The sequence below is a fragment of the Ranitomeya imitator genome, chromosome 1 (assembly GCF_032444005.1).
Source record: "Ranitomeya imitator isolate aRanImi1 chromosome 1, aRanImi1.pri, whole genome shotgun sequence".
In the NCBI taxonomy this organism is placed as follows: domain Eukaryota; kingdom Metazoa; phylum Chordata; class Amphibia; order Anura; family Dendrobatidae; genus Ranitomeya; species Ranitomeya imitator.
In genome coordinates, this window is record NC_091282.1 from 15,594,814 (window position 1) to 15,883,171 (window position 288,358).

Here is a 288,358-nt window from a genome sequence, read left to right on the forward strand (position 1 = left end):
GAGCGGAGAGGTGACTGCTGGGACATTATACAGGACTGGAGGATTCTGGGTGATGAGCGGAGAGGTGACTGCTGGGACATTATACAGCACTGGAGGATTCTGGGTGATGAGCGGAGAGGTGACTGCTGGGACATTACACAGGACTGGAGGATTCTGGGTGATGAGCGGAGAGGTGACTGCTGGGACATTATACAGGACTGGAGGATTCTGGGTGATGAGCGGAGAGGTGACTGCTGGGACATTATACAGCACTGGAGGATTCTGGGTGGTGTGCGGAGAGGTGACTGCTGGGACATTATACAGCACTGGAGGATTCTGGGTGATGAGCGGAGAGGTGACTGCTGGGACATTATACAGGACTGGAGGATTCTGGGTAATGAGCGGAAAGGTGACTGCTGGGAGATTATACAGGACTGGAGGATTCTGGGTGATGAGCGGAGAGGTGACTGCTGGGACATTATACAGGACTGGAGGATTCTGGGTGATGAGCGGAGAGGTGACTGCTGGGACATTATACAGCACTGGAGGATTCTGGGTGATGAGCGGAGAGGTGACTGCTGGGAGATTATACAGCACTGGAGGATTCTGGGTGATGAGCGGAGAGGTGACTGCTGGGAGATTATACAGGACTGGAGGATTCTGGGTGATGAGCGGAGAGGTGACTGCTGGGAGATTATACAGGACTGGAGGATTCTGGGTGATGAGCGGAGAGGTGACTGCTGGGAGATTATACAGGACTGGAGGATTCTGGGTGATGAGCGGAGAGGTGACTGCTGGGACATTATACAGGACTGGAGGATTCTGGGTGATGAGCGGAGAGGTGACTGCTGGGAGATTATACAGGACTGGAGGATTCTGGGTGATGAGCGGAGAGGTGACTGCTGGGACATTATACAGGACTGGAGGATTCTGGGTGATGAGCGGAGAGGTGACTGCTGGGAGATTATACAGGACTGGAGGATTCTGGGTGATGAGCGGAGAGGTGACTGGTGGGACATTATACAGGACTGGAGGATTCTGGGTGATGAGCGGAGAGGTGACTGCTGGGACATTATACAGGACTGGAGGATTCTGGGTGATGAGCGGAGAGGTGACTGCTGGGACATTATACAGCACTGGAGGATTCTGGGTGATGAGCGGAGAGGTGACTGCTGGGACATTATACAGCACTGGAGGATTCTGGGTGATGAGCGGAGAGGTGACTGCTGGGACATTATACAGCACTGGAGGATTCTGGGTGATGAGCGGAGAGGTGACTGCTGGGACATTATACAGCGCTGGAGGATTCTGGGTGATGAGCGGAGAGGTGACTGCTGGGACATTATACAGCGCTGGAGGATTCTGGGTGATGAGCGGAGAGGTGACTGCTGGGATATTATACAGGACTGGAGGATTCTGGGTGATGAGCGGAGAGGTGACTGCTGGGAGATTATACAGCGCTGGAGGATTCTGGGTGATGAGCGGAGAGGTGACTGCTGGGACATTATACAGCGCTGGAGGATTCTGGGTGATGAGCGGAGAGGTGACTGCTGGGACATTATACAGCGCTGGAGGATTGTGGGTGATGAGCGGAGAGGTGACTGCTGGGAGATTATACAGGACTGGAGGATTCTGGGTGATGAGCGGAGAGGTGACTGGTGGGACATTATACAGGACTGGAGGATTCTGGGTGATGAGCGGAGAGGTGACTGCTGGGACATTATACAGGACTGGAGGATTCTGGGTGATGAGCGGAGAGGTGACTGCTGGGACATTATACAGCACTGGAGGATTCTGGGTGATGAGCGGAGAGGTGACTGCTGGGACATTATACAGCACTGGAGGATTCTGGGTGATGAGCGGAGAGGTGACTGCTGGGACATTATACAGGACTGGAGGATTCTGGGTGATGAGCGGAGAGGTGACTGCTGGGACATTATACAGCACTGGAGGATTCTGGGTGATGAGCGGAGAGGTGACTGCTGGGACATTATACAGCACTGGAGGATTCTGGGTGATGAGCGGAGAGGTGACTGCTGGGACATTATACAGCACTGGAGGATTCTGGGTGATGAGCGGAGAGGTGACTGCTGGGACATTATACAGCACTGGAGGATTCTGGGTGATGAGCGGAGAGGTGACTGCTGGGACATTATACAGGACGGCACTGGAGGATTCTGGGTGATGAGCGGAGAGGTGACTGCTGGGACATTATACAGCACTGGAGGATTCTGGGTGATGAGCGGAGAGGTGACTGCTGGGACATTATACAGGACGGCACTGGAGGATTCTGGGTGATGAGCGGAGAGGTGACTGCTGGGACATTATACAGCACTGGAGGATTCTGGGTGATGAGCGGAGAGGTGACTGGTGGGACATTATACAGCACTGGAGGATTCTGGGTGATGAGCGGAGAGGTGACTGGTGGGACATTATACAGCACTGGAGGATTCTGGGTGATGAGCGGAGGTGACTGCTGGGACATTATACAGCACTGGAGGATTCTGGGTGATGACGGTGTGGCTGTTGTCAGGTTCCTATAAGGTGTCAGGACGTCGCTGTCTATCTCTCCATGGAGGAGTGGGAGTATCTAGAAGGACACCAGGATCGGTACCAGGATGTGATGATGGAGGAGCTCCGGCCTCTTACACCACGAGGTGAGAGGCTCCTTGTTGGCTCCGGTGGATGTGATGACGTCTCTCCGGCGTCGTCCTATAATAGATGAGTTTTCTCCAGATTTGCTCTGGTTTTCTCTACATTTTCTCCGTCTGACAACAGATTTCATTTCCTGATTATTTCCTTCTGATCTGTGAGTCGCGGTTTCTCCGCTGTTGTTTCGTCTTCATCAGTCTTGAGTCTTCGTCTTTCAGAATCTTTCTCCTTCCTTAGAGCCTCGGTCACATTTTCTCTGTCCCGTCCTTCTGTCCGTTCTCTCCTGTGAGTTCTTTCCCTAAGTCTGTTGTGGATTGTTACTCAGCAGTCGGGGTTAATGTATAGTGATGAGGGAGCATACCCGGTAATGCTCGTTACTCCCCCAAGCATCGCTGTGCTCTTAGTTCTCGGCATGCTGCGAGTACGTCCGGATTATTCGGCGGGAGCTCGGGTCTCTGACCTGCAATTCTGTCACTTTTTAGAGCGCCAATGAACTTGCAGGGATTGTCAGCCACGGACTGTAGGGTATGTGCACACATCAGGATTTCTTGCAGAAATTTTCCTGACCAAAACCAGACCTTTCTGTCAGAAATCCGCTTGCATTTTTTTCGCGGTTTTTCTTCCGTTTTTGGTGCGTTTTTTGTGTTTTTTCCCAAATGCATAGAATAGCATGAAAAACACTGAAAATCCGCAAAATTAATGAACATGCTGATTTTTTTTTTTACCGTGATGCGTTTTTTTTTCGCGGAAAAAAACGCATCATGTGCACAAAACAAGCAGAATGCATTCTAAACGATAGGATGCATAATGTATGCGTTTTTAATGAGTTTTTATAGCATTTTTATCGCGAAAAAAAAGTGAAAAAGCCTGAACGTGTGCACATAGCCTTATGCCGCAGCCATCTTTGTTGTGGCGTTACAGTGATTGGCTGGCCGCACAGCGTCATCGGTTCTATAAGAGACCCGCCGTCCTGCTCATTGCATTCAGTGTAGAGAGAGGTGCTGCCGAGATAGCGTCATATGTGGGGGGTTATCAGTCAGTGAGGGTCTACCATCATATTTTACACAAATCCCGCTGAACCACAGTCCTAAGGACTAATTCCGGAGTATATAGATTGCAGTGCTAGGTAGGCAGGGAGTGTATGTGGCTCTATACATCAGTGCAAGGCCTGCAGGCGCTGTATGGGGGTATATAGATATCATTGCATACGTCTAGAGGGTCCGTTACTGTCTGCTGCTGCCTATTACATATATACATAGCCCAGGTAGCAGTGGCTAGGATGAATTTTTTTTTGTTTTTTTTTTTTTGCATCTTAATCCTGATTATTTTATTCCAAATCAATCCAGAGCCCTTTTTTTTTTCTTCATTTGATTGTTGACACTGCAGACTACAGCCGGATCCTTTTCATAGTACAGCGTGAAAATCCAGCTATTTTACACTGGTTTGCCCGTCCCAGCGATCACATCTGAGTGCGCATAAAATTCTGCCGTTTTTTGTGATACTGTAGAATTTTTTTGGAGTGTCTTAGGCCGGCGTGACACTAGCGAGTTTTACGGACGTATAAGAGGTGCAGAAAATACGGATTGCACACGGTACAATGCTTCTCTATGCCCCTGCTCCTATTATTATTATTATTATTATTTATTTATATAGCACCATTGATTCCATGGTGCTGTACATGAGAAGGTGTTACATACAAGTTACAAATATCACATACAGTAAACAAACTAACAATGACGGACTGATACAGAGGGGCGAGGACCCTGCCCTTGTGGGCTTACATTCTACAGGATTATGGGAAAGGAGACAGTAGGTTGAGGGTTGCAGGAGCTCCGGTGTTGGTGAGGCGGTAGCTCCGGTGTTGGTGAGGCGGTAGCTCCGGTGTTGGTGAGGCGGTGGCTCCGGTGTTGGTGAGGCGGTAGCTCCGGTGTTGGTGAGGCGGCAGCTCCGGTGTTGGTGAGGCGGCAGCTCCGGTGTTGGTGAGGCGGCAGCTCCGGTGTTGGTGAGGCGGTAGCTCCGGTGTTGGTGAGGCGGTAGCTCCGGTGTTGGTGAGGCGGTAGCTTCGATAGTGATGAGGCAGCAGCGGTGTCAGTGCAGGCTGTAGGCTTTCCTGAAGAGATGAGTTTTCAGGTTCCGTCTGAAGGATCCGACTGTGGTTGATAGTCGGACATGTTTGGGCAGAGAGTTCCAGAGGATGGGGGATATTCGGGAGAAGTCTTAGAGGCGGTTGGATGAGGAGCGGATAAGAGTGGAGGAGAGAAGGAGGTCTTGGGAGGACCGGAGGTCACGTGAGGGAAGATATCGAGAGATTAGTTCAGAGATATATGGAGGAGACAGGTTGTGGATGGCTTTGTAGGTCAGTATTAGCAATTTGAACTGGATACGCTGAGGGAATGGGAGCCAGTGAAGAGATTTGCAGAGGGGGGAAGCGGAGGAGTAGCGAGGAGAGAGATGGATTAGTCGGGCAGCAGAGTTAAGGATGGACTGGAGAGGTGCAAGGGTGTTAGCAGGGAGGCCACAGAAAAGGATGTTGCAGTAGTCAAGGCGGGAGATGATGAGGGCGTGCACAAGCATTTTAGTAGATTGAGGGTTGAGGAAAGGACGGATCCTGGAGATATTTTTGAGCTGGAGGCGACAGGAGGTGGAAAGAGCTTGGATGTGCGGTTTGAAGGACAGGGCAGAGTCAAGGGTTACTCGGAGGCAGCGGACTTCGGGTACAGGGGAAAGCGTGATGTCATTGACTGCGATAGATAGGGCAAGTAAGGAAGATTTGTGGGATGGAGGAAAGATGATGAGTTCAGATTTGTCCACATTGAGTTTGAGGAAGCGAGAGGAGAAGAAGGAGGATATGGCTGATAAGCACTCTGGGATTCTGGACAGCAGAGCGGTGACGTCTGGGCCAGAGAGGTAGATCTGAGTGTCGTCAGCATAGAGGTGGTACTGGAAGCCATGGGACTTTGAGTTGTCCCAGGCCAAGTGTATAGATTGAGAAGAGTAGGGGTCCTAGAACAGAGCCTTGGGGGACTCCAACAGAGAGAGGGTGGGATGAGGAGGTAGTATGGGAGTGGGAGACGCTGAATGTGCGGTTGGAAAGGTACGAGGCGATCCAGGATAGGGCGAGGTCTTTGATGCCAAAGGAGGAAAGGGTCTATAGTAGGAGGCAGTGGTCAACTGTGTCGAAAGCAGAGGACAGGTCTAGAAGGAGGAGTACAGAGTATTGTCCAGTAGCTTTGGCGGTAAGTAGGTCGTTAGTGATTTTGGTCAGGGCAGTCTCAGTTGAGTGATGGGGGCGGAAACCAGATTGTAGATTGTCATACAACAAGTTAGATGAGAGGTGGGTATCTGCCGTATTTTACTGATCCGTATTATACGGTCTTCTACGGCCGTAGAAAATCGCAGCATGCTGCGTTTGTCACCGTATTGCGCAAAAAAAAATCGTCAATGGGGGCGAGAAAAATACAGATTACGCACGGACCAGCAGTGTGACTTTCGAGAAATACGCAGCGGTGTTCTGTAGAAAAGCCGGCAATTCAGTGCGGTGTACAGTAAAATCACACTGACAGCTTACAATAGAATAGGTAAAATAAATGTCTACACATAGTATAGGGGTATATATATATATATATATATATATATATACAGTACAGACCAAAAGTTTGGACACACCTTCTCATTTAAATATTTTTCTGTATTTTCAGGGCTATGAAAATTTTACATTCACACTGAAGGCATCAAAACTATGAATTAACACATGTGGAATTATATTCTTAACAAAAAAGTGTGAAACAACTGAATATATGTCTTATATTCTAGGTTCTTCAAAGTAGCCATCTTTTGCTTTGATGACTGCTTTGCACACTCTTGGCATTCTCTTGATGATCTTGATGGTCTGTACTGTATATATGTGTGGTATCTCTGTCAGACACCTCATCGATCTGTGGGCTGCAAATTGTGGCCTTTGAGGGCTCCATTGAACTGTTTTTGCTGTGTGTTACCCTAGTTATTGACACCAGTTTGTTAAAAAAAAAAAAATGTTACCTACAGGGCAGTTATTTTAAACCGTGGTTTTCCCGCACACGGATCACATATAAGTTCGCTCTAAATTCAGAAATTTGTATTGAACGTGGAAAATATTGTAGTCCGTTTAAAATGGGCAAGGGACGGGGAACTGGACGTGATGGTGCATGCAGAGGTCTAGGAGGTGGGCAAGTTGAAAGTGGGCCACAGCAAACACCCACATCAGCTGGCTCGACCTTCCTGTCCCAATTACTAGGGGACCGCAGCAGGACAGCAGTATTGAAGCCAGAGCAGTGTGAAAAGGTTATTGGTTGGATGGCAGCTAATACTTCCAGTCATTTCTCCACCACCGTTTTCCACGTGGTCAAGCCTGAGTAGCCTTGAGTCTGGACCGCATATTCCTCACCCTGATCCTCCTTCCTCCCACCTTGCAAAGTGCCCGGAGACAACTGATCCAACACTTTGACACTCTGAAGAGCTGTTCACTTTTCCATTTATAGATTCATGTGTCTTGCTCGTTACACTTGAAGCAGGGCAAGATGAGATTCCATGTAGTGATGCCCAAATATTTGAGCAGCCACGGTCACACGTAGGCGACGGTGGCAATGTGTCATCAGAGGTGGACGATTATGAGACACAATTGCCAGAAACTCATGAGGAGGATCAAGGTGCAGAAGTGGAAGACGAGGTGGTGAATGATGTAGTAACTGACCCAACCTGGCAGGGGGACATGCAGAGCGAGGACAGCAGCACACAGGGGGGAGAGAGGCGTAGCACCGCAACAGGCAGGAAGAAGCAGTGTGGTGGCTGCAGACAGAAAGCGTGCATCCGTTCCCCATAATACCAACATGACGGAAATTGCCAGTTCAACTGTTAGGTCTTTCCGAGTCTGGTTGTTTTTGAAAGACTCTGCCGATAACCCCAAACAGGCCATTTGCACCACCTGCTATGCCCGCATCAGCAGGGGTAGCAAAACTACCAGCCTGACCACCACCAGCATGATCAGGCACATGGCAGCAAACACCCGACTTTGTGGGCCGAACCACAGGCTCCAGGAACAGTGTCTGCGGGTGACACCACTGCTTCTTCCACTGCTGTGCCTGCAAGCCAATCCCCTGTCCACGGTGCATGTGAAGATGCCTCCTGCCCTGCACTTGTCATTGCCCACACTCGAGTACCACCATCAAGCCCGTCCATGTCCTTGTCCCAGTGCAGCCTTCAGTTGTCTATACCCCAGTCATTGGAACGCTAGCTGAAATACGCAGCCAACGCCCCACAGGCCACATTACTAAATTCACACATTTCTCATCTGCTTGCGCTCGAAATGTTGCCTTTTAGGCTCGTGGAGATGGAGGCTTTCCGCAACCTGATGGCGGCGGCCGTCCTAAAGTACTCGGTCCCCAGCCACGCTATTTCTCCCGGTTTGCCGTCCAAGTATTACACAAGCACGTGTCCCTGAACATTACCCGTTCCCTCAACAATGCTGTTACTGGGAAAGTCCACCTAACTATGGACACTTGGACAAGTGCTTGTGGGCAGGGACAGTACATCTCGCTGACGGCACACTGGGTTAACATAGTGGAAGCCGGGACCCAGTCGGACCTTGGGATGGAACACGTCCTCCCGACGCCGAGGATTTCTGGCCCCACATCAATCAGGGTTGCCCCCACAGTCTACAGCTCCTGCACCACCTCCTCTTCAGCCTCCATCTCTGAAAGCACTGCCTCAGCCAGGCGTCAACAGGCTATGTCGAAGCTAATATGCTTAGGTGACAAACCGCACAATGCTGAAGAGTTGTGGACCGCTTTGAATGAATAGGCAGATCTGTGGCTGACACCGCTGAACCTACAGCCAGGCATGGTCGTGTGTGACAATGGCCGGAACCTGGTGGTGGCTCTCGAGGCGAGCTCACACGCGTACCTTGACTGGCGCATGTGCTTAACCTCATTGTTCAACGGTTTCTCAAAAGCTACCTGGAGCTGCCAGATCTGCTTGTCAAAGTACATCGCCTGTGTGCCCATTTTAGAAAGTCAGCTACAACTTTAGCCACCCTTGCTGTGCTTCAGCAGCGTTTTTCAGCTACCGGCTGTTGTGTCATGTCCCCACGCGTTGGAATTCTAGACTGCAGATGTCGGAAAGGCTTTGTGAGCAGAAGAGGGCAGTTGTTGACTATCAACATCAACATTCGTTGACATTCAGTTCAGACTTCACACATAAGACCTCAGAAATGGACATGGATGTCAGACATATGTACCATCCTGCAAAACTTTGAGGACTGCACCAAGATGGTGAGCGGCGATGACGCCATAATTAGTGTCACCTTCCCACTGCTCTGTGTTCTGAAATGCTCTCTGCTCACAAAGAGGATGCATTGCAGGCGGAGCATGATGAGATGAAGCAAGGAACCATACAGGATGATTACACACAGTCCAGCCTCGTCTCATCCCAACATGGCTTGGGTGAGGAGGAGGAAGAACAGGAGCTACTTTCATGCGCTATTGACAGTACTACAAGCACTACTGTCATACTGTCTGTTCAGCGTGGATGGCCTGAGGACAGGGAGGAGGAGGAGGAGAGTATGGTCAGTAGTCCTCTTAGTGAAGACACGGAAGTCTTGTCTGTTAGCAGTCTGGCACGCATGGTTGTCTTTATGTTGCGCTGCCTTTCCCGTGCCCTTCGTATTCTCAAAGTTTTGGGTGACAGTCATTACTGGTTGGTGACACTTCTAGACCCATGCTACAGGGAGAACTTTAAATTTCTTCTTCCAGAGGCAGACAACTGTACTAAAATGGTGCAGTACCAGAAAGCCCTTTTTGCAGAATTATTTAAAAAATTCCCATCTGAAAACGCTGTTGGCAGAGGTCGTAGTTCGTTGGACAACCAAGGAGTACAGGCAATAGAGACACAACTCCAATCCAGCAGAAACAGGGGAACACTGGCAAAGTTCTGGGATAGTTTTCTCATACCCTCGCATGGCAGTGTCCCTGGGGTGTGGGGTACTGTCACAAGGAGTTCAAAGTTTTGGAAGATGCTGAGGGAGTACCTTGCTGACCGTACCACTGTCCTCTGTGATTCCTCTGTGCCTTATAATTATTGGGTCTCAAAGCTGGATACGTGGCATGAACTGGCTCCATATGCCTTGGAGGTCCTGGCCTGTCCTGCCGCTAGCGTTTTGTCAGAGCGGGTTTTCAGTGCCGCTAGTGGAATTATAACTGATAAGTGCATCCGCCTGTCAAAAGAAAATGCTGATAGGCTGACTGTTATAAAAATGAACAAGGGCTGGATTGGGCCAGACTTTGTACACCACCGCATGATAACAGTGAAAGCTAACCTCAAATCCAGATATTTTTTTGGGGAGGTGTATTCCCATGCACCTCTTCACACCCACACATGGGTATACGCTTCCTGATTTTGGCTATTTGCTTTTATCCTTCTCATCCTCATCATCCACCACCAGTAGATCACCAGGGTGAACGTGTTCCATGATGCAACAGCCACATTACTGTTGGCAAGGGTGTTTATGATGCCCTTAAAATAAATGTTGACACATTAGGTTGATGTGTACCTCCCAGGGTGAAATGTTTGTCAGTCCATACACTTAGTGTATGGGCAATACGAGTAGAGGAGACCCGCTCCTTTAAAGTGGGAAAACATTTTTCAGAGGCTGTCCTCCACGTCTCTCCAAACACCACCACTTGATCACCTGGGTGAACGTGTTCCGTGATGCAACAGCCACGTTACTGTTGGCAAAGATGTTTATGATGCCATTATAAAAAATGTTTACACAGTAGGTTGATGCATACCCCCCAGGGGAAAATGTTTGTCAGCCCATACACTTAGTGTCTGAGCATTACAAGTAGAGGAGACCCGCTCCCTTAAACTGGGAAAACATTTTTCGGAGGCCATCCTCCACATTTCTTTCTTAGGTGATTTGACTGCATGCCAATTTCTGGCAGGCCTTGTCTTCACTTCATGGGCAAACTTTATTTGACTTAAAAAAAAAAAAAAATACTAATGGGAACTTTGGTTTCATCTGGGCGCCCAGGACGTCTGTTCCAAGGGTTATTGGGGTGCGTGTAACTTTGTAGCAGGGCAGGCCTTGCATTGAATGCATAAGCAAACAGTATGTCAGTACCAAATGAATAATGTGAACTTGGTTTTCCTGTGGCCATCCAGCTACCTGCCGCACAAGCCCGACCTCACCATCAGGACACCAAGGAAGCTGCTTAGTTACGCCCCTTCCATGGTAGTCTGGTTTGTGGCACAGTGGGGCCACAACCCCCACGCTCACGCCAACCAGTCAGGGCGCGAGCGTTACAACTTACATTGGGCTCATTGCTCGGGTCGAGTTACCCTAGTATTCCAATTTGCTCGACCCAAGCAATAAGCACCCGAGCATTTTAGTGCTCGCCCATCACTATATTAGTTTACTGATGATTTTCGACCTAATCCACTGTCGCTCGTCCGTCCCTCAGAATCGGTGCAGGCTCTATGTCATCATCAGTTGTGGTCGGTGTCCGGCTCCTCCCTCTTGGATGACACTTGTCTCCTTCCTTGGTCTTCTCCTTCATTCTTTCTCTCTTTGTGACAAATCACTTTTTCCGTTCTGTGCACAAAGTCCTGGATAGATATCGGCACCGGACCGTCCCTCAGACCTGGAAACACGAGTCGCTGTCCTGACATAAAGATGGGACGTGGTGGAGCCGATCACCCGTCAGTCTGACATGGAGGCTTTCCAGCCGTTCTCCGGCCTCCGCGTCTATTCACCACTCGCTCTGCAGGCGTAGAAGCCAGAACTCTCCGTACCGGAGGAGAAGGTCGGATCACCGCACACTCCTCTCTATAGGGGGTAATGTTTCTCATTGAGGAGAGCGGCAGTTCTGGGTACGGAGAGTTATGGGCCATGCAATGCCCCATGGGACATAAGATATGCAAATTTCCTCTTTGCAGATGCAGATGCATGAGATGTAGAAAACAGCAATCCTAGGAGTTAATATCAATGTTTCAACCCTGTCCTGATGGGGCAAGTTTCCATTTTTCCATTATTTCCTCCCCTTTCTCAATAAGTGAGAACATTATTATTTTCCATACACAGATGTTTGAAATCTTTTTTTTGAGACGAAGTGTGCATTTTACGAAAAAAAATGTGCTGATAAGCAGGAAAAAGTTCCACCTAATTTCCACGTTTATTTTTTGGATTTAGTTTTGCGACAATTATTGGGCGGCAAGAACAACTTCGCTCCGATTTTCCAGATCAGTACAGTCACTGCAATTCCAAACTTGTGGAATTTTTTTTAGAATATATTTTATGATTTTAAAAATTCAGCCCTTTCCCTGAGATCGATCATTTTATCTTCTGTTATCAGAGCTGTGTGACGGTTTCTCTTCTTGAATGGCGCACTGGCCTTTTATTGGTATGATTTTGGGGCATCTGTGACCTTTTTGATCGTTGTGTTTTTCATGTTTTGAATTTTCTTTCTTATGGTGTTTACCATGTGGGACAAATCCTTATGTGACAATGTCAAATATATTTGTTGATACTTTTTTTTTTTTTTTGTTCTTATTTTGAGACACAAAGTAAAACTAAGGCTACGTTCACATTTGCGTTGTGCGCCGCTGCGTCGGCGACGCAACGCACAACGCAAATAAAAACGCACCAAAACGCACGTAAAAACGCTGCGTTTTGCGACGCATGCGTCTTTTTTTGCCGAAATTTGGACACAAAAAAAATGCAACTTGTTGCGGTTTCTGCGCCCAACGCTTGCGGCAAAAAAAAGCATGCGTCGCACAACGCAGCACAACGCATGTCCATGCGTCCCCCATGTTAAATATAGGGGCGCATGACGCATGCGTCGCCGCAGCGTTTCCCGACGCTGCGTCGGGAAACGCTAATGTGAACGTTACCTAATGGAGACTTCAACCTGAGATCCTATTCATGCCGGGCTTCATAAGTTGGGACCATGTGGTTTAGTGACTGATTGACAGGAGACTGAGACACCCAACCACATAAAGGGAACCTGTTATGTAAAATAGCACTATTAACCTTCAGTTACAGAGTTAATCTGCAGGTTAATAAGGTTTTGATCTTGCCCGGCGCCTGCGCTGAGAGCCCCGCTGCCAGGAGGAAATTAACTTTATTCCCCTGGTAGCATTCGGCTTCTAGCCATAGAGGTGCAGCCGGCGCAGCATCAGTGATCCATCAGTATACAGTGATCAGCGGCTGAATATGCTCCCTGGCACTGACTGACTAATGCAGAGCCCTAACAATGAGCCGGCTGTCAGTCAGTGCCGGGGGCGCGGTAACAGCCACCTGTTATGTCTGCTAATGAAAGGTGTAATGAAGGCAATCCAGAAACACAGTGTGCCTAGCGATCAGAGCGCACACAGTGATCTGACAAATACCCAAAAACAAAAGAACGAGCTCTGAGACGTGGAAACTCTGTAGACTGCACACCTGATCCTATCCTAAACACAACTAAAAGTGGCTGTGGATTGCGCCTAACCACTACCTATGCAACTCGGCACAGCCTAAGAAACTAGCTAGCCTGAAGATAGAAAAATAGGCCTGACTTGCCCCCAGAGAAATACCCCAAAGGAAAAGGCAGCCCCCCACATATAATGACTGTGAGTAAGATGAAAAGACAAAACGTAGGGATGAAATAGATTCAGCAAAGTGGGGCCCGATATTCTTAGACAGAGCGAGGACAGTAAAGCGAACTTTGCAGTCTACAAAAAACCCTAAAGCAAAACCCACGCAAAGGGGCAAAAAAGACCCACCGTGCCGGACTAACGGCACGGCGGTACACCCTTTGCGTCTCAGAGCTTCCAGCAAAACAAAAGACAAGCTGGACAGAAAAAAGGCAACAAAATAGCAAAAAAGCACTTAGCTATACAGAGCAGCAGGTCACAGGAACAATCAGGAGAAGCTCAGATCCAACACTGGAACATTGACTAGGAGCAAGGATAGCAGCATCAGGTGGAGTTAAGTAACGAAGCAGCTAATGAGCTCACCAGAACACCTGAGGAAGGAAGCTCAGAAGCTGCAGTACCACTTGTGACCACAGGAGTGAATTCAGCCACAGAATTCACAACAGTACCCCCCCCTTGAGGAGGGGTCACCGAACCCTCACCAGAGCCCCCAGGCCTACCAGGATGAGCCGCATGAAAGGCACGAACAAGATCGGGAGCATGAACATCAGAGGCAAAAACCCAGGAATTATCTTCCTGAGCATAACCCTTCCATTTAACCAGATACTGGAGTTTCCGTCTAGAAACACGAGAATCCAAAATCTTCTCCACAATATACTCCAATTCCCCCTCCACCAATACCGGGGCAGGAGGCTCAACAGATGGAACCATAGGTGCCACGTATCTCCGCAACAATGACCTATGGAATACATTATGTATGGAAAAGGAGTCTGGGAGGGTCAGACGAAAAGACACAGGATTGAGAACCTCAGAAATCCTATACGGACCAATAAAACGAGGTTTAAATTTAGGAGAGGAAACCTTCATAGGAATATGACGAGAAGATAACCAAACCAGATCCCCAACACGAAGTCGGGGACCCACACGGCGTCTGCGATTAGCGAAAAGTTGAGCCTTCTCCTGGGACAAGGTCAAATTGTCCACTACCTGAGTCCAGATCTGCTGCAACCTGTCCACCACAGAATCCACACCAGGACAGTCCGAAGACTCAACCTGTCCTGAAGAGAAACGAGGATGGAACCCAGAATTGCAGAAAAATGGAGAAACCAAGGTAGCCGAGCTGGCCCGATTATTAAGGGCGAACTCAGCCAACGGCAAAAAGGACACCCAAACATCCTGGTCTGCAGAAACAAAACATCTCAGATATGTTTCCAAGGTCTGATTGGTTCGTTCGGTCTGGCCATTAGTCTGAGGATGGAAAGCCGAGGAAAAGGATAGGTCAATGCCCATCCTACCACAAAAGGCTCGCCAGAACCTTGAAACAAACTGGGAACCTCTGTCAGAAACAATATTCTCAGGAATGCCATGCAACCGAACCACATGCTGAAAGAACAAAGGTACCAAATCAGAGGAGGAAGGCAATTTAGCCAAGGGCACCAGATGGACCATTTTAGAAAAGCGATCACAGACCACCCAAATGACTGACATCTTTTGAGAAACGGGAAGGTCAGAAATGAAATCCATCGAAATATGTGTCCAAGGCCTCTTTGGGACCGGCAAGGGCAAAAGCAACCCACTGGCACGAGAACAGGAGGGCTTAGCCCCAGCACAAATCCCACAGGACTGCACAAAAGTACGTACATCCCGTGACAGAGATGGCCACCAGAAGGATCTAGCCACTAACTCTCTGGTACCAAAGATTCCAGGATGACCAGCCAACACCGAACAATGAAGTTCAGAGATAAGTTTATTAGTCCACCTATCAGGGACGAACAGTTTCTCCGCTGGACAACGATCAGGTTTATTCGCCTGAAATTTTTGCAGCACCCGCCGCAAATCAGGGGAGATGGCAGACACAATGACTCCTTCCTTGAGGATACCCGCTGGCTCAGATAAACCCGGAGAGTCGGGCACAAAACTCCTAGACAGAGCATCCGCCTTCACATTTTTAGAGCCCGGAAGGTACGAAATCACAAAGTCGAAGCGGGCAAAAAATAACGACCAACGGGCCTGTCTAGGATTCAAGCGCTTGGCAGACTCGAGATAAGTCAAGTTCTTATGATCAGTCAATACCACCACGCGATGCTTAGCTCCTTCAAGCCAATGACGCCACTCCTCGAATGCCCACTTCATGGCCAGCAACTCTCGGTTGCCCACATCATAATTACGCTCAGCCGGCGAAAATTTCCTGGAAAAGAAAGCACATGGTTTCATCACTGAGCAATCAGAACCTCTCTGTGACAAAACCGCCCCTGCTCCAATCTCAGAAGCATCAACCTCGACCTGGAACGGAAGAGAAACATCTGGCTGACACAACACCGGGGCAGAACAAAAACGACGCTTCAACTCCTGAAAAGCTTCCACAGCAGCAGAAGACCAATTGACCAAATCAGCACCCTTCTTGGTCAAATCGGTCAATGGTTTGGCAATGCTAGAAAAATTACAGATGAAGCGACGATAAAAATTAGCAAAGCCCAGGAACTTTTGCAGACTTTTCAGAGATGTCGGCTGAATCCAATCCTGGATGGCTTGGACCTTAACTGGATCCATCTCGATAGTAGAAGGGGAAAAGATGAATCCCAAAAATGAAACTTTCTGCACACCGAAGAGACTTTGATCCCTTCACAAACAAAGAGTTAGCACGCAGGACCTGAAAAACCATTCTGACCTGCTTCACATGAGACTCCCAATCATCTGAGAAGATCAAAATGTCATCCAAGTAAACAATCAGGAATTTATCCAGGTACTCACGGAAGATGTCATGCATAAAGGATTGAAACACTGATGGAGCATTGGCAAGTCCGAACGGCATCACTAGATACTCAAAATGACCCTCGGGCGTATTGAATGCAGTTTTCCATTCATCTCCTTGCCTGATTCTCACCAGATTATACGCACCACGAAGATCTATCTTAGTGAACCAACTAGCCCCCTTAATCCGAGCAAACAAGTCAGATAACAATGGCAAGGGATACTGAAATTTAACAGTGATCTTATTAAGAAGGCGGTAATCAATACACGGTCTCAGCGAACCATCCTTCTTAGCTACAAAGAAGAACCCTGCTCCCAGTGGTGATGACGATGGGCGAATATGTCCCTTCTCTAGGGATTCCTTCACATAACTGCGCATAGCGGCGTGTTCGGGCACGGATAAATTAAATAATCGACCTTTAGGGAATTTACTACCAGGAATCAAATTGATAGCACAATCACAATCCCTATGCGGAGGTAGGGCATCGGACTTGGGCTCTTCAAATACATCCTGATAATCAGACAAGAACTCTGGGACCTCAGAAGGGGTGGATGACGAAATCGACAAAAATGTAACATCACCATGTACCCCCTGACAACCCCAGCTGGATACCGATATGGAATTCCAATCCAATACTGGATTATGGGTTTGTAGCCATGGCAACCCCAACACGACCACATCATGCAGATTATGCAACACCAGAAAGCGAATAACTTCCTGATGTGCAGGAGCCATGCACATGGTCAGCTGGGCCCAGTACTGAGGTTTATTCTTGGCCAAAGGTGTAGCATCAATTCCTCTCAATGGAATAGGACACCGCAAAGGCTCCAAGAAAAACCCACAACGTTTAGCATAATCCAAATCCATCAGATTTAGGGCAGCGCCTGAATCCACAAACGCCATGACAGAAAACGACGACAAAGAGCATATCAAGGTAATGGACAGAAGGAATTTGGACTGTACAGTACCAATGACGGCAGACCTAGCGGACCGCTTAGTGCGCTTAGGACAATCAGAAATAGCATGAGTGGAATCACCACAGTAGAAACATAGCCCATTCAGACGTCTGTATTCCTGCCGTTCCACTCTGGTCATAGTCCTATCGCACTGCATAGGCTCAGGTTTAACCTCAGGCAATACCGCCAAATGGTGCACAGATTTACGCTCGCGCAAGCGTCTACCGATCTGAATGGCTAAAGACAAAGACTCATTCAAACCAGCAGGCATAGGAAATCCCACCATGACATCCTTAAGAGCCTCAGAGAGACCCTTTCTGAACAAAGCTGCCAGCGCAGATTCATTCCACTGAGTGAGTACTGACCATTTCCTAAATTTCTGACAATATACTTCTATATCATCCTGACCCTGGCACAAAGCCAGCAAATTTTTCTCAGCCTGATCCACTGAATTAGGCTCATCGTACAGTAATCCGAGTGCCAGGAAAAACGCATCGACACTACTCAATGCAGGGTCTCCTGGCGCAAGAGAAAATGCCCAGTCGCCGCGCAAAAAAGAAATAATAATCAAAACCTGTTGAATAGGATTACCAGAAGAATGAGGTTTCAAGGCCAGAAATAGCTTACAATTATTTTTGAAACTTGGAAACTTAGTTCTATCTCCAAAAAACAAATCAGGAATAGGAATTCTTGGTTCTAACATAGATTTCTGATCAATAGTATCTTGAATCTTTTGTACATTTATAACGAGATTATCCATTGAAGAGCACAGACCCTGAAAATCCATGTCCACACCTGTGTCCAGAAACACCCAAATGTCTAGGGGAAAAAAAAAAAAAAAAAAAAGTGAACACAGAGCAGAGAAAAAAAAAAAATGATGTCAGAACTTTTTCTTTCCCTCTATTGAGAATCATTAGTTGGCTCCTAGTACTGTTATGTCTGCTAATGAAAGGTGTAATGAAGGCAATCCAGAAACACAGTGTGCCTAGCGATCAGAGCGCACACAGTGATCTGACAAATACCCAAAAACAAAAGAACGAGCTCTGAGACGTGGAAACTCTGTAGACTGCACACCTGATCCTATCCTAAACACAACTAAAAGTGGCTGTGGATTGCGCCTAACCACTACCTATGCAACTCGGCACAGCCTAAGAAACTAGCTAGCCTGAAGATAGAAAAATAGGCCTGACTTGCCCCCAGAGAAATACCCCAAAGGAAAAGGCAGCCCCCCACATATAATGACTGTGAGTAAGATGAAAAGACAAAACGTAGGGATGAAATAGATTCAGCAAAGTGGGGCCCGATATTCTTAGACAGAGCGAGGACAGTAAAGCGAACTTTGCAGTCTACAAAAAACCCTAAAGCAAAACCCACGCAAAGGGGCAAAAAAAGACCCACCGTGCCGGACTAACGGCACGGCGGTACACCCTTTGCGTCTCAGAGCTTCCAGCAAAACAAAAGACAAGCTGGACAGAAAAAAGGCAACAAAATAGCAAAAAAGCACTTAGCTATACAGAGCAGCAGGTCACAGGAACAATCAGGAGAAGCTCAGATCCAACACTGGAACATTGACTAGGAGCAAGGATAGCAGCATCAGGTGGAGTTAAGTAACGAAGCAGCTAATGAGCTCACCAGAACACCTGAGGAAGGAAGCTCAGAAGCTGCAGTACCACTTGTGACCACAGGAGTGAATTCAGCCACAGAATTCACAACAGCCACCACTCTGTATACACTGACCAGTGACTCTTGCTGCAGCGGCCGAAACTCTATTACTGGAAGCTGAACACTGCCAGGTGCAATAAGGTTCCTGGCAGCGGGGCTATCAGTGCTGACACCGGGCAGGTTCAAAATGCTATTAACTTGTAGATTAACCCCATGTCTGCAGGTTAATAACATTGTTTTACTTAACAGGTTCCCTTTACATGGCACTGTCAGCAGCAGTGAAGTGGTTAAATGGCAGCAATCGGAGCTAGTTCCACAGACACGCACCTGGCATCTTCCATGCATGAACATCAAATATCAGGAAGGCGTTAAAAAGTCTTATCACATGACGTCAGAAAGAATGGGACGGGGGTCCTAGGCTCAAGGGCTGAATGACAGCAAAACGTTAGGCAGTCCGCTCTTCCTCTTCATGAGGTCTGATCAGAATGTCTTCTCCAAACTACTTAATTGGAATGATGATGTAGGTGTTGGATTTGCAGGGACATCGGGCTGCCCAAGAGTTGTAATAATCAGTGTAAGTCTCCCGTAAAGGGTTGTTTGTTCAGAAGAATATGTATTATGGGGCTTTTCTGTGGAATCTGACCAGACAATCTCTCCTTGACTCCCCATGTACATCAGTAAGCGCCCATGACCCCGGTGCCTGCTTTCTAGTGTTCTCTTATATTACACATTGATAGGCACTAACTGCTGCGTACCGGGGGCTCCCCACAACACGGTCCTCCCGGGCGCTGTGACTACATCCGTTAGCTGTGTTGAGTGATGATCTGGAGTGACCCTTCACGGTTGATTTTCAAATTGATCCACAGAGCGTTTCTGGCAACTGAAAATGACCAGACGGAGACGTGTGTCTCTGTTTGGGGGGATCGAGCAGATCTCTGACCCCCCGTTTATTGTGTCGCACTTTTCATAATCTTAGCAAGTTATACTTCAACCAATCAACATAAGAACACGCTCACAGTTCTTAACCTATAAGAATGCAGGAACAGCCTGTACATCAAGGTCTCGTAGAACAATACACTCTCAGTGTCATATCTTGTTCAGGCTTAAACAATCAAGGTCTCATAACAACTATGACGTTTTACCTAATAATAGAATTTATCTCAAAACAGCAAGATGGAATCGAAAAACAAAAAATGAAGCCTGCTTTAATTTTTCTTAGCTTAACCCTTCACATTCCCCCCTAGATACATTTTGTTAACTAATATGCAGCATCAGAGGTACTATCCTGTTATGGACCTGGTGGTTACGAGCACCCGGAACGACCTGATGGTTAAACTAACACAGGACAAGCTCTGGGAAGTGGGAGCTCTGCTGACCGCAACCCCTAATCCTATCACACACACTAGAAATAGCCGTGGAGCGTACCTAACTCTGCCTAGACGCCTCTTCACAGCCTAAGAGCTAACTAGCCCTAGAGATAGAAAATAAAGCCTACCTTGCCTCAGAGAAATTCCCCAAAGGAAAAGGCAGCCCCCCACATATATTGACTGTGAGTTAAGATGAAAGTCACAAACACAGAAATGAAACAGGTTTCAGCAAAGGAGGCCAGACTTACTAAACAGACTGAGGATAGGAAAGGTATCTTTGCGGTCAGCACAAAAACTACAAAAAGACCACGCAGAGTGTGCAAAAAGACCCCCGCACCGACTCACGGTGCGGAGGTGCCACTCTGCATCCCAGAGCTTCCAGCTAGCAAGGCAAAATCATGATAGCAAGCTGGACAAGAAAACAAGGAACAACAAATAAACTAGCAGGGACTTAGCTTCTGCTGGAGTAGACAGGTCACCAGAAAGATCCAAGAGCAAACTGAACCAGTACAAGAACATTGACAGCTGGCATGGAGTAACGATCTGAGTGGAGTTAAATAGAGCAGCCAGCCAAAGAATAAACTAAGTCACCTGTGGAAGGAACCTCAGAACCAGCAGCTCCACTCACAGCCACCAGAGGGAGTCCATGGACAGAACTCGCCGAAGTACCATTCATGACCACAGGAGGGAGTTCGATAACAGAATTCACAACACTATCCCGAGCTATAAGCTCGAGGGGTACGGTCTTCACATGACTGGTGCCATGTTACCAGCCATGGCGTTTGCGGCGCACCCGTCCCCCTGTGCTACAATTTACGGATAACAATTCTTGATGACAGTGGTGGGGATCTTTAGAAGATAGCCATGCGCTTGGCTTCAACATCTTTATCAGGTAACTTTGTGAAATCGGTGTAGAGAAGAGCAGGGGTGGCAATGCCTTTGGTATCATCATTAGTTGTCCTAGTGCAGAATTTCCTAATACATACAGAAATACACCAAAGAACAAGTTTTAGTATTACACACATGACAAGGATAAAGGCAGCGATGTGTAACAAACTTTGCGAGATTCCAGCTATCCAGCCCCCAAATCCCTTAAACCAATTGGCTGGATTAAGAAAGGAGAATGTGTCTGCCCACCAACTGTCCTTATTACAGTCATTGTCTTTATCATATTGATCTCTGAGTCTTTGAATGTCATTTAACTTCATAGTGCTATTGGGATCTATATAATGACAGCATGCGGGTCCAATAATCTGACACATACCACCCTGTGCTGCTGTTAAGTAATCCAGTACTACAGTATGTTGATTAGTGACTATGATAAGTTGGTTTTGGACAGCAACAATAGTATTAAGTATAGTATATCCAATATATCCCAAATTTGATCATCTAGATAGTCTGTGGCCATAACCAATTTATCCCACATTTGTGTAATCATAGGGTAAATGAAAATATAACTGACAATTTTGTTGGCTATTCTCATCTGTACTACATGTGGTCTCCCCAAAGAAAAAAAAACAAAACATTATTTCCCCTTATTTGCTACTAGTCTGTTTGACCAGCTTGCAGTGTGATGCGTGGATCCACATCGGCCTTCCTTCCAGCTTTACTGACATAGGAGTAATGAGGAGGACTTGGTAGGGACCGTCATACAAGGGTTCTAGTCCGTGTTTTCTGACATGCCTTTTCACGACCACAAAATCACCAGGCTTCAAGTTGTGACAAGTGTCGGTTTCTGCTAAATCTGGAAGGGAAGAAGAAACTAGAGCATGGGTGTTAGCAAGATTTTTACTTAGCTGAATAACATATTGAACAGCACGGTCAGTTTCCTCTGACAATGGCTGAGGCTGTAAATTTGGTACTGGGGGTCTGGCACCAAACAATATCTCATATGGGGATAGGCCATGTTTCGCAATAGGGGCAGTACGAATGTGGTACAGTACAATGGGTAGGAGCTCTGGCCATGGAGCCGTAGTCTCCTGCATCATTTTGGTCAATTGTCCCTTCAGTGTGCCGTTCAGCCTCTCAACTTTCCCACTGGATTGTGGATGGTACGGAGTATGGAGGGCTACAGTGGATCCAAGCATTGTCAGAACCTCCTGATACACATGAGAAGAAAAGGCCGGGCCTTGGTCACTTTCAACGACTTCTGGAACACCATATCTGCATATAACTTCCATCACCAGTTTCTTTGCTGTGGTTTTTGAAGTTTTAACTTTTTCCAATCCCATCAGGATAGAAATATAGAAGAGATCCTTTGTTAAAAAATTAAATTTTATTTAAACCAATTTTAAAATACAAATAGTGCAGGAGTATGCCACAGTAAGGGACATCACCAGGACCCAAAAATTTAATTTTTTAACAAAGGATCTCTTCTATATTTCTATCCTGACGGGATTGGAAAAAGTTAAAATTGCAATGAATGAAGTGCCTTTAATTGGGATATCAGTTGGACTTTATTGGTTAAACTAATGTAGTTTTTGAAGGCATGTTGGTAACGGGGAATGCTTCCAGCCAACTGGAGAACATGTCGACAACTACCAGACAATATTCATACCTTCCAGACTTAGGCAACGTGATGTGGTCCACCTGGAGCCTTTGGAAAGGTAGTCGGGCTTAGCAAGGTGCTTCGGGGGTACATTTTGAAGTTGATCGGGATTGCAGGTCTGACAGATATTACATGCACGATTGAGTGCTGTCAGGACTGTAGAAACACATGGAGCCCAGTAGAATTTTTGTACCAGGGCTAGGGCCTGTTTTTTTCCCCCCGATGTGGGGGCCCATGTGCCTACGTGGCAATAGCAGGGTACATCCGCTTGGGAAGAAACACAAGTTGGTCCTTTTTCCAGAGACCATTGTCCATACATGCTCCATCAGCTTTCCACTGCTTTACTGCTTCCTTTGGGGACATTCTCTGCATTGTCATTAAGCGGGGACCGACAGAAAACCTCAGTCTGTCGTCGATCAGGTTCCTGTAGAGTCAGTGTTTCTTGTAACTGATTACGCTGAGAGCGTGTGGTCACCATAGTTGGTATGGTCGGTTCAACGGGTAGGAGAGCAGCAGCTTTTGCTTGCATATCCGCAAAGGCGTTACCAACAGTCTGTGGACTGTTCCTAGGACCGTGCGCCTTAACTTTGATAATGGCCCCTGAGTAGGTAATTTGATTGAGTCCATGAGGGTTTGAACAGCTGCAGCATTCTTCACTGGAGTCTCGGCGGTAGTAATAAACCCTCGATTGGCCCATAGGGCTCCGAAATCATGAGCAATACCAAATGCATACTGTGAGTCCGTGTATGTATTAACCCGCCTATCTTTGGCCAAAATACATGCAGTAGACAGAGCCTGAAGTTCTGCTTCTTGTGCTGACTGTGAGGGTGGGAGCGCAGCTGCGTGCACTACAGTGTCTTCCGTAGTAACAGCGTATCCTGTGTAGAATCTGCCAAACTCATCAGCATATCTTGAACCATCCGTGTATAACACCCAGATCAGGATTTGGAAGTGGATTTTCGCTGACATTTGATGGATAAACCTACAGGGGGGGCAATCAAAGTAAATACTCCGCCATAATGTATATATAAGAAAACCCACAAAAGATGGACACATGAGCTAAAATAAACAATTTTATTAAGGAGAAAATTCTAAAAATGTGTATAAATACATAAATACAAGCAACAATAAGAGCGATGCAATGATAAAAGATAGGCAACACTAGTGCCACGCGCAAGCACAATTAACAGGTGGGCCGTACAAAAAATATATGGTAATATATTAATAAGTGCCTATGAAGGATCCAAGTGGGTGAGCAGGTTACTATGCATACAATTAAATCATACTGAATAATGGTGCCAATAAATAACAGGGCATAGAAACAGCCACACCACCAAGGTAAGGCTCCAGGACGTCATATACCTGTAAAAGGGTTCAAAGCCTGCATACATGCACATAAAATACTCCAAAAACCATGGGGGACCCTATGCATCCTATACACAACAGTATATGTACAGACAGATTCCGGGAAGTCCCTTTATAGTGTATAATGGGTAAGGTCAGAATTATTCTACCCTGGTAACAGTGAGTACAGAATGAGAATAAAGCTAACGGCAAATGAACCAACCTTGTGCTTGTGCGTGGAAAAGGAAGGCCCCCAATAGGCTAACAGTGGCAGCAATGGCTTCCTGCTCTGTTCGTGCACACAACAAAAGATCATCCACATACTGAAGCAGCGTGACATAGGGGTGATCTAACTGCCAGGGAAAAGACACTCGCCCATATTTTTTGCAAACTGATTGGGACTGTTTTGGGCCCCTTGTGGCATAACTGTCCACGTCAATTGTCATCCCTGATAAGTGAATGCAAACAGAAACTGGCAATCTGGGTGTAATGGAATGCTGAATAAGGCATTGGCGAGGTCGTTGACTGTGAACCAAGCAGCATCCTGAGGTATCTGGGACAAGAGTATGTGGATTAGGCATCACCGGAGTTTCTAGAACAGTAGCTGCATTAACTGCCTGTAGATCTTGTACCAGCCGGTACACAGGGGGTTGGCCGGGTGGGGTCTTTTTCTTAACGGGAAACAAGGGCATGTAGAATACAGATTTCCTCATTGTATTCATCTGCATAGGAGTTACATAATGTGAGGACCATCTGACCATCATCTTGGAATTGTATTCTGGAGCGGAACACTGATAATATATCTGACTGCCCCCAGTAAATTTACCGACATGTGGGAGAGATTACGAACTGAGCAGCAACCTCAGGGAAATGTCCCACAGGGATGGGTTTTGTAAGAGTATGTTTATTGGGTCTGCCATCTACTCCAATTAAAACAAGCTCTTGGTCTGAGAATTGACATGGCGGGGCCGGGGAGTGAGATTCCCAGACATAGGGTTAAAAGGGCTATTGGACTAGGCAACTGAATTTGTGTATGGTGGGAGGGCAGGAACTGGAGTCTGCTACTGGCAGGCCACTGATAAGGAACCAGCTGTGTGCTTGTAGCTGGGGTGGGGGCTGAGGTTGGAGCAGGAATCGCTGCGGCTACTGGTTTAACCTTTGCCTTTTCTGCTGATGCAGAGCGGGCTAAATTCTTCTGAAAACTTTTTACTATTTTCAATGCATCATCCGGAGTGGTAGTCTCAATGGTCAGGTCTAAATGACGTTATAGCCTCTTTCAATTCAGATTTAAGGCCGGACATTAAAGCTGCCACAAAAAGGTGTGAATGGGCTTTATTATACAGTGAGAACCCCAAATCTTTAAACACTACCATAAGACGCCCATAAAACTTCTCGGCAGTCTCCCCCTTGTCTTTTGTGACATCTTTGAGAGAGGTAGCTTGGTCCGCTAATCTATCTTGTGCCCAAACTTTTAAAGCATTGCAGAAAATCAACACCACTCTCATAGGTTCCCCCCTCCAGGTTCACATTATAGGTTATGCCACCGTCAATAATTGGAAAATACCCCTCCCCAGCCTTCACTTGGAGTAAGCGTAACAGATCTCTCCGGGGAGTGGAGTAAATCTCTCGATTCGCTGCCATTTGTCTAAGAAAGGCCATGGGATTGGGTAACTGCTTGCAAAGGGTGTTTATTTGGGATGGGGAAAAGGGGGTATACTTTGGCCTGTCAGGAGTAGTTTTCACATCATCTTCTTCAAACTCTTATATTACTGGAGGAGGAGCGGGAGGAGGTGGCAGTAGTACGGACACAGAAGGCATCTGCTGCGGAGGCGGGGCAGGAGGCTCTGTTACAGTTAGATTGTATTGCCTGATGGGTTAGGCGGCTATCGAGGATAAATCTGACCTCCAATTTTATGGGGTTTTCCCGTATATACCGCTCTATTGCTGATACTATGACGATGGCGGCATCCTTCCTGGGGATATTAAAAGATACCGGTAGAGATTAATGGTATGGCCATTGTACGTTGAGGCATCGTACCGGGAGGGACATAGGAGGCATACAGGATTGCGTTATGGACAGCCTCAGTAAGTAATTGTTGGGATCTTGGGATATTGGTAGGATCATATCGTGGTCCCACTGCATGTATCACATATTGGCACGGCAGCTGTCCAGCTCTGGTTGCTGCGACCTGGCCTGTTTCTACCTGGCCATAAGTTTGTATATATGAATTAGATTCTTCCTGTATCATGGGTCCGCCTTTCTGTTACGGCCAGTCTTCCAGCATGGTGGAGTTGATTATTTGCGGCATTTACTATGGCCCCAACGTGCTGCTTCGTAAGAATAGGAATAACACTAGTATACATTTCCTGGAAATCTTCTATCTCCTCTGTGTATCCTGTCTCTGACCGGGTAACTAAAGTAGGAAGGGGTGGATATTCGTAACCGCTAGCAATACTAGGCATGACAGGAGCTAGTGCTGGCGGTGGCCGATAATAGGTGCCGTCAGCGTTCAGCAAGGGAAAGGTGAGGGCTACAACACCGGGTCTCCTTACTCCACAATTGTAGCAGACCTCTCTCCACTGAGAATTAGTAACTCTGCATACATCACAAATCCACCCGGCAGGATCATAGGGTGGGGGCGCACTGAGTTTTGGCAACCAAGGATATATTGGTGCTTTGGGATTGATGGGCACGGAGTTTACAGTCGGGAGGAGAGTCTTGATTTCGTGGAGAGGGACCGTATCATCTAACAGGGAGCCCCCCTGTCCCAGATCATTATTTTTAATTATTCGTTTTTCTAGCACATTACCCTCAATCACTTCCTCAATTCCTTCCTGCACCACAAAACATCCAGTCACTTTCTCAGTCTTTGTCATGGTAGTAGACGGCTTTCCTTTTTCAACGTAACAATAACAGAAACAATCAGAATTCACTTCCTATTCAACTTCTACATAATTTTCATCACACAGTTCATGTGCCAGACCTCGGAATTCCTCAGCGTCTTTAAGCAAACCATTACCAGTTAACCTTCCCTTGTTCTTTCTGATACCTTTGTCCCATAACGTAGGCTGTAGCCTCCCGCCCTTAGGAAAACCCATGATTGAGAATATTTTTCCTGCATTCCTGACAGATTTCTTTTCCTGTCTTTCAATCATGAGACTAATAGTATCAGTTCCATCACACAAATTCAAACTGTTCTTTTTCTTCCACGGAAACATGATTCTCCTTTAGAGCCAAATATCCTTACTTTAGTTGTGCACAGTACTGGAGCGGCCGTTCAGTCTGATCCACCGGGTCTATCTGTCCCCCACTGGGACAACCCAAAATTCAACGCGGTACTCAGTGAAAGGAGGAGGGCGTCTCAGACTATCCCTCCGTACACCTCTAGTTATATATATATTCCTGAGTTGCGTATCCTACCCAATCTTCGATCACCTCACCACACCTGATTCTAACAGTGATCAGGATTTCAGGATATTTTGACAAAAAAGAGAATTACAATCACTGGTCAATCCGGGGTGTCCGTCCCTTATGAGGTACGGTTCGAGCACTGAGCCCCCAATGGAACTAAACCTCTATATGATTCCACCCAAAAATCACCCCACCATCGGGGACAACCTCAGATCCTCTTTGCAGCAACAAACACAGGAAAACCACACCACACGGGCAGTCTGAACAGTATAACTGCCAACTTACCGTGGTTGTCGTGGGGATGATCAGTCCCAATTTCCAGTGTCTGAGTCTGGTCCAAGGGTCCTTTGCTTGTTGTTCTCCGGGGGGCAGAGGCGTCCCTGTTTGGGGCCCCACGTTCGGGCGCTAAGCTGATGAGGGAGGATCTGGAGTGACCCTTCATGGTTGACTCAGTGATTTTCAAATTGTTCCACAGAGCGTTGCCGGCAACTGAAAATGACCAGATGGAGACATGTTTCTGTTGGGGGGGGGGGGGGATCGAGCAGATCTCTGACCCCCCGTTTATTGTGTCGCACTTTTCATAATCTTAGCAAGTTATACTTCAACCAATCAACATAAGAACAAGCTCACAGTTCTTAACCTATAAGAATGCAGGAACAGCCTGTACATCAAGGTCTCGTAGAACAATACACCCTCAGTGTCATATCTTGTTCAGGCTGAAACAATCAAGGTTTCATGACAACAATGAAGTTTTACCTAGTAACAGAATTTATCTCAAAACAGCAAGATGGAGTTGAAAAGCACAAAATGAAGCCTGCTTTAATTTTTCTTAGTTTAACCCTTCACAGCCATACATGTGCACTTTCCTCCTTAAGAGTCAAACTCTGAGCTTTCCACTCACTTGCCTATTTTAGTGTTTATATCGAGGTGAACATTGATATTTATCTCTATTTAAAAAATAATAAAAACATAGCAACTCGTGTTTTACAAGGACAGCAGGTTCTCACCTCTTAGTGATCCCAGAGGATCCTGTCCAGGAGGGAGGCCGTGTCCTCATGGTGACCTCATGAGCTCTCAAAAAACAATCACTGGTAAATGGTAACCATCCTTCCCCCAATCTCCATAATGGCGAATTAGGAGAGAAGAAACCGCTGGATAGAAATGTGGAGCTTTCTCCAGCTCCTCTGTGGTTCCATCCCTGGTGCAGGGAAACTTGGAGAAGTTGTGTTTCTTAGTGCGGCTCTTCCATCTGACTGACGAGGGTCTTCTCTGTCCCTCTCCTCAGGGTCCTCATCCTCCGGGTGCAGAGCAGAGAGCATTAGGCTTTGGCCTTGCTGATTATCACTTCACTAGGTGGTGGCCCGATTCTAATGCATCGGGTATTCTAGAATATGCATGTCCACGTAGTATATTGCCCAGCCACGTAGTATATTGCCCAGTGACGTAGTATATTGCCCAGCCACGTAGTATATTGCCCAGCCACGTAGTATATTGTCCAGCCACGTAGTATATTGCCCAGTGACGTAGTATATTGCCCAGCCGCATAGTATATTGCCCAGCCGCGTAGTATATTGCCCAGCCGCGTAGTATATGTAACAGGTTAAAAAAGAAACATATACTCAGCCCTTGTAGTCCTGTCGCCTGTGTGCGGTGCACGCGGCAGCTTCCGGTCCCAGGGTTGGAATGAGCACTGGACCTGTGATGACGTCGCGGTCACATGACCGTGACGTCATGGAAGGTCCTTCTCGCATAGCATCTTTGGAACCGGAACCTGCTGCTTGCACTGCCGAGGACAGCACGACACGTCGGAGGGTGAGAATAACCTTCTTTTTTTTTTCTTTTTCTTTTTTTTTATTATTATTATTTTTAGCATTAGATCATTTTACTATTGATGCTGCATACGCAGCATCAATAGTAAAAAGTTGGTCACACAGGGTTAATAGCTGCGTAACCGGAGTGTTACACCGCGCTCCGGTAACGCTGGCATTAACCCTGTGTGAGCGCTGACTGGAGGGGAGTACGGAGCGGGCACTGACTGCGGGGAGGAAGGAGCCGCCATATTGCCACCGGACTGCGGCCGTTGCTGATTGGTCGTGGCAATAGTCATGGGCGTTTAGCCACGACCAATCAGCGACTTGGATTCCATGACAGACAGAGGCCGCGACCAATGAATATCCGTGACAGAAAGACGGAAGTGACCCTTAGACAATTATATAGTAGATACTTGGGGCCACAATGTGCTGGGACCTCGGTACCGGTGGTGAGGACCACAACAATGTAATTTAGTCACTGATACATAAACAGAGAATTACCGGTTCTGAGAGACGTGTCTCATACAGGTCCTTCTCAAAAAATTAGCATATAGTGTTAAATTTCATTATTTACCATAATGTAATGATTACAATTAAACTTTCATATATTATAGATCCATTATCCACCAACTGAAATTTGTCAGGTCTTTTATTGTTTTAATACTGATGATTTTGGCTTACAACTCCTGATAACCCAAAAAACCTGTCTCAATAAATTAGCATATTTCACCCATCCAATCAAATAAAAGTGTTTTTTAATAACAAACAAAAAAACCATCAAATAATAATGTTCAGTTATGCACTCAATACTTGGTCGGGAATCCTTTGGCAGAAATGACTGCTTCAATGCGGCGTGGCATGGAGGCAATCAGCCTGTGACACTGCTGAGATGTTATGGAGGCCCAGGATGCTTCAATAGCGGCCTTAAGCTCATCCAGAGTGTTGGGTCTTGCGTCTCTCAACTTTCTCTTCACAATATCCCACAGATTCTCTATGGGGTTCAGGTCAGGAGAGTTGGCAGGCCAATTGAGCACAGTAATACCATGGTCAGTAAACCATTTACCAGTGGTTTTGGCACTGTGAGCAGGTGCCAGGTCGTGCTGAAAAATGAAATCTTCATCTCCATAAAGCATTTCAGCCGATGGAAGCATGAAGTGCTCCAAAATCTCCTGATAGCTAGCTGCATTGACCCTGCCCTTGATGAAACACAGTGGACCAACACCAGCAGCTGACATGGCACCCCACACCATCACTGACTGTGGGTACTTGACACTGGACTTCAGGCATTTTGGCATTTCCTTCTCCCCAGTCTTCCTCCAGACTCTGGCACCTTGATTTCCGAATGACATGCAAAATTTGCTTTCATCAGAAAAAAGTACTTGGGACCACTTAGCAACAGTCCAGTGCTGCTTCTCTGTAGCTCAAAAGTGGCTTTACCTGGGGAATGCGGCACCTGTAGCCCATTTCCTGCACACGCCTGTGCACGGTGGCTCTGGATGTTTCCACACCAGACTCAGTCCACTGCTTCCTCAGGTTCCCCAAGGTCTGGAATCGGTCCTTCTCCACAATCTTCCTCAGGGTCCGGTCTCCTCTTCTCGTTGTACAGCGTTTTCTGCCACATTGTTTCCTTCCAACAGACTTACCATTGAGGTGCCTTGATACAGCACTCTGGGAACAGCCTATTTGTTGAGAAATTTCTTTCTGGGTCTTACCCTCTTGCTTGAGGGTGTCAATGATGGCCTTCTTGACATCTGTCAGGTCGCTAGTCTTACCCATGATGGGGGTTTTGAGTAATGAACCAGGCAGGGAGTTTATAAAAGCCTCAGGTATCTTTTGCATGTGTTTAGAGTTAATTAGTTGATTCAGAAGATTAGGGTAATAGGTCGTTTAGAGAACCTTTTCTTGATATGCTAATTTATTGAGACAGGTTTTTTGGGTTATCAGGAGTTGTATGCCAAAATCATCAGTATTAAAACAATAAAAGACCTGACAAATTTCAGTTGGTGGATAATGAATCTATAATATATGAAAGTTTAATTGTAATCATTACATTATGGTAAATAATGAAATTTAACACTATATGCTAATTTTTTGAGAAGGACCTGTATATAGACAGATACATGGCAGGTGATGTATTCAGTCTGTGTCTCCACAGATGGATCCAGGAGGAGGAATCCACCAGAGAGATGTCCCCGTCCTCTGTATCCCCAGGACTGTCCGGAGGAGAATCACAACATCCCGGAGGATCATCAGGTAGATGACACTGAAGCCTCCACAACATCTGACCATGAAGTGATGGAACCTGAGCTCATCTTACATTTTACTTTTTAGGGTGAAGATCTGATTGATATTAAGGTTGAGGTTATACATGGAGCACAAGAGGCGATCGCAATATGGGCCGATCAGGGTGAGGAGGGGAGACGGTCATGTCTGTTCTGTGGTCACCTACTATTACTCCCATCATCTTATTACATGACACAATCTATAGTGTCATGTAAAAGTTTGTGTACCCCTGGTCAAAATTACTCTAAAAGGCCTAAAGTTAAAGATGACACATTTCCTTTGTATTTTAGTTTCAATAAGTTTTTATGTTCAAAAACCAAGAAATTCTCGTAGCAAGATCCCACACAGGGGAAAATGTACAAATGTAACCATATTCCTGAATAACTTTGACAGTTTTATACATTAAAACATTAAAACACATGGACGAAGACAAAAGGATAAGAAAACGAGAGAAGGGGGGGAGATAAGAGATCTTATACTGCATCATAACACTATCAATAGATGGGGGCAAAGGACGAGCCTGAGGAAGTTTATCGAACTTCATATTCACATTGTCCTCAGAGTGATAGCGTTAAGACTTGGTCAAGGTTACTATTGGAGTCCCTTTCGATCCATGGTTTCCAGACTTGATAGAAGGTTTCCCATGAGTCATCTCTTGTAGCTTGTATTCGTTCGTATAGCATGATAGTGTTCATCTTGTCAATTACTATTGAAAGAGAAAGGGTAGTTGTTTTCCATCTCGTTGCGATGTGCAGCTTAGTGGCCAAGAACAGCTGATTGACTAGGTTATGAAGTTTGTTGGAAAAGCCAGGGTACCTGGCTCCTAGAAAGAATACAGTTGGATCTAGTTGGATTACTCTGCCAAACAATCCCTCCACTATAGATTTAATCTTTAGCCATAGAGCAGATAGAATTGGGCAATCCCACCATGTGTACCTCAAGTCACCCAGGGCTCCACACCCCCTGAAACATCGATCCAACAGGTTTGGGTAAATGGCATGTAATTTGCTCGGAACCTGATATGTCCTATGCAGGAGCCTAATGGATGTCTCAACTAAGTAGGTTTGGAGGCTACCCTTGGAAAGAGAGCAGCAACATTTTTGCCAGTCCACCAGGGACATTGTCCTATTGAAATCCCTCTCCCATTGTGTCATATATTTGAGCTTTTCATCCCCTAATACAGCATTTAAGGATGAATATATTATAGAGATAGCTCCCCTACCCAGGGGGTCGTTTAGACATTTTTGCTCATAACCAGTAGGGCAGTGAGAGACTCCATGTCGTAAGATTTGTTCAGCAAAATGGAAGATTTGGTTAATACGCAATATTTCAGAGACTGGTGGGGTAAACTTTTGCATAAAATCTTGTTTAGTGAGAAGAATGTTGAATGGCGTGGTAAGATGTTTGAGAGTGGCTAAACCCCTAGACTCCCACCAATGGAAGAGGCGAGGTTCTAACCCCGGTGGAAAAGCAGGGTTATGGAAGAGGTGAGTCATTAAGGAAGCTTTAGATTGTAGGGAGTGTTTAAATCTTTCCTTCCTCCATAGCATCAGGGAATGAGCTGAAAATGGAGCTGTTGCATGAAGTCCTTTCGGAAGTTTCTGCAATGACCACATGAGACCCGGTGGAGTGAATGGGGTCAGGAAAGAAAATTCGAGTCCCACCCACCTGGGTTCACTATGTTTGTCTGCGCTGGTACTCATTAGCTGGGCCAGTAGAGCCGCCCTATAGTATAAAGTGAAGTTGGGCAGAGACATACCTCCTAGTCTTCTAGTAATAAACATGGTTTTTAGTCGGATCCTGGGTCTTTTCCCCTGCCATATAAACTTAGAGATCATGCTATGGATATCTAATAGCGTTCTGGAAGGTAGGGGAATGGGCAGGGAGCGGAAAATATACAAAAATCGTGGCAGAGAGACCATCTTAATGGCATGTAACCTACCAAGCCAGGATAGGGTCATGGAGGACCACTAGAAAAAGGGGGGGGGGAGGAGAAAAGGGGGGAGGGGGGGAAGGGAAAGGGGGAGAAGTAAGGGTGGGGACAGAAGGGGAGGAAGCGAGAGGCGAAGGGGTAAGGGGGGGATTGGGAAAGTAAAGGGGAGGGGGGAGATGAAGGGGAGGAGGAGGGAGGTTAGGAGAAGAAAGGGGGGGTTAGAGGGGGGAAATGGGAAGGGAGGGGGGGAGTGAGGAGGGGGATAGGGGAAATAGAGGGGTAGGGAAGGGAGTGCTTGATAAGATAGTAACAATTAGATCAACTGTAAATAGACCGAGCATTAACTGTTAAAACACTTAAGGTACCTTCACACATAACGATATTGTTAACGATATCGTTGCTATTTGTGACGTAGCAACGATATCGTTAATGAAATCGTTATGTGTGACAGCGACCAACGATCAGGCCCCTGCTGGGAGATCGTTGGTCGCTGAGGAAAGTCCAGAACTTTATTTCGTCGCTGGACTCCCCGCTGACATCGCTGGATCGGCGTGTGTGACACCGATCCAGCGATGTCTTCACTGGTAACCAGGGTAAACATCGGGTAACTAAGCGCAGGGCCGCGCTTAGTAACCCGATGTTTACCCTGGTTACCATGCTAAAAGTAAAAAAAAACAAACACTACATACTTACCTACCGCTGTCTGTCCTCCAGCGCTGCGCTCTGCACTCCTCCTGTACTGTCTGTGAGCCGGAAAGCAGAGCGGTGACGTCACCGCTCTGCTTTCCGGCTCCCAGACAGTACAAGAGGAGAGCAGAGAAGCAGAGCGCAGCGCTGGAGGACAGACGGCTGTAGGTAAGTATGTAGTGTTTGTTTTTTTTTACTTTTAGCATGGTAACCAGGGTAAACATCGGGTTACTAAGCGCGGCCCTGCGCTTAGTTACCCGATGTTTACCCTGGTTACCGACATCGTTGGTCGCTGGAGAGCGGTCTGTGTGACAGCTCTCCAGCGACCAAACAGCGACGCTGCAGCGATCCGGATCGTTGTCGGTATCGCTGCAGCGTCGCTTAATGTGAAGGGGCCTTTAATTGCATTCGATATTTGGTAGGTAACCTAGTTTCGGAGCAGGGCAAAACAGTTTACTGGCCCCACAACAATGCCTGATACCGCACAGAGCATTCCAAGTAAGCTAAATGCTAGACTATGCAAGTCAGGTGACCCGGGTATTTTGGCTTCTTGTTCTGGGGGAATTCTTCCATTCCCTTGCTGGTCTGGATTTTCTCTGTGGAAGGGAGGAGGTTTCGGCAGAAAGTGGGATCCCGGCTTTATTCAGGGCCTGAGTTCCTTCTTCCAGAGACCGGCAAGTATACATTTGAGATTTAAATGTGAAAATAAGGGCGAACGGGAAGCCCCACCTGTATTTGACTTGGGCCGCCTGCAAAGAGGCCGTGATCGATCTGAGGGCCCTTCTCCTGGCTAATGTGGTGGGCGCGATGTCAGCATAAATGTCTACTGAGTCTGATAGGCCAGGTAAAATAGGGTGATCCCTAGCTGCCAGCAGGATCTGGTCACGAGTCTCTTCATAGTGCATCTTTAGTATTACATCTCTGGGCATATCATTAGATCGTGGCTTACCCAGTGCCCTGTGTATTCTTGTGATATGGAGCAAGTTGGGGTCCAAGTCCGGTAGTAGGGCCACAAAGAGGGCTGTCGCTGTATCTTTAAGGGCAACAACATGTTCAGGAAGCCCTCGTATTCGTATGTTGCTCTTTCGAGATCTATTTCCTTAGTCCTCGCATCTTAGTTCAAGCTCAGCAATGCGGTCTGTGTGAAGCCTGAGGGTCTCCTGGTCCTCCTCCAGTGCATCTGAGACAACGTCCTTTTTCTCCTCTAGGTTGTTAGTGCGCTGCGCAATGTCCTGCAGCTGGGATGGAATGCTCTGCATGGCAGAGGTAAGTTCCTCCCGGAAAGTTTCCTGCAGGGACCTCGTAAGAGCTGCTGTTGAAATCGCCGCTTTAGTGTGCGGGGAAATGTCGTCCCGCTCTGTGTCCCCATCGCTGTGCGCTGCAGAGGCTGATGATGGATTTGCTGCGGCGGCCATTTTGGAAGGAGTGCCGCTCATGAGGAGGTCCGTAATTATTATTGCCCGCCGGCTGCATTGCGCTTCCCTTCTTCGGCATCACGAGTTGCCTCGATCGCTGAGGTATATTGTCCCCGAAGGGGATACTTTTACCGTGCTCTGGTCGCTAAAACGGGTTGAATGGGGTCCGTCGGGCGGCGGAGCTCAGCACAACATGTCCGTCACCGCCAGAGTCCGCGCATGCGCCCCTTTCCTTTTGTATTTTAGGTAAAAAAATATATTTTATCATTTTTTTAAATTTAATAAATTACAGAAAGGCAAGTAAGCCAAATCAAAAGTTTTGTGGAGATTTGTGTGCTCAGATAAGTTTGACCAAGGTTTCGAACCTTAATTATCTTGTTAGCTTTATGGCTTGTTCACTATCCTCGTTAGGAAAGGCCAGGTGATGCAAATTTCCCAGCTTTATAAAAACCCAGCTTCCTCTAACCTTGTGCCAAAAAACAGCAGCCATGGGTTCTTCTAAGCTGTTGCCTAGCATTCTGAAAATGGTAGAGGCCCACAAAGCAGGAGAAAGCTTTAAAAGGAGAGCAAAGCTTTTTCAAGGTACCCTTACCTCTGTTAGAAATATAATTAACAAATGGCAGTTAGCAGGAACAGTCAAGATATGGTCTGGAAAACCAAGCAAAATTTCAGAGAAAGCTGCTCGTAGGATTGCTAGAGAGGCAAATCAGAATGTATGTGAAAATCCACAATAGATTACCTCAAAAGGCGCAAGCTGAAGGTTTTACAATGGCCCTCGCAGTCCGTTGATCTGAACATCATTGAAAATCTGTGGCGAGACCTCAAAATAGCAGAGGAAGCAAGACGACCTAGGAATCTCGCAGAACTGGAAGAATTCTCCAAGGAAGATTGAATGAAAATACCACAAACAAGAATTGCTCTTTTGTCACTACAAAAATAGTTTACAAGCTTTGATGCTTGTAAAAGGAGGTACTACTTGGTACTTACCATACAGAGTGCCCAAACTTTTGCATCGGCCCATTTTCCTTTAAAATGTAAAGATGATAAAATATATATATATAATTTTTTTTTATTTTTATTTTTGCCTAAAATACAAAGGAAATTTGTCATCTTTAACTTTAGCCCTTTTAGAGATAATTTCATCGTCAACTTGCTTAATTGTTCACAGTAACAGTAATTTTGATCAGGGGTGCACAAACTTTAACATGCCGCTGTATTCCATCCTGCAGATGGACTCATGGAAAGAAATCCAACAGAAAATTGTCCCCTTCCTTTGTGTCCCCAGGACTGTCCGGAAGAGAATCACAATGTCCTAGAGGATCATCAGGTAGACTGCAGTGAGCCCTGTACCGGTTCTGTATATGGGGGTCATTTCTGAGCGAGGTCATAGGTGTCACAGATTTTGGTGGTTTCTTGTATTGTGCTGATTGTTACATCTGATATATCAGGAGGAAGATCTCACTAAGAAAAAAGTGAAGGATGAGACAGAAGAAGAAGCGATGTCGAGGGGGAATCAGCCGTGTGTGAGTGACAGGAAGGAGGAGATTCTGGTAGATGTTTCCACAGGTATGTAATAATATCTGGTCTGCAGTAATGACCGGTGTGTGATATCGTGTGAAGTCTCCAGTGCAGTGAAGCTTTATTCACTGTTCACTACAGAAGTGTCCGGTGATGGCGCGGCTGCTCCCGTACAGTGTCCAGCTGTGCACCGATGAATAATGGGGCCGCCTTCACACCTCTTCTTAGTGATTTAGCAAGCACATATTTATGCCAGTCAAACAAGATTCAGAACTGAGCGGCACCAGGTAACTAGTAGTCTTCACAGGCTATAAACATATGGGACCGGCTTTCCATCAGACTTAAAACAACATTTGGTGCATCCATGGGCGGTGCTCTACATATATCAGAACAGTAGAGTTACAAGTTATGCAAACATGAAAGATATGGCACTCACCCCAAGATTGCTGAAAAACAATGTCCTTTAATTCGCTTTATGCGGTATTAGACATCTGTGGAGAGGCGGCAGGTGAAAGTGAGGGGTGCGGGGAGAGGAGAACGGACAACGGCCGTTTCGCACAAATGTGCTTCCACGGGTCCATGTTTGCAAGCACATATTTAATTTTTATAATTGTACATTTTTTAATATTACTTCCATCCTTTACTTTCATACTTTTCTTACACAAGTCCCATGCTGCCATATAAATGACCGAGCTTGTGATTCAGACAGAGAACCTACGGCTTAAGAGTCATTATTTTGAGGCAGATAGAGGCACTGTGGATGCCTTCTGTCCAATGATTTGGCGGTGACCGTCAATTTTAAACGTGCGTAAAAGGGCTGCTGACCACAGTTTTTCGTAGCTTTCAAAAGAAGGACATCTCTAAACAGAGGCCAGACAGAGTCCAGAGTAACTCTGCTTCCTCATTATAGGGAATGGATCCCTCAGCGGTGTCATCTGAATCACATATTTTGTAGATTTTGATGGAAACCCTATTGTAAGTGCTCAACGTAGAGCACAGGATAAATGTGATCTAAAATATTGTGTATCCCCAAATGCCTTGAATAAAATCTTCTTGTCAACCCAGAAAAAAGTCCCCACTTAGGTTCTTCATTTGTTAACAAATATAGGAGGTGTCCACATTACTGGTAGCACAAAGGCTCTGGAAAAGTGACGTAACTAACAACAAAAGAAATCCACCAAAATATGAGCTCCCAAATCCAAATACACCCTTCTCCTGAGCCCCACAGTGTTCCTAAACCTCAATTAGGTTCCAAATGTTTAACATTAATGTACCAAGGAGCCCCAGGTAATTACAGGGTGTGTGTCTCCAGAAGTTTGCGCTGAGCATAATGTACAAGACTCAACAATGTTCGGGACGCTACAGTGTACTGGACTCTACAGTGTACAGGTCACTTCAATGTAAGGGGCACTACAGTGTACTGGATGCTACAATGTACCGGGCACTACAGTGTACTGGCAGTACAACATAACAGGCACTGCAATGTATCCGGGCACTATAATGGCATATTTACATGTTCACTTAGCAACTTCCATTGCTGCTCGTTTCTGGAAAACACACACTGAGTCAAATTCATCACTACACCTGTAGATAAATTCTCACAGTGGTGTAATTTCCAAAATGTGATCACTTGAGGGAGGATTTTGCTCTTTGGGCACTTAGGGGCTCTATATATGGAGTCTGCAAACTATTCTATGAAAATATGTTCTCCAAGAGTCAAATAGCGCTTCTTCCCTCCTGAGTTTCGCTATGTGTCTAAGCAGTACTGTACAGACACATATGGGGTATTGTCACATTCAGCAGAAATTGTGTAATAATTTATGTCGTCATCTTTGCCCGTTTCCTCTTGTGAAAATGTAAAATCTGGGGCTAAAACAACATTATAGTGATAAAAATTTAATTTTTTTCTTCATCATTCATTGGTATAACGTTTTGTGAAAGACATGTGGAGTTATTATGCTTGCAGCACCTCTAGATGATTTATTTGATAAAATTGTAAATTTAGGGCTAAAAACAATTTTGGGGAAAAAACGTAATTTTAAAATTTTACTGTCCAATGTCTTAAAATTTTATGAAGCACTTGTGGCTTCAAAATGCTCACCATACTTTTACATAAATTCCCTGATTGGTGTAGTTTCCAAAATGGGGTCAGTTGTGGGGGTTTCCACTGTTTAGGCACCACAGAGGCTCTGCAAACACGACATGGCGTCCACTATCTATTTTAGCCGATTTTGCACTCCAAAAGTCAAATGGCGCTCCTTCCTTTCTGAGCCTTGCCATGCACCTAAATCGTACTTTTCCACCACTTGTGGGGTATAAGCATACTCAGGAGAAATTATGCAACAAATTGTATGGTCCATTTTCTCCTGTTATCCTTGTAAAAATGCAAACTTTGGGACTAAACATTTTTCTACCAAAAAGTAAAATTTATTTTTTTCATTCCACTTTGTGTTAATTTCTGTGAGGCACCTGAAGGGTTAATAAACTTACTGAATGTGGTTGTGAGCACGTTGAGTGATGCAATTTTTTAAATTGAGTCACTTTTATATATTTTTTGTCACATAGGCCCCTCAGTCACTTCAAATGTGTTGTGGTTCCTAAAAATAATTATGTAAATTTTGTTGTAAAAATGAGAAATTGCTGAAAACATTTTAAGCCTTATAACTTCCTCACAAAGAAATGTTTTAAAAATGATGCTGATGTAAAGTAGATAAGTGGTAAAAGTTATTTATACCAAAAAAATAGTTAATAAATATCTGGTATAAGGACATAGAAATTCAAAGTTTGAAAACTGCGAAATATTCAAAGTTTTGATATTTCCATAAATAAATGCTAATGACCAAAATTTACCACTGACATGAAGTACAATATATCACGAAAAAACAGTCTTAGAATCACTGGGATGTGTGGAAGCTCCAGAGTTATTACCTCTTAAAGTGACGCTGGTCAGAATTCTAAAATGAGGCTTGACGCTTAATGTACAAAGTGGCTTGTTCCTTAATGTGCCTTCAGTGCTGTTGCAGGCTCCTAAGGGTTCCTATCATGCCCTTAGGCCAGTGTTTCTCAACTCCAGTCCTCAAGACCCACCAACAGGTCATGTTTTCAGGATTTCCTTAGTATTGCATAGGTGATGGAATTAATGCTTGAGCAGGTGATGAAATTATGACCTGTGCAATACTAAGGAAGTCCTGAAAACTTACCCTGTTGGTGGGTCTTGAGGACTGGAGTTGAGAAACACTGCCTTAGTCAAGCTGAGGACGTGATTACAGTGGCTGGTGCTGGACTACTCCAGGATGTAGGGTCACTCTTGTGATTAGTCTATATCATTTGCATACAGTGGGCACTTATCTACACTAAGGGCATAATAGGCGTCTTTCTACGAGAGTGAAATGGCACTGGTGGTACATTAGGGGGGTAATTCCTGATGACAGGTTTCCTTTAAGAATTGTCTATTTGCTGTCTAATCTCTGCAACCCCTGACTTGTGCCAATGTCACCAGTTTATAAGTGTTATTTTCAGGGATTTATTTGTCTATCCTACTTCTGACACCGATATGTCAGGAATCTGGTAGAAGTTTTGCCCCCAGTTGTCAAATATCTATATACTAGATTGTGGCCCGATTCTAACGCATCGGGTATTCTAGAATATGCATGTCCCCGTAGTATATGGACAATGATGATTCCAGAATTCGCGGCAGACTGTGCCCGTCGCTGATTGGTCGAGGCAACCTTTATGACATCATCGTCGCCATGGCAACCATTGACATCTACGTCGATACTGTGCCCCTCCCTGAATCAGAAACGTGGGATTTCTACGTCCTTTATGACATCATCGTCGCTGTGCCCGTTGCTGATTGGTCGAGGCCTGGCGGCCTCGACCAATCAGAGATGCGGGATGTCTACGACCTTTATGATATCATCGTCACTGTGCCCGTCGCTGATTGGTCGAGGCCTGGCGGCCTCGACCAATCAGAGACGCAGGATTTCTACGTCGATACTGTGCCCGTCGCTGATTGGTCGAGGCCTGACGGCCTCGACCAATCAGAGACGCGGGATTTCCAGGACAGACAGACAGACGGAAAAACCCTTAGACAATTATATATATAGATTATATGCATGGTAGATGATATATAAATCCCCACAACTTTTGTTTCCACTTTCAGTTTCGGTTTGGAATTTGCAGCTCTCTGGCGCACCCCCCCCCCCCTTACCCTCAGGTCAGTCAGGTAACTGCACTTAGGTTAAGTAGTCACCGGAAAGGCTGCCTGGTTATTGGGCACTCTGCAGTGAGGGCGGTATGTACAGGGTGGGCCATGTATATGGATACACCTAAATAAAACTGGAATGGTTTGTGATATCAACTTCCTGTTTGTGGCACATTAGTATATGGGAGGGGAAAAACTTTTCAAGATGGTTGGTGACCATGATGGCCATTTTGAAGTTGGCCATTTTGGATCCAACTTTATATTTACCAAATGGAAGAGGGTCATGTGAGACATCAAACTTATTGAGAATTTGACAAGACAAACAATGGTGTGCTTGGTTTTAATGTAAGTTTATTCTTTCAAGGGCTATTTACAAGTTTCTCTTTGTTTACAGCCATTGACATGTCGCAGAGGTTAACATGTGAGGAGCGGAAAGAAATTGTGTTGATGTCTGGTGAATGCAGTACCCGGGTCATTGCAGCAGATTTCAATGCAAGACACCCTACGCAAGAAAACTGTCACCATTCCCATATAAATGGCCCACCCAAAAAAGTTTGCCTCATCACTGAACATCATGTTCTTTGTAGACTGAGGGTCCTGTTCCATTTTTTGTTTTGCCCATTCTGCAAATTCAGCGCGCCGATCTGGCATCAGTCTAACATCCCTTCGGCGGATATTAGCTACTCACAAATGGCACCGTTACAAAATCCAGCTGCTGTAGCATCTGAACGAGGATGACCAAGATCGGCGCTCTGAATTTGCAGAATGGGCAAAACAAAAATTGGAACAGGACCCTCAGTTTACACAGAACATTTATCCGCTCCTCACGTGTTAACCTCTGCGACATGTCAATGGCTGTAAACAAAGAGAAACTTGTAAATAACTCGTGAAAGAATAAAGTTATGTTAAAACCGAGCACACCATTGTTTGTCTTGTGAAATTCTTAATAAGTTTGATGTCACATGACCCTCTTCCCATTGGAAAAAATAAAGTTGGATCCAAAATGGCCAACTTCAAAATGACCGCCATGGTCACCACCAATCTTGAAAAACTTTCCCCCTCCCATATACTAATGTGACACAAAGAGGAAGTTGATATCACCAACCATTCACATTTTATTTAGGTGTATCCATATACATGGTCCACCCATCTCAGGCAGTAAATACACACATAAACCTCTGATCCGTCACTGCCAGGGTTTTCCAATACCACCACGGGCGCTTCGCTACCACCAGTTCCTCGTTTGATACTAGCTTATATCGGGTCAGGAGGTAGCGTAATTTAGCGTGAAGGACGTGTTGTTTCGATCGTAGAGCCAAAAGAACAAACTAGTAATTTTATAAGTTTACTCCAAAAAAAGCAACGCAGTGTGTACAGAAAAATACAAAAGATATTACAAAAGGAGGCAAAATACGGTATATACAAACAGTTACAAATAAAAGATGATTAAAGTAAGAACTTGCACATCTCAGTCATTAGTATGACATGTCAATAAGGGGGAAGGAAAACCGTCCCAGAACAAAGAGTACATATGAACAGCTTCATGTAGCTGATTCTCCAGGCAAGTGTCACCCCCCTGATTGAGCATCTGGGCTTTATCCCTTTGTCCAAAGCCAAGGGACTTCGCCTTGCTGACCTCACTAGGTGGGCTGGGTCCGCCCCTTTTTGAAAGTTATTAAAAACTTCTATTTGTCATAACTCTGGGTGGAAACCTCGCCAAGAGATGATAGGGATATAATTTTTCCTATTATGAAATTATCTTTCATTTGAGACCGAACATGACCCCTCTGCGGGTCACAGGGAGGCAGAAACTGTTTGGTGTCTGGGGACTCTGGAAGCCTCAGAACGCATTCGTGCGTAGCTTTCGCTATATGGATTCTGAAAATAGGTTTTTCCCGTCCCTGTGGTTATTGTGCGTTATTAAATTTGAGTTTGAACAGACAAAGGAACTTCTGAATCTTTGGCGGGAAGAACTGGATTTAACTAGTCATGAGTATTGGTCAGCTGCTGTGAGGAAGGGAGGGGGGAAGAGGGGGATAGAATTACACAGTGTAGGGAGAGAGAGGACTGCAGCTACCTGCCTGCACATGAGGCTTTGTGTTTACACTGCATAAACCCAGTGGGTGTGGGGCTGCATGAGCACTGGAGCGGTACGTAGGATTTTAGGAATTATTATTTTCCTGACAGTTATTCATTTTATCTGTCATTGTGTTAATGTTATGGCATGTAGTTGTCTTCCTTGTTACCAGGACTTTCACGGACTATGATCTTCATTGTGAGCTCCATATAATAAATGTAGAAATCCCTTTTGTGTTGTAGATTGGATGTGAATTTTTTCTATCTTTTATCCTCATAGGAAATCCTTGTGAGAACAATGGTTTATCACTTAATTGTAAAAAAGATAACAGGAAGCACTCTAATAGAAAAAAACTCATTCCCCGTCATGAACCTCCTGGACTTCACATTACTTCACTTTCTTATAATCCTACTAGTCATGAGGAACCTTCTCCTGAGCAATCCCGTATAGTTACCACAATTCCAAGTGACAGCGTGGATACAAGATTTCAGTGTCACAAGCAATTCACAAAAAGCTCAGATTTTTTAGCACAAAGAAAGCACAAAGGAGAAAAGAGATACTCCTGTTCAGAATGTGGGAAATGCTTTACAAATAAATCAAGATTTGTTATACATGAGAGAACTCACACAGGAGAAAAGCCATTTTCATGTTCGGAATGTGGAAAGACCTTCACAGATAAAGGGAATCTGGTTACACATGAAAGAATACACACAGGAGAGAAGCCATATTCATGTTCAGAATGTGGGAAATGCTTTACACATAAAGGAAATCTTATTAAACATCAGAAAATTCACACAGGAGAGAAACCATATTCATGTTCGGAATGTGGGAAATTATTTACAGGTAAAGGGAGTCTTATTACACATCAGAGAATTCATACAGGAGAGAAGCCATATTCATGTTCACAATGTGGGAAATTCTTCACAGATAAACGGAATCTTATTGCACATCAGAAAAATCACAGAGGAGAAAAACCATTTTCATGTTCAATATGTGGCAAGTCCTTCACAAAGAAAGGGCATCTTAATAGCCATCAGCGCATTCATACTGGAGAGAAGCCATATCCATGTTCAGTATGTGGGAAGTCCTTCACAGAAAAAAAGAGTCTTATTACACATCAGAGAATTCACACAGGAGAGAAACCATTTTCATGTTCTGCATGTGAGAAATGTTTTTTATATAAATCATGTCTTGCTATACATGAGAGAATTCACACAGGAGAAAAGCCATTTTTATGTTCAGAATGTGGGAAGTTCTTCACACATAAAGGGAGTTTTATTAGACATCAGAGAATTCACACAGGAGAGAAACCATTTTCATGTTCAGAATGTGGGAAATGGTTTTTATATAAATCATGGCTTGCTACACATGAGAGAATTCACACCAGGGCTGTGGAGTCGGTAAGCTAAACCTCCAACTCAGACTCCTCAATTTCCATGATACCAACTCCAAATTCACCAAAATGAGCTCTGATTCTGACTCCGCAGCGCTGATTCACACACGAGAAAAGCCATTTTCATGTTCGGAATGTGGGAAAGCCTTCAAAGAAAAAGGGAGTCTTATTACACATGAAAGAATTCACCCAGGAGAGAAGCCATATTCATGTTCAGGATGTGGGAAATATTTTAGAAATCTAGTCTTGCTACACATGAGAATGTTCACACTGGAGAGAAACCTTATTCATGTTCATGATGTGGGAAATGTTTTTTACAAAAAGCTAATTTTGTTTTACATCAGAGAAATCACACAGGAGTGAAGCCATATTCATGTCCAGAATGTGGATATTCCTTCACAGATAAAGGGAGTCTGGTTACACATGAAAGAATTCACACAGGATAGAAGCCATTTTCATGTTCAGAATGTGGGAAAAGCTTTACACATAAAGGAAACCTTATTAAATAGCAGACAATTCACACACGAGAGAAGCCATATTCATGTGAGAAATGTGTTAAAAATAATTCCGATCTTGATACACATTAAAGAATTCACACAGGGGTAGAAACCATTTTCATGTTCGGAACGTGAGAAATGTTTTGGAAGTAAATCAGAGCTTGTTAAACATCAAAGACTTCACAGCTGAAAAAAACTTTTTCATGTTTGCAATGTGGAAGGTGCTTTACAGAGAAATCACAACTTGTTAAACATCAGAAAATCAACACAGGAGAAAAGCCATATTCATGTTCAATATGTGAGAAGTCTTTCACGGTTAAAGGGAATCTTATTAGACATGAGAGAATTCATACAGGAGAGAAGCCGTATTCATGTTCACCCTGTGAGAAATGCTTCACAAGAAAATCAAGTCTTGTGAGCCACGAGATAAGTCACACACAGAAGCATGTTCAGAATGGTGGAAATCTTTCACACATATATTATATCTTATAACAGGAGAGAAGGCATGCAGGAAAGAAACCGTAATTATGTTCTGTGATTTATACATTTTTAATAAACATTGCTAAGCGTAAATGAGTACACCCTCTTTGGTAAGATTTTTATTAATATCTCACTGAAGACGAGAACAATTTCTAAACTGTTGCAAACAATGAGTTTCATGGAACATTTTTATAATCAAAACAGGTAATATAAGTTTAATTACAAAATCTTTAGGTTTACACAAATTAGTTGATAAAAATGAGTACACCCTACATTAAAAGCTACTACAGCTATCATTTTGTATGTCCTCCATGATTTTTAACGACCACATCAAGTCTTCTAGGCCTAGAATGAACGAGTTGGTTACATAATACATCATCTATCTTTATTTTTCAATAATGAGCTTTCTTGGCGCCTAGATGCTGGATGGAGATTGATGACAACTTGTCTCTTCAGAATTTCCCATAGGTGTTTGGTTGGGTTCAGATCAGAAGACACTTGGCCACTGAATCACTTTTACCATGTTCTTTAAAAATGCAACAGTTGCCATAGATGTGTGTATTGGACCATTGTCCCGATGGAGAAGTGCAGGTTTACCAAGAGCATTGAATGACTGCAGCATCTTCTTTCACTATAGAGCAGAACATCTGTAAATTCATAATACCATCAATGACAGGTAGACCCCGACACCAGCAGAGCTCATGCAGCCCCACATAAGGACACCATGTATCACTGTAGGTACCATGCATTTTACTGTATTCCACACTCACTCCAGAGTCCCAGTAGTCTTCATATTTCTCAGCATGTGTCCTGGCAAATTGTAGGTCGGCTTTTTTTGTACATGGACTTCAGGAGACTTTATATGTAGACATCACCCATACATGCCATTCATCTATAGAAAAAAACTGTCCGCTTTCAGCTACCTCTCAATGCTTGGTGAGATCCCTGGGAAGTGCCCGGATGAAAAATCATGGTTGGGAAGGAATGGATGGGACTTAGAAAGTTAGTGATAATCCAGCACTAGGGTTGATCGAATAGCTTCGCATAACTTCTTATCCGAATAGCTATAGCACTTACTCAACAGCTGACTCAGTAACCTGGATACTTTGAGCTCTTCAGATAGTCAGCTGTTCAGCGCCGCAGCTTCATGTGTCACAACACATGCAGGGAGAGCCCAACACACAGGCAGCTGCGTCGCAGAACATAACATTTATCGTGAGCGATCCAGGTTACCGAGGCAGCTATTCGGTAAGCGCCATAGCTATTCGGATCAGCACTTATCCCAAACCAGTCGATCAACCCTATCCATCACTTGTTTCCAGTGTGAATAAAAAAAAAAACTTATTGGAAAATCCAAATTAAAATTCAAAGAAAGATTAAAAAACAATTCTGGGGATAGCAGCAAAAAATATTTCGACCTGATATTTGTGTTCAGTTCTTATTCATAAGATAATAAATAGCCAGTAACTTGCGTCTTGTATACATCACAGCGTCTAATGCACAGCGGAAACCCTCAGCCGCAAGTGGACATGTGCGATCCTATGGACGATCATACAGGTGCATCTCACAAAATTAGAATATCAAAAAAAAGTTAATTTATTTCAGTTCTTCAATGCAAAAAGTGAAATTCATATATAAAGTCATTACCAAGGCTGTGGAGTCGGAGTTTGAGCACATTTTTGCGGAGTAGGAGTCGGTATAAAATAGACCGACTCTGACTCCTAAAATATATAATAAATTGGGTACAGTAGTTCAATGCAGTTTGTGGGAAATATTTTTATCATAAGAATTTGGGAAAGTTATGAAATGTCCTATAAATGTCTGTCCTATTCCTGATCTAAGGTCTAGACTTTTAGCTGAGATTAATCTGTGCTGCAGCTTATGTTCATGATAACTAGTAAAGCTCCTCCTCTACAGATAAGGGGAAAAATAACAAACACACAGGGAAGGAATGCCTGCTTTTATCTCAGAACTGGAGTGAACAGGAAAGCAGGATTAAGGAAAGTACTTCTTAAATCATAGCTAAACTTTCAATAAACTGCATAAATCAATCGTCCAGTATAAGTTGTCTCCGTATTCTTGATGTTTTAGTTTTCCCTCTTAGCTCATGTTTGGAGAAATTAGCTGCCCTGATGACTTATATACACTATACGTAGAATATATGGTGGAAAACTGTTTTCTAACATCTCAAATTCAGAACTATAGTAACAGGATCAATGAGGACATATATATTTGTGTGTGTGTGTGTTCTGCAGTATGATTCAGCACAAACATGCTCCCTCCCCTCTCCATAGACTGAAGAAATATGATGTGAAGCATTTAGTGAGCTTTTCCCCTTCGACAAGCCTGACATTGAACGTTCAGCATAAAGCCATCTAACATATTTTACAAACTTTATACTTATCATCTGTCCTATTGATTTATGCAAAGATTTTTATTTATATCCTAAATTATACAGTGCATGATTGCCTATTATTGCAAGAATTACAATACCTTATTTCTTTACATGACAATTATTTTGAAAGCGAATTTACATAATTATAAAATGTCCGAGAAGCCTCTTATGACGTCAGTTGTATTTGAGCATTTCACAGTGACTCAAGATAATAAACATTTTGTGTCAGTGTATAAGTGACCCAGATGAAAATAAATGCTGTGATGCCAAAATTAGGCAGTGATAAAATTGCTCCTTCTAGAGTTTCCAATGTAAGTAGACATTTTCAACGTTGCATCCAGAAGTTTACAAAGCTGTGATTGAAAAAGATCACAGCACCACCAAGAAACCAGAGACCAGCACTTTCCGCCAGGCAAAGGAAGAGGAAAGAGCATCTCAAATGTCAGTTACAAGATATTTTGAAAGTGACAGTTGCAGTAACAATAACAGAAGATGTGTTTAAAAGATAGCTCATCGAGCTTGTTGTGAAGAACAGTGTACCATTATCATTATTTGCACGACAAGCTTTTACAGCCTTTAATAGAGAAATGGCCCACAAACTTGGTGTTTCTCTTGAAAGAGAAAGTATTAGAAAATTTGTGATTGAAGAAACCCTTAACCAAAAGGAAGATCTTAAAAAGACTATCAAGAGATGCATTGTTTCTTTAAATTGATGCCTGCACACATCACAGAGTGAACTATTTTGCTATCAACGTTCGATATGTTTGTGACAACAAAAAAATTGTTACTAAGACGCTGTCAGTAAAAGTTACTAACGCTCTTCACAGCAGCCAGTTTCTCCACACCTTAGTGGAAAAAGTTCTGTGAGATAAACTCAAAAAAGAACAGGTTCTTGCTATTGTAACTGATAATGCTGTAATACCCTCTCCTAGTGTATCATCACCCATCCTCTGCAGACTTTGAGCCCTCGCAGGCAGGGTCCTCCTTCCTTATGTACCCGTGTGCCTTGTTTTTTGCTCGTTTAATGTATTTGTCTATATTTGCCCCGTATTCACATATAAAGCTCCATGGAATAAATGGCGCTATAAAAATGTATAATAATAATTATAATAAAATGCTGCAAGCATAAGTACATTTGAACTGATGAATGAGAATAATGAAGGTGAACAAATAGCAGCTAGAAGAACATTTCACATTCAGTATGTTAGAGATGGAAGGCCACAGTCCTGTTCTCACAATGGAGGAACAAACAGATATTACTACAGAAGAACAGCAAAATGATTCTTTACAAGTAGATGATCTTGTTGAAGCTGCTTCACACCTCTTTCCTATTCATCACATGCGCTGTGTTGTGCACACACCAGCTGGCAATAAGAGGGATATGCTAGAATTCTGATTAGCAAAGTGAAGAAATTGGCTATTGCTGTCAGAACCCCTAAAATTGTTTCCATCTTGAAGAGACATGCTGAAAAAGGTGCAATTGTGGATCGAGCCACTTGGTGGGGCAGCACCTATTTAATGATTGAGTGATTGTTTGAGCTGAAACCCTTCCTTGTAGATATGGCCAACCCTCAGGTAACACTACATGAAGGTCAATGGACACAGGTGGCTGAATTGAAGGAATTGCTTCACCCATTTACAGTGACTAAAAAGTTACAAGCTGAGATTTAACTATTGGCATTTTTATAAAGGAGTGGAAGAACTTGTTGTTTTGCCTGTCCTAAAGAGATTTAATAGCAGATGGCATTGCTGCTTCAATGAAACAGACACTGCTATTAAAAAATAAAATTCTACTGGCAGCTGTTTATGTGGACCCGAGTCAACGTATATTGCTGGATGATTAACAGTTTACTAAAGGAAAAGAAGCTTTGATTGAGATAGCAGTTAGGATGAGTGGACTACAGGACGGCCAAAAGCAAGATGACTCGGATCCTGCCAGTGCTGCTGCTGCCGTTCCTTCATCATCAGATGAGGAGTTTGATTTCGACAAGTATTTGGACGACAGGGAGCAGGCAAAGCGTTGCCGCAGGGAAAAAGATTCCACTCCCATAGAAAACAGATTGACCATATTTCAGCAACGTTTTTCACTTGCTCTCAAAGTAGAAGAGTTTAATCGTTCATCAAAACAGACTGCACGAGGCAGTTGTTTTATACCCTGAAATTGTTAGAGGTGTCACCCATGTGGTTACTGCTTTGCCACAAACCCAAGTTAGCTTTAAGAGGTTGTTCTTGTGAAGGATTACCCCTTCCTCCCACGTCACCAATCCGTGACGTCAGTACACAGGCCCAGCTCTCCGGCGCCCCCTTTGTCTCTTAGGTCAGTAAGGGAACTGCACCTAGAGCAAATGGCTGTCGGGGAGACTGCCCTGTTACCCACACTGGGTATTCTAAGATTCGCAATCAGAGTAAAAGGATCAGCCCAAAATTAATTTATGATTTATTTGCCTTAAGGGCGCACTAGGTAATTACAAGAAATATACAATCACAATATATCAAGAGTTACAGTCAGAATACAATATAACAATAATAATACAAGGCTTAAAGGTATAAAGCTGGAGGTCAATTTACCAGGTTGAAGGTCGCTTGTGGAAGCCGGGGGGCGCAGCATTCCACAGGTCCAAAACTTAGTTGCCGGGCAGCCCCAAAGAAAGCGTGTGCTTGCTCCCCTCTGGCTGGCATACCCTGTTCCTTAAGATATCATCATCATCTTCTTCTGTGGAGTGAGGTTGTAGTGGTGGATCAGCGCCCGCTTGATGCTGCTGTAGTCCTGCTCCGCCCCGGCAGGTAAGTCCCCCAAAACTTCCAGGGACTTACCCCTCAAACGGGGGGTCAGGTATCTTGCCCACTGATCCGGGGCCAGATGATGTTGAAGGCACGTCCTTTCAAAGGCCAGCAAGAAGGAATCCAAGTCTCCATCCTTCTCAAGCAGAGGGAAGTCCTCGGCCCGGACTTTGGAAGCCCTGGACTCTGGTGGTGCTGGGGCGTCCAGCGGGAGCCCGTGTTGAGCCATCTCCAGTCGGTGCTGGTGCTCCGCTGCTCTCTCTGCCGCTGCTTACTCCGCTGCCCGCTCTGCAGCTTTCTCTGCCCGCTCTGCTGCCTCACGGCGCTCTGCTGCTCTCTGCTCGCTCCGCCGCCTTACGGCATTCTGCCCGCTCTCGCTCCTCTGCTTTCTCTGCAGCTGCCATGATTCTCCTATAGACGTCTTCATTACCCGCCTCGAGACGTGCCATTGCCGCTGCAACAAGGGCCTCTGATGTGGATAGGCTGGGGCGGGTAGGTGGTGGGTAGTCCCTTGCCGGACAAAGCACGGGTGGCTGGCTCCTTGGGGAGTCTGGGCTGAGCTCCCCCTCACCTTGAACGGTACCGTCCATCACCACCTCATTGACCATAGCACTGGCCTGCACCCTCACTGCACTCCTGGTGCCCTCCGCCATCTTTGGAACCTCTGGTTACTGACACAGCTGTAACCCTGACCTTGCACACAACTTATATCTACACTCTGACCGTCTAGTGCTGGGCTGACCTTAAGACCCCAGCAGTGAAAGTTACCACTGGTAGTCTTTAGTGTCCGGGAGTAGGGGTCCCACGCACACTATTACTCTGATCCCACGTACGCTGCCACCACTGTGAAGGATTACCCTTTCCTCCCACGTCACCAATCCGTGACGTCACTATACAGGCCCAGTTCTCTGGCACCCCCTTTGTCTCTCAGGTCAATAAAGGAACTGCACCTAGAGCAAATGGCCGCCGGGGAGACTGCCCTGTTACCCACGCTGGGTATTCTAAGATTCGCAATCAGTAAAAGGATCAGCCCAAAATTAATTTATGATTTAATTGCCTTAAGGGCACACTAGATAATTACAAGAAATATACAATCACAATATATCAAGAGTTACAGTCAGAGTACAATATAACAATAATAATACAAGGCTTAAAGCTATAAAGCTGGAGGTCAATTTACCAGGTTGAAGGTCGCTTGTGGAAGCCGGGGGGGCGCAGCATTCCGCAGGTCCAAAACTTAGTTGCCGGGCAGCCCCCAGAAAGCGTGTGCTTGCTCCCCTCTGGCTGGCATACCCTGTTCCTTAAGATATCATCATCATCTGTGGAGTGAGAGTCTCCCAGTGACCTCAGCTCTTCTTAAACCTGGCTGAGCCCCCTGCCTGCAGCTGGGTGGGCTTAGCAATCTCCACCCCCTCTGCTTCCCTGCAAGATTTATTCCAATATCTAATAAATGGGATAACTTCTCTCAGGATGATCGGATCAGCACACGGGCAGTACCAGCGCCTGTGGTTTGTTCTGCCGGTGGTACTGGGATCAAACCTGGACCCATTCGGTCCCTGTGGGAGGCTGATCCCTATATCTCGGGTTTCAGACCTCCCACCGCCACGGGAGTCGCACTGTTAGATGCATAATTTCTTTAGGGCGAGGAGAATATTTTTATGAGCCGGTACCTCGAACGATGCGTCCATAATTCACAATTCCATGTTGGAGACGGTTCGACTGGGCTGCCATAATAGATGTGTATCCAGTGGCCACTTGGCATGCGTGTTTTAATTAAGCCTCCAAGCATTTCCAAGCCCCCTGCTGGCGTGGTTTCCTAATTGAGCTTTGAAGTACCTTCTGCATTTTACACTGAGCTCAGCCCGTTAACATACTAATAGGAACTTTATTCATTAGAAAAGGTGGGGGCCAGGAGCACTCCTCTCTGCAGACCTGTGACCAGCAGACAAAATGGAGTCACGCCAATCTCTTAGTATGCCCGTCCAAGATGGCGGCTGTTCCCTCATCACAGTTCTCGCCTTAAAAAAAATTATGTCAGAATTGAGGTCATCTATAAAGGAGGATCTGATGGAGGTGATACTATTTCTCAGAACAAATTCATAGACTGCACAAATGTTACTCTATAAGTTTTTTTTTTACACTTACTGCAGAGTGTATAATAAATTGTAAATGTGAAAAAAGTTGTATTCCAATAAATATATTGTATGTTCTATCTAAATGGCTTATTGTATCATAATAATGATTAAAAGCCTGATGTTACAATTTTACCACAGTAAATTTGTCACTTAAACATGAGCCATGTATGAGGGAGTCGGTGTCATGGAAATTAAGGAGTTGGAATCAGAGATTTAGCCTACCGACTCCACGGCCCTGGTCATTACACAGAGAGTGATCTATTTCACGTGTTTATTTCTGTTAATATTGATGATTATGGCTGACAGCCAATGAAAACCCAAAAGTCATTATCTCAGTAAATTAGAATACTCTATAACACCTACTTGAAAAATTATTTTAAAATCTTAAATGTCCTACTGAAATGTATGTTCAGTAAATGCACACAATGCTTGCTCGGGGCTCCTTTTGCATCAATTACTGCATCAATGCGGCTTGGCATGGAGGCAAGCAGCCTGTGGCACTGCTGAGGGGTTATGGAAGCCCAGCTTGATTTGACATCAGCTTTCAGCTTGTCTGCATTGTTGAGTCTGGTGTTTCTCATCTTCCTCTTGATGATTCTCCATAGCTTCTCTAAGGGGTTAAGGTCAGGCGAGTTTGCTGCCAATCAAGCACCGTGATACTGTTGTTTGTAAACCAGGTATTGGTACTTTGGCCGTGTGTACAGGGGCCAAGTCCTGCTGGAGAATGAGATTTCCATCTCCAAAATGCTTGTCGGCAGAGGGAAGAATGAAGTGCTCTAAAATGTCCTGGTAGACGGCTGCGCTGATTTTGGTCTTGATAAAACACAGTGGACCTACACCAGCAGATGACATGGCTCCCCAAACCATCACTGATTGTGGAGACCTCACACTAGACATCCAGCAGGTTGGATTGTGGCCTCTCCACTCTTCCTCCAGACTCTGGGACCTTGATGTCCAAATGAAATGCAAAATTTACTTTCCTTGTGGAGTGTGTCAATGACTGTCTTCTGTCAAGCCAGCAGTCTTCCCCATAATTGTGGAGCTACTGAAACAGAAGACTCCACAGGTGTTTTTTGTTAATTCTTCTAACTTACTGAGAAAATGACTTCTGGGTTTTCATTGGCTGTAAGCCATAATCATCAACATTAACAGAAATAAACACTTGAAATAGATCACTGTTTGCAATCTATATATATAATTGCCTAAGGGTTTTTCCGTCTGTCTGTCTGTCTTTCCGTCTGTCTGTCTGTCCTGGAAATCCCGCGTCTCTGATTGGTCGAGGCCACCAGGCCTCGACCAATCAGCGACGGGCACAGCGACGATGATGTCATAAAGGACGTAGACATCCCGCGTCTGATTGGTCGAGGCCGCCAGGCCTCGACCAATCAGCAACGGGCACAGTATCGACGTAGATGTCATAATGGTTGCCATGGCGACGATGATGTCATAAAGGTTGCCTCGACCAATCAGCGACGGGCACAGTATCGACGTAGAAATCCCGCGCCTCTGATTGGTTGAGGCCGCCAGGCCTCGACCAATCAGCGACGGGCACAGCGATGATGATGTCATAAAGGATGTAGACATCCCGCGTCTGATTGGTCGAGGCCCCGACCAATCAGCGACGGGCACAGTATCGACGTAGATGTCATAATGGTTGCCATGGCGACGATGATGTCATAAAGGTTGCCTCGACCAATCAGCGACGGGCACAGTCTGCCGCGAATTCTGGAATCATTGTCCATATACTACGGGGACATGCATATCCTAGAATACCCGATGCGTTAGAATCGGGCCACAATCTAGTGACTATATAATATGAGTTTCAATTTTTGTAATTAAGAACTGAAATAAATTAACTTTCTATAATAATAATTTTTGTATAGCGTTAACATATTCCGCAGCACTTTACAGTTTTGCATTGATGATATTCTAATTTTGTGAGATGCACATGTATGCCCACAACAGAAAACATAGGTGCCATACAAGAATGAAGTGTGTGCATCTATAATGTGTATATTATGTAGAATTACTATACAAGAGAAAGGAGAAAAGAAAGAACAATAAATGGATGCAAGGTCTGAACGAAGATTCATACCACTGGGGAACCTGGGGTCCAGTTCCAGAATCCACGAGGCTTCTCTGGGGTGTACTTTTTATACCAATCTCCCCTTTATCTGGTCTGGTAACATTCATTACCCACAACTGTAAAGTGAAGATATTCCTATTGTGTTGTATGAAACCTTGTGATGCTGCAGATGTATTACGTGTTGTGGGGCTGAGAACGTCCCTAATGTGTCCCAAATGCGGTGACTTAAGGTTCTGACCGTGCAACCCACATATTGCAGGGGGCAATCTTCACACTGTATGATGTCAGTGACGTGTGGAGCTACAACTAATGAGACATCCAACATTATATTATTCTGTTTAGTAGAGGAAACATTTTTTCTTAGGTCGACCACATCCAATAAAACCTTTGGTATTTGTCACCCACGTGTCGGTTGACTTTCTTGTAGAGATATAAACTAGGAGAAATGTTACCGATAATAACGTCCCTCTTAGCAATGAAGGAACAACCTGGTTTCAAAATCTCTGCTAGATCCTCGTCAGTGTATAAAATAGGTAAATGTTCTTTATAATAAGTAGCATAGCATCTGGGGGAGCAGAAGGGGCGGTAGCCCAGGGCCCCACGCTCTGAGGGGCCCACCTGGAGCTACGCTACTGTAACTATCGGCGTGCACATTGCGCCGATGCAGTTACATTATCGGCATATAGCCGATACAGCTGAATGCATTAATGAGAGGAGCCTTACGCTACCTCTCCCATCTTCCCCCCTCAGCATTAGACATCACTGACAGTGGGCATGATGATGTCACTACCCAGCGCCTGCGGTCCAGAGATGAGCAGAAGCTTGGAGCAGCGCAGGAACCAGGAGGAAGAGAGGAGTGTTATTTTTTTAATGGGGCTGCATTATAACACAGAGGCTGCCTATAGGGTCCATTATAATACAGAGGCTGCCTATGGGTTGCATTATACTATAGAGGCTGCCTATGGGTTGCATTATACTATATTGAGTATTATCTGGTGTATTATGCTATATGGAGGCTATCGAGGAGCCATCATACAGTGTGTAGATTATATTGACGGGGCCATCATACAGTGTTGGAGCTATTAGTTTGGGGGATATTACGGGGTCAGTATATATACAGTGAGGGGGCATTATACTGTGTATAGGGGAGCTGCACAGGGAGGAGACTTGGGACATTATTAAATGTAAAGTGGGCACTGTCACGAATCCCAGGGAGGATATCTTTATCCCCACCGCTCACACTCATTTGTCATGACCCGGGGTTGTTTGGTTGCCCCTGGTTTCTTTCTGAAGGGGATTTATCTATATCCCACTTCCCAGTTCCGGTTTGGAACTTGCAGCTCTCTGGCACCCCCTTACCCTCAGGTCAGACAGGGTATAGCACCTAGGATAATTAGTCACCAGAAAGGCTGCCTTACTTTGTACTGGCTAATGGGTACACTACAGCGAGGGCGATATAACTACTCCCACTCAGGCGGGAACAATAATTATCAACGCCGTCTATCGCTACAGAGTCTCCCAAACGCATAGGACAAATCTGCTGCCACCAGCTCTGATTTCTTAAATAATAACGGGTCCAGAGCCAACCCAGATTAGTAGCGCAATTCATTTCAGAGGACATGACAGTATGTTATATAGCAAGGAGAAACGAAGCTAGTATGTTTATATATTTTACTCCAACAAGGAAGGCAGTGTTTACAGAAGTATAAAAAGGTATTATAAAAGTAGACAAGTATCGTATGTACAGTACAATTACAAATAAAATGGGATTAAAGTTGAATAACACTTACAGTTTGTTAGGTCATTTCATCTCATGGCTGACCATGTGCTGTGGGGTATGGGCACACTTCCATATGCATTACAGATCTGTCTCGCAGTTAGACCTGGGACAAAAGACTAGTGAAGACTGATGTCTCACTCACTTATCTCTGTGCCCAAAACCAAGGCACTCCCCCTGTGGTGACCTCACTCAGAGGCTGAATACTCCCCTTTCTTAGAGTTATGACAAACCATTTCTATACATATCTCGCTGTATGAACCTTGTAGAAGAACGGCACAAGGATCATGATGCTCACCATGTCAGGGGGGTTCGTTTAAGTATAAACACGGCGTAGATATATGACCTGCTAATGGAGAAATCCATTCCTTGCATTTTATTTTGTTTAGTTCCTAGCGATTTCAGTGAGTTGTAGATCTCTCGGTGGACATCCTGAATATGTAACTTTTATCTCGCTATCCCTGATGGGTGTCAGTATACATAACTTTTCAAGAACAAAAGAGTCCCATGCAGTTTGGAAAGTTGCTGTACTAGTTTTAGCTGGTATCGGGGGGATTTAGGGGTTTAGACAGAGACTGGCTTTCGCTGCGCAAAGCCATAAAAATTTCTCAGTGACACACGACAGCAGTGGCTCAGGATTGAGGTATCAGCAGGCTGAGGAGTTTATGCAGGTTGGGAATAGATGGGGCCAGGGCAGGAAATGTGAAATGTGTCTTTGTTGCTTTCCCTGCAGCCGAGTCCTGGCTGGAAGAAGTTGTGATGTCGGTCTGGGCCAGATGGAAAAGACGGGAAAAGTGAACGATTCCATCAGAAAGAACGTCAGCGGTAAGTCATTATCTATAACTGTGCTGTGATCTCTTATATGTTCTGTAGGACTTGTATCTACCACTGACCATATGGCGATAATGTCAATGTTGGTCTTTATATAGAGAATATTTTCAGTAACAGCGCGGTCACCTGCTGAAGTTCTCCACTATTAGGGTGCGTCACCCAGTTGTAATCAAGGTTACCTGGTTAGGGGCCCACTGAGAAGTTTCGCACCCCCCCTGAAACTAAACCCTAGCTACACCTCTGTTGATAATATTCACTATATTATAGAAATCTTCCCTGTAGCCAGTATTGGATTCATCTCTAGATTGATGTTTCTTTCTTTGTGTTTTCGATAATGCATGAATATCGGACATTGTGGGGGATTTTCCATTAATCACCCTATTTCTTTGCTATTAAATGCACACAATGCCAAACTCTCCTCCAAAAATAGTAAGGGGTACTGAAAGAATTAGTACGATCTCCATCTAGAGTGCGGTATATATTAGTATCATGTGTTCATAACCTCCGGTTCAAATAAAGCCACTATCCAGACATGTAAGTCAGACCGAAAGTGCCCACACCCTTTAGGCCTCCTTCACAGGTACCGGAGACACACACGTACACCCAATATAATCTATAGGGCTGCTCACATGTTTACATGGACCGTGTGACCCACAAGTGGACATGTCAGTTTTTTTCTGGAAGCACAGACGTCTATACATCCTGTAGACTAAGATTCACCGCACACCCTTAGCCTAATATCTTTCAGAAATTAACAATTTATTCAATATGCACAAAATCAATCAGATAGCATATGTACACTGGAAAAATGATATGTGACACAGATTACTGACGTTTCGACCCCTCCCGGGTCTTCATCATAGGTTGCTGTAAACACACAAAAAACAAAGAAAAACATAAAAAATATAGAATGAAATAGGGGTTTATACATTTTAGATAAAGCATAGCATAATTACAGTTGTACGCCCAAATAGCAATAAAATAGAATATCAAAATAAATTAACTTATACAGCATGTGGCCAAACAGGTCAAGTATAGGGACATGGTGTCCAGTGAGATCCCATGGTGTTGTGCATAGTGTGAGTTTTACCTGAAACCAGGTCTAGTGTTGGAGCAGAACTCAAGAAAAGGGAAGGGATGTCCCTGTAGTATCCGGGGGCTGTAAGAGACAATCATGCTATTAAAACTATTTCCGATCCATAGACTAGAATGGTTAAAGAGAGCCTAAATTACCTAATAATCGCATAAAACCAGTTGTGGTGGTATAGGGTGTCTATTGTGGCTGTGGACCTGTAGGATTACAAGTGTGATGTCAAAATATATGTAGGCCAAGGTATGCTGCACCTTCTGAAGCATGGGAAGCCTAATGACCTTGTTTGCAGCGTGAATCAGCGCGCTCCTGCACCTTGCTGTGAGGTGTACCATGTCTGCTATGAGGCAGATAGAAAAAGCTCCACAGCCTCTCAGACAGGAAGTGAGGTCGTGTTACCACACTACTGCTACTGGGCATGCCCGGCCGTCGTTAGGGAAGCTGTTGTGAATTCTGTTGTCGGGCTCCCTCCTGTGGTCATGAATGGTACTTCGGCTGGTTCTGTCCATGGACTTCCTCTGGTGGGTGTTTCTGAGTTTCCTTCCACAGGTGACGAGGTTAATTCGTTAGCTGGCTGCTCTATTTAACTCCACTTAGATGTTTGCTCCATGCCACCTGTCAATGTTCCAGTATTGGTCTAGTTCACTCCTGGATCGTTCTTGTGACCTGTCTTCCCAGCAGAAGCTAAGTTCCAGCTTGTATTTCTTTGGTTTGCTATTTTTCTGTCCAGCTTGCTATTTTTAATGTTGTCTTGCTTGCTGGAAGCTCTGGGACGCAGAGGGAGCGCCTCTGCACCGTGAGTCGGTGCGGAGGGTCTTTTTGCGCCCTCTGCGTGGTCTTTTTGTAGGTTTTTGTGCTGACCGCAAAGTAACCTTTCCTATCCTCGGTCTGTTCAGTAAGTCGGGCCTCACTTTGCTAAATCTATTTCATCTCTGTGTTTGTATTTTCATCTTTACTCACAGTCATTATATGTGGGGGGCTGCCTTTTCCTTTGGGGAATTTCTCTGAGGCAAGGTAGGCTTTATTTTTCTATCTTCAGGGCTAGCTAGTTCCTTAGGCTGTGCCGAGTTGCATAGGGAGCGTTAGGCGCAATCCACGGCTATTTCTAGTGTGCTTGATAGGATTAGAGATTGCGGTCAGCAGAGTTCCCACGTCCCAGAGCTCGTCCTTTATTATCAGTAACTATCAGGTCATTCCGTATGCTCTTAAACACCAGGTCCATTATTGTCCTGACCACCAGGTCATAACAGTACAGGTGGCCCAAAGTACTAATGCATCTCAATAGAGGGATAAGAGAAGTTCTGAGACCATTTTTTTTTTCTTTGCAGTGTGTTTTGTCTCTCTTTTCCCCTTTACCTCTGGGTGGTTCAGGACACTGGTGTAAACATGGACATACAAGGTCTGTCCTCTTGGATGGATAATCTCACTACAAGGGTACAAAACATTCAAAATTTTGTGGTTCAGAATCCGATGTCAGAGCCTAGCATTCCAATTCCTGATTTGTTTTTTGGTGATAGATCTAAGTTCTTGAATTTCAAAAATAATTGTAAATTGTTTCTCGCCTTGAAACCTCGCTCCTCAGGTGACCCTGTTCAACAAGTAAAGATCATTATTTCTTTGTTACGTGGTGACCCTCAAGACTGGGCATTTTCCCTTGCGCCAGGAGATCCGGCATTGCGTGATGTTGATGCGTTTTTCCTGGCGCTTGGATTGCTTTATGATGAACCTAATTCAGTGGATCAGGCAGAGAAAATCTTGCTGGCTCTGTGTCAGGGTCAGGATGAAGCGGAGATATATTGTCAGAAGTTTAGAAAGTGGTCTGTGCTCACTCAGTGGAATGAATGTGCCCTGGCAGCAATCTTCAGAAAGGGTCTCTCTGAAGCCCTTAAGGATGTCATGGTGGGGTTTCCCATGCCTGCTGGTCTGAATGAGTCTATGTCCTTGGCCATTCAGATCGATCGACGCTTGCGTGAGCGTAAAGCTGTGCACCATTTGGCGGTACTATCTGAGCATGGGCCTGAGCCTATGCAATGTGATAAGACTATGACCAGAGCTGAACGGCAAGAACACAGACGTCGGAATGGGCTATGTTTTTACTGTGGTGATTCCACTCATGCTATCTCCGATTGTCCTAAGCGCACTAAGCGGTTCGCTAGGTCTGCCACCATTGGTACGGTACAGTCTAAATTTCTATTGTCTGTTACTCTGATTTGCTCTTTGTCATCCTATTCTGTTATGGCATTTGTGGATTCAGGCGCTGCCCTGAATTTGATGGACTTGGAGTATGCTAGGCGCTGTGGTTTTTTTTTGGAGCCCTTGCAGTATCCTATTCCATTGAGAGGAATTGATGCTACGCCTTTGGCCAAGAATAAGCCTCAGTACTGGACCCAATTGACCATGTGCATGGCTCCTGCACATCAGGAGGATATCCGCTTTCTGGTGTTGCATAATCTGCATGATGTGGTCATTTTGGGGTTGCCATGGCTACAGGTTCATAATCCAGTATTGGACTGCAAATCTATGTTTGTGTCCAGCTGGGGTTGCCAGGGGGTACATGGTGATGTTCCATTTTTGTCTATTTCGTCTTCCACTCCTTCTGAAGTTCCAGAGTTTTTGTCGGATTATCGGGATGTATTTGATGAGCCCAAAGCCAGTGCCCTACCTCCTCATAGGGATTGCGATTGTGCAATTAATTTGATTCCTGGTAGTAAGTTTCCTAAGGGCCGATTGTTCAATTTATCTGTGCCAGAGCATGCCGCTATGCGGAGTTATATAAAGGAGTCCTTGGAGAAAGGCCATATTCGCCCGTCGTCATCACCGTTAGGAGCAGGGTTCTTTTTTGTGGCCAAGAAGGATGGTTCTCTGAGACCTTGTATTGATTACCGCCTTCTTAATAAAATTACAGTCAAATTTGAGTATCCTTTGCCGTTGCTGTCTGATTTGTTTGCTCGTATTAAAGGGGCTAGTTGGTTCACCAAGATAGATCTTCGAGGGGCGTATAATCTTGTGCGTATTAAACAAGGCGATGAATGGAAAACAGCATTTAATATGCCCGAGGGCCATTTTGAGTACCTGGTTATGCCATTCGGGCTTTCCAATGCTCCATCAGTATTTCAGTCCTTTATGCATGACATCTTCCGAGAGTACCTGGATAAATTCCTGATTGTGTATTTGGATGATATTTTGGTCTTTTCGGATGATTGGGAGTCTCATGTGAAGCAGGTCAGAATGGTGTTCCAGGTCCTTCGTGCGAATTCCTTGTTTGTGAAGGGGTCAAAGTGTCTCTTTGGAGTTCAGAAGGTTTCATTTTTGGGGTTCATTTTTTCCCCTTCTACTATCGAGATGGACCCTGTTAAAGTCCAGGCCATTTACGATTGGACTCAGCCGACATCTGTGAAGAGCCTGCAAAAGTTCCTGGGCTTTGCTAATTTTTATCGGCGCTTCATTGCTAATTTTTCTACTGTTGCTAAACAGTTGACTGATTTGACCAAGAAGGGTGCTGATGTGGTCAATTGGTCTTCTGCAGCTGTAGAGGCTTTTCAGGAGTTGAAGCGTCGTTTTTCTTCTGCCCCTGTGTTGTGCCAGCCAGATGTTTCGCTCCCGTTTCAGGTTGAGGTTGATGCTTCTGAGATTGGAGCAGGGGCTGTTTTGTCGCAAAGAAGTTCTGATGGCTCGGTGATGAAGCCATGTCCTTTCTTTTCTAGAAAGTTTTCGCCTGCTGAGCGTAACTATGATGTTGGTAATCGTGAGTTGTTGGCCATGAAGTGGGCATTCGAGGAGTGGCGTCATTGGCTGGAAGGAGCCAAGCATCGCGTGGTGGTCTTGACAGATCACAAGAATTTGACTTACCTTGAGTCTGCCAAACGGTTGAATCCGAGACAGGCTCGATGGTCGTTATTTTTCTCCCGTTTTGATTTTGTGGTTTCGTACCTTCCGGGCTCTAAGAATGTGAAGGCTGATGCCCTGTCAAGGAGTTTTGTACCTGACTCTCCGGGTGTTCCTGAGCCGACGGGTATTCTCAAAGAGGGGGTAATTTTGTCTGCCATCTCCCCTGATTTGCGGCGGGTGCTGCAAAAATTTCAGGCTGATAGGCCTGACCGTTGCCCAGCGGAGAAACTGTTTGTCCCTGATAGATGGACTAGTAGAGTTATCTCTGAGATTCATTGTTCAGTGTTGGCTGGGCATCCTGGAATCTTTGGTACCAGAGATTTGGTGGCTAGATCCTTCTGGTGGCCATCTTTGTCACGGGATGTGCATTCTTTTGTGCAGTCCTGTGGGACTTGTGCTCGGGCTAAGCCCTGCTGTTCTCGTGCCAGTGGGTTGCTTTTGCCCTTGCCGGTCCCGAAGAGGCCCTGGACGCATATTTCTATGGATTTTATTTCGGATCTCCTCGTCTCTCAAAAGATGTCGGTCATTTGGGTGGTTTGTGATCGCTTTTCTAAGATGGTCCATTTGGTACCTTTGTCTAAATTGCCTTCCTCCTCTGATTTGGTGCCATTATTTTTCCACCATGTGGTTCGTTTACATGGTATACCGGAGAACATCGTTTCTGACAGAGGTTCCCAGTTTGTTTTGAGGTTTTGGCGATCCTTTTGTGGTAGGATGGGCATTGACTTGTCTTTTTCCTCGGCTTTCCATCCTCAGACAAATGGCCAAACCGAACGAACTAATCAAACTTTGGAAACATATCTGAGATGCTTTGTTTCTGCTGATCAGGATGATTGGGTGTCCTTTTTGCCGTTGGCTGAGTTCGCCCTTAATAATTGGGCCAGCTCGGCTACTTTGGTTTCGCCGTTTTTCTGCAATTCTGGTTTCCATCCTCGTTTCTCTTCAGGGCAGGTTGAGTCTTCGGACTGTCCTGGTGTAGATACTGTGGTGGATAGGTTGCAGCAGATTTGGACTCATGTGGTGGACAATTTGACATTGTCCCAGGAGAAGGCTCAACGTTTCGCTAACCGCCGGCGCTGTGTGGGTCCCCGACTTCGTGTTGGGGATTTGGTTTGGTTGTCGTCTCGTTATGTTCCTATGAAGGTTTCCTCTCCTAAGTTTAAGCCTCGTTTCATTGGTCCGTATAAGATTTCTGAGGTTATCAATCCTGTGTCATTTCGTTTGGCCCTTCCTGCTTCTTTTGCCATCCATAATGTGTTCCATAGGTCGTTATTGCGGAGATACGTGGCGCCTGTGGTTCCATCCGTTGATCCTCCTGCCCCGGTGTTGGTTGAGGGGGAGTTGGAGTATGTGGTGGAGAAGATTTTGGATTCTCGTGTTTCAAGACGGAAACTCCAGTACCTGGTCAAGTGGAAGGGTTATGGTCAGGAAGATAATTCCTGGGTTTTTGCCTCTGATGTTCATGCTGCCGATCTGGTTCGTGCCTTTCATTTGGCTCATCCTGGTCGGCCTGGGAGCTCTGTTGAGGGTTCGGTGACCCCTCCTCAAGGGGAGGGTACTGTTGTGAATTCTGTTGTCGGGCTCCCTCCTGTGGTCATGAATGGTACTTCGGCTGGTTCTGTCCATGGACTTCCTCTGGTGGGTGTTTCTGAGTTTCACAGGTGACGAGGTTAATTCGTTAGCTGCTGCTCTATTTAACTCCACTTAGATCTTTGCTCCATGCCACCTGTCAATGTTCCAGTATTGGTCTAGTTCACTCCTGGACTGTTCTTGTGACCTGTCTTCCCAGCAGAAGCTAAGTTCCAGCTTGTATTTCTTTGGTTTGCTATTTGCTATTTTTCTGTCCAGCTTGCTATTTTTATTGTTGTCTTGCTTGCTGGAAGCTCTGGGACGCAGAGGGAGCGCCTCCGCACCGTGAGTCGGTGCGGAGGGTCTTTTTTGCACCCTCTGCGTGGTCTTTTTGTAGGTTTTTGTGCTGACCGCAAAGTAACCTTTCCTATCCTCGGTCTGTTCAGTAAGTCGGGCCTCACTTTGCTAAATCTATTTCATCTCTGTGTTTGTATTTTCATCTTTACTCACAGTCATTATATGTGGGGGGCTGCCTTTTCCTTTGGGGAATTTCTCGGAGGCAAGATAGGCTTTATTTTTCTATCTTCAGGGCTAGCTAGTTCTTTAGGCTGTGCCGAGTTGCATAGGGAGCGTTAGGCGCAATCCACGGCTATTTCTAGTGTGTTTGATAGGATTAGGGATTGCGGTCAGCAGAGTTCCCATGTCCCAGAGCTCGTCCTTTATTATCAGTAACTATCAGGTCATTCCGTGTGCTCTTAACCACCAGGTCCATTATTGTCCTGACCACCAGGTCATAACAGGAAGCTGTATGCCTGGCAACAGCTATAGTCTGCACTGCAGTGTGTGTGATAGCAGGGGTGTGCTTGGCAGTAACTACAGCCTGTCTGTCTCACATGCAGTGTGACCAAATAAATAAGAATGATCACCACTATGGTACTAATATATAAAAAACAATTTTATTAAATTCAAGTATAAAATATGTAAAAATACAGTAAACAACATGTAAAGAAAGGTGTAGAATCCACAATAAGGGACTATACTGCCATAGGCTTACTCTAAACCAACGGGATAGGCACTGGCATACAGACATAAAGGTAACCCACTAATGAAAACTGCCTAGGTACATCACAGAATAACTATGTCAGGAGCTGTGAAGGCAATGCTAAAATGGCATCTACCTGTGTGCAAATATCCTAATAGGAGAAGCTAACAGCCATCCAGCTCGCAAGGATGAATAGCCGAAAGCCTAAATGGCATATGACAAGTGGGAGATGTAAGCGGCAAAAAATATATACCTTTGCTGTGTGTCCCATGTGAGAGCCCCGGCGTCCCTCTGCCCCGACGCACGTTTCGCGGTCGCTTCTTCTGCAGTGTGTAATTGCAGGAGGGTGAATGACAGCAGCTAAAGCCTGTGAGTGATAATAGAACATGTGGGCCGTGCTTGGCTACAGCTCAAACTTGTCTGCATTGTAGTGTGCGGATAATAGCAGGACATGTTGAGCAACAATAGGGTCCATAGTAGCCATATAAGAACATGTTGAGGGAGGATCTAAATTGATCCTTCACGGTTAACTCAGTGATTTCCAAATTAATCTACAGGGCGTTTTCGGCAACTGAAAATGACCAGACGGAGACGCGTGCCTCTGTATGGGGGATCGAGCAGATCTCTGGCCCCTGTTTATTGTGTATGACTTTTCATAGTCAGAAATTATACTTCAACCAATCAGCATAAGAACACGCTCACAGTTCTTAACCTATAAGAATGCAGGAAAAACTTAACCCATGAAGATACACGAAAAAAACGGAAACTACATATATGGTCGTGTCTTTTTGGCATAAAAAAGACATACTAACAGATGCCTCTGTCTTGTATAGCGATACACCCCCGAGTCCCCTCTCTGGCTCGAGTTAGAACACTCAAGGTCTTTATACCAAATATGAACCATAGCCTAGTTGAATAACAGGCTTGTGAACAACAAGATAAAGTTACTTCATGGCAGCTATAACCCTTTACCTAATTAAATAACAGAATTTATCTTTAAGCAACAAGAAAATGGAGTCAAAAGCACAAAATGGAGAATCTAGCACAAAATGGAGAATCTTTCATAATTTGTTCCTTCACAAACAGACATATTTATAAATCACCAAACAGATGTCTGATGCCTTTCTGATAATGCTATGAGCCAAAGTCTAAGTAAAGACGGCAGGTCCTATAGTTTGTAACCTATGGTGGCAATTACAGGGTTCCGGGACCAGAACTAATCAAATAAAGGTGAGAATATGGGAAGCCAGGGAGTTGGGAGTCTGTGAAATAAGGGAAAACAAAAAATTGTTAGCGTCATTATAGAAGCCAGTTAATTTCTCTATTGAGACCCTTGGGCTCTAAAGTGTCTAGAGTGTGGATACAATATGATTCTCTCTGTTTCAGAAATTTAGTACAGTCACCTCCTCGTCTCGGATGATCACTGAATGCCTATTTTTAAGAAAATTGTCAGGGAGAGGAAACCAGGTCTTACCACACCTAATAGTCAATTTATGACTGGCTATCCTATCCTTTACATGTTGTGTGGATTCTCCTACAGGAGACCACAGGGACATTTAACCACGTAAATGACAACGTTTGTGTCACAGGTATAATATCCGCGTGTCACCAGGTCCTTCTCCAGTATCACACAATCAACAGAGCTAGAGTATACGCAGTAAACAATTCCAAGACCTTTATTTAGGCAAAAATACGAAAGGTCCATATACGATCCACCACACAAAGGATAAAATAGTCCAGAACACGAATGCAGTTCAGTAACAGGATAAAAGTCCAACAATTCAGCAGACAGAGGATAGCATAGTCTATATACTCTTCTTTCTCTCTGAGATGCTGTGATCACATCATGGTTCCACACAGGACTGATATGTGTCTCACCTCCCTGATATTTTATGTCTCCCTCATCATTCACAGGTCAGGAGGGGGAAGATCTCAGGGGCTCATTGTTTCCACAAGCTAGGTCAACATGTCATTAGCATATTAGCAAACAATACAGTGCTGTGGGAGCTGATATCAGATGGCAGCAACAGCCATTCATCAATTAGCAAATAACTCCTTCTACAAGAGAACACCATGAAAATAAGTAAAATATAAATATACACAAAAATGATACCCACATAGCATATCCCACCATCTTTACCTCTCCCCCTCATAATAAGTGAGCACGCTATGAGGTCTACACAGACCTCTGGCCTGCTCACATTGCTCAATAGTTTATAGTTCCTTGTACAGTGGCAGGGGTTGCAATAATCATGAGCACTTGTCCATAAATTCCCGGGTCCTGGCTTTATGGTCATACCAGGCTTTTTGACTGGACTGGGCTGTTCGCTGATGTTCATTAGCCAAGGTAGCTAGCTGGGCGAGATGGTCTCTGAACTCTAGAACCTAAGGAATGATGTGCATTCCGGCATTTGCAATATCTCCCTCCAATTGTTCTTTCAGAAGAATGAGAAACCTTCTGCTCCCACAAAATTACTTTGTAACTCCCCAATGTCATTTCCAAGGAGGATATCTGCAGGAAGTCCTCCAATAACTCCAATCCAACACAGTTTTTCTCCAAAACCATAATCCAAACGTACCAAAGCTCGCTGTATATTTTGCGGACACCCCCCACCAGGACAATGGGAATTCCCGGGCCCTGGTAAATTGCCTCAGATCGAACCACACGGGGGTCAGCAATAGTCAGGAATGCCCCTGTGTCTCTAAATCCTAACACTTTGTATCCATCAATTAAGACATCTTGCAGGTGGCAATGCCATTGCTCTGTATTTCTGATGGACAAAGGCCGAAGTCCGTACACTCCAGGAGGGGTATCTATGGTGCCGTGGTCAGTGGTTCACTCTGGTGGGGGTGGTGGTAGCTCTTCCTCAGGCAGGATGGAGTGCACAAGATGTACTGGACGAGGTGCGGCTCCCTTTCAATCCTTGAGGGACAGCCAGACTGCAAATGTCCAGGTTGCCCACACCCATAACATCTCTCTGTGATACCCCCAGGTCGTGGTCGGAACTGTTGGGGCCCAGGATTGTGAGGCATGATTGTCATCGGTTTGCGACTAGGTGGAGGGGCAGATATAATCGGAGGGAAACGGGGTGCGGGAGAAGCCTCCTCCATTGCGGTCGGATAGTAAGGGCTTCATCGGCCAGGGTTGCAGCTCTATTCAAGGTGCACGGCGTGCACTCCCGGACCCATTCCCGTACCTCTGCGGGGCACTTGGTAAGAAATTGTTCTATAAGGAACACCTGTTTAACATCTTCCACAGTAAAGGCGTTTTCTGCTTCCAGCCATCTCCGACATGCCAGGGACATCTTATGGGCATACTTCCTAAACGATCCCCCCGTGGTGCATGGGAGGTCTCGGAACTTGGCCCTATATGAGTCTGGGGTGATTGCATGGTAATCCAGGATAGTATGCTTTACAATGTTATAATCCCAATTCCGCTGTGAATCAATGGTTCATTAAGCCTCCGCCAGGCTACCGTTCAGGAGTCCCACTAACAAACGCATCCAGCCAGAGTGGGGCACCTCCATAACAGCACACTGCTGCTCAAAGTCCTTGAAGAACCCCTCCACGTCTCCGGAAGCCTCATCAAATGGCTTAAACTCTGTCCGGGTGATCCGTACAGGCTCCCGGATCGTTGGGTTTACATTCCACATTGCGTTACTCCCTCTTTCAAGCTCCATTGCTTCTTGTCTCCACTGTGCCTGGCGGGCAGCCTCCTCCTTGTACTCCTGGGAGACGCCAGGGCCCAGAACCGCCATCTCTTCTTCATACCACACCACTCACTGGCTTTTTGGGGTGGGGGTCCTCGTCTCCAGGGCTCGTCCTTCAGACATATGGGAAGAGGTGGCTGGGCTGGCACCCACCAGTAGGTCAATTAAGGCCTCTTTAGTCAGTCCCTGGTAGTTCAGGCCCAGGTCTCTGGCTCTCTCCTGTAAACTGGATACAGTCCAATTTCTGTGGGTGGTTCTCCGTTAGGTTACGCTCTGTTGATCCCGCTGCTGCCACCAGTTGTCACGGGGTCCATCTCCGGTACCACACAATCAACAGAGCTAGAGTATAGTAAACAATTCCAAGACCTTTATTTAGGCAAAAATACGAAAGGTCCATATACAATCCACCACACAAAGGATAAAATAGTCCAGAGCACGAATGCAGTTCAGTAACAGGATAAAAGTCCAACAATTCAGCAGACAGAGGATAGCATAGTCTATATACTCTTCTTTCTCTCTGAGATGCTGTGATCACATCATGGTTCCACACAGGACTGATATGTGTCTCACCTCCCTGATATTTTAAGTCTCCCTCCTCATTCACAGGTCAGGAGGGGAAGGTCTCAGGGGCTCATTGTTTCCACAAGCTAGGTCAACATGTCATTAGTATATTAGCAAACAATACAGTGCTTTGGGGGCTGATATCAGATGGCAGCAGCCGCCATTCATCAATTAGCAAATAACTCCTTCTACAAGAGAACACCATGATAATAAGTAAAATAGAAATATACACAAAAATGATACCCACATAGCATATCACACCATCACACCACGTATCAGGTAGGATTTACCAGTTCTTGGGTGAGTAATGGTATCAGATCTAATGACATTGGAACAGGAGGCACAATTAAAGGAATCCTGTCACCCGAAAATTGAAGGTGAGCTAAGCCCACTGGCATCAGGGGCTTATCTACAGCATTCTGTAATGCTGTAGATAAGCCCCCGATGTATCCTGAAAGATGAGAAAAAGGTTAGATTATACTCACCCAGGGGCATCCGCACTGCAGTCTGGTCCGATGGTCATCGCGGTCCAGTCCAGCGCCTCCCATCTTATTATGATAATGTCCTCTTCTTGTCTTCATGCTGCGGCTCCGGCTCAGGCGTACTTTGCCCTGTTGAGGGAAGAGCAAAGTATTGCAGTGTGCAGGCACCGGGCCTCTCTGACCTTTACCTGCGCCGGAGCCTGAAGACAAGAAGAGGACATCATCGTAAGAAGGTAGGAGGCCCCGGACCCGACCGCGACGCCCATCGGGTCAGAACAGAACCGGGGCCGCCCCTGGGTGAGTATAATCTAACCTCTTTTTCTCATCTTTTAGGATACATCGGGGGCTTATCTACAGCAATACAGAATGCATTACAGAATGCTGGAGAGAAGCCCCTGATGTCGGCGGGCTTAGCTCACCTTCGATTTTGGGGGTGACAGGTTCCCTTTAAGGCAGGGGACTGTGCCATGTCGTCTTGTACTCAGTAGCCTCTGTGTAGTGGCGGGGCGTGCACTGCCTATGTCTGAATGTACCAATTTGTCCTTTAGGTTGGTGGCTCTCCTGGTACACATCAAAGTGGGATTATTGAATGATTCAATGTTGCGATAGGCCCTGGCCAAGAGTGGCCAATGTTTTTTTAATGATGGAACGGACTTTTGGCATAAGAGGGTGATGTGTGTGCACAAAAGGTACTCTTTCTTTGGGCTGAACAGGTGGAGAGGGAGATGGTGGGGTAAGAATTTGATAAATTTCCTTATCAAGTAATCTATATGGATAGTGTCTCTCACTGAACTTTTGTGCCATGGTATCCAGCCTAATTGCTAGTGTATCAGGATCAGAGACAATGCGTGAAACCCTATTGAATTGTGAGCATGGTATACTGTCCTTCATGGTCCTCGGGTGACAGCTGGAGTAATGTAATAAACTGTTGCAATCAGTCGATTTATAAAACAAATCAGTCGAGAGATGCCCTTCTGAGTTTTTGAGAACCAAGGTATCCAGAAAGGGTACACATTTATCGCTATAATGTATAGTGAATTGTAATTAGGGGAGAATACAGTTGAGATACAGATGAAAGGTGTCCAGAGAATCAGAAGCCCCTAACCAGATAATAAATATGTAATCAATGAAGCGATGGTAACATATCATGTTGTTGGAACATGGGATTAGAAAAAACATGTTTAATCTCAAAATAATTCATAAAAGCATTGGCATAAGCCGGCGAAACGTTTGATCCCATAGCGGTCCCACACTTCTGGTTGTAGAAGGTATCTTCATAGAGAAAAAAATTCTTCTGGACAACCAATTTAAATAGATCCAGACACAATTGAATAGAATTCACTGGCAGGTCTGATGAATCTAATAAGAATTTTGTGGCTTCAATACCCTTTTAGTGTGAGATAGACATGTATAGACTCACAAATCTTGAGAAGTGGGAAGCGCAGGCACAGCGCGAAACGGCCGTCATCCCCCTCTGCTCACACGAGCTTCGGCTCCTTCTCCCCCGGCCATGAGTTTTATCTGGAGTTGGTATTAATAAAGGAACTATTTGGAAGACTGGTGAGTGCCTTTGTTATTCTTTTCTCAAGATTTGTGTGGACATAAGACTGTTCTTTCTGAGGAGCACCCGAAGTCTCATATCATAGCGGTATGTAAGAGTGACATCAAGCAACATGTTTTAAACACCTGAATATGGTCTAGAAGATACCTTTATATGTGGGGCTGTGCCACTTATTTCTCTCTTTTTTTCTTTTTGGACTGCATTAGCAGGGCCGGTTTTAGGAAAAGTGGGGCCCTAGGCAAATATTTAAAATGGGGCCCCAAATGCTAACATAGTAACATAGTTAGTAAGGCCGAAAAAAGACATTTGTCCATCCAGTTCAGCCTATATTCCATCATAATAAATCCCCAGATCTACGTCCTTCTACAGAACCTAATTGTATGATACAATATTGTTCTGCTCCAGGAAGACATCCAGGCCTCTCTTGAACCCCTCGACTGAGTTCGCCATCACCACCTCCTCAGGCAAGCAATTCCAGATTCTCACTGCCCTAACAGTAAAGAATCCTCTTCTATGTTGGTGGAAAAACCTTCTCTCCTCCAGACGCAAAGAATGCCCCCTTGTGCCCGTCACCTTCCTTGGTATAAACAGATCCTCAGCGAGATATTTGTATTGTCCCCTTATATACTTATACATGGTTATTAGATCGCCCCTCAGTCGTCTTTTTTCTAGACTAAATAATCCTAATTTCGCTAATCTGGGTATTGTAGTTCTCCCATCCCCTTTATTAATTTTGTTGCCCTCCTTTGTACTCTCTCTAGTTCCATTATATCCTTCCTGAGCACCGGTGCCCAAAACTGGACACAGTACTCCATGTGCGGTCTAACTAGGGATTTGTACAGAGGCAGTATAATGCTCTCATCATGTGTATCCAGACCTCTTTTAATGCACCCCATGATCCTGTTTGCCTTGGCAGCTGCTGCCTGGCACTGGCTGCTCCAGGTAAGTTTATCATTAACTAGGATCCCCAAGTCCTTCTCCCTGTCAGATTTACCCAGTGGTTTTCCCATTCAGTGTGTAATGGTGACATTGATTCCTTCTTCCCATGTGTATAACCTTACATTTATCATTGTAAGTGTATCATCAATGTATCATTGATGGTGTAACATATTGCACCATCAAACAGAAACATTTTGGTTGTAGCTACATGCGCTGATTTCAGGCCACTAAACGAGTGTGATTAACAATATTGAAGTCATTCGCCGCTTGTTTCCAGCCTCTTTACACTGGCTGAGGAATAATGATGGGGACAGAATGATCACTAGTAAATCAATCTGTCCCCATACAGTATCATCTTAGCAGCATATCTGCAGTTTTAACTGGGCGATGTGCTGATGAGAACAATGATTTTTGTTCCGGCATATACTGTACATACATACACCGTACATACACACAGATACACATACAGTACATACACTGACATATACCTTACATGCATACACACATACAGTTATATACACATATAGTATACACATACCGTACATACATACACCGTACATACACACAGATACACATACAAATACAGTATATGCAAACACATACATATACCTTACATGCACACAGATAAGTAAACATATACCGTCATACATACACATACCGTACATACACACATGCATATACCGTACATTCACACAAATACCGTACATACATATACCATACATACACACAGATGCACACACACACACATACATACAAGCACATATATACACACATACTAATCGTGTATAGGTGATCAGATGAGCCCTGGATGAGGTCACATAGTTCAGTTGCAGAGGGCTGCAGACCCCACTGTGGGGGATGGGGCACAGAGCAGACTGATATCAGCCCCCTGGTTCTACCTGCTGTCCCGTGCAGTGAGCCTCCTCCCCATCCCTTCACAGTGAGGAGACGCTGCAGCCTGCTGGGGACAGAACAGTGGAGGGAGCAGAAGACCCCCTAAGGCTCTCTTCCTCCACTGCTGTCTCCATGTGCTGTGCGGTGGGGCACCTCACCTGACTGTAGGGGTGAGTACTCACGATTGGGACGCGCCATGCAGGAGGACAGCAACCAGTGAGCGCTCTCCTCAGTCTGGTCATGGTGAGGTAAGGAAAGCGTTCATTGGCCAGCATCTCTCCCTGCATGACACGCCCCCTTTTTGGTCTCCTGCACTTCGCGCCCCGCTCTCTCCCTGGCACTGTGTGTTCCATGTTTATAGGAGGGAGTGAGAGGGGCCCGATCCTGCATAATACCGGGCCTGCCTGCAGGGCCCCCCTCCACCGCTGGGCCCTGGAGCAGTGCCATCAGCAGTGTGTCCGCCCCTGGCTGGGGGCCCCTAGGGCAGCGGGGGCCCTAGGCAGCTGCCTAGTCTGCCTGCCCCTAACGCCGGCCCTGTGCATTAGACATGTATAGACTGTTGACGTCTAATGTACTAATAGGCTGTTGTCAAATACTGACCCCACTTGTTTAATAATTCCAAGGAAATAGCCCCCTTCTGGCCGAGTAGGCCATGGTTTTCATGGTTAAGGATGCTGTCCATCTTAGACCCTTGGGTCCTTACGCATCTTCCTGATCTTCTTTCCCAAGGGCCTGTGATCCATCTGCAAGTAAAAAACTTACAGTTGACAGCATGGAACTTGAAAGGTCACTTTTAAGCAAGAAGGGTTTCTCCACAAATTTAATTGCCACCCTCCAAAAAAGCAGATAACCAGTAACTACCAAAACATATGGTAGAATTTGGAAAAAAATCATCTCAGTGTCAGGTGCTTCCTGGGATGGGAAGGTTCCATTCATGGCCATATTAGAATTTCTACAGAAGGGCCTAGAACGGGGGCTGGCCACAAATACCTTTTCACGTTGCAGCATTAGGAGCCTTGTACAATTATAACTTGCATGGGGATCGCTGGATAGCTAGATTTTTCAATGCTGCAAGTAGATCCAGACCCATCTTATCTCAGGTTGTCCCCCCTTGGGATCTGAATTTGGTCCTCTCAGCTTTTACAAAGGACCCTTTTGAACCTCTATCAGAAGCCCCGCTGAAAGCGTTGTCCCTTAAAACCTCCTTACTAGTTGCCTTAACTTCGGCACGCAGGGTCAGCGACATTCAGGCTCTTTTAACAAATCCACCTTTCACCCAGGTTTTAGAGAATAGAGTGATCCTTAAAACAGACCCAGCTTACCTTCCAAAAGTGGCGTCACGTTTTCACAGGGCTCAGGAGATAACCCTCCCTGCTTTCTGTCCCAACCCCAAAAATACTAGAGAGGAAGCCTTACACACCCTAGATGTGAGGAGATGCATAGTCCAATATCTAGCAGCAACATGGACGTGTAGTAAGGACAGGTCTATTTTTGTCTGCTTTTAGGGACCATGGAACGGGCAGAAAGCATCCAAGAGTACACTCACAAGGTGGATAAGAGATGCTATCACACTATCATACTCCTCTCACGGGGCAGCCATTCCGGTGAAAATAAAGGCTCACTCAACTAGATCAGTGGCAACTTACTGGTCGGAAAAAGCCGGAGTCTCGATAGGACAGATATGTAGAGCCGCTACTTGGTCCTCTCCCTCTACATTCTTCAACCACTATCGGCTGGATCTAGCCTCCTCTTCAGATCTTACTTTTGGCAATAGAGTTCTGATGGTGGTGGTCCCACCCTAGTCTGCATATCTCTGCAATTCTCTCCGTGGTGCCGTCATGGGGAGAGAGAAAAGTATAGTTGCTTACCGATAATGGTATTTCTGACCCCATGACGGCTCCCGTATATACCCTCCCTTCACACGTGGGTGTGCACATTCAGTTATCCAGTTAGTAAATATTGTCGCACCGTGCTTTTGTTCAGTAATAATTAGGCTTGAGCGAAACGGATCGTACAAATTCAAAAGTCGCCGACTTTTGGCAAAGTCGGGTTTCATGAAACCCGACCCGATCCTAGTGTGGGATCGGCCATGCGGTCGGCGATCTTCGTGCCAAAGTCGCGTTTCGGATGACGTGTTTGGCGCCATTTTTTCAGCCAATGAAGGAGCGTGGGCAGAGTGATGACATAGGTCTTAGGGGCGTGGACGCCTATCGCCATCTTGTCGCTTGTGCGCTGTAGCGATTTGCAATGTGTAACACCAGCTTTTCTGTTCAGGGACGGAGGAGAGAGAGAGAGAGAGAGAGAGAGAGAGAGAGAAAAAAATTCCCATTGACTTTGCATTGGGTTTCGTGTTTCGGTCGATCCCCGACTTTTCGCCATAATCGGCCGATTTCACTCGACTCGACTTTTGAGATAGTCAGGTTTCGCGAAACCCGACTCGACCCTAAAAAACTAAAAGTCGCTCAACCCTAGTAATAATAACACAGGTCTGCGACTTAAAAGCTGTTTGATTATTTTCATCTAATTTCCATCTATTTATTAAAATATTGAAAAAATCCTGGACGTCAGGATTTGCAACAAAATGCAAAAATTCTCTTAAATTTAGTATATTTTTCTCAATTTTTGGTATTTTTTTATCTTAGGGTTTTGAAAGTCAAAATTACTATTAATTAATTCACATCAATGCATTGAAGATATACAAGACCCTGGCAAAAAAAAAAATTGTCGGACGAATGCTGGAAGCATTTCAAGCTTTAGGTCGAATGATGAGTTTGAAAGGGCATTTCCTCCATTCCCACCTTGACAACTTTCCTGAAAATTTGGGAGCTGTGAGTGAAGAGCAAGGTGAACGATTCCACCAGGAGATAAAAGAGATGGAAAGAAGATACCAGGGAAGATGGAGCATTACAATGATGGCAGACTACTGTTGGACGCTTCAGAGAGACATTCCAGATGCTACTCGCAAGCGTAAATTTTACCAAGAGAAGCCTCACAGGTAAGAAGAATCGATTTCAGTGTGTTAGTGAGCTCATTGCAGTTAAAAAAATGATTTTCATGAAACATTTGTAATAAAAAATTTATTTTATGAGTCTATTTTCATTTATTTTGAGGTATTGTTTTATTTAACATAGTTACTTAAATTGTCAGAAAACGTGATGTCTCATGACAAAACGGAGGTCATTTTCAGATTCAGCGCACTTAAAAACAAAGATTACGTGGAATAACCAAAACAGCTCTTGAAAAAAAATTTTTTGCAGTCCTGTGTAATAAGTATTTAATGTAATTAGTGATGTCTTTAATCTGAAAGTTCCTTTAGTGCTCTGTAAAACAACTGATGCGGAAGGGGGGTACTGCCTTTTTATCTGTAGGTTTCCTGTCCCAACGGTGTGGATCCCCTCTCTCCGTGGTGCCATCATGGGGGGGGGAGAGAGAAAAAAAGGCTTTTGTTTAAGAAATATATAATGGCAGATAGTCCTAGGAGAAATACGGTATATATAAGCATCCCTAATGCGCGTTTCGCTTATCATAGCTTTCTCAAGGGGAAGTGACTAAAGAAATTGCCTACAGGACCTTATAACCCTGTAATCCTTGATCACATGGCAATTGGCCAACCAATGGGATTGGATTGTCAGCGTATGCGTATATCGCTGTGTGACCCATTTCATGAACGGGGTTTTTTGGTTGGCCCCAATTCTTTTCTGAAAGAGATTTATTTATATCCCACTTTCCAGTTCTGGTTTGGAACTCGCAGCTCTCTGGCACCCCCCCCCCCCCCCCTTACCCTCAGGTCAGTCATGGAACTGCACCTAGGATTAGTCGCCAGAAAGGCTGCCTGCTATGTACTGGCGTTGGGGCACACACTGCAGTGAGGGGTTGCGCTCTGTTATGGTGACTGTTGGATGCGCTCTGTTATGGTGACAGTCAGTTGCGCTTTTATGGTGACTTTTGTTTGCGCTCTTTTATGATGACTGTCGGTTGCGCTCTTTTATAGTGACTGTCGGTTTCGCTCTGTTGTGATGACTGTCGTTTGTGCTCTGTGATGATGACTGTCAGTTTCACTCTGTTATGATTGTCGGTTTTGCTCTGTTATGATGACTGTCACGATAATATAAATATGCCATATTCGGAGTATACATCTAGAAGGTTCCATGACTTTACAGACACACACTGTGGGCTTTCTGACCCCCCCACTCTTCCCCCCAGCTGCTTGTGGGTGAATACACTTCTCTGCCTGCAAGCTCTGTGTAATTATAATCCATTACCCCTCCCTCCTGCCTGCAGCTGTGAATCTGAAAGTAAGAATAGCAACACATAGCAATCCCTTTGTTTAGCTACAGTGGTCCTTTAAGACCAAATATATCAACATAGGATATTCACAGAAATAGGCAGTTCATATTTCTGAAAACCACAGGAACAGGGCTTCTAACTGGTGGGTTTTGGGAGCTCAGCGCTTAGCAGAAATTGATAAACGCATTACTGCTTAACCGAGGCTCATAGCCAAGCCGTGTTTGGATTTAAATAAACGTCCATGTCGTGCTGAGAAAAACGGTAATTGTGTCATCCTTCTATAAGGTTCATACGCTGAGGTATGTTTAATAGATGGTTTTCCATACCTTTCAAAAGGGGGCGTATTCAGGCCACTCAGTCATGTAACAACCAGGGGTATAAGACAGGGAGACCTCATTTTACAATAGTCTTTGTCCAGGGAGCTAGCTTAGAGATGCTCTGTGATGCATTTTGATGTATCGCCCCTCCCCAGCACCGCATGGTCTGCTATGAAATTACTTAAGCAACTGTTTTTCTTCCTTTAATCCCTTTTTATTTTGTAATTGTCTGTATATACAATTGTCTCATTTTATAACATCTTTTATATACTTTTGTAAACACTGCCTAATCTATTTTGGAGTTAAAGTTGTAATATTTTCTAGCATTGTTTTCCTTGCTCTAAAACTTACCCTAAAGCCTCTGACCTAAGCCATTGCTATTACAATATGTTCTAAATTATTATGCAAATTGGATTTAAGTGTCATAATTATTTAATTGTTTTGTTTTTCAAATAAACATGTGGATGGTATTGTGTCTCATGGCTCAATGGATCACTGAAATCAATCTTAAACATGTGATAATTAGTTTTCCAGGTGATTCTAATTAAAGGAAAACTACTTAAAAATGATGTTCCACATTATTAAGCAGGCCACAGGTTACAAGCAATATGGAAAATAAAAAGGATCTCTCTGCTGCTAAAAAGTGTTAAATAATGCAATGCCTAGGACAAGGTATGAAAACATTAGATATTTCACTAAAACTTAAGATTGATCATCATACCGTGAAGAGATTTGTGACTGAAACAGAGCACAGACAGAGTTCATACAGATAAAGGCATAATGAGGAAGGTTTCTGACAGACAAATTCATTGGATTAAGAGAGCAGCTGTCAAAATACCATTACAAAGCAGCAAACAGTTATTTGAAGCTGCTGGTGCCTCAAGGTGTATGATACTTCAAAGGCTTGCTGTGGTGCATAAACCTACTATTCGGCCACCCCTAAACAGTGTTCACAAGCAGAAATGGTTGCAGTGGGCCCAGACATGCATGAACACTAATTTTCAAACAGTCTTGTTTACTGATTAATGTCCAAGCAACCCTGGATGGTCCAGATGGATGGAGTAGTGGATGGTTGGTGGATGGCCACCATGTCCCAACAAGGCTGCGACGTCAAGAAGGAGGTGGAGGAGTCATGTTTTGGGCTGGAATCATCGGGAAACAGCTGGTAGGGCCCTTTAAGGTTCCTGAAGGTGTGAAAATGACCTCTGCAAAGTATATAGAGTTTCTGACTGACAACTTTCTTCCATGGTATAAAAAGCAGAAATGTGCCTTCAGGAGCAAAATTATCTTCATGCTGACAATGCCCCATCTCATGCTGCAAAGAATCCCTCTGAGTCATTGGCTGCTATGGGCATAAAAGGAGATAAATTCATGGTGCGGCCACCATCTTCCCCTGACCTCAACCCTATAGAGAACCTTTGGAGGATCATCAAGCAAAAGATCTATGAGGGTGGGAGGCAGTTCACATCAAAACAGCAGCTCTGGGAGGCTATTCTGACTTCATGGAAAGAAATACAAGCAGAAACTCTCCAAAAACTCACAAGTTCAATGGATGCAAGAATTGTGAAGATGACATCAAAGAAGGGTTCCTATGTTAACATGTAACGTGGCATATTAGGAGGTTTTGGAGTTAACTAGCTTTTTTGTTCAGTGAATGTGACCTCCTAATGCTGCAAATTCCACAAATGAGCATTTTCAGTTCTTTAAAACATATCAAAATGTTTTGAAATTGTACGCTCCCTGACAGAAGTTATGTCGCTTATAACCTGACGTTAAATTCATTCATTGGTTGTATAAATTATTCTTTTGAAAGCTGAAACCTCCAAAATGTGGTTTAGGTTAAGAAAATAAATTGTCATCAATGCAGAAATATTGATCAGTTAATGGACACAGAATGGTCAGATTTTGGCAAGACAAAAGTTTTGTTGCCCACAGAAAGTAATGTGAGATTAAAACAAATAATTAACTTAAAATACAAATATACAGTACAGACGACCAAAAGGTTGGACACACCTTCTCATTTAAAGATTTTTCTGTATTTTCATGACTATGAAAATTGTAAATTCATACTGAAGGCATCAAAACTATGAATTATAAGGCAAGAAATGCCACTTATTAAACCTGACAGGGCACACTTGTGAAGTGAAAACCATTTCCGGTGACTACCTCTTGAAGCTCATCAAGAGAATGCCAAGAGTGTGCAAAGCAGTCATCAAAGCAAAAGGTGGCTACTTTGGAGAACCTAGAATATAAGACATATTTTCAGTTATTTCACACTTTTTTGTTAAGTATATGCAGCGCCCCAGGGTCCTGGTCGTTGCAGTAATGTCATTCTTCCACCAGGGGAAGGGATGTTACGTCTGAAGGCAATAAAGGAGATCACTTTACCAGGTATCACAAACCACACAAGACACTCCACACTCCAGTCCACCAGGGGGAGCTACGCTCCTATTTAGTAGGGCACTCTTCACAATTAGGTAAAACTGGTGGTCTGGATAGGAAGTTAGGCAGAAGCTGGCTGGGCTTCACCCAGTTAGCTGCTATCTGAACTCCGCTCAGGTAGTTGGTCCCTGACAGGGGTGGGATCCTGACAGGCGTTGATAATTATTTATCCCGCCTGAGCGGGGTAGTTATATCGCCCTCGCTGCAGTGTGCCCATTAGCCAGTATACAGCAAGGCAGCCTTTCTGGCGACTATTTATCATAGGTGCAGTTCCCTGTCTGACCTGAGGGTAAGGGGGTTAGCCAGAGAGCTGAGAGTTCCAAACCGGAACTGGGAAGTGGGATATAAATAAATCTCCTTCAGAAAAGAACCGGGGGCAACCAAACAACCCCGGTTCATGACAATGACTGTTGGTTGCGCTCTGTTAAGATGACTGTCGGTTTCACTCTATCATAATGATTGTTGGTTTTGCTCTGTTATGGTGACTGTCAGTTGCGCTCTGTTATGGTGACTGTCGGTTTTGCTCTGTTATGATGATTGTCGGTTTCGCCCTGTTATGATGATTGTCGGTTGCGATCTGTTATGGTGACTGTCGGTGGCGCACTGATTTGATGACTGTGTTGGTTTCGCTCTGTTATGAAGAATGTAAGTTGCGCTCTGTTATGACGACTGTTGATTTCGCTCTGTTATGACTGTTAGTTTCGCTCTGTTGTGATGACTGTCGGTGGCGCTCTGTTATGGTGACTGTCAGTTGCACACTGTTATGATAATTGTTGGTTTCGCTCTGTTATGCAGAATGTCAGTTGCGCTCTGTTATGACGACTGTTGATTTCGCTCTGTTATGACTGTGGGTTTCGCTCTGTTGTGATGACTGTCAGTTGCACTCTGTTATGATGATTGTTGGTTTTGCTCTGTTATGAAGAATGTCGGTTGCGCTCTGTGATGACGGTCAGTGTCGCCCTCTTTCTCCCCTTGAAGATCCACCCAGTCCACACAATGTCACGGCTGCATACAGGACGGTGACAGACGGGAGACATCACATTCTGGTGACACTGAACAATCAGCGTTGAGAGGAATTATTTATATTACAGAAAGTGACACGAGGCTGAAGCTGGTTTCTTATTCGGTAATTTTTATTTTGTTTTTCTCTAGTCACCTTCCACGACAGCATAGGATGTTGCCTCCACACCCTAATGGGGGACAGGAAGCCCAAGAGGTTAAAAGCCCCACCAACCTCCTACTTGCCAATGTCTTTCCTGTCCCCCATGGGGCATGGAGAGGTTATCTGGTATGCTGCGTGTCCGACTGCAGTCTACCTTGTATTTTTAGCTGGGCAGTGGTGGTCGTGGGCTCTGCCTTCCTCCTCCGTACTGCTCCCGTCTCCCCGTTGTGGAATCCGGGACCTTCCTGGCCCACTTGCGCCCCCGCAGGGGATAAAATGGGCCAGTGATCTCCATGCTGGAGACCTCCCTGAGCTCTCCGGTCTCTCCTCGTGCACACGCTGTTTGGTGACCCGGAAGTGACGTTATCAAAGGGGACGTGTCACTTCCGGGTCTTGAGTTCCATGCTGGAACACATGAACTTCTGGGTTCGGCCTTTTGCGGCCTCCGGATGCCCAGGCAGCGTGCAGAGCACGCGGATGATCACAGAAGCCTACTCAGGACCCGGGGAGGAGGAGGAGAACCTTGATTGCGCTGAGAACAGGGTTTATTTTCTATATAAACCTGCTGCAAGACACCTCCAGGTAAGACTGATCCCTCAATATATATGGTGCTTCCTGCCCTGCTCCTGCAGAGCCCAGCGTTGCCCCACCCTCAGTAAGTCTGTGTGTGGGGTGGGTCCTAGCCTAGGGTCCTGGACATTGAGTTTAGTGATCCTTCTGCTTACACTTCTCTCCCTTTCTCTTAGGGAGACAAGTCTGCCCATAAAGCCCTGACTAAAAAGACTCACAAATGTGCCATCTGTAATATGAAGCTTCCCTGACTATGGGAGAAAAAGCTCTGTCGATTGTGCACGGATTAAGTGGTTAGAGCCGAGCATCCATCTCTCCCCAATGAAATCTGTATGCTGGTTAAAACAGGAGGTTCAGTCCTCCCTAGCCCTCTTTACCCCTCCCCCTCCACCACCATCCCCCTCTAAAAATAGGAAGATCCAGATAGAGGACTCAGACTTCGAGTCTGAGCACTCTTATATTGCATCTTCGGGGAAATGGGAAGATTCTACTGCCCCGAAGGTTTCGGAGGCTAGGAAATATCTTTTATCCTCAGAGTATATAGAGGAGTTAGTGAGTGCAATGCGTAGAACTATGGGGTAGTCGGTCCCCGAGTCTATTCAGGATCAAATGTTTGGGAGAGTAAATATAGGTAGACAGATTGGCTTCCCAGTACATAAAAAACATCCTGGATATGATCTCCCAGGAATGGGAGCTTCCAGAAAAACGCCTGAGCACTCCTTCAGAGTTTAAGCATAGATTTCCTTTGAAGGTTGACTCACCTAGGTGGGATGCCCTAATGTGGATGTTCAGGTGGTGAGAGTGGCTAAACAGACAGCACTCCCCTTTGAGGATTCTTCACAGCTTAAGGATCCGATGGATAGGAAGATAGAGCGTCTCCTGAAAAAATCTTGGGAAACCTCCACCTCTGCCCTAAAGTCCAACATAGCTTCTACTTGTTTTACCAGATTCCTCTTCCAATGGCTGGAGGAGTTGGAAAATCTCATCTCTCAGGGTTCCCCGAGGGGGAGTTGTTGGACTCCCTGCCTATTCTCCAACGGGCTACTGCCTCTGCATCTATGGAATCGATTTGTGTCGCTGCCAGGTGCCTGGTTCTAACTCAGCCAGAAGAGCCCTATGGCTAAAAATGTGGAGTGGAGATGTCACCTCTAAAATCAAATTATGCTCCATCCCCTTTAAGGGCGAATACATCTTTGGGCCAGCTCTTGACGAAGTTCTGGAAAAGGGCACAGATAGGAAGAAGGCTCTTCCTGAGCAAAAACCCCCCAGGAAGCGCTTTTTTTGTGCCTCTCAGCCTCAGACCTTCCAGACAAAAGGAAAACTAGGAGATGGAGTTATGCTAAAGGAAAGGGCAAGAACATCCTTGTTCCAACTAACACCAGCAGGATAAGCAATGACTCCGACCCAGTGAGGGGGGTGGCTCTCAAACTTTTTTCATCATTGGCAGGCCATCTCCAGTTGCCTTTTGGTCCTCAATGTCATCAAGGAGAGCCTTCTTATAGGGTTCGAGTCCTCCCCTCCTCGAGGTCTGAGTGTCACCTTCCTACCATCCCAAGAAGCCCAGAAATTGCTGTTATCAGGGCATCAGGATCTACTAAGATCAAAAGCAATTTCCCTGGTACTGGCGGACGAATGGGAAAGAGAACACTATTCCCAGCTCTTCTTGGTAAGAAAGCCTTCAGTGGAGACACGTATCATAAACCTTAAGAATCTCAATCGGCACGTTTCCTATTGCAGATTCAAAGTCATTTGCAGAGCACAGTGGTCAGTTAGGCCGATACACCCCCAGCGAGATGTATGGGGATGCTGTACTGTGGAGAGCTTTGTGGGTGAGAACAAGCACTTTGAATTGTATCCTGTAATGAATGGGCAGCCAGTGTAATGACTGGCGAAGAGCGGACGTGTCCGAGTAACGATTAGCTAGATAGACGACCCTGGCTACTGCATTAAGGATAGACTGGAGAAGGGAAAGTCGAGTGAGGGGGAGGCCAATTAATAGAGCGTTACAGTAGTCCAGGCGGGAGTGGATCAAGGCGACAGTGAGGGTTTTTGTTGTTTCCATGGTGAGAAAAGGGTGGATTCTAGAGATGTTCTTTAGGTGTAAGCGGCACGAGCGGGCAAGAGATTGTATATGGGAGGTGAAGGAGAGACCAGAGTCCAACATACCACCCAGACAGCGCGCCTGCTGCTGGGGTGTTATTATGGTGCCACCCACGGAGAGGAAAATGTCAGATTTAGGGAGGTTAGTAGATGGCGGGAGCAGACGAAATTCAGTTTTGGAGAGGTTGAGTTTCAGATAGAGAGCGGACATGATGTTGGAGACTGCGGACAGTCAGTGGTGTTCTGTAGTACAGCAGGGGTAAGGTCAGGGGATGACGTGTATAGTTGTGTGTCATCAGCATAAAGATGGTACTGAAAGCCAAATCTGCTGATGGTCTGTCCAATTGGGGCCGTGTAGAGCAAGAGGAGAAGGGGGCCAAGGACTGAGCCCTGCTGTACCCCGACAGTGAGAGGAAGAGGAGATGAAGTGGAGCCAGAGAATAGAACACTGAAGGAACGGTCAGAAGGATAGGAGGAGAACCAGGAGAGAGCAGTGTCCATAATGCCCAGTGACTGGAGCCTAGAGAGAAGGAGAGGGTGGTCAACAGTGTCAAAAGCTGCAGAACGTTCGAGAAGAATGAGCAGAGAGTGGTCACCGTTACATTTTGCTGTCAGAAGGTCGTTGGTCACCTTGATGAGTGCAGTTTCTGTTGAATGTAGGGGGCAGAAACCGGACTGTGAAGGGTCTAGGAGGGAATGAGTGGAGAGGTAGCAGGTAAGACAGGAGAAGACCAGGCGCTCCAAGAGTTTAGAGATGAAGGGGAGATTGTACACTGGTCTGTAGTTATTTGTGCAGGATGGGTGGAGGGCGGATTTCTTTAGTAATGGAGTAATGATAGAGTGTTTGAAGGTGGAGGGGAAAATGCCAGAGGAGAGGGAGAGATTAAAGATTGTAGTTAGTGAGTTGTGATGACTGGAGAGAGAGACTGGAGGAGATGTGAGGGAATAGGGTTGGTGGTGCATGTAGTCGGACGAGAAGAAGAGAGGAGCTTGGAGACTTCTTCTTCTGTGATAAGATCGAATGTGGAGAGTGAGCCAGGGGAGATGCAGGGAGGGATGGGAGTCACTGCACTTGGTGTCTGGGAGTGGATTTACTGACGGATATTATCTATTTTCTCTATAAAGTGGGAGGCCAGGTCACCAGCACAAATATCTGTGATAGGGGCTTGTGCTTTTGGCCTGAGGAGGGAGTGAAAGGTGTCAAAAAGTTTCTTGGGGTTGTTGGGTTGTAAGATCAGGATGGTGAAGTAGGTCTGTTTGGCGAGGTGAAGGGCAGAGTTATAGGTCCTTAACATAAATTTGAAGTGTATGATGTCTTCTGGTGTGCGAGTTTTCCTCCATAAGCGTTCAGCACACCTAGAGCATCGCTGGAGAAATCAGGTTTGCGACGTAAGCCAGGGCTGTTTTACTCTGTGTTTTGAGGTTCTGAGGGTAAGGGGAGCTACTTGGTCAAGGGTGCTTCTAAGAGTGTCATTGAAGTGATGTGCAGCCAGATCAGGACAGGAAAAAGAGGAGATTGGCGACAATTATGAGTCTAGGGAGCCTGAAAGTGTGTGAGGGTTAATAGCATATACATTTCTGAATGTGTGGTAGGTAGGAGGGAGCTGGGGTGGGCAAGGAATTGTGAGTGTGAAGGAGAGAATGTTGTGGTCAGAGAGGGGAAGCGGTGAGTTATCTAGGTAGGAGATTGAACAGAGCCGGACAAAGACCAGGTCAAGGGTGTTACCGTCTTTGTATGTTTCAGAGGTTGAGAGCTGTGAAAGGCCTAGAGAATTGGTTAGTGATAGAAGCTGGGATGCAGATGTGGAAGTGAGTTTGTTAAGGGGGATGTTGAAGTCTCCCTGGAGAAGGGTTGGTAGTTCTGAGGACATGAAGTGCGGCAGTCAGGCAGAGAAATGGTCCAGGAAGTGGGTGGGTGGGTGAGCCGGTGGGCCGGTATATGACTGCTACTCTGAGGGAGAGGGGACGAAAGAGCCTGATGGTGTGGACCTCAAAAGAAGGGAATGAGTGATGGAACTGGGGGGATGACCTGGAAAGTGCATTGTGGGGACAGGAGTATGCCGACTCCACCACCATGTCTGTTTGTGGGTCTCGGGGAATGTGAGAATTGTAAGCCACCATGGGAAATGGCAGCAGGAGAGACCGTGTCAGAGTCCTGGATCCAGGGTTCTGTGAGGGCCAACAGATTAAGAGAGTTTTTCAGAAAGTAATTGTGTAGGAAAGAAGCTTGTTATATACAGACCGTGGATTCCAAAGGGCACAATTAAAAGGAGATGAAGGAGTGCAAGTAATAATAGTAAGATTATTAAGGTTTCGATGTGGGGTAAGGTAGAGGTTGAGGTTGGTGGATGGTGGACCAGGGTTGGGGTAGATGTTCCCTGAAATCAGTAGGAGTAGTAAGATAAAGAGCAAGTCGTTTTTGGAATTGTATGAAGTTTTTTTGTGCAGTATGTTTGGGCAAGATGGGCTGAGGTTTTCAGAAAGGTGAGAAGTGCATGGGAGCTGTACATGGGAGAGGGAAGGAGAGAGGAGCTGATGTATATGAGTAGTGATGGAGGGGGGATTGGGCGGTGAAAGTGGATTGCAAGGGAACATAGGAGGATAGGAATAAAGCACATGGATAGAAGGGAGAGCAAAGTGTGGGTTACCTGACTCTTGCCATGGAATAACTGCTGTATCAAGATGCCTAGCTTCGTGATGCTTTGCTTCTGGGATGCTCACGTGCACCCCCACATGCGTGCACCCCTAAGGATGTTTCTAAATTTATAGGCCAGAATGCTGGGTCAGAAGAGATGGATTGTGGGAACTGGTTGGGGATAATTTGGCAGCTGGGGGCAGCACACCAGGGTTTTTTGTTTTTTTAGATGATCAGAGACATTCAGCCTGGCTACATCTGTTTTAACAACTTCCAGAAGGATTTGAGGTTTGCAGTGCAGCAGAGCCAGCAAGTGAGGCACTATCAGTTCAACGTGCTCCCCTTTGGCATCTCCTCAGCGCCAAGGGTCTTTTCCAGGATAATGGCAGAAGCTGTGTCATATATCCGAAGACAGGGCATCTGCATTGTGCCCTACCTGGATGACCTGCTGCTCATAGGCCCTTCCGCTCAGATTCTCAGGGGTCATGTGGCAAAATCTCTGGACATTCCGCAGTCTCTGAGGTGGCTCCCAAACCTAAAGGAATCTCAGCTCCAACCCTCCAAAACGAGATTTCTGGTAGTCCTTCTAGACTCTGGGAAACAGATGCACTTTCTACCAGAGGAACATTGTTTGGCGGTGATGACAAAGGTCTCAGAGTTCAGGAAACAAAAATTCCCTACCCTTCGGGCAGCCATGTCTGTCCTAGGCTCTATGACGGCTTGTATTCAATCCGTGTCCCGGGCTCAGGCCCACTCCAGGATTCTTCAAATCCATATTCTCGAGAACTGGAACGGGAATCACAGCTTATTGAACAAAAGGGTGCAAACTCCAGGGCGTGTAAGGGCCTCCCTGGACTGGTGGTTGAACCCCAAAAACCTTCACAGAGGGGTATGCTTGTCTCAATCTCCTCTGGTTACGATAATATCCGATGCCAGCAAGAGAGGCTGGGGGCCATAGTATCTCATACTCCATTCCAGGGGCGCTGAAGTCAGAAGATAAGTGCCAGGTCCTCCAACTTCAGAGAGCTGAAGGTGGTGGAGAAAGCTCTTCTGACATCAGGCAGTCTGATCTCCAGATGCCACGTCAGAGTAGAATAATAATCTTTATTTTTATATAGCGCTACCATATTCCACAGCGCTTTACAGTTTTCACACATTATCATCACTGTCCCCGATGGGGCTCACAATCTAAATTCCTACATTGGTACCCCGGCACCTGACTGTCTTCCATCATGGGTAAGGAACTTTATCTCTAACACCGTCACTGTATATCTTTTTCCCCTATATGGATTTTTGTCACTGTGACAACCTTTGGGGTGTGTACCACTTTAGGCCTCTTTCAGACGTGCAGGTAATTCCGGTACCGGAGAAATCGGTACCGGAATTATCTGTGTCCGTGTGCTCACGTAGCACATCAGTGTGGCACACGTGCGGCATCCGTGTGCCGCCCGTGTGCTGCCTGAGGACAACACGGACCATGCAGGAGAGACAGCGCTACACTAAGCACTGTCCCCCCTGTGCGGTGCTGAAGCCGCATTCATCTCTTCTCCCCCGCAGGAGAGAAGAGATGAAAGATAATTTTTTCTTTTTGTTAAAAATAAAGTTTGCGTGTGACTCCCCCCTCCCATCCCCCGTGCGCCGCCCGGCCGCTTGCATAGAAATACTCACCTAGCTCCCGCGATGTCTCCTCTCTCCTCTCAGCGCTGGCAGATTCTCCTGTGTGAGCGGTCACGTGGGACCGCTAATTACAGTGAGGAAAATGCGCATATTCCCCACTGTAATGAGCGGGACCACGTGACCGCTCACACAGCACAGGCTGCAGCCGCTGAGAGGAGACATCGCTGGAGCTTGGAGCTGGGTGAGTATTTCCTGGCCAGCCGGGGGGGCGCACAGGGGATGGGAGGCGGGAGGGGCGCATTAACTTTATTTTTAAGGGGAAAGAAAAAGAAAAAGATGATTCATCCCTTCTTTCCAGCAAATGCTGCTAGGAAGAAGGGATGAATTCTGGATTCAGCACCGCACGCAGGGGGGACAGCGCTTAACTGTAGCGCTATCTCTCCTGCGGGCGGTACGTGCACACGGAGGAGAGTGCACACTGTTCTCCGTGTGCACGTGTGCGGCACGTATTGCGGTACGTGCTGCCGGCGAAAAACGGACATGTCTCCGTGTTTTCAACAGGGACACACGGTCTGTGAAAACACGGAGACATGTGCATAGACCCATTCTTTTGAATGGGTCTACGTGTGTCAGTGTCTCCGGTACGTGAGAAAACTGTCACTACACGTACCGGAGACACTGACGTCTGAAAGAGGCCTTACAGGCATTCAATGCTGTCTTACACTGATGTCAGGTAATTGAGTGCCATAGAATTAGCATTATTTATGGTGTGGTGTATTAGTACCATGTTTTGGGCATATCTAAATATACTCATTGTGCCGGGGTTGTAGTGGTTTCTAGACAAGGGTTTTTCGTCTTTTTTGTTAATTTTTTGCTATTCTAATGTAATTATTGGTATTTTCAATAAAAATGTACAAATTTAAAAAAAATTCTATGTATGGAACTCCATTTTTTCTATGTTTAAACGTGTATTGGGAGTATTCATTTACTGTCCAGTTACTCTATGGGTATACATATGAAGCCAATTAGGTATTACCTCTTACTATATGGGTCCCATTTTTTCTTTGTGAGTTTGAGTTCATTACTAAATTCCTTATCAGTATGTCTTTGGGAGTGTGGGAGGAAACCGGAGTACCCAGAGGAAACCCACGCAAACACGGGGAGAACATACAAACTCCTTGCAGATGTTGTCCTTGGTGGTGCTAACCACTGAGCCACCATGCTGCCCCCAGTATATTCGGACTACATGACTACAGTAGCCCACCTCTAGCATCAGGGGAGCATGAGGTTCGACAGTCTAAAGGCCATTTCGAGCTGGATATTTTGTTGGGCTGAAAAACATCTTCTCTACCTAAGAGCCGTCCATTTAAAAGGGTCCCCCAACCTTTCCTGAGCTGCCAGGACATACAGGCGGGGGAGTGGAGCCTGAACAAGGGAATCTTCATGATGCTGGTAGAGAGGTGGGGACTACCAGAAATCGATTTGCTCGCTTCAAACAAACGTTCAGGTCAAAGCCTATTTTTCCCTAAACCCCAGGGACAAGTCCAAGGGGGTGGCTGTCTTTGCTCAGAAGTGGACCTTCCGGTTAGCATACGCATTTCCTCCAATTTCAATGCTAGCAAAAAATCTTCAGAAGATACAGGAGGACCAGGTGTCAACCATCCTGGTAGCTCCGGTGTGGTCAAGAAGGAGCTGGTTCATAGTCATCATCGAGCTCCAGATAGATGGAACAGTTTTTCTACCATTAGACTCCAACCTTCTGTTGCAGGGCCCTCTCTGTCATCCGAATCCTTAAAAGCTGAATCTGGCTGCCTGGCTACTGAAGCCCAGGTGTTGCATGCCAGAGGGCTTTCGGACAGAGAAATTACTAATTTGCAAAAATCCAGGAAACCAGTCAGCAACGCTATTTATAATAAAGTGTGGAAGAAACTCTCATCCTGGTGTCTTCCTAGTCTGCCTGATCCCTTCCACCCAAATATTTCACAAATATTGGACTTTCTACAAAGAGGGCTAGAGTTCGGCCTTAAACCCAGTACTCTGAAGGGTCAGGTCTCTGCTCTGAGCTCTGTATTCAATCAAGACTTAGCCAACCACCGTTGGATTAAGAGATTCATGATATCGGCCCTTAGACTGCATCCCAGGAAACAGTCTATCGTCCCTTCTTGAGATCTAAATTTGGTCCTCAAAGGTCTCACACTTCCACCGTTTGAGCCTCTGTCTTCCTGTACTCCTCAACTCCTCTCATACAAAGCAGCCTTCCTTATTACCATTACCACAGCAAGACGTGTAGGAGAGTTACAAGCTTTATCCATAGAAATTTACTTAATAATTAGAGACAACTCTATAGTTCTCCGTCTTGATCTGTCCTTTCTCCCTAAAGTAGTGTCTGATTTCCACCAGTCACAGGACATTATCTTCCCCTTCTTTTGCCAAAGTCCGGCAAATCCAAAGGAGGAGGAGTTCCATACTCTCAATGTTTGGCATACAATCTTATACTACTTAGAACAAACCAGACCCTGGAGAGTTGGCCAGAATGTATTTATACATCCATCAGGTCGAAATAGAGGGAAGAAAGTGGTGAAAGGTACCATCGTGAACTGGATCAAGAGGGCCATATCTGAATCATATCTGGCCCAGAACATGACTCCCCCGGCTGGAATCAAGGCTCATTCTACAAGGGCTACCTCAGTCTCCTGGGTTTAGAGAGCAGGTGTGCAGCGCCCCAGAGTCCTGGTCGTTGCAATAATGTTGCTCTGCCACTAAGGGGAATGATGTTATGTCTGATTGCACTAAAGGAGTTCACCTGACCAGGTATCACAGTCACACATTACACTTCACACTCCGGCCGCTAGGGGGAGCAAAAGGCTCTATGTATTAGGCCACTCCTCACACTCTGGTAAAACTGGGGGTTGGATAGGAAGTGAGTGGGAAAGCAGCCTGGGAGAGCTCCAGGGAGGACCTGTCAGGGGTGGGTTCCTGGCAGGTACCTAGCAGAAAGGACAGATCATTACGGAGCCTGCACTACCTTGCGGCGGCATCCTAAAGGACACAAAGCGAAGTATATTGTGGAGAAGTGAGAAACGAGATCACAGCACAAAGGAGATAGAACCAGTAGGAGTCGTGCCCCGAGAGCGGCAACATCCTACTGAGGTGCGTAGCCGGTGGCGGGAACGCCGAGGAAGTAACAGACTTCAAGCATTACTTCAAACAGCGGCAGGACAGTTGATTATAGGTTGGCTGTCTACCTTAAATCACCTAAGCAGACATAGGAGGCAATTGTGGGAGAGGGGCGTCTCTAGGGTCCCAGAATAACTCCAGGCCTACCTGTCATACGGGTGCGTCCTAGCCAGATAAACTGGGGGACGGAGAGAGAGAGAGAGAGAGAACGAACGAATACGAAAGTTGTGAGGACTATCCCGTGGTGCTCAGCAGGGAAGGACTACAACACACAGGCGCTAGTTGGTAGGCACTGATTTCCACCTGCAAAGGGAACTCTGGATGTGCCTTCGGACCGGCTGGTCTCAGCCAGCCCTGTTAGCAGTGCTCTGGATTGCGGATCCCGAAGTCTTCAGTAAAAAAGGTAAAGAGACTGCAACCCTGTGTCTTCGTTATTAACCGCGCCTCACATCATCACCACCTACACTACTGGGAAGCCCTGGGGAAGCACTTCACCTGTGGGAAGGTAAACCATCTAGCTGCCATAACACCACCCCAGTGGACCCCAAGCAGCGTCGGTCACCCTGACCGAATACCACAGGTGGCGTCACGAACCCTTGACAAACTTTCATCACCTTCCATTGGACGCCCCTTAGCAGGGTCACGGACAGGGTCTAGCCACCGTGACAACCCCAGGACCGAGACAGAGAGGACCCCGGACCGAATACCCCACGGCCCTGCATCTGGGGGCGCTCCAGGTGCATCCACAGAGCAGATCTGCAAGGCGGCCACATGGTCTTCACTCCACACGTTTACCAGACACTATAGGTTGGACTTATCGTCCAACAGGGATCTAGCCTTTGGCTGGAAAGTACTCTAGGCTGTTGTCCCGCCCTAGTGCAGAATTGGTTGGTATTCCTCATATGCTGTCCTGGAAGGTGACTAGAGAAAATAGAATTAAACCTACTGGTAATTTGGTTTCTAGGAACCTTCCATGACAGCACTAATTCCCTCCGTGTTTCTTGGACAATCTCTAAGAATTTAGAGGTAACTGATGCTATGGTGTTAGTTATAAGTCACTGGCGAGTAGGAGGTGGGTGGGGCTTTTAATCTCTTGTGCTTCCTGTCCCCTATTAGGGCATGGAGACAACCTCCTATGCTATCGTGGAAGGTTCCTAGAAACCGAATTACCGGTGTAATGCAACCTCCACCAAGGGGAGCTGGTGAGGGAAGAGAGGTTTAACATTAAGCAAAGTAACACAGAGCTCAGGCACAGGTGTCACAGGTAATGAGAGATGTCAGACAAGCCAAAGTCATACACAGAGATATCAGTACTGTACACAGGGGCAGTCAGGAGAATAGTCAGGGACATCTACTATATAATTGTCTAAGGGTCACTTCCGCCTGTCCTTTTGTCTGTCTGTCTGTAACGGTTATTCGTTCGCTGATTGGTCTCGGCAGCTGCCTGTCATCGCTGCCGCGACCAATCAGCGACGCGCACAGTCCGGAAGATAATGGCCGCTCCTTACTCCCCGCACTCACTGCCCGGCGCCCGCATACACCCCTCCAGTCTGCCCTCACACAGGGTTAATGGCAGCGGTAACGGACCGCGTTATGCCGCGGTGTAATGCAGTCCGTTACCGCTGCTATTAACCCTGTGTGACCAAGTGTTTTACTATTGACGCAGCCTATGCAGCGCCAATAGTAAAAACATCGAATGTTAAAAATAGTAAAAAAAATTAAAAATGATTATATACTCACCTACGCCGCCTTTCCCGCACCTCGCGATGCAACCAGCACGTTCCGGTCGCATGGATTGTCTGGCAGAAGGACCTGCCATGACGTCACGGTCATGTGACCGCGACGTCATCACAAGTCCTGCGCGGAAAGGACCTGCCGTGACGTCACGGTCATGTGACCGCTACACGGGCATGTGACCGCAACGTCATGACAGGTCCTGCACGACAAGGACCTGCCGTGACGTCACGGTCATGTGACCGCGAAGTCAGCACACCCTGGGACCGGAAGATGCCGCCTGCACCCCACGACAGTGCTACAACGCGCCTGCGGAAGGTGAGTATATGTTTATTTTTTATTTTTTTAACCCGTGTCATACGTGGCTGGGCAATATACTACATAGCTGGGCAATATACTACATGGGCTGTGCAATATGCTACGTGGCTCTGTGCTGTATACTACGTCACTGGGCAATATACTACGTCACTGGGCAATATACTATGTGGCTCTGTGCTGTATACTACGTCACTGGGCAATATACTACGTCACTGGGCAATATACTATGTGGCTCTGATCTATACGATGTAACTGGGCAATATACTACGTCACTGGGCAATATACAATGTAACTGGGCAATCTACTACGTGGCTGGACAATATACTACGTGGCTGGGCAATCTACTACGTGGCTAAGCAATCTACTACGTGGACATACATATTCTAGAATACCCGATGCGTTAGAATCGGGCAACCATCTAGTGCAAGGAATAAGAGCCTACCGTGAACGTGGTAACCAAATCGTGAGACGTAAGACAAAGTCGGGGTACAAGCCAAAGTCAGAACCAGGAGGGTAACGTGATATCAGAGACAGAAAAGAAGAGTCGAAGTCCAGGGAACAGATCGAGTCATACACGGGTTCGGGCAGACAGAGACACAAGGATCACCAAAATCAGGATACAGGTCAGGGGCTCAAGCTGGGAAGCATGAACTATCACCAACAGCAGTAGGCAGGCTGTGAGGGACTGAAATAGCCCAGCTAGCTCAAGAACGAGGCTGAGGAGATTAACCCCCGCATGACCAGTCTCAAAAGAGAAAAGATTAAAATAAACTCCGGACTGGACCATGACAGTACCCCCTTCTCAATGGGGGGCCACCGGACCCCCAGGCTTCCCTGGATGACGAGTGTGAAAGGCCCGGACCAAGCGATCAGCATGGACCAAACATGCTGGCACCCATGACCGATCCTCAGGACTGTAACCTTTCCAATGGACCAAGTACTGAAGTGAACGGCGGAGCATACGAGAATCCACCACCTGTTCCACCTCGTACTCGGTCTGGCCATCTACCACAGCAGGCAACTGGTGCGAGGGAGACTCATCAGAGGAGGGCACAGACGGCTTCAGAAGTGCCTTATGGAATACATTGGGGATCCGCAGAGATGGAGGCAAAAGCAGGCGAAAGGCCACAGGATTAATCACCTCTAAAATTTCATACGGACCAATAAACTTGGGGCCCAACTTAGCAGAGGGAACTCTCAGCTTTATATTTTTAGTGGATAACCATACCTTATCCCCCACCTGATAAGCCGGCCCCACAGAACGTCGTTTATCAGCAAAAAATGTATATTTACCCTGAGCCTCCCCAATGTTTCTCTGGACCTCCCTCCAGATCTCCCCCAAGTGTAAAAAGGCCGAATCAGCCCCTGGACAACCCAAATCCAGCCGGGAAAACTCACTAAAATGAGGGTGAAATCCATAATTACAAAAGAATGGAGAAATACCAGTGGACTGATTGACACGATTATTGTAAGCGAATTCCGCTGTAGGAATTACAGAGAACCAATCATCCTGTCTAGACGTAATAAGACACCATAAAATCTGTTCCAAAGACTGATTGCTCCTTTCAGTCTGACCATTGGTCTCGGGATGGTAGGCCGATGAAAAGGTCAGACTGATGCCCAGCCTCTTACAAATAGCCCTCCAAAATTTTGCCACAAATTGCACCCCTCTATCAGACACCACACTGACAGGCACACCATGCAACCGGATAACATGCTCAATGAATAGTTTAAATAGAGTCTCAGCATTAGGAAGGCCAGTTAATGGTACAAAATGTGCTTGTTTACTGAACCTATCAACCACTACCCAGATCACAGTTTTTCCATTAGAGGGAGGAAGATCAGTGATAAAATCCATGGACAGATGAGTCCATGGTCTAGCTGGAATTGGCAGTGGTACCAATTCCCCAGCCGGCCGGTTGCGGGAGGTTTTCGCACGAGCACAAGCTTCACAGGATGACACAAACCCTATGATGTCAGAAGTCAACGAGGGCCACCAGAACAGCCTAGTGATGGCTTTACGAGTGGCCGAGATCCCAGGATGCCCACTCAAAGCAGAGTCGTGGAACTCCTGAAGCACCCTCAACCGATACTGGACAGGCACAAAGAGCTTATTCTCAGGTATGGATGACGGAGCAAGAGATTGGGCCTCACAAATCTCCTGTTCCAATTTCAGGGACACCACAGCCACCACCACTCCATGCTGAAGAATGGAGGAAGGAGGCTCAGGCGGTGATACTGGATCTAGACTGCGAGACAAGGCATCCGCCTTCACATTCTTGGACCCTGGTCTGGAAGTGATGGAAAACTAAAATTGGGGAAAAAGAAAAGTGACCACCGTGCCTGTCTTGGAGTTAAACGTTTGGCGGACTCTATGTAAGACAGGTTCTTGTGATCAGTAATGACAGTTATACAATGGACAGCCCCCTCCAAAAAAAATGCATCCATTCTTCAAAAGCCAATTTAATGGCCAATAACTCCCGGTTACCCACATCATAATTCCTCTCAGCAGAGGAAAATTTTCTCGAAAAGGCACAGGGTCTTAAGTTACTTAATGTGGGGGTCCCTTGGGACAATAGAGCTCCCACCCCCACCTCAGAGGCGTCCACCTCTATGATAAATGGTTTAGATAAATCAGGTTGAATCAGTACAGGGGCAGTCATGAAACAGGTTTTTAATTAAGAAAATGCTGCCACCACTGGAGCTGACCAGTTTTTTAGATCAGCCCCCTTTTGAGTTAGATCAGTGAGAGGTTTGACCACTTGAGAAAACCCCTTGATGGATTTTCTGTAGTAATTGGCGAAACCCAGAAATTGCTGAAGACCCTTGAGATCTCTGGGTTGCACCCAATCCACAATGACCTGTACCTTCCTAGGGTCCATACGAAACCCCTCAGCGGACAAAATGACCCCTAGAAAGGACAATTCTTGAGTGAAAAATGAACACTTCTTCAGTTTGGCACAGAGTGAGTTCTCCCTGAGTCTCTGGAGAACAGCACGAAGATGACTCATGTGACTTAGTCTATCAGAGGAATATATGAGTATATCATCAAGATAAACTACCACAAAGCACCCAATAAAGTCAGAAAAAACATGGTTAATGAAATTCTGGAATACCGCTGGTGCGTTTGTCAAACTGAACGGCATGACCAAATTTTCAAACAGACCCTTAGAAGTGAGAAATGCAGTTTTCCACTCATCCCCCCCTGTATGCTCCCCTGAGGTCCAACTTAGAAAACCACCTAGCCCCCGACAATTGATTGTACAAATCAGGTATAAGTGGGAGAGGATAAGTGTTTCTCACAGTGATCCTATTCAGTTCTCGAAAATCCCGGCATTGGTTAAAACCACCATCTTTTTTTTTTTTTTACAAAAAAGAACCCCGCCGCCACGGGAGAGACAGATGGCCGAATATGCCCTTTACGGAGGCTTTCAGAGATATACTCCTTCATAGCAGCCCGCTCAGGGCCGGAGAGATTGTACAGATGGGCTTTGGGCAATTTGGCACCGGGAACAAGATCAATGGCACAATCGAATGGGCGGTGTGGTGGTAGAACCTCCGCCTGCTCTTCGGACAACACATCCTCAAAGTCCTTCAGGTACTCCAGAATACCCTCCAGACTGACGGATGACATAGATACAGTAGCAAGACAATTTTCAGAACAACTAGGTCCCCATTTAACAATATCCCGGGACCCCCAATCAATAACTGGGTTATGCCGTTGCAACCAGGGAAACCCCAACACCAGGCCAGCAGGGAGGTTATCCAAAACAAAGCATGTCATACGCTCCTGGTGCAGGGCCCCCACCCTGAAGGTGAATTCTTTAGAAATAAAATGGAGACCATCCTTTGTGAGAGGTGTAGAGTCAATAGCCACAATTTTTAAGGGAGTCTCCAACCTAACTGTCCCTAATCTACAGCGGGCCACCAGCTTTGAGTCAATCAGGTTCAGGGATGACCCACAGTCTACAAAAGCCGAAGTATGAACCAAGCTGTTCTCCACACCAAGTTCCACTTTTAACAGTATCTTTGCAAATGAGGAAAAATGGTACCTGAGAATCTGAGTGACCTCCACGATGATCACCCAGACTCAGACGCTTGTTAAACGAAGGACAGGAGGGGCAGTCCTTTTTCCAGTGTCCGGGATCTCCGCAGAAAAAACACAGCTTTACATCGCGCCGCCGTTTCCTCTCTTTCTCTTTGAGGTTGGTGGCTCCCACCTCCATAGGTTCAGATGGAAGCAAAACATCAGGGTTAACAGGGAACAACGGAATCCTTCGTTGCGTAAGACCTCTTTCCCGTAGCCTCCGATCCATACGGATAGCCTGAGTCATAGCCTCATCCAAAGAGCTGGGAGCTGGATGGAGAGCCAGAGCGTCCTTCAAGCAATCCGATAGTCCCTTTCTGAATAGACATCTCAGTGCGGAGTCATCCCAAGATACCTCAGTGGACCATCGACGGAACTCGGAGCTATACCATTCAGCTGAATGCTTCCCCAAACCAGATCCATAATGGTGTCCTCTGCCATAAATCAGTCCTAGGGCCTCAAAGAACCTATCCACCGACCTCCTTTCAGGGGCAGTAGGGGGCAGAGAGAAAGCCCAGGATTGGGGACCCTTTCTAAGTAGGGAGATAATAATCACTACCCGCTGAGTCTCATCCCCAGATGATCGAGGTCTAAGAGAAAACCATAATTTACAACTCTCCCTAAAAATGTGAAATTTATGTTTTTCACCAGAAAACGTGTCTGGAAGCTTAACCGAGGGTTCTGGAGACTGCAAAACAACATCCACAGAGTCACCAGGTAGACTAACAACATGAGAGGTGTTTTCCTGCACGGTCATAACAGTCTCAGTCAGTTTTTTCTGTAGGTGGGTTTGAGACGTGACAAGGGACTGATGTCTCACAGAAAAATTCCGCACCATCTGTGTCAAACTGGACACTTGGTCCGCCAAGTTATGCAGCGGATCCATGACCAGAGGAAAAAAAATGCAAAATCCCGTTTTAATGTTAGGTTAGTGATAATGTAATGCAACCTCCACCAGGGGGAGCTGGTGAGGGAAGAGAGGTTAAACACTAAGCGTAGTAACACAGAGCTCAGGCACAGGTGTCACAGGTAATGAGAAGTCAGACAAGCCAACAGATACAGATATCAGTACTGTACACAGGGGCAGTCAGGAGAATAGTCAGGGACATGCAAGGAATAAGAGCCTACCGGGAACGTGGTAACCAAAACGTGAGACGTAAGACAAAGTCGGGGTACAAGCCAAAGTCAGAACCAGGAGGGTAACGTGGTATCAGAGACAGAAAACAAGAGTCGAAGCCCAGGGAACAGATCGGGTCATACACGGGTACAGGCAGACAGAGACACAAGGATCACCAAAATCAGGATACAGGTCAGGGGCTCAAGCTGGGAAGCATAAACTATCACTAAGGCCGGGGACACACACAACGTATAAAAAAACGGTCCGTTTTTGACGGAGGAGAATCGCAAAAATTTTTACAAAACAGTGATCCGTGTGCAGTGCGAGGATGCGATTTTCTCGCATCAAATGAGCCGTTTGACATCCGTGTGACATCCGTATGGCATCCGTATGGCGAGAATTTCTCGCAGGCTTGCAAAATGGACATATAATGGTTTTTCCACCTGAAAAAATTTAAATCATCACCAAGAACATTATTTAATGGCCCTAAACACAGGTGCCACCCACCAATCTATGCAGTAGAGTCCCTGCTTGTGTTGATGCACTTCGGATTGATGAGAAACATGTCTGATCGACTGACTTTCAACACCACAGAGCGTGTGCTTTTCAACTGGGTACTTTCCCAACGTTTTGGGCAGCCATACCCAGTTATTGTAGATCCGAGGAGGCGGAGACGGATGTGGGTACATCCACTTATCAAACAACGTATCAATAAAGGCCATTTCAGCCGTCTGTATGCTGCTCTGAGGACTAATCCGGACAAGTTCTTCAACTATTGTCGGATGAGGATTCAAACCTTTGACATTTTGTTGGAGATTTTGCGTCCAGGGATCACGAAGAAGGACACCAGGATGCGCAAATCTATTTCAGCTGAGGAGCGCCTTATCCTTACCTTGCGGTATGCCTTAATACTAATTGACCCAATATGTTACTCATTTTTTTGTCGATACCCCTTATTCAAATTATATACTTAAATGGTTAAGTAACTTCAACATAATTTGTCCTTATTTTCTTTATGTAATTTTTTTTAAAGATCAAAGCCATAGCATCTAATTTTTTTTAAAAGTAAAAAAAAGTGTTTGATTGCCCCATATCACCCTGTATTGTGTTAATTTTATCTTTGATAAAAATATTATTTTGTCTTTTAGCTTCCTTGCCACTGGCCTATCATATGCGGCCCTGCATTTAGAGTTTTTATTGGTCAAATCTACAATTTCTGGGACTGTGCGGGATACATGCACGGAAATCTGGAGAAGACTCCATCAAGAGGTGATGCCTGAACCAAAAATTGCAGACTGGTTACGTATTGCTCAAGGATTTCAGGACACCTGCCAGTTTCCGCACTGTATTGGGGCACTTGATGGAAAGCACATCCGTGTGCGTAAGCCGCCAGGTTCAGGGACACAATTCTATAATTATAAACAGTTTTTCTCTGTAGTGCTGTTGGCCCTAGTCGACAGCAACTACAGGTTTATAATTGTAGATATTGGGGCCTATGGGAGAACTGGAGACTCTAGAGTCTTCAGTTCTTCCATTATGGGTTGGCGGCTGCGCAACAATGAATTGGATCTCCCACCCCCAAGTCACATACCAGGGGCTAATTTGGATGCGGTGCCTTACATGATGGTAGCAGATGAGGCCTTTCAATTATCAAGGACCGTCATGAGACCCTATCCACGGAGAGGCCTGGACTACCGGCGCAGAATCTTTAATTTGCGTCTTTCCCGTGCCCGCCGTCTGGTCGAGTGTTCATTCGGCATTCTCAGTGCAAAATGGCGGGTCCTTCAGTCTGCAATCCAACTGCGTGAAGGCAATGTAAATGGCGTGATTAAAGCATGTGTTGTTCTTCACAACTTTACAAGAGACCATGATTGCCCATCATCTGCTGCAGATGACATTGATTATGCAAATACTGTCTTGACAACTACACGTGTTCGTCCTTCACGTCGTCAGCCCTCTGGCCTAAAAGTTCGTGATGTTTTAACCAATTTTTTTGTGTCACCAGAGGGATCTACGGTTTGGCAAGACAATGCTGTTTTGCCTTAATTTTTTTTTAGATTCTAAGTTAATAATTCACATAATTTCATTCAGAAATTGGTGTAATATGTATCTGATGATAACTAAGGCCAACAAAAGGCCAAAATGACAGGCAAAATCTAACATCCAAAACATTACAGGTTATGGTAGGTTGGGGGTGGTGATGGTGATGGCGGGTGTCCAGCATGTGCGGAACTTGGCCTGGGTGGTTGACCAACCACTCTGTCTACCTGTGTTATTGCAGATAGAAATTGCGGGTGTTGCTGCAAGCTGCGATCATGTGTATGACCTAACACTTGATGTGGAGGGTAGAAGGGCATCAAGTCCTGGCTACTGGCTTGACCCATTTGTTCCGAACCCCCAATATGGCCATGTCGAGCAGACACATGTTGGGACCAGCCTCCAAACATGTGTCTGTTCAAGTGGTCAGATTGGGGATGTGCTGCAAAATCATAAATACCCCTGTTTTGGCCTTGTTGTGTGCTTTGTGCAGGCTGTTGTTGTGGAGCTATAGGTTGCGGGGGTGGTGCTGACACAGTTTGTGATTGGTCCTGTGGAAGGTCTTGCACCGCCAGAAGGTTGGTAGATTGTAAATATATATGTAAGGGGTGCACCCCTGCACAAATCAAAAAATAGGGTGCAAAACCTGGTCTGTAAAGTAATCTAAACAAAGCACAAAGAGAAAAAGACAAGACCAAAAAGATGGTATGCACACCCAAAAGGTACGTAAATCAATATATAAACTTTAATAACACCTCAAAAAACAACAAACACAGGATAAAACCATTTAAAATCGGCCTAAATATAGGACCAATAGGCCCCACCCCTATACAATGGTACAAAATATGGCATAGTAGAACAAAATACCAAAAACAATAGCATAAATGGCTAGATATAGCAACATATATTGTCCCTAATGTATAGTGTATAATATAACACAAAACTGACAGAATATATAGCTCAAGGGTCTAGCTGACCTGATGACACAGCTGAGAAGGGTAATGGTACACAATATACTTCAAATATAGTGAGATCCAGAAGATTACTTGCAAAGATGTGTACATATAAATGATACCATTCCAATATAGGACATGTGCACATATTGTTAATACCATACCAGTATAAATCATGGGGTACCCATGATAATACGCAGCCAGCAAAAAATATACCCCAGTGAAGTCAATCAGGGAGACATCTGATACTACCAAAAAAAATGGAGAGGGTAGCGTCAGTGCAGGCAGCTCAAGTAAGTGACCCATAGTCAGTTGGGCGCAAGACCAAGTAGGGGGTGAGGCGGAAGCCCCACGCGTATCGCTGCGGGACGCAGCTTCGTCAGGGGAAGTGGATTGTCAGCCGTTCTGAGAGGTATATATACAGTTAAATAATTGTGGAGTGAATATGCACCGGTGTGCAGAGCCGGGTAGGGACGCCAGTCACAGCCGCCGCATGGTGGAGAACAGGAAGTGGCTATAGCCGGAAGTGTATATCGTTGTCATGGTGCCACTGCGCATGCGCAACGAATACACAAAGGGGGAGAGCATACCGCGCACGCGTCGCTGCACACACCGTAGTCAGGCGTAGAGACAGGCACAATAGCCGCCGCGCACACGGGAAGAAGCAATGACAGTCAAGTGTGATTTACATAGAGGGAGAACAAAACAGGTAGATAGACAAATACATAGGCTAGATCAAAGGAACAATAATGTATTAAGGCAGGGAACACCAGCAGGAATAATAAAGAACTTTGATACAGGCATAAGGTGTAAAATAGAAGTACCATGTCATTTGCCTCCTGAAAAATAACAGGATATACAGCCACAAAGGGCATGGCAATAGATGGTATAGTATTACAAGTACACCAATAATGGTGCCGATTGAAAAAAGTAAAAATAATCAAAAAAGGATAATAAAAAAGAGAGATCCAAGTACGGGAAAGCTATTGGTATAATTATATTTAGTACATCCACAATATGTGAAAAAGGTGACAGACGTAGCTGCACCAAGGCATAAGGTACCAAGCTATAGCTCAGGACCTGATAGAAAGGGCCCGCTGCAGGTAAATAATAAACCAACCAATAGCCATATCCCAGGGCAAATAGATAATTAGCCACTAGGTCCAGGTACAATAGTTTTTATTGTTAAATAGATAATATGTGTATGGTGACTAAAAAGTCTATAATGTTCACAAAAAAAAAAAAAAAAAAAACCTGTAAAAATGTGGACACAGAAAACCAATGAATTAAAGATATATACAGTACAGCGAAAAATTATTATATATACTGGAAATCTGGAATGGCCCAGAATGCCAGTACAATGAAATGTAAACAATTCATCCTTGTCAAAGTCCATCTTCCACAGAAATCCAGGAAAAGAGTAATTGGATAGTAATGGTCCAGATGTAGACGTCCTGTAAGCCGATGTAGGCACTGAGGAAGTCATAATGTCCATCCGAAGTCAAGAAAGGTACACAAATCAGCCAAAGCTAGGAGTTTCCACTTGAAGGATGGAGGACAGAACTGGGTCTGCCTGCATGTTGATAATCAGTCTTATGCAAGGTCCATGTCCCACCAAGATCCAAAAAAGGGTATAATAGAGCTAGATAGGCTCAAATGTAGATGACGGCCAATGGAAACCTCAAAAAGATGTAGTCCAATAGTCAACTAAATAAATGGCACTAAGGTGCGTAGCATAACAGGAATTGGCCCTATAAGGATAAATAAATAAATGAGTGCCGTGGCATAGATATAGAGTACTCTTATTCGTAAGTATCGGCATAAACTATACAAGTCCAATGAGAACCAAAGAACTGGACCCCCGTCTCAGCCCAAGAACCCTGTAAATAAGAGCTCTTCATTTAGGCCCTGTGGTGCCATAGACCTAAGGTTGAAAATCCACCTGGATTCAATTCGAAGCAGTAGCTTATGTGGATTCCCACCCCTCCCCCCATATAGAACCTTCTGTAGGCCCACAACACTGGTATTAGAAGTAGAACACCCATGGACTGCCAAAAAATGCGCAGCTACCGGGGTGAGGGGCTTACCCTTACGTTGGTCTGCGGCCGCCAAGTGGATGGTAGACATGTGTTTCTGTATCCTTTTTCTCAATTCCTGAGAAGTCTGGCCCACATAAGGTTTACCACATGGGCAAATAATGACATAAACGACATCCTTTGTCTTGCAGTTGATATAGTGCTTAAGGGAGTGGATAGTAGAGTCTACTGGATTAAAGAAGGTATTTTTAGTGGGCGTCATAAAAGCACAAACATTGCACCCACCACAAGGAAAGGACCCCTTCAATACCACTCCCCTATTTAATCTGACTGTGGGCCTAGAAAAGTGGCTGGACGTAAGTAAATCCAGCAAATTTGGGGCCCGTCTAGTCACAAGTAGCGGCCTATCACTAGTGACCTCTGCGGTCTGGGCATCAGTCCTAAGAATAGACCAATGTCGATTAATGATGTTCTTTACCTGATGCCAACTATTATTATAGTCCGTGATGAATCTGGTGGTATGATCAGGGTTTCGCGGTCTGGAGGTCAGTAATGATGTTTGATCCTCCCGTCGTGCTCTCTGGAAGGCCGATGAAATCACTCGCTTTGGATATCCCCTCTGCTTGAAGCGTCTTGTAAGATCATGAGCCTGTGTTATGAAATCGGCATCATGGGTGCAATTACGCCTCACCCGCAAAAATTGACTGATAGGTACACCCACCTTCGTATGGAAAGGGTGAAAGCTATTAAATTCAAGCAGAGAGTTGGTAGCAGTGGTCTTGCGGAAAAGGTCCGTAATCAGCCGATGACCCTCAACAGAGATCTTCAAGTCCAGGTATGTAGCGGACACTGTAGACATAGAATGTGTAAGTAGAATATTATAGATATTAGTATTCAAATCCTGTAAGAACTGTACACACTCGGTCTCAGTGCCCAACCACAGAAAGAACACATCGTCAATGTATCGATGCCAGTGACGCACTTTTTCTTGGAACATCGCAGAAGGGTATACCACCGTCTCCTCCCACCAGCCTAAAAAAATGTTCGCATAAGCTGGCGCACATTTGGCCCCCATGGCAACACCAGATACTTGAAGGTAAAAGGTCCGGTCAAAAAGGAAGAAATTATGGTGTAAAACAAATTTCAAGAGTTCGAGGAGGAACATATGGTGTTGGGTGTCTTCCTGTTCCCTTTTGGTAAGAAAAAAGGAAAGCGCATTAATGCCATCCGTATGCCTGATGTTGGAATATAAGGATTCCACATCACATGTGACCAAATAAAAATCGGTAGGTAGACTGATGTCACGAATCACTTCAATGAAGTGAGCGGAATCCCTAACATATGATGGTAGTGATGTTGCAATGGGCTGTAAAAAGAAGTCTATGTAGTTACAAGCTTTTTCACATAGGTTGCCAATGCTGGAAACGATGGGACGACCGGGGGGCTGTTTGTCGTCCTTGTGGATTTTTGGAAGCATATAGAATGTTGCGATGATAGGGTCCTCCACCCACATGTACCGTTTTTCATTGGGAGTGATAATGTCCAACTGGTTGGCTCTACAAAGTAAGGTTTGATATTTAGACAAAAATACCTGTGTAGGGTCTGATGGTAATCTGTTATAAAATTGTCTATTATTCAATTGCCTACTAGCCTCCTTCAGGTACATATGGGTGGGCCACAGGACGACATTGCCCCCCTTGTCCGCTTCCTTAATAATAAAGGCCCCATTGTTCCTCAAAGCAGAGATGGCACGATTTTCTGCAAATGAAAGATTAGGAGGTGTGCTCACCTGAGGAGACATAGCCACAATGTCACGTTTGACCAACTCATAAAAAATCTTCACAGCAGGAACCAAGGAAAAGGAAGGTGTCCTAGATGATTTATTTCTGTAGGGAAATCTGTTGTTACGGGACGCTGATTGATTTTCCTCCAGTAAATCGACCAAATCCTGAAAGACCTGACGTTCATCCTGGGGGATATTGTGCAGAATATTAGGTCTTTTGTACATCACTTGAAAGGTGATGTTCCTGCAGAAAAGATACAAATCTTTTATCAGGGTGAATTTATCTATCCTATGTGTAGGGACAAACGTCAGGCCCCTACGGAGGACCGACAATTCCATCTGAGACAAGGAATAATCAGATAAATTAATAACCTGCAAAACATTATGTTGTACCTCAGGTTCAGGCATAGGAATGTCCTGGGTCTCCAGATCATCTACTTGCGTCGAGTGGGGTACTTGTGCCGGTATGGTGATGTCCTCCCCCGGTACTGTGTGAACCGTTTTCTTGTGGGAGGTCTTCTTTCTTCTACCCCGTCTGGTCCGCGGTCGAGCTCGCTCCCCGTAGAGGACAAAAAATCACTCGAGCTAGCCCCTCTAAGGGAGGGTTCAGTACTAGTGGGGAGATGGAAGTTCCTATTAGCAGATGGAGGACCAGTTCTGGCATTACCTCTGTGCCTCCATCGATACACCTGCTGGTGTTCATAATCCATCTTGTCTCGTAGAAACTTCTTGCGTTTCCCAGCAATGACCTCAGTCTCATACTTGTCAAGTGTCTCTTTGAGCCTGATTACCTTTTACCTTCAAGTATCTGGTGTTGCCATGGGGGCCAAATGTGCGCCAGCTTATGCGAACATTTTTTTAGGCTGGTGGGAGGAGACGGTGGTATACCCTTCTGCGATGTTCCAAGAAAAAGTGCGTCACTGGCATCGATACATTGACGATGTGTTCTTTCTGTGGTTGGGCACTGAGACCGAGTGTGTACAGTTCTTACAGGATTTGAATACTAATATCTATAATATTCTACTTACACATTCTATGTCTACAGTGTCCGCTACATACCTGGACTTGAAGATCTCTGTTGAGGGTCATCGGCTGATTACGGACCTTTTCCGCAAGACCACTGCTACCAACTCTCTGCTTGAATTTAATAGCTTTCACCCTTTCCATACGAAGGTGGGTGTACCTATCAGTCAATTTTTGCGGGTGAGGCGTAATTGCACCCATGATGCCGATTTCATAACACAGGCTCATGATCTTACAAGACGCTTCAAGCAGAGGGGATATCCAAAGCGAGTGATTTGCAGGTTATTAATTTATCTGATTATTCCTTGTCTCAGGTGGAATTGTCGGTCCTCCGTAGGGGCCTGACGTTTGTCCCTACACATAGGATAGATAAATTCACCCTGATAAAAGATTTGTATCTTTTCTGCAGGAACATCACCTTTCAAGTGATGTACAAAAGACCTAATATTCTGCACAATATCCCCCAGGATGAACGTCAGGTCTTTCAGGATTTGGTCGATTTACTGGAGGAAAATCAATCAGCGTCCCGTAACAACAGATTTCCCTACAGAAATAAATCATCTAGGACACCTTCCTTTTCCTTGGTTCCTGCTGTGAAGATTTTTTATGAGTTGGTCAAACGTGACATTGTGGCTATGTCTCCTCAGGTGAGCACACCTCCTAATCTTTCATTTGCAGAAAATCGTGCCATCTCTGCTTTGAGGAACAATGGGGCCTTTATTATTAAGGAAGCGGACAAGGGGGGCAATGTCATCCTGTGGCCCACCCATATGTACCTGGAGGAGGCTAGTAGGCAATTGAATAATAGACAATTTTATAACAGATTACCATCAGACCCTACACAGGTATTTTTGTCTAAATATCAAACCTTACTTTGTAGAGCCAACCAGTTGGACATTATCACTCCCAATGAAAAACGGTACATGTGGGTGGAGGACCCTATCATCGCAACATTCTATATGCTTCCAAAAATCCACAAGGACGACAAACAGCCCCCCGGTCGTCCCATCGTTTCCAGCATTGGCAGCCTATGTGAAAAAGCTTGTAACTACATAGACTTCTTTTTACAGCCCATTGCAACATCACTACCATCATATGTTAGGGATTCCGCTCACTTCATTGAAGTGATTCGTGACATCAGTCTACCTACCGATTTTTATTTGGTCACATGTGATGTGGAATCCTTATATTCCAACATCAGGCATACGGATGGCATTAATGCGCTTTCCTTTTTTCTTACCAAAAGGGAACAGGAAGACACCCAACACCATATGTTCCTCCTCGAACTCTTGAAATTTGTTTTACACCATAATTTCTTCCTTTTTGACCGGACCTTTTACCTTCAAGTATCTGGTGTTGCCATGGGGGCCAAATGTGCGCCAGCTTATGCGAACATTTTTTTAGGCTGGTGGGAGGAGACGGTGGTATACCCTTCTGCGATGTTCCAAGAAAAAGTGCGTCACTGGCATCGATACATTGACGATGTGTTCTTTCTGTGGTTGGGCACTGAGACCGAGTGTGTACAGTTCTTACAGGATTTGAATACTAATATCTATAATATTCTACTTACACATTCTATGTCTACAGTGTCCGCTACATACCTGGACTTGAAGATCTCTGTTGAGGGTCATCGGCTGATTACGGACCTTTTCCGCAAGACCACTGCTACCAACTCTCTGCTTGAATTTAATAGCTTTCACCCTTTCCATACGAAGGTGGGTGTACCTATCAGTCAATTTTTGCGGGTGAGGCGTAATTGCACCCATGATGCCGATTTCATAACACAGGCTCATGATCTTACAAGACGCTTCAAGCAGAGGGGATATCCAAAGCGAGTGATTTCATCGGCCTTCCAGAGAGCATGACGGGAGGATCAAACATCATTACTGACCTCCAGACCGCGAAACCCTGATCATACCACCAGATTCATCACGGACTATAATAATAGTTGGCATCAGGTAAAGAACATCATTAATCGACATTGGTCTATTCTTAGGACTGATGCCCAGACCGCAGAGGTCACTAGTGATAGGCCGCTACTTGTGACTAGACGGGCCCCAAATTTGCTGGATTTACTTACGTCCAGCCACTTTTCTAGGCCCACAGTCAGATTAAATAGGGGAGTGGTATTGAAGGGGTCCTTTCCTTGTGGTGGGTGCAATGTTTGTGCTTTTATGACGCCCACTAAAAATACCTTCTTTAATCCAGTAGACTCTACTATCCACTCCCTTAAGCACTATATCAACTGCAAGACAAAGGATGTCGTTTATGTCATTATTTGCCCATGTGGTAAACCTTATGTGGGCCAGACTTCTCAGGAATTGAGAAAAAGGATACAGAAACACATGTCTACCATCCACTTGGCGGCCGCAGACCAACGTAAGGGTAAGCCCCTCACCCCGGTAGCTGCGCATTTTTTGGCAGTCCATGGGTGTTCTACTTCTAATACCAGTGTTGTGGGCCTACAGAAGGTTCTATATGGGGGGAGGGGTGGGAATCCACATAAGCTACTGCTTCGAATTGAATCCAGGTGGATTTTCAACCTTAGGTCTATGGCACCACAGGGCCTAAATGAAGAGCTCTTATTTACAGGGTTCTTGGGCTGAGACGGGGGTCCAGTTCTTTGGTTCTCATTGGACTTGTATAGTTTATGCCGATACTTACGAATAAGAGTACTCTATATCTATGCCACGGCACTCATTTATTTATTTATCCTTATAGGGCCAATTCCTGTTATGCTACGCACCTTAGTGCCATTTATTTTGTTGATTATTGGACTACATCTTTTTGAGGTTTCCATTGGCCGTCATCTACATTTGAGCCTATCTAGCTCTATTATACCCTTTTTTGGATCTTGGTGGGACATGGACCTTGCATAAGACTGATTATCAACATGCAGGCAGACCCAGTTCTGTCCTCCATCCTTCAAGTGGAAACTCCTAGCTTTGGCTGATTTGTGTACCTTTCTTGACTTCGGATGGACATTATGACTTCCTCAGTGCCTACATCGGCTTACAGGACGTCTACATCTGGACCATTACTATCCAATTACTCTTTTCCTGGATTTCTGTGGAAGATGGACTTTGACAAGGATGAATTGTTTACATTTCTTTGTACTGGCATTCTGGGCCATTCCAGATTTCCAGTATATATAATAATTTTTCGCTGTACTGTATATATCTTTAATTCATTGGTTTTCTGTGTCCACATTTTTACAGGTTTTTCTTCTTTTTTTTGTGAACATTATAGACTTTTTAGTCACCATACACATATTATCTATTTAACAATAAAAACTATTGTACCTGGACCTAGTGGTTAATTATCTATTTGCCCTGGGATATGGCTATTGGTTGGTTTATTATTTACCTGCAGCGGGCCCTTTCTATCAGGTCCTGAGCTATAGCTTGGTACCTTATGCCTTGGTGCAGCTACGTCTGTCACCTTTTTCACATATTGTGGATGTACTAAATATAATTATACCAATAGCTTTCCCGTACTTGGATCTCTCTTTTTTATTATCCTTTTTTGATTATTTTTACTTTTTTCAATCGGCACCATTATTGGTGTACTTGTAATACTATACCATCTATTGCCATGCCCTTTGTGGCTGTATATCCTGTTATTTTTCAGGAGGCAAATGACATGGTACTTCTATTTTACACCTTATGCCTGTATCAAAGTTCTTTATTATTCCTGCTGGTGTTCCCTGCCTTAATACATTATTGTTCCTTTGATCTAGCCTATGTATTTGTCTATCTACCTGTTTTGTTCTCCCTCTATGTAAATCACACTTGACTGTCATTGCTTCTTCCCGTGTGCGCGGCGGCTATTGTGCCTGTCTCTACGCCTGACTACGGTGTGTGCAGCGACGCGTGCGCGGTATGCTCTCCCCCTTTGTGTATTCGTTGCGCATGCGCAGTGGCACCATGACAACGATATACACTTCCGGCTATAGCCACTTCCTGTTCTCCACCATGCGGCGGCTGTGACTGGCGTCCCTACCCGGCTCTGCACACCGGTGCGTATTCACTCCACAATTATTTAACTGTATATATACCTCTCAGAACGGCTGACAATCCACTTCCCCTGACGAAGCTGCGTCCCGCAGCGATACGCGTGGGGCTTCCGCCTCACCCCCTACTTGGTCTTGCGCCCAACTGACTATGGGTCACTTACTTGAGCTGCCTGCACTGACGCTACCCTCTCCATTTTTTTGGTAGTATCAGATGTCTCCCTGATTGACTTCACTGGGGTATATTTTTTGCTGGCTGCGTATTATCATGGGTACCCCATGATTTATACTGGTATGGTATTAACAATATGTGCACATGTCCTATATTGGAATGGTATCATTTATATGTACACATCTTTGCAAGTAATCTTCTGGATCTCACTATATTTGAAGTATATTGTGTACCATTACCCTTCTCAGCTGTGTCATCAGGTCAGCTAGACCCTTGAGCTATATATTCTGTCAGTTTTGTGTTATATTATACACTATACATTAGGGACATTATATGTTGCTATATCTAGCCATTTATGCTATTGTTTTTGGTATTTTGTTCTACTATGCCATATTTTGTACCATTGTATAGGGGTGGGGCCTATTGGTCCTATATTTAGGCCGATTTTAAATGGTTTTATCCTGTGTTTGTTGTTTTTTGAGGTGTTATTAAAGTTTATATATTGATTTACGTACCTTTTGGGTGTGCATACCATCTTTTTGGTCTTGTCTTTTTCTCTTTGTGCTTTGTTTAGAAGGTTGGTAGATGACATTTGCCACCGTTCAAGATAATTAAAAATATTAGTGGGGTTGTTTGGGGGTGTTGCGGCATCTAGCAAAATTTGGATGCAACCTCTGGTCCGCAGCCTGAGCGAGCGTGGAATGGGACGTAAATAGCGGGCAAGACTGCGGAAGTAAGCTTCCTCCCCATCATCATTGGCAGCTCGGGACAAATAGTCCAACAACCCGTTATAAACTTGCCTCCTGGTGCCAATGTTCAAAGCCACCCTTCTGCGACGACCACGGTTTGGTCTGGTAGTAGGCTGTGGTGATGTATCCAGAGCCAATGTTGGACTGCTGCTCTGGCCTCCTTCATCAACCTCAGGATTTTCCTCCTGTGGAGCGGTAGACGCTGCTGCTGGTTGTGGTGGTGGTGGTGGGTGGTTGCTGCCTGTTGCTTGCCCAGATGGTCCAGCCAATTCTGCATCTTCAGCAACAGGGTCAATCAGCAACTCAGAGTCAGATCCAGTCTCTCTTTCAGTCAGATTTGACTCTGTTCTGTATTTCACAAAACATTATTTATATTAAAAAATACATACATATTCACATAATAAGATGTGTTAAATATTTGTACACATGCATGCACTTACGGTCGTAGCTCCATCACCGGGGCAAGAAAATTTAGACGGTCATAATAAAGGTATTTCCTTTTTTTGGGGGCTGCATCACCACTCCGCCCATGAACTTGACGCTCACGCCGGTATTGGTCCCGGCAACTCCGCCAGCGTCTATTTACATCATTGACTGCAAATATACAAAATATTTGAGATAAATATCACACACAAACAGTTACAGGCTTTGCCAAAACACATGGGCTAGGGGGACATAAAATTCCTTTGGCCCTATATTAACGGACTATAGCTAAATTAATTTAAAGCCATATTTGTGTCTCTTGGGAATGTTTTGGCATCTTGAACCAAGAGCATGGATGATTTACTAACATCATAAGCAAAACACATATGATGCTTTCAGGCTTACATGAAAAAAAAAAAAAAAAAAATTTTGAAGAATGGTACTTACATATTTCTTGCTGAACCTCTTGAGGTCGCTCATCAAAATCGGGGAACATGTGGCGACATATTGACCTCCATGCTGCATCTTTACGTGCACGGTCCGCATAATGTGCGTCGCGTTGGTCCCATAATTCGGGCCTATCATGGACCAGAGCAATGAGCATCTCCACATTAATATGCCTGGCCATGCTGCTACTACAGAACACTCCGTGGAGGCGTGCTTCCTGGTTTACAATCCAGCGTGGGCCAGAAATTAGCATTCCAAAGCTTCATGATAATGGATGATTCAATTTCCTGTCACCTGGAGAAGTCTTCCGTATTTCTCGCAATGCACACGCATGGTCCGTATGTAATCCGATGTTTTCTCGCACCCATAGACTTTCATTGGCGAGTCTCGCCCGAGATACGTTGACAATCGCAGCATGCTGCGATTTCACTCAGATCCTGAATACGGCCGAGAAAATATCGGATGATGGGAGCTGCCCCATAGATTAACATTGGGGCGAGTGCTATGCGATTTTTTATCGCATTGCACTCGTCCGTATTACGGTCTAGTGTGACCCCGGCCTAACAGGCAGGCTGTGAGGGACTGAAATAGCCCAACTAGCTCAAGAACGAGGCTGAGGAGATTAACCCCCGCATGACCAGTCTCAAAAGAGAAAAAATGAAAATAAACTGCGGACTGGACCATGACAACCGGTAGGTCTAATTTTGCGTTTATAGGGTTAACAAAAAATAATAATAATAATAACATACAATGCAGCAAGAGTCCTGATGGATGTGAATACACTTAACAGCTACAAAAATTATAAACCTGGCACATTAATGGGCATCAAAGTCGGCACCGAAGGGCGTTAATGAAAGGGTTAAATGACTTTGGGCCACTGATATCACAGTGCAGACATATAGAACATGTTGCCCCACATCAAACCCAGGTCCCTCCAGCCTGGCCCAAATGCGTTCTGGGCATCAGAATTGGCATGAAAGTGGGCAAACTGATGAATAAGAAACTGACGAATGAGAAACCGACGAATGAGAAACTGAAGAATAAGAAACCGCCGAATAAGAAACCGATGAATGATAAACCGACGAATGAAAAACCGAAGAATAAGAAACCGATGAATAAGAAACTGATGAATAAGAAACCGACGAATGAGAAACTGACGAATGAGAAACCGACAATAAGAAACCGCCGAATAAGAAACCGACGAATGAGAAACCAACGAATAAGAAACCGACGAATAAGAAACTGATGAATAAGAAACTGATGAATAAGAAACTGACGAATAAGAAACTGATGAATAAGAAACTGATGAATGAGAAACCGACGAATGAGAAACCCGACGAATAAGAAACCGACGAATGAGAAACCGACGAATGAGAAACCGACGAATAAGAAACTGATGAATGAGAAACCGACGAATGAAAAACTGATGAATAAGAAACTGACAAATGAGAAACCGACAATAAGAAACCGCCGAATAAGAAACTGATGAATAAGAAACTGATGAATAAGAAACTGACGAATAAGAAACTGATGAATAAGAAACTGATGAATGAGAAACCGACGAATGAGAAACCCGACGAATAAGAAACCGACGAATGAGAAACCGACGAATGAGAAACCGACGAATAAGAAACTGATGAATGAGAAACCGACGAATGAAAAACTGATGAATAAGAAACTGACGAATAAGAAACTGACGAATAAGAAACTGACAAATAAGAAACTGATGAATAAGAAACTGATGAATGAGAAACCGACGAATAAGAAACTGATGAATGAGAAACCGACGAATGGAAAACTGATGAATAAGAAACCGACGAATGAAAAACTGATGAATAAGAAACTGATGAATAAGAAACTGACGAATAAGAAACTGATGAATAAGAAACTGATGAATGAGAAACCGACGAATGAGAAACCCGACGAATAAGAAACCGACGAATGAGAAACCGACGAATGAGAAACCGACGAATAAGAAACTGATGAATGAGAAACCGACGAATGAAAAACTGATGAATAAGAAACTGACAAATGAGAAACCGACAATAAGAAACCGCCGAATAAGAAACTGATGAATAAGAAACTGATGAATAAGAAACTGACGAATAAGAAACTGATGAATAAGAAACTGATGAATGAGAAACCGACGAATGAGAAACCCGACGAATAAGAAACCGACGAATGAGAAACCGACGAATGAGAAACCGACGAATAAGAAACTGATGAATGAGAAACCGACGAATGAAAAACTGATGAATAAGAAACTGACGAATAAGAAACTGACGAATAAGAAACTGACAAATAAGAAACTGATGAATAAGAAACTGATGAATGAGAAACCGACGAATAAGAAACTGATGAATGAGAAACCGACGAATGGAAAACTGATGAATAAGAAACCGACGAATGAAAAACTGATGAATAAGAAACTGATGAATAAGAAACTGACGAATAAGAAACTGATGAATAAGAAACTGATGAATGAGAAACCGACGAATTAGAAACCGACGAATGAGAAACTGACGAATGAGAAACCGACGAATAAGAAACTGATGAATGAGAAACCGATGAATGAAAAACTGATGAATAAGAAACTGATGAATAAGAAACTGACGAATAAGAAACTGATGAATGAGAAACCGACGAATGAGAAACCCGACGAATAAGAAACCGACGAATGAGAAACCGACGAATGAGAAACCGACGAATGAGAAACCGACGAATGAGAAACCGACGAATGAAAAACTGATGAATAAGAAACTGACGAATAAGAAACTGACGAATAAGAAACTGACGAATAAGAAACCGACGAATGAGAAACTGACGAATGAGAAACTGACGAATAAGAAACCGACGAATGAGAAACCGACGAATGAGAAACCGACGAATAAGAAACTGATGAATGAGAAACCGACGAATGAAAAACTGATGAATAAGAAACTGATGAATAAGAAACTGACGAATAAGAAACTGACGAATAAGAAACCGACGAATGAGAAACCGACGAATGAGAAACCGACGAATAAGAAACCGACGAATAAGAAACCGACGAATGAGAAACCGACGAATGAGAAACCGACGAATGAGAAACCGACGAATGAGAAACCGACGAATAAGAAACCGACGAATAAGAAACCGACGAATAAGAAACTGACGAATGAAAAACTGATGAATAAGAAACTGATGAATAAGAAACTGACGAATAAGAAACTGACGAATAAGAAACCGACGAATGAGAAACCGACGAATGAGAAACCGACGAATAAGAAACCGACGAATAAGAAACCGACGAATGAGAAACCGACGAATGAGAAACCGACGAATAAGAAACTGATGAATGAGAAACTGACGAATGAAAAACTGATGAATAAGAAACTGATGAATAAGAAACTGATGAATAAAAAACTGATGAATGAGAAACTGACGAATGAAAAACTGATGAATGAGAAACCGACGAATGAAAAACTGATGAATGAGAAACCGACAAATAAGAAACCGATGAATAAGAAACTGATAAGAAACCGCCGAACGAGAAACCGACTTCAGCCTCGTCCTGGTGACAGCGACGATAAGAACGGGAGATTTATAAATCAGGAAAACAAAGAATTTACCCAAATCCACAAAATACAGAACAGAGTAAAGAACCTTTCTGATCGGTGACATCTGCGCCATTAACACCTTGAGAAATTCCATAAAGAGCATTAAAAATCCAGAAGAGCGGACTGGAATGGAGTCTGTATGAGGAGAGCAGACGTCCCCTGATGAAGCCGTCCGTGCAACGGCGACACGCGTTGGGCTCCTCCCCCCCCCCCCCCCGCGCTTTGTCCTGGTCCCCTTTCTTTCCGGTTTTCTATTTTTGGACCTGGAGGCCTTGCTCTGCCTTGGATATGTGAGCCGCTATTTATTTGGTCTATCTCTAGTGTGCAGCTTCTTGTGCATTCACACTTGATATTGCACAGATGACAAATTCTGCATTTTCGGTGGCTGCTAGTTCTTATGGCCATCACAGCTCCTGACACAGGAATGTGTCCATACATATTCCAGTGTCAGCGGATTATTCGGCCATTCTCTCTGCATGTCGCTCTGTTGTCCACTTGGTATTGTATTATTTTGTATTAGGATCCTTTTTGCTGGTTCCTCCTCCTCTCACCTTCCCCTTACTGTTGGGGTTCCTCAAGGATCAGTCGTAGGCCCCCTACTCTTCTCTTTGTATTCTGCCCCTATTGGACAAACAATCAGTAGATTAATTTCCAGTACCATCTCTATGCTGACGACACCCAATTGTACACTTCTGCTCCTGATATCACACTGACCTTTTTAGAAAACACCAGTGATTGTCTTACCGCTGTCTCTAACATCATGTCCTCCCTCTATCTGAAACTGAACCTGTCAAAAACTGAACTCCTCGTGTTCTCTCCCTCTACTAACCTACCTTTGCCTGACATTGCCATCTCCGTGTGCGGCTCCACCATTACTCCAAAGCAACATGCCCGCTGCCTTGGGGTCATCCTTGATTCTGACCTTTCATTCACCCCCTACATCCGATCACTGGCTCGCTCTTCTTACCTGCATCTCAAAAACATTTCTAGAATTCGCCCTTTTCTTAATTTCGACTCTGCAAAAACTCTGACTGTTTCACTTATTCATTCTCGTCTGGACTATTGTAACTCTCTACTAATCGGCCTCCCTCTTACCAAACTCTCCCCGCTCCAATCTGTCCTGAATGCTGCTGCCAGGATCATATTCCTCACCAACCGTTACACCGATGCCTCTACCCTGTGCCAGTCATTACACTGGCTACCCATCCACTCCAGAATCCAGTACAAAACTACTACCCTCATCCACAAAGCACTCCATGGCTCAGCACCACCCTACATCTCCTCCCTGGTCTCAGTCTACCACCCTACCCGTGCCCTCCACTCCGCTAATGACCTCAGGTTAGCATCCTCAATAATCAGAACCTCCCACTCCCGTCTCCAAGACTTTACACGTGCTGCGCCGATTCTTTGGAATGCACTACCTAGGTTAATACGATTAATCCCCAATCCCCACAGTTTTAAGCGTGCCCTAAAAACTCATTTGTTCAGACTGGCCTACCGCCTCAATGCATTAACCTAACGATCCCTGTGTGGCCTATTTATAAAAAAAAAAAAAAAAAAAAAATCAGGTTCCTCGCATCATGTTCTCATTCACGTTATGCAGTATTAGCCCTCTGTGTCTGTACTGCTACATACTTAGGCAGGTAACTGGTTCATGCAGCTTTACATGAACACCCGAGCCTTACACTATAGCTGGTCCGAATAACTAAAGCAATTGTTACCATCCACCTCTCGTGTCTCCCCTTTTCCTCATAGTTTGTAGCTTGCGAGCAGCAGGGCCCTCACTCCTCCTGGTATCTGTTTTGAACTGTATTTCTGTTATGCTGTAATGTCTATTGTCTGTACAAGTCCCCTCTATAATTTGTAAAGCGCTGCGGAATATGTTGGCGCTATATAAATAAAAATTATTATTATTATTATTTTTGGTGTTTGGGTGGTTATTATAATCAAGCTGAATGGTTATTTTTCTTCTTTACATCATTAAGATTGTTCTTGCATGTTCCTATGTAACATATAGCCATAGACTTGTGTAACTGCCGGATTATGGGGGGAATTGGTTGCTATTGCCTTTAATTGGTTTTTATGGGTATTGTCAATAAAAGTTTGCCTTTTATATCAAATTATTGAGCAGTGCTGTGCAGTCTCTTGGTGGTTTTCTTGCCTTTTTGTCTTTACCAGATCTCATTACCACTGATTTGCACCCCTGGAATATTATATATCACCGATATATGCGCCAGTTTTTCTCTTCATATTGTATGAGGAGAGCAGAAGCCTCAGTGCTGAGCTGTGTACAGCGGAGGAGGAGCCACAACCAGAGGGGGAGGAGCCGTGGTGACGTCAGCATGGTCACATGACTGGATCATCGGCCTTGTCATCTTCTCTTCTGAGCCCCGCCCCCTGATCACATGACGGTGACGTCACCACAGGTCCTTCACCACTTCTCTCCTGAGCCCCGCCCCCTGATCACATGACGGTGACGTCACCACAGGTCCTTCCGCTCTCAGTGCAGCAGCTCCGTCCTGGTTGTGTGCAGCTCGTGTTCTCTGGTGTCAGCCAGCAGCAGATTTCCCGCCATTCCGGTGAGATTACAGGAGGGTTTGTGGTAAATCTGTGAGAGGAGAGTGTGGGGTGAGATCAGAGCTGTTCCTGTGGAGGCTCCTGCTCCCTGTGACTGCGGCTCCTCACTGTTGGGGACGGGCAGCATTGTATGGGGGATGTGCAGCGTCTGCTCCTCATCTCACGGCCCCCGCTGGAGGTGTAGTTACCACGGTAACCGTCCTCTGCTGGCGGTGTAGTTACCACGGTGACCGTCCCCCGCTGGAGGTGTAGTTACCACAGTGACCGTCCTCTGCTGGCGGTGTAGTTACCGCGGTGACCGTCCTCTGCTGGAGGTGTAGTTACCGCGGTGACCGTCCTCTGCTGGCGGTGTAGTTACCACGGTGACCGTCCTCCTCCTACGAGGCTGATAATGAGCGGTCAGATCGGCGGAGGAGGCCGCGGTGGAGTTTTGTGTCTTTTCCTCCAGATTCCTCCTGATAAATGTTGATATTTGGCAGAATTTAGTGATTGTCGTTCTCTCGTCCTCGGTGATTTCCATCTTCTCCTCCATCATGAAGACACCGGCAGGACGAGATCCCTCCAGCTGATCCAGTGCTCATCCCTCCTCCTCCTGAATGACCCCGAGGATGGACGAGGACGGGGATGAGACCACCAGAAGATTATTCCACTTCGCCCTGGAGATCATCTCCCTGCTGAGCGGAGAGGTAACTCCTCTACATTTCTATCAGCTTTATTGTGTTCTGTGACAAGTCCGACATCCAGAATAGAGAGAAGGATTCTTTACTGTAAGAGCAGTGATTGTGTGGAGCTCTCTGCCCGGAGGAGTTGTCATGGGGATTCCCTATAAGAGCTGTAGAGGGGCCGGGATGTCTGTCCGGAGGGGAATAATATTCCCGGTTATGGCCCCAGATTACTGGAGACGGTTATTGATCCCGGGATTTCTACTGATTGTCAGATCTGGAGTCGGGAAGGAATCTTCTCCCTAAGTGTCTCTCTCCATACACAGGATTACACAATAGTGAGGAAGACACCGGGGGACGGTGTGACTCCCATCATCCATCTCCAGGAGTCAGGAGGGCGGAGCCCGGGCCCCATCACAGAGCCTCCCCCGCACTCCCTGCTACATGAGAGGAACAAGAAGATCCTGGAGCTCAGCAACAAGATGATTGAGCTGCTGAGCGGAGAGGTGACTGCTGGGAGATTATACAGCACTGGAGGATTCTGGGTGATGAGCGGAGAGGTGACTGCTGGGACATTATACAGGACTGGAGGATTCTGGGTGATGAGCGGAGAGGTGACTGCTGGGAGATTATACAGGACTGGAGGATTCTGGGTGATGAGCGGAGAGGTGGCTGCTGGGACATTATACAGGACTGGAGGATTCTGGGTGATGAGCGGAGAGGTGACTGCTGGGACATTATACAGGACTGGGGGATTCTGGGTGATGAGCGGAGAGGTGACTGCTGGGACATTATACAGGACTGGAGGATTCTGGGTGATGAGCGGAGAGGTGACTGCTGGGACATTATACAGGACTGGGGGATTCTGGGTGATGAGCGGAGAGGTGACTGCTGGGAGATTATACAGGACTGAAGGATTCTGGGTGATGAGCGGAGAGGTGACTGCTGGGACATTATACAGCACTGGAGGATTCTGGGTGATGAGCGGAGAGGTGACTGCTGGGACATTATACAGGACTGGAGGATTCTGGGTGATGAGCGGAGAGGTGACTGCTGGGACATTATACAGGACTGGGGGATTCTGGGTGATGAGCGGAGAGGTGACTGCTGGGAGATTATACAACACTGGAGGATTCTGGGTGATGAGCGGAGAGGTGACTGCTTGGACATTATACAGCACTGGAGGATTCTGGGTGATGAGCGGAGAGGTGACTGCTGGGACATAATACAGCACTGGAGGATTCTGGGTGATGAGCGGAGAGGTGACTGCTGGGACATTATACAGGACTGGAGGATTCTGGGTGATGAGAGGAGAGGTGACTGCTGGGACATAATACAGCACTGGAGGATTCTGGGTGATGAGCGGAGAGGTGACTGCTGGGACATAATACAGCACTGGAGGATTCTGGGTGATGAGCGGAGAGGTGACTGCTGGGACATTATACAGCACTGGAGGATTCTGGGTGATGAGAGGAGAGGTGACTGCTGGGACATAATACAGCACTGGAGGATTCTGGGTGATGAGCGGAGAGGTGACTGCTGGGAGATTATACAGGACTGGAGGATTCTGGGTGATGAGCGGAGAGTTGACTGCTGGGACATTATACAGCACTGGAGGATTCTGGGTGATGAGCGGAGAGGTGACTGCTGGGACATTATACAGGACTGGGGGATTCTGGGTGATGAGCGGAGAGGTGACTGCTGGGAGATTATACAGGACTGGAGGATTCTGGGTGATGAGCGGAGAGGTGACTGCTGGGACATTATACAGGACTGGGGGATTCTGGGTGATGAGCGGAGAGGTGACTGCTGGGAGATTATACAGGACTGGAGGATTCTGGGTGATGAGCGGAGAGGTGACTGCTGGGACATTATACAGCACTGGAGGATTCTGGGTGATGAGCGGAGAGGTGACTGCTGGGAGATTATACAGCACTGGGGGATTCTGGGTCATGAGCGGAGAGGTGACTGCTGGGACATTATACAGCACTGGGGGATTCTGGGTGATGAGCGGAGAGGTGACTGCTTGGACATTATACAGCACTGGGGGATTCTGGGTGATGAGCGGAGAGGTGACTGCTGGGACATTATACAGCACTGGGGGATTCTGGGTGATGAGCGGAGAGGTGACTGCTGGGACATTATACAGGACAGCACTGGAGGATTCTGGGTGATGAGCGGAGAGGTGACTGCTGGGACATTATACAGCACTGGGGGATTCTGGGTGATGAGCGGAGAGGTGACTGCTGGGACATTATACAGGACTGGGGGATTCTGGGTGATGAGCGGAGAGGTGACTGCTCGGACATTATACAACACTGGAGGATTCTGGGTGATGAGCGGAGAGGTGACTGCTGGGACATTATACAGCACTGGGGGATTCTGGGTGATGAGCGGAGAGGTGACTGCTGGGAGATTATACAGGACTGGAGGATTCTGGGTGATGAGCGGAGAGGTGACTGCTGGGACATTATACAGGACTGGAGGATTCTGGGTGATGAGCGGAGAGGTGACTGCTGGGACATTATACAGCACTGGAGGATTCTGGGTGATGAGCGGAGAGGTGACTGCTTGGACATTATACAGGACTGGAGGATTCTGGGTGATGAGCGGAGAGGTGACGGCTGGGACATTATACAGCACTGGAGGATTCTGGGTGATGAGCGGAGAGGTGACTGCTGGGACATTATACAGCACTGGAGGATTCTGGGTGATGAGCGGAGAGGTGACTGCTGGGACATTATACAGCACTGGAGGATTCTGGGTGATGAGCGGAGAGGTGACTGCTGGGACATTATACAGCACTGGAGGATTCTGGGTGATGAGCGGAGAGGTGACTGCTGGGACATTATACAGCACTGGAGGATTCTGGGTGATGAGCGGAGAGGTGACTGCTGGGACATTATACAGCACTGGGGGATTCTGGGTGATGAGCGGAGAGGTGACTGCTGGGACATTATACAGGACTGGAGGATTCTGGGTGATGAGCGGAGAGGTGACTGCTGGGACATTATACAGCACTGGGGGATTCTGGGTGATGAGCGGAGAGGTGACTGCTGGGACATTATACAGCACTGAGGGATTCTGGGGGATGAGCGGAGAGGTGACTGCTGGGACATTATACAGGACTGGAGGATTCTGGGTGATGAGCGGAGAGGTGACTGCTGGGACATTATGCAGCACTGGAGGATTCTGGGTGATGACGGTGTGGCTGTTGTCAGGTTCCTATAAGGTGTCAGGACGTCGCTGTCTATCTCTCCATGGAGGAGTGGGAGTATCTAGAAGGACACCAGGATCGGTACCAGGATGTGATGATGGAGGAGCTCCGGCCTCTTACACCACGAGGTGAGAGGCTCCTTGTTGGCTCCGGTGGATGTGATGATGTCTCTCCGGCGTCGTCCTATAATAGATGAGTTTTCTCCAGATTTGCTCCGGTTTTCTCTACATTTTCTCCATCTGACAACCGCTTTCATTTCCTGATTATTTACTTCTGATCTGTGAGTCGCGGTTTCTCCGCTGTCGTCTCGTCTTCATCAGTCTTGAGTCTTCGTCCTCGGCGGCTTCTTTCAGAATCTTTCTCCTTCCTTAGAGCATCGGTCACATTTTCTCTGTCCCGTCCTTCTGTCCGTTCTCTCCTGTGAGTTTTTTCCCTAAGTCTGTCGTGGATTGTTACTCAGCAGAGTCGGGGTTAATTTACTGATCATTTTCCCCCTAATCCGCTGTCGCTCGTCCGTCCCTCAGAATCGGTGCAGGCTCAATGTATTCATCAGTCGTGGTCGGCGTCCGGCTCCTCCCTCTTGGCTGACACTTGTCTCCTTCCTTGGTCTTCTCCTTCATTCTCTCTTCTTTGTGACAAATCACTTTCTCCGGCTGTCCTGACATAAAGATGGGACGTGGTGGAGCCGATCACCCGTCAGTCTGACATGGAGGCTTTCCAGCCGTTCTCCGGCCTCCGCGTCTGTTCACCGCTCGCTCTGCAGGTGTAGAAGCCAGAACTTTCCGTACTGGAGGAGAAGGTCGGATCACCGCACACTCCTCTCTATAGGGGGTAATGTTTCTCTTTGAGGAGAGCGGCAATTCTGAGAACGTAGAGTTATAAGCCATGCAATGCCCCATGGGACATAAGATATGCAAATTTCCTCTTCCCAGATGCAGAGAACAGGGTATAGCGCCACCTATAGGAGTCAATTTGAGCCCCGTCCTGATGGGGCAAATTTTCATTTTTACATTTTCTCTTCTTCAATAAGTGAGAACATTGTTATTTTCAACAATATTCTTTTTATTTGGGGGATTTTTTTAAACAATTTTTGGGAAGGGGATTGTAGTTATAGTCAATAAGATGAGTAATAAAACGTAACAAGAGTGATTAAAACTTGTTCAATTATACAAGTAAGTAAGAAGTTATATCCAAAGACAAATCAACAGAGAAGAAAGGTTAGTGCAGAAGGAAAAGGATGTGGAGGGAAAAGTTAGGAAAGGTACAGGGGAAGGAAAGAAAAGGGCACAGGAGAAGGTTGGATCAGATAAATGTGGACAACGGGGGAAAATATCATCCTTATTGGAACAATATTTATAATAAAACAATTTCCAATTTGCTTCGTTGAATATGTAATTGTACTTGTACTTCCTCGCATATAATAAATCTTTCTACCTAAAAGGGGGAATTCCGACGTGAGGAAAGAAATAGCTTACAAGATGACCATGGGGAATAGTATTTTTTTTTAATGGAATTATTTCTTAGAGCACAAGAATGTTGCAGAGAATTCTGGGTGGACGTTATTGTCATTGTTTCTGGAATGGAGGGAACTTCTACTGATTTTCACTTCGATGCTATAAGTTTTTTTGTTAAGTCCAATAGATGGATTGCGAGATGTTTCATTTTGGGGGAGTCGATTTGAATCAAGCGAGAACAAAACAAGAGACAATTCAACTACAGAGTGGTTAATATTGCTCAGTAAATTAGCTGCTTCTCTCCACAGATTGATTGTTTTAGGACAGGACCAGAAAGTAAGCCATATGTTAGCGTTTTGAGTACAGTTCCTCCGGTATAAGTCCGATCCGTCCTCAAAAATAGTCTTTAATCTGACAGGTGTATAGAACTAACGAGATAAGATTTGAGAATAATTCTCATGAATATTTGCATTTACATCTGATTTGTATGTTATTTCACTTGCTTCTTTTTATGACTCAGGCGAAAAACACACATTCATATCATCTTCCCACATCACCATGTGTTTAGATTTTTCAGTAGTTGCGTCACTATTGAAAAGTGTATACAGATTTTTTGTGTCCAAATAGTATTTATTAAGGGATTTTCCAGAAGCGATGTGATAACTCTTGGGATAGATATGGGGAGAGAGAATTTCCCCCTAATGTATTATCCTTAGTTCTATAAAGTTATAACTTTCTTCTTTTGGAAGGTTGTACGATAGAGTCATGGATCATTTATGCTTGGATCTTTTTTAGGTCCGCTAAATAAAGCTGAACAATTTGTTACACCATCCTTCCTCCATTTATCTATGAGGAAGTCTGGAAGGGCGGAATAAAAAGAAAGTTTTTCTAATGAGTAACTCATTTGGTTGTTGTAAGAAATCTATCTATCTATCTATCTATCTATCTATCTATCTATCTATCTATCTATCTATCTATATATATATATATATATATATCTAGATGGTGGCCCGATTTTTAACATTGGGAATTCTAGAATATGTATGTAGTTTATTTATGAAGATTTAAGAATAATGCAATGAATACACAGTGAAGCGGTGTTTAAATCCCACGCCAATGTCGCTGATTGGTCCCGGCTGGCCGCGACCAAATCAGCGAAGCGTGGTTTAAATCCCGCGCCAATTCGCAGCCGGACTGCGCCTGTCACTGATTGGACCAATCAGCGAAGCGGTGGGTTAGGGTTAGAGCAGCCCCTCTCATCCCGCAGCACTGCCACCTACATTCTTACCATTTGACAAGAAAAAGTGTATGCATAGAAATTGGGATCACCACAACAATTCTCTTAAAATATCAAAATCTTTATTTGAGAACAATACACAAAGAAACATTAAAAACACTTAAAAAACCCATAACGTGAATCAGGGTAACGGGTCCATGATAATAACAGGTAAATACCAGCAAAATATGCATGTCACCAAGCTAATTACTACAATAGAGCACAGTTTAGCATAGACAGATCACATATGCCCATCAATGACCCATAACATACATGTAAAAGCACTATATATGCTACTGCTAAATAGGAGCAATCTGGTTGGTAGGTGCGTGGGAACCACTATAACCCGTAGTCTCACCAACAAATAACCCTCAGAGAGGGAACAACGGAATTGGCATCCATATATTGTTAGTTCCACTCACTTTACCCCCTAGATCCCAGGGAGACTCCTACCCATCCTAGCGCAGTAAGCGTGCTCTGCGGTCATGAAATAACAGGCCCATCAGATCTAGCTGCGCTAGGATGGGTAGTGTCAGTTTGTCTGTAACCGAAATCCCGTGTCGCTGATTGGTCGCGCCCGGCTGGCCTCGACCAATCAGCATTCATAAATAAACTACATACATATGCTAGAACAAGAATAACATGAAGGACAGTCTGTGAGGGAGAGAATAACATGAAGGACAGTCTGTGAGGGAGAGAATAACATGGAGGACAGTCTGTGAGGGAGATAATAACATGAAGGACAGTCTGTGAGGGAGAGAATAACATGGAGGACAGTCTGAGGGAGAGAATAACATGGAGGACAGTCTGTGAGAGAGAGAATAACATGGAGGACAGTCTGTGAGGGAGAGAAGAACATGGAGGACAGTCTGTCAGGGAGAAAATAACATGGAGGACAGTCTGTGAGGGAGAAAATAACATGGAGGACAGTGTGTGAGGGAGAAAATAACATGGAGGACAGTGTGTGAGGGAGAGAATAACATGGAGGACAGTGTGTGAGGGAGAGAATAACATGGAGGACAGTGTGTGAGGGAGAGAATAACATGGAGGACAGTCACAGTCTGTGAGGGAGAGAATAACATGGAGGACAGTCTGTGAGGGAGAGAATAACATGGAGGACAGTCTGTGAGGGAGAGAATAACATGGAGGAAAGTCTGTGAGGGAGAGAATAACATGTCCTCCATGTTATTTTCTCCCTCACAGACTGTCCTCCATGTTATTCTCTCCCTCACAGACTGTCCTCCATGTTAGGCTGGGATCACACATGCGAGAAACACGTCCGTGTCTCGCATGTGAAATCCAAGCTCTGGCGCCGGTATTCCAGAGCGGAGCTGCTATGCGGCCGCACGCTCGGCTCCACAGTGCCAGAGCTTGGATTTTACATGCGAGACACGGACGTGTTTCTCGCATGTGTGATCCCGGCCTAATTCTCTCCCTCACACACTGTCCTCCATGTTATTCTCTCCCTCACAGACTGTCTTCCATGTTAGTCTCTCCCTCACAGACTGTCCTCATGTTAGTCTCTCCCATGTTTGCCGGCCTCGACCAATCAGCAACGCGGGATTTCGGTTACACACAGACACTTAGACTATCTATCTACTATATAATTGTCTAAGGGTCACTTCCGTCTTTCTGTCCTTCTGTCTGTCTGTCCATCAGGAGTCTCGTCTACCCTTAGAGAAAATCCAAAAGATGTTGGGGTTCGAGTCTCGAGCAAGGGATATCCCCTCCATATCCTTGCGAGATGCAATGTCCCTCCTGGGGTCCATGACAGCATGCATTCCTGCTGTTCAATGGGCTCAGTTACACATGAGGGAACTTCAATGGCAGATTCTGTCAGAGGAAATTTCCCTAGAAGGATATTTAGAAGGTCTGTTTAGTTTATCATCAAGCACACCACTCTCACTAGAGTGGTGGGTAAAAAGCAATTTGACCCATGGTTTCCCATGGGTAGTTCCGGTCTCAAAAGTGGTGACCATAGACGCAAGCCCCAGGGGTTGCGGGGCCCATCTGAACGATCTTGTAGCACAGGGGGTCTGGTCAGACGACCTGGGAGCAGCATCTTCCAATACGAAAGAGCTACTGGCAGTGAAATTTGCACTCTTAAGATTCCTGAACTCACTTCACTCACATCATGTCAGGATATTCTCAGACAACCGGGTAGTAGTAACCTATTTAAATCACCAAGAGGGTACCCAATCCCAGTCACTAATGGAAGTAACAAAATCAATCTGCCAACTAGCCGAAGACAACTTGGAGTCCTTGACGGCCCTTCACATAAAAGGGGTAGACAATTACAGGGCAGACTTCCTGAGTTGGTCTCGCCTGAGACAGCGAGAATGGGAGTTAAACCAATCAGTATTCAATCAAATCTAAGAAAGATGGGAGACACCAGACATAGATCTGTTTGCGGACAATCTGAATCGGAAGGTGGACACCTTCTGCTCAATAACTCCACTAGGGAACCCTGTCGCGTTAGATGCATTCCTGATTCCATGGAACTATCGGCTAGCATATGCATTTTCCCCAATCGCACTAACACCAGCAGTCCTAAGGCAAATACGGGAAGACCGCTCGGGTAGTCTTGATAGCCCCCTTCGGGCCAAAGAGGATTTGGTTTTCTTGGGTAAGGAGGATGTCAATCTCCGACCCTTGGGTGCTCCCGGATATTCCAAATCTCCTCTCCCAGCGACCAGTAGCGCACCCGCAGGTTGCAAATTTACACATGACAGCCTGGAATTTGAAAGAGGGCTACTAAGAGATAAAGTGTTCTCGCCAGGTCTGATATCAACCCTTCTACAAAGCAGGAAACCGATAACCACCAAACAGTACAGTAAAATCTGTAAAAAATTCCTTTCATCTTCAGGCTCTAAAGTGAATGAGGGAGTTCCTCTTAGAGCCATATTAGAGTTCCTGCAGAAGGTGTTGGAACAGGGTCTGGCTACTGCAGCACCCCAGGGTCCTGGTCGTTGCAGTAATGTCAGTCTTCCACCAGGGGGAGGGATGTTGGAATCTATGCCATTGCTCAAAATGGCGAAAGGGTTTATGGCGGACGCCTCAGCAGAATCCATTAGATTTGCCGCAAGGAATGGGGCGCTAGCCAGTATGGCTAAGCAAGCAATATGGTTGAAAACGTGGTCAGTGGATTGTCACTGTAAGATTAAATTGTGCTACATCCCCTTTTCTAGCCTTCAAATGTTTGGTCCGGTACTGGACGACATGTTGGAAAGGTTGTAAGATGAAAAGAAGGGGTTTCCGGAAGAGAAACCTAAAAAGTTTCGTCCTTTTCGGAAGTCTTATTTCCATCAGAAACTGGAATACAAAAGGAAAGGGAAGGCCGGTAGATGGGGCTACCCGAAGGTAAAGGAAGAATTGCCTTTTCCGCTTCAGCAAATAGTGCACGTAAACAATTACTCCAGGAAAGTGGGAGGGAAGAATCCACAACTTTCTTCAGGCATGGACAGAGATATCCAAGAACCCATGGAAACTGAAAACAGTAGCAGAGGGTTACAAGATACAGTTTGTGCAGATACCCCAAGGAAGATTCCACCCGACAACTATCCAGTCTCCCCTGGTCACAAGAAGGCTACTGGTGGACATTTAAAAAAAAGTTGGTGGAATCAGAAGCAGTGGTTCCAGTGCCAGAGTCAGAATGGGGTCTCAGTTACTATTCAGGCCTTTTCTCAATAAAGAAGTAGTTAGAAACACGTGTGCACAACCGTATGAGGTGCACGGGTAGGTTCCCAAACCGTAATCAGCAAATAATACAAAACCCGGCACTCAACTTTGTGGTGTGAAGAAACGAAAGATTTATTATCTCAAATCAGAAAACGTTTCGGTCCCACAACTGGACCTTCATCAGTAACGTTTACTGGGACAATGTATAGATTCAAGTGGCTATATGGCCTGCCCGGAGGTTACTGATGAAGGTCCAGTTGTGGGACCGAAACGTTTTCTGATTTGGGATAATAAATCTTTAGTTTCTTCACACCACAAAGTTGAGTGCCGGGTTTTGTATTATTTTCTCAATAAAGAAACCGAGGGGAGACTATTGCATTATAATAAATCTGAAGTCACTAAACAGATGGGTATCATGCAAAAGTTTGAAAATGGAGTTTATAAGATCTACGACTCCATTGATCAAGGAGAACATGGTAATGTGCACGTTAGATCACAAAGAAGCGTATTATCACCTGCCTATTCATCCTCACAGCCAGCGATATATAAGATTTACGTTGGTGGAGGAGGGGAAAACTCAGCATTACCGATTCAAATGCCTGCCATTTGGTCTTTCTTCACCAACATGTATTTTCACCAAACTGGTGGCAGAAGTTATGGTCTTTTTCAGGGAGCAAGTAATATTAATTATTAATTAATCCAGTAATTTAATTATTAATATTAATTATCCAGTATCTGGTCGACTTCCTGTTGATTTCGGAGTTCCCCCAGCAACTCAGGACCAGTTTCACGTCAACTATTTTAGTGTTAAACAACATAGGGTGGATCATAAACTGGAAAAAATCATATCTGGTGCCAGGAAGACAAAAGGTTTTCCTAGGAATTTTCTTAGACTCCGAGCAGCAGATGTCCTTCCTGCCAGAAGAGGAATTCAGAAACCAGGTTATAGCCTTTAGAACGCGATCACAGGTGTCCATCAGAGAGGCTATGAGGATTCTGGGACTGATGACTGCTTCCAGGGGTCCGGTGGTGTAAATTCCACTCCAGACAACAGCAACATTAGGTCTTGACAACCTGGAACAGAAGGACAGAAGTTAAAACTGTCAGCAGTAACAAAAAGGTCATTAGCGTGGTGGTCACCAATAAAAAACCTGAAGAAGGGGATTATGTGGAGACGGTGCCTGTTTATATTGATCACCACAGACGCAAGCAGCAGTCATCCAACCTCCAAGATCTTCAGGCGGTCTGAGAAACGCTAAATCGATATGGGCCAAGTCTAAAGAACAGACACCTCAGGATTCTGTCTGACAATGTTACTACAGTGTGTTTTCCTCAAACATCAAGTGAGTCCAAGACACCACCTTTTGCAGGCGGTAACACAGAAGATCTTCCTTTGAGCAGAGGAAACAGTGCTATCGGTGCATCTGAAAGGGACTCAGAATGTGGTAGCAGACTTTCTCGGCTGGAAGACAGTTCAACAGTCAGAATGGGAGCTGAACTGGGAAGAATTCAGTCACATAGTACGCTGATGGAGTATCCACCAGGTGGACCTGTTCGCTACAGTGAAAAACTCAAAAGGCCAACAGGAGTAAACGCCTTATCTCAAAAATGCGACATGGACCTGGCATATGCTTTTCCCCCATTTCCTCTAATCCCAGCAGTGCTGAGGAAGATACAGGAGGATCAAGCCACGGTGATCATGATATTACCTTTTTGGCCCACGATGGCCATAGAAGATCCCAATATCCTACCAGAAAGACACAATCTACTAGTTCAGGGGCCACTACGCCATCCCAATGTGAAGCTCTTACGTTGTCTGCCTGGATCCTGAGCGGCAGATCTTGAGATCTAGAGGTCTCTCAGTCTCGGACATAACGACGATGCAAAAAAAGTAGGAAACTGGTAACATCGGCGCTATATATACAGAAATATAGAGAAAATTTTGTGCGCAATATCTCGAGGCGACAATAGTGTTATCTATGCTTGATATTCCCCAAATCTTGGAATTCCTCCAAGCTGGGTTTGAGAAGGCCTAAGACCCAGCATTCTGAAAGTGCAGATTTCGGCTCTGAGTGTTTTTATAGACCATCCACTAGCAGGACATGCATGGATTGAACGATTTGTAAATGCCACAATCCGAATAAGACTCACGGTTAGAGCCTACGTCCCACCTTGGGATTTGAACACGGTCTGAAATGGATTATGCAGATCACCATGTGAACCACTTGAGAATTCAGATATAAAATCTCTCCCTTAAAACTGCATTCCTGGTTGCTATAAAAGCTAGATGAATTGGGGAAATACAGGCATATTCCATTAAAAGCCCATACCAACGCATCTTAGATGACTGCGTTATTCTTAGATTAGACCCTGCGTTCTTGCCAAAACTAGTGACATTCTTTCATATTCGGATTTCCTAACAAATAAGCATTTCCCACATGCATTCAGGCTGTCTAGCAGCCGCAAATTGCGGCTGCTGCGACACAAACTAAATCTCCGAGCACGCCCAAACTACTAGAACACCCGAGTATTCTCGGAAATCTCAAGTAACAAGCATACTCGCTCGTCACTAGTAGCTACCATATAATCCCAATTCTTCCAAACGACTTTTCAGCATCAAGAGAGAGTAATAAAGAAGGAATTTTTGCTTTTCTACATGTGAAATTAAATGTCGTCCTCTTCTTATGCTGTCAGAGGCTGCCTGAATACAGCTTAGTCTGAATGCATTTGGAGTAACCTTTCTGAGATTTTAGCGTAAATCTTGATGTCCGAATTTGAGGGCTATAGGCCTGTAGTTTAGGGTTATCTCTGGATCATTACTTGGTGGCCTGTAAGGATTCCGTTGGGAATTGACCTTTATTGATGGCGGTACTAAACATATACATTAAGTGATCTAAAAGATGGTGACTAAAAATTGTATAATATTCATTCGGTATTGTCCCGGCAGGCGCCGGGAAAGGTCAGAGGCGCACTGCAGTACTTTGCTCTGCCCTCAACAGGGCAGACAAAGTACACCGGAGCCAGAGCCGCAGCATGAAGACAAGAAGAGGATGCTATCTGATGAAGATAGGAGGCTCCGGACCGGACCGCGACACCCATCGGACCCGAAACGAATCGGGACCGCTCCTGGGTGAGTATAATCGAACCTCTTTTTCTCATCTTTCAGGATACATCGGGCGCTTATCTACAGCATTACAGAATGCATTACAGAATGCTGGAGATAAGCCCCTGATGCTGGTGGGCTTAGCTCACCTTCGATTTTGCGGGTGACAGGTTCCCTTTAATAGCAGAGACTCTAGGTTTCATTTGTTGTTTTTTTTTTACCTTGTTGGCCATAAGTCTAGACATTTATGGGACAAATAATAATTAAGGTTAATGGAGTTGATAAGTTTATCATTGTCCTCTAAAAGAATGGATTTTAGATCTGCTCTGAGATGGAGTATAATAGAATGAGATTTCTCTGTGAGATTTTGGATCTGTTTTTCTACTTCTTCTGCAATCCTTTGTGAAATTTCTTGTATTTTTTTCTGAATTTTTCCTTTTATACTGAGAATGTAACAGTATAAGGATCCCTCGGAGAACGGCCTTGTGAGCGTTCCAGTTGGTAGTTGGGGAAATATCATGTATACCATTTTCTAGAAAGTACAATTTATTGGCTTTTTCAATCTTTCCTTTATATACTGGAGAATAAAGCACAAAGGAGTTGTGCCTCCATAATTTAGAACAGTTGTTTGAAGAAGTAGGCCCCAAAATGAATCTCACAGGCGTGTGGTCTGACCACGTAATATTATCAATTTTTGTTTCTTTGGCTCATTGTAGGGTGTTAATATTTGTCCAAATCATATCACTTCTAGAAAAAGTTTTGTGCTTTTCTGAGTTATAAGTGTTTTCCCGTGAAGAAGACTTGAGACACCTAAATGCATCAAACAACGGCTCTTTTATCAACCAGGTTTTTAATGTAAATATTTTGTTCCCTGACAAAGCGGAAGTATCCATACTCTGGTCATGTATTATATTAAAATCTACAAAAATAAGTACCTTTTCCAGATATTGGGGGGTGAAGAAAAGTTTGGCCGACTTTGCCCATGAGACCTGGAATTAGGGCACAAAGAATTAAGTTATCAAATAAGATAAAATCAGAAGACTTTTGTAGAACGACTTCTCAAGATGTCACTTCGGGGGTTCCAGGTTCCTTTTCCAATGGGGATTGAGGTCATAGCTGGGAATGTTACAGGTTTTTAAAAAATTCCAGCCATCATCAGAATTAAGTATTGGATGAGATTTCCCGTTGATAAATACAGTAAGTTTAGTGGGGAAACCCGATTTGTAGAGAGTGTTATTAGCTCTCAGGATGGTGGGAATAGCCGCAAATGATTTTCTTTCGTTTAAGGTCTCTTTAGAAAAATCCATTAACACTTTTTGATGTTTTCGTATGGAGGAGGCAAATTCTTGTGCTTCCTAAGATAATCTAATAGTATGCTAAACTTCAATTTTTTTTTTCAAACAAAAGACAATCGCTTCCCTCGGGACCTCTCTTGGGAGAAAAGTAGATTTCTGCAACTTGTGAGCCCTATCTATGGTCAGATCGGTGTTGGAGGAAGTTGGTAGAACCTAATGAATGCAGGGGAAACATTTTTTGGAACATCTTGAGGTCACATCTTCTGTTACACTCCTCCAAGTCAGTGAGCTTTTCCTTTAGTGCTTTAACCTCGGGTTTTAAAAGGCAATGATCCGTCTCCAGTATATTCTGTTTGGTGGCTATAGATTCAACTTTTTTTGTCTGTAATTTATTTATTCGTTGTTTCTTATAGCCGCAAATGTTTTGTCGATATTCAGATTTACTTGCAGGATGGAATATGGCAGAAGATCCAACAAGTATTTTACAGATGCCGCAAGACTGTCTGTATTTCTCACTGGGGCGGGAGGTTGACGGATATCATTATTTATGTTTACAGCCGAAACTAAAGGGGGAAAGGGATATGCAAGAGAGGAATTTGCATGGTCCGGTCTTGGTTTTTGTTTGTAAGGGGTTATGTTGGGGGAAATATCTTTCGAGACCTCATCTGTGTCTGATGCATGCCTGGCAGTGATAGTATTCTTGTTGTCACAATTCGTGTTCGTGTTGAGCTGCATTGTAGCTTGTATTGTCTATAGGACAAGGGATATGTGCCTTTGGTTTATTAATATTAAGGGGTTCTTCAGACCGCAGTATCCCTCCCTGTGTGGCGATAGTGACAAAGTTACCAGCTTTATTATTGACACCATGCCCTACAACGACCCCCGATTTATCAGGCTTGATGGTGGGTTTGTATTCTGGAGTCGTGACTGATAGGTGGAGAGGCTGCAGAATCTTGTCAGATATAAATTGAGGGGAATTCTCCAGGTTTAGGGACACTTCAGGAGATTTTCAGAAATTCTGCTGCTGCGTATGCTCCGGCTTTAACCCCTTCCCGACCTGTGACGCCACGTAGTCGTCATGAAAGTTGGTGCCAATCCGGCCTGTGACGCCTATGTGGCGTCATGGAGGGATCGCGTCCCTGCAGATCGGGTGAAAGGGTTAACTCCAATTTCATCCGATCTGCAGGAACAGGGGGAGTGGTACTTCAGCCCACGTGGCTACGATCGCTCTGATTGGCTGTTGAAAGTGAAACAGCCAATAAGAGCAATTTGTAATATTTCACCTATGAAACGTGGCGAAATATTACAATCCAGCCATGGCCGATGCTGTAATATCATCGGCCATGGCTGGAAACTGCGATCTGCCCCCTCCCAGTGTCCGTCCGGCATCTAAGATGGGCGCCGCCATCTCCCAAAATGGCAGGCGCATGCGCAGTGCGCCCGCCAAATCTGCCGGCCGGCAGATTCGTTACAGGTACATTTTGATCACTGGATAGGTTATATCACAGTGATCAAAATAAAAAAATAGTAAATAAAGCTCCCCTTTATCACCCCCATAGGTAGGAAAATTATGAAATAAATAAAATACATTTATTTTTATTTTTACACTAGGGTTAGGGTTAGAACTAGGGTTAGGGTTGCAATTAGGGTTAGAATTAGGCTATGTGCACATGGTGCGGATTTGGCTGTGGCAGTTTTCCATCACCATGTAAACCTATGGAAAACCAAATCCGCTGTGCCCATGGTGCGGAAAATACCGTGCGGAAACGCTGCGTTGTATTTTCCGCAACATGTCAATTCTTTGTACGGATTCCTCAACGTTTTACACCTTTTCCTCAATAGGAATCCGCAGGTGAAATCTGCACAAAAAACACTGGAAATCCGCGGTAAATCCGCAAGTAAAGAGCAGTGCGTTTTACCTGCGGATTTTTATAACACGGTGCAGAAAAATCCGCCCACGAATCCGCAACGTGGGCACATAGCCTTAGAGTTAGGGTTGGAATTTTGGGTTCAGATTAGGGTTAGGGGTGTGTTGAGGTTTAGGCTTGTGGTTACGGTTATGGTTAGGGTTGGTTGTGTGTTGGGGTTAGGGTTGTGATTACGGTTATGGTTAGAGTTGGGATTAGCATTAGGGGTGTGTTGGGGTTAATTTTGGAGTTAGAATTGAGGGGTTTCCACTGTTTAGGCACCTCAGGGGGTCTCCAATCACGACATGGCGCCACCATTGATTCCAACCAATCTTGCATTCAAAAAGTCAAATGGTGCTCCCTCCCTTCCGAGCCCCGACATGTGCCCAAACAGTGGTTTACCCAACTATATGGGGCATAAGCATACTCAGGAAAAATTGTACAACAATTTTGGGGGTCTAATTTCTCCTGTTACCCTTGGAAAAATAAAAAAATGGGGGCTAAAATTTTTTTTTATTTTCACGGCTCTGCGCTATAAAATTCTGTGAAGCACTTGGGGGTTCATAGTGCTCACCACAAATCTAGATAAGTTCCTTTGGGGGTCTAGTTTCCAAAATGGGGTCACTTGTGGTGGGTTTCTACTGTTTAGGTACATCAGGGGATCTGCAAACGCAACGTGACGCTCGCAGACCATTCCACCAAAGTCTGCATTTCAAAACGTCACTACTTCCTTTCCGAGCCCCGACGTGTGCCTAAACAGTGGTTTACCCCCACATATTGGACATCGGGGTACTCAGGACAAACTGGACAACAACTATTGGGGTTCAGTTTCTCATGTTACCCTTGTGAAAATAAAAAATTGCGGGCTAAGAAATAATTTTTGAGGAAAAAAAATGATTTTTTTATTTTCACGGCTCTGCGTTATAAACTTTTGTGAAGCACTTGGGGGTTCAAAGTGCCCACCACACATCTAGATAAGTTCCTTGGGGGGTCTAGTTTCCAAAATGGGGTTACTTGTGGAGGGTTTCTACTGTTTAGGCACATCAGGGGCTCTGCAAACGTAACACGATGCCCGCAGACCATTCCATCAAAGTCTGCATTCCAAAACATCACTACTTCCCTTTCGAGCTCTGCCATGCGCCCAAATAGTGATTTACCCCCACATATGGGGTATGAGCGTACTCAGGACAAACTGGACAACAACTTTTGAGGTCCAATTTCTCCTTTTATCCTTGTGAAAATAAAATAATTGTGGGCTAAAAAATAATTTTTGAGGAAAGAAAAATGATTTTGTATTTTCATGGCTCTGCGTTATAAACTTCTGTGAAGCACCTGGGGGTTCAAAGTGCTCATCACACATCTAAATAAGTTCCTTTGGGGGGTCTAGTTTCCAAAATGGGGTCACTTGTGGGGGAGCTCCAATGTTTAGGCACACAGGGGCTCTCCAAACGTGACATGGTGTCCGCTAACGATTGGAGCCAATTTTTCATTGAAAAAGTCAAATGGCACTCCTTCCCTTCCGAGCCCTGTTGTGTGCCCAAACAGTGATTCCCCCCCACATATGGGGTATCGGCGTACTCAGGACAAATAGTACAACAACTTTCGGGGTCCAATTTATCCTTTTACCCTTGGGAAGATAAAAAAAATTGTTGATAAAAATCATTTTTGTCACTAAAAAGTTAAATGTTCATTTTTTCCTTCCATGTTGCTTCTGCTGCTGTAAAGCACCTGAAGGGTTAATAAACTTCTTGAATGTGGTTTTGAGAACCTTGAGGGGTGCAGTTTTTTAAGAATGGTGTCACTTCTGGGTATTTTCAGCCATATAGACCCCTCAAAGTGACTTCAAATGTGAGGTGGTCCCTAAAAAAAAAAATGGTTTTGTAAATTTTGTTGTAAAAATGAGAAATCGCTGGTCAAATTTTAACCCTTATAACTTCCTAGCAAAAAAAAAATTTTGTTTCCAAATTTACCACTAACATGAAGTTCAATATGTCACGAAAAAACAATCTCAGAATCGCTAGGATCCATTGAAGGTTCCTGAGTTACTACCTCATAAAGGGACACTGGTCAGAATTGCAAAAATTTTTCATTAAGGTCAAAATAGGCTGGGTCATAAAGGGGTTAATGTGTCATCGAGGGCTGGAGATCCTGCAATGTCAGCCTGAAATGTGTTTCCTGCCCCGATGAGTCCAGGATATGTGTGGTGTGAGGATTATATGCTCCTGGCAGAGCTGTGTAGTTGATTTGCAGGGATTTCCTCTGGAGCTGCGGGTGTTATGGAGAGCCCCTGATGTGAGCTAGCAGGGAGAGCGCTGGATGAATTACCTAAGTGCAGGGGCTCCCTCGGTGCTCAACGGTCGTTCTCCTTTTGACTAACAACGGAGCTGCCTGCTTTTTTATCAGCACAACGTTCTGTGTCATTAAAGAGCCTTGCTGATCTGTGCAGTGGTCAAGGAGATTTACTCACCGCCGTGGATCTTTTAGTGCTTGCGTGCAACGCTTGTCCTTTCTTTGCAGGTAGGGCTTCTGAAAGATGCATGACTGTAGATCTTCAGTGGCATTACTAGGAGACATCCCGGCCTACCTTCTGTCCTCTTGTTTTGAGGCATTGTAGCTCCTAGGGAGGCCCAAGATAGCTCAAAATGTTCCAAAAAGGATCCCGAGGCTTCTAAGTCGAGTAATATAATCCAGGTCTTTTGAGTTTCCTTCAAAAAGACATACCAGGCTCAAGGTATTCAGAGCGTCAACAGAGTGCAGCCATCGTTTTGCACTCCCAACATTGTTATTTTCCATACACGGACGTTTGAAGTCTTTTTGCAGGACACATTTTGCATTTTATTGTATAATGTGCTGAAAAACAGAAAAAAAATCCAGCTGAGGTGGAACAGTTAATAATAAAAAAAAATCCACATTTTTTGGGGGGTTGTTTTTCGGCATTTATTGGGCTGTAAGAACGACCTCTCTGCAATTTTCCAGGTCAGTTATGGTGACCCCCATCTTGTGGGGGATTTTTTTAGCATAGAGACACATCACTTTATCTTCCAAGCTGTGTGACGGCTTTCCTTCTTGAATGGCGCACTGACCTTTTTATTGGTATAATTTTGGGCACCTGTGACCTTTTTGATCGTTGTGTTTTTATTGCATGTTTGGGTAGGTGTTTGTGTTGTTTTTTATGTGTTGTTTTTTTTTTCCTTTTGGGGGACAAAGCAAAAATAATGGGGACTAAAACTTGAGATCCTGTTAATTCCTGGCTTCATAGGAAAACCATGGAGGCAGAGAAAGGTCTTCTGAAAGCCCCTGGCTGTCATGGCAAACATCTGTTGAGACCCTGCGATTTAGTGACTGTCAGGAGAATGGGACACCCAACTACATAAAGGGAACCTGTCATGTAAAATAACCTTAACCTTCAGTCATGGGGTTAACCTGCAGATTAATAATGTTTTGATCTTGCCCGGCGCCTGCACTGAGAGCCCCTCTGCCTGGAGGAAGTTAACTTTATTCCCCCTGCAGCATTCGGCTTCTAGCCATATAGTTGCGGTCGGTGCGGCTTCAGTGACTCCTCAGTATATAGTGAGCAGCAGCTGAATCTGCACCCCGGCACTGACTGACAGCCGGTTCTAATGCTGAGCCATAATGCGAAGTCGGCTGTCAGTCAATGACCCGGGGGCGCGGTAATTGCCGCCGCTCTGTATACACTGACCGGTGACTGTAGCTGCACCGGCCTAAACACTGACTGGAAGCTGAACATTGCCAGGTGGGATAAGGTTCATTTCCTCCAAGCAGTGGGGCTCTTAGTGCTGACACTGGGCAGGTTTAAAATGCTATTAACTTGCAGATTAACCTCGTATCTGCAGGTTATTAGTGTTATTTTACATGACATGTTCCCTTTAAATGGCAGTGTCAGGCTGTCGGCAGCAGTGAAGTGGTTAAATGGCAGCAATCAGAGCTCACTCCACCATTGTGCACCTGGCATCCTCCATATATGAACACCAGATATTAGGAATGGGTTAAAGAGTCTTGTCACATAACGTCAGAATGCACGGACGGGGTGTCCTAGCCTCAAGGGCTCTTCATGGGGTCTGAGGAGAACGATATAAGTGGGATGGTGACGCAGGTGTTGGCCCTGCAGGGACATCGGGCCGCACAATGCTGGTAATAATCAGTGTAAGTCTCCCTTAAACGGTTGTTCGTTCAGAAGAATATGTATTATAGGGCTTTTCTGTGGAATCTGACCAGACAATCTCCTTGGTTCCCCGTGTTCATCAGTAAATGCCCATGACCCCGGTGCCGGCTCTCTACTGTCCTCTCATATTACACATTGATAATCACTAGCCTCTGCGTACCGGGGGCTCCCCACAACACCGTCCTCCCAAGTGCTGTGACTTCATCCGTTAGCCGTACATGTGCACTTTTCTCCTTCGGAGTCAAACTCAGAACTTTCAGCGCACTTGCCTATTTTTCTGTTTATATTGATATTTATCACTATTTAAAAAAGTATAAAAAGACAGTAACTCGTCTTTTAATAGGAGGACGGCAGGTTCTCTCCTCTTAGAGTGATCCCAGGGGATCCTGTCCAGGAGGGAGGCCGTGTCCTCATGGTAACATCATGAGCTCTCCAAAAACAATCACTGGTAAATGGTAACCGTCCTTCCCCTAATCTCCATAACAGCGCATTAAGAGAGAAGAAACCGATGGATAGAAATGTGGAGCTTTCTCCAGCTCCCCTGTGGTTCCATCCCTGGTGGAGAGGGAACTTGGAGAAGTTCTATTTCTTAGTACGGCTCCTCCATCTGACTGGCGAGGGTCTTCTCTGTCCCCCTCCTCAGGGTCCTCATCCTCCGAGTGTAGAGTAGAGAGCATTAGGCTTTGGCCTCATTGATTATCACTTCATACTTGGGGGCCACAATGTGCTGGGACCTCGGTACCGGTGGTGAGGACCACAGCAATGTAATTTAGTCCCTGATACAGAAACCTAGAATTACCGATTCTGAGAGGCGTGTCTCATATATAGACAGATACACGGCAGGTGATGTATTCAGTCTGTGTCTCCACAGATGGATCCAGGAGGAGAAATCCATCAGAGAGATGTCCCCGTCCTCTGTGTCCCCAGGACTGTCCGGAGGAGAATCACAACATCCCGGAGGATCATCAGGTAGATGACACTGAAGCCTCCAGAACATCTGACCATGAAGTGATGGGACCTGAACTCATTACATTTTTCTTTTTAGGGTGAAGATCTGATTGATATTCAGGTTGCAGTTATACATGGAGCTCAAGAGGCGATCGCAATATGGGCCGATCAGCAGGGTGAGGAGGGGAGACTGTCATGTCTGTTCTGTGGTCACCTACTATTACTCCCATCATCTTCTCACATGACACAATCTATAGTGGTATGTAAAAGTTTGGGCACCCCTGGTCAAAATTGCTGTTATTGTTAACAGTTAAGCAAGTTAAAGATTAAATGATCTCTAAAAGGCCTAAAGTTAAAGATGGAATATTTCCTTTGTATTTTAGGTAAATAAAAATATATATTTTATAATTTTTTAAATTTAATAAATTGCAGAAAGGGAAAATAGGACAGTTCAAAAGTTTGTGCACCCTCGGAGATTTGTGTGCTCAGATAATTTTGACCAAGGTTTCAGACCTTAATTAGCCTGTTAGGGTTATGGCTTCTTCACTATCATCATTAGGAAAGGACAGGTGATGCCCATTTCCCAGCTTTATAAAAACCCAGGCTATAAGAAGATAGTAAAGTGTTTTCAAGTTGCTTTTTCCTTAGTTCCAAATGTAGTTAAGAAATGGCACTTACCAAGAACAGTGGAGGTCAAGATAAGGTCTGGAAGACCATGCAACATCTCAGTGAAAGCTGCTCATAGGATTGCTAGGGAAGAAAATCGGAACCCCCGCTTGGCTGCACAAGACCTTCAGAAAGATTTAGAAGACTGGAGTTGTCGTACATTGTTCTAGTATTCAGAGAAAATTGCAAAAATATGGCCTTCATGGAAGAGTCATTAGAAAAAAACCTCTCCTGCATCCTCACCATAAAATTCCGCATCAGAAGTATGCAAAAGAACATCTAAACTAACCTGATGCATTTTGGAAACAAGCTCTGTGGACTGCTGAGGTTAAAATAGAACTCTGTGGCCACAATGATCAAAGGCATGTATGGAGAAAAACGGGCACAAAATTTCAGCAAAAGAACATCTTTCCAACCATTAAGCATGGGGGTGGCTCAATCATAATTTTGGGGTTGTGTCTCAGCCAATGGCACGGGGAACATTTCACAGGAGGAAGGAAGAATGGACTCAATACAATTTCCACAAATTCTTGATGCAAACATAACACCATCTGTAAAAAAGCTGAAGCTGAATAGAGGAAGAGGATGGCTGCTACAAATGGAGAGTGATTTTAAACGCATTTCAAAATCCAAAACAGACGACCTCAGAAGGGGCAAGCTGAAGATTTTAAAATGGCCCTCACAGTCCCCTGATCTAAACATCATTGGAAATTTGCAGCTAGACCTGAAAATAGCAGAGAATGCAAGACGACCCAGGAACCTCACAGACCTGGAGGAAGTGTCCATGGAAGAGTGGATGAAAATCCCTAAAACAAGAATGGAAACCCTTGTCTGGCTACAAAAACCGTTTACAAGCTGTGATACTTCTAAAAGGGGGCCCAACTTGGTACTAACCATACAAGGGGCCCAAACTTTTGCTTCGGCACGTTTTCCTTTTTTTTGCCTAAAATACAAAGGAAATTTGTCAACTTTATCTTTATCCCTTAGTGATGATTTCTTCTTCAACTTGCTTAACTGTTGACAATGATGGTAATTTTGTTCAGGGGTGTCCAAACTTTAACATTCCACTCTATTCCATCACTGTGTGTTTCCTACAGATGAACTCGTGGAAAGAAATCAATCAGAGAGATGTCCCCGTCCTCTGTATCCCCAAGACTGTCCAGAGGAGAATCACAACATCCCGGAGGATCATCAGGTAGACGGTGCTGAACCCTGTACCGGATCGGTGTATCAGGGGACATTTCTGAGCGAGGTCATAGATGTCACAGATTTTGGTGGTTTCTTGTATTGTGCTGATTGTTACATCTGATATATCAGGAGGAAGATCTGACTAACATTAAAGTGGAGGATGAGACAGAAGAAGAAGCGATGACGAGGGGGGATCAGCCGTCTGTAAGTGGCGGGAAGGCGGAGATTCAGATAGATGTTTCCACAGGTATGTAATAGTGACTGGCACGTGATGATGATGACCGGTGTGTGATATCGTGTGAAGTCTCCAGTGTGTGAAGCTTTATTCACTGCTCACTACAGAAGTGTCCGGTGATGGCGCAGCTGCTCCTGTACAGAGTCCGGCGGTGCACCGATGAATAACGGGGTCGTCTTCACACCGCTTATTAATGATTTAGGAAGCACATATTTAATTTTTCTAATTATACATTTTTTCATATTACTTCCATCCATTACTTTCATATTTTTCTTACACAAGTCCTGTGCTGTCATATAAATGTCTGAGCTTGTGATTCAGACGGAACCTCCAGTGGAAGATTCCCTATAGAGAAGCAGATGGAGGCACTGTGGACGCACGTCTAAAAAGGGCGGTCGACCACAGTTTTGTGCAGCTCTGAAAAGAAAGACATCTCTGAACAGAGGCCAGACAGAGGCCAGAATAACCCTGCTGCCTCATTATAGGGAATGAGTCCCTCGGAAGTGTCATTTGAATCACGTATTTTGTAAATTTAGATGGAAACACTAATGTAAGTGCTCATTCTAGAGCACAGGATAAATGTGATCCAAAACGTCCCCGAAAATGCCTCCTATAAAAGCTTCTAGTCAACCCAAAAAAAAAAAGTCCCCACAAAGATTCCTTATTTGATAACAGAATTGTAGGAGGTGTCCACATTACTGAGAGCCACATCATTTTGCAAAGCCTTTGTGCTAACAACAAAAGAAATCCACCAAAATGCACCCTCCTCCTGAGCCCCACAGTGTTTTTAAACTGTGGTTAGTGTCCATATATTTAACATTAATGTACCGAAGATCCCCACTTAATTTACAAGGTGTGTGTCTCCAGAAGCATGAGCTGAGCATAATCTACTGGGCATTACAGTGTACTGGGCACTATAATGTACGGGACACTATAATGTATGGGGCACTTCAGTGTATGGGGCACTACAGTGTACGGGGCACTACAGTGTACTGGCACTTCACCCTACCAGGCACTGCAGTATATCCAGGCACTATAATGGCATATTTGCCTGTTCACTTACCAACATCCATTGCTCTTTTTTTTCTGGAAAACACACACGGAGTCAAATTCATCACTACACCTGTAGATAAATTCCGAAATTGGTGTCATTACCTAAATGGGGTCACTTGAGGGGGAATTCTGCTCTTTTGCCACTTAGGGGCTCTATATATGGAAACTATTCTATGAAAATTATTTCAAGAGTCAAATAGCGCTTCTTCCCCCCTGAGTTTCGCTATGTGGCTAAGCAGTACTGTACAGACACATATGGGGTATTTACACGTTCAGCAGAAATTGTGTAATAATTTATGTGGTCATCTTTTCCCATTTCCTCTTCTGAAAATGTAAAATCTGGGGCTAAAACAACATTATAGTGGTAAAAATTTAGTTTTTTTTTCTTCACCGTTCATTGGTATAACGTTTTGTGAAACACAAAAAATTATAAATCCCTTTTGTGTTGTAGATAAAATTCACATCCAATCTATCTTTCATCCTTATAGGAAATCCTTCTGAGAATAATTGGTTATCACTAAACTGTAAAGAAGATATCGGGAAGCACTCTAATGGAGAAAACCTCATCCTTCATGGACCTCCTGGACTTCACAGAACTTCATTTTCTTATAATCCTCCTAATCATGAGGAACCCCCTCCTGAGCAATCTCGCATTGTTACCACTATTCCAGGTGACAACGTGGATGCAAGATTTCACTGTGACAAGCAACTTACTAAAAGTTCAGATTTTTTAGCACAACAAAAACACAAAGGAAAAAAGAGATACTCCTGTCTAGAATGTGGGAAATGCTTTACAAAGAAATCAGAATTTGTTATACATGAGAGAATTCACACAGGAGAAAAGCCATTTTCATGTTTGGAATGTGGGAAGGCTTTCACACGTAAAAAGGAACTTATTAGACATCAGAAAATTCACACAGGAGAGCAGCCATATTCCTGTTCAGAATGTGGGAAATGCTTTGCCAAGAAATCAGAACTTGTTATACATGAGAGAATTCACACAGGAGAAAAGCCATTTTCATGTTCGGAATGTGGGAAGGCTTTCAGACGTAAAATGGAACTTATTAGACATCAGAGAATTCACACAGGAGAGCAGCCATATTCCTGTTCAGAATGTGGGAAATGCTTTACAAATAAAGGGAGTCTTATTAATCATCAGAGAATTCACACAGGAGTGAAGCCATATTCCTGTTCAGAATGTGGGAAATGCTTTACCAAGAAATCAGAATTTGTTGTACATGAGAGAATTCACACAGGAGAAAAGCCATATTCATGTGGGGAATGTGGGAAGGCCTTCACATATAAGGGGAGTCTTAATAGACATCAGAGAATTCACACAGGACAGAAGCCATATTCCTGTTCAGTATGTGGGAAGTCTTTCACAGATAAAGGGAGTCTTATTAAACATCAGAGAATTCACACAGGAGAGAAGCCATATTCATGTTCAGAATGTGGGAAATGCTTTACAAATAAAGGGAGTCTTATTAATCATCAGAGAATTCACACAGGAGAAAAGACATTTACATGTTTGGAATGTGGGAAGTTCTTAATAGATAAAAGGAGTATTATTCGACATCAGAGAACTCACGCAGGAGAGACACCATATTCATGTTCAGAATGTGGGAAGTGCTTTACACATAAAGAGAGTCTTATTAAACATCGGATAATTCATACAGGAGAGAAGCCATATTCATGTTCAGAGTGTGGGAAATGTTTTAGAGATAATTTTGGACTTGTTAAACATCAAAGAATTCACACAGGAGAAAAGCCGTATTCATGTTCATTCTGTTTGAAATGCTTTATAGATAAAAGGAGTCTTATTAAACATCAGAGAATTCATACAGGAGAAAAGCCGTATTCATGTTCACTCTGTTTGAAATGCTTTACAGAAAAAAGGAATCTTATTACACATCAGAGAATTCACACAGGAGAAAAACCTTTTTCATGTTTGCAATGTGGAAGGTGCTTCACAGAGAAATCAAAACTTGTTAAGCATCAGAAATTCCACGCAGGAGAAAAGCCGTATTCCTGCTCATTCTGTTTGAAATGCTTTACAGAAAAAAGGAATCTTATTACACATCAGAGAATTCACACAGCAGAAAAACCTTTTTCATGTTTGCAATGTGGAAGGTGCTTTACAGAGAAATCACAACTTGTTAAACATCAGAAAATCCACACAGGAGAAAAGCCGCATTCATGTTCACTATGTGGGAAGTCTTTCACGGTTAAAGGGAATCTTATTACACATCAGAGAATTCATACAGGAGAGAAGCCGTATTCATGTTCACGCTGTGAGAAATGCTTCACAAGAAAATCAAGTCTTGTGAGCCACGAGAGAAGTCACACACAGAATGGTGGAAATCTTTCATACATAAATCATATCTTGTAAAACAGGAGAGAAGACATGCAGGAAAGAAATGGTAATTATGTTCTGTGTTTTATACATTTTAATAAACATTGCTCAGCATAAAGGAGTACACCCCCTTTGATCGGTAAGATTTTTATTAATATCTCACTGAACACAAGAACAATTTGCCAACACTGAATTTCATAGACATTTTATTGTAATCAAATCCTGTAAGTTGGGTTAATTTAACTTTCATTACTAAATCTTTAGGTTTACACAAATAAGTTGATAAAAATGAGTACATCAAAAGCTACTTCATCTATCATTTTGTATGTCCTCCATGATTTGTAACGACAGCACCAAGTCTTCTAGGCCTGGAATAAACAAGTTGGTTACATAATGCATCATCTTCTTTCTCTTTTAGTGCTCTTAGCGCCCAGATGCTGGATGGAGAGTGATGACAACTTGTCTCTTCAGAATTCACCATAGGTGTTTGGTGGGGTTCAGATCAGAAAACGCTTGGCCACTGAATCACTTTTACTATGCTCTTTAAAAATGCAACATTGGTCCTAGATGTGTGTTTCGGACCATTGTCTTGATGGAAAAGTGCAGGTCTACCAAGAGCATTAAGTGATTGCAGCATCTTCTCTTTCACTATAGTGCAGAACATCTGTGAATTCATGATACCATCAATGATATGTAGACCCCGATACTAGCAGTGCTCATACAGTCCTACATAAGGTCACACTGCCACCACCATATATCACTGTAGACACCGTGCATTTTTAGTGTATTCCTCACCTTTGTAATGTCTAACAGTTTTGAATCCATGAGTTAAAAAAAAAAAAACATTTATTTTGTTCTCATCACTCCAGAGTCCCAGGAGTCTTTATATTTTTCAGCATGTGTCTGTAACAGATTGTCACCCCCAGCCTGTACACATGGACCATACTTTAATCAGATTTACATTGGCATTCTTTGTCCTGTACCTGGTGGGGTCATGTTTATCTTTGTTCTCTGTATGGGGCATCTCCAATACACATGCTTGCAGACAGGCTGAGACCGGGCTTCTGGAACATTCTTAATCCTTGGAGCTATGTTTAATGGGGTGGGTGTTTGTATCTTTGCAGAACAAGGGGGCTGATCCCAAGAGAGGTAGGACAATAAGCCTCATGTTGAGTTAGGCTACGTTCACACTAGCGTGCGCCGCTGCGTCAGCGACGCGACGCACAACGCACCGAAAAACGCGTTTTTCGACGCGTGCATCGTTTTTTGACGAAAATCGGACGCAAGAAAAATGCAACTTGTTGCGTTTTCTTGGTCCGACGCTAGCGTGAAAAAAGACGCACGTGTCGGAAAACGCAACAAGCAAAAACGCATTCGTCCCCCATGTTAAACATAGGGGCGCATGACGCGTGCGTCGCCGCTGCGTCGCCCGACGCTAGCGCGACGCACACTAGCCGAACGCTAGTGTGAACGTAGCCTTAATTGATTGTGTCTCTTGGGGGGAAGAGCAAGTATCTGCTGCTGTGGCCAGGTCTTGTGCCATCTATGGAGATTGGAGATCATTTGCCACATGGGATTGTGTTGTGTCACCACCCTGCTGGATTTGAGAACTGAATGTAAAGAGTCTTTGTGAGATATGGAAAATGATATCTAGTTGATAACATTTTGATATCTGATGGAATTCCCTGTCAGACACAGTGGCCTAGGGTGCTTGCTCCCAAGCTCAGCCTCCACCCTTGGCATTCCCCCAGGCCAAAATGGAAGTCAAATACATCTTAAACAATGGGACCTCATTATCCAGGGATGCCACTTTCTTGGACAGAGCAGCCCAATGTTTTATGGTCATCCACGGTTCTGGCCAGAAAACTATGCCTTCAGATATGGGAGGAGAGAGGTTAGTGGTTGGTGCAGCGTGTGGGAGCGAGCAGCCTAGGGAATAATAGGCAGCTCCTTATTTTGGACTGAGTTTTTCTACTGACAGCATGTCCGTTACCTGACGCGGCCAGGGAATACAAGAAAGTGTATTACCAGGCAATAGCTCTCGTGTAGTCCACCTGGGATTTAACAGATAATTAGAGATTTGAATAACACCATTCTAATGGAGAAAAAGATATATATTAAGAGAGGTGCTTTTAAGAAATTGGAATAACAATGGGGAAAATGGATCAAATGTACCCGGGCTGTTTCAGATGCTCTGGCTGGAGATGTGATATTTAATACATTTATGTTACAGTATGATATAGAATGGGCATAGGAATTTTGTAGAAAAAACACATAGGAAAAGAAGACACACCAGACAAGGGAAAGGGGGGGTGTTTTGGATGAAGAGTGTAATTGGGGGGGGGGGGGGAAGGTTTTGAAAATTGGTTTACAATAAAACTTTAAAGTTATACTATGATACAATATAGGTATAATTACAATGATGTCTTGAAAATGGATTTACAGTGACATGTAAAACAAGAATGTAATTTATTTCTGGAAAATTGTGATTGTCATAATAAAAATGTTTTTGATAAAAAAAAAAAAAAGATTTGGAGCTGTAATCCATCAGTGCCTCTCTGTGGTCATATGCTGCATAACACGGTATTGCAATCCATCTGTACCCTATCCCTGTACTACACTCCTGAATGTATACTTGTATATTGTTCGTGTGTGTGTTTGTGTGTGTATATATATATCTGTATCTTTCTAGTGCGCCTTTTGGCGATTAAATATAAAATTAATCTTGGGCTGCTCTATTATCTCGATTCACGAATCCCCACGTCCGCACGCTCAGTTGGTTATCGTACGCTACCCCTGGTTTGGTTTCTGACCCGTTATAAGCCTGTTATCGGATGGGGCTTATAGCGAACGAGGAACTGGTGACAGCATACCGTACGGTGTAAGTGAGGAACTCTGACAGTGACAGCTGGGAGGTTTACATATGTATCCCCAGCCTGGACTGGTGATATATATTCCCTCTCACTGGGAGATGCTCAAAAACATGTATCTATAAGGAAGCCTCTCTGGCAACTATTTGCCCTCAGTGAACTTCCCTGACTGACCTGGGGTAAGTGGTGGCGCCAGAGAGCAGATCCCTGCTGGGTCATTCTTCCCAGAAGTGAAAGAAATCGACACACCCCTTCCCCTGTGCGATCCGTTACACTCTTGATGGATATTCCTTGGCGTTGGATTACTGGGTGGCGCCTTTGGATTTGTCCTTTTTTGTGTGACCACCTTGCATGCAGATTCTAAGGAACATATCTACATTTGATGTTATATTCGCCCATTCTCAATGAAAGTTGTTGGATTGTTCATTGGCCTGCTGTCCTTGCCTGCTTGTCACACACTCCGTCACAAACTGGTGGAATCGGAGCAGAAGGAATGGAGAACGGTGGCCTGGCAGTGAATGGTGACAGAGCCTAAAGATACAGGAAATGGACTGTGGGGAACCTGTTAGAATCTGTTTTGACCATCCGCCAGCTTGTGGTTTTCTGGCTGCTGGTCTTTTTCCCCTGGTGCTGGGTTGTCACGATCAGGGGATTGTATCACCCTTTATTACCCAGCACCTGCCTCCCATTCCTTGCTGGACAAGTGTTAATCCGCTAGAGTTCTGGCTAGGTGCTTAGACAGCTTTCTGTGTTTGATATTTTGCAGTTCTGGGATCTCTGGTTCTGCTGTCTTTTGACCTGTTTTTTGTACCCAGTCCTTAGATCTTTTAGGGACCTCCTTCCCCTTATCTATAGGTTTTCGCTGAGTTTAGACCAGGATCGTCGGTGGGTCTATTCGCAAGGAATGGGTTGCCCACTCCATCATAGGGTTTCAGCCTTGTCTTAGTGCAGGGTCAGCTTTCCCCCTTTTCTCCTAGTTCTGTGCTGCAGTTTTGTAACAGTTTGTCCAGCCACACATATAAAAAAAAAAAGCGTCCAGGAACTTGCTCAACGCTTGCAAGGGTTAACTTTGGAAGTAAGCAACCTTCAACAGCACGTAATTACTCTGGAGCACTCCCTGAAGAACCTAAGATAAGATTACCTGAGTTTTTTTCTGGTAAACGGCAGGAATTTTTTACTTTTAAAAATGCATGTTTACTATATTTTCGGCTTAGACCCAGGTCCTCAGGGAGTGAATTAAAGCGTGTGGGGATTATTATGTCTTTATTGCAAAGTGAACCACAAATCTGGGCGTTTTCATTACATCCTGAAGATCCTTGTTTGACATCAGTAAAAGCATTTTTTTCTGCTATGGGGTTGTTATATGAGGATCCTGATCGGATCACATCAGCTGAGGCAGAGCTCAGACAGCTTAAACAGGGCTCTGTGGATGCTGAGAGGTATTGAACCCTGTTCAGATGATGGTCCGCAGAGTTCAGGTGGAATGACCCAGCGCTGAAGAGTCAGTTTTTAGCAGGTTTGAGTGAAAGAGTTAAAGATTTGATCATTGCATATCCTGCACCTGATACTTTGGAAACTGCTATGCAGTTAGCTATCCTTGTGGATAGAAGATTAAGAGACAGGCGGAGTGAAGAGAAGACTCTTGTAATGCTGCACCTAGTCTCTCAGGAGTTCCCCGTCAACAGCGGGGAACCGATGCAACTTGGAGTGATGTCGTCTCGTTCCCAGGAGAGGGAGAAGAGGTTCGCTGAAGGGCTATGCTTGTATTGTGGTAAGGCTGACCATTTTATTAAGCAATGTGAGGTTCGCATAAGGAACGGAAAAAAAAAGTCAGTAGGAGTAACACTCCAGTTCGTATTGCGTTTCTACTGTCAGCAGTAGGGTTGAGCGAAACGCATCGTTCATTTTCAAAAGTCGCCGACTTTTGGCAAAGTCGGGTTTCATGAAACCCGACCCGATCCCTGTGTGGGGTCGGCCATGTGGTACGCGACTTTCACGCCAAAGTCGCGTTTCGTATGACGCGCTTGGCGCCATTTTTTCAGCCAATGAAGGAGCGTGGGCAGAGTGATGACATATGTCTTAGGGGCGTGGACGCTTATCGTCATCTTGTCGCTTGTGCGCTGTGGCGATTTGAAATTTCAGTTCAGGGACGGAGGGGAGAGAGAGAGAGAGAGAAGAAAAAAAAAATCCCATTGACTTTGCATTGGGTTTCGTGTTTCGGTCGATCCCCGACTTTACGCCATAATCGGGCAATTTCGCGAAACCTGACTCGACCCTAAAAAAGTAAAAGTCGCTCAACCCTAGTCAGCAGGAGTTTTTTTTTTTTTTCCTAGTAATACCAGATTTGGTCATTCCATCGATTTTCAGGTAATGGTGGATTGCTGTTCTGCACTTAATTTGATTGATCAACAATTCCTAGATAAATATAAGTTTGATTCTGAACCATTATCATCTCCTATTCCTGTTGTGGCTATTGATAACACTCCTCTGGAACATGGGTGTATTTCTTGAAAGGTTACCGGGTTCCCACTTATTGTGAATATGGAACATCAGGAGTGTATACACTTGTTTGTTCTTGCTAAATTACCTTGCCCAGTCGTCCTGGGTTTTCCCTGGTTAAAAATGCACAATCCTTTGCTGGACTGGTCATCTAGTACTATAAGGCCCTGGGGTCAGGGGTGTTATGGTAATTGTTGTAATGTTCACATTGCTGCTGTTGTGAAGAAGGAGCTACCTGAAGCCATTTAGGATTTCTGGAGGGTATTTTCGGAGGTCGAGTCGCTAGCTCTATCACTCCATAGAGATTACAACTGTGCTATTGAGTTCGTTCCAGGTGCCACACTTCCTAAGATTCGTTTATTTAATCTGACGATTCCCGAGAGGGAGGCCTTAACGGAATACCTACAGACTAGTTTAGCTGCAGGTCATATAAGACAATCTAAATCCCCTGTGGCTGTAGGATTCTTTTTAGTCAAAAAGAAGGATGGGGGCCTTAGGCCATGTCTGTATTTTCGGGAGATTAAGAAGATCACTGTGCGCAATCCTTAAGGTACCGTCACACTTAGCGACGCTGCAGCGATGCCGACAACGATCCGGATCGCTGCAGCGTCGCTGTTTGGTCGCTGGAGAGCTGTCACACAGACAGCTCTCCAGCGACCAACGATCCCGAGGTCCACGGTAACCAGGGTAAACATCGGGTAACTAAGCGCAGGGCCGCGCTTAGTAACCCGATGTTTACCCTGGTTACCAGCGTAAAAAAACAAACAGTACATACTTACATTCAGCTGTCTGTCCCTTGCCGTCTGGTTCCTGCACTGACTGCTGGCCGTAAAGTGAAAGTGAAAGCACAGCACAGCGGTGAGTCACACAGCGGTGACTCACCGCTGTGGCTGTGCTCTACTTTCACTTTACGGCCAGCAGTCAGTGCAGGAACCAGACGGCAAGGGACAGACAGCTGAATGTAAGTATGTACTGTTTGTTTTTTTACGCTGGTAACCAGGGTAAACATCGGGTTACTAAGCGCGGCCCTGCACTTAGTTACCCGATGTTTACCCTGGTTACCAGTGAAGACATCGCTGAATCGGTGTCACACACGCCGATTCAGCGATGTCTACGGGGAGTCCAGCGACGAAATAAAGTTCTGGACTTTCTTCCCCGACCAGCGATCTCCCAGCAGGGGCCTGATCGCTGCTGCCTGTCACACTGGACGATATCGCTAGCGAGGACGCTGCAACGTCACGGATCGCTAGCGATATCGTCTAGTGTGACAGTACCTTTACCCGTTGCCGCTGATTCCGGATTTGTTTAACCAACTAATCGGAGCAAAGTGGTTCTCTAAGATTGACCTTCGTGGGGCATATAATTTGCTGCTGGTGAAGGAGGGTGATGAATGGAAGACAGCCTTTAATACCCCGGAAGGACATTTTGAGTGTCTGGTGATGCCTTTTGGCCTTTCTAATGCGCCTGCGTGTTTTCAAAATTTCATTAATGACATTATGAGGCCGTTGATCGGTAGGAGTGTTATTGTTTATTTGGATGATATTTTGATCTATTCAGCTGATCTGGAGTCGCATTGGCAAAGAGTCCGCGAAGTTCTACAGATTTTGAGTGAAAACTCACTCTTTGCTAAATTGGAGAAGTGTGAGTTTACGGGACAGAAAAGGAGTTTTTTGGGGTACCTTGTCTCCAGTGATGGGTTTGAGATGGCCCAGGGGGAAGGTTCAGGCAGTGCTGGAGTAGCCTAGGCCTGAATGTTTGAAGTCGGTTCAGAGATTTCTGGGGTTTGCCAATTATTACAGAAAATTCATAAAGAATTTTTCTGTGATCGCTAAACCTATAACTGATCTCACCAAGAAGGGTTCTAATACTGTCCAATGGTCCTCTGAGGCTGTTAAGGCTTTTGAGCATCTCGAGAAGAGGTTTAGCTCTGCTCCTGTTTTGATTCAGACTGATGAGACCAAGCCATTTCTGGTAGAGGTTGATGCCTCTTCAATAGGGGTAGGGGCAGTTCTGTCCCAGGAGGGAGTGGATAGGGTGCACCCCTGTGCTTTCTTTTCTAAAAAAATTTCTGAGACTGAGCTCAACTATGATTTTGGGAACAGAGAGTTGCTGGCTATTAAACTCGCGTTTGAGCATTGGTGACATTTTTTTGGAGGGGGCTAGACATCCGATACAGGTTTTTACTGATCATAAGAATCTATCTGAATAAGAATATATCTGGATGCTGCTAAACGTTTGAATGCCCGTCAAGGTAGGTGGGCTCTGTTTTTTGCCCTGTTTCATTTCTCCATCACATATATCCCTGGGACAAAGAATGTTAAAGCGGATGCTTTGTCTCGTAGTTGCTGTGCCCTTTTTGAGGTTGCTAGTTTGCCATGGTCACATCTTGCTATGGATTTTATCACCGATCTGCCGGTCTATGAGGGTTTTTCTGTCATCTGGGTTGTTGTGGACTGGTTTAGTAATATGTGTCATCTGGTCCCGTTCAATAAATTACCCTGCGCCAAGACTCTAGCTAAGGCATTTGTGAAAGAGATTGTCAGGCTCCATGGGGTTCCCACGGACATTGTCTCCGATGGAGGACCACAGTTTGTGGTTCGCTTTTGGCATGCTTTTTGTGACAGATTAAAAGTTGATTTGTCATTTTCGTCAGGTTATCATGCGGAGTCCAATGGACAGACCAAAAGGAAGAACCAGGACGTCGAGCAGTTTTTGAGATGTTTTGTAGCAGACAATCTGGAGATGTGGTTGAAATATCTACCACTAGCTGAGTTTGCTCTTAATAATCATACGTCTTCCTCGGCTGGGTGTTCTCCTTTTTATTGCTGTACAGGGAGGCATCCATCTTTCGGTCCATTTTCAAAGATTGGGGCAGCGGTGCCTGAGGAGGAGAGTTTTTCTGGAAATTTGGACAGGGTTTGGACCAGTGTACGCCATAATCTGAAAGAATCTAATAGGAGGTCAAAGAAATATTTTGACAAGAAAAGAAGTGAGGCGTTGTTTGCAGTTGGAGACATGGACATGGTCCAGTTGTCCTCCAGGAATCTGCATTTGAAGATCCCTTCTAAAAAACTGGGGCCTTCGTTTGTAGGACCCTTCAAAGTGGTTCAGGTGGTCAACTTGGCAGTGGTGAGATTAGACATCCCCTCGTCCTGGAGAATTAATTCAATTTTTCTTGTATCTTTACTAAAGAAAGTTGACACACCAGATAAGGAGCCTAATGCCGACTGTTCCTCCAGTTGATGAGGATGGCGAGTTTGAGATTTCATGCATTTTAGATTCCAGGTGGCACAGAGGAAGTTTGCAGCATCTCATGTCCTGGAAGGGTTTCGGTCCCGAGGATAATTCCTGGGTGAAAGCTGAGGACGTCTCGGCCTCAAGGCTGATTAAGACTTTTCACAGGAGATTTCAGAATAAGGCTAGGCCAAGAGGATCCGGAGGATCCTCGTAAAAGGGGAGGTACTGTTAGAATCTGTTTTGTTTTGACCATCCGCCATCTTGTGGTTTTCTGGCTGCTTGTCTTTTCGCCCTGGTGCTGGGTTGTCTTGGTCAGGTGATTGTATCACCCTTTATTACCCAGCACCTACCTCCCATTCCTTGCTGGACAACAATGTTAATCCACTAGAGTTCTGGCTAGGTGCTTAGACAGCTTTCTGTGTTTGATATTTTGCAGTTCTGGGATGTCTGGTTCTGCTATCTCTTGTTTCTGTTTTCAGTTTGTTCCTGCAGCCTTCTCTGTGTTTCCTATTACGAGGTGACCTGTTTTTTGTACCCAGTCCTTAGATCTTTTAGGGACCTCCTTCCCCTTATCTATAGGTCTTTGCTGAGTTTAGACCAGGATCGTCGGTGGGTCTATTCGCAAGGAATGGGTCGCCCACTCCATCGTAGGGTTTCAGCCTAGTCGTAGTGCAGCTTTCCCGCTTCTCTCCTAGTTCTGTGCTGCAGTTTCGTAACAGAACCTACATACAAAGGCCCATGATTTAGGGGTCAGTTACAAAGGACTATCCAAAGATCGACTGAGGTTTTGGAAGAAGCTATCCTTCAAGATGGCACTAGAGAGGGATTCCCAGAGCAATTGGAGGAAAGACGGGACCTGGTGGTAAACACCCGAAAAAGTCAGAGGGTTGTGTGCTATGAGGAGGAGATGGCATTGCTTGGAGATGAAGCCATCATAGAAGACAAATGGGAGGCCAGTCGGAGAGCCCATGAAAGGCAGCTCGCTGTGGAAGCAGCTAGAAGCCCCAGGCAGACATTAATTACAATACAGTATATCCCTGTTTCACAGTCCATTGTACGGCCTGTGGTGATATCAATTCTTCTGGCATGACCAGAATCCGCGCTACTTCAATTCTGGGAGAGAGCATTATATTAGCTTCTCCCAAATTGACACATCATACTGGGACTGTCCTGTCGTGTGCAATGGCTGATGTTCGCATCACAAGGAGCCCTGGAGGTAGTTTTTTCATTGCAGCCGGCTAGATCTGTATCTCAACTCCTTCCAGAGGGGCACAAGCCTGAATGGGCAGAGAAAGCATGGTCTGTCTTGGTGGCAAAACAAGATTGGCAGAGCCTGGAATGATCACTTTTCCCAGCGTCTTTCTGTCACTGGAGGTCTCCTGAGATTGAGCCACATGGATTAACTGTTGGAAGACTCTCCTTTGGGGAGTGTGCGGGCTCCACTGCTTCAGGACCACATCTGGGAACTCCTTGATGAAAAGACTTCCGAATTCCTTCAGCACGTTCATCCCCAGGGTGACAGCATGTCCGTTACCTGCTTCTCCAATGGTCAACACCACTCTCTTCTGACCCAGTTCCTTGCCGTAGATGGTTTTTTGCATCCAGACCACCCCTGCGACCGGGATGGGCAAATGGTTGGCAGCTGCTAATTTTACCACTGGGTCTCATTCAGGCTGCATTGCCTCAGGTAAATGTCGCCGAAAGTAGGTTTCAGGCAAAGTGCGAGCCAGTATCTACCAAACAATGTACAGCCTCACCATCCATTTTGGCCCAGACAACAGGGCACATAGAAAATAGATTTGTGGGAATTCTGGTACTCCTTCTGGACTGTTCAGGTTCTAGGCAGTGTCCCCCAGGCTCAGAGCCCTCTAGTTTAATGGTGTTGTTGAAGGGGCCTGCACCTTCGTGTGCCCCGAGACATATGTCCAGTTTCCCCACAGTTCTAACAGGTGAGGGGTCCTTCTCGGCCGAACATCCTTGTTTCACGACGAGGTTCAGGGCTATCTCTGCCCCCAGGCAGATTCGAGGTACCTACTAGTGATGAGCGAGTGTACTCGTTGCTCGGGTTTTTCCGAGCACGCTCTGGTGGTCTCCGAGTATTTATGACTGCTCGGAGATTTAATTTTCATCGTGGCAGCTGAATGATTTACAGCTACTAGCCAGCTTGATTAAATGTGGGGATTCCCTAGCAACCAGGCAACTCCCACACTTACTCAGCCTGGCTAGTAGCCATAAATCATCCAGCTGTGGCAAGGAAAGCTAAATCTCCGAGCAGTCATAAATACTCGGAGACCACCCGAGCAACGAGTACACGTGCTCATCACTAGTACCTACTGGTTTCTTTTTTGCATCAGCCAACTCTTCTCGTATATCTTGGATTTCCTTCCTCAATTCTTCCACCCACCGTGGTTTGGTAGCCATTGTCACAGATGGCTCTGGACACTCCCGGCCGGGACTCTCACCCCCTGCTCTTGCTCGTGTGTGCCCACTTCACTCCCTATTTCAGAAATGGTCATGCGCAGATTTACCCATAAATGCTCCTGCAAAGCCTGTTTCATCAGCACGTCTTGCAATCCTGTCACCAACTGATCCCACAGCACTACGTCAGTAGACCCCATGCCGTCTTTTCTAGCAGTATGAATCTCCTGAAGCGCATTCATGTACTGCGTCACCATCTCCCCCTCCCTTTGGTCTCGGCGAGATAAATGCATCCGTAACTCTCCTATGTCCGTGGAGTCCCCATGGTCTTCCTCCACTATTTGTAGCACCTTGTTAAAGGTGTCTCGTTCTCTGGGAGGTCGTAACATGACTGAATCTCTGGCTTCTCCATCTAGAGCTATCATGGCCACCTCCGCTTCTAACTGTTATGGAATGCATTCTCATCATCCCCCTGATGCGCTCGGTCCAGCTCCATAGCATAGTATTCCCAGTAAATTTAGGGTTGCTCAACATCGTCCCCAGGAGATACTGGCCCTAGGTGTTAGGTATCAATTTCCCGCCGCTGTATGGGGAATCTCGAACCATGTCCTCTGTGGTCTCTCATTCCTCCTCAGCCACAGAGGAGCCTGCTCAGCAGAGAAGTTGGTCCCAGCGTCTTGCTCAAGCTGATGCTGTACATCTGGTTACTGCTGCTGTCCCAGGTCCAATTATTGTAACCAGCATTAGGCAGCAGCGAGCAGATGCTCCTTGGATTAAGTACTGCTTTTTGCCTACTGCGCATGCCCATGGGACGACCTCATTGGAGGTCAGAGGTCACATACTCAGGTACTCTAGCAGCTCTGATTGGACCACTGGCAAGGTCCCAGAAGGCTGCAACTATAAAAGGTTTGAATGGCCGCTTGGCCATGCGCTAGTATAAACAGAAATCGTGTGTGTGTGTGGATGCGTGTATGTTATCTGGTGAAAGCTCCTAATGATCCCCTTCCCTAGCGTTGTATGTGGTTGGGTGTTTGGAACTGACTAGCGCCAGTTAGTGCCATCCAGCACGGGACACGATCCTACACCGTCAATCTAGCAGCGCTCACCAGTGCTGCGCCATGCGCAACTAATGTGCTTTCAGGTCCCTAGTTTATTGCGGTTAGTGGCATCAGCGAGAGCAGTGCTGCAGTCACTCAGTGCAGTGCACTAAATCTATCATTATTTAGTTTGTCCTGGCACCGCAGGTGCAGCGCCGAGTGCTAGTGAGTCTAGACGCAGTGTTTCCCAAACTCCAGTCCTCACGGACCCCAAAACATCAGGTTTTCAGGATTTCGAGTATTGCACAGGTGAAAGAACCTGTGGCATTTTCTGATGGTTTGATAATAATTCTCCCACCAGTGCAATACTAAGGAAATCCAGAAAACATGATGTGTTGGGGTCTGTGAGGACTGGAGTTTGGGAAACACTGGTCTAGAGGGACTCTAACCTCGTGTCCTTGGGGCAGAGTCTTGTGACCGACCACTAGCGTTCATTCTGTGGTATTGCAGCTCTGTGACGCAACAGGGTCCGTCTCTATACATACCGGGTGACGTTAACCCATGTGTGTTCTTATTATACTGTCTGCCACTACAGATCAGCAGGTAATATCTCTGCACGGTGGACCCCGGGCTGGTAATGCACCTTATAGCTTCCTTTATATTATTTGGTGCGTTCCACCAACCCTAACACTAGGGCTCGCCCTTACTGTTTGGTCTGCCACGTCCGTGCTGTTCGACTGCATCCTGCCAACTACGTCAAGTGTGAGATAGCAGGGACATAGGATGCAGTAACGGTCGGAGGCAGAACAAGAGTTAACGGATTTATTACACGGGATACTCCACGCATGGAGATATTGGGTTAAGCAAGGGGGTATTGAAAATGAGGTAAAGGAAAGAACAACTTTTCATGGAACAAATAATCTCATCAGTCTGTTGGCCTCTTGGCTGCTAGGCCTTGAAATCCCACGGTGGCGCCCCCGCAAGGGGCGCGTGAAGTCTCTGGTGTGGTCCTGAAGAAGTGAAGGATCTGGTTCCCGACGGAAGCAACGTATCTGGGTTGTCCTAAGCGAGGTCATATGTCCACTGTTTGTTCTGCTTGATGCAGCACAGTCTGTGGCACCTGCTGTGAATTCTGTTGTCGGGCTCCCTCCTGTGGTCATGAATGGTACTTCGGCTGGTTCTGTCCATGGACTTCCTCTGGTGGGTGTTTCTGAGTTTCCTTCTACAGGTGACGAGGTTAATTCGTTAGCGGGCTGCTCTATTTAACTCCACTTAGATCTTTGCTCCCTGCCACCTGTCAATGTTCCAGTATTGGTCTGGTTCACTCCTGGATCGTTCTTGTGACCTGTCTTCCCAGCAGAAGCTAAGTTCCAGCTTGTATTTCTTTGGTTTGCTATTTTTCTGTCCAGCTTGCTATTTTTATTGTTGTCTTGCTTGCTGGAAGCTCTGGGACGCAGAGGGAGCGCCTCCGCACCGTGAGTCGGTGCGGAGGGTCTTTTTTGCGCCCTCTGCGTGGTCCTTTTGTAGGTTTTTGTGCTGACCGCAAAGTAACCTTTCCTATCCTCGGTCTGTTCAGTAAGTCGGGCCTCACTTTGCTAAATCTATTTCATCTCTGTGTTTGTATTTTCATCTTTACTCACAGTCATTATATGTGGGGGGGCTGCCTTTTCCTTTGGGGAATTTCTCTGAGGCAAGGTAGGCTTTATTTTTCTATCTTCAGGGCTAGCTAGTTCCTTAGGCTGTGCCGAGTTGCATAGGGAGCGTTAGGCGCAATCCACGGCTATTTCTAGTGTGTTTGATAGGATTAGGGATTGCGGTCAGCAGAGTTCCCACGTCCCAGAGCTCGTCCTTTATTATCAGTAACTATCAGGTCATTCCGTGTGCTCTTAACCACCAGGTCCATTATTGTCCTGACCACCAGGTCATAACAGGTACCGCCGGAGTGTGACTCAGTTAAGTGATGAAAGCAGGGGAGAAACTGCCCGGCTCTGTATGAATCACCAGGTCAGTCTTAAGGTACCGTCACACTCAGCCACTTTGCAACGAGAACGACAACAATGTGTGACTGCAGCGTCCTGGATAGCGATCTCGTTGTGTTTGACACGCAGCAGCGATCTGGATCCCGCTGTTATATCGCTGGTCGGAGCTAGAAGTCCAAAACTTTATTTGGTCGCCAGATCGGCGTGTATCGTCATGTTTGACATCAAAAGCAATGACGCCAGCAACGTTTTTACATGGAGCTAACAACCAGCGAGAACGATAAGTGAGTCACCATTACGTCACTGGATCGCTCCTGCATCGTTCTGGAGTTGCTGTGCTTGACGTCTCTACAGCGACCTAAACAGCGACGCTCCAGCGATCTAGTTTAGGTTGGATCGTTGTCTATATCGCTGCAGCGTCGCTTAGTGTAATGGTACCTTTAGGCTGCATGCTTGCGGCAATCAACGGTATGGTACGGGTCAGCTTCTCAGTTACAGGAGAAAGCAGGCACGCAGCAACTTGCTGCTCACAGTCAGTGTGCGCATAGGCCGGGGGACTACCGCACGAGCCTGCGCTATCAATTAGCACACCGGAGAGAGCTCCAACCTTCCCCTGCTGCACACTCTGCCTTCCCGCCAAGTCTCCCTCTTTCCTGCTCACTGCCCCTTTTATCCCCGACACGCCTCCTGCTGTCAAGTGCAAAGGTCCGTTCGGGTCAGAAAGCTTTCCCCCGGGAACAATGGTGACTGACAGTCCCAACAGTTCTGGAACCAGTGCAAGAGAGGTACCTCCGGCCCGGTCCATCTTCCTACACATGATCCGGCCAATCTTCCCAATGTAGCCTTAAAGTTTCATAGGAGTCGAGAGATTGTTCTGCTCTCTTTTTGAAGTAAACCTAGGAATCTGGTGAAGGAAAAATTTCACAGTTTAGATGTTAGACGAACACTGTTAGAGTACATATCTATGGCTGGTCAGTGGAGGAAAGACCAGTGCCTGTTTATGGTCTTTCAGAGTAGCAGGAAGAGATATAGACTATTCAGAAGTACCATTGCAAGGTGGATCAGGCAGGCCATTAGTTTATCCTATTCTGCTAGTGGTGCTCTGGTTCCTGAAGGGTTCAAGGCTCACTCCACAGACCTACGTATAGCGACCTCTTGGGCAGAGAAAGCAGAGGTATCAATGGATCAGATTTGTAACGTCACTATCTTTTCCTCACCATCTACTTTCTGTCCCATAATCTATGTGGGGCTCAAAACAAGAGAATTGAGGGTTAGAATACGTGAGCATGTAACGGACATAGGTGCGGCCAGGACAGTGGCTGACATTACGGATTTAAAAACAATCCCTCATCACTTTAGAACTCGCCATGAATGTTACCTTCAAAGTATGAAGTATTGCTATCATCTACACTGGTGTAAGGGGAGGAGATATTAAGAAACTTTTGGCGCAATTTGAGGCAAGATGGATTGTTTCTCTGGGTACTCTGACCCCCTCTGGTCTAAATGCAACACTGAGCTTTTCATTTTTTTTGCAATAAGAGTTTGCGACTCCTTTCCTGCTTTCTAAAATGTATTATTTTTCTTACATTTTTTTAATATGCTTCTGATTTTGATATTTTTGTTTAACTGGTGTTCTGCATCAGACCTGATCTACCTGTTTTTTGCCTCTTTAGACTAATTTACACTCACCCATTAGAATTTTGGAGGAGAAGCCTGAAAGCCCTGAGGAAGGGACATCAAAGCGAAACGCATGTTGGTGACCGTGGCTAAAGTCCAGGCAGGACTGAAAGCCCATAAACAGGGACTGCGCTTTCCTCCACTAACTAGCCATAGATATGTAGCAGAACAATCTCTTGACTCCTATGAAACTTTAAGGCTACATTGGGAAGATAGGCCTGTTCATGTCTTTTTAGAGTATTTGACTCTGGTTCTCCTTGTAAATCTGATTATCCAGATCTATTGGAATATATGTTTTTAAGATATTGGTGATAATGTTAGATAGAGATGTAGTAATTATTGGATATATTGTTTTGCTTTTTCCTCGATGCATCATCCAGGAACTCTGGTTGGAGCATGACTGCTCTTTTTTCCCCCTCTTTTTACTAGCTCCCATTGTTATCAGGTGTGCGCGTTTGCCGTTCTCCGCTCTGCATCCGTCTATGTCCCCGGATCTGAGTACTGATCGGTGTATGTCTGAGATCCTTGGCAACATGTCCTTACTCCTGTACATACGCACTGGCAGCTTGATGGCTGGGGGTGGATGTGAGGTGTCACTATAATTTAAATATGCCATATTCGGAGTATAGTTCTAGAAGGTTCCATGGCACACACACACTGCAGATTCGAGCCCCCCTCTTTTCTTTCCCCCCAGCAGCACCAAGCAGCTATGCCTCTCTGCCTATCAGCACGGTGAAATTCTAAGCCACTCTTTCTCCCTCCCCCTCTGCATGCAGCTGTAATGTGAATCCAATGTGATGTGAGCAGGCCTACTCAGCAGAATTTGAGAAATGCATTACTGCTTAACCGGGGCTCATAACCAAGCCATGTTTGTTAGGGGTCGAGTTCCCGTCTCTGCACAGGGGGAATCTCGGGCCATCTCCGCTGCGGTATCCCATTCTTCTCCTGCCGCAGTGGAGCCTGCTCAGCAGAGATGTCGGTCCCAGTGTCTCGCTCAGTCTGACTCTGTACAAAAAGTTACCGCTGCTTTTCCTGCTTCTGCCATTGAAGCCAGTGCTGGGCAGCGGCGAGCAGACGCTTCTGGGACTAAGTCCTGCTTTTCTTGTTCTGAGCATGCCCAGAGTAAGATCTCTCAGTGGAGATCGAGGGTCACATGTTCAGATACTGCAGCTAAATCCATTGGTTCTTCAGGAAGGTCCTGTAGGGGCTCAGGCTCTGTGGCAGCTTCTCATTGGTCCTTCTAGGAAGGTCCTGTACGTGATGCAACTATTTAAGGCTCGCATGGCCGCACGGCCATGCGCTAGTATTTTTCTAAGTTATGTGCTTTGCGCCAATATGGTCATGTAAGATTGTGTTCAGGGACCCGGCTGAAATAAGCCCCTAGAATGCTGGCACCTCCGGTGAGGAGATTGTGTTTGTATGTATTCAGGGACCTGGCTGAAATAAGCCCCTAGAATGCTGGCAACCTCCGGCGAGGAGTTTTGTGTGCATGCATGACCACTGACTGCTCTCAGTTGGGTAGTTAGCCTGTGCCTCTGTGAAGTCTAACAGGGCGCAGTGCTTTGCTTTCACGGCTACTCTGTGAAATAACAGAGCTAGTTCATACCGCCATATAGTGCCGCTGTTTGCTAGCAGCAGGTTCTCCTGCACGGTGGACCCCGGGCTGCGAACGCATCAATAACATTAAAACATCTATATTTACTCGGTGCGTTCCGCTAGCCCTAACAGAATACTAGCGCCAGGGTCTGGCTAGTAAATGGCGGACATTCAGCAATCCTTGCGGCACATCCAGCAGCTGGAGGGTAGGTTGGCGGCTCTCGAGAGCACAACCTCAGCTGTGGATGTTACCGCAGTTGCTGTACAGGCTGCTAGCGTGGCTGCAGCAACCTTGTCCACTGCCACCCCTGTTCCGACATTATCTCGCCTCCCACTACCAGAAAAATTTTCTGGAGATTGTAAATCTTGTTGGGGATTCGTGAGTCAGTGCTCTATTTACCTCGAGCTTCTGGCTGCACGTTTTCCCACAGAGCGGGCAAAGGTGGGATTTATTGTGTCTCTCTTGTCGGACAGGGAGCTGGAATGGGCTACGCCGCTGTTGGAGCGTGGTGATCATGTGGTGCAGAGTGCTCCGCTGTTCCTGAGCACTCTGAAACATGTCTTTTTAGGACCTCGAGTCACCCATGACACGACGCTCCAACTGCTGGCATTGACTCAGGGTTTGTCCTTGGTCAGCCACTTTGCCGTCCACTTCCGTACCCTAGCATCTGAGCTGGAGTGGTCGGATAAAGCCCTTATCCCCATATTTTGGAGGGGGCTAGCTGATCACGTGAAGGACGCTCTGGCCACTAGTGAGATTCCTGCCACACTGGAGGAGTTAATAGCTGTCTCCACTCGTATTGACGTCCGTTTTATCGAGCGGAGGTTAGAGCGAGCCCAGTGTAGGCAGAGGTTTCGGCTGGCTCCCACCTTCGCCAAGCCTCTGGAATCTCCGGTCCTGGTCCCTGAGTCACATGAGGCCATGGAAGTGTCATGAGCGGGATCTAAGTCCCGGACCGCTTGTGCACTCAAGGTCTGTCATGTTTGCCAGCAGTCAGGACATCTTGCCACCAGATGTCCCCAGCGGTCGAGGAAACGTCAGCGTCTAGTGGTAGTAGATGGAGGTACACTAGACACGGCGACGTTTGCCTCCAAATTGTCCTTTAAGGGGACAATTACAATAGGCTCATTCACTCACTCGGTAGAGCACTGCGTGGATTCTGGGGCGGAGGGCAATTTTATGTCTTCTGCCTTCGCCCAACGTCACGCAATACCCCTGGTAATGCTAGCTCAACCAGTAACGGTACGAGTGGTGAATGGGTCGACACTGCCCTCACAGATAACACACCAGACCATCCCTTTTACTCTGTCCACGTCGCCATCCCATCAGAAAATTATATCTCTGCTCATCATTCCTGAGGGAATTGATGAGGTCCTGTTGGGCATACCTTGGCTATGGTACCACTCTCCTCATATCGAGTGGTCCTCAGGCAGAATTCTGGGATGGGGTGAATCTTGTGGGGGTAGGTGTCAGAGGGAGTGCGTTCAGGTTGCTACTACAGAGGTACCCGCAGATCTATCCTCTCTCCCCAAGCAATATTGGTCCTATGCGGACGTGTTCTCCAAAAAGGCGGTGGAGACCCTTCCGCCCCATCGCCCTTATGACTATCCTATTGATCTCTTGCCTGGTGCTGAGCCTCCCCGGGGTCTAGTCTATCCGTTATCTCTCCTGGAGACGGAGGCAATGTCTCAGTACATTCAAGAGAATCTGGCAAGAGGGTTCATCAGGAAGTCAGTGTCACCTGCTGGGGCAGGGTTCTTTTTCGTGCAGAAGAAGAATGGGGAACTACGTCCATGCATAGTTTATAGGGGTCTTAACGCCATCACCGTTAAGAATAAGTGTCCTTTGCCACTGATATCTGAGCTTTTTGATAGGCTTCGGGGAGCAAGGGTATTTACTAAATTAGATCTGCGGGGTCCTTACAACCTGATTCGCATCCATGAGGGGGACGAATGGAAGACGGCTTTTAACACCAGGGATGGGCACTATGAATATCTGGTGATGCCCTTCGGGCTCTGTAATGCCCCAGCCGTTTTCCAACACTTTGTGAACGACATCTTCCAGGATATGCTCTCTACCTCGGTCGTAGTCTATCTGGATGATATTCTCATCTACTCTCCAGATATTGACTCCAACCAGAGAGATGTTTGCAATGTCTTCGACCTCCTACGGGCAAATTCTGTTGTGAATTCTGTTGTCGGGCTCCCTCCTGTGGTCATGAATGGTACTTCGGCTGGTTCTGTCCATGGACTTCCTCTGGTGGCTGTGCGTGTTTCTGAGTTTCCTTCCACAGGTGACGAGGCTAAGTCGTTAGTGGGCTGCTCTATTTAACTCCACTTGGATCTTTGCCCCATGCCAGCTGTCAATATTGTACTATTGGTCTTGTTCGCTCCTGGATCGTTCTGGTTACCTGTTTATTCCAGCAGAAGCTAAGTTCCTCTTTGCTATTTTCTTGTTTGCTATTTTTTCTGTCCAGCTTGCTATTGTGAATATTGCCTTGCTTGCTGGAAGCTCTGGGACGCAGAGGGGCGCCTCCGCACCGTGAGTCGGTGCGGAAGGTTTTTTTTCCCCTGCTCACTCTGCGTGGCTTTTTGTAGGTTTTTGTGCTGACCGCAAAGTTACCTTTCCTATCCTCTGTCTGTTCAGTAAGTCGGGCCTCTCTTTGCTAAATCTATTTCATCTCTGTGTTTGTGATTTCATCTTACTCACAGTCAATATATGTGGGGGCTGCCTTTTCCTTTGGGGAATTTCTCTGAGGCAAGGTAGGCTTTATTTTCCTATCTTTAGGGCTAGCTAGTTCTGAGGCTGTGACGAGTTGCATAGGGAGCGTTAGGAGCAATCCACGGCTATTTCTAGTGTGTGTGATAGGATTAGGGATTGCGGTCAGCAGAGTTTCCACTTCCCAGAGCTTGTCCTGTATTTTTGTAGCTATCAGGTCTTTCCGGGTGCTCTTGACCATCAGGTCCATTCTTGTCCTAACCACCAGGTCATAACAGTACAGCTGGCCTAAAGTATTAATGCATCTCAATAGAAGGATAAGAGAAGTTCTGAGACCATTTTTTTTTCTTTGCAGTGTGTTTTGTCTCTCTTTTCCCCTTTACCACTGGGTGGTTCAGGACACAGGTGTAAACATGGACATTCAAGGTCTGTCCTCTTTGATGGATAATCTCACTATAAGTGTACAAAACATTCAAGATTTTGTGGGTCAGAATCCGATATCAGAGCCTAGGATTCCAATTCCTGATTTGTTTTTTTGGTGATAGATCTAAGTTCTTGAATTTCAAAAATAATTGTAAATTGTTTCTTGCCTTGAAACCTCGCTCCTCAGGTGACCCTGTTCAACAAGTAAAGATCATTATTTCTTTGTTACGTGGTGACCCTCAAGACTGGGCATTTTCCCTTGCGCCAGGAGATCCGGCATTGCGTGATGTTGATGCGTTTTTCCTGGCGCTTGGATTGCTTTATGACGAACCTAATTCAGTGGATCAGGCAGAGAAAATCTTGCTGGCTCTGTGTCAGGGTCAGGATGAAGCGGAGATATATTGTCAGAAGTTTAGAAAGTGGTCTGTGCTCACTCAGTGGAATGAATGTGCCCTGGCAGCAATCTTCAGAAAGAGTCTCTCTGAAGCCCTTAACCCTGCTGTTCTGTTGGTCAAAAATGACCGACCTTGAACTTCAATATTCTTTAAAATATTCAAGATGCGGCTCTGAAACCCGTGGCCGACCGACCCATCCTCATTTAAGTCAATCAACCACAAGTTTCAGAACCGCATCTTGAACACCCCAAAAAATACCAAAGTTCAAAATAGGTCTCCCCAGACCGAACAGAACAGCAGGGTTAAGGATGTCATGGTGGGATTTCCCACGCCTGCTGGTCTGAATGAGTCTATGTCTTTGGCCATTCAGATCGATCGACGCTTGCGTGAGCGCAAAGCTGTGCACCATTTGGCGGTACTATCTGAGCATGGGCCTGGGCCTATGCAATGTGATAGGACTTGGACCAGAGCTGAACGGCAAGAACACAGACGTCGGAATGGGCTATGTTTTTACTGTGGAGATTCCACTCATGCTATCTCCGATTGTCCTAAGCGCACTAGGCGGTTCGCTAGGTCTGCCACCATTGGTACGGTACAGTCTAAATTTCTATTGTCCGTTACTCTGATTTGCTCTTTGTCATCCTATTCTGTTATGGCATTTGTGGATTCAGGTGCTGCCCTGAATTTGATGGACTTGGAGTATGCTAGGCGCTGTGGTTTTTTCTTGGAGCCCTTGCAGTATCCTATTCCATTGAGAGGAATTGATGCTACGCCTTTGGCCAAGAATAAGCCTCAGTACTGGACTCAATTGACCATGTGCATGGCTCCTGCACATCAGGAGGTTATCCGCTTTTTGGTGTTGCATAATCTGCATGATGTGGTCGTTTTGGGGTTGCCATGGCTACAGGTTCATAATCCAGTATTGGACTGGAAATCTATGTCTGTGTCCAGCTGGGGTTGCCAGGGGGTACATGGTGATGTTCCATTTTTGTCAATTTCGTCTTCCACTCCTTCTGAAGTTCCAGAGTTTTTGTTGGATTATCGGGATGTATTTGATGAGCCCAAAGCCAGTGCCCTACCTCCTCATAGGGATTGCGATTGTGCAATTAATTTGATTCCTGGTAGTAAGTTTCCTATGGGCCGATTGTTCAATTTATTTGTATTGATTACCGCCTTCTTAATAAAATTACAGTCAAATTTCAGTATCCTTTGCCGTTGCTGTCTGATTTGTTTGCTCGTATTAAAGGGGCTAGTTGGTTCACCAAGATAGATCTTCGAGGGGCGTATAATCTTGTGCGTATTAAACAGGGCGATGAATGGAAAACAGCATTTAATACTCCCGAGGGCCATTTTGAGTACCTGGTTATGCCATTCGGGCTTTCCAATGCTCCATCAGTATTTCAGTCCTTTATGCATGACATCTTCCGAGAGTACCTGGATAAATTCCTGATTGTGTATTTGGATGATATTTTGGTCTTTTTGGATGATTGGGAGTCTCATGTGAAGCAGGTCAGAATGGTGTTCCAGGTCCTTCGTGCGAATTCCTTGTTTGTGAAGGGGTCAAAGTGTCTCTTTGGAGTTCAGAAGGTTTCATTTTTGGGGTTCATTTTTTCCCCTTCTACTATCGAGATGGACCCTGTTAAAGTCCAGGCCATTTACGATTGGACTCAGCCGACATCTGTGAAGAGCCTGCAAAAGTTCCTGGGCTTTGCTAATTTTTATCGGCGCTTCATCGCTAATTTTTCTACTGTTGCTAAACCGTTGACTGATTTGACCAAGAAGGGTGCTGATGTGGTCAATTGGTCTTCTGCAGCTGTAGAGGCTTTTCAGGAGTTGAAGCGTCGTTTTTCTTCTGCCCCTGTGTTGTGCCAGCCAGATGTTTCGCTCCCGTTTCAGGTTGAGGTTGATGCTTCTGAGATTGGAGCAGGGGCTGTTTTGTCGCAAAGAAGTTCTGATGGCTCGGTGATGAAGCCATGTGCTTTCTTTTCTAGAAAGTTTTCGCCTGCTGAGCGCAATTATGATGTTGGTAATCGGGAGTTGTTGGCCATGAAGTGGGCATTCGAGGAGTGGCGTCATTGGCTTGAAGGAGCCAAGCATCGCGTGGTGGTCTTGACAGATCAAAAGAATTTGACTTATCTTGAGTCTGCCAAACGGTTGAATCCGAGACAGGCTCGATGGTCGTTATTTTTCTCCCGTTTTGATTTTGTGGTTTCGTACCTTCCGGGCTCTAAGAATGTGAAGGCTGATGCCCTGTCAAGGAGTTTTGTGCCTGACTCTCCGGGTGTTCCTGAGCCGGCGGGTATTCTCAAAGAGGGGGTAATTTTGTCTGCCATCTCCCCTGATTTGCCTCGGGTGCTGCAAAAATTTCAGGCTGATAGACCTGACCGTTGCCCAGCGGAGAAACTGTTTGTCCCTGATAGATGGACTAGTAGAGTTATCTCTGAGATTCATTGTTCAGTGTTGGCTGGGCATCCTGGAATCTTTGGTACCAGAGATTTGGTGGCTAGATCCTTTTGGTGGCCGTCTTTGTCACGGGATGTGTGTTCTTTTGTGCAGTCCTGTGGGACTTGTGCTCGGGCTAAGCCCTGCTGTTCTCGTGCCAGTGGGTTGCTTTTGCCCTTGCCGGTCCCGAAGAGGCCCTGGACGCATATTTCTATGGATTTAATTTCGAATCTCCCCGTCTCTCAAAAGATGTCGGTCATTTGGGTGGTTTGTGATTGCTTTTCTAAGATGATCCATTTGGTACCCTTGTCCAAATTGCCTTCCTCCTCTGATTTGGTGCCATTATTTTTCCAGCATGTGGTTCGTTTACATGGTATTCCGGAGAACATCGTTTCGGACAGAGGTTCCCAGTTTGTTTCGAGGTTTTGGCGATCCTTTTGTGCTAGGATGGGCATTGATTTGTCTTTTTCCTCGGCTTTCCATCCTCTGACAAATGGCCAAACCGAACGAACTAATCAGACTTTGGAAACATATCTGAGATGCTTTGTTTCTGCTGATCAGGATGATTGGGTGTCCTTTTTGCCGTTGGCTGAGTTCACCCTTAATAATCGGGCCAGCTCGGCTACTTTGGTTTCGCCGTTTTTCTGCAATTCTGGTTTCCATCCTCGTTTCTCTTCAGGGCAGGTTGAGTCTTCAGACTGTCCTGGTGTGGATACTGTGGTGGATAGGTTGCAGCACATTTGGACTCATGTGGTGGACAATTTGACATTGTCCCAGGAGAAGGCTCAACGTTTCGCTAACCACCGGCCCTGTGTGGGTCCCCGACTTCGTGTTGGGGATTTGGTTTCGTTGTCGTGTCGTTATGTTCCTATGAAGGTTTCCTCTCCTAAGTTTAAGCCTTGTTTCATTGGTCCGTATAAGATTTCTGAGGTTATCAATCCTGTGTCATTTCGTTTGGCCCTTCCAGCTTCTTTTGTCATCCATAATGTGTTCCATAGGTCGTTATTGCGGAGATACGTGGCGCCTGTGGTCCCATCCGTTGATCCTCCTGCCCCGGTGTTGGTTGAGGGGGAGTTGGAGTATGTGGTGGAGAAGATTTTGGATTCTCGTGTTTCGAGACGGAAACTCCAGTACCTGGTCAAGTGGAAGGGTTATGGTCAGGAAGATAATTCCTGGGTTTTTGCCTCTGATGTTCATGCTGCCGATCTGGTTCGTGCCTTTCATTTGGCTCATCCTGGTCGGCCTGGGGGCTCTGGTGAGGGTTCGGTGACCCCTCCTCAAGGGGGGGGGGGGTACTGTTGTGAATTCTGTTGTCGGGCTCCCTCCTGTGGTCATGAATGGTACTTCGGCTGGTTCTGTCCATGGACTTCCTCTGGTGGCTGTGGGTGTTTCTGAGTTTCCTTCCACAGGTGACGAGGCTAAGTCGTTAGTGGGCTGCTCTATTTAACTCCACTTGGATCTTTGCCCCATGCCAGCTGTCAATATTGTACTATTGGTCTAGTTCGCTCCTGGATCGTTCTGGTTATCTGTTTATTCCAGCAGAAGCTAAGTTCCTCTTTGCTATTTTCTTGTTTGCTATTTTTTCTGTCCAGCTTGCTATTGTGAATATTGCCTTGCTTGCTGGAAGCTCTGGGACGCATAGGGGCGCCTCCGCACCGTGAGTCGGTGCGGAAGGTTTTTTTTACCCTGCTCACTCTGCGTGGCTTTTTGTAGGTTTTTGTGCTGACCGCAAAGTTACCTTTCCTATCCTCTGTCTGTTCAGTAAGTCGGGCCTCTCTTTGCTAAATCTATTTCATCTCTGTGTTTGTGATTTCATCTTACTCACAGTCAATATATGTGGGGGCTGCTTTTTCCTTTGGGGAATTTCTCTGAGGCAAGGTAGGCTTTATTTTCCTATCTTTAGGGCTAGCTAGCTCTGAGGCTGTGACGAGTTGCATAGGAAGTGTTAGGAGCAATCCACGGCTATTTCTAGTGTGTGATAGGATTAGGGATTGCGGTCAGCAGAGTTTCCACTTCCCAGAGCTTGTCCTGTATTTTTGTAGCTATCAGGTCTTTCCGGGTGCTCTTGACCATCAGGTCCATTCTTGTCCTAACCACCAGGTCATAACAAAACTCCCTCTATGCCAAGATGGAGAAGTGTGTGTTCGAGCAGGAGTCCTTACCTTTCCTGGGCTATATCATCTCCGCCCAGGGATTGACTATAGATCCTGCCAAATTACAGGCTTTGATGGACTAGCAGGAACCCCATTCACTTAAAGCGGTGCAGCGCTTTATGGGGTTCATTAACTACTATTGCCAGTTCATTCCACACTTCTCAACTTTGGTAGCTTCCTTGGTTGCCCTCACCAAGAAGGGAGCAAATCCCAAATTGTGGTCTGAGGAGGTCTCCAAGGCCTTTAACTCCATTAAGTCACACTTCGCTAGCGCTCCCATCCTACATCGCCCCGATGTAGATAAGCCATTTATAATGGCTCGTCTGTTGATGCTGGAGCAGTCCTTTTCCAAAAGGATGCTCAGGGTCAGAAGCATCCTTGCTTCTTCTTCTCTAAGACCTACTCACCAGCAGAGAGGAATTATTCCATTGGGGACAGGGAGTTGCTAGCCATAAAGTTGGCTTTCTCAGAGTGGAGACATCTCTTGGAGGGAGCTCGTTTTCCCTTCCAAGTCTTCACAGATCACAAGAATTTCGTACACCTGCAGACAGCCCAGCGGTTAAATTCTCGCCAGGCCAGATGGTCCTTGTTCTTCTCCTGCTTTCATTTTACCCTCCATTTTCTTTCTGGGGAGAAGAACATTTGTGCCAACACTCTCTCTCGCTCCGTTGTATCATCTGTGGAGGAGGAAGAGGAGCCTTGGCTTATTGTCCCCACCGAGAGCCTGAGAACTGTGGCCCCGGTTTCGCTAGAGTCTGTGCCTCCGGGCAAGACTTTTGTACCATCCAGTTTGCGACTGGAGGTTCTCTCTTGGGCTCACTCGTCCAGGGTGGGTGGACATTTTGGTTCCAAAATGACATCTGAGTTACTGGCGAGGACATACTGGTGGCCGCATCTGGCTCGTGATGTCACAGACTATGTTCGGGCGTGTGTTTCTTGCGCCAAGAACAAGTCTCCTCGGCAACGGCCAGCTGGGTTGCTTTACCCCCTGCCGGTGGCGGACAGGCCCTGGGAGATGGTCGGGATGGACTTTGTGGTGGGCTTACCCAAGTCTCGTAGCTTCACCATTATCTGGGTGATCACCGACCATTTTTCCAAAATGGTTCATTTGGTGCCTCTTCCACGGCTACCTTCTGCACGGGCTCTGGCAGCGTTGTTCATAAAGCATATCTTTCGCCTACACGGTATGCCGGACAAGATTGTCAGTGACCGGGGTCCCCAGTTTGCGTCTCGATTCTGTAGAGAGCTTTGTCGTCTACTCAGTATTGAGTTGAATCTCTCCTCGGCTTATCATCCCGAGACGAATGGGTAGGTTGAGAGGGCCAATCAGACTCTGGTCACATATTTACGACATTTTGTTTCTGCCAGGCAGGATGACTGGGCATCCTTGTTACCGTGGGCAGAGTTTGCCCTTAACAACGCTGTAGCCGACTCCAGCGGTCAGACTCCTTTCCTCCTTAATTACGGCCAGCATCCGCGGGTTCCTGTGCCTATGCCCGTGTCCTCTGCTGACTCCAGGGTGGCAGACTGGGCAGTGGAGGCACGGGACATTTGGGACCGCACTCAGGATGCCATCCGGGCCTCCAAGGAGAGAATGAGGTCCTCCGCCGATGCACATCGGCGCCCTGCCCTGACCTTTGCTCCTGGCGACTTAGTGTGGCTCTCCGCCCGTAACATCAGGCTTCGTGTTGAGTCCACTAAGTTTGCACCTCTCTACTTATGACTGTCAGTTTCGCTCTGTTATAATGACTGTCGGCTGCGCTCTGTTATGATGACTGGCGGTTGCGTTCTGTTATGATGACTGTCAGTTGCGCTCTGTTATGGTGATTGTCGGTTGCCCTCTGTTATGATGACTGTCAGTTGTGCTCTGTTATGATGACTGTCAGTTGCGCTCTGTTATGATGACTGTCAGTTGCGCTCTGTTATGATGACTCTTGGTTGCGTTCTGTTATGATGATTGTCTGTTGTGCTCTGTTATGATGACTGTCGGTTGTGCTCTGTTATGGTGATTGTTGCTCTGTTATGACTGTCGGTTGTGCTCTGTTATGATGACTGTCAGTTGCGCTCTGTTATGATGACTGTCAGTTGCGCTCTGTTATGACTGTCGGTTGCGCTCTTTTATGGTGACTGTCGGTTGCGCTCTATTATGATGACTGTCGGTTGCACTCTGTTACCAGACTGTCGGTTTCGCTATGTTATGATGACTGTCATGATAATATAAATATGCTATATTCGGAGTATACTTCTAGAAGGTTCCATGGCTTTACAGACACACGATGTGGGCTTTCTGCCCCCCCTCCTCTCTTCCCCCCAGCTGCCTGTGGGTGAATACACTTCTCTGCCTGCCAGCTCTGTGTAATTCTAAACCATTCCCCCACCCTCCTGCCTGCAGCTGTGAAACCGAAAGTAAGAGTAGCAACACATGGCAATCCCTTGTTTAGCTACAGGCGTCCTTTAAGACCAAATATATCAATATATGGGTAGTAACCAGAACCAAACCAAAGAATGGTAGCCGTGCGGAACTAGAACCACAACTTTTCACAGGTGTGTGGATGAGCGGCGGCAGCGGCGGCTGCAACACTATCCAGAGAAGACAGCTCAGGGTGGTGCTCACAGAACAATCCACAGAGGACCAAAGGCTTCACTGACGGTATATCAGAAGAAAAAATATGGCACTCACCCCTAGAAATGCTGTGATGAAGTCCTTTATTTGCTACAAACAGCAATCAGATACACATGGAGAGGCGGCAGGACGTGAACAGGAGAGGGTGCGGGGAACCGGTAAGGACTACGGCCGTTTCGCGCAAAGCGCTTCAACGGGTCCTGGAAACGGCCGTAGTCCTTACCGGTTCCCCGCACCCTCTCCTGTTCACGTCCTGCCGCCTCTCCATGTGTACCTGATTGCTGTTTGTAGCAAATAAAGGACTTCATCACAGCATTTCTAGGGGTGAGTGCCATATTTTTTCTTCTGATATATCAATATATGGTATTCACAGAAATAGGCAGTTCATATTTCTGGAAACTGCAGGGACAGGGCTCCCATCTGGTGGGTTTTAGGAGCTCACCGCTTAACAGAAATTGAGAAACGCATTACTGCTTAACCGAGGCTCATAGACAATTCGTGTTTGAATTTAAATGAAAGTCCATGTTGTGCTGAAAAAAACGGTAATTTTGCCGTCTTTCTACGAGGTTCATGCGCCGAGATATGTTTAATAGATGGTTTTCCATACCTTTCAAAAGGAGGCTTATCCAGCCCACTCAGTGATGTCACGACCAGGGGTATAAGACAGGGAGACCTCATTTTGCACTAGTTTTTGTCCAGGGAGCTAGCTGAGAGATGCTCTGTGATGCATTATGATATATCGCCCCTCCCCCGCACTGCATGGTCTTGTCACGCCGTTCCGTCTGTATCTGGTTTTTGGCATGACAATGCATATGTTTGCTTTAACCCTTTGCTCCTTCCCCCTAATTGAGCTGGGACACTGTTGGCTGTTACCTGTATGGAGCCTTCTCAGTTCCCTGCTCTGCTGCACTGCCGTACATGGGTGGTTAGGTATTTTCTATTGCCTGACCATCCACATGTGCGGTCCCTGGTTGCCACTGTGGAAGCTGTCCACGGGTTGTGAGGTCCTCTGCAGCTGGTGCATGACTTTCCACGTGTGTTCAGGCTAGCAGTTGCTGCCAGGTGCCCTAAGCCACAGTTCCTGCACTGATTGTGCTGTAATGGTTTCTGTTTGTGCTAAGGGCATGCGTGGCCACACCTAACCTGCTTTTATCAGGGTTAGTGTGTGTACTTGAAATGCTGTCCCCAGCCAATTGCTGAGGGGCAGCTCCTATATAAAGTTCCACTGCCCTATGGGCAGGGCCTGAGCTACTCACAAAGCTCCTGAACTTTGCTATGTGTGTCTGTGTTCCTCCACCTCTCCTGTCTATGTTTTGGTACCAAAGTCCTTGCCTTGATTCTTGTTATGTGCTGTTCTGGCAGCTGTCCTGGAGGCAGTATATCCAGGCCTGAATCCTTGATCCTGTACCTGTCCTGTACCTGAACCTGTCTGAACTTTGTCTGCTGTGATTATGTTCCTGGAATCCCTCTGCATCTGGAGCCTCGCACCCAGTGACTTTGAGTCTCTTGTAATCAGTGTTTCTGCTGGGCATCTACTACTCTGTGCTCTCACTACCTTGCGGTGCTAGCTCCTGGCAGGTTCAGCAAACCTGTGGTTCTAGCACCATCCCGCTTGAGTTCCTTCCTAGGTCAGATGCCTGGAGCCTGACGACCGCAGCCCGGAGCCTGATGACCACTGTCTGGAGCTTGGAGCCTGATGACTGTGGTGGTGCCTGTAGGTCGTGTCGGATGTCCAGAATCGAACGACTCCTGTCTGATGTCTGCCGGTGACCCTGGGTCCAGATGTCCTGTCTGTACCCTGATGTCCTGCCTGCGTCCTGATGACCTTGTGTACCCTGATTTCCTGACGTCCTCGTGTGTCCTGATGTCTTGCCTGCATCCTGATTACCTCGTGTACCCTGATGTCCTGCCTTTGTCCTGATGTCCCGCGTATGTGTGCCTCGGTGATCCATTGGTGCCTTGGGGTCCACTGGGTGGTACCCTTCTGGGAGGTGTGGAATCGGGAGCCTGGCATAGTCATGTTTGGTTTATGTACTGTGTGACTTTAGTAAACTTTACTTTCTCTGTACCTGAAGTTATGCGGTGTAATCAAGTCCTACGTGTCTCTTTCCTTGTCCACATGCTCAGCTACCACAGGACCCCTTAGTTTGGGTAGGCCCGGGTCCCCTTCTGTGGTATAAAGGGTCCGTATTACGTCCCCGAGGATGTGCACCCCTTGCCTTTGTGGTTGTTCAGCATAGCGGGGCGTCTGTGGGCTGGGCCGCACTAGCGGCCACAGCTGATCGTGACAGGTCTGCTATGAAATTACTTAAGCAGCTGTGTTTTTCTTCCTTTAATCCCTTTCTATTTTTAATTGCATTTACAATTGTCTCATTTTATATCTTTTATATACTTTTGTAAACACTGCCTAATCTTTTTTGGAGTAAAAGATATTATTTGCTAGCATTGTTTTCCTTGCTCTAAAACTTACCCTAAAGCCTCTGACCTAAGCCATTGCTACTAATTGGGTTGGCTCCTGACTAGTGATGAGTGAATATTCTCGTTGTTCGGGTTTTCTCGAGCACGCTCGGGTGGTCTCCGAGTATTTGTTAGTGTTCGGAGATTTAGTTTTCATCGCCTCAGCTGAATGATTTCCAACTAAAGATAGCCTGAGTACATGTGGGGGTTGCCTGGTTGCTAGGGAATCCCCACATGTAATCAAGCTGGCTAACAGATGTAAATCATTCAGCTGCTGCAAGGAAAACTAAATCTCCGAGCACTTACAAATACTCGGAGGACACCTGAGCATGCTCGGGAAATCTCGAGTAATGAGTATATTCGCTCATCACTAATCAAAAGCAATTTCCCTGTTACTGGTGGATGAATGGGGAAGAGACCATTATTCCTGGCTCTTGGTAAGAAAGCCTTTAAGGGGGGCACGTATAATCATAAACCTAAATAATCTCAATCGGCACGTTTCCTGTTGCAGATTCAAGACGGAATCGGTAAAATCAGCTTTTCCCCTGATAGGTCCTCATTTCTTCATGGCAACCATCGACCTGAAGTTTGCTTACTTTCATGTGTCAATTCATCCTCAACACAGGAAGTATTTGAGGTTTGCAGTGCAGCAGAACCAGCAAGTGAGGCACTATCAGTTCAACATACAGTACTCCCCTTCGGCATCTCCGCGCCAAGGGTCTTTTCCAGGATAATGGCAAATGCTGTGTCATATATCTGAGGACAAGGCATCTGCATTGTGCCCTACCTCGACGACCTGCTAGTCATAGGCCCGTCCGCTGAGACTCTCAGGGGTCATGTGGCAAAATCTCTGGACATTCTGCAGTCTCTGGGATGGCTCCTAAACCTAAAGAAATCTCATCTCCAACCCTCCAAAACGAAATTTCTGGGAGTCCTTCTAGACTCTGGGAAACAGATGTACTTTCTACCAGAGGAACATTGTTTGGCGGTGATGACAAAGGTCTCAGAGTTCAGGAAACAAAAATTCCCTACCCTTCGGGCAGCCATGTCTGTCCTAGGCTCTATGACGGCTTGTATTCAATCCGTGTCCTGGGCTCAGGCCCACTCCAGGATTCTTCAAACCCATATTCTCCAGAACTGGAACAGGAATCCCAGCTTATTGAACAAAAGTGTGCAAACTCCAGGGCGTGTAAGGGCCTCCCTGGCCTGGTGGTTGAACTCTAAGAACCTTCACAGATGGGTATGCTTGTCTCAATCTCCTCTGGTTACAATAACATCCAATGCCAGCAAGAGAGGCTGGGGGCCATAGTATCTCATACTCCGTTCCAGGAGCGCTGAAGTCAGAAGATAAGTTCCAGGTCCTCCAACTTCAGGGAGATGAAGGTGGTGGAGGAAGCTCTTCTGACATCAGGCAGTCTGATCTCCGGATGCTACATCAGAGTATATTCGGACAACATGAGTACAGTAGCCCACCTCAAGCATCAGGGGAGCACGACGTTCGACAGTCTGAATACCATTTCAAGCTGAATATTTTGTTGGACCGAAAAACATCTTGTCTCCCTAACAGCCGTCCATTTAAGAGTCTTCCAACCTTCAGGCGAATTTCCTGAGCCGCCAGAACATACAGGCGGGGGAGTGGAGCCTGAACAAGGGAATCATCATGATGGGTGGGGACTACCAGAAATCGATTTGCTCGCTTCAAGCCAAAATGTTCAGGTTAAAGCCTATTTTTCCGTAAACCCCAGGGACAAGTTGTAACAACTCTGCTGGCATTACGGCATGGCCTCTCATCTCTCACACTATCTTACCCACTGCTCCAGGTCATGTTGTGGTTTCTTCCGTGCCTGCCAGCCCTGTGTCTCTGCCTTGCCTGCCAGCCCTGTGTCTCTGCCGTGCCTGCCAGCCCTGTCTCTGCCGTGCCTGCCAGCCCTGTGTCTCTGCCATTCCTGTGTCTCCGCCAGCTCTGTGTCTCAGCCGTGCCAGCCTACTCGTCTGAGTTTCATCTGTGCTCATCTGCTAGTCCTGCCTGATGCCCGCACCAATCCTGGTGTTTCTGTTTCCCAAGTGGGATCAGCAGCCACAGCCAGACATCACCCTGGAGTAGCACCTGGCAGCTGCCTGCCGCACAAGCCTGAGCTTACCATCAGAGGCTCCAGTGAAGACCAACGCAGCTGTTATAGTCACGCCCCTTCCAGGGTAGTCTGGTTCGTGGCACAGTGTGGCCACAAACCCCCCGCGCTTACGCCCACCAGTCAGGGCGTGAACGTGACAGTTTGCACAGGCCATGGCCTCCGCCGTATCCCATGTCCTACTCCTCGCAGAGCATGATGAACTTTCTCTCTGCCCATATGAGCAACCTGAAAAATTTGTTCCACCAAGGGTGGTTCAGATTGAAGAGACTTCTGACCCAATTATTGTCTCTAATGCTGTTTTCAAGCAACTTTTGGCTTATGAGGAGGAGCACGACCCAGCTGACCCACATATGTTCTATGGGAATCCTGAAGAATGCCAGGGGTTCCTGAAGCAGTGCTTGAGCTACATCCTGCAGAATGCAGCTTGTTTTCCCTCTGACTGGGTCAAGGTGGGTTACATCATGTCCTACTTGGCCGAAGATGCTCTAAGAAGGTTGATGAGAGTGGGCTGGCAAAGCAGCAGCCTGAAATCAACTGTGAGAAGGGCATACGGTGTCGCTGCAGTTGTGAGGAACACCTGGACTGCCTCTGTCCAAAGGATTTAAAACTCCTGAACCTTGGGCCAGTAGGAGAGACTGCCCTCAGTGAGAACAACTCCCTTCCGTTAAAGTCTGTGTCTGTTCCGGTGCCTTGTGGGAGCTTCGGCCCTGCAGATGTATTCAAGCTGCTAACCAGACGGAGTCTAAGTGTGGTTCCTGTTCCACTGCTCCAAAATCCTGTGAAGGTGTTTGATGTTGGCCGAGCCCTACTTATGAACAGTCCAATGCCGAAGGGACATCTACAGCTCCAAATTGGAGCATTATATTTGAAGAAATTTCTTTTCCACTTGTTGACCAGTCTACCCGTCGGTCATTCTGAGCCGGATACTCTGCTGCCCATTCCCCAGCGTGGTTCTGCGTTTGGAACTGTCAAGTCTCCAGAGTTTTCTTGTTCCTAAACTGCAAGGTCAATCTACAGGGTTGACATTCTCTCCACCTAATCAGCTGGCTATTGAGTCACAGTGTGCTGACCTTACTGAAGTAAAGGAGGCAGTGGCACCCTCTCTGCACACCTCCAGTGACAATACCAGTGACCAGTTCCCAGGAACATCCCTGTCGCTTAAAATTTTTCTCTAAACTATGAGCAGAAGATGCTTCCTGTAAAGATGCCCTCAGACTCCATGTGGCAGGTGGATGAAGAAATTGAAGCAGAAGCTCTTGTATCTCTGTTCTTCACCAATCCGGAGGAAGAGATGGTCCAGTTTTGTCAGAGTAACAGGCTGATGGGGCTTCCTGTTATGAACTGGTGGTTAAGGAGCAACATGGGACGAGCTCTGAAGGAGGTGGTACCTATACTGACCGCAGTTCCTAAGCTCAACACAACACTAGAAGTAGCTGTGGGATGTTCCTGTCACTCCCTAGACACCTCGTCACAGCCTGAGAGTTAACTACCCCTAAAGATAGAAACAGGAAAGCTATCTTGCCTCAGCGAAAATCCCCAAAGGATAGATAGCCCCCCCACAAGTAATGACTGTAAGTGGAGAGGGAAAAGACATACATAGAATGAAACCAGGATGTAGCAAAGGAGGCCAGTCTAGCTAGATAGATAGGACAGGACAGAATACTGTGCGGTCAGTATTAAAAACTAGAAAAATCCACGCAGAGTTTACAAAAATCTCCACACCTGACTAAAGGTGTGGAGGGTAAATCTGCTTCACAGAGCTTCCAGCTTACCTGAATAAATCCATACTGACAAGCTGGACAAAACATAGAATGTACAGAACAATTAAGTCCACTACATGTGGACAGAAAAGAGCAAAGCAAGGACTTATCTTTGCTGAACTGGTCAGGATATCAGGGAAATTCAAGCAGAGATGTGAATCCAACCAGGAAACATTGACAAGTGGCACTGGCTGAAGGGAAGAGCCAGGCATAAAAGCCGAGCAGAAAGACAATCAGTGGAAGCACCTGCAGACTGCTAAATCCAAGGAGCAGCCATTCCACTTAAAACCACCGGAGGGAGCCCAAGAGCAGAACTCACAAAAGTGCCACTTACAACCACCGGAGGGAGCCCAAGAGCGGAATTCACAACAGTACCCCCCCTTGAGGAGGGGTCACCGAACCCTCACCAGAGCCCCCAGGCCGATCAGGACGAGCCAAGTGAAAAGCACGAACCAAATCGGCGGCATGGACATTGGAGGCAACAACCCAAGAATTATCCTCCTGGCCATAACCCTTCCACTTGACAAGATACTGAAGCCTCCACCTCGAAAAACGAGAATCCAAAATTTTCTCAACCTCATATTCAAACTCTCCCTCAACCAACACCGGGGCAGGAGGATCAACCGAGCGAACAACGGGCACCACATATCTCCGCAACAAAGATCTATGGAAAACATTATGAATGGCAAAAGATGCTGGAAAAGCCAAACGAAAAGACACCGAATTGATAATTTCAGAAATCTTATAAGGACCAATAAACCGAGGCTTAAACTTAGGGGAAGAAACCTTCATAGGAGCATGACGAGAAGACAACCAAACCAAATCCCCCACACGAAGCCGGGGACCAACACACCGACGGCGGTTAGCAAAACGTTGAGCCTTTTCCTGAGACAACGTCAAATTGTCTACCACATGAGTCCAAATCTGCTGCAGCCTGTCCACCACAGAATCCACACCAGGACAATCAGAAGGCTCAACCTGCCCCGAAGAAAAACGAGGATGAAAACCAAAATTACAAAAGAAAGGTGAAACCAAAGTAGCCGAACTAGCCCTATTATTAAGGGCAAACTCGGCCAACGTCAAGAAAGCCACCCAATCATCCTGATCAGCAGACACAAAGCATCTCAAATAGGTTTCCAAGGTCTGATTAGTTCGCTCAGTTTGGCCATTTGTCTGAGGATGAAACGCCGAAGAAAAAGACAAATCAATGCCCATCCTAGCACAAAAGGCCCGCCAAAACCTAGAGACAAACTGAGAACCTCTGTCAGACACAATATTCTCCGGAATGCCATGCAAACGAACCACATGCTGAAAAAACAATGGAACCAAATCTGAGGAGGAAGGCAACGTAGGCAATGGTACCAGATAGACCATTTTAGAGAACCGGTCACAAACCACCCAGATAACAGACATCTTCTGGGAAACAGGAAGATCCAAAATAAAATCCATGGAAATATGCGTCCAGGGCCTCTCAGGGACCGGCAAAGGCAAAAGCAACCCACTAGCGCGGAAACAGCAAGGCTTGGCCCGGGCGCAAGTCCCACAGGACTGCACAAAAGCATGCACATCCCGCGACAAGGAAGGCCACCAAAAGGACCTAGCAACCAAATCTCTAGTACCAAAAATCCCAGGATGACCAGCCAACACTGAACAATGAACCTCAGAAATTACCCTACTTGTCCATCTATCAGGAACAAACAGCTTCCCCACTGGACAGCGGTCAGGCTTATCAGCCTGAAATTCCTGAAGCACCCGTCGCAAATCAGGGGAGATGGCAGAAAGAATCCCCCCTTCCTTAAGAATGCCAACCGGCTCAAGGACTCCAGCAGAATCAGGCAAAAAACTCCTAGAGAGGGCATCAGCCTTAACATTCTTAGATCCCGGAAGATACGAGACCACAAAATCAAAACGGGAGAAAAACAGGGACCATCGAGCCTGTCTAGGGTTCAGCCGCTTGGCCGACTCGAGGTAAATCAGATTCTTATGATCGGTCAAGACCACAACGCGGTGCTTGGCTCCCTCAAGCCAATGTCGCCACTCCTCAAATGCCCACTTCATAGCCAACAACTCACGATTGCCGACGTCATAATTGCGCTCCGCAGGCGAAAACTTTCTGGAAAAAAAAGCACATGGTTTCATCAAAGAACCATCAGAATTCCTCTGAGACAAAACGGCCCCTGCCCTCAATCTCAGAAGCGTCAACCTCAACCTGAAAAGGAAGAGAAACATCCGGCTGACGCAACACAGGGGCAGAAGTAAATCGGCGTTTAAGCTCCCGAAAGGCCTCAACAGCCGCAGAGGACCAATTCGTCATATCAGCGCCTTTCTTCGTCAAATCAGTAAGGGGCTTAACCACACTGGAAAAGTTGGCAATGAAACGGCGATAGAAATTAGCAAAGCCCAAAAATTTCTGAAGGCTCTTCACAGATGTGGGTTGAATCCAGTCATGAATGGCTTGGACCTTAAAGGGACACTGTCACCTAAATTTGGAGGGAACAATCTTCAGCCATGGAGGCGGGGTTTTTGATTCACCCTTTCCTTACCCGCTGGCTGCATGCTGGCTGCAATATTGGATTGAAGTTCATTCTCTGTCCTCCATAGTACACACCTGTGCAAGGCAATCTTGCCTTGCGCAGGCTTGTACTATGGAGGACATAGAATGAACTTCAATCCAATATTGCAGCCAGCATGCAGCCAGCGGGTAAGGAAAGGGTGAATCAAAAACCCCAAAACCCCGCCTCCATGGCTGAAGATTGTTCCCTTCAAATTCAGGTGACAGTGTCCCTTTAACAGGATCCATTTCCATAGACGAGGGAGAAAAAATAAAACCCAAAAAAGAGACCTTCTGAACTCCGAATAGGCACTTAGACCCCTTCACAAATAAATCATTATCACGAAGGATCTGGAATACCATCCTGACCTGCTTCACATGAGACTCCCAATCATCGGAAAAAATCAAAATATCATCCAAATATACAACCATGAATTTATCAAGATAATTGCGGAAAATATCATGCATGAAGGATTGGAACACAGATGGAGCATTAGAGAGCCCGAATTGCATCACAAGGTATTCAAAATGGCCTTCGGGCGTATTAAATGCAGTTTTCCATTCGTCACCCTGTTTAATACGAACAAGATTATATGCCCCTCGAAGGTCAATCTTGGTAAACCAACTAGCCCCCTTAATCCGAGCAAACAAATCAGAAAGCAAAGGCAAGGGGTATTGGAATTTGACCGTGATCTTATTAAGAAGACGATAATCTATACAGGGTCTCAAGGAGCCATCCTTCTTAGCAACAAAAAAGAAACCCGCTCCCAATGGTGACGAAGACGGCCAAATATGCCCCTTCTCCAAAGATTCCTTAACATAACTCCGCATGGCGGCATGCTCTGGCACAGACAGATTGAAAAGTCGGCCCTTAGGGAGCTTGCAGCCAGGAATCAAGTCAATAGCACAATCACAGTCCCTGTGCGGTGGAAGGGAACTGGACTTGGGCTCATCAAATGCATCCTGGAAATCCGACAAAAACTCAGGGACCTCAGAAGAGGGGGAAGAGGAAATTGACATCAAAGGAACGTCACTATGTACCCCTTGACAACCCCAACTAGTCACAGATATAGTTTTCCAATCCAGCACCAGATTATGTTCCTGTAACCATGGAAAACCCAGTACAACAACATCATGCAGGTTATGCCACACCAGAAAACGGCAATCTTCCTGATGTGCTGGAGCCATGTACATGGTCATCTGCGTCCAGTACTGAGGGTTATCCTTGGCCAATGGTGTAGCATCAATGCCCCTTAAAGGAATAGGGCTCTGTAAAGGCTGCAAGGATAAACCACAGCGCCTGGCGAATTCTAAGTCCATTAAGTTCAGGGCAGCGCCTGAATCCACAAATGCCATCACAGAAAAGGACGATAATGAGCAAATCAGGGTCACAGATAAGAGAAATTTAGGCTGTACAGTACTGATGGTAACAGACCTAGCGACCCTCTTAGTACACTTAGGGCAATCAGAAATAACATGAGCAGAATCACCACAGTAAAAACACAGCCTATTCTGACGTCTGAATTCCTGCCGTTCTGTTCTAGTCAAAATCCTATCACATTGCATAGGCTCAGGACTCTGCTCAGAGGACACTGCCATATGGTGCACAGCTTTGCGCTCGCGCAGACGCCGATCAATCTGAATGGCTAGAGACATAGATTCGCTCAAACGAGCAGGCGTAGGGAAGCCCACCATAACATCTTTAAGGGCTTCAGAAAGACCTTTTCTGAAAATTGCAGCCAGAGCATCCTCATTCCATTTAGTGAACACAGACCATTTTCTAAATTTCTGGCAGTATAATTCTGCCGCTTCCTGACCTTGACACAGGGCCAACAGGGTTTTTTCTGCATGATCCACAGAATTAGGTTCGTCATACAATAATCCGAGCGCTTGAAAAAATGCATCTACATTCAGCAATGCCGGATCCCCTGATTCAAGGGAGAATGGCCAGTCCTGAGGGTCACCACGCAGCAAGGATATGATGATTTTAACTTGCTGAATGGGATCACCAGAAGAACGGGGTTTCAAAGCAAAAAACAATTTGCAGTTATTTTTAAAGTTCAAAAACTTGGATCTGTCCCCAAAAAACAAATCAGGAGTAGGAATTTTAGGCTCTAAAGCCGGAGTCTGGACAACATAATCTTGGATACTCTGTACTCTTGCAGCAAGTTGATCCACACGAGAAAACAAACCCTGAACATCCATGCCAGAGCCAAAATCCTGAACCACCCAGAGATCAAGAGGAAAAAAAAGACAAAACAGAGCGCGGAAAAAAAAATGGCTCAGAATTTTTTTTTCCTTCTTTTGAGATGCATTTAATTCATTTGTGGCCACTTGTACTGTTATGAACTGGTGGTTAAGGAGCAACATGGGACGAGCTCTGAAGGAGGTGGTACCTATACTGACCGCAGTTCCTAAGCTCAACACAACACTAGAAGTAGCCGTGGGATGTTCCTGTCACTCCCTAGACACCTCGTCACAGCATGAGAACTAACTACCCCTAAAGATAGAAACAGGAAAGCTATCTTGCCTCAGAGAAAATCCACAAAGGATAGATAGCCCCCCACAAGTAATGACTGTGAGTGGAGAGGGAAAAGACATACATAGAATGAAACCAGGATGTAGCAAAGGAGGCCAGTCTAGCTAGATAGATAGGACAGGACAGAATACTGTGCGGTCAGTATTAAAAACTAGAAAAATCCACACAGAGTTTACAAAAATCTCCACACCTGACTAAAGGTGTGGAGGGTAAATCTGCTTCCCAGAGCTTACAGCAAGACAGAATGAATTCATACTGACAAGCTGGACAAAACATAGAATTTACAGAACAATTAAGTCCACTACATGTGGACAGAAAAGAGCAAAGCAAGGACTTATCTTTTCTGAACTGGTCAGGATATATGGGAAATCCAAGCAGAGATGTGAATCCAACCAGGAACCATTGACAAGTGGAACTGGCTGAAGGGAAGAGCCAGGCATAAAAGCCGAGCAGAAAGACAATCAGTGGAAGCAGCTGCAGACTGCTAAATCCAAGGAGCAGCCATTCCACTTACAACCACCGGAGGGAGCCCAAGAGCAGAATTCACAACAGCTTCCTAAATGTATGCCTTCTGCTTCCAAGTGGCCATTTGGTGATAATACCAAGACAGAGACTTACTCATCCTCTAATCCAGAAGAGAAGGTCCAGTTTTTTCAGGGTACCAGACTGAAGATGCTTCCTGTATGTATGCCTCCAGCTTCCATCTGGCTATTGGGTGAAGATCCCAAGACAGAAGTGTACTCATCTCTGCTTCCCACCATTCTAAAGGAGACTGATCTTGCTGGATTTAAAAAGACTTGGCAACCTGAGATCTCTAATGTCTCATCTACCTCATTCTACCAGAGGAATGTTGTGATGGCTCTATGTGTGCTCCTATCCTTCTTCTACAAGATATTCTGGCAGGCTAGAAGAAGAGGGGCCGTAAAGGGGGGTTACTGTAACAACTCTGCTGGCATCACGGCATGGCCTCTCATCTCTCACATTATCTTACCCACTGCTTCAGGTCATGTTGTGGTTTCTGCCGTGCCTGCCAGCCCTGTGTCTCTGCCATGCCTGCCAGCCCTGTGTCTCTGCTGTGCCTGCCAGCCCTGTGTCTCTGCCGATCCTGCCAGTTGTGTGTCTCTGCCAGTCCTGTGTCTCTGCCAGCTCTGTGTCTCAGCCTTGCCAGCCTACTCGTCTGAGTTTCATCCATGCTCATCTGCTAGTCCTGCCTGATGCCCGCACCAATCCTGGTGTTTCTGTTTCCCACGTGGGATCAGCAGCCACAGCCAGACACCACCCAGGAGTAGAACCTGGCAGCTGCCTGCCACACAAGCCTGACCTCACCATCAGAGGCTCCAGTGAAGACCAAGGCAGCTGTCATAGCCACACCCCTTCCAGGGTAGTCTGGTTCGTGGTACAGTGGGACCACAAATTTCCCCAGCTCACGCCCACCAGTCAGGCGCGTGAGCGTGACACAAGTCCAAGGGGGTGGATGCATTTGCTCAGAAGTGGACCTTCCGGGTTGGCATAGGCATTTCCTCCAATTTCAATGCTAGCAAAAACTCTTCAGAAGATCCAGGAGGGCCAGGTGCCAACCATCCTGGTAGCTCCGGTGTGGCCAAGAAGCTGGCTCAATGTCATCATCGAATCTGTACCAGTTTATCTACCATTAGACTCCGACCTTCTGTTGCAGGGCCCTCTCTGTCATCTGAATCCTTAAAAGCTGAATCTTGCTGCCTGGCTACTGAAGCCCAGGTGTTGCGTGCCAGAGGGCTTTCGGACACAGTAATCACTACTTTACAAAAATCCTGGAAACCAGTCACCAATGCTATTTATAATTAAGTGTGGAAGAAGTTCTCTGTTGTGAATTCTGCTTTTGGGCTCCCTCCGGTGGTTGTAGATGGTAATGCAGTTGTCCCTGGGTTGCAGTCTTGGACAGGTGTATCTGCTAATTGCAGTACTGACTGGGGTATTTAGGTTTGCAGGACTCTTTTGTCCTTGCCAGTTGTCAATGTTTCTTGGGATGTGATGTGTTATGAACTGGTGGTTTAGGAGCAACATGGGACGAGCTCTGAAGGAGGTGGTACCTGTACTGACCGCAGTTCCTAAGCTCAACACAACGCTAGAAATAGCCGTGGGATGTTCTTGTCACTCCCTAGACACCTCGTCACAGCCTGAGAACTAACTACCCCTAAAGATAGAAACAGGAAAGCTATCTTGCCTCAGAGAAAATCCACAAAGGATAGATAGCCCCCCACAAGTAATGACTGTGAGTGGAGAGGGAAAAGACATACATAGAATGAAACCAGGATGTAGCAAAGGAGGCCAGTCTAGCTAGATAGATAGTACAGGACAGGATACTGTGCGGTCAGTATTAAAAACTAGAAAAATCCACACAGAGCTTACAAAAATCTCCACACCTGACTAAAGGTGTGGAGGGTAACTCTGCTTCCCAGAGCTTCCAGCTTAACTGAAAAAATCCATACTGACAAGCTGGACAAAACATAGAATGTACAGAACAATTAAGTCCACAAAATGTGGACAGAAAAGAGCAAAGCAAGGACTTATCTTTGCTGAACTGGTCAGGATATCAGGGAAATCCAAGCGGAGATGTGAATCCAACCAGGAACCATTGACAAGTGGCGCTGGCTGAAGGGAAGGGCCAGGCATAAAAGCCGAGCAGAAAGACAATCAGTGGAAGCACCTGCAGACTGCTAAATCCAAGGAGCAGCCATTCCACTTAAAACCACCGGAGGGAGCCCAAGAGCAGAACTCACAAAAGTGCCACTTACAACCACCGGAGGGAGCCCAAGAGCGGAATTCACAACAGTGATGGATCTCTGTCTGGCTTCTCCTGCTTAGCTGCCATTTCAGCAAAGATAAGTGTCTGTTTCTTTTTCTATGGCACACAAGCTGTGTGCTTGTTTTCTGATTGTATTCCTGCTCTGAATGTAGGATTCTCTGGAGTTGCAGATATACGTTCCCACGTCTTTAGTTAGATGGAGGAATTTTTTGTATAATCTGCTGTGGATATTTTTTGAAGGGTTTTAATACTGACCGCACAGAACTCTGTCCTATCCTTTCCTATTTTAGCTAGTGTGGCCTCTTGTGATAAATCCTGTTTTTCTGCCTGTGTATGTTTTTTCTCTCCTACTCACCGCCAATATTTGTGGGGGGCTGCCTATCCTTTGGGGTTCTGCTCCGAGGCAAGATAGTATTCCTATTTCCATCTTTAGGGGTATTTAGTCCTCCGGCTGTGACAAGGTGTCTAGAATTTGTTAGGTACACCCCACGGCTACTTCTAGTTGCAGTGTTAAGATCAGGATTTGCGGTCAGTATAGTTACCACCTACTCCAGTGAAAGTTTTCATGCTGCTCCAAGGTCACCGAATCATAACAGTACAACTGGTCCATAATAAGTTAAATGCCTCCCAGAAGAAGGGAAGAAAGGTGTTGAGCCATTTTTTTTTCTTCAGTCTGCTTTATATTCTCTTCCCTCTTTATCTCTGGGTGGCTGAGGAGCTTTGTGCTAGCATGAATGTTCAGGAAATAGCTTCTCGTGTAGACCAGCTTGCTGCTAGGGTACAGGGTATTTCAGATTATATTGTTCAGACTCCTGCTTTAGAACTGAAGATTCCTACTCCTGATTTGTTGTTTTGGTGACAGGTCCAAATTTTTGAGTTTTAAAAACAACTGTAAACTGTTTTTTGCTTTGAGACCTCGATCCTCCGGTGATTCCATTCAGCAGGTAAAAATCGTCACCTCCCTGCTGCGTGGCGACCCGCAGGATTGGGCGTTTTCCCTGGAATCTGGGAATCCGGCTTTGCTTAATATAGACTCCTTTTTTCAGGCTTTGGGATTATTATATGATGAACCTAATTCTGTGGATCAAGCTGAGAAGACTTTGTTGGCCCTGTCTCAGGGTCAAGAGGCGGCAGAATTGTATTGTCAGAAATTCAGAAAATGGTCTGTGTTGACTAAATGGAATAATGATGCTTTGGCGGCAATTTTCAGAAAGGGACTTTCTGAATCCGTTAAAGATGTTATGGTGGGGTTTCCCACGCCTTCCGGTCTGAGTGATTCTATGTCTCTGGCCATTCAGATTGACCGGCGCTTGCGGGAGCGCAGAACTGTGCACGCTGTGGCGTTGTCCTCAGAGCAGATTCCTGAGCCAATGCAGTGTGATAGGATTCTGTCTAGAACGGAACGACAAGGATTCAGACGTCAGAATGGGTTGTGTTATTATTGTGGCGACGCTTCTCATTTCAGTCTGTCCTAAGCGGACAAAAAGGATCGCTAGTTCAATTACCATCAGTACTGTACAACCTAAATTTCTGTTATCTGTGTCCTTGATCTGCTCATTGTCATCATTTTCTGTCATGGCGTTTGTGGATTCAGGCGCCGCCTTGAACTTAATGGACTTTGAGTTTGCCAGGCATTGTGGTTTTCCCTTGCAGCCTTTGCAGAACCCTATTCCTTTAAGGGGCATTGGCTAAAAATAAGCCCCAGTTTTGGACACAGGTGACCATGCGCATGGCGCCAGCCCATCAGGAAGATTGTCGATTTCTGCTGTTGCATAATTTGCATGATGCTATCGTGCTGGGTTTTCCGTGGTTGCAGGTACATAATCCTGTGTTGGATTGGAAGTCCATGTCTGTGACTACTTGGGGTTGTCAGGGGGTTCATAATGATGTTCCTTTGATGTCAATCTCCTCTTCTTCCTCTTCTGAAATTCCAGAGTTTTTGTCTGATTTTCAGGATGTATTCGATGAGCCCAAGTCCAGTTTCCTTCCACCGCACAGGGACTGCGATTGTGCTATTGACTTGATTCCAGGCTGTAAGTTTCCTAAGGGTCGACTTTTCAACCTGTCTGTGCCTGAACATACCGCCATGCGGAGCTATATTAAGGAGTCTTTGGAGAAAGGGCATATTCGGCTATCTTCTTCACCATTGGGAGCGGGGTTCTTTTTTATTGCTAAAAAAGATGGTTGCTTGAGACCCTGTATTGATTATCGCCTCTTGAATAAAATCATGGTCAAGTTTCAATACCCTTTGCCTTTGCTTACCGATTTGTTTGCTAGGATTAAGGGAGCTAGTTGGTTTACGAAGATTGACCTTCGGGGGGCATATAATCTTGTTCGTATTAAGCAGGGTGATGAATGGAAAACTGCGTTTAACACGCCCGAAGGCCATTTTGAATACCTTGTGATGCCATTCGGGCTCACTAATGGTCCATCTGTATTTCAGTCCTTCATTCATATCTTCCGGACTTATATTGATAAGTTCTTGATTGTATATTTGGACGATATTTTGATTTTTTCCGATGATTGGGAGTCTCATGTGGAACAGGTAAGGATGGTATTTCAGATCCTTCATGACAATGCCCTGTTTGTGAAAGGGTCTAAGTGTCTCTTTGGGGTGCAGAAGGTCTCTTTTTTGGGCTTTATTTTTTCTCCCTCGTCTATAGAGATGGATCCGGTTAAGGTTGAGGCCATTCATGATTGGATTCAGCCCACATCTGTGAAGAGCCTTCAGAAATTTTTGGGTTTTGCAAATTTTTATCGCCGTTTCATTGCTAATTTTTCCAGCGTGGTTAAACCCTTGACCGATTTGACGAAGAAAGGCGCTGATGTGGCGAATTGGTCCTCTGCGGCTGTCTCTGCCTTTCAGGAGCTTAAACGTCGATTGACTTCTGCTCCGGTGTTGCGCCAACCGGATGTTTCTCTTCCGTTTCAGGTTGAGGTTGACGCTTCTGAGATTGGGGCAGGGGCCGTTTTGTCTCAGAGGGATCCTGTTGGTTCCTTAATGAAACCGTGTGCCTTCCTTTCCCGTAAGTTTTCGTCTGCTGTACGCAATTATGATGTCGGCAATCGGGAGTTGTTGGCTATGAAGTGGGCGTTTGAGGAGTGGCGACATTGGCTTGAGGGAGCTAAGCACCGTATTGTGGTCTTGACTGATCATAAGAATTTGATTTACCTAGAGTCTGCCAAACGGCTGAATCCTAGACAGGCTCGATGGTCCTTGTTTTTTTCCCGTTTTGATTTTGTGGTCTCGTACCTTCCGGGTTCTAAGAACATTAAGGCTGATGCCCTCTCTAGGAGTTTTTCGCCTGATTCTCCTGAGGTCTTAGAACCGGTCGGTATTCTGAAAGAAGGGGTGGTCCTTTCTGCCATTTCCCCTGATTTACGACGGGTTCTTCAGGAATTTCAGGCTGATAAACCTGACCGCTGTCCTGTGGGGAAACTGTTTGTTCCTGACAGATGGACTAGTAGAGTGATTTCTGAGATTCATTGTTCCGTGTTGGCTGGTCATCCTGGCATTTTTGGTACCAGGGACTTGGTTGGTAGGTCCTTTTGGTGGCCTTCTTTGTCGCGTGATGTGCGTTCTTTTGTGCAGTCCTGTGGGACTTGTGCGCGGGCCAAGCCTTGTTGTTCCCGTGCTAGTGGGTTGCTTTTGCCATTGCCGGTCCCTGAGAGGCCCTGGACGCATATTTCTATGGATTTTATTTCCGATCTTCCGGTTTCCCAGAGGATGTCGGTTATCTGGGTTGTTTGTGACCGGTTCTCTAAGATGGTTCATTTGGTGCCTTTGCCTAAATTGCCTTCATCTTCGGATTTGGTTCCGTTGTTTTTTCAGCATGTGGTCCGTTTGCATGGTATTCCGGAGAATATTGTGTCCGACAGAGGTTCCCAGTTTGTTTCTAGGTTTTGGCGGGCCTTTGTGCTAGGCTGGGCATTGATTTGTCTTTTTCTTCTGCGTTTCATCCTCAGACAAATGGTCAGACCGAGCGAACTAATCAGACTTTGGAGACTTATTTGAGATGCTTTGTGTCTGCTGATCAGGATGATTGGGTGGCTTTCTTGCCATTGGCCGAGTTTGCCCTTAATAATCGGGCTAGTTCGGCTACCTTGGTTTCGCCTTTCTTTTGTAATTTTGGTTTTCATCCTCTTTTTTCTTCTGGGCAGGTTGAGCCTTCTGACTGTCCTGGTGTGGATTCTGTGGTGGACAGGTTGCAGCAGATTTGGGCTCATGTGGTGGACAATTTGGTGTTGTCTCAGGAGGAGGCTCAACGTTTTGCTAACCGTCGTCGGTGTATTGGTTCCCGGCTTCAGGTTGGGGATCTGGTGTGGTTGTCTTCCCGTCATGTTCCTATGAAGGTTTCTTCTCCTAAGTTTAAGCCTCGGTTTATTGGTCCTTATAGGATTTCTGAGATTATTAATCCGGTGTATTTTCGACTGGCGCTTCCGGCAACTTTTGCTATCCATAATGTCTTCCATAGATCTTTATTGCGGAAATATGTGGAGCCCGTTGTTCCCTCTGTTGATCCTCCGGCCCCTGTGTTGGTTGATGGGGAGTTGGAATATGTTGTTGAGAAGATTTTGGATTCCCGTTTTTCGAGGCGGAAGCTTCAGTACCTTGTCAAATGGAAGGGTTATGGCCAGGAGGATAATTCTTGGGTTTTTGCCTCTGATGTCCATGCTGCTGATTTGGTTCGTGCCTTTCATCTGGCTCATCCTGATCGACCTGGGGGCTCTGGTGAGGGTTCGGTGACCCCTCCTCAAGGGGGGGGGTGTACTGTTGTGAATTCTGCTTTTGGGCTCCCTCCGGTGGTTGTAGATGGTAATGCAGTTGTCCCTGGGCTGCAGTCTTGGACAGGTGTATATGCTAATTGCAGTTCTGACTGGGGTATTTAGGTTTGCAGGACTCTTTTGTCCTTGCCAGTTGTCAATGTTTCTTGGGATGTGATGGATCTCTGTCTGGCTTCTCCTGCTTAGCTACCATTTCAGCAAAGATAAGTGTCTGTTTCTTTTTCTATGGCACACAAGCTGTGTGCTTGTTTTTTGATTGTATTCCTGCTCTGAATGAAGGATTCTCTGGAGTTGCAGATATACGTTCCCACGTCTTTAGTTAGATGGAGGAATTTTTTGTATAATCTGCTGTGGATATTTTTTGAAGGGTTTTAATACTGACCGCACAGAACTCTGTCCTATCCTTTCCTTTTTTAGCTAGTTTGGCCTCTTGTGCTAAATCCTGTTTATCTGCCTGTGTATGTTTTTTCTCTCCTACTCACCGCCAATATTTGTGGGGGGCTGCCTATCCTTTGGGGTTCTGCTCCGAGGCAAGATAGTATTCCTATTTCCATCTTTAGGGGTATTTAGTCCTCCAGCTGTGACGAGGTGTCTAGGATTTGTTAGGTACACCCCACGGCTACTTCTAGTTGCGTTGTTAAGATCAGGATTTGCGGTCAGTATAGTTACCACCTACTCCAGTGAAAGTTTTCATGCTGCTCCAAGGTCACCGGATCATAACAGTTCTTATCCTGGTGTCTACCTAGTCTGCCTGATCCCTTCCACCCAAATATTTCACAAATATTGGACTTTCTACAAAGAGGGCTAGAGTTAGGCCTTACACCCAGTACTCTGAAGGGTCAGGTCTCTGCTCTGAGCTCTGTATTCAATCAAGACTTAGCCAACCACCATTAGATTAAGAGATTCATGATGTCGGCCCTTAGACTGCATCCAAGGAAACAGTCTATCACCCCTTCTTGGGATCTAAATTTGGTCATCAAAGGTCTCACACTTCAGTTTGAGCCTCTGTCTTCCTGTACTCCTCAATTCCTCTCATACAAAGCAGCCTTCCTTGTTGCCATTACCACAGCAAGACGTGTAGGAGAGTTAAAAGCTTTATCTATAGGAGAATCTTACTTAATAATTAGAGACAACTCTATAGTTCTCTGTCTTGATCTGTCCTTTCTCCCTAAAGTAGTGTCTGATTTCCACCGGTCACAGGACATCGTCCTCCCCTCCTTTTGCCAAAATCCAGCAAAGCCAAAGGAGGAGGAGTTCCATACTCTCAATGTTCGGCGTACAACCTTATACTACTTAGAACAAACCATACCCTGGAGAGTTGGCCAGAATTTATTTATACATCCATCGGGTCGAAATAGAGTGAAGGAAGTGGAGAAAGGTACCATCTCGAACTGGATCAAGAGGGCCATATCTGAATCATATCTGGCCCAGAACATGACTCCCCCGGCTGAATTCAAGGCCCAGAACATGACTCCCCCGGCTGGATTCAAGGGCTACCTCAGTCTCCTGGCTGAGAGAGCAGGTGCATCCACAGAGTAGATCTGCAAGGCGGCAACATGGTCTTCACTCCACACCTTTACCAGACGCTATAGGTTGGACTTCTTGTTTAATAGGGATCTAGCCTTTGGCTGGAAAGTACTCCAGAATGTTATCACCCCCCTCCCCTCCCCCCCCCAGTGCAGAATTGGTTGGTATTCCTCCTATGCTGTCGTGGAAGGTGACTAGAGAAAATAGAATTTGACCTACTGGTAATTCGGTTTCTAGGAACCTTCCATGACGGGACTAATTCCCTCCCTGTGTTTCTTGGACAATCTCTAAAAATTTAGAGGTAACCGATGCTATGGTGTTGGTTATAAGTCACTGGCGAGTAGGAGGTGGGTGGGGCTTTTAACCTCTTCTGCTTCCTGTCCCCCATTAGGGCATGGAGACAACCTCCTATGCTGTCGTGGAAGGTTCCTAGAAACCGAATTACCGGTAGGTCTAATTCTATTTTTATAGGTTTAACAACAAAAAATAATCATCATAATAGTAACATACAATACAGCGAGAGTGCTGATGTGAATACACTTAACAGCTACAACAATTATGAAGCTGGCACAAAAATGGGCATCAAAGGGCGTTAATAAAAGGGTTAAATCACTTTGGGCCACTGATATTACAGTGCAGACATATAGAACATGTTGCCCCACATCAAAGCTAGGTCATTGCAGCCTGGCCAAAATGCGTTCTGGGCATCAGAACTGGCATCAAAGTGGGCAGTCGATTTTTGCTATTTGAATTACTGGTGTTTTTATGGGGTTAAATGACTTTGGGCCACTGATCTCACTGTAAGAATACACAGATAGTGATGCATCAAATCCAGATTCCACCAGCCTGGCCCAAATGGGTTCTGGGCATCAGAATTGGCATCAAAGTAGGCAAACAGCCCATTTCACAGATTTGAATTAGTAACTTTTAAGGGGTTAAATGTCTTTGGGCCACTGATCTCACACTAAGAATACACAGATGTCATTAACCCCTTAAAAACACCAGGTACTTAATCAAATGGCCAAAATCAGCTGTTTGCCCACTTTGATGCCAGTTCTGATGTCCAGAACCCATTTGGGCCAGGCTGGAGGGACCTGGATTTGAGGCAGGGCATCACTATCTGTGTATTCTTAGAGTGAGATCAGTGGCCCAAAGTCATTTATCCCTTTCATTAACGCCCTTCGGTGCCCACTTTGATGCCCAGTTTTGTGCCAGTTTTATAGTTTTTGTAGCTGTTGTTCAGTGTCTTCCCCTCAAGGTCCTCGCTGCAGTGTGTGTTATTATTGGGAGGATTATTGTTTGTTGTTAAACCTATAAAAACAGAAAAGACAAAATCACCGAATAAGAAACCGACGAATGAGAAACCGACGAATAAGAAACCGACGAATAAGAAACCGCCGAATGAGAAACCAACGAATGAGAAACCGATGAATCAGAAACCGACTTCAGCCTCGTCCTGGTGACAGCGACGATAAGAACGGGAGATTTATAAATCAGGAAAACAAAGAATTTACCCAAATCCACAAAATACAGAACAAAGAACGTTCCTGACTGGTGACGTCTGCGCCATTAACCCCTTCCCGTCTGACCGGTGACGTCTGCGCCATTAACCCCTTCCCGTCTGACCGGTGACGTCTGCGCCATTAACCCCTTCCCGTCTGACCGGTGACGTCGGCGCCATTAACCCCTTCCCGTCTGACTGGTGACGTCTGCGCTATTAACCCCTTCCCGTCTGACGTCTGCGCCATTAACCCCTTCCCGTCTGACGTCTGCGCCATTAACCCCTTCCCGTCTGACCGGTGACGTCTGCGCCATTAACCCCTTCCCGTCTGACCGGTGACGTCTGCGCCATTAACCCCTTCCCGTCTGACCGGTGACGTCTGCGCCATTAACCCCTTCCTGTCTAACCGGTGACGTCTGCGCCATTAACCTCTTCCCGTCTCACGTCTGCGCCATTAACCTCTTCCCGTCTGACAGGTGATGTCTGTGCCATTAACCCCTTCCAGTCTGACCGGTGACGTCTGCGCCATTAACCCCTTCCCGTCTGACCGGCGAAGTCTGCGCCATTAACCCCTTCCCATCTAACCGGTGACGTCTGCGCCATTAACACCTTCCCGTCTGCGCCATTAACCTCTTCCCGTCTGACAGGTGATGTCTGAAGCATTAACCACTTCCAGTCTGACCGGTGACGTCTGCGCCATTAACCCCTTCCCGTCTGACCGGCGAAGTCTGCGCCAATAACCCCTTCCCGTCTGACCGGTGACGTCTGCGCCATTAACCCCTTGTCTTACCGGTGACGTCTGCGCCATTAACCCTTTCCCGTCTGACTGGTGACGTCTGCGCCATTAACCCCTTCCCGTCTGCGCCATTAACCTCTTCCCGTCTGACAGGTGATGTCTGCGCCATTAACCACTTCCAGTCTGACAGGTGACGTCTGCGCCATTAACCCCTTCCCGTCTGACTGGCGAAGTCTGCGCCAATAACCCCTTCCCGTTCGATCGGTGATGTCTGCGCCATTAACCCCTTCCAGTCTGACCGGCGAAGTCTGCTCCATTAACCCTTTCCCGTCTGACCGGTGACGTCTGCGCCATTAACCCCTTGAGAATTTCCATAAAAGAGCATTAAAAGCCAGAAGAGCGGTGTAGAGTGGAGTCTGTATGAGGAGAGCAGACGCCTCAGTGCTGAGCTGTGTACAGCGGAGACAGGTACGGACTGGAGCTGAAATTCATCCCTGGCATGTGAAATCACACCGGCCCTTGTTGTCCCCGTCCCCATGAACCAGATGGGATCTATTACTAATATTACCCTGGATGGAGAAAAAGATTTACTACAAGACCAGTATTTCTAATGACGCCCGTGGCTGCTGAGGTAAGCGACTGCGTCAGCGACTTTGTGCTCCATCACAACTCTACAGTATGTGCGTCTTGAGAAAACCGATTCTGTTAACAACATAGCAGACAAGGCGGCCATCACCAGACAGCACTGAGCGGAGGATTATCTGACGTCCTCGCTCCACAAACTCCGAGTAATCTAGTGATGTGTCCTTCGCCGGCTCTCTGCTGTGAACGAAAGGAGTCGGCTCTGCAGTGTGAGTGAGCCGAGTCTTTTTTTTTTTTCTTTCTTGGCTGCTGGCACCTGCAGTTTATCAGATTCAGGGCAGTGAAGTGACTGTGGCTCATGTGGGAGGAGCAGTGAGGAGAGAGGGAGCTGTGGACTGTTAACCCTTAAGTGCCCCCAGAGTGCAAGGATTAGTGTTCCACCATCCTTCAGTCAGTGCTGGAGTCAGGATTTGAGCTACCTTAGTCCCACACAAAGATATACTTTACTGGCCTCATCCATGGCATTATATACTGATATATACTTTATAATTGTCTAAGGGTCACTTCCGTCTGTCTGTCCTTCTTTCTTTCTGTCACGGTTATTCATTCGCTGATTGGTTTCGCCAGCTGACTGTCATGGCTGCCGCGACCAATCAGCGACGGGCACAGTCCGGAAAAAAATGGCCGCTCCTTACTCCCCGCAGTCAGTGCCTGTCGCCCACATACTCCCTGCTAACACAGGGTTAATGCCGGTGGTAACGGACCACGTTATGCCACAGGTAACGCACTCCGTTACCGCCGCTATTAACCCTGTGTGACCAACTTTTTACTATTGACGCTGCCTATGCGGCATCAATAGTGAAAAATGTAATGTTAAAAATAATTTAAAAAAAAAACAACCTGCTATACTCACCTTCCGTAGTCGCTCGTGCCGGCCGCCATCTTCCGTTGCAGGTTCCGGTGGCAAAGATGGTATGGGAGAAGGACCTGCCATGATGTCACGGTCATGTGACCGCGACGTCATCACAGGTCCTGCGCTCATACCAGCCCTGGGACCGGAAGCTGCCGTGGACTACAAGGGGCCCTTGGAAAGTTGAGTATATGTTTATTTTTTAACCTGTGACAAACCTGGCTGGGCAATATACTACGTGACTGGGCAATATACTACGTGGCTGGGCAATATACTACGTGGGCTGTGCAATATACTACGTGACTGGGAAATATACTACGTGACTGGCAAATATACTACGGGGCTGGGCAATATACTACGTCGCTGTGCAATATACAATGTGGCTCTGTGCTGTATACTACGTCACTGGGCAATATACTACGTGACTGGCCAATATACTACGTGGCTCTGTGCTGTATACTACGTCGCTGTGCAATATACTATGTGGCTCTGTGCTGTATACTGCGTCACTTGGCAATATACTACGCGGCTGCGCAATATACTATGTAACTAGGCAATATACTACATGACTGGGCAATATACTACGTAAGTGGGCAATATACTACGTCACTGGGCAATATACTACGTGGCTGGGCAATATACCACGTCGCTGGGCAATATACTACGTGACTGGGCAATATACTACGTGGCTGTGCAATATACTACGTGGCTGCGCAATATACTACGTGACTGGGCAATATACTACGTCACTGGGCAATATACTACGTGGCTGGGCAATATACTACGTCACTGGGCAATATACTACGTCACTGGGCAATATACTACGTGGCTGGGCAATATACTACGTCGCTGGGCAATATACTACGTGGCTGTGCAATATACTACGTGACTGGGCAATATACTACGTGGCTGGGCAATATACTACGTCACTGGGCAATATACTACGTCACTGGGCAATATACTACGTGGCTGGGCAATATACTACGTCACTGGGCAATATACTACGTGGCTGTGCAATATACTACGTCACTGGGCAATATACTACGTGACTGGGCAATATACTACGTGGCTGTGCAATATACTACGTGGCTGGGCAATATACTACGTGGCTGGGCAATATACTACGTGGCTGTGCAATATTCTACGTGGCTGGGCAATATACTACGTGGCTGGGCAATATACTACGTCACTGGGCAACATACTACGTGACTGGGCAATATACTACGTCACTGGGCAATATACTACGTGGCTGTGCAATATACTACGTCACTGGGCAATATACTACGTCACTGGGCAATATACTACGTGGCTGTGCAATATACTACGTGGCTGGGCAATATACTACGTGACTGGGCAATATACTACGTGGCTGTGCAATATACTACGTGGCTGGGCAATATACTACGTGACTGGGCAATATACTACGTGACTGGGCAATACACTACGTGACTGGGCAATATACTACGTGACTGGGCAATATACTACGTGACTGGGCAATATACTACGTGGCTGGGCAATATACTACGTGGCTGGGCAATATACTACGTGGCTGGCCAATATACTACGTGACTGGGCAATATACTACGTGACTGGGCAATATACTACGTGGCTGGGCAATATACTACGTGACTGGGCAATATACTACGTCACTGGGCAATACACTACGTGACTGGGCAATACACTACGTGACTGGGCAATATACTACGTGACTGGGCAATATACTACGTGACTGGGCAATATACTACGTGGCTGGGCAATATACTACGTGGCTGGCCAATATACTACGTCACTGGGCAATATACTACGTGACTGGGCAATATACTACGTGGCTGGGCAATATACTACGTCACTGGACAATATACTACGTGACTGGGCAATAGACTACGTGGCTGGGCAATATACTACGTCACTGGGCAATATACTACGTGACTGTGCAATATACTACGTGGCTGGGCAATATACTACGTGGCTGGGCAATATACTACGTGGCTGGGCAATATACTACGTGGCTGGGCAATATACTACGTGGCTGGGCAATATACTACGTGGCTGGGCAATATACTACGTCACTGGGCAATATACTACGTGACTGGGCAATATACTACGTGGCTGGGCAATATACTACGTGACTGGGCAATATACTACGTGGCTGGGCAATATACTACGTGACTGGGCAATATACTACGTGACTGGGCAATATACTACGTGACTGGGCAATATACTGCGTGACTGGGCAATATACTACGTGACTGTGCAATATACTACGTGACTGGGCAATATACTACGTGGCTGGGCAATATACTACGTGACTGGGCAATATACTATGTGGCTGGGCAATATACTACGTGACTGTGCAATATACTACGTGACTGGGTAATATACTACATGGCTGGGCAATATACTACGTGGCTGGGCAATATACTACGTGGCTGGGCAATATACTACGTGGCTGGGCAATATACTACGTGGCTGGCCAATATACTACGTCACTGGGCAATATACTACGTGACTGGGCAATATACTACGTGGCTGGGCAATATACTACGTCACTGGACAATATACTACGTGACTGGGCAATAGACTACGTGGCTGGGCAATATACTACGTCACTGGACAATATACTACGTGACTGGGCAATAGACTACGTGGCTGGGCAATATACTACGTCACTGGGCAATATACTACGTGACTGTGCAATATACTACGTGGCTGGGCAATATACTACGTGGCTGGGCAATATACTACGTCACTGGGCAATATACTACGTGGCTGGGCAATATACTACGTGACTGGGCAATATACTACGTGGCTTGGCAATATACTACGTGGCTGGGCAATATACTACGTGGCTGGGCAATATACTACGTCACTGGGCAATATACTACGTGACTGGGCAATATACTACGTGGCTGGGCAATATACTACGTCACTGGGCAATATACTACGTGACTGGGCAATATACTACGTGGCTGGGCAATATACTACGTCACTGGGCAATATACTACGTGACTGGGCAATATACTACGTCACTGGGCAATATACTACGTGACTGTGCAATATACTACGTGACTGGGCAATAGACTACGTGGCTGGCCAATATACTACGTCACTGGGCAATATACTACGTGACTGGGCAATATACTACGTCACTGGGCAATATACTACGTGGCTGGGCAATATACTACGTGACTGGGCAATATACTACGTGGCTGGGCAATATACTACGTGGCTGGGCAATAGACTACGTGGCTGGCCAATATACTATGTTGCTGGGCAATATACTACGTGACTGGGCAATATACTACGTCACTGGACAATATACTACGTGGCTGGGCAATATACTACGTGACTGGGCAATATACTATGTGGCTGGGCAATATACTACGTGGCTGGGCAATATACTACGTGGCTGGGCAATATACTACGTGACTGGGCAATATACTACGTGACTGGACAATATACTATGTGGCTGGCCAATATACTACGTCACTGGGCAATATACTACGTCACTGGGCAATATACTACGTGACTGGGCAATATACTACGTGGCTGGGCAATATACTACGTGACTGGGCAATATACTACATGGCTGGGCAATATACTACGTGACTGGGCAATATACTACGTGACTGGGCAATATACTACGTGACTGGGCAATATACTACGTGGCTGGGCAATATACTACGTGACTGGGCAATATACTATGTGGCTGGGCAATATACTACGTGACTGTGCAATATACTACGTGACTGGGTAATATACTACATGGCTGGGCAATATACTACGTGACTGGGCAATATACTATGTGGCTGGGCAATATACTACGTGACTGTGCAATATACTACGTGACTGGGTAATATACTACATGGCTGGGCAATATACTACGTGACTGGGCAATATACTATGTGGCTGGGCAATATACTACGTGACTGGGCAATATACTACGTGACTGGGCAATATACTACGTGACTGGGCAATATACTACGTGGCTGGGCAATATACTACGTGACTGGGCAATATACTATGTGGCTGGGCAATATACTACGTGGCTGGGCAATATACTATGTCACTGGGCAATATACTACGTGACTGGGCAATATACTACGTGACTGGGCAATATACTACATGGCTGGGCAATATACTACGTGACTGGGCAATATACTACGTGACTGGGCAATATACTACGTGACTGGGCAATATACTACGTGACTGTGCAATATACTACGTGGCTGGGCAATATACTACGTGACTGGCCAATATACTACGTGGCTGGGCAATATACTACGTGACTGGCCAATATACTACGTGGCTGGGCAATATACTACGTGACTGGGCAATATACTATGTTACTGGGCAATATAGTACGTGGCTGGGCAATATACTACGTGACTGGGCAATATACTACGTGACTGGGCAATATACTACGTGGCTGGGCAATATACTACATGACTGGGCAATATACTATGTGGCTGGGCAATATACTACGTGACTGGGCAATATACTATGTGGCTGGGCAATATACTACGTGACTGGGCAATATACTATGTGACTGGGCAATATACTACGTGGCTGGGCAATATACTACGTCACTGGGCAATATACTACGTGGCTGGGCAATATACTGCGTGACTGGGCAATATACTACGTGACTGTGCAATATACTACGTGACTGGGCAATATACTACGTGGCTGGGCAATATACTACGTCACTGGGCAATATACTACGTGACTGTGCAATATACTACGTGGCTGTGCAATATACTACGTGGCTGGCCAATATACTACGTGACTGGGCAATATACTACGTGGCTGGCCAATATACTACGTGACTGGGCAATATACTACGTGGCTGGCCAATATACTACGTCACTGGGCAATATACTACGTGACTGTGCAATATACTACGTGGCTGTGCAATATACTACGTGGCTGGCCAATATACTACGTGACTGTGCAATATACTACGTGACTGGGCAATATACTACGTGGTCCAGATTGCATCTCTACACTTGACATAGGGACGCATGGACCTGCAATTGCATCAGGATTTGTCATGTGCTCCCAAAACGCAGCTTGTTGCGAATTTTGGGTGTTAAAAAATCTGCATCCTGGTACGTGGCAGCGAATCCAATAAACATGATTGTCAAGGGGACGGGAAGAAAAACATTAGACTCGAACAAAGACGACCCAGGAAAACATACTCAGAAAGGAGGTAAGAACATTTCTAAAACAATCCACAGTGAGGAGATTGGAACAAAACAAAATCCTCTAAACTGCATGCTCGCAAACGCCAGAAGCCTGACAAACAAGATGGAAGAACTAGAAGCAGAAATATCTACAGGTAACTTTGACATAGTGGGAATAACCGAGACATGGTTAGATGAAAGCTATGACTGGGCAGTTAACTTACAGGGTTACAGTCTGTTTAGAAAGGATCGTAAAAATCGGAGAGGAGGAGGGGTTTGTCTCTATGTAAAGTCTTGTCTAAAGTCCACTTTAAGAGAGGATATTAGCGAAGGGAATGAGGATGTCGAGTCCATATGGGTTGAAATTCATGGAGGGAAAAATGGTAACAAAATTCTCATTGGGGTCTGTTACAAACCCCCAAATATAACAGAAACCATGGAAAGTCTACTTTTAAAGCAGATAGATGAAGCTGCAACCCATAATGAGGTCCTGGTTATGGGGGACTTTAACTACCCGGATATTAACTGGGAAACAGAAACCTGTGAAACCCATAAAGGCAACAGGTTTCTGCTAATAACCAAGAAAAATTATCTTTCACAATTGGTGCAGAATCCAACCAGAGGAGCAGCACTTTTAGACCTAATACTATCTAATAGACCTGACAGAATAACAAATCTGCAGGTGGTTGGGCATTTAGGAAATAGCGACCACAATATTGTGCAGTTTCACCTGTCTTTCACTAGGGGGACTTGTCAGGGAGTCACAAAAACACTGAACTTTAGGAAGGCAAAGTTTGACCAGCTTAGAGATGCCCTTAATCTGGTAGACTGGGACAATATCCTCAGAAATGAGAATACAGATAATAAATGGGAAATGTTTAAGAACATCCTAAATAGGCAGTGTAAGCGGTTTATACCTTGTGGGAATAAAAGGACTAGAAATAGGAAAAACCCAATGTGGCTAAACAAAGAAGTAAGACAGGCAATTAACAGTAAAAAGAAAGCATTTGCACTACTAAAGCAGGATGGCACCATTGAAGCTCTAAAAAACTATAGGGAGAAAAATACTTTATCTAAAAAACTAATTAAAGCTGCCAAAAAGGAAACAGAGAAGCACATTGCTAAGGAGAGTAAAACTAATCCCAAACTGTTCTTCAACTATATCAATAGTAAAAGAATAAAAACTGAAAATGTAGGCCCCTTAAAAAATAGTGAGGAAAGAATGGTTGTAGATGACGAGGAAAAAGCTAACATATTAAACACCTTCTTCTCCACGGTATTCACGGTGGAAAATGAAATGCTAGGTGAAATCCCAAGAAACAATGAAAACCCTATATTAAGGGTCACCAATCTAACCCAAGAAGAGGTGCGAAACCGGCTAAATAAGATTAAAATAGATAAATCTCCGGGTCCGGATGGCATACACCCACGAGTACTAAGAGAACTAAGTAATGTAATAGATAAACCATTATTTCTTATTTTTAGTGACTCTATAGCGACAGGGTCTGTTCCGCAGGACTGGCGCATAGCAAATGTGGTGCCAATATTCAAAAAGGGCTCTAAAAGTGAACCTGGAAATTATAGGCCAGTAAGTCTAACCTCTATTGTTGGTAAAATATTTGAAGGGTTTCTGAGGGATGTTATTCTGGATTATCTCAATGAGAATAACTGTTTAACTCCATATCAGCATGGGTTTATGAGAAATCGCTCCTGTCAAACCAATCTAATCAGTTTTTATGAAGAGGTAAGCTATAGACTGGACCACGGTGAGTCATTGGACGTGGTATATCTCGATTTTTCCAAAGCGTTTGATACCGTGCCGCACAAGAGGTTGGTACACAAAATGAGAATGCTTGGTCTGGGGGAAAATGTGTGTAAATGGGTTAGTAACTGGCTTAGTGATAGAAAGCAGAGGGTGGTTATAAATGGTATAGTCTCTAACTGGGTCGCTGTGACCAGTGGGGTACCGCAGGGGTCAGTATTGGGACCTGTTCTCTTCAACATATTCATTAATGATCTGGTAGAAGGTTTACACAGTAAAATATCGATATTTGCAGATGATACAAAACTATGTAAAGCAGTTAATACAAGAGAAGATAGTATTCTGCTACAGATGGATCTGGATAAGTTGGAAACTTGGGCTGAAAGGTGGCAGATGAGGTTTAACAATGATAAATGTAAGGTTATACACATGGGAAGAGGGAATCAATATCACCATTACACACTGAACGGGAAACCACTGGGTAAATCTGACAGGGAGAAGGACTTGGGGATCCTAGTTAATGATAAACTTACCTGGAGCAGCCAGTGCCAGGCAGCAGCTGCCAAGGCAAACAGGATCATGGGGTGCATTAAAAGAGGTCTGGATACACATGATGAGAGCATTATACTGCCTCTGTACAAATCCCTAGTTAGACCGCACATGGAGTACTGTGTCCAGTTTTGGGCACCGGTGCTCAGGAAGGATATAATGGAACTAGAGAGAGTACAAAGGAGGGCAACAAAATTAATAAAGGGGATGGGAGAACTACAATACCCAGATAGATTAGCGAAATTAGGATTATTTAGTCTAGAAAAAAGACGACTGAGGGGCGATCTAATAACCATGTATAAGTATATAAGGGGACAATACAAATATCTCGCTGAGGATCTGTTTATACCAAGGAAGGTGACGGGCACAAGGGGGCATTCTTTGCGTCTGGAGGAGAGAAGGTTTTTCCACCAACATAGAAGAGGATTCTTTACTGTTAGGGCAGTGAGAATCTGGAATTGCTTGCCTGAGGAGGTGGTGATGGCGAACTCAGTCGAGGGGTTCAAGAGAGGCCTGGATGTCTTCCTGGAGCAGAACAATATTGTATCATACAATTATTAGGTTCTGTAGAAGGACGTAGATCTGGGGATTTATTATGATGGAATATAGGCTGAACTGGATGGACAAATGTCTTTTTTCGGCCTTACTAACTATGTTACTATGTTACTATGTAATGTAGACGCCCCCGAATCAGGATGACTGCATCCAATCTGCATGTGGATGTCATACTGCGCAGGCATGGAGCCTAATTTTTAGTTTCTTTCACTAGTGTTTGTAATATGCCTTTATTTTTATGAATTATAATCTCATACAGCGCCAGCACATCACAGCACTCACTAAATCAGAATGGACATGTACAAAAAATGCCACATATTAGGCCGGGATCACACATGAGCGGAGCGTGCGTCTCCATGTGTTCCTATGCGGCCGCACGGTCCGCTCCGTAGTGCCGGCGCCAGAGCTTGGATTTCACATGCGAGACACGGACGTGTTTCTCGCATGTGTGATCCCGGCCTTAGAAAGTAATACATAAGACTACAACCGAGTAGCAGGGCCCTGTTCACAAGAGCCGACAATCTGAGGAAACAGCAAAACAGTCTGTACTGCGTCACTAGAGACTTATACAGGGGAATAATGAGGCCTCACTGTACAGGGAAACACCTGGAGCCAGGACTATGGAAAACGGATTGTTATTTTGAAAAAGAGCCGGATCACCAAAAAGAGCCGGACTGCCCATCACTACTGAGCTGTTTACAGCGGAGGAGGAGCCAGAACCAGAGAGGGAGGAGCTGTGGTGACGTCATCATGGTCACATGACTGGATCACCAGCCTTCACCTCTTCTCTCTGGAGCTCCGCCCCCTCATCACATGACGGTGACGTCACCACAGGTCCTTCCGCTCTCAGTGCAGCAGCTCCGTCCTGGTTGTGTGCAGCTCGTGTTCTCTGGTGTCAGCCAGCAGCAGATTTCCCGCCATTCCGGTGAGATTACAGGAGGGTTTGTGGTAAATCTGTGAGAGGAGAGTGTGGGGTGAGATCAGAGCTGTTCCTGTGGAGGCTCCTGCTCCCTGTGACTGCGGCTCCTCAGTGTTGGGGACGGGCAGCATTGTATGGGGGATGTGCAGCGTCTGCTCCTCATCTCACGGCCCCCGCTGGAGGTGTAGTTACCACGGTAACCGTCCTCTGCTGGCGGTGTAGTTACCACGGTGACCGTCCCCCGCTGGAGGTGTAGTTACCACAGTGACCGACCTCTGCTGGCGGTGTAGTTACTACGGTGACCGTCCTCTGCTGGCCATGTAGTTACCACGGTGACCGTCCTCTGCTGGAGGTGTAGTTACCATGGTGACCGTCCTCTCCTGGCGGTGTAGTTACCACGGTGACCGTCCTCCTCCTACGCGGCTGATTATGAGCGGTCAGATCGGCGGAGGAGGCCGCGGTGGAGTTTTGTGTCTTTTCCTCCAGATTCCTCCTGATAAATGTTGATATTTGGCAGAATTTAGTGATTGTCGTTCTCTCGTCCCCGGTGATTTCCATCTTCTCCTTCATCATGAAGACGCCGGCAGGACGAGATCCCTCCAGCTGATCCAGTGCTCATCCCTCCTCCTCCTGAATGACCCCGAGGATGGACGAGGACAGGGATGAGACCACCAGAAGATTATTCCACTTCGCCCTGGAGATTATCTCCCTGCTGAGCGGAGAGGTAACTCCTCTACATTTCTATCAGCTTTATTGTGTTCTGTGACAAGTCCGACATCCAGAATAGAGAGAAGGATTCTTTACTGTAAGAGCAGTGATTGTGTGGAGCTCTCTGCCCGGAGGAGTTGTCATGGGGATTCCCTATAAGAGCTGTAGAGGGGCCGGGATGTCTGTCCGGAGGGGAATAATATTCCCGGTTATGGCCCCAGATTACTGCAGACGGTTATTGATCCCGGGATTTCTACTGATTGTCAGATCTGGAGTCGGGAAGGAATCTTCTCCCTAAGTGTCTCTCTCCATACACAGGATTACACAATAGTGAGGAAGACACCGGGGGACGGTGTGACTCCCATCATCCATCTCCAGGAGTCAGGAGGGCGGAGCCCGGGCCCCATCACAGAGCCTCCCCCGCACTCCCTGCTACATGAGAGGAACAAGAAGATCCTGGAGCTCAGCAACAAGATGATTGAGCTGCTGAGCGGAGAGGTGACTGCTGGGAGATTATACAGCACTGGAGGATTCTGGGTGATGAGCGGAGAGGTGACTGCTGGGACATTATACAGCACTGGAGGATTCTGGGTGATGAGCGGAGAGGTGACTGCTGGGAGATTATACAGGACTGGAGGATTCTGGGTGATGAGCGGAGAGGTGACTGCTGGGACATTATACAGCACTGGAGGATTCTGGGTGATGAGCGGAGAGGTGACTGCTGGGACATTATACAGCACTGGAGGATTCTGGGTGATGAGCGGAGAGGTGACTGCTGGGACATTATACAGGACTGGAGGATTCTGGGTGATGAGCGGAGAGGTGACTGCTGGGACATTATACAGGACTGGAGGATTCTGGGTGATGAGCGGAGAGGTGACTGCTGGGACATTATACAGCACTGGAGGATTCTGGGTGATGAGCGGAGAGGTGACTGGTGGGACATTATACAGGACTGGAGGATTCTGGGTGATGAGTGGAGAGGTGACTGCTGGGACATTATACAGCACTGGAGGATTCTGGGTGATGAGCGGAGAGGTGACTGCTGGGACATTATAAAGGACAGCACTGGAGGATTCTGGGTGATGAGCGGAGAGGTGACTGCTGGGACATTATACAGCACTGGGGGATTCTGGGTGCTGAGCGGAGAGGTGACTGCTGGGACATTACACAGCACTGGAGGATTCTGGGTGATGAGCGGAGAGGTGACTGCTGGGACATTATACAGCACTGGGGGATTCTGGGTGCTGAGCGGAGAGGAGACTGCTGGGACATTATACAGCACTGGAGGATTCTGGGTGATGAGCGGAGAGGTGACTGCTGGGACATTATACAGCACTGGAGGATTCTGGGTGATGAGCGGAGAGGTGACTGCTGGGACATTATACAGCACTGGAGGATTCTGGGTGATGAGCGGAGAGGTGACTGCTGGGACATTATACAGCACTGGAGGATTCTGGGTGATGACGGTGTGGCTGTTGTCAGGTTCCTATAAGGTGTCAGGACGTCGCTGTCTATCTCTCCATGGAGGAGTGGGAGTATCTAGAAGGACACCAGGATCGGTACCAGGATGTGATGATGGAGGAGCTCCGGCCTCTTACACCACGAGGTGAGAGGCTCCTTGTTGGCTCCGGTGGATGTGATGACGTCTCTCCGCCGTCGTCCTATAATAGATGAGTTTTCTCCAGACTTGCTCTGGTTTTCTCTACATTTTCTCCGTCTGACAACAGCTTTCATTTTCTGATTATTTTCTTCTGATCTGTGAGCCGCTGTCGTCTCGTCTTCATCAGTCTTGAGTCTTCATCCTCGGCGGCTTCTTTCAGAATCTTTCTTTTTCCTTAGAGCATCGGTCACATTTTCTCTGCAGATGTCCTGTCCTTCTGTCCGTTCTCTCCTGTGAGTTCTTTCCCTAAGTCTGTCGTGGATTGTTACTCAGCAGAGTCGGGGTTAATTTCCGGGTGATTTTCCCCCTAATCCGCTGTCACTCGTCCGTCCCTCAGAATCGGTGCAGGCTCAATGTTGTCATCAGTCGTGGTCGGTGTCCGGCTCCTCCCTCTTGGCTGACACTTGTCTCCTTCCTTGGTCTTCTCCTTCATTCTTTCTCTCTTCTTTGTGACAAATCACTTTCTCCGTTCTGCGCACAAAGTCCTGGATAGATATCGGCACCGGACCGTCCCTCAGACCTCGGAACACGAGTCGCTGTCCTGATATAAAGATGGGACGTGGTGGAGCCGATCACCCGTCAGTCTGACATGGAGGCTTTCCAGCCGTTCTCCGGCCTCCGCGTCTATTCACCACTCGCTCTGCAGGTGTAGAAGCCAGAACTCTCTGTACTGGAGGAGAAGGTCGGATCACCGCACACTGCTCTCTATAGCGGGTAATGTTTCTCTTTGAGGAGAGCGGAAATTCTGAGTACGGAGAGTTATAAGCCATGCAATGCCCCATGGGACATAAGATGCAGCTTGGTGGCTGTAGAATTCATGACGCCTTATTGGGTTATGAGGTTACATTGGGGCGCTGTTTTTTCTCCATTTGTTTTCTCAGTTAGTATATGTTATATGACATTGCTTACCCCTCAATGTACCAAATATTATATGATAGTAAGCATATGACACTTTACATGTTGTGTTATATGGGGGCACATACCTTGCAATGTGCTGTTTTCCCTCTATTTATATTCTCAGGACAATGGAGTGTTTGTACTCACATCTGTTTTTAATTATGTTTTATTTCACTTGCTATTTTCTGTGCTAAATAAAGATTTTTCACTATTTTTTTGTCAGATTTTCAGGAGCAGTGTGCATTTTTTTTTTTACAGTAGTGCTTTCTTCCTTCTCTTGTATCATATATAGACAGATACACGGCAGGTGATGTGTTCAGTCTGTGTCTCCACAGATGGATCCAGGAGGAGAAATCCACCAGAGAGATGTCCCCGTCCTCTGTATCCCCAGGACTGTCCGGAGGAGAATCACAACATCCCGGAGGATCATCAGGTAGATGACACTGAAGCCTCCACAACATCTGACCATGAAGTGATGGGACCTGAGCTCATCTTACATTTTTCTTTTTAGGGTGAAGATCTGATTGATATTCAGGTTGCAGTTATACATGGAGGGCAAGAGGCGATCGCAATATGGGCCGATCAGCAGGGTGAGGAGGGCAGACTGTCATGTCTGTTCTGTCGTCACCAACTATTACTCCCATCATCTTATCACATGACACAATCTATAGTGATATGTAAAAGTTTGGGCACCCCTGGTCAAAATTGCTGTTATTGTGAACAATTGAGCAAGTTGAAGATGAAATGATCTCTAAAAGGCCTAAAGTTAAAGATGACACATTTCCTTTGTATTTTAGGTAAATTATATTTTTTATTTATCATTTTTTAAATGTAATAAATTGCAGAAAGGATAATAGGAAAATTCAAAAGTTTGGGCACCCTCGGAGATTTGTGTGCTCAGATAATTTTGACCAAGGTTTCAGACCTTAATTAGCCTGTTAGGGTTATGGCTTCTTCACTATCATCATTAGCAAAGGACAGGTGATGCACATTTCCCAGCTTTATAAAAACCCAGGCTATAAGAAGATAGTAAAGTGTTTTCAGGTTGCTCTGTCCTCAGTTCCAAATGTAATTAAGAAATGGCACTTACCAAGAACAGTGGAGGTCAATATACGGTCTAGAAGACCATGCAACATCTCAGTGAAAGCTGCACGTAGGATTGCTAGAGAAGAAAATCGGAACCCCCGCTTGACTGCAAAAGACCTTCAGAAAGATTTAGCAGACTGGAGTTGTAGTACATTGTTCTACTGTTCAGAGAAAATTGCAAATATATGACCTTCATGGAAGAGTCATTAGAAGAAAACCTCTCCTGCATCCTCACCATAAAATTCAGCCTCAGAAGTATGCAAAAGAACATCTAAACTAACCTGATGCATTTTGGAAACAAGCCCTGTGGACTGCTGAGGTTAAAATAGAACTCTGTGGCCACAATGATCAAAGGCATGTATGGAGAAAAACGGGCACAAAATTTCAGGAAAAGAATCTTTCCAACCATTAAGCATGGGGGTGGATCAATCATGCTTTGGGGTTGTGCTTCAGCCAATGGCATCGGGAACATTTCACAGGAGGAAGGAAGAATGGACTCAATAAAATTTCCGCTAATCTTTGATGCAAACATAACACCAGCTGTAAAAAAAAAAAAGAAGCTGAATAAAGGAAGAGGATGGCTGCTACAAATGGAGAATGATTTTAAACACACATCAAAATCCAAAACAGACGACCTCAGAAGGGGCAAGCTGAAGGTTTTAAAATGGCCCTTACAGTCCCCTGATCTGAACATCATTGGAAATTAGCGGCTAGACCAGAAAATAGCAGAGAATGCAAGACGACCCAGGAGCCCCACAGACCTGGAGGAAGTGTCCATGGAAGAGTGGATGAGAATCCCTAAAACAAGAATGGAAACCCTTGTCTGGCTACAAAAAACGTTTACAAGCTGTGATACTTCTAAAAGGGGGCCCAACTTGGTACTAACCATACAAGGGGCCCAAACTTTTGCTTCGGCACGTTTTCCTTTTTTTTTCCTAAAATACAATGGAAATTTGTCAACTTTATCTTTATCCCATAGAGATGATTTCTTCTTCAACTTGCTTAACTGTTGACAATGATAGTAATTTTGTTCAGGAGTGTCCAAACGTTAACATTCCACTGTATTCCATCACTGTGTGTTTCCAACAGATGAACTCGTGGAAAAAAATCAATCAGAGAGATGTCCCCGTCCTCTGTATCCCCAGGACTCTCCAGAGGAGAATCACAACATCCCAGAGGATCATCAGGTAGACGGTGCTGAGCCCTGTACCGGATCTGTATATCAGGGGACATTTCTGATCGAGGTCATTGATGTCACAGATTTTGGTGGTTTCTTGTATTGTGCTGATTGTTACATCTGATATATCAGGAGGAAGATCCGACTAACATTAAAGTGGAGGATGAGACAGAAGAAAAAGCGATGACGAGGGAGGATCAGCCGTCTGTAAGTGTCGGGAAGGAGGAGATTCCTGGAGATGTTTCCCCAGGTATGTAATAGTGACTGACACGTGATGATGATGACTGGTGTGTGATATCGTGTGAAGTCTCCAGTGTGTGAAGCTTTATTCACTGCTCACTACAGAGGTGTCCGGTGATGGCGCAGCTGCTCCTGTACAGAGTCCGGCGGTGCACCGATGAATAACGGGGCCGTCTTCACACCGCTTATTAATGATTTAGGAAGCACATATTTAATTTTTCTAATTATACATTTTTTCATATTACTTCCATCCTTTACTTTCATATTTTTCTTACACAAGTCCTGTGCTGCCATATACAGTTAGGGCCAGAAATATTTGGACAGTGACACAAGTTTTGTTATTTTAGCTGTTTACAAAAACATGTTCAGAAATACAATTATATATATAATATGGGCTGAAAGTGCACACTCCCAGCTGCAATATGATAGTTTCCACATCCAAATCGGAGAAAGGGTTTAGGAATCATAGCTCTGTAATGCATAGCGTCCTCTTTTTCAAGGGACCAAAAGTAATTGGACAATGGACTCTAAGGGCTGCAATTAACTCTGAAGGCGTCTCCCTCGTTAACCTGTAATCAATGAAGTAGTTAAAAGGTCAGGGGTGGATTCCAGGTGTGTGGTTTTGCATTTGGAAGCTGTTGCTGTGAGCAGACAACATGCGGTCAAAGGAACTCTCAATTGAGGTGAAGCAGAACATCCTGAGGCTGAAAAAAAAAGAAAAAATCCATCAGAGAGATAGCAGACATGCTTGGAGTAGCAAAATCAACAGTTGGGTACATTCTGAGAAAAAAGGAATTGACTGGTGAGCTTGGGAACTCAAAAAGGCCTGGGCGTCCACGGATGACAACAGTGGTGGATGATCGCCGCATACTTAATTTGGTGAAGAAGAACCCGTTCACAACATCAACTGAAGTCCAGAACACTCTCAGTGAAGTAGGTGTATCTGTCTCTAAGTCAACAGTAAAGAGAAGACTCCATGACAGTAAATACAAAGGGTTCACATCTAGATGCAAACCATTCATCAATACCAAAAATAGACAGGCCAGAGTTAAATTTGCAGAAAAACACCTCAAGAAGCCAGCTCAGTTCTGGAAAAGTATTCTATGGACAGATGAGACAAAGATCAACCTGTACCAGAATGATGGGAAGAAAAAAGTTTGGAGAAGAAAGGGAACGGCACATGATCCAAGGCACACCACATCCTCTGTAAAACATGGTGGAGGCAACGTGATGGCATGGGCATGCATGGCTTTCAATGGCACTGGGTCACTTGTGTTTATTGATGACATAAGAGCAGACAAGAGTAGCCGGATGAATTCTGAAGTGTACCGGGATATACTTTCAGCCCAGATTCAGCCAAATGCTGCAAAGTTGATTGGACGGCGCTTCATAGTACAGATGGACAATGACCCCAAGCATACATCCAAAGCTACCCAGGAGTTCATGAGTGCCAAAAAGTGGAACATTCTGCAATGGCCAAGTCAATCTCCAGATCTAAACCCAATTGAGCATGCATTTCACTTGCTCAAATCCAGACTTAAGACGGAAAGACCCACAAACAAGCAAGACCTGAAGGCTGCGGCTGTAAAGGCCTGGCAAAGCATTAAGAAGGAGGAAACCCAGCGTTTGGTGATGTCCATGGGTTCCAGACTTAAGGCAGTGATTGCCTCCAAAGGATTTGCAACAAAATATTGAAAATAAAAATATTTTGTTTGGGTTATGTTTATTTGTCCAATTACTTTTGACCTCCTAAAATGTGGAGTGTTTGTAAAGAAATGTGTACAATTCCTACATTTTCTATCAGATTTTTTTGTTCAACCCTTCAAATTAAACGTTACAATCTGCACTTGAATTCTGTTGTAGAGGTTTCATTTCAAATCCAATGTGGTGGCATGCAGAGCCCAACTCGCGAAAATTGTATCACTGTCCAAATATTTCTGGCCCTAACTGTAAATGTCTGAGCTTGTGATTCAGACGGAACCCCCAGCGGAAGATTCCCTATAGAGAAGCAGATGGAGGCACTGTGGACGCACGTCTAAAAAGGGCGGTCGACCACAGTTTTGTGCAGCTCTGAAAAGAAAGACATCTCTGAACAGAGGCCAGACAGAGTCCAGAATAACCCTGTTGCCTCATTATAGGGAATTAGTCCCTCAGAAGTGTCATCTGAATCACATATTTTGTAAATTTAGATGGAAACACTAATGTAAGTGCTCATTGTAGAGTACAGGATAAATGTGATCCAAAACGTCCCCGAAAATGCCTCCTATAAAAGCTTCTAGTCAACCCAGAAAAAAAAGTCCCCACAAAGATTCCTTATTTGATAACAGAATTGTAGGAGGTGTCCACATTACTAATAGCCACATCATTTTGCAAAGCCTTTGTGCTAACAACAAAAGAAATCCACCAAAATACACCCTCCTCCTGAGCCCCACAATGTTTTTAAACTGTGGTTAATGTCCATATATTTAACATTAATGTACCGAAGATCCCCACTTAATTTACAAGGTGTGTGTCTCCAAAAGCATGAGCTGAGCATAATCTACTGGGCATTACAGTGTACTGGGCACTATAATGTACGGGACACTATAATGTATGGGGCACTTCAATGTATGGGGCACTACAGTGTACTGGCACTTCATCCTACCAGGCACTGCAATATATCCAGGCACTATAATGGCATATTTGCCTGTTCACTTACCAACATCCATTCCTCTTTTTTTCTGGAAAACACACACTGAGTCAAATTCATCACTACACCTGTAGATAAATTCCAAAATTGGTGTCATTACCTAAATGGGGTCACTTGAGGGCGGATTCTGCTCTTTTGCCACTTAGGGGCTCTATATATGGAAACTATTCTATGAAAATTATTTCAAGAGTCAAATAGCGCTTCTTCCCCCCTGAGTCTCGCTATGTGGCTAAGCAGTACTGTACAGACACATATGGGGTATTTACACGTTCAGCAGAAATTGTGTAATAATTTATGTGGTCATCTTTTCCCATTTCCTCTTCTGAAAATGTAAAATCTGGGGCTAAAACAACATTATAGTGGTAAAAATTTAGTTTTTTTTTCTTCACCGTTCATTGGTATAACGTTTTGTGAAACACAAAAAATTATAAATCCCTTTTGTGTTGTAGATAAAATTCACATCCAATCTATCTTTCATCCTTATAGGAAATCCTTCTGAGAATAACTGGTTATCACTAAACTGTAACGAAGATATCGGGAAGCACTCTAATGGAGAAAACCTCATCCTTCATGGACCTCCTGGACTTCACAGAACTTCATTTTCTTATAATCCTCCTAATCATGAGGAACCCCCTCCTGAGCAATCTCGCATTGTTACCACTATTCCAGGTGACAACGTGGATGCAAGATTTCACTGTGACAAGCAACTTACTAAAAGTTCAGATTTTTTAGCACAACAAAAACACAAAGGAAAAAAGAGATACTCCTGTCCAGAATGTGGAAAATGCTTTACAAAGAAATCAGAATTTGTTATACATGAGAGAATTCACACGGGAGAAAAGCCATTTTCATGTTTGGAATGTGGGAAGGCTTTCACACGTAAAAAGGAACTTATTAGACATCAGAAAATTCACACAGGAGAGCAGCCATATTCCTGTTCAGAATGTGGGAAATCCTTTACCAAGAAATCAGAACTTGTTATACATGAGAGAATTCACACAGGAGAAAAGCCATTTTCATGTTCGGAATGTGGGAAGGCTTTCAGACGTAAAATGGAACTTATTGGACATCAGAGAATTCACACAGGAGAGCAGCCATATTCCTGTTCAGAATGTGGGAAATGCTTTACAAATAAAGGGAGTCTTATTAATCATCAGAGAATTCACACAGGAGAAAAACCATATTCATGTGGGGAATGTGGGAAGGCCTTCACATATAAGGGGAATCTTAATAGACATCAGAGAATTCACAAAGGACAGAAGCCATATTCATGTGGGGAATGTGGGAAGTCTTTCACAGATAAAGGGAGTCTTATTAAACATCAGAGAATTCACACAGGAGAGAAGCCATATTCATGTTCAGAATGTGGGAAATGCTTTACAAATAAAGGGAGTCTTATTAATCATCAGAGAATTCACACAGGAGAAAAGACATTTACATGTTTGGAATGTGGGAAGTTCTTAATAGATAAAAGAAGTATTATTCGACATCAGAGAACTCACGCAGGAGAGACACCATATTCATGTTCAGAATGTGGGAAGTGCTTTACACATAAAGAGAGTCTTATTAAACATCGGATAATTCATACAGGAGAGAAGCCATATTCATGTTCAGAATGTGGGAAATGTTTTAGAGATAATTTTGGACTTGTTAAACATCAAAGAATTCACACAGGAGAAAAACCTTTTTCATGTTTGCAATGTGGAAGGTGCTTCACAGAGAAATCAACACTTGTTAAGCATCAGAAATTCCACGCAGGAGAAAAGCCGTATTCATGTTCATTCTGTTTGAAATGCTTTACAGAAAAAAGGAATCTTATTACACATCAGAGAATTCACACAGCAGAAAAACCTTTTTCATGTTTGCAATGTGGAAGGTGCTTTACAGAGAAATCACAACTTGTTAAACATCAGAAAATCCACACAGGAGAAAAGCCGCATTCATGTTCACTATGTGGGAAGTCTTTCACAGTTAAAGGGAATCTTATTACACATCAGAGAATTCATACAGGAGAGAAGCCGTATACATGTCCACGCTGTGAGAAATGCTTCACAAGAAAATCAAGTCTTGTGAGCCACGAGAGAAGTCACACACAGAATGGTGGAAATCTTTCATACATAAATCATATCTTGTAAAACAGGAGAGAAGACATGCAGGAAAGAAATGGTAATTATGTTCTGTGTTTTATACATTTTAATAAACATTGCTCAGCATAAAGGAGTACACCCCCTTTCATCGGTAAGATTTTTATTAATATCTCACTGAACACAAGAACAATTTGCCAACACTGAATTTCATAGAACATTTTTTTGTAATCAAAATCTGTAAGTTGGGTTAATTTAACTTTCATTACTAAATCTTTAGGTTTACACAAATAAGTTGATAAAAATGAGTACATCAAAAGCTACTTCATCTATCATTTTGTATGTCCTCCATGATTTGTAACGACAGCACCAAGTCTTCTAGGCCTGGAATAAACAAGTTGGTTACATAATGCATCATCTTCTTTCTCTTTTAGTGCTCTTAGCGCCTAGATGCTGGATGGAGAGTAATGACAACTTGTCTCTTCAGAATTCACCATAGGTGTTTGGTGGGGTTCAGATCAGAAAACGCTTGGCCACTGAATCACTTTTCCTATGCTCTTTAAAAATGCAACATTGGTCTTAGATGTGTGTTTCGGACCATTGTCTTGATGGAAAAGTGCAGGTCTACCAAGAGCATTAAGTGATTGCAGCATCTTCTCTTTCACTATAGTGCAGAACATCTGTGAATTCATGATACCATCAATGAATGTAGACCCCGATACTAGCAGCGCTCATGCAGTACTACATAAGGTCACTGCCACCACCATATATCACTGTAGACACCGTGCATTTTTAGTGTATTCCTCACCTTTGTAATGTCTAACAGTTTTGAATCCATCAGTTAAAAAAAAACAAAAACATTTATTTTGTTCTCATCACTCCAGAGTCCCAGGAGTCTTTATATTTTTCAGCATGTCTGTAACAGATTGTCACCCCCAGCCTGTACACATGGACCTTAAGGTACCTTCACACATAACAATATTGTTAACGATATCGTTGCTTTTTGTGACGTAGCAACGATATCGTTAATAAATTCGTTATGTGTGACAGCGACCAACAATCAGGCCCCTGCTGGGAGATCGTTGGTCGCTGAAGAAAGTCCAGAACTTTATTTCGTCGCTGGATCTCCCGTGGACATCGCTGGATCGGCGTGTGTGACACCGATCCAGCGATGTCTTCACTGGTAACCAGGGTAAACATCGGGTAACTAAGCGCAGGGCCGCGCTTAGTAACCCGATGTTTACCCTGGTTACCATCCTAAAAGTAAAAAAAACAAACAGTACATACTTACCTACAGCCGTCTGTCCTCCAGCGCTGTGCTCTGCACTCCTCCTGTACTGGCTGTGAGCGTCGGTCAGCCGGAAAGCAGAGCGGTGACGTCACCGCTCTGCTTTCCGGCCGCTGTAGGTAGGACAGTAAGCCTCATGTTGAGTTAATTGATTGTGTCTCTTGGGGAAAGAGCAAGTATCTGCTGCTGTGGTCAGGTCTTGTGCCATCTATGGAGATTGGAGATCATTTGCCACATGGGATTGTGTTGTCTCACCACCTGCTGGATTTGAGAACTGAATCTAAAGAGTCTTTGTGAGATATGGAAAATGATATCTAGTTGATAACATTTTGATATCTGATGGAATTCCCTGTCAGACACAGTTCTTGCTCCCAAGCTCAGCCTCCACCCTTGGCATTCCCCAGGCCAAAATGGAAGTCAAATACATCTTAAACAATGGGACCTCATTATCCAGGGATGCCACTTTCTTGGACAGAGCAGCCCAATGTTTTATGGTCATCCACGGTTCTGGCCAGAAAACTATGCCTTCAGATATGGGAGGAGAGAGGTCAGTGGTTGGTGCAGCGTGTGGGAGCGAGCAGCCTAGGGAATAATAGGCAGCTCCTTATTTTGGTCTGAGTTTTTCTACTGACAGGATGTCCATTACCTGACGCGGCCAGGGAATCACTTGTCAAAGATTTGGACCCAGAGAAGATCCCAGTTGTTCCTTATTCATAGGGCGTATAGGACACCAAACATGAAAAAAATGAAGTTGAGCAGTGAAGATGAATGCCCATGCTGTATTAGAGAAGAAGCTGACCTATTACATATGTTTTGGTCTTGCTCCAAGCTTGGAGGTCTATGGGAGGATGTGGATAAATTGGTCGGAGCGTTGTTTAATGTACATTTGGACATGAAGCCAAAAACGTGTATCCTGGGATATCTGGGGGATTGTGCTATTAATGCATCTATTCATTTGGGAGTAGCCAACATTTTGTATCATACAAGAAAGTGTATTACCAGGCAATGGCTCTCGTGTAGTCCACCTGGGATTTAACAGATAATTAGAGATTTGAATAACACCATTCTAATGGAGAAAAAGATATATATTAAGAGAGGTGCTTTTAAGAAATTGGGGGAACAATGGGGAAAATGGATCAAATGTACCCGGGATGTTTCGGATGCTCTGGCTGGAGATGTGATATTTAATACATTTATGTTACAGTATGATATAGAATGGGCATAGGAATTTTATAATCTGAAGAATTAATTCATTAATGAATATTGTAGAAAAAACACATAGGAAAAGAAGACATACCAGACAAGGGGAAGGGGGGGGGGGTGTTTTGGATGAAGAGTTTAACTGGGGGGGGGGAGAGGGAAGGTTTTGATAATTGGTTTACAATAAAATTTTAAAGATGTACCATGATACAATATAGGTATAATTATAATGATGTCTTGAAAATGGATTTACAGTGACATGTAAAACAAGAATGTAATGTATTGCTGGAAAATTGTGATTGTCATAATAAAAATGGTTTTGATAAAAAAAAAAATAAAAAAAAATTCGGAGCTGTAATCCATCAGTGCCTCACTGTGGTCATATGCTGCATAACACGGTATTGCAATCCATCTGTACCCTACCCTTGTACTACACTCCTGACTGTATACTTGTATATTGTTCTTGTGTGTGTGTGTGTATATATATATACCTGTATCTTTCTAGTGCGCCTTTTGGCGATTAAATATAAAATTAATCTTGGGCTGCTCTATTGTCTCGATTCTCGAATCCCCACGTCCGCACGCTCAGTTGGTTATTGTACGCTACACCTGGGTTGGTTTCTGACCCATTATAAGCCTGTTGTCGGACGAGGCTTATAGCAAACGAGGAACTGGTGACAGCATACCATACAGTGTAAGGCTACGTTCACATTAGCGTCATGCGACGCAGCGTCGCTGACGCAACGCACGACGGATCGGAAACGCACGCAAAAACGCACCCTTTTTGACGCATGCGTCGAACGGATGCGTCGTAAAACGCAGCGTTTTTTGTGCGTTTTTGTTGCGTTTTTGCAAAAAACGCAGCGTTTTACGACGCATGCGTTGTCAAACAATGATGTAATCTTTCAACACAATTTAGTGTCTAGACACTAGATAATACCACCAATGAATAGAAGAAGGTGGGTCTAGTGTCTAGACACTAGATAATGCCACCAATGGGTAGATGAGGGTGGGTATAATGTAATTGTGGTATATATACCCCGGCATAGATTATTTCCAACCATACAGCATCAAGATGGAGCGTCCCATGGAGAGTATCTACCTCAATATGGAGCTGGAATTAGCCCTTGCTATTGCTTATGCTGTTGCCTGTCATGAACAGAGGAAAAGAGACAAACTACGGAGAAGGAGTCGTCGGCGTTTTTGGCTACACCCTATAGTGGAAGTCCGAGAGAGTCGTGGAGCCTACCATTGTCTTTTTGGCGAATTAAATGAGAACCAGGAGAAATACTTTGAATACACCAGGATGTCGCAAAACAGCTTCCGATATCTGCTGCGTCTGGTGGAAGGAACCATTTCCAGGCAGGACACGCAGCTCCGTAAATCGATTTCCCCCGAGGAACGTCTGCTGGTGACTCTACGGTACGTAATGCAATGTGAAGGATTTATATGTTCTTGCCATTTTTTAAAGTAACGTGTTTTGGTTTTGTGGGGGATTGTAATTAAGAATGAAAAATTCTTTCATAACAATTTAATTAATTACATTTATTTTTCTTCTTGTCAGTTTCCTTGCTACCGGAGAGACCTTGAGATCACTGCATTTCCAGTTTAGGATTGGAGTCTCCACACTGTCTGGTATTATTGCCGACACATGCCGCGCATTGTGGGACAACCTCCGGGAGGAATTTTTACCCATCCCTACAACTGAAATATGGCAGGCCAACGCCCAAAAATTCGAACAAGTGTGTTCTTTCCCTAACTGTATTGGAGCCGTGGATGGGAAGCACATTAGGATTACCAAGCCTTCAAGAAGTGGATCTCTGTTTTTTAATTATAAAAAATACTTTTCCACCGTGCTCATGGCAATTGCAGGTGCGGACTGCAGATTTCTCGCTGTGGACATTGGAGCGTTTGGCCGTGCAAATGATTCACGGACATTTAAGGAGTCTGATATGGGCCGAAGATTGTACGATAACAATTTTAATTTCCCCCAGCCACGACCTCTTCCCAACACCGAAGGCCCGGCCCTGCCATTTGTTGTGGTTGGGGATGAGGCTTTTCAAATGAGTGGCAACCTACTTAAACCGTACTCCAGTCGGGGGTTGGACCGCACCAAAAGTATTTTTAATTATAGACTGTCCAGGGCCAGAAGAACTGTGGAGTGCGCCTTTGGAATCCTTGTCTCCAAATGGCGTATCTTAGGATCCGCTATAAATTTGAAAATTGAGACAGTGGATGAGGTGGTGAAGGCGTGTGTGGTTCTCCACAATTTTTTATTGATAAAGAGAGAGTCAACGTGGAACTCGATGAACCCATACCAAATCCATTGCCTGATTATCAAGATCATCCTCTGCGGACAACTGTGGAGATTGCTCATATGAGGGACCAATTTGCTGCATACTTTGTTTCAGATGTTGGCCGTGTTTCATGGCAAGATCAAATGGTTTAATTCATCTTGGTATTATGATACAATAAAAACACTGTAATGTAAACACTGTTGAGTCCATGTCATTTTACCAGCCTATGTAAGGTTATTTAAATGTTGTTAATGTCCCCTGATTGTCTAGTGCGTTGTGTTTTGAAATAAAGTTCTTGTGCCTTTCCGTTTTCACAAAACAAATCTCCCATATGTTTTTCCATAGTAATCAAATTTTAAAATCCAATGTTATATAAACTAATGTGTGTCCCACAAAATTTATGTGAGCACCAGTACCCAAATGGACTGTGACAAAACAAAAAAATATTTCAGCCGTGTGTTCCATAGTTTTGACGTATAACATGATCGGCTCCCACCTTGTCAACCATTTTTAATCCTGCAGACTATTTGCATATGGAACCTGGCTTGACAAGGAGGGAGACGATCATGTTTGCAAAACTCTACAGAGTTAACACTATTGCACTCAGGATGCTAGAATACGTCCTGAGTCAAATAGTGGCGACACTGTGAACATTGCTACCACCTCACCTGACCAATATTCTTAAGGTACCGTAATAAAACGATTATCCAACGATACCGACCAGTGATACGACCGGACCGTGATCGTTGTTTAGTCGTCGCGTGGTTGCTGGAGAGCTGTCACACAGACAGCTCTCCAGCGACAAAAAAAGAGCAAGTCCCCGTGTAATCTGGGTAATGTTATGAAGCGCATGGCCGCACTCACGATGTTTTCCCTGTTTACCATTGTAAATGTAATTTAAAAAAAATAAAAAAAACCTTACATTCCGGTGTGTGACACGTCCATCGCCGTCAGCTTTCCGTACTGTGCCAGCCCTAAAGCACAGCACAGCGTTTATTATTAATAAGCGTTTATTATTAATATTTTGGTGGGTGGGGCGGTTGGGAGGGTCTATGACAACGTGCAGCACGTCACCGTGGGGGTCCATGTTACTAAGGGCCTTAAGGACACCGGGGCTGAACGAACCCTCATCTCACCCGAACTGGCGGCCCCTGAAGAGAATATTCCTGGGAACACCATGACTCACCAAGATTGGGGGCATCCGTTGTCACCTGCCAATGGCCCGAGTGTTAAGAGATTGGGGTGCTGGGAGCAGGGTGAAGGAAGTGGGGTTGTCCAATAACTTACCCACCAATGTTTTATTGGGGACTGATTTGGGGCGGATGGTTGCATATTATGTCCCTGACCCCCTCCCCAATCTAATTCTGATGATAATGATGGGAAATTGCATGTGTTACCCGACAATGCTTTATCGTTTAATGATTCACCTGATAACCATTTTTCTGAAAATGCCAAGGGTAATAATGATGAAACTGATGATGAAAATGTGCATGTTTTACCTGCTAACCATTTATCTCCTAATGATGATGTGTCCACAGGTGCAGGAGTGCTCAGCCACATCACTCTACAGGGCGAGATGGCTGAGAAACCCCTAACAGGAGCAAGCGATGGTGCTAAGGGAAATGGGGAGATGCATGGGAACCGTGAGGAAGGTTATGCCATGCAACTGACCAGTGCCACAGAGGAAGGCAACTGCCCCTTAGGTAGCACTGCTCCTGAGGTGTTGGGGGTGGATGGGGAGGTAGCACCCTTAGCAGCACCGGCTGATGGGTCTGTGGGAATCCCCGGGGAGACAGCGTATGAAGCTGCTGTCAACCGCAGTCAGAGTGCCCGGAACGCAGATAACGTTCTGCCTTCTGGACCCTCCTCAGTCACAGGAGTGCCTGAACCAGAGATGGACCCAGAGCAGGTTCCAGAGGGTTTCCGTGGGGAAGGGACCCTGACGTCGCTTCTGGCTGCCCCTAGCCAGGAGTTCCAGGCTGCTCTGCACTCAGATGCGAGCCTGGAGAATTTGAGACACCTTGCCTAGATGCCCACCTCCATGACTGATAAGGAGAGGGTGTTCTGGGAATGAGAGAGGTTGTACCAGGAGACATTTCCCGGTCAATCCCAAAAGGAGTGGTTGAGGAAAAGACAGCTTGTCGTCCCGTACCAATTCAGAGGTGAGTTGTTGCAGATTGCCCATGAGATCCCAATCGCTGGACACTTGGGAATCAGCAAAACTAAGACCCGGCTGTCTCAACACTTCTATTGGCCTAAGATGGGGACAGAAGTAACAAACCGATGCCGCTCCTGTATCACTTGCCAAAGAGTGGGGAAGTCTGGGCCTGCTCTTTATGCTCCCCTGATCCCTTTGCCAGTGGTAGAGGAGCCTTTCCTGAGGATCGCAGTGGACAATGTGGGCCCGCTGGCCGTCCCCAGCAGCTCTGGAAAGCAATACATCCTCACTGTGGTAGACTACGCTACCTGGTACCCAGAGGCAGTGGCTCTGTCCTCAACTATAGAGGATAAGATGGCGGATGCACTGTTGGCCATCTTTTTGTCAGGACTCCCGGGTATTAATGCATTGGGGAGAGCAGCAAGGGAGATGAGCAAAGTGCTGGATAACTAACCAGGTAACAACCAGGACTTGAACCATGTGACAGAATAGTAGGTGGTCGGGGCAGAGTCAGACGCCAGGGTGCAGAGGAGACAATATACACTGGAGAGTAGTAAAACTAGCCAAGATCAGAGCCAGGAGGTCACGAGATACCAAAGGGGAAAGACAGGGGATTGTCAGAAGGAAAGCCAGAGGTCAGAAATCCAAAAGAAAAAACAAGCAGAGTAACGCACGGAGAGCAAGAAACAATTGCAAACCGGGCACACACTCCAGGGGTCAGGCACACAGACAAGCTGAAAGTATAGCTGACAGGGAATCCTAGTCTGAAGTGAGTATAAATACCCCTCCCAGATCCAAAGGGAGGCCAGCAAAATTAACTCTGAGAGAACAGGACATTAACCATGTCCTAACCATGACAGTACCCCCTTCTTAACGGGGGCCACTGGACCCCCAGGCTTCTCAAGTTATCTGGCATTAAAAGCCCGCACAAGTCAATCAGTGTGCATGAAACTGGCCGAAACCCATGACCGATCCTCAATGGAATATCCCCTCCAGTGAATTAGGTACTGAAGCCTCCGGTGCACCCACCGTGAATGAATGATGCGCCCTACCTCGTACTCCAGCTGACCCTCTACCAACACTGGCAGAACATTGGATGAGGAATCTTCTCCAACTGTCCCCACAGGTTTTAAATGAGACCTGTGGAAGACATTAGATATTTTGAAGGAGGTGGGCAACTGTAATCTATAGGCCACCGTGTTGATCACCTCTACAGTCTTGTATTGACCTATAAACCTGGGACCCAACTTCATAGAGGGTATCTTAAGTTTGGTATGACAGGTAGACAACCACACCTTCTCCCCCACAGCCAACGCAGGAGCTGACACCCTCCTCCTGTCCACAAAATGTTTGTACTTCTGGGCTTTGGAGATGTTCCCCTGAACCTCCCTCCAAAGGGTTCTTAACTGTTGCACCATACCCTCGGCCAGGTACGAAATGGTACTGAAATTCAGCCCTGGCATTTGAAATCACACAGGCCCATGTTGTCCCCATTCCCATAAACCAGATGGGAAATATTACTAATATTATTATGGAGGAAAGGAAGATTTTCTACAAGACCAAGATTTCTAATGATACCCGTGGCCTGCCGGGGTAAATGACGGAATCAGCAACTTTGTGCTCCATCACAACTCTTAACAGTATGGGTATCTTGAGAACACCGATTATGTTAACAATGTAGCAGACAAGGCAGCCCATGAAAACACAGGCTCTTCTGCCAGAATTGCCAGATGGCCAGTCCGGCCCTGTCTTCGGCACCAGGGCAACTAGTATCCATGCGTGAAAATTCTCCAAACTGCGGAACAAACCCATAATTGACCTGAAAGGGAGATTTACCAGTAGACTGATTAATAAAACAGTTGAATGCAAATTCTGCCATGGGCAATACCTCACACCAGTTCTCCTGTCTGGAAGAGGCCAGACATCTCAAAATTTGTTCCAACGACTGGTTGGTGCGTTCAGTCTGTCCGTTAGATTCCGGGTGAGAAACAGAGGAGAATGACAACGTAACCCCCAACTTCTTACAAAAAGCCCTCCAAAACCTGGCCACAAACTGCACACCCCTGTCAGACACCACATTCACAGGTACCCTATGCAACTGAACTATGTGCTGTATAAACAAATGAGCCATGGTTTCAGCAGAAGGTAACACAGATAACGGCACAAAGTGGGCTTGCTTCAAAAACCTATCAACCACTACCCATACTACTGAGTTGCCCTTGGCGGATGGAAGATTAGTGATAAAGTCCATGGACAGGTGTGTCCATGGTTTATCCGGAATTGTCAAAGGTGCCAATTCCCCGACCGGCCGGACCTAAGAGCTCTTATAGTGAGTGAACACCCCACAAGTATTAACAAAACTTTTAATATCGGTACCAATAGAGGGCCACCAAAAACTCCTAGCTACTGCTCCCGTGTTAGAAAAAATAACTTCCTTATTTTTTCAAGTAAGAGCACGATGAGGATCGAAAAGGAAGCAATATTGAGTTGTGTGGATAAATCAAATCTTGTTTATTGTCCATTCAAAAAGTGATTACAAAAAAATGAAGAATAGCATAAAGTTCATAGCACACAAAAATTAAGTATTAAATCATAGAAGAGAAATCAAGCATTAATTGATTTTACATATGATGCAGTCCGTGTGGAGATTCCCAAGGAATGAGAGATCTGGAGAAGAGGAGCCGGGCCTCCTTTATATACTGTTTTGATTCATAGACTGACATTAATTACTATTTTTCTACCTCATAACCACATATGGTGACCTATCGCTATGTTCATAGCTTCTACCATATTAGAAGAAACTAGTAACTTGCAGAATATGCATATTAGTTCTGTACATTACCTCATTTTAAAATGCCTAAACATATTGCTTGTGACCTTTAAAAGGATCATTTGTTATCTACATATAGCCACATTTTGGGAGTTCTGAGAGGTGTTCTTTAGCTTTGACATACAAACAACATATGTATAAGCCAAGATCCTCAGAATAACTTGGACACACACTACCCAGAGTCTATGCTCACTAGACAGACTCTTATATACGTTAAGTAAACTTCTATATTATTGAGATATTACTATTTTAGGCTACGTTCACATTGGCGTTCCGCCAATGTGCGTCGCTGTTGCGCCGGCGACGCAGCGGCGACGCGCCCCTATGTTTAACATAGGGGACGCGTGCGTTTTTTGGGTGGCGTTTTTCGACACGCGTCGTTTTCGACGCTAGCGTCGGACGCAAGAAAATGCAACAAGTTGCATTTTCTGTGCGTCCGATTTTGGTCAAAAAACGACGCACGCGTCGCAAAACGCGCGCGTTTTTGCGTGCGTCGCGTGTTGCAGCACCGACGCAGGGCGGCGCAACGCTAGTGTGAACGTAGCCTTACACCCCGGGTAGCTGCAATCCCAGGGTGTGCACTTAACATAGAATCATGAAATTCTTGCAGGAGTGTGAGACGGAAATGATCGGGTACAATTTACCTTGGGGTTTATTCCTGGGAGCTTGAGCTTGTGCTTCCAAAATCTCTATCTGTAACTCAGATGAGACTTCTGCCACAACCACTTCCGGCTGAAGAATGGAGGAATGAGGTTCTGGAGACGACACAGAATCAATACTTTGGGATAAGGCATCCACCTTTACATTTTTAGACCCTGGTCAGAACGTAATGGAAAAATGAAATTGAGAAAAAAAGTGCCCACCAAGCCTGTCTGGGGGTCAATCTCTTAGCGGACTCGATATAGGCCAGGTTTTTATGATCAGTGATGACCGTAATGTGATGAACAGCCCCCTCCAGAAAATGCATCCATTCTTCGAAGGCCAATTTAACCGCCAACAATTCCCTGTTGAAGACATCATAATTTCTCTCGGCCGAACATAAATTTTTTACTCTGCTGAAGAACAGACACTGCTCCTAGGCCCAAACTATTAACTGGATTAGATGCAGTGAAAATAGAGATACACAGGCGGTATAGTTTGTTTCACAGGCGGGCTACTCTGCTGAAGAGCAGACACTGCTCCTAGGCCCAAACTATTAACTGGATTATCCACTGGCATAGAGAAAGGAAAAAGGCGGCACTCACCTTGATATTGCTTGATGATGATGTTCTTTATTCAAATCATAAATACGTGAACACAAGGCAGAGAGCCGGCTGGTAACAGATCAGGTGCGGGAAGGAGGTGAAGGACGACGGCCGTTTCGCGATTACTCGCTTCTACGGGTAATCGCGAAACGGCCGTCGTCCTTCACCTCCTTCCCGCACCTGATCTGTTACCAGCCGGCTCTCTGCCTTGTGTTCACGTATTTATGATTTGAATAAAGAACATCATCATCAAGCAATATCGGGGTGAGTGCCGCCTTTTTCCTTTCTCTATGCCAGTGGATTGTTAGTATACTTCTGTGTATGGCTGAGCACCACCCATTAACTGCTGCTACTAACAGCGTGCCTACCCACGTCTTGAATTGGATCCAGCATGGTTAATTAAAACGTCTGATATTCAGCCGCTCTTGTGCCTTCCTTACCTGTGGCTTTTTTGTATTAACTGGATTAGATGCAGTGAAAATAGAGATACACAGGCGGTGTAGTTAGTTTCACAGGCAGGCTACTCTGCTGACGTGCAGACACTGCTCCTAGGCCCAAAACTATTAACTGGATTAGATGCATTGAAAATAGAGATACACAGGTGGTATAGTGTTTCACAGGCGGGCTACTCTGCTGAAGAGCAGACACTGCTCCTAGGCCCTAAGCTATTGACGGGATTAGATGCATTGAAAATAGAGATACACAGGCGGTATAGTTTGTTTCACATGTGGGCTACTCTGCTGACGTGCAGACACTGCTCTTAGGCCCTAAGCTATTAACTGGATTAGATGCAGTGAAAATAGAGATACACAGGCGGTGTAGCTAGCTTCACAGGCGTGCTACTCTGCTGACATGCAGACACTGCTCCAAGGCCCTAAGCTATTAACTGGATTAGATGCAGTGAAAATTGAGATACACAGGCGGTGTAGCTAGCTTCACAGACAAACTACTCAGATGACTATCAGACAATGCTACTAGCCCAAAAAGATTGGCTGAGCTAGATTACACCAAATGCTGTGACAAACACTTGCACAGCACTGGCACAGACCTGCCTGGCAAACAGTGGTATGAACTGCTGTAACCTACCCTGAAAAGAGCTGATATTACAACTTGTCCCGACTCCCTAAACCTATCTCTCTGACAATTCGCTCCAAAAAAACACTCTTAATCTGTATAGCGCCCACAGCAGCAGCGGTGCTGTCTAACACTAAGCTGCAACAGCGAGGAAATGGTGGCGACGGGGCAAATGGCTGGCTCTTATAGGGCAAGGACATGTGACATACACAACCAATGACACATGCCCGTGCTTATGTTCATCACATGCACATTGCTGTGTGTGTGTGCACTGCTGATAGGCTGAGAGACTGCACCGCCCCACTGTAAATGCGGGAAAGAAAAACACATGGAGATCGGCGTTATTTCAGCACAGATCTATCTCCCGCCCCCTGTACACTGAAACAGTCTATTAACAATGATAAACAGTTTTAATGTAAAAATCAAGCTAGGCTTTTGGTGAACGAACAGTTATCGAACAGAAACTCGAACAGCTGAATTTTAAGCAAATTGTTTGGGTTTTCGAACGACTTGAACGCCGCCCAAAACAGCTCGAATTTGAAATTGGCGAACAGTTCGACTAGAACACCGCTCGTCTCTAGTCAGGAGTGTTATGGTAATTGTTGTAATGTTCACATTGCTGCTGTTGTGAAAAATGAGCTACCTGAAGCCATTCAGGAATTCTGGAAAGTATTTTCAGAGGTGGAGTCAGAAGCTCTCCCACCTCATAGAGATTACTATTGCGCTATTGAGTTCGTCCCAGGTGCTACTCTCCCTAAGAGTTGTTTATTTAATCTGATGATTCCCGAGAGGGAGGCCTTAAAGGAATACCTGCAGACTAGTCTTGCTGCAGGTCATATAAGACCCTCTAAATCCCCTGTGGCTGTGGGATTCTTTTATGTAAAAAAAAAGATGGGTGTCTTAGGCCGTGTCTGGGTTTCAGGGAAATTAATAAGATCACTGTGCGCAATCCTTACCCCTTGCCGCTAATTCCGTATTTGTTTAACCAATTAGTTGTAGCCAAATGGTTCTCTAAGGGTACCGTCACACTATAACATTTCGATCGCTACGACGGTACGATTCGTGACGTTCCAGCGATATCGTTACGATATCGCTGTGTCTGACACGCAGCAGCGATCAGGGATCCTGCTGAGAATCGTACGTCGTAGCAGATCGTTTAGAACTTTCTTTCATCACTGGATCTCCCGCTGTCATCGCTAGATCGGTGTGTGTGACACCGATCTAGCGATCTAGCGATGCGATCCAGCGATGCGTTCGCTTGTAACCAGGGTAAACATCGGGTAACTAAGCGCAGGACCGCGCTTAGTTACCCGATGTTTACCCTGGTTACAAGCGTTAAACTAAAAAAAAACAAACAGCACATACTTACATTCTGGTGTCCGTCAGGTCCCTTGCAGTCTGCTTCCAGCACTGTGACTGCCGGCCGTAAAGTGAAAGCAGAGCACAGCGGCTGTGCTTTCACTTTCACTTTACGGCCGGCAGTCACTGAGTGCGGGAAGCAGACTGCAAGGGACCTGACGGACACCAGAATGTAAGTATGTGCTGTTTTTTTTTTTTTAGTTTAACGCTTGTAACCAGGGTAAACATCGGGTAACTAAGCGCGGTCCTGCGCTTAGTTACCCGATGTTTACCCTGGTTACCCAGGGACCTCGGCATCTTGGTCGCTGGAGAGCTGTCTGTGTGACAGCTCCCAGCGACCACACTACGATTTACCTACGATCACGGCCAGGTCATATCGCTGGTCGTGATCGTAGGTAAATCGTATAGTGTGACGGTACCCTAAGATCGATCTCCGTGGAGCATATAATTTGCTGCGGGTAAAAGAAACCGATGAATGGAAGACAGCCTATAATACCCCGGAAGGTCATTTTGAGTGTCTAGTTAACCACACTCCGCTATTTCACCCATCTCTGTCACCGCAGACTTGGGTCTACAACAAGTCATTTCTTCATGACTTCCGTGGATTCTCACTCCACCAGCGCTCTCCATGTTTTCTTCTCCTACAGCACCATCAACTGGCCGTTCATCCAACTCCAACCTAGCGGTTGCTAGGGACAATATGAATGCATCTATCTTCCTTGTACAGTCTGGAAGAGAATCCACATCTAGAACAAAAGCATAAGACACTGTTTTTCCTTTATTCATTTCTTCACAGGGTGCAATGGGTTTAACTTCTTTGTGCCCATTATGTCTCTGGTGCCGGGAGAAAGTCTTGCGATTTGAACAAAGTCAGCCTTACTGCACTCTTCTCACCATCTGAATGGGAGTCACCACCCTATCGGTCATCCTGGAACCAAAGTCCCCACTTAGGGTACGTTCACATTTGCGGTTTGCGCCGCAGCGGCGTCGCCGCAACGCACAACGCAATGAAAACGCATACAAAACGCATGGTTTTGTACCGCATGCGTCCAACGCATGCGTCATAAAACGCAGCGGTTTTTTAAAACGCAATTGCGTTTTTACCAAAAAACGCAGCGTTTTACGACGCATGCATTTTCCTTAATTGATGTTTATTCTTTAAAAAAAAAAATGTGTCTAGACACTAGATAAAGACTACCAATGGATAGAAGAGGGTGGGTGTATGTAAAGTGTGTGTATATATACCCTGGCAGAGATGAATTTGTCCCATTTTGCTTGTGTCTCAGCATCATGATGGAGCGTCCCATGGAGAGTATCTACCTGGATATGGAGGTGGATTTTGCCTTGGCTAATGCCTATGCTACCGCCTGTTATCATCAAAGGAAAAGGGATAAACGGAGAAGGAGTCATCGTCGCTTTTGGCTACACCCTATTGTGGAAGTCCGGGAGAGCCGTGGAGCCTACCATTGCTTGTTTGGCGAGCTTAATGACAACCTGGAAAAATATTATGAATATACCAGGATGTCACGAGACAGCTTCTGCTATCTTCTGCGTCTTGTGGAAGGAGCCATTACCAGGCAGGACACACAGCTCCGGAGATCAATTTCCGCAGAGGAACGGCTGCTGGTTACTCTACGGTACGTAGCTCTTTGAATGACTGTGATATGTTCTTCCCTTTTTTTTTTTTCTTACCTTTTTTAAATTTGTTTTGGGTTGGGTATGGTCAATGTAATTTTTTAAAATACAATGTCCTTTAATGTAATTTCTTTGTTTTTCTTCTTGGTAGTTTCCTGGCTACTGGAGAGACCTTGAGATCCCTGTATTTTCAATTCAGGATTGGAGTCTCGACTCTTTCTGGAATTATTTCCGACACATGCCGTGCTTTGTGGGACAATCTACGTGGAGAATTTTTACCCGTCCCTACAAGTGAAATATGGGAGGCCAACGCCAAGAAATTTGAGCAAGTGTGTTCTTTCCCTAACTGTATAGGAGCTGTTGATGGGAAGCACATTCGGATTACAAAGTCTGCAAGAAGTGGATCTCTGTTTTTTAATTATAAAAAATACTACTCCACCGTGCTCATGGCAATTGCAGGTGCGGACTGCAGGTTTCTCGCCGTGGACATTGGAGCGTTTGGCCGTGCAAATGACTCACGAACATTTAAGGAGTCTGATATGGGCCAAAGGTTATATGGGAACAATTTTAATTTCCCCCAGCCACGACCTCTTCCCAACACCGAATGCCCGGCAATGCCATTTGTTGTGGTTGGGGATGAGGCATTTCAGATGTGTGCCAACCTACTAAAACCCTACTCCAGTCGGGGCTTGGACCACACAAAAAGTATTTTCAATTACAGACTGTCCAGAGCCAGAAGAACTGTGGAGTGCGCCTTTGGCATCCTTGTCTCCAAATGGCGTATATTAGGATCCGCCATTAATCTGAAAACTGAGACAGTGGATGAGGTTGTGAAGGCTTGTGTGGTTCTCCACAATTATATTATGGCCAAAGAGAGACTGAACGTGGAACTCGATGAACCCATTCCAAACCCATTGCCCAATTACCAAGATCATCCTCTGAGGACAAGTGTTGAAATTGCGCAGATGAGGGATCGATTTGCTTCCTATTTTGTTTCAGATGTTGGCCGTGTAGCATGGCAAGATACTATGGTGTAGTTTTTATGTTTGACTATTGTACTTTTTACTGGTTTTAACTACAACACTAAATACCTTTACTGTAACTGTGCTAAATATATAATATAATGATAAAAATATTTATACAGTATTATGTGTAATAAATGTCATCAGTGTAGGTGGGTAATGTAATTTCCAATTTGGCATCTACCTATACTTCATAAATGTTTGTGTTTTGACTAAACTTTCTACCCTTTTTCTAAAAACTTGTTGTTTAATAAAAATTTTTTTGAATTTTTCAACACTTCTCCAAAGTACATTTATCTACCAACTGGGCTAAACGGTGTACTGCACAAAATGTACTCTGGTGATCACCAGCTCCCAAATGGTCTGCAAAACCCTTATGTATACAATGTATACAACCGTCAACATAATTCCGGGACCAGAAACAATCGGTACCGTAATTACGTGTCCCTGTGCCCCTACGTTTCTGTGGCACATCAGTGTGGCACACGTGCGGCACCCGTGTGTCGCCTGTGTGCCCACTGGGTACCACACGTACCAGCATCTGGTGCTGAAGCCGCGATTCATAACTTCCCTGCAGCAGCGTTTGCTGCAGAAAAGATATGAATTATATAGTGTTTAAAATAAAGATCTATGTGCCCACCGCCCTCCCACCCCCTGTGCGCCCCCCCGCTGTTCTGAAAATACTCACCCGGGTCCCTCATTGGCTGTCGCTGCTTCCTGTCCTGGGTGCACCTTCTACTGTCTGCGGTCACGTGGGGATGCTCATTTACAGTCATGAATAGAAGGGTCCACCAGTATGGGAGGTGGAGTCGCCTATTGATGACTCTAATCGGCGGCCCCACGTGTTCGCATACAGTACAAGGTGCACTCAGGACAGGAAGCAGCGACAGCCAACGAGGGACCCGGGTGAGTATTTTCAGAACAGAGGGGGGGCGCACAGGGGGTGGGAGGGCGGGGGGTACATAGATCTTTATTTTAAACACTATATAATTCATATCTTCTCTGCAGCAAACGCTGCTGCAGGGAAGATATAAATTGCGGCTTCAGCACCATGTGGGGGGACAGCGCTTTAGGTGTCTCATGCACGCACACGGACTGCAGTCGGACAACGTCCATGTGCGGCACGTGTTTACACGGAACCATTGACTTTACTGGGTCCCTTATACGTGCGCTCCCACGAACACTGACATGTCTCCGTGTTTGTAAAACGTAGACAAGGACCCCCAAAAAAAATTACATCTGAACAGAGGCATTGATTTGGTCTACGTGTGTCAGTGTCTACGGTATGTGAGGAAAATGTCACCTCACGTACTGGAGACACTGACGTGTGAAACTGGCCTAAAGTGTTTCTAAACACCTCATACAGCAATGTGAGACACCCAAAAAAACGGAAAAGGAAAAATTGAGAAAATTGTGTCTGACATTGCATATATATGAGGTGTTTTGAAACACAAGATATGTGTAGACGGCGCACGGTGTGTATTGCCGAGAAGTCTACTGCCCAATAAAAACACATATTTTTTGAAATATAAAACTTTTATTTGGGGAAACAGGAAAAAAGGATGGGAAATAAAACTATGGTGTATCAACCTCAGCTACAATGGGTGAGTGGGTAGAGGAAGAGGATGAGGATGTGGAGCCATATTCCAATAAACTAGAGGGCAATTCAAAGCCCTCAATGTAAGCTGGCGATGACACAGCAACCTCTGCAGGGGAGGGAGGAGGCATAACAAGTCTCCCACTTGATCTCGACTGGCTCTGGCTGCTCCTGCTCCGGCTCGACCCCAGCCGAGGTCTGGGTGTTTGTGTTGGAGCAGCCAGAGACTCAGATGATGACCTTGTAGTCTTCCTCCTCTTTTTTTTCCTTCCTGCAGCATGACGGGTACTGGAGGCTGAGGGCCTGGCAGGAGCAGGAGTCGGCGGCGCAATGTAATGTCTGTGGTGGTGTCCCTCCGCACGCGGACTTCGGTGGGATGGCTGGAGCGGCTCTGCAGCAGGAGTCGGGAGTCATGCTAGCCAGCGTTGGTACTACGGGCATTGTAGTCGCTGACTGCATTCTCCGAGCCTGCTGCAGAGCCCTCACATAGGAATTGTTGCAGTCCTGCATCACCGAAATCTGGAGTTCCGGCGTAAGGTGTTCCAGCATGCCCTTAGCAATGGTACTAAAAAAATGTTTTGCCGGCCTCGAGAGCTCGGTTTCGATTGTGTCAAGGCGCCGGTCGATATTGGACAGAGCAGTGTCCATTCTATCGCCCAGCGCCTTGAAACAATTCTGGAACACCGTGCTCAAATGCAAAAATTCGGGCAGCGGCCTGTCCGAGGCCCGCTGACGCTGACGGGAATACCCGAAAGAAGGAGCGCCAGAGGCCTCGAGCAGGGGAACACCTGATGGACCGGCTGCCGGTTCCCCAGAAAGTGGTACAAGCCTGCTCGCGCTGTGGGATGGCTGTGACGTTCCAGATGGCGATTCATGACGGACCGCTCCAGATGGGCCAGGCTCGAGGGTGCTGCTGTGTGTTCTGTGAAAAGAAAAGGGCAACATTAGTCTACAAATAATAACCTCTCACATACGCCAAATCCTGTAATAATAATGTTTAAATTAGGTCACACAACAATAGATTACAATCCTCTGTCTATCAGTGTTTGCGGAATTCCGATCCCGAGTTCCAATAATTTTGCGATATTGCGAATCGGTATCGGGATTGATATTTAAATAAAAAATACAACTAAAAAATATTGATATACTCTCCTCTCCGACGCAACCTGGACCTTACTGATGTAACCAGCAGCTTCCGTTCCTTTAAATGAGCGCTTGAAAGACCAGATGACGTTGCGGCTTGTGATTGGTTGCGTGTCGGTCACGTGACCGCTCACGCAACAAATCACAAGCCGCAACGTAATCTGGTCTTTCAAGCGCTCATTCAAAGGAACGGAAGCTGCTGGTTACAACCACGGCGCGTCAGAGGGTGAGTATATATATCAATGTTTTTAAATTTTAATCTTTACTTTAAACATTTATATGGAGCCCAGGGCCAGAAGGAGAGTTTCCTCTCCTTCAGACCCTGGGAACCATACAGGATAGCTTCAGATACTTGGTGTCCAATTTACTTGTATTGCTATTGGGTATCGGTATCGGCGATATCCGATACTTTTCGGGTATCGGGCGATACTATCCGATACTTTCAAGTATCGGAAGTTATCGCTCAACACTAGCAATATACCATCCCAAAAGATACGTGGATGCCCAATATGCTACGCTGACTACGTGGATGGCCAATACACTGTGTGCCTGTAAAATATACTATGTGGATACGTGGCTAGAACATGTACTATGTGGCTGCGATATAGTGGCCTGGCAATATACTATGTGGATGCGCAATGTACGTGGCTGGGCAATGTACAATGTGTATGTGGAATATGCTATGTGGAAATGCATATTGTGCAGTATATACTTACTGTCGGCGGCCAAGGATCGGTCTCAGGAACTGTAAGGCCCTGTTGTATTTATAGGGCACAGACCTGGCCGCAGCAGCACCACTGCTAGCTTGCTTCTCCTCAGCACGGAGGACCTTATTGAAACGGTCCTTCATGGATCGCCATCTGGTCTTCAACTTTTTGACTGTGAATGAAAACAACAAAAATGGTTAAATATTTAGCATTTAAAAATGATAACACAACTGTTTGTGATGCAAAGTTAAAGGCGTTGCTCACATCACACACGGTTGTTTTATCCTGGCCTGATGATAGCGGCGTATCAGCAATACTCACCAAAGCTGCCTTTGTCCTTGGCTGAAGCGCTGTCAAAGCCATCCCACAGCGCTTTTGCCACCTCAACCCACATCCGCCTCAACACTACCTGGTCCGCGTGCCGGGGGTCACGGCTGTCCCACGACGGGCCACGCTCCTGGATGCTTGTAATTAGCAGGTCAACATCAATACTCTCGTGTCCCTGTTGTGAAACCTAGAATAATAGGAAAACAGTAAGGTTAAATATTTGAAAATATTCACAACAACCACCTGCACCTGTCATGATATGTACTTTTGCCCTGTCCTGTATTTGAAGTATATGCCACTTGTTTGTTCTTGTGCTGAGAGTTCACCTAAAATGTCTCCTTCCCCCATTACTTGCTGCCCTAATGTCAACATCATAGTAAAGAAATAATAACCCAAAAAAACAAAAAAATAATACTTACTTGCCCGCTTGACGCCACACCTTGGCCCCGATCTCCCTGCTCCTGCTGGGTCCCTTCCTCCTCACTTGAAGAAGCCTGTACAAATTGTTTTAAAATTAGTGCCAAGACTACAAATGACAACGAGTAGTAAGCAACTGGACACAATTACTCACCGCACTCCCCTGTGCCGACTGGCTAGGTGTTGAATCTGACGCCATTGTTTCAAGTTATTCTGTAAGGAGAAAAAGAAAAAAAAAATTATTCAAAAGCAAACACTGCCACATGCAATAACATAGCAAAAAATGTAACAGAAAAACCATTACTACCACAATGTAATGTTCACTCATAGGACAATGCAAACTCAACAAGCCATACCACAACGCCATACATCGCAATTGAATACAATAGCAAATACAACACAATGCAGAAGCAAAAAGTGTCATCCAGAATAGACCAAAAAACATTCAACTACAAGACACCACTAGGTACAATTTTGTGAATAAAATGACACATATCTTTCTTGTTTTAAAAAAAAAAAAAAATTGCCACAAGAACTAGAACGCCATACTTTACAATTACAACAAGACATTATCCAAAACAACACCATCTTGTACCACATCATACATCAGAAACAGATATAAAAACCATTTGATATAAAGCAATAAACATTATGGTACAGCCGCTGTTAAAATCTACAGCAACCCAATACAACATAAACCATAGTCAAAGCGAAAAAAAAAAACCTGAAAAAAAAAAAAAATAAATAACAGGCTCACCAACCCAAAAAATAAATTAGCATCCATAATAAAAACTTTACAATGCAAACAGTCAAGGAAGCAGATATATGCCATATGGTTACAAACGGCGGAAATATCAGATACATAACAATACAATGGGGAAAAAAAGGCATATTTCCGCACGGAACAACCCAATCATAACCCCACCACCACCAAGAAAAGACACCGAAGACAATAAATGAGCCAAGAAAACGCCATACGGTTACCAAAAAAAATAGAAACCAGAAAAGACATTCACCAGAAATTAAACAATAAAAAATCATTTTGAACAACCGCATGACACCAGAAAAACACAAAATCCAATTACAACAAATCTAAAAACCAGCAAGGCCGGAGACGAGAAAAGAAATCGTATAACTTCAGAAATACATTAAACCAGATAAATTTTCAATAACACACAGTGGCATAACCGTACAATAGCACAGACCAAAAATTGCACAAAAATACATTCAAAATCAAGAAATAAAACACAGAATAAAATGCAATGAGAAATATATATACCGTACTTACAGGTTTTGAAAGCAGATTGCTCCTCTCTGTGTCTTCTCTTTTGAATAGCCTAGTGAAAGACAATGCCAACCCCTTTTCTTTATGTATATAGTGACCTTTTGTCAGTGTCTAGACACCGTCTAGACACTTTTCCTTGTTTTTTTAAATTAAAACGCATGCGTCGTACAGCGCACGACAACGCAAGTACTTGCGTCCTATGCGTTGTCAATACACTTCAATGGGGAATTAGGTGCATTGACAACGCAAACACGACGCAAACACGACGCATGCGTTTTTTAAAAAGTAGGCGCCGCCGAAAAAATGCAACATGTTGCGGTTGCCGCGCCCTGCCAGGTGCGGCCAAACGACGCATGCGTTGCAAAACGCAACACAACGCATGACAACGCATGTCCATGCGGCCCCAATGTTAAAGATAGGGCCGCACGACGCATGCGTTGTGTTGCGGCGACGCCGCTGCGGCGCAAACCGCAAATGTGAACGTACCCTTAAACAGGTCACATTTTCTGGTATAGCTGCCTGACAGCTTAATATCGTGCTCAGCTCTAGTGATTGCTACTGGCAATGACATGTCACAGTCACCCCCGAAGTCTGTTTCACACTCTACAACATGGTAAACCCTCCAGGTGCTTTCTAACCGGGTGTCCGCTCCACTCACTTTATCCACCACACCACTATCAGTTATATTGTGGAACACGTCAGGTGATATCATGTCCATCAGTTGGGAAGATGCATCCTTCCCACTGGTCAAGCTGATGTCTGACCCATCAATTTTGGAGGTATCACTGCTTTTAAGTATGCAACCCCACCAGCGGAGAGCCCTCCATTTACTTGCTGTAGAGAAGTTCCCCTCTCCCACAAGTTTGTGAACAGCCCAGAGTCCCGGCCTATTATCACCGGATAGGTTAAGGTTGGAACTATAGCAACATCATGGATTGCACTGTCGCTGGCCATCTTGAGGACCACTTGCCACTGGATAGTCCTTAGTGAGCCCATTGATGCACGTGATCCTGACATTCCTAATGGGTATTTCCTATCCCTTGGGTGCAACCCTCACTAGAGTTACCGGGCTCCCACAATCGACTAGTCGGCACATTTCTTTCTCATGCATCAGCATTTCACCCCCCATAAACTCTCACTGGATGGATAGTTCACATAGCAGACTGGACATACATAATTGACTTGCCCAGGGCAACAATTCGTCTGTGGTGCCCCTTCAGATTCTCTGCCCTTTTGGGAAACTACCATTCCCCGGGACTTCACCTCCTTTTGGGCCACTATCCCTCTTCGGGTTACCGCCCGCTTTTGGGACTCCACTTCTTTTTCGGCAACCATCCCTGTTTGGGTCACCGCCCTTTTTGGGACTCCATCCCTATTTGGGCAACCATCTTTGTTTGGGTCACCGCCCACTTTTAGGGACACCACTCCTTCCCTGGGATACACTCCCTGAACTCCCTCAAGGTACTCTCAGGCCCCAGTTCGCACAGGCCACCGATATCTCTCTGGGCTTGTACTGGCCCTTTAAGAGTTTGTATGACCTGGTCCACCATTGTCCTTATACGATACCTCAGCAGCTCCTGCTGGCACTGCCACAGCTCCTGCTGCAGCCACAAACCACTGGCACCTCCAGCTGCCGACCACAAGCCGCTGCTGCCGCCACTTCAGCACCTGCTGCTGCAGAACCTCTTGCTGCAACTGCACCTCCTCTCCACAAGGTTCTGCAATGCTCTGCACAGCTCCACACCAGACTCCGTGGACCCGCCGATCCACAGCAAATCTTCGTAACCCCGCCGAGTTATCACCAGCAGCTTGTAGTCTTCGTGGACCCGACGATCCACAGCAAACTTCGTAACCCCGCCGAGTTACACCAATCACCTCCACATGTGCTTCCTGGACCGTTGCCCACAGTCTAGCACCATATATGATGCAGTGTTTACTGAATGTATTGGGGGACACTCGCTTAGCATGGGATTCAATCACACAAGCACGATTTTCAACTTAAAGCAGTCCATGTGGTTTACTTTATCCATAAACCATAGAAACATGAACAAAAGGCAAACAGTCTTAAAATAAAGCTTCACATCATTAGTTTGTGGCAACTAAACTTGCTGGTCCTTCTCTGACCAGTTGCCGTTGGTGACCGCACAGTTCATAGAGCATAATAAGCACCAACAGTCTGTGAAGGTACCTTATGGGAGTTCCTGCTCCACCCACTGACTCCTTGTCAGTCCTCTCTCCCTGGGGAAGCTGCCTTACAGGGATCACAAACATGCCTGGCAGCCACACATCAGTCAGTTCCAGACCCACCGAAGGACAGTAGCTTCCCCAACACAGTAGCCGTCACCGCCTCTGCAGGTCCTTGGCCTCACCTCGTGCTCTTCTGGGTTCCGGTCCACAAACAGGACCTCCAAACACAAAGGCCACTCAGGACCATGGCCTCAGCAGGTGCTCTTCAGGGATCTGGTCCCCATTCTGGACATCCCAACACCCAGGCCACTCAGGATCACGGCCTCACCAGGTGCTCTTCAGGGATCCGGTCCCCACTCTGAACCTCCCAACACCCAGGCCTTTCCTCTCACAGAACCTTACAGCCAAGAACCATTCAGGTCCATACACTCAGAAACATGTTACCCACTATCTGGTCAGATTGTCAAGCTGCAACCACTCCCATAGGCGGGAGGTGTATGTGGTTAGCGAGTCTCTACAGCTAACCTTGTAAGCCTCCCTTCACAATTATACAAACACAAATACTTGTGGGACTACAGGTCCCAGAACAACATTATTGGCTTACAGCACAGACTCCCTCTGCGACACATACTGGCAATTTACAATAATGCCGGAGTTTGTCTCATCACCACAGTTATTCCTGCGAACGCCTTGCATTCCTATGGCCTCAATATGCCTCCGTGCATATTCTGAGCAGACCATGCAGCACCCCCTACCTGTAATAGGGGTCACTGCATCACACATTGCACTGTATGGGAGGTAAAGATAAGGTGCATATAAAGTATAATAGTAAAGTCAGCGTGGAAAGTCTGTCTGCAGTCAATGAGCAATGATATATTCAGAACCTACACACAGTGCAGCAACAGGATAACGTAGAAGTGCAAAGTAGCAAACACAGCCATACCGATTATATGCCTTGTGATTGCTGTAATGAGCTGTTGCCTGTATGGTCATACCAGTAAGGGTAGGAACGCGTCCCAACGCGCATTTCGGATCAAGTTCTTCCTCAGGGGTTGGCGTACATAAAAAGCGGTGGGTTTAAAAAGAGAGATGTGGCCAATGAGAATGGACCTGGATTGTGAATGCCGCATGTGCAGCCAGGAGGATCTGGAAGCAGCAAGCGCCCATGTCATGCGGTCGATGACGGCAGGGCACAAGTCAAGTGACCCATCAACATAGCAGCATGTACCGATCCATAGATGATGTGTTCATGATCTGGCAGGGTTCTTCTGAGTCCCTTCATAATTTAATGACATCCCTCAACCAGAACGACCTTAATATACATCTAACTTATCACTTTGACAGTGAGTTAATTGACTTTGTAATTATTAAGAGAGATGATCAGAATTACTTACATATGGATCAGTTTTGGAAATCAACATCAGTAAATTCCCTCTTACAAGCTGATTAATCACATCCTCCACCTATGATTCGCTCAATACCGACGGGTCAATTTCTATGTCTGCGCAGAATTTGCTCAGACGATATGGACTTCTATAATCAGGCCGAGGACCTTAAAAAGAGATTTTTCAACAGAGGCTACAGTCACCGTTGCATTAAAAGAGCCTTTAATAGGGCTAGACACCCCCCAGAAATTCTGCTCTATATTTCTCTACTAAAAATAAGTCAAATAATGACATTAGATTTATCACACAGTACCATGGACATGTGGACATGATGCGTCATTTTTTTGAAGAATAATGGTCAATCCTACTTTCAGACCCAGTGCTTTCCAAATGTTTGAAGCCCAGACCAATTATTACCTTCAGTAGATCAAGAAATATAGGTGACTTTCTCGTTAAAAGCCACTATGGAAATGAGCCAACAACCTTTCTTTCAAGTTCTATAAAAACCCCTGGATGCCGACCATGTGGTAATTGCGTAGCTTGCCCTAACATTATACATGCTCAATCCTTTGCCAGTTCGGATGGACAGACTGTATACACCATCAAACATTCAATTACGTGTAATACAAAAGCAGTCATTTATTATACCACTTGCCCCTGCTCTTTGATATATGTTGGACTAACTACATGTCCCCTCAAAGTCTGGGTACGTGAAAACGTACTCGGCATTATTGCTGCTAAAGAGGTTGAGGACACCTCCCTTTTGAAAACACTACCATGTCACTTTAAGGCTATGTGCACACGTTCAGGATTTCTTGCAGAAAATTCCTGAGAATTCCGGACATTTTCTGCAAGAAATCCGCAAGAAAACAGCATGCGTTTTTGCCGCGGTTTTGACGCGTTTTTTGCCGCGTTTTTTTCCGGACACTTCCCAATGCATTTTGGAGTGGGAAATCCGCAAAAAAAACGCAAAAAGATAGAGCATGTCCGGATTTTGTGCGGTATGCGTTTTTTTTGCGGAAAAAAACACATCATGTGCACATAACATGCGGAATTCATTCTAAATGATGGGATGCTTATTGTATGCATTTTTTTTGCGGTTTTATAACGTTTTTATCGGGAAAAACCGCGAAAAAAACGCAACGTGTGAACACAGCCTAAAACACACCATGACTGTGATGTTTCAGCATTAAAAATTAGGGGCATCGATAAGATTCAACCTAACATCAGAGGCAGCAAAATTAGTAATCCACTAGCGGGACTTGAAGCAAGGTGGATCTGGATTCTGAGAACTGTACACCCTCTTGGCCTTAATGAACACCTTAGCTTTGTTCCTTTCATGTAAACATTAGGTGTCCATCTTACCCCCTTTTTGGTTCGTTTATATATCATTTAGATATACATTTACAACTTTTTTAACATTGGGTTTTTATATACTTACAGTACCTTGTTTTTAATTTCGTTATTGTGATGTGGCCTTCGATTTAATTACACGAGTGTTAAGACACTTTTCACTGTAAAGACATTCTACATTAATGAATTGAATTGGAAATACTTCTGTATCAACGCTATATTATTAGTTATTTTTCTTATTTTTCATGTTTTGTCCTGTATGTGTCTGCTATTTTTTAGTATTTATATATATATTGTATATATTTGATTTATTTTCACTCATATTTGTATTTATATGCCTATTTTGCATCTTCATTCAGTTACATAATTTTCACTTTCACTGATAAAGGCATTTTCAAGTGACATAACAATATATATTTTTATTTGTATAGTTACAGATAATTTAAATGTTCACATGTCCTACACCTTGTTTCACTTTTTATCTACCTCTGTACTTCATCCCGTTTCCTCCACCAGTCTACTTTAGCTTTCCTTGGTTTTCTACATCTCCCCTATCAACTACATTCACTTGTCTGTTACTTTATTGACAGCATTCCATTATCCTCTAACATATATTTTTGCGCTCATCCAATTCTTTCTTTGCAACCATGCCCTTGACGTCTGGATCGATGCTGCACGCATGTGCCACCTGTGTTCCGGCGGTCAGCGGGCTCTGGCGTCTCTATGCTGCTATGGAGAGGCAAGGTATTCCAGACTGATGGAGTGAAATTACCAGCAGGGCACATAGCAAATGTACAGACAAGCTTCAAGTACCTCGGCATCCCACTAGGATACGGTAATCATTACGAAGAGGCAAGGAAAGCAGCAACATCCAAATACCATCAAAGTGTAAGACAGGTCCTGAAGAGCCAGCTCAATGGGAAGAATAAAATCCTCACCATCAATACATATGCCCTGCCAGTTATCAGATATCCTGATGGCACAGTGTGCTGGCCAAAAAAAAGAGATTCATTGCACTGATCTGGCATCAGTCAAACATCCCTTCGGCGGATATTAGCTACTCACAAATGGCACCCTTACAAAATCCAGCTGCTGCCGCATCTCAATGAGGATGACCCAGACCGGCGCTCTGAATTTGCATAATGGGCAAAACAAAAATTGGAACAGACCCTCAGTTTACACATTATGTTCAGTGATGAGGCAAACTGTTTTGGGTGGGCCATTTATATGGATACACCTAAATAACATGGGAATGGTGACAGTTTTCTCACGTAGGGTGTCTTGCATTGAAATCTGCTGCAATGACCCAGGTACTGCGTTCACCAGACATCAACACAATTTCTATCCACTCCTCACGTGTTAACCTCTGCGACATGTCAATGGCTGTAAGCAGAGAGAAACTTGTAAATAATTCATGAAAGAATAAAGATATGTTAAAACGAACCACACCATTGTTTTTCTTCTGAAATTCTCAATAAATTTGATGTCCCTCTTCCCTTTGGAGAAAATAAAGTTGGATCCAAAATGGCTGACTTCAAAATGGCAACCATGGTCATCACCCATCTTGAAAAGTTTTCCCCCTCCAATATACTAATGCACCACAAACAGGAAGTTGATACCACTAACCATTCCCATTTTATTTAGGTGTATCCATATACATGGCCCACCCTGTATATATGTGTATATTACTTAAAGTGCAAGGTCATTTATAGTCAACAGTATGGCATGAAGTGTATTATATGAAAGTGATGTGTTCATGCTGAAATGTGTTATCATTAGTGTTGAGCGATACCTTCCGATATCGGGAAATATCGGATCGGATTGGATCTGCCCGATACCCAAAAAATATAGGATATCGCCGATTCCGATACCGGAAACCAATGCAAGTCAATGGGACACAAATATCGGAATTAAAATAAACCCTTTCTTTCCTTGTAGGTTAATACTACATGAAGGAAAACAACTAAGAATAATGTAGAATTAAAGGCATTAAAGACATTAAAGGCATAGAGGTTTAGCCCAATCAAATGGAATAGCAGGAATTAATTTTTTTTAACGATTTTCGGAGTTACAAAGATATTGACTATGTTAAGCTTTTTTATATTTTGTCGGATATTTATGCTTCACTACTTCCATGCTCTTCACCTTCTTTTTTACTTCTCCAACACTTTCTCCTTCATCATCCTCAGCAGCAGCATCTTTTTCATCAACTTCTTCTTCACCTTATTCATCTTCTTTTTCTTCACCTTCTTCCTATTATTCTTTTTTTTACATTCTTCATATTCTTGTTATTCAACTATTATTCTTTTTCATATTCTACTTCTTCTTCTTCTTCTTCTTCATCATATTCTTATTTGTGACAGGCATTCCTGTAGTTGTATCTTTAAAAGTTTGAAGATTACACCTTCCGTTCTGCCGGCTGTCACAAAAGATTTACAACAGGATTTGTCCACGTTCAGTTTGGCCTGCAGCAGCAGGTCTTTTCCAGGGGCACCATGAGGAGGAACGGACTCACCCCCATATACTGCTTAGTCTTCTTCTGCTTATAATTTAGATAATATCTTTTGCTCCTTTTTAAGTCTTATGCCCAATGTTCTTCTGCTTTTTGTTCTGCAGCTTCTTGTTCTTCTGCTTCTTGGTCTTCTGTCTCTTGTTCTTCTGTATCTTAGTGGTTGTCTTCTTGTTCTTTGTCCTCTTGGTCATCTTCTTCAGGGTCATCTTATTGGTCTTCTTTGGGGTGGTCTTCAGGGTCGTCGTATTCAGGGTCATTGCCTTTGGGGTCGTCGTCGTCTTTGGGGTGGTCTTCAGGGTTGTCGTCTCCAGGGTCGTCGTCTTCGAGGTCGTCGTCTTCTTCAGGGTGTTCTTCGCGGTGGTCTTCAGGGTCGTCGTCTTCAGGGTCTTTGTCAGGGACATCCAGAGTGATTACCAAAAACCATTTCAAAAAGCTTGAATTGGAAATGTAGCAGAAGGTACAAGAAGGCTGAGGAACTGCCGAGAACCAGCTGACGGTACTGGAACCCGGATGGGTAGCTGAAGGTATAAGTGCCAATGGAACTACCATGGACCAGCTAACGGTACTGGAACCCGGTTACTAAGCAGGAAGTACCTGTGCTAGAAAGCACTAACAAGGACCAGCAGACGTTGCTGGAACTTGGATACCGAGAAGGAGGCACCTAATCCAAAGGCAATGCCTGGAACCAGCTAACGTTACTGGAACCAAGAGGGACATATTCAAAATTGACTTCCAAAGAACCAGCTGACGGTACTGGAATCCGGAGGGTTAGCAGAAGATATTCTTAAAAAAAAGTTGCAAGGCCGCGATCCGGCCAGAGTTACTGAAACCCACAATCCTATAGGGGGTGCTTGTCCTATTGGCACTACGGAACCAGCCTTCATTGCCAGATCCCGCAGCCCACATAGGAAGCACCTGAACTGCAGGCACCATAGAGTTGGCTAACCTGACCGCAACCCGACAGGACAATGTATTGGAGGTAAAGTGACGTTGACACTACCCAGAAACAGCTGACGATACTGGAACCAGGCCGGGCAGGAGGGAGTACCCATGCCAAAGACACTTCCGAGCAGCAACTGGCGGTGTTGGAGCCCAGGGTAAACACTAGAAACTGAGTGTAGTCAGAGGCCTAATTGGAGCAAGTTTAATATCAGTTGTAGTGTGAATGTGAACAGAGAGGGAGACATTGCCGGACACACAGCAGGGGATCAGCTGACATTACCGAACCCCAATAACACAGCAGCATGTGTTGACTGCGCAGACGACACTTCTGAGCAGCAACTGGCGGTGTTGGAGCCCAGGGTAAAAACTGAAAACAGAGTGTAGCCAGAGGCCTAATTGGAGCAAGTTTAATATCAGTTGTAGTGTGAATGTGGACAGAGAGGAAGACATTGCCAGACAAACAGCAGGGGAACAGCTGATGTTATTGAACCCCAATTACATGACAGCATGTGTTGACTGTGCAGACGACACTTCTGAGCAGTAACTGGCGGTGTTGGAGCCCAGGGTAAATACTGGAAACAGAGTGTAGCCAGAGGCCTAATTTGAGCAAGTTTAATATCAGTTGTAGTGTGAATGTGGACAGAGAGGGAGACATTGCCGGACACACAACAGGGGATCAGCTGATGAACCGAATCCCAATAACACGGCAGCATGTGTTGACTGTGCAGACGACACTTCTGAGCAGCAACTGGCGGTGTTGGAGTCCAGGGTAAATACTGGAAACAAAGTGTAGCCAGAGGCCTAATTGGAGCAAGTTTAATATCAGTAGTTGTGTGAATGTGGACAGAGCAGGAGAAATTGCCGGACACACAGCTGGGGATCAGCTGACGTTACTGAACCCCAATAACACTGGAGCATGTGTTGACTGTGTAGACGGCACTTCTGAGCAGCAACTGGCGGTGTTGGAGCCCAGGGATTACAGTTCAGGTGGTAGAAACATGAACACAACAGGAGACCTGGATACTGTTGCCAACCAATTATTTAATCTGGAAGAGGACTGGCAAATTCCTGCATGATCCAGGCCTTGTTCATTTTCAGAAAAGTAAGCTGGTCAACATTATCGGAGGACAGTCGCATGCGACGGTCTGTTAGTACACCACCTGCGGCCCTAAAGACGCGTTCCGATAATACATTAGCAGCAGGGCAAGCCAACACCTCCTATGCATACTGGCTAAGCTCTGGCCATGTATCCAGCTTAGAGACCCAAAACTTGAAGGTGGAAGAGCTGTCTGGGAGAACACTGAAAGGGCAAGACATGTAGTCTGTCACCATCTGACGGAAACGTTGCCTCCTGCTGACTGGAGCCGTCTGTGATGGTGTAGACATTTGTGGCGGGGACACAAAACTTTGCCACATTTGGGCCATACTGGTCTTGCTTTGTGCTGAGGCGCTGCTTCTGCTCCCTCTTTGTGCAGAGCTTCCTCCACTGACTCGACGCACTGAGCTGATTTGTAAAGCACTAGCAGCACTGCTCTCGGGTGGAATGTAGAACATGATGGAATGCATCAGTGTGTCTTGGTACTCCTGCATTTTACGCTCCCGATTCAACGGTGTTGTGAGGCTTTGTAAGTTGTCGCAGTAGCGAGGATCAAGGAGGGTTTACACCCAATAATCCGGCTGACACCCAATTATACACTTATTCTCCTGATATCACACCGACCTTTTTAGAAAACACCAGTGATTGTCTTACCACTGTCTCTAAGGGTACCGTCACACAGTGCAATTTTCATCGCTACGACGGTACGATCCGTGACGCTCCAGCGTCGTAACAATATCGCTCCAGCGTCGTAGACTGCTGTCACACTTTGCAATCTACGACGCTGGAGCGATAATTTCATGACGTATGTGCGATGTAGAAGCCGTTGGTTACTATGCGCACATCGTATACGATATATGTTACACCATGCAATCATGCCGCCACAGCGGGACACTAGACGACGAAAGAAAGTTTCAAACGATCTGCTACGACGTACGATTCTCAGCGGGGTCCCTGATCGCAGGAGCGTGTCAGACACTGCGATCTCGTAACTATATCGCTCGAACGTCACGAATCGTGCCGTCGTAGCGATCAAAATTGCACTGTGTGACGGTACCCTTACATCATGTCCTCCCTCTATCTGAAACTTAACCTGTCAAAAACTGAACTCCTCGTGTTCTCTCCCTCTACTAACCTACCTTTGCCTGACATTGCCATCTCCGTGTGCGGTTCCACCATTACTCCAAAGCAACATGCCCGCTGCCTTGGGGTCATCCTTGATTCTGACCTTTCATTCACCCCCCACATCCGATCACTGGCTCGCTCTTCTTACCTGCATCTCAAAAACATTTCTAGAATTCGCCCTTTTCTTACTTTTGACTCTGCAAAAACTCTTACTGTTTCACTTATTCATTCTCGTCTGGACTATTGTAATTCTCTACTAATCGGCCTCCCTCTTACCAAACTTCCCCCGCTCCAATCTGTCCTGAATGCTGCTGCCAGGATCATATTCCTCACCAACCATTACACCGATGCCTCTACCTTGTGCCAGTCATTACACTGGCTACCCATCCACTCCAGAATCCAGTACAAAACTACTACCCTCATCCACAAAGCACTCCATGGCTCAGCACCACCCTACATCTCCTCCCTGGTATCAGTCTACCACCCTACCCGTGCCCTCCGCTCCGCTAATGACCTCAGGTTAGCATCCTCAATAATCAGAACCTCCCACTCCCACCTCCAAGACTTTACACGTGCTGCGCCGATTCTTTGGAATGCACTACCTAGGTTAATACGATTAATCCCCAATCCCCACAGTTTTAAGCGTACCCTAAAAACTCATTTGTTCAGACTGGCCTACCGCCTCAATGCATTAACCTAACGATCCCTGTGTGGCCTATTTATAAAAAAAAAAAACAATCAGGTTCCTCGCATCATGTTCTCATTCACTTTATGCAGTTAATAGCCCTCTGTGTCTTTACTGCTACATACTTAGGCAGGTAACTGGTTCATGCAGCTTTACATGAACACCCGAGCCTTACACTATGGCCGGTCCGAATAACTAAAGCAATTGTTACCATCCACCTCTCGTGTCTCCCCTTTTCCTCATAGTTTGTAAGCTTGCGAGCAGGGCCCTCATTCCTCCTGGTATCTGTTTTGAACTGTATTTCTGTTATGCTGTAATGTCTATTGTCTGTACAAGTCCCCTCTATAATTTGTAAAGCGCTGCGGAATATGTTGGCGCTATATAAATAAAAAATTATTATTATTATTATTATTATTAATAATCAGCTTTGTTGAGAATGTGGGCGATGCGGCGGTCATTTCTCAGGCACTGCAGCATGAAATCAACCATGTGCTGCAGACTGCCAACTTGCCAAGAAACGCTGTCCCCTGCTTGAGGCGTCATCTCTGCCTGCTCTGCATCACCCCACCCTCGCTCTACATACTGACTACTAGAGCATTGTGTACCTCCCTCCTCTGGACAGATGTCTTCCTCCTCCTTTGACTCCTCCTTATCCTCCTCACAAAGTGTCCCTTGCCTAGGCCTTTGTGAGGAACCACGTTGCGCAGACTGTCCAGAAGCAGATGGCATTTGTGACTCCTCATCCTCCACAACCTCCTCCCTTAGTGCTTGCAGGGTTTTTTCACGCAGGCAGATAAGGGGGATAGTCATGCTGACTAGTGCATTATCTGCACTTGCCATCTGCGTGGAATCATCGAAGGCCCGCAAAACGTGGCAGATGTCCGTCATAGAGGCCCACTCAGTGGTGGTGAAGTGTGAACGGCACGCAGTGCGACTTGTTTGCGCCTGATGCAGCTGGTACTCCGTTACTGCTGCCTGCTGCTCCCACAACCTTTCCAACATATGTAACATTGAATTCCACCTGGTGGGTAGGTCACATATGATGCGATTTACCGGAAGGCGGAATTGGCGCTGCAGAGCTGCAATGCGCGATCTTGCCATGCTGGAACACCGCAAGTGACCGCACTCTGTGCGGACCTTGTGCAGCAGTGCATCAAGATCCGGATAGTCCCTCAAAAAACTCTGCACGAACAAGTTGAGCACATGTGCCAGACATGGGATGTGAGTGAGGTTGCCTAGGACCAGAGCTGCCACCAGATTTCGGCCATTGTCACACACTACCATGCCTGGCTGGAGATTCGCTGGCACAAACCACACGTCGCTCTCCTGCTTGATGGCATTCCAGAGCTCCGATGCTCTGTGGCTTCGATTCCCCAAAGAAATTAATTTCAATATGGCCTGTTGATGTTTGGCCACGGCTGTGCTGCTATCGGTCGTAACAGGTAAGCGTTCACGGGTCCATGTGGAGGTAGACTGTGACGGCTCCTGCAGCGATGATTCAGAGGAACTGGAGTATGAGGAGGAGTCAATGTGTACAGACTGGATTCCTGCAATCCTTGGAGTTGGCAGAACACGTACAGTGCCACTCTCAAGATCTGTACCCAGCTCCACAACATTTACCCAATGGGCAGTGAGGGAAAGGTATCGTCCCTGTCCATGGTTACTGGTCCACGCATCAGTGGTCAGGTGGACCTTGCTACTGACGGCGTTTAGTAGCGCATGTTTAATTTTTCCCTCCACATGCTTTTGCAGGACAGGGACGGCATTCCTGCTGAAATAAAAGCGGCTGGGCACGTTGAATTGTGGGACTGACAATGCCATGAAGTTACGGAAAGTGTCAGTCTCCACCAGCCTGAATGACAGCATTTCAAGGCACAATAGTTTTGCAATGCCAGCATTCAGAGCCTGTGCTCGGGGGTGGTTTGCCGAGTATGGGTGTCTTTTCTCCCATGCCTGTGCTACTGATGGCTGTAGACTGGCCTGGGAGTGTGAGGATGACAGGGAACGTGGTGCTCTGGGTGGAATGTCACTGTGTCTCCTTACAACTGTGCCAGAGGTTCTTCCATGGCGATCCTGTGAGGAAGCCGAACCAGCTGTGTGTGAGCTGGCGGAAGAGGCTACAACACCAGCTAAAGAGTTGCTAGGTGGCGCTGTAGGTTGGCCTAGATCTTCAGTGTGTCTTTGTAACTCCACCACATGCTTGGTCCGCACATGTTTCCACATATTTGTGGTATTGAGTTTGCTTACACTTTTCCCTCTTTTCACTTTCTGATTGCACAGCTTGCATTTGACAAAGCAAACTTCATCTGCAACTGTGTCAAAAAAGGACCATGCACTACAAGTCTTGGGATCGATCATTTGGGGTTTTGGAAGATGCATGCTCCTAATGGGTGCCGAACTGGAGGCTACAGGCAACCGAGTCTGCCCCCTCCCTCCTTTTTGGGCCATTCGGGGAATCTCTTCATCAGAGCTGCTCCCACCACCTTCCTGTACCTCACGCCATAATGGGTCAAGGACCTCATCATCTACACTACCCTCTTCAAACAACTGCTTCTCCTGGGTAGACTCGACAGCACAGTACGCACCAGAAAGTGGCACCCGAGTCTCATCATCAGATGCGTACTGAGGTGTGCTGACCTTAGGCACTGGCCCACCCACTTCTTCAGATTCAGGGAGGCAAAGCTGTTGCGCATCACTGCTTGCTACCTCTTCTTCAGATTCTAGAATGCTGCTTGGCTGGCCCCCCCTCTTTCCAAGCCAAGAGATTCAGAGATCAGAAGTAGAGATGGCTCCTGTCCTGGGCTCTCTGACTGCCTGGGCAATTTGGGAGGTAGTGAAGAGACAGATGAGTTCTCTTCAGTGCTCTGGACCTGAGAGGATGTGGAACTAATTGAAGTCATTGCGTTAGCTGCCATCCATCTGACAATGGCTTCAATTTGTTCCTCCCGCAGCAGTGGGGTACGGCGAGCTCCTACAAAGCTGCGCATAAAGGACTGTTCCCTTGTAAAACTGGGGGATGCTGAGTCACTGGTGCCCGCAGCAGGCACAGAATCCCCACGTCCTCTCCCTGCAGAAACTTCACATCCACGACCACGTGCCTTACTCCCTGCCTTCTTCATCTTGGTAGACTGATAAAGATAGGCAGAAAAGTACTAAGAGCTTAGTGTGCTTATTCCGGAACAGCTGCTAACAGGTATAAGAAACACTAATTTTATAAAGTGTGGACTAGACTTTAATATAAGCTCATGTGGCCTACACAACTGTAAAGTGGAGTGTTTGGTGAACTTTATTAACATTTTATTTTTTCACAAAAAGACACTGGATGTGCCCTAAGATGTAAAACTGATAGTATCACAAACTTTTTGTAGCTATTACAATGCAGGAAGGTAACCTACAATGCAATAAATGAGGCTCCCAAAAATAGGGTAATACTAATTTGAATCACTGGTGTTTTTATGGGGTTAAATGACTTTGGGCCACTGATCTCACTCTAAGAATATACAGATAGTGATGCATCAAATCCAGATTCCACCAGCCTGGCCCAAATGGCTTCTGGGCATCAGAATTGGCATCAAAGTAGGCAAACAGCCCATTTCACAGATTTGAATAAGTAACTTTTAAGGGGTTAAATGTCTTTGGGCCACTGATCTCACACTAAGAATACACAGATGTCATTTAACCCCTTAAAAACACCAGTTACTTATTCAAATGGCCAAAATCAGCTGTTTGCCCACTTTGATGCCAGTTCTGATGCCCAGAACCCATTTGGGCCAAGCTGGAGGGACCTGGATTTGAGGCAGGGCATCACTATCTGTGTATTCTTAGAGTGAGATCAGTGGCCCAAAGTCATTTATCCCTTTCATTAACGCCCTTCGGTGCCTAGTTTGATGCCCAGTTTTGTGCCAGTTTTATAGTTTTTGTAGCTGTTGTTCAGTGTCTTCCCCTCAAGGTCCTCGCTGCAGTGTGTGTTATTATTGGGAGGATTATTGTTTGTTGTTAAACCTATAAAAACAGAAAAGACAAAATCACCGAATAAGAAACCGACGAATGAGAAACCGACGAATAAGAAACCGACGAATGAGAAACCAACGAATGAGAAACCGACGAATCAGAAACCGACTTCAGCCTCGTCCTGGTGACAGCGACGATAAGAACGGGAGATTTATAAATCAGGAAAACAAAGAATTTACCCAAATCCACAAAATACAGAACAAAGAACCTTCCTGACTGGTGACGTCTGCGCCATTAACCCCTTCCAGTTTGACTGGTGACGTCTGCGCCATTAACCCCTTCCTGTCTGACGTCTGCGCCATTAACCCCTTCCCGTCTGACCGGTGACGTCTGCGCCATTAACCCCTTCCCGTAAGACCGGAGACGTCTGCGCCATTAACCCCTTGAGAATTTCCATAAAAGAGCATTAAAAGCCAGAAGAGCAGACTAGAATTGAGTCTGTATGAGGAGCGCAAGGAATCAACCCCGATGTAGACGCCTCAGTGCTGAGCTGTGTACAGCGGAGACAGGTACGGACTGGGGCTGAAATTGTCCTGGCACTTGAAATCACACCGGCCCTTGTTGTCCCCGTCCCCATGAACCAGATGGGATCTATTACTAATATTACCCTGGATAGAGAAAAAGATTTACTACAAGACCAATATTTCTAATGACGCCCGTGGCTGCTGAGGTAAGTGACTGCGTCAGCGACTTCGTGCTCCATCACAACTCTACAGTATGTGCGTCTTGAGAAAACCGATTCTGTTAACAACATAGCAGACAAGGCGGCCATCACCAGACAGCACTGAGCGGAGGATTATCTGATGTCCTCGCTCCAGAAACTCCGAGTAATCACCTCAGCACTGATCGTCTACAGGGGGAGGAGCCAGAACCAGTGGTGACGTCAGCATGGTCACATGACTGGATCACCAGCCTTCACCTTAGCCCCGCCCCCTGATCACATGACGGTGACGTCACCACAGGTCCTTCAGCTCTCAGTGGCAGTGCAGCAGCTCCGTCCTGGTTGTGTGCAGCTCGTGTTCTCTGGTGTCAGCCAGCAGCAGATTTCCCGCCATTCCGGTGAGATTACAGGAGGGTTTGTGGTAAATCTGTGAGAGGAGAGTGTGGGGTGAGATCAGAGCTGTTCCTGTGGAGGCTCCTGCTCCCTGTGACTGCGGCTCCTCAGTGTTGGGGACGGGCAGCATTGTATGGGGGGTGTGCAGCGTCTGCTCCTCATCTCACGGCCCCCGCTGGAGGTGTAGTAACCATGGTGACGGTCCTCTGCTGGTGATGTAGTTACCACGGTGACCGACCTCTGCTGGCGGTGTAGTTACCACGGTGACCGTCCCCTGCTGGAGGTGTAGTTACCACGGTGACCGTTCTCCACTAGTGATGTAGTTACCACGTTGACTGACCTCTCCTGGCGGTGTAGTTACCACGGTGACCGTCCTCCTTCTACGAGGCTGATAATGAGCGGTCAGATCGGCGGAGGAGGCCGCGGTGGAGTTTTGTGGCTTTTCCTCCAGATTCCTCCTGATAAATGTTGATATTTGGCAGAATTTAGTGATTGTCGTTCTCTCGTCCCCGGTGATTTCCATCTTCTCCTTCATCATGAAGACGCCGGCAGGACGAGATCCCTCCAGCTGATCCAGTGCTCATCCCTCCTCCTCCTGAATGACCCCGAGGATGGAGGAGGACAGGGATGAGACCACCAGAAGATTATTCCACTTCGCCCTGGAGATCATCTCCCTGCTGAGCGGAGAGGTAACTCCTCTACATTTCTATCAGCTTTATTGTGTTCTGTGACAAGTCCGACATCCAGAATAGAGAGAAGGATTCTTTACTGTAAGAGCAGTGATTGTGTGGAGCTCTCTGCCCGGAGGAGTTGTCATGGGGATTCCCTATAAGAGCTGTAGAGGGGCCGGGATGTCTGTCCGGAGGGGAATAATATTCCCGGTTATGGCCCCAGATTACTGGAGACGGTTATTGATCCCGGGATTTCTACTGATTGTCAGATCTGGAGTCGGGAAGGAATTCTTCTCCCTAAGGGTATGTGTCCACCTTCAGGATAGCCGGCGGTTTCGTCGGAGCGGCAAACCCGCTCTGCGCTAAGCTCCGCCCCGTTTTTGGGACGCGATGATGTTGGATGTGTTTATAGCACACATCCGGGATTATCGCACCCCACCATAGGGCCCTGTGTTATACCTTGCGGTGACGCAGCGTCGCCGCAAGGTATACGGACATGCTGCGATCTTAAAAGACGCGCCGCATGTCCGGAGTTGCAGGGCTGCCGCGTGCGTGTTACCACGCATAGTGGAGACGGGATTTTATTAAATCCCCTCCACTATGCTGTAACATCTGGACGCTGCATGTTTGACGCTGCGTCTCTATGCAGCGTCAAACACGCAGCGTTTACTGCACGTGGAAACATACCCTAAGTCTCTCTCTCCATACACAGGATTACACAATAGTGAGGAAGACACCGAGGGATGGTGTGACTCCCATCATCCATCTCCAGGAGTCCAGAGGGCGGAGCCCGGGCGCCATCACAGAGCCTCCCCCGCACTCCCTGCTACATGAGAGGAACAAGAAGATCCTGGAGCTCAGCAACAAGATGATTGAGCTGCTGAGCGGAGAGGTGACTGCTGGGACATTATACAGGACTGGAGGATTCTGGGTGATGAGCGGAGAGGTGACTGCTGGGACATTATACAGCACTGGAGGATTCTGGGTGATGAGCGGAGAGGTGACTGCTGGGACATTATACAGGACTGGAGGATTCTGGGTGATGAGCGGAGAGGTGACTGCTGGGACATTATACAGCACTGGAGGATTCTGGGTGATGAGCGGAGAGGTGACTGCTGGGACATTATACAGGACTGGAGGATTCTGGGTGATGAGCGGAGAGGTGACTGCTGGGACATTATACAGTACTGGAGGATTCTGGGTGATGAGCGGAGAGGTGACTGCTGGGACATTATACAGCACTGGAGGATTCTGGGTGATGAGTGGAGAGGTGACTGCTGGGACATTATACAGGACGGCACTGGAGGATTCTGGGTGATGAGTGGAGAGGTGACTGCTGGGACATTATACAGCACTGGAGGATTCTGGGTGATGAGCGGAGAGGTGACTGCTGGGACATTATACAGGACTGGAGGATTCTGGGTGATGAGCGGAGAGGTGACTGCTGGGACATTATACAGCACTGGAGGATTCTGGGTGATGAGTGGAGAGGTGACTGCTGGGACATTATACAGGACGGCACTGGAGGATTCTGGGTGATGAGTGGAGAGGTGACTGCTGGGACATTATACAGGACGGCACTGGAGGATTCTGGGTAATGAGCGGAGAGGTGACTGCTGGGACATTATACAGGACGGTACTGGAGGATTCTGGGTGATGAGCGGAGAGGTGACTGCTGGGACATTATACAGGACGGCACTGAAGGATTCTGGGTAATGAGCGGAGAGGTGACTGCTGGGACATTATACAGGACTGGAGGATTCTGGGTGATGAGCGGAGAGGTGACTGCTGGGACATTATACAGGACGGCACTGGAGGATTCTGGGTGATGTGTGGAGAGGTGACTGCTGGGACATACAGGATGGAACTGAAGGATTCTGGGTAATGATCGGAGAGGTGACTGCTGGGACATTATACAGGACGGCACTGGAGGATTCTGGGTGATGAGCGGAGAGGTGACTGCTGGGACATTATACAGGACTGGAGGATTCTGGGTGATGAGCGGAGAGGTGACTACTGGGATATTATACAGCACTGGAAGATTTTGGGTGATGAGCGGAGAGGTGACTGCTGGGACATTATACAGGACGGCACTGGAGGATTCTGGGTGATGAGCGGAGAGGAGACTGCTGAGACATAATACAGGATGGCACTGGAGGATTCTGGGTGATGAGCGGAGAGGTGACTGCTGGGACATTATACAGCCCTGGAGGATTCTGGGTGATGAGCGGAGAGGTGAATCCTGGGACATAATACATGACGGCAATGGTGGATTCTGGGTGATGAGCGGAGAGGTGACTGCTGGGACATTATACAGCACTGGAGGATTCTGGGTGATGAGCGGAGAGGTGACTGCTGGGACATTATACAGCACTGGAGGATTCTGGGTGATGAGCGGAGAGGTGACTGCTGGGACATTATACAGCACTGGAGGATTCTGGGTGATGACGGTGTGGCTGTTGTCAGGTTCCTATAAGGTGTCAGGACGTCGCTGTCTATCTCTCCATGGAGGAGTGGGAGTATCTAGAAGGACACCAGGATCGGTACCAGGATGTGATGATGGAGGAGCTCCGGCCTCTTACACCACGAGGTGAGAGGCTCCTTGTTGGCTCCGGTGGATGTGATGACGTCTCTCCGGCGTCGTCCTATAATAGATGAGTTTTCTCCAGATTTGCTCTGGTTTTCTCTACATTTTCTCCGTCTGACAACAGCTTTCATTTCCTGATTATTTTCTTCTGATCTGTGAGTCGCGGATTCTCCGCTGTCGTTTCGTCTTCATCAGTCTTGAGTCTTCGTCCTCGGCGGCTTCTTTCAGAATCTTTCTTTTTCCTTAGAGCATCGGTCACATTTTCTCTGCAGATGTCCCGTCCTTCTGTCCGTTCTCTCCTGTGAGTTCTTTCCCTAAGTCTGTCGTGGATTGTTACTCAGCAGAGTCGGGGTTAATTTCCGGGTGATTTTCCCCCTAATCCGCTGTCGCTCGTCCGTCCCTCAGAATCGGTGCAGGCTCAATGTTGTCATCAGTCGTGGTCGGTGTCCGGCTCCTCCCTCTTGGCTGACACTTGTCTCCTTCCTTGGTCTTCTCCTTCATTCTCTCTTCTTTGTGACAAATCACTTTCTCCGTTCTGCGCACAAAGTCCTGGATAAATATCGGCACCGGACCGTCCCTCAGACCTCGGAACACGAGTCGCTGTCCTGATATAAAGATGGGACGTGGTGGAGCCGATCACCCGTCAGTCTGACATGGAGGCTTTCCAGCCGTTCTCCGGCCCCCGCGTCTATTCACCACTCGCTCTGCAGGTGTAGAAGCCAGAACTCTCCGTACTGGAGGAGAAGGTCCGATCACCGCGCACTCCTCTCTATAGCGGGTAATGTTTCTCTTTGAGGAGAGCGGAAATTCTGAGTACGGAGAGTTATAAGCCATGCAATGCCCCATGGGACATAAGATGCAGCTTGGTGGCTGTAGAATTCATGACGCCTTATTGGGTTATGAGGTTACATTGGGGCGCTGTTCCTTCTCCATTTGTTTTCTCAGTTAGTATATGTTATATGACATTGCTTACCCCTCAATGTACCAAATATTATATGATAGTAAGCATATGACACTTTACATGTTGTGTTATATGGGGGCACATACCTTGCAATGTGCTGTTTTTCTTCTATTTATATTCTCAGGACAATGGAGTGTTTGTACTCACATCTGTTTTTAATTATGTTTTATTTCACTTGCTATTTTCTGTGCTAAATAAAGATTTTTCACTATTTTTTTGTCAGATTTTCAGGAGTAGTGTGCATTTTTTTTTACAGTAGCGCTTTCTTCCTTCTCTTGTATCATATATAGACAGATACACGGCAGGTGATGTATTCAGCCTGTGTCTCCACAGATGGATCCAGGAGGAGAAATCCACCAGAGAGATATCCCCGTCCTCTGTATCCCCAGGACTGTCCGGAGGAGAATCACAACATCCCGGAGGATCATCAGGTAGATGACTCTGAAGCCTCCACAACATCTGACCATGAAGTGATGGGACCTGAGCTCATCTTACATTTTTCTTTTTAGGGTGAAGATCTGATTGATATTAAAGTTGAGGTTCTACATGGAGCACAAGATGCGATCGCAATATGGGCGGATCAGCAGGGTGAGGAGGGGAGACTGTCATGTCTGTTCTGTAGTTACCAACTATTACTCCCATCATCTTCTCACATGACACAATCTTTAGTGGTATGTAAAAGTTTGGGCACCCCTGGTCAAAATTGCTGTTATTGTGAACAATTAAGCAAGTTGAAGATGAAATGATCTCTAAAAGGCCTAAAATTAAAGATGACACATTTCCTTTGTATTTTAGGTAAATAAAAAAATAAAAATATATTTTATAATTTTTTAAATTTAATAAATTGCAGAAAGGAAAATAGGACAATTCAAAAGTTTGGGCACCCTCGGATATTTGTGTGCTCAGATAATTTTGACCTTAATTAGCCTGTGACGGTTATGGCTTCTTCACTATCATCATTAGGAAAGGACAGGTGTTGCACATTTCCCAGCTTTATAAAAACCCAGGCTATAAGAAGATAGCAAAGTGTTTTCAAGTTGCTCTTTCCTTAGTTCCAAATGTAATTAAGAAATGGCACTTACCGAGAACAGTGGAGGTCTCGATAAGGTCTGGAAGACCATGCAACATCTCATTGTAAGCTGCTCGTAGGATTGCTAGAGAAGAAAATCGGAACCCCCGCTTGACTGCAAAAGACCTTCAGAAAGATTTAGCAGACTAGAGTTGTAGTACATTGTTCTACTGTTCAGAGTAAATTGCAAAAATATGACCTTCATGGAAGAGTCATTAGAAGAAAACCTCTCCTGCATCCTCACCATAAAATCCCGCATCAGAAATATGCAAAAGAACATCTAAACTAACCTGATGCATTTTGGAAACAAGTCCTGTGGACCGATGAGGTTAAAATAGAACTCTGTGGCCACAATGATCAAAGGCATGTATGGAGAAAAACGGGCACAAAATTTCAGGAAAAGAACATCTTTCCAACCATTAAGCATGGGGGTGGATCAGTCATGCTTTGGGGTTGTGCCTCAGCCAATCGCACGGGGAACATTTCACAGGAGGAAGGAAGAATTTCCACTAATTTTTGATGCAAACATAACACCAGCTGTAAAAAAGAAAAAAAAAGCTGAAGCTGAATAGAGGAAGAGGATGGCTGCTACAAATGGAGAATGATTTTAAACACACATCAAAATCCAAAACAGACGACCTCAGAAGGGGCAAGCTGAAGGTTTTAAAATGGCCCTCACAGTCCCCTGATCTGAACATCATTGGAAATTTGTGACTAGACCTGAAAATAGCAGAGAATGCAAGAAGACCCAGGAACCTCACAGACCTGGAGGAAGTGTCCATGGAAGAGTGGATGAGAATCCCTAAAACGAGAATGGAGACCCTTGTCTGGCTACAAAAAACGTTTACAAGCTGTGCGATCCTTCTAAAAGGGGGCCCTACTTGGTACTAACCATACAGGAAGCCCAAACTTTTGCTTCGGCACATTTTCCTTTTTTTTGCCTAAAATACAAAGGAAATTTGTCAACTTTATCTTTATCCCTTAGAGATGATTTCTTCTTCAACTTGCTTAACTGTTGACAATGATAGTAATTTTGTTCAGGGGTGTCCAAACTTTAACATTTCACTGTATTCCGTCACTGTGTGTTTCCTACAGATGAACTCGTGGAAAGAAATCCATCAGAGAGATGTCCCCGTCCTCTGTATCCCCAGGACTGTCCGGAGGAGAATCACAACATCCCGGAGGATCATCAGGTAGACTGCACTGAGCCCTGTACCGGATCTGTATATCAGGGGACATTTCTGATCGAGGTCATAGATGTCACAGATTTTGGTGGTTTCTTGTATTGTGCTGATTGTTACATCTGATATATCAGGAGGAAGATCTGACTAACATTAAAGTGGAGGATGAGACAGAAGAAGAAGCGATGACGAGGGGGGATCAGCCGTGTGTGAGTGACGGGAAGGCGGAGATTCAGATAGATGTTTCCACAGGTATGTAATAGTGACTGACACGTGATGATGATGACTGGTGTGTGATATCGTGTGAAGTCTCCAGTGCACTGAAGCTTTATTCACTGCTCACTACAGAGGTGTCCGGTGATGGCGCGGCTGCTCCTGTACAGAGTCCGGCGGTGCACCGATGAATAACGGGGCCGTCTTCACACCGCTTATTAATGATTTAGGAAGCACATATTTAATTTTTCTAATTATACATTTTTTCATATTACTTCCATCCTTTACTTTCATGTTTTTCTTACACAAGTCCTGTGCTGCCATATAAATGTCCCAGCGGAAGATTCCCTATAAAGAAGCAGATGGAGGCACTGTGGACGCACTCTGTCCTATGATTCGGCAGTGACCGTCTCAAAAGGGCTGTTGACCACACTTTTGGACACCTCTGAACAGATGCCAGACAGAGTCCAGAGTAACTCTGCTGCCTCATTATAGGGAGTGAATCCCTCGGAAGTGCCATCTGAATCACTTATTTTGTAGATTTAGATGGAAACACTAATGTAAGTGCTCATCGTAGAGCACAGGATAAATATGATCCAAAACTTTGTCCCCCAAAATGCCTCCTATAAAAGCTTCCAGTCAACCCAGAAAAAAAGTCCCCACAAAGATTCCTTATTTGTTAACAGAATTGTAGGAGATGTCCACATTACTGGTAGCACAAAAGCTTTGGAAAAGTGTCGTGGCTAACAACAAAATAAATCCACCAAAATATGAGCTTCCAAATACACCCTCCTCCTGAGCCCCACAGTGTTTCTAAACTGTGGTTCGTGTCCATATATTTAACATTAATGTACCGAAGATCCCTACTTAATTTACAGGGTGCGTGTCTCCAGAAGCATGAGCTGAGCATAATGTACTGGGCACTACAGTGTACTGGGCACTACAATGTTCAGGGCACTACAGTGTACTGGGCATGACAGTGTACAGGGCACTATAATGTACGGGACACTATAATGTATGGATCACTACAGTGTACGGGGCACTACAGTGTACGGGATATTGCAGTGTACGGGGCACGACAGTGTACTGGGCACGACAGTGTACAGGGCACTATAATGTATGGGACACTTCAGTGTACGGGATATTACAGTGTACGGGATATTACAGTGTACGGGATATTACAGTGTACGGGATATTACAGTGTATGGGATATTACAGTGTACGGGGCCCTACAGTGTACGGGGCCCTACAGTGTATGGGATATTACAATGTACGGGACACTACAGTGTACGGGGCACTACAGTGTACGGGATATTACAATGTACGGGGCACTACAGTGTATGGATCACTACAGTGTATGGGGCACTACAGTGTATGGATCACTACAGTGTATGGGGCACTACAGTGTATGGGATATTACAATGTACGGGGCACTACAGTGTATGGGGCACTACAGTGTACAGGGCACTACAATGTAATGGGGCGCTACAGTGTACGGGATATTACAATGTACGGGATATTACAATGTACGGGGCACTACAGTGTACGGGATATTACAATGTACGGGGCACTACAGTGTATGGATCACTACAGTGCATGGGGCACTACAGTCTACTGGGCACTACAGTGTACGGGATATTACAGTGTACAGGGCACTACAATGTAGGGGGAATTACAGTGTACGGGATATTACAGTGTACTGGCACTTCACCCTAGCAGGCACTGCAATATATCCAGGCACTATAATGGAATATTTACATGTTCACTTACCAACATCCATTGCTGCTCGTTTCTGGAAAACACACACGGAGTCAAATTCATCACAAGACCTGTAGATAAATTCCCAGAGTGGTGTCATTACCTAAATGTGGTCACTTGAGGGGGAATTCTGCTCTTTTACCAGTTAGGGGCTCTATATATGGAAACTATTCTATGAAAATTTGTTCAGGAGTCAAATAGCTCTTCTTCCCCCCTGAGTCTCGCCATATGGCTAAGCAGTACTGTACAGACACATATGGGGTATTTTCACGTTCAGCAGAAATTGTGTAATAATTTATCATCTTTACCCATTTCCTCTTCTGAAAATGTAAAATCTGGGGCTAAAACAACATTATAGGGGTAAAAATTTATTTTTTCTTTACCGTTCATTGGTGTAACATTTTGTGAAACACATGTGGAGTCAGTTTTCTCGCTGCACCTCAAGATGATTTATTTGGTAAAATTATAAATTTAGGGCTGAAACAACATTTTTGGGGAAAAAATGTAATTTTTAATTTTCACAGTCCATTGTCTTAAAATGTTGTGAAGCACTTGTGGTTTCAAAATCCTCACCATACCTTTACATATATTCCTTGATGGATATAGTTTCCAAAATGGGGGCAGTTGTGGGGGTCTCCCCTGTTTAGGCACATCAGGAGCTCTGTAAACACGACATGGTGTCCGCTATCTTATCCGATTTTTCACTCCAAAAGTCAAATAGTGCTCTTGCCTTTCTGTCTAAACAACATTTTTATAAGGAAAAGTAAAATATTTTTTCATTCCATATTACTTTAATTTCTGTGAAGCACCTGAAGGGTTAATGAACTTCTTGAATGTGGATGTGAGCACGTTGAGGGATGCAATTTTTAAAATTGAGTCACTTTTAGATATATTCTGTCGCATAGGCCCCTCAAAGTCACTTCATATGTGTTGTAGTCCCTAAAAAAAAAAACAAGTTTTGGGGAATTTTATTGTAAAAATGATAAATTGCTGATTAAAATTTTACGCCTTATAACTTCACAAAAAATTATGCTTTAACCCCTTTACCCCAAAGGTGGATTGCACGTTAATGACCAGGGGATTTTTACAATTCTGACCACTGTCCCTTTATGAGGTTATAACTCTCCAATGCTTCAACCGATCCCTGTGATTCTGACATTGTTTTTTCATGACAATTTGTACTTCATGATAGTGGTCAAATTTCTTTGATATTACTTGAATTTATTTGTGAAAAAAAATGGAAATTTGGAGAAAATGTTACAATTTTCCAACTTTTGAATTTTCATGCCCTTAAATCACACAGATCTGAAACACAAAATACTTAATAAGTAACATTTCCCACGTGTCTACTTTACATCAGCTCAATTTTGGAACCAAAATTTTTTTTGTTACGGAGTTTTAAGGGTTAAGAGTTGACCAGCAATTTCTCGTTTTTACAACAAAATTTACAAAACAATTTTTTTTTAGGGACCACCTCACATTTGAAGTCACTTTGAGGGGTCTATATGATAGAAAACACCGAAAAGTGACACCATTCTAAAAACTGCACCCCTCAAGGTGCGCAACACCACATTCAAGAAGTTTATTAACCTTCTGGTGTTTCACAGGAATTTTTGGAATGTTTAAATTAAAAAAAATGAACATTTAACTTTTTTTCACAAAAAAATTTCTTCAGATCCAAATTTTTTTATTTTCCCAAGGGTAACAGGAGAAATTGTACCCCAACAGTTATTGTACAATTTGTTCTGAGTATGCCGATACCCCATATATGGGGGGCGGGGGGGAACCAGTGTTTGGGCGCATGGCAGAGCTCGGAAGGGAAGGATAGCTATTTGACTTTTTCAACTCAAATTGGCTGGAAATGAGATCGGACACCATGTTGCCTTTGGAGAGCCCCTGATGTGCCTAAACAGTGGAAACCCCCCACAAGTGACACCATTTTGAAAACTAGGAACTTATCTAGATGTGTGGTGAGACGTAAAAATAAAAAATCATATTTTTTCCACAAAAATGATTTTTTCGCCCTCAATTTTTTATTTTCCCAAAAGTAACAGAAGAAATTGGACACCAAAAGTCGTTGTCCAATTTGTCCTGAGTACGCTGATACCCCATATGTGGGGGTAAACCACTGTTTGGGCGCATGGTAGAGCTCGGAAGGGAAGGGTGCGCCTGATTTTACTGTTATGGTTTGCAGGTGCCATGACCAACTGGGAGAGCCCATGAGGTGCCAAAACAGCAGAACCCCCATAAGTGAACCCATTTTACATACTACACCTCTCAATGAATTCATCTAGGGGTGCAGTGATCATATTGACACCATGGGTGTGTCACAGAACTTTATACCATTGGGCAGCCATGTGGAGAGACTCAGGAGGAACGGAGCGCTATTTACCCATTCAAGTGGATGGGTCTGTGCACATGTCGGTGTGTTTCCACGGACCGTGTGTCCATGGGCAAAACACGCTGACATGTCTGTTTTTTCGTCAGCACGGGCCACAAAACATCCAGCACACGTGCATACACATAACACATATGGATGTCATCCATGTGACACGCATCGGCGCTGGGGAAGAAGCGTTACAGTAAGCGCTGTTCCCCGGCGCCGGGTGCTGAACACGGCTCTCATCATTCTCCCCTGCTCTGCCGGCACAAGCAGGAGAGAATGATTTTTATTGCAAAAAATTGTTTTTACATCACCACATTTTTAGAGCTATAATTTTTCCACATTTTGGCCCACAGAGTCATGTGAGGTCTCGTTTTCTGCAGGACAAGTTGACGTTTTTATTGGTACCATTTTCAGGCACATGACATCTTTTGATCGCTTTCTAATCCGATTTTTGGGAGTCAGAATTAACAAAATCCAGCAGCAATACATGAATTTCTTTTTTTTTTTTTTTTTTGGGGGGGGGGGGTTATACCGTTCTGCATGTGGTAAAATTGATAAGGCAGTCTTATTCTTCGGGTCAGTACGATTACAGTGATATCTCATTTATATCTTTTTTTCATGTTTTGACGCTTTTATACAATAAAAACTATGTATTTTTTTTTTTTTGCATGCCTTTATTCTGAGAGCTGTAACCTTTTTATATTTCCGCTGATGACGCTGTATGGGGGCTTGTTTTTTTGCAGGACAAGATGACGTTTTCAGCGGTACCATGTTTATTTATATCCGTCTTTTTGATCGCGTTTTATTCAACGTTTTGTTCGACGGTATGATTATAAAGTATTGTTTTTTGCCTTGTTTTTACGAATTTATTTATTTTTTTAATGGTGTTCAACTAGTGGGACAGTTTTACAGGTCGGGTCATTATGGACGCAGCGATACCAAATATGTGTACTTTTATTGTGTAGACTTTTTGTAATGCAAATATTTGTTTATTAATAGAATAACTATAGATTTTTTTTTATTTTTTTTTAATATTTTTATAATCTAGCTATGAGGGTCCAATCTAAATAACAATAAAATATAACCTTTATTGATTACCATAAAAATTGATTCTGGACCATCCACATGAGCGACACAAATAATAAACATAAAGTGCGCGTGCTTAACAGTGCTCATTTAAAAAAAATGGATTGGTCTCACCAAGTCTTGTTGTCCCATATCGAATCCATCATGAACAGCAGCAAAAAAATACATACCTACTTGTACTTGATAATGGGGGGGAGGAGTATATCTACTCTTCCCGGTCGTGCCCCTTCCTGACAAGGACAGTCTCCAGGTATATGCTACTTGGGGTACCTGCCACCACTCTAAAAATGTATGTTTTTTTCCTACGCGTTTCCTCCCCAATAAGGGGGATTCATCAGGGGAATCTCATGATAACGCCTCTTTTCCACTTGTCAGGAAAACGGACTAGTGCAATCCGATAAAAAATCGGATTGCACTCGGACCAATGTTATTCAATAGGTTATTCAATAGGTGACATTCCATTTGCAATTTTTTTTTTATTTTTTTTTTTTCTCAGCCGAAATCGGACTGAGAAAAAAATCGCAGCATGCTGCGTATTGCTGCGATCCTCAGACGAGATTCGCCAATGCAAGTCAATGGGTGCGAGAAAAAAAATGCACAGCACTCGCACCATGCGAGTGCTGTCCGATTTTTACGCACCGGTGTCCTTTGAAAAGCCGGCAATTCAGCGCAGAGTACAGTAAAATCACACTGACAGGTTAGATTAGAGTAGATATATACACATAGAAAAGGTACACATATATATATATATAGCAGCGCTAGATAGCTTTAAAGCCGATAATTCAATTGCCGGCTTTTCCTATCTCCTTCACAAACCCGACATGATATGAGACATGGATTACATACAGTAGGCCACCTCATATCCCCTTTTTTTTGCATATTCCACACTACTACTACGAGGGTCTTCAGGTGGATTACCAGGATAATAAAATATTACAAAAACCTGTGTCTTTATTTCATTAAAAGACTTTTTAATAATGTGTTTGTGTTTTTTTTTTTAACCATTTCATACAATTGGATTAATAATGGATAGGTGTCATAATTGACGCCTCTCCATTATTAATTTGGCTTAATGTCACCTTACAATAGCAAGGTGGCATTAACCCTTCATTACCCCATATCCCACCGCTACACGGGAATGGGAAGAGAGTGGCCAAGTGCCAGAATAGGTGCATCTTACAGATGTGCCTTTTCTGGGGTGGCTGGGGGCAGATGTTTTTAGCCGGGGGGGGGGGGCCCAATAACCGTGGACCCTCTCCAGGCTATTAATATCTGCCCTCAGTCACTGGCTTTACCATTCTGGCGGAGAAAATTACACGGGAGCCCACGCCAATTTTTTCCGCTATTTAACCCTTAAATATCATAGCTTGAGCGCCCAAATTTTGCACATACACACTACTAACATTAGTAGTGTGCAATATGCGAAAAAAAGGGCTATGAGATGGTTTACTGTATGTAACCAGGTCTCATATCATGTCGGGTTTTGTGAAGGAGAAAGCAAAAGCCGGTAATTGAATCACCGGCTTTAAAGCTATCTAGCGCTGCAGTATGTATGTGTGTATATATATATATATATATATATATATATATGTGTGTGTGTGTGTACATATAATGTGTGTGTATATATATATATATATATATATATATATATATATATATATATATATATATATATATATATAGTATACCTACTCTATGTGTATATATCTACTCTAATCTAACCTGTCAGTGTGATTTTACTGTACACTGCGCTGAATTGCCGGCTTTTCAAAGGAGACCCATGCGTAAAAATCGGACAGCAATACGGATGTCATACGGATGTTGCGATAAAAAAAATCGCATGACAATCGCATACGTTACATCCGTTTTTTCAGTCCATAAATCGGACCGTTTTTTTTCTAGCAAGTGGAAAAGAGGCCTAAATGTCAGAGTGGGATCTCCATAAATGGTTTTGCAATTAAAAAGATATATTTAAGGGAGACCTGCAGTGGCAATGTCCCCCTCTCTATCCCCTGCAGCACCAGAGCCCACATCAAAGGTGTCGGACATCGGCGTACTATTCTTCCCAATTTCGGAAAGGGGTTAAAAATGTTGCTGATATAAAGTAGACAAGGACTAAATGTCCTTTATTAATTATTTTTTATGGTAGAACGATCTGGTATAAAGACATAAAAATTCAAAGTTTGACAACTGCAAAATACTCACATTTCTGTATTTCCATAAATAAACGCAAATGCTAATGACCAGAATTTACCACTGACATGAAGTACAATATATCACGAAAGAACAGTCTTAGAATCACTGGGATGTGTGGAAGCTCCAGAGTTATTACCTCTTAAAGCGACGCTGGTCAGAATTGTAAAATGAGGCCTGGCCATTAACGTACAAAGTTCCTTGGTCCTTAAGGGGTTAATGTGCCTTCAGTGCTGTTGCAGGCTTCTAAGGTTTCCTATTGTGCCCTTAGGCAAGTGTTTCTCAACTCCAGTCCTCAAGACCCACCAACAGGTCATGTGTGAGAGGATTTCCTTAGTATTGCATAGGTGATGGAATTAATGCTTGAGCAGGTGATGAGATTGTGATATGTACAATACTAAGGAAGTCCTGAAAACTTGCCCTGTTGGTGGGTCTTGAGGACTGGAGCTGACAAACACTGCCTAAAGGTACCGTTACACTAAACGATTTACCAACGATCATGACCAGCGATACGACCTGGCCGTGATCGTTGGTAAGTCGTTGTGTGGTGGCTGGGGAGCTGTCACACAGGGCCGCGCTTAGTAACCCGATATTTACCCTGGTTACCATTGTAAAAGTTAAAAAAAAAAACACTACATACTTACATTCCGATGTCTGTCACGTCCCCCGCCGCCATCCACAGGGTTAAAACTGCTTTCGGCAGGAGCGCTGCTAATGCAAGCGCTCCGGCCGAGAAGCTTCCCTGCACTGTGTCAGTGCCGGCCGTAAAGCAGAGCACAGCGGTGACGTCACCACTGTGCTCTGCTTTACTGCCGGCACTGACAGTCAGTATTAAAGCTCCAGTTTTTTTTGTTTTTTTTTATTCAAATAGTTTTTATTAAAGCATATGACACACAGTAACACAGTCTGATACAATTTCCAGACAAGTACAATGAATACAAAACCGATTAATACATTTACATTTTACGAAAACAGGACCCTTACCACATAAGCAACCCCCCTCTCCCCTCCCTCCCCACAATCCCCTGCCCATTATCCAATAAAACCATCTGACAACATCACGTCTTGAAAAATGATGCCAAGCTTTACAAATGCACAACAGTACACATATAAGTCCCTCTAGAAACAACTGAACAACCCCCAGTCTATTCTGCAGTAACTCAGCAGACGCCACGCCTGGGTAATCCATCCATCCATCCGCCCCACACATTTTAAAATTTTGAATTCTGACCTCTCTTGATGTTGGATATTCCTTTCCATAAGGACAATAAAATGTATTTTGTTAATAAATTTCTTTTTTCCTGGTGGTCTTTCATCCAACCAATACATCGCAATAAGCTTCCTCCCAGCATACAACAATCTTGCAATAGTCAACCTTCCACATTCATCCTTAGCAATATCATCCATACAGCCAAGAAGGCAAGTCAGCGGGTTACGCACCACATTGACTCCTGTCACCTCCTGGATCAAATTAAGCACCTTCACCCAAAAGGATAAGAGATGAGCACACGACATCATATGTAGCAAATCTGCACCTTCCTCACTGCACCTTTGGCATTCCGAGTCACCCCGCAGTCCTGCCTTCCTCATCCATACCGGGGTCCTATAAACCAGGTATAGCTGAGACACCCTTTTAGCCTTACTCAAGGAAGCCCTGAGGATATATTGAAGTATGGACTCCCACTGGGACTCCGATAAGGGACCCACATCCGCCACCCATTTTTCCTTTATCCTTAACGGATGTTTCTATAAAAAGGTATCCATCAGACCCCTATACATCAAAGTAGTGATCCCCCTCGTACTCCTCCGAGGCCCAATAAGGTCCAACAAGCTATCGGACTGCAGAATCATGCGCAACCTCTCCTTTTGACAATTTAGGGTGTGTCTCAGCTGCAAATATTGAAAGAACATCTTCTGGGACAGTGGAAACTCAGTCCTAAGTGTCTCGAATGTTTTAATAACATCCCCATCAAGCAACTGAGACACAAACCATCATAGCTATTGTTGGAAATTTTGGGGGTTAATTCTGAATCTGCCTGCTTCCAGACTGGCTAACAATGGACCCTTCCCTACCATGTGTTCAATGATTATCCCCGCTTAAGCACTCTGTTCCAGTTCTCCCCAACCTACCATATGTTGGCATTGGGATGCTAAATAGTAGGTCCATGGATTGGGGACCGCAAAACCACCCTCATCCTTTGCCCTTTGCAGATGTTCCAATTTGATGCGTGCCCGCCCACCCACCCACCCTTCAAAATTAAGTCCCTAAATAGAGTATTGATCCTATAAAATTTACTCTAAGGCAGCCACACTGGCGCATTATGCAATATGTAGATGAGCTGAGGCATAAGTATCATTTTGATCAAATTTACTCTACCTGCGTCCGACAGAAATAGCTTCTTCCAGGCCCAAATCTTCTGCTGGAACTTCCCAAGCAAAGGAGTCAGGTTGAGCTGCACATAGTCCTCTATTTTGTCCGAAACCATGATGCCCAGATATTTAAACTCATGTACCACTCTCAGGGGTACCCCAGGGTCTAGTGTCAGAGGAGCCGCCGCGTCCACGGGCAACAACACAGACTTATCCCAATTAATATATGATCCGGAGAGACCCCCAAATTTAGCAATACTGTTCATAACAGCCCCCAAAGACTCCTTGCCATCTTCCAAGAACAAGAACACGTTGTCCGCGCACAGGGCTATCTTTTCTTCGTAGTTTCCATATCTAAATCCCTTTATGTCCCTATCCCTCCTTATCACAGCCGCCAAGGGCTCAACAGCAATTGCAAATGAGAGAGGAGACAAGGGGCACCCCTGCCGCGTTCCCCTGTATAAAGGAAAATCCCCCAACAAGATCCCATTTCCCTGTATCTTAGCTCTCGGAGACGCATATAACAATTGTACCCATCTTGTAAATCTCTCGCTAAAACCCATAGCCTTCATGACCGCCCACAAATACCACCACTCCACACTGTCAAACTCCTTATCGGCGTCGAAAGACACCACAACCCTCTGACTCATATTGTCCGACTACCTGCATATTGAGAAACAATCGTCTAAGATTATATGCTGTAGAACTATTGGGCATAAAACGGGATTGGTCCCGGTGTATTATTGTCGTTATCACCTTGTTAAGACGATTAGCCAACATTCTGGCCAGGATTTTGATATCTGTTAATAACGAGATTGGGCGATAAGAATCCTTACCCTGAGTCATTGGTGAGTCATTGGACGTGGTATATCTCGATTTTTCCAAAGCGTTTGATACCGTGCCGCACAAGAGGTTGGTACACAAAATGAGAATGCTTGGTCTGGGGGAAAATGTGTGTAAATGGGTTAGTAACTGGCTTAGTGATAGAAAGCAGAGGGTGGTTATAAATGGTATAGTCTCTAACTGGGTCGCTGTGACCAGTGGGGTACCGCAGGGGTCAGTATTGGGACCTGTTCTCTTCAACATATTCATTAATGATCTGGTAGAAGGTTTACACAGTAAAATATCGATATTTGCAGATGATACAAAACTATGTAAAGCAGTTAATACAAGAGAAGATAGTATTCTGCTACAGATGGATCTGGATAAGTTGGAAACTTGGGCTGAAAGGTGGCAGATGAGGTTTAACAATGATAAATGTAAGGTTATACACATGGGAAGAGGGAATCAATATCACCATTACACACTGAACGGGAAACCACTGGGTAAATCTGACAGGGAGAAGGACTTGGGGATCCTAGTTAATGATAAACTTACCTGGAGCAGCCAGTGCCAGGCAGCAGCTGCCAAGGCAAACAGGATCATGGGGTGCATTAAAAGAGGTCTGGATACACATGATGAGAGCATTATACTGCCTCTGTACAAATCCCTAGTTAGACCGCACATGGAGTACTGTGTCCAGTTTTGGGCACCGGTGCTCAGGAAGGATATAATGGAACTAGAGAGAGTACAAAGGAGGGCAACAAAATTAATAAAAGGGATGGGAGAACTACAATACCCAGATAGATTAGCAAAATTAGGATTATTTAGTCTAGAAAAAAGACGACTGAGGGGCGATCTAATAACCATGTATAAGTATATAAGGGGACAATACAAATATCTCGCTGAGGATCTGTTTATACCAAGGAAGGTGACGGGCACAAGGGGGCATTCTTTGCGTCTGGAGGAGAGAAGGTTTTTCCACCAACATAGAAGAGGATTCTTTACTGTTAGGGCAGTGAGAATCTGGAATTGCTTGCCTGAGGAGGTGGTGATGGCGAACTCAGTCGAGGGGTTCAAGAGAGGCCTGGATGTCTTCCTGGAGCAGAACAATATTGTATCATACAATTATTAGGTTCTGTAGAAGGACGTAGATCTGGGTATTTATTATGATGGAATATAGGCTGAACTGGATGGACAAATGTCTTTTTTCGGCCTTACTAACTATGTTACTATGTTACCCTGTTTTGGCAGCACTACAATTATTGCTTCACGCATGGACTGCTGCAACTCCCCCTCCACCAGACTAGCTGCATACACCTCCAACAAGGCGGGAAGCAATACCTCTTTATATTTTTTATACACCTCCCCCGGGATCCCATCCACCCCTGGGGCTTTATCATTAGGCATAAATGCCAGTGCGGCATTAAACTCCTACAAATTAAACGGCTCCTCAAGAAGTCCCTGATCGGCTGCTGAGAGTCTGGGAAGCTGAACCTCTGCCGAGAAACCATCCACCGCCTCCATCGTTGGTTGAACCCGTGATTTATAAAGATTCGAATAATACTCCGTTATCACCTCCAAAATTGCCTTGCAACCAGTATGCTCTGTCCCATCCTTTCCCTTCAAAGCAACTATATGCGTGGAGTCTCTCTGCGCCGCCACTATTCTAGAAAGGAGATGACCCACCCTGTCCCCCTCCTCGACATATTTAGCAGTTTGAAACTTTCTCTTTTGTTCCGCCTTTTTTATTGCCATCTGACATACTCTACTATGTGCTACCTTTAACCTTCCCTGTGCTTCTGGGGTCTGATTGTTGATTAGTGCCTCCTCCAACTCTCTTATCAACATCTGATCCTTCCTGCCCGTTTCTACCTTGACTCTGGATATCTCTTTAATGCAGAGCCCTATGAAATAAGCCTTCATAGCCTCCCATACCATCAATACCGAAGCCGACCCAGCATTAATTTTAAAATATTCCTTAATATCTCCTCCTATGTGTCCATCCAAGTCAATAAGGTGTAGCCGGAACATGTTTAGCCTCCACATGCAGGCAAGGATCCCACTCCCTCAAATATCACACTCATGGGGGAATGATCAGATATTGTTCTAGCCATATACGTTACCACCCCAACAAGGCCCAGCATCTGAGTATTGCCCAAGGCCAGATCTATTCTTGAAAAAGAAGTGAAAGAGGAAAAAAAACAGGAATACTTGTACACGCCAGGATGAGAAATCCTCCATAAATCATGCAGAGCAGGTTCCCTCAGGATGGCACCAAATGGTGTACAATTACCACCCGGTTTCAACGGCTCTTGTCTCCCCCTATCCCAGTGTGTGTCCGGAATGTTGTTAAAGTCCCCTATTATCAAAAACGGTATCCTCGGTGTCTCCTCCACTATTCCCAGAACTCTGTGGATCACCCTTTTACAATATGGTGGTGAAATATAAATTGAAACCAACCACATCAGACATCCATACAATTTACAAAGTAAATATATGATTCTACCCGACTGGTTTATAGTCACTTTGTGATACTCAAAAGGTACCCCGGCATAGATGAGGATGCTGACCCCCCGCCCCTAGAGTATGCTGAATATGTGACATGATATCCCGCCTGTATCCATCCTCTAGTCAGAAAATGCGTTCTCTCCTTTGCCATATGAGTCTCCTGCAGACAGATCACTGATGGTTTGGCATCTTTCAAAAATTTAAACACAGCTTGCCGTTTCACACCAGACGCCAAACCCCTGACATTCCAATTCTCATTCTTCCAGACATTTTCCCTCCACAGAACATTTTATCCCACATTCTTTCATCCAGTTGCAGCCGAAGTCACAACCACAGTAACCATGGTGATGTACATTATGCAAATACTTCCCCAGCCCTACCCCCCTCCCCCCAAACGACAGAAAAATACCCCCAACAAAACCCCATTCCATCCTTCCATACCCTCCTAACATGGAGGGAAGAGGGCACTTTATCCGGGACAGTCTGTTAACCCTGTCCAACAGTCCTGCAGCTTTTACCAAACTATTGGGACTCTCACATGACTTGTGGATTGCAGCCTATTTAAATTTCAAAAATTCTAATTTTCTCGAAAAACAGAAAAAACTCAAGTTCCAACAAGGGCCCGTCCCCTACCCATAAAAACACCAAAACTAGAGGGGAAAAAAGAGCCACCGCATCCCTCCAAGAAAGGCAATAAGAGAAACAAGGATAAAGGAGAACCGTTTTATCATCCCTCTGAGTCCTTCAGTTTCGCTTGACGCAAATGTTGCTCGTTGCTGTCTAGCCATCCGAGTGCTTCTTTATGCTCCGCAAAAAAATGCACTTTCCCTTCAGCGATCACTCTCAATTTGGCCGAGTATAGCATCGAGTAACTGACACCTATTTCCCTCAGCCTCTTCTTGATGTGGACAAATTTGGCTCTCTGCTTCTGCACCTCCATGGAGAAGTCCGGAAACATGGAAATCCTGGAGCCATTTATCTTTAAATCCGGGTTCTCTCTAGCACAATGTTCCCCAACTCCAATACTCAAGAGCCACCAACAGGTCATGTTTTGAGGATTTCCTTAGTATTGCACAGGTGATAATTACATCACCTGGACAGGCAAGCAATCAATCACCTGTGCAATACTAAGGAAATCCTCAAAACATGACCTGTTGGTGGCTCTCGAGGACCGGAGTTGGGGAACACTGCTCTAGCATGTCTAAGAATGGCATCTGTCACGATAGTGCAAGACCTTGACTAGCACTTTTCTAGGAGGACTCCCAAGGGGGAGGGGATGCATAGGAACGCGGTGTGTTTTCAATTGTGTACATCCGGGAAAACTTGTCTGCCCCAATATTGTCTAGTAGCCATTTCTCAAAGAACTCTGTTGGCGCTCACCGCGCCTTCCGTCTTTTCAGGCACCCCAATCAGCCGCACATTGTTGCACCTGGACCTGTTTTCAAGGTCATCTGTTTTCGCTTGTATGGCAGAAATCGCAGCACTCATGCGTTTGGTAACCTTATCCACCTTGGCAATATGTGTAAATGGTGTTGTGTGTAAATGGGTTAGTAACTGGCTTAGTGATAGAAAGCAGAGGGTGGTTAAAAATGGTATAGTCTCTAACTGGGTCGCTGTGACCAGTGGGGTACCGCAGGGGTCGGTATTGGGACCTGTTCTCTTCAACATATTCATTAATGATCTGGTAGAAGGTTTACACCGTAAAATATCAATATTTGCAGATGATACAAAACTATGTAAAGCAGTTAATACAAGAGAAGATAGTATTCTGCTACAGATGGATCTGGATAAGTTGGAAACTTGGGCTGAAAGGTGGCAGATGAGGTTTAACAATGATAAATGTAAGGTTATACACATGGGAAGAAGGAATCAATATCACCATTACACTCTGAACGGGAAACCACTGGGTAAATCTGACAGGGAGAAGGACTTGGGGATCCTAGTTAATGATAAACTTACCTGGAGCAGCCAGTGCCAGGCAGCAGCTGCCAAGGCAAACAGGATCATGGGGTGCATTAAAAGAGGTCTGGATACACATGATGAGAGCATTATACTGCCTCTGTACAAATCCCTAGTTAGACCGCACATGGAGTACTGTGTCCAGTTTTGGGCACCGGTGCTCAGGAAGGATATAATGGAACTAGAGAGAGTACAAAGGAGGGCAACAAAATTAATAAAGGGGATGGGAGAACTACAATACCCAGATAGATTAGCGAAATTAGGATTATTTAGTCTAGAAAAAAGACGACTGAGGGGCGATCTAATAACCATGTATAAGTATATAAGGGGACAATACAAATATCTCGCTGAGGATCTGTTTATACCAAGGAAGGTGACGGGCACAAGGGGGCATTCTTTGCGTCTGGAAGAGAGAAGGTTTTTCCACCAACATAGAAGAGGATTCTTTACTGTTAGGGCAGTGAGAATCTGGAATTGCTTGCCTGAGGAGGTGGTGATGGCGAACTCAGTCGAGGGATTCAAGAGAGGCCTGGATGTCTTCCTGGAGCAGAACAATATTGTATCATACAATTATTAGGTTCTGTAGAAGGACGTAGATCTGGGGATTTATTATGATGGAATATAGGCTGAACTGGATGGACAAATGTCTTTTTTCGGCCTTACTAACTATGTTACTATGTTACTATGTAATATAGTACTCAGCATTGCTAATGCGTTTTTCCGCTTCTCACATCCTTTCCTTAGTCACATGCATGGAATGTTGCAGTTTGGACATGTCTGCCTGCAGGACCCCCAACTGCGCAGCCACATTGGTGATAGTAGTGTGACTGTGAAGAACCACCTTAAACACATCTTTCAGAGTGGGCTCCTCAGGGATTTGAAGTCCACTGATGCATGCTGCAGTGTCCTTCATGGTTCCCCCCTCTCATCCTCCTCCTGCACACCAGTTCGACTCCCGCTGTCACTGTCTTTTCCCTCCTCCCCCAGCTACTCCATATCTCCGTGCCCCACATGCTTATCTTTCACCTTATATTACAGCAAGAAAGCGGAGTAGAAAGATCCGAAACAACATAATAGAATAGATGATTTTATTCGTACAAAAATACAAAGAATATAGGACCAATTAAAATTACAAATATGCACTACAACAGGTGGAAGATAAAGAGAAAACTCCAGATGTACTGGTGTACGTGGGGAGCACTACGTGTATCCGGTGGTAAGGATGCTGCTAGCAATACGTGGCCACTTGCATTATCACATCATCACATCATACCAAGATAATTCCTGCATACATCCCCAACTGTCAGAGATAATACCTCATGGAGTAGATGCTGAATCAATCAATAAGTGGACAATGGCCAATGCATGCCTACCCATATAGTGACCGGACAGCTCACCCACTGTGCACCAGGAACCCCTTGACGCACGTTTCGCCGCCAATTTTTGTGGATACACCTTTCATCCAATATCTTTTTATATATTGTTATTATTTCACATTTATGTTGTTTTCTAGTGTAGGGAAATATATATATTGTTTCCCTTTTGTTTTTTGTTATGCTATATATGCACTATATATTCATGGTAGTCTGTATGTACACTTCTGTGTTCTTGCATGTGCCCATAACAGGGCTTTATACTCACCTTATGTGTCACAATGTACTGTTCACAGTTTTACATATATTTCTTATTATGGTAGTCACTTATATGCTTCTTGCAGCGTTCTGCTGCCGTGTGGGACGAGCGACGTTATAGTTACATCGGCCGTCCCCACTGTGGCTGTATTTTAGCATAAGTGTCTCTTACAATATGGCTGCATTTGCGGTCTCCATTATAATGGCCGCTTTGGGTGCACATGCGCTCTTGGGGCCTGGTTTTCTCCGCCTCTCCTGCGGCTGTCTAGATCCGATGTGTGCGCATGTCATGACGTCATACGACGGACTTCCGCCTCTATGCGCGCACATTGGTGACGGCCGCTGGTGTTGTGGAGTCCGGGTCCAGGTGCGCATGCGCCGGTGTCCAGCGGCATTTCCGGTCTCGGCACTATTTTAAGGCATCTGAACAGCTGATTGTTATCCCCTTTTGAAAAAGCTTGGCGGCGAAACGTGCGCCAAGGGGTTCCTGGTGCACAGTGGGTGAGCTTTCCGGTCACTATATGGGTAGGCATGCATTGGCCATTGTCCACTTATTGATTGATTCAGCATCTACTCCATGAGGTATTATCTCTGACAGTTGGGGATGTATGCAGGAATTATCTTGGTATGATGTGATGATGTGATAATGCAAGTGGCCACGTATTGCTAGCAGCATCCTTACCACCGGATACACGTAGTGCTCCCCACGTACACCAGTACATCTGGAGTTTTCTCTTTATCTTCCACCTGTTGTGGTGCATATTTGTAATTTTAATTGGTCCTATATTCTTTGTATTTTTGTACGAATAAAATCATCTATTCTATTATGTTGTTTCGGATCTTTCTACTCCGCTTTCTTGCTGTAATACATGACTTTTGGAGTGGCCCTGGTAAACCAGTGTATCTGGATATTGTGAGTGGGAGAGTTATATTATATTACTCTCGGCCCTATATTACATGTGTGCTTCATGATTCTTTGTTTAATTATCTTTCACTTTGCCTGTTGCCGCCGGGCTCCGGGTCTCCTCTGTCGGCCAGGCGAAGCTCCACAGCCTGGCTGCTGCGTCTGCTCCCCTGGAATCCTCCCCTGCCAACACAGGCTTCGCCGGCAGCATCTCCTCATGACCGACACCATCTTGGGGCTTTCTCTACAGCTCCCCTGCCGCCTTCCTGGAGCTCTTTTTGCCGGTCATTGCCCCATGGGCACGCAGCTTTTCAAGCACCACACCGGGCACGGGTTCCCCCGATAATTCCAGGTATCCGGCCCCGATTTTACTGGCTGCAATTCTGAATATATGCTGATATTGAGCGGGAGCTCCTGCAGCAGACGACCGCTCACATAGCTCCAGTTTTAATTGCGTGGGCACTTATCTACACTATGGGCATAATAGGAAGCTTGCTACAAGAGTGAAATGGCACTGGTGGTACATTAGGGGGGTAATTCCTGATTACAGGTTTCCTTTAAGAAATGTCTATTTGCTGTCTAATCTCTGCCTCCCCTGACTTGTGCTAATGTCACCAGTTTATAAGTGTTATTCAATTTACCCATCATTGTGTTAATGTTTTGGCATGTAGTTGTCTTCCTTATTACCGGTACTTTTACTGATGAGGGTTTGCATTGTGAGCTCCATAAAAAAATTAGAAATCCCTTTTGTGTTGTAGAAAAAATTCACATCCAATCTATCTTTCATCCTCATAGGAAATCCTTCTGAGAATAACTGGTTATCACTAAACTGTAAAGAAGATATCGGGAAGCACTCTAATGGAGAAACCCCCATTATCCTTCATGGACCTCCTGGACTTCACAGAACTTCATTTTCTTATAATCCTCCTAATCATGAGGATGCCTTTCCTGAGCAATCTCGCATTGTTACCACAATTCCAGGTGACAACGTGGATGCAAGATTTCACTGTGACAAGCAACTTACTAAAAGTTCAGATTTTTTAGCACAACGAAAACACAAAGGAAAAAAGAGATACTCCTGTCCAGAATGTGGGAAATGCTTTACAAAGAAATCAGAATTTGTTATACATGAGAGAATTCACACAGGAGAAAAGCCATTTTCATGTTCGGAATGTGGGAAGGCTTTCACACGTAAAAAGGAACTTATTAGACATCAGAGAATTCACACAGGAGAGCAGCCATATTCCTGTTCAGAATGTGGGAAATGCTTTACCAAGAAATCAGAACTTGTTATACATGAGAGAATTCACACAGGAGAAAGGCCATATTCATGTGGGGAATGTGGGAAGGCCTTCACATATAAAGGGAGTCTTATTAGACATCAGAGAATTCACACAGGAGAGAAGCCATATTCCTGTTCAGTATGTGGGAAGTCTTTCGCAGATAAAGGGAGTCTTATTAAACATCAGATAATTCACACAGGAGAGAAGCCATTTTCATGTTCGGAATGTGGGAAGGCCTTCATAAGTAAAATGCGCCTTATTGGACATCAGAGAATTCACACAGGAGAGAAGCCATATTCATGTTCAGAATGTGGGAAATGCTTTACAAATAAAGGGAGTCTTATTAATCATCAGAGAATTCACACAGGAGAAAAGACATTTACATGTTTGGAATGTGGGAAGTTCTTAATAGATAAAAGGAGTATTATTGGACATCAGAGAACTCACACAGGAGAGACACCATATTCATGTTCAGAATGTGGGAAGTGCTTTACACATAAAGGGAGTCTTATTAAACATCAGATAATTCATACAGGAGAGAAGCCATATTCATGTTCAGAATGTGGGAAATGTTTTAGAGATAATTTTGGGCTTGTTAAACATCAAAGAATTCACACAGGAGAAAAGCCGTATTCATGTTCATTCTGTTTGAAATGCTTTACAGAAAAAGGGAGTCTTATTACACATCAGAGAATTCACACAGGAGAAAAGCCGTATTCCTGTTCAATCTGTTTGAAAAGCTTTACAGAAAAAAGGAGTCTTATTACACATCAGAGAACTCACACAGGAGAAAAACCTTTTTCATGTTTGCAATGTGGAAGGTGCTTCACAGAGAAATCACAACTTGTTAAACATCAGAAATTCCACGCAGGACAAAAGCCGTATTCATGTTCATTTTGTTTGAAATGCTTTACAGAAAAAAGGAATCTTATTACACATCAGAGAATTCACACAGCAGAAAAACCTTTTTCATGTTTGCAATGTGGAAGGTGCTTTACAGAGAAATCACAACTTGTTAAACATCAGAAAATCCACTCAGGAGAAAAGCCGCATTCATGTTCACTATGTGGGAAGTCTTTCACGGTTAAAGGGAATCTTATTACACATCAGAGAATTCATACAGGAGAGAAGCCGTATTCATGTTCACGCTGTGAGAAATGTTTCACAAGAAAATCAAGTCTTGTGAGCCACGAGAGAAGTCACACACAGAATGGTGGAAATCTTTCATACATAAATCATATCTTGTAAAGCAGGAGAGAAGACATGCAGAAAAGAAATGGTAATTATGTTCTGTGTTTTATACATTTTAATAAACATTGCTCAGCATAAATGAGTACACCCCCTTTGATCGGTAAGATTTTTATTAATATCTCACACTGAACACAAGAACAATTTGCCAACATTGAATTTCATGGAACATTTTTTTGTAATCAAAACCTGTAAGTTGGGTTAATTTAACTTTCATTACTAAATCTTTAGGTTTACACAAATAAGTTGATAAAAATGAGTACATCAAAAGCTACTTCATCTATCATTTTGTATGTCCTCCATGATTTTTAACGACAACAGCAAGTTGTCTAGGCCTGGAATAAATAAGTTGGTTACATAATGCAACATCTTTTTTCTCTTTTAGTGCTTTTAGCGCCTAGATGCTGGATGGAGAGTGATGACAACTTGTCTCTTCAGAATTCACCATAGGTGTTTGGTGGGGTTCAGATCAGAAAACGCTTGGCCACTGAATCACTTTTACTATGCTCTTTAAAAATGCAACATTGATCTTAGATGTGTGTTTCGGACCATTGTCTTGATGGAAAAGTGCAGGTCTACCAAGAGCATTAAGTGATTGCAGCATCTTCTCTTTCACTATAGTGCCGAACATCTGTGAATTCATGATACCATCAATGACATGTAGACCCCGATACTAGCAGCGCTCATGCAGTCCTACATAAGGTCACTACCACCACCATATATCACTGTAGACACCGTGCATTTTTAGTGTATTCCTCACCTTTGTAATGTCTAACAGTTTTGAATCCATCAGTTAAAAAAAAACTAACCTTTATTTTGTTCTCATCACTCCAGAGTCCCAGGAGTCTTTATATTTTTCAGCATGTGTCTGTAACAGATTGTCACCCCCAGCCTGTACACATGGACCATACTTTAATCAGATTTAAGCCCCCGTCACACACAGCGAGATCGCTAGCGAGATCGCTGCTGAGTCACAAGTTTTGTGACGCAACAGCGATCTCAGTAGCGATCTCGCTATGTGTGACACGTAGCAGCGACCAGGCCCCTGCTGTGAGATCGCTGGTCGTGTCGGAATGGCCTGGGCCATTTTTTGATCGTTGAGGTCCTGCTGGGTAGCACACATCGCTGTGTTTGACACCTTACCAACGACCTCGCTGACAGGACGTCCCATTGAATCATCATGAAATAGCATCGTTGTACAGGTCGCTACAGGTCGCCGCATCGCTGCTGCGTCGTTGGTGAGATCTCACTGTTTGACATCTCACCAGCGACCACATAGCGACGCTTGAGCGATCCCTGACAGGTCGTATCGTTGTCGGAATCACTCAAGCGTCGCTATGTGTGACGGGGCCTTTACATTGGCATTCTTTGTCCTGTACCTGGTGGGGTCATGTTTATCTTTGTTCTCTGTATGGGGCATCTCCAATACACATGCTTGCAGACAGGCTGAGACTGGGCTTCTGGAACATTCTTAATCCTTGGAGCTATATTTAATGGGGTGGGTGTTTGTATCTTTGCCGAACAAGGGGGCTGATCCCCAGAGAAGTAGGACAATAAGCCTCATGTTGAGTTAATTGATGGTGTGTCTTGGGGAAAGAGCAAGTATCTGCTGCTGTGGCCAGGTCTTGTGCCATCTATGGAGATTGGAGATCATTTGCCACATGGGATTATGTTGTCTCACCACCCTGCTGGATTTGAGAACTGAATCTAAAGAGTTTTTGTGAGATATAGGAAATGATATCTAGTTGATAAAATTTTGATATCTGATGGAATTCCCTGTCAGATACAGTGGCCTAGGGTGCTTGCTCTCAAGCTCAGCCTCCACCCTTGGCATTCCCCCAGGCCAAAATGGAAGTCAAATACATCTTAAACAATGGGACCTCATTATCCAGGGATGCCACTTTCTTGGACAGAGCAGCCCAATGTTTTCTTTTAATTAGTTCAAGCAAAATAGGCCTTTGAAACTCTCCCGGGAAAGGGGGCAGAAGGCATTAACCCTGTGTCCCCAGCAACAAGTACTACCATTATCACAGGGGTTTAAACTCTTGTGCATTCGTCAGGTCAAAAGTGGTGCACTCTCCGAGTTATGTGGTGCTCAAAGGAAAAAAAACCGTATATAGAAAGGATATCCTTCGGCACTCATCAAGTCCACAAGTAATTATTCTTAATGGAAAACGATTTATTGATTTATTGATAGGCAGCCAGCCACGGGACGCACGCCGGTCACTTATTCCTTATAGGTACGCGACCACACATTTGTGGACCTCCCTGATCTAATACCCGGCTTCCGTTACTATTCTTCTCCTGTAGCCATAAATTATTTGGCATATGGCATAGCACGATTTGTTCATATGATCGCAGTCATTATCTTTCTTCAGTTAGCCATTTGTGGCAATATGATATATCATTAATATTGAGGATCATACACAGACTTCCTTGACAAAGGCATTGCATGCCGAAACGTTGGAGTTTTGATGTCTGTTTTTTTGCTGGCTGCCTATCAATAAATCGTTTTCCATTAAGAATAATTACTTGTGGACTTGATGAGTGCCGAAGGATATCCTTTCTATAAACTCTTGTGCAGCTGGCTTCCTTTGTTGCACTCTGGCAAATTGCAGGTTCAGCAGCACAAGGCTCTGAGATATTGAATCTAGAAAATGACCTATGATAAAAGAATGCAATATCTCTGAACCTAGCCGAGCACATAATTGGAATTTGCATTCCGTTCCCCACAAGCCCATCCCATGCAGTCACCTATAGAACTCTGTGTTATTGAGTTAAAAAGCATAGCTACCAGGAATTAAATACAGTAGCCGTCTTTGGACTCCCTGCACAGAGAAAATCCAGCAGAACCCAGTGGCGCTGACGCCGTCCTATTTAGAGCTTTGGGCAAAAAGTTTTATGGTCATCCACGGTTCTGGCCAGACCACTATGCACTCAGATATGGGAGGAGAGAGGTTGCCCAGGCCAGTGGTTGGCGCAGCGTGTGGGAGCGAGCAGCCTAGGGAATAATAAGCAGCTCCTTATTTTGGACTGAGTTTTTCTACTGGCAGGATGTTCGTTACCTGACGCGGCCAGGAAATCACTTGGCAAATATTTGGACCCAGAGAAGATCCCAGTTGTTCTTTATTCATAGGGCGTATAGGACACCAATCATGATGAAAAAAATGAAGTTGAGCAGTGAAGATGAATGCCCGTGCTGTAGTAGAGAAGAAGCTGACCTATTACATATGTTTTGGTCATGCCCCAAGCTTGGAGGTCTATCTATGGGAGGATGTGGATTAATTGGTCTGAGAGGTGTTTAATGTACATTTGGACATGAAGCCAAAAACATGTATCCTGGGATATCTGGGGGATTGTGGCATTAATGCATCTATTCATTTGGGAGTATCCCAAATTTTGTATCATACAAGAAAGTGTATTATCAGGCAATAGCTCTCGTGTAGTCCACCTGGGATTTGACAGATAATTAGAGATTTGAATAACACCATTCTAATGACGAAAAAGATATATATTAAGAGAGGTGCTTTTAAGAAATTTGGGGAACAATGGGGAAAATGCTCAAATGTACCCGGGCTGTTTCAGAGGCTCTGGCTGGAGATGTGATATTTAATACATTTATGTTACTGTAGAGTAGGATATGGAATGGGCATAGGAATTTTATAATCTGAAGAATGAATTAATTAGTGAATATGGTAGAAAAAACACATAGGAAATGAAGACATACCAGACAAGGGGAAGAGGGGGTGTTTTGGACGAAGAGTTTAATTTTGGGGGGGGGGGGGAAAGGAAGGTTTTGATAATTGGTTTACAATAAAATTTTAAAGTTATACTATTATACAATATAGGTATAATTATAATGATGTATTGAAAATGGACCTACAGTGATTTGTAAAACAAGAATGTAATGTATTCCTGGAAAATTGTGATTGTCATAATAAAAATGGTTTTGATGAAAAAAAAAAAAAAGATTTGGAGCTGTGATTCATCAGCGCCTCACTGTGGTCATATGCTGCATGACACGGTAATTGCAATCTATCTGTACCCTACCCCTGTACTACACTCCTGACTGTATACTTGTATATTGTTCTTGTGTGTGTGTGTATATATATATATATATATATATATATATATATATATATATATATATATATATATATATATATATATATATACAGTTAGGGCCAGAAATATTTGGACAGTGACACAATTTTTGCGAGTTGGGCTCTGCATGCCACCACATTGGATTTGAAATGAAACCTCTACAACAGAATTCAAGTGCAGATTGTAACGTTTAATTTGAAGGGTTGAACAAAAATATCTGATAGAAAATGTAGGAATTGTACACATTTCTTTACAAACACTCCACATTTTAGGAGGTCAAAAGTAATTGGACAAATAAACATTTTCAATATTTTGTTGCAAATCCTTTGGAGGCAATCATTGCCTTAAGTCTGGAACCCATGGACATCACCAAACGCTGGGTTTCCTCCTTCTTAATGCTTTGCCAGGCCTTTACAGCCGCAGCCTTCAGGTCTTGCTTGTTTGTGGGTCTTTTCGTCTTAAGTCTGGATTTGAGCAAGTGAAATGCATGCTCAATTGGGTTTAGATCTGGAGATTGACTTGGCCATTGCAGAATGTTCCACTTTTTGGCACTCATGAACTCCTGGGTAGCTTTGGCTGTATGCTTGGGGTCATTGTCCATCTGTACTATGAAGCGCCGTCCAATCAACTTTGCAGTATTTGGCTGAATCTGGGCTGAAAGTATATCCCGGTACACTTCAGAATTCATCCGGCTACTCTTGTCTGCTCTTATGTCATCAATAAACACAAGTGACCCAGTGCCATTGGAAGCCATGCATGCCCATGCCATCACGTTGCCTCCACCATGTTTTACAGAGGATGTGGTGTGCCTTGGATCATGTGCCGTTCCCTTTCTTCTCCAAACTTTTTTCTTCCCATCATTCTGGTACAGGTTGATCTTTGTCTCATCTGTCCATAGAATACTTTTCCAGAACTGAGCTGGCTTCTTGAGGTGTTTTTCTGCAAATTTAACTCTGGCCTGTCTATTTTTGGTATTGATGAATGGTTTGCATCTAGATGTGAACCCTTTGTATTTACTGTCATGGAGTCTTCTCTTTACTGTTGACTTAGAGACAGATACACCTACTTCACTGAGAGTTCTGGACTTCAGTTGATGTTGTGAACGGGTTCTTCTTCACCAAATTAAGTATGCGGCGATCATCCACCACTGTTGTCATCCGTGGACGCCCAGGCCTTTTTGAGTTCCCAAGCTCACCAGTCAATTCCTTTTTTCTCAGAATGTACCCAACTGTTGATTTTGCTACTCCAAGCATGTCTGCTATCTCTCTGATGGATTTTTTCTTTTTTTTCAGCCTCAGGATGTTCTGCTTCACCTCAATTGAGAGTTCCTTTGACCGCATGTTGTCTGCTCACAGCAACAGCTTCCAAATGCAAAACCACACACCTGGAATCCACCCCTGACCTTTTAACTACTTCATTGATTACAGGTTAACGAGGGAGACGCCTTCAGAGTTAATTGCAGCCCTTAGAGTCCATTGTCCAATTACTTTTGGTCCCTTGAAAAAGAGGACGCTATGCATTACAGAGCTATGATTCCTAAACCCTTTCTCCGATTTGGATGTGGAAACTATCATATTGCAGTCCAAATATTTCTGGCCCTAACTGTATATATATATATATATATATATATATATATATATATATATATATATATATATATATATATATATATACA

General features: G+C 45.4%; 1 protein-coding gene across 7 annotated transcripts; it reads left to right on the forward strand.

The window, feature by feature from the left end:
- Positions 1-31,483: 31,483 nt before the first annotated feature.
- On the forward strand, positions 31,484-218,228 carry LOC138657409 (zinc finger protein 585A-like). Of its 7 annotated transcripts, none has more exons than XM_069745182.1 (10): positions 118,635-118,752; positions 119,290-119,436; positions 119,739-119,918; positions 122,634-122,757; positions 140,397-140,494; positions 140,571-140,649; positions 142,237-142,334; positions 142,457-142,574; positions 144,104-145,933; positions 216,537-218,228. In XM_069745182.1, exons 2-10 carry the CDS (start codon positions 119,347-119,349, stop codon positions 217,865-217,867), a joined length of 3,948 nt encoding a protein of 1,315 aa, XP_069601283.1. In that variant the 5' UTR covers positions 118,635-118,752; positions 119,290-119,346; the 3' UTR covers positions 217,868-218,228. The 7 variants fall into 7 exon arrangements, with proteins under 7 accessions (XP_069601281.1, XP_069601283.1, XP_069601276.1 ...); XM_069745175.1 differs by lacking the exon at positions 216,537-218,228 and adding an exon at positions 146,387-147,958 and having other exon boundaries at positions 144,104-146,035; XM_069745176.1 differs by lacking the exons at positions 118,635-118,752; positions 119,290-119,436; positions 119,739-119,918; ... (4 more) ...; positions 142,457-142,574; positions 144,104-145,933 and adding exons at positions 207,181-207,278; positions 207,850-207,996; positions 208,299-208,478; ... (3 more) ...; positions 212,716-212,813; positions 212,936-213,053 and having other exon boundaries at positions 216,219-218,228.
- Positions 218,229-288,358: the final 70,130 nt, after the last annotated feature.

What these genes read in the sequence shown, in the direction of transcription:
- LOC138657409 (XM_069745182.1), top strand. Translation starts at nt 119,347, where the DNA reads ATGACCCCGAGGATGGACGAGGACGGGGATGAGACCACCAGAAGATTA. An exon ending in AATATGGGCCGATCAGCAGG is followed by an intron (nt 140,650 to 142,236) that starts GTGAGGAGGGGA and finishes TGTTTCCTACAG; the next exon opens with ATGAACTCGTGGAAAGAAAT. An exon ending in TCAGATAGATGTTTCCACAG is followed by an intron (nt 142,575 to 144,103) that starts GTATGTAATAGT and finishes TCATCCTTATAG; the next exon opens with GAAATCCTTCTGAGAATAAT.